Source organism: Ictalurus furcatus, chromosome 20 (genome assembly GCF_023375685.1).
Source record: "Ictalurus furcatus strain D&B chromosome 20, Billie_1.0, whole genome shotgun sequence".
Lineage (NCBI taxonomy): Eukaryota > Metazoa > Chordata > Actinopteri > Siluriformes > Ictaluridae > Ictalurus > Ictalurus furcatus.
The window spans coordinates 10,673,837-10,962,194 of record NC_071274.1 but is presented as its reverse complement, the minus strand read 5'-3'; the positions used below and the strand labels follow the sequence as shown (position 1 = coordinate 10,962,194).

Here is a 288,358-nt window from a genome sequence, read left to right as displayed (position 1 = left end):
CCTTCCAGTCCACCCTTCTTAGCAGAAGAACCCATGCAGATAGGTCAGGCCCAGCTCACCTTGGCCAAGGGCAACTGCCGGTTCTAGGTTGGGGCATGCATCTACTGTGGCCAGTCAGGCCATTTCATCACCACCTGTCCCCTTTGCCCAAAAGGAGGTGCTCAACAGCAGAAAGGGGGTTATTGGCCAGACACACATCTCACATCTCCCTGTCCCAGCTCCAAATTCATGCCACCCTGCACCACAAACTAATCTCTATCCCCCACTTTCAATGTTATATTATAATACAACATTGCACAAACAAGTTAAAGTCCTGCATTCATAGTTATATTTTTGGATTATTATTACTATTGCATCAGTGTTGTACTATTGTGAATGTTGTGATGAGTATTAGTTACATGAGTACCATCAGTGAGATGTCTCATGGCGATACACCCCCTCACATTCACAGAAGCACTTATTCTGTTACAACAGCCCTGAATGGCTATCAGTCATGATATCTGCTTCAGGACCGTACACCTTTTATATATGACCAGAGATCATAGTTCCAGGTGAACAGAATATAGAAAACATATAATGAAACAAAAATAATAACAGTTTACACCAATCATCCTGTTCAAAAGTTTACACCCTCCTGGCTTTTAATGTATCGTTTTGCCTTCTTGAGCACCAGTGAATGTTTGCGCCTTTTGTAATAGCTGCGTACGAGTCCCTCAGTATTCCTCAGTGTGAATATGCTGGAAAAGCAATGAATGTGCAGGACCTGGAGAAGTTTTCTGAAGAACAGTGGGCAATTTAACTACTCAGGACAAACAAGGCACTCATGAACATCACAAAACATAAAAACAGTTGATTATCCAGATAACAACACAAAGTATTAAGAATCAGACTGTCAGACTGGAACGTGGTGTGGAAGGTCACATCGTTGATCACAGACTGGAACTTGGTGTGGGAGGTCACCTCGTCGACTTTTAGCTGGCACTTGGCATGGGAGGGAGCCTCGTTGACCTCAGATAGAAACGTGTCTTGGGAGGCTGTCTCCTCGATCTTGGACAGGAACTTGGCGTGAAAGGCTGCCTCTTCGACCTCAGACAGGAACTTGGTGTGAGAGGCCCTCCTTTTGACTTCGGACAGGAATATGTCTTGAGAGGCCTTCTCTTTGACCTTGAACAGGAACATGGCTTCGGAGGTCACCTCATTGACCTCAGACAGGAAATTGGGTTGAGAGGTTGCCTCTTCAATCTCGGACATGAACATGGCTTGGGAGGTCACCTTATTGACCTCTAGCAGGAACTTGACTTTATGCTGCAGCTCTGGAGCTGAGACCACCTCATGGGTTTCAAGCTGGAGCTCTGAGGTCGCCACGTTGCCCTCTGGCTGGAGCTCAGCAGGTGAGACCTCCTCGTGGGTCTCAAGCTGGAGCTCTGAGGTCGCCACGTTGCCCTCTGGCTGGAGCTCAGCAGGTGAGACCTCCTCGTGGGTCTCAAGCTGGAGCTCTGAGGTCGCCACGTTGACCTCTGGCTGGAGCTCGGCAGGTGAGACCACTTCATGGGTCTTAGGTTCGAGCTCTGGTGCCGAGTTCACCACGTTGACCTCTGGCTGGAGCTCAGCAGGTGAGACCACCTTGTAGGTCTCGAGCTGGAGCTCTGGGGTCACCATGTTAGTCTGCTGATAATATGTAGTAAACGGCATGTCCGGTTCATCTCTGAGGCATGGCTCCCCCACAAGATCCTCAAAGACTGCCCAGGATTCTGGGCTGCCATACACCCTCATGACAAGTCCCACAAACAGATTGACACTCTCCAGTCCCCAGGATCAAATGGCTGCTAAACGCTGTGCCCACTGGCGTGTTGGGTGGCAAAACCGGGACAACAGGAACCCTAGCTATTACTTCTCGTCGGGCTTGGGGTCTGTTAGGCTGGAAAAGTATATCTGGCAGTCCCCAAGAAAAAATTCAGCATCACCTGACAAACCATCAAACAGCTCCGGGAGACCGGTTCTCCTCCACTGCGGAAACTGGATCGAATTCACAGCTGGGATGGTTTGCTTGGTTTTCTTTGTGTGACGTCTCCTCCGTCTTCCTGCTGCATCCATGTTGGGTGCAGTATTTTGTAACGATCCGGGATCTAATGGAGTAGAGTACGGATGCAAATACAGATAAAGACGTTTTATTAAGGAGGCAGGCAGACAAATCCAAATTGTGATACAGAGATGTTGCAAAAACAGCCAATGGGTCAGGCGATTGGAAAACAGGCACTAATTGGGCTAGACGGGAATCAAAACAAGGAAATGAGAAACAAGGTCATAAACATGAAACATGAATCGAGGTAACAAGAAACGAGAGCTAGGTAAAGAGCTATACTCAATACTGCACAAAGTGCACAGGGAACGAGGGGTTTATATCACACACGTAATCATGGGTAAATACCAATGGAGACATACCTTTGGACAACAACCAATGACTAAACGGGGGTGGAGACAGAACACAATCAAAACAAACACACGTGTCAATAGTAAACAAAGTCAGTCATCAACAATCGAAAAGCATGTGCCGCTGAGCGCTCGCACACCTGGCTCGTGCACTTGTGCGCATTCTGGCTTTCCAAGCACGCTGCAAGCTGCAGCGCTGTCTCAAGGGGAAATCGTGACAATATGAAACTGCGTTTGTAATGGGGTTCAACCAACCCTTATTATTGCAAACCCTTTTTAATCAAATCAGTACTTAAATAGAACTTTTTCAATAGCATGAAGTTAGTTCAAAGGTCTTACCCAGTAACACACTATGCCAAAGTCAAAAGTAATTCCAGAAATTATGAAGAAGAAGGTGATTGAAATAGAATCAGTCTGTGAAGGGTTACAAAGCTATTTCAAATGCTCTGAGACTCCAAAGAACAACAGTGAGAGCGATTATCTCCAAATGGAAAAACTCTGCACAACAGTGAAACTTCCCAGAAGTGGCCAACCTTCCACAATTCCTCCAAGAGCACAGCAATTACTCATCCAGGAATTCACAAAAGAGCCAAGAACAACATCAAAGGAACTACAGGCCTCTCTTGGATCAATAAAGGTCACTGTTCATGACTACACTATCAGAAAGACACTGGGCAAAAATGGCATCCATGGAAGAGTGGCAAGGTAAAAACCACCGCCAGAAGAACATTAAGGCTCATCTGAATTTTGCCAAAACACCCCTTTGCTCCTCAAACCTTTTGGGAGAGTGTTCTGTGGATTGAGGAGTCGAAAATAGAACTGTTTGGAAGACAGGGGCCCCGTTATATCTGGCGTACACCCTATGCAGAATTCCACAAAAAGAACATAATACTTATGGTCAAGCATAGTGGTGGAAGTGTGATGGTGTGGGAATGCTTTGTTGCTTCAGGGCCTGGCAACTTGCTATAATTGAAGGAAACATGAATTCTGCGCTCTACCAGAAAATCCTAAAGGAGAATGTCCGTTCTTCACTCTGTAATTTGAAACTCAAGTGCAACTGGATTATGCAGCAAGACAATGATCCAAAGCATAGGAGTAAGTCCTAGTCGTAAAACTAAGTGAAAGACTGATCTCTAGTTATTGGAAGCATTTTGTTGCAGTTATTGCTGCTAAAGGTGGCACAACCAGATTTTAGGTTTCAGGGGGCAATTAGTTTTCTACATTCGTGATAGGTGTTGGATAACTTATTTTGCTTCAATTAAAATGAATGAATAAATAAACATGTATTGTGTGTTTACTCAGGTTGCCTTCATTTTATGTAGTATTTCGATTAAAGATCTAAAACTATTGAGTATGAGATGTACACAAAAACCGATGAAATCAGGCAAATACTTTTTCACAGCACTGTAAATAATATAATGTATAAAAATTTCATTATTGTGAAATTTTAACATATATAGATTTATATAAACTAGACTAAACTTAAACAGTGTGCCAGTCTTCTGAATCAGGCATAATAAAACCTTCAAACCTATAATCAAAAGATTATATTCCTTCATTCTCTCTCTCTGTCACTCTCTCAGATCTGTGCCGACAGTATGTCCATAGTATGCCCAGTGGTCTCACAGTATGCTGACAGTGTGCATGGGGGCTGCCCACAAAGGCTGTGGGGCCCCAGTGGGACAGCCCACACCAAGCCCAGTGTGGGCATACTGTGGGGGCCCAAGTACATTGGATTCTTGATCACTGCTATGCAAGTAGTTTCAAAGTAATACACAGCAGCATACTTGCCATTTTCAGCTACCAGTGGTAACATTATCCTATCTTTTTAGGAGAACATTCTGGAAACAAAAAGAAAACTTCCTGAAGAAAACTTCCTGAAGAAAACTAAGAACATTAGGGTGGATGATGTTCTAACAATGTTATCACTAAACATTTTTTAGAATGTTTTTAGAGAACATTATCCTACTGTTTAGGATAACATTCTGGGAATAAAAATAAAACTTCCCACTGAAAACATTACTAGAACAAAAAAATTCTAGCTGGGTTGCATCCTGAGGTAAACGGTCATTCTTTACTTTCATGAAGTTGTCTCTTCATTGTAGACTTTGACAGTGACATGCCTACCTCCTCCAGAGTGACTTGGTTAGATGTTCTTGACTTGGCTAGAAGGGGTTTTTCTTCAACAAGGAAAAAAATTCTGCAATCATCCACTTTAACGGTCTTCCATGGCCTTCCAGGCCTTTTGGTGTTGCTGAGCTCTCCAGTGTATTCCTTCCTTTAATGTACCAAATCGTTGATTTGGCCACTCCTAATGTTTCTCTGCTATCCCTCTGATAGGTCTGTTTTGTCTTTTTTTCAGAATAATCATGACCTCCTTCACTTGCATCAACTTCTTTTTGGACAGCATATTGAGCGTTCCCATAAACAGCTACCAAATACAAACTCAACACTTGGAATCAACTCCAGACCATTTATCTCCATAATTTGTCATGAAATAATGAGGAAATAGGCCTCACCTGGCCATGAAACTGCTCATCAGTCAGTTGTCCAATTACTTGCCTGTGAAAATTGAGGGACTTCCCTTGAAGTTTTCCCCTTGAAACTGAAAGTCTACACTTCAATAACATCTTGATTCTTTCATTTCAAATTTATTGTGGTGGTGTACAGAGGTAAAATACTTATGGACCTGACTGTATATGCAAATAGACAGAGGCAGGTATTAATATCAACAACTTTGTAGACCTTTTAAGTAAAAGTTTTTGATAAAACCTATAATGTTTACAGAGAGAAGTAACCAGCCTGGGACAGTTATTCAGAGAATCAGTAAATCTTTTCACATCAAGGAAAAATATAGCACTCCTTATTAATGAGCATGAGAAACTTAGCTAGAGTCCACAATTCTTTATTCATTATTTTGCTAAAAAAAAAAATTAAAACTTGCTTAAGGCACATGCAAACTCTGCTTTAATTTTTTTTTTTATGTATGTCTTCATAAGAAAAACAAAGCTTCAATTATTTTAGAGAAAGTAAGTGTAACAGGTTTAAACCGAAGGTAAAGCTAGGCAAAGTTCCTTTTTTCTGTTTCACTTCCTATTGTAAAATGGAGCGCAGACAAACAACAATCTCAACAAAGAAATATCCATCACACATCAACTGGAAAAGGGATTCTTGACCTCAGTATCCCAATATGCCACATTATAGCATGACTATAAATTACAATGACCTGCCATACAGTTGGCAAACTGTGACAAATATTATATTGCATATCTGGAAAAAAAAAAGTAACTTAATATCTGTAAAGCACTGGAAAAAAAAAGTTACAGCAACACCCAGAAACCCATATGTTTGCAAACTTGGTATAATAGCACACTTTTCGTTTGAACCCAATGAGTTCACACTCCACAATAGTTTTTCATCAGCTCTGCAAAATTGCTCCACTTTGACCCTTACTAATTTCAAAGCTGAAACCCTGATTCTGTCAGGTCAACTCAGTCAGTGAACTCATTTTCCCAGAACGCATAGCAGCCTACAAACATGGCTGCCCCAGACTACAGTAAAAACTAGAAAAGCGTTCAACAACTGAGACATAAACTGAACAAGTTTCACGGACATTTGACAAAGAGAAATTGAATAATGAGCTGCTTTAAGTACTATAGTGCATCTCATCCTCATGGACTGCACCAGATTCCTCAGTTCTTGTGAGATGTTACCCCACTCTTCCACATAGGCATTTGCAAGTTCTCGATCACGTCTGGTGGGGACACATGATTACATGTAATTTTCCATTGCAAGGACGATAAGCTGTCCTTCCTGCCAGCACTGTCTTAGGCATCTTACATTAGAGACATCTGCAGTATATAGCTCTGGACCACATCTGCAGTCCTCATGCCTCCCTACAACAGGCCTATGGCATGTTCACGCAGGTGAGCAGGCACACTAGGCATCGTTCTTAGGATCAGAAAATGGCAGCGCGCACAGTCGCAGCGGCTCACGGCTCTCCTTTTCAGTGCTCTTTTTTGTTGTTTTTGTATTATTTCTTTATTACTTGTTTGTGTATTATCGGTTCTGCGAACATTCGCTATACAAGCCAGAACCTTATGGATATTGGGGACCAACACCGAATACCTATTTCGAGAGTCTTTCATCACACGCACAACATCCCAGACGACATAGCGAGATTGCCGGGCTCTCCGTGGATTGTTGTCGGGTCCAGGAGGCGGCGCAGACGGAGGAGGGAGAGGAAGCAGAAGCGGGGATGCAGGTCCAGTGTTATGTTAAGGCTAAGAAAACAACCACACAAGCCACCTTTACTGAGCCTGTTTCTCTCCAATGCCAGATCCCTAGTGCATAAAATGGATGATTTGAAATTACAACCAGCTGGAAATCGCTACGTTCGTGATTGTTGTGTTTTGATTATTACTGAAACCTGAGTTCATCCGAGGATACCCGATGCTAGCATGCAGCTAGCAGGTCGTACTTTGCTCTGCTGGGACAGGACTGAGGACTCCGGTAAGAGCAGGGGGCCCTGTATGTATGTGCATGAGAACTGGTATAATAACGGAACAATGATAGATAAACATTGTTCCCCTGACCTCGAGTACATGTCTGTAAGATGTCGGCCCTTTTTTTCTACCGAGAGAGCTAACAGTAGTGATTATCACGGCTGTGTATATTCCACCCGACGCCAATGTGAACACGGCGCTCTCTCTCCTGTTGAGCATCATAAACGAACAACAGCGGGCTTACCCCGACGGTGTTCACATAATTGCAGGAGATTTTAATAAGGCGAACTTGAAGACTGTACTCCTGAAATTTTATCAACATGTTTTTCGTTAATTTATTTATTCATTTTCATGTGATTCATTTACATGTGATTCATTTACCTTTTCTCTTCTCTCCTCCCTTCCCTTTCCCAAATATTTCATTGAGAAGAAGAAAACAAAAACAAAAACAAAACAAAGGAAAACAAAATTAAAAGTACCCCCCCCCACCCCCGGCTCATCATGGCTACTCAATAACTGTCGCTGGTTATATAAATATTATAAAACCCAAGAACAGGCACAAAAATTTAAGTGGGAAGTGTCTGTAACTCCATAAAGTATACAATAAAGGGATGCCATTTATATAAAAAAAATAATAATAAATAAATAAATAAATAAAATAATTAATTAATTAAAATAAATAAAAAATTAAAAATAAATAAATAAAAAAATCATGTAAGTTAGGAGCGTATACAATACCTGTCTTTGCATTAGAGTACCAGCAACTATAATATATCTTCCGTTCGCATCAGCGATAACGTTAGTGGATGAAAACTGTAAACTTTTGTCAATTAAAATAGCAACCCCTCCTATTTTCAAATTAAAGTTTGAGTGGAAGACGTTTCAAATATGTAAAAACCTTAGATCTCTTGACAGGATTACCTCTGACGTTCCAACAAATAAATCTTAAAGGCGTGCCTGTCCCAGCCGGAGTGGGACCCCCCCTCCCCACCAACACACCCAAAGTCTCCATAAAACAAAGGGAGACACCAGTGTTTCCCACCAAGAGTTGTCCACAATGTGAAAACAACTCAAAGAGTAAGCCGAACTAACCAACGAAATTACCTAAACAAAAAAAATTCCAGTAAGAGAAAAGTCCCCTACTGACTTCAAATCTGATAAATAGTCTGCGCACTTTAACAAATATAATGTCCTTACCTTTTAAAGACTTGTAACAAATAATATAACACAATGTAGCACGTAGAGATGAGGAAACAACACTAATAAAATGAAATAAACTCTAACCCAGTCAGAGCATCAAAACAGAGAAGCACATTAATACAGAAGTAAATTTAAGAGGAGTGAGTCCACAAAATCTAGACGAAGTAATGCACCGATAATATCTTCAATAAGAATCCGAATTCTGTAGAGCTGGAAGGCCGAGTGCAAAAAAAGAATAAAAGTGAAAAAAACTCCACTATATAGGTGATGCAATTCACCCCGATATCAAGAATTTAACATAGTCTCCTGCTTCCTCTGCTGAAATAAAGTCCTTCTGAACACCGTTATATGTAATGCGAAGCCGAGCTGGGTGAAGTATTCCATAGCGAGCTCCCTCAATACCACGAAGTTGACGCCGAACCTCGTTAAACACAGCCCGGGCCCGGGCTGTCTTGGCTGTGTAGTCAGGGAAAACGGAGATGGTCAAATCCCTCGTTTTAATCTGCTGGAGCTCTCTCGCACGGCGTAAAATATCAACACAGTCACTGTGATAATGGAATCTGCACACAATAGCTCGTGGTCGTTCACCAGGCTTGGGCTTCGGCTGAAGGGTCCGGTGGGACCGGTCCAGAACCGGCTCCTTCTCCAGACCAAACGCCTCTTTTAACAAGGCCACTACAGCAGCAGTTGTACATGTGTCAGCGCCCTCTGGAACTCCCACTATCCTAACGTTATTGCGCCGTGACCTCGACTCCAAATCCTCACATTTATTCTCTAATTGAGTCACGGTCGCAGTGAGAGACTCGATAGTAGTCTTCCTATGAACTATGTCATCGGTGCAACTGGAGAGAGCGTGCCCCATTTCCCCAACAGTACCATTCAACATGTTAAGTGTTTTACTAGAGGGGAGAACACTCTGGATCATGTTTACTCCAACATTAAGCATGCGTATAGAGCCATACCTCTCCCCCACCTCGGCCAATCAGACCATCTCTCCCTCCTGCTCTCCCCTGCCTACACCCCCCTCAGACGCAGTGTCACGACCACTATAAAGACTGTTACCACCTGGCCTGACGATGCATTCTCCAAACTATAGGACTGCTTCGAACAGACAGACTGGGATTTATTTCAACATCAGAAGCTAGAAACATTAACAGGAACGGTACTGGACTATATCAAGTTCTGTATCGGAAATGTGACTGTGGACAAAAACATTCGGGTTTTCCCAAACCAGAAACCTTGGATGACCAACCAGGTCCGTACACTCCTCAGAGCCTGCGACGCTGCCTTCAGGTCTGGTAATAGAGCTCTGTATAGAGCCGCTCGTGCCAACCTGAAAGGTGGTATTAAGGAAGCTAAGGCGGACCATAAGAGGAGCATAGAGTCCCACCTGTCCAGTAAAAATAAACAGGAGGTGTGGCAGGGCATACAAGACAACACAAACTACAGAGGCCGCGATGCGACAACAGGAGACCTGAGTGCGATGCTGGCAGAAGAGCTAAATTGCTTCTTTGCTCGCTTTGAAACATCACAACAACAGCACTCATCTGCTCCAGCCTTGCCTCCACCCTCATCTGGCTCCCGCACCAGTCCAGCCCTGACTCCATCCCCTCCTGGTTCCTGCACCACTCTACTTACTGTGAGGGAACACGATGTTAGACGGATGTTTCTGGCAGTGAACCCCAGGAAGGCTGCTGGCCCAGACGGAGTACCTGGTAAGGTGCTCAGATCGTGTGCCCACTAGCTTGCCCACATCTTTACCAGAATCTTCAATCTCTCCCTGGCCCAAGCAGTCATCCCACCCTGCCTAAAATCAGCCACAATCATTCCAGTGCCAGAGAAGTCTCCCACCACTAGCCTAAATGATTATCGTCCTGTGGCCCTCACTCCAGTTAACATGAAGTGCTTTGAGAAATTGGTTCTTCAGCACATAAAGGACTACCTCCCCCCAGACTTCGATCCTTATCAGTTTGCATATCGCGCAAACAGATCCACAGAGGATGCTATCGCCGTAGCTCTCCACTCTGTGTTGAGACATCTAGAGCAGCAACAGAGCTACGTCCGGATGCTTTTTGTGGATTACAGTTCGGCTTTTAATACAATCATTCCGGATATTCTCATCACCAAATTGGTCACTCTCCCCCCCCCCCCGTGCCTGGATAAAGGACTTTCTCACTAACCGGTCTCAGACAGTGAGACTCGGACCCCACCTCTCCTCCACTCACACGTTGAGCACCGGTTCTCCACATGGCTGTGTGCTGAGCCCCCTCCTGTACTGTCTCTACACGTACGACTGTAGTCCGGTCCACAATAATAATCTTATCGTCAAGTTTGCTGACGACACCACAGTGGTTGGACTCATCTCAAAGGCAGATGAGGTAGCCTACAGAGAGGAGGTCCTGAACTTGGCAGCCTGGTGTTCAGAGAACAATCTGGCTCTAAACATTAAGAAAACCAAGGAGATCATTGTAGACTTCAGGAAGCACAACACTGAGCTAGCCCCCCTTTTCATCAATGGTGAGTGTGTGGAGAGGGTCCACACCTTCCGGTTTCTTGGCGTCCTTATCTCTGCTGACATCTCCTGGACAGACAAGATCACAGTGTTTATTAAGAAGGCTCAAAAGCGGCTACACTTCCTGAGGGTTCTCAGGAAGTACAATCTGGACCCCAATCTGCTGCTGACCTTCTTCTGACATACTGTATCACGGTGTGGTACGGTAGCTGCACCGTGGCAGACAGGGAGGGGCTTCAGAGACTAATAAGAGCAGCACAGAAGATCATTGGCTGCCCTCTCCCCTCCCTGATGGATATTTACACCTCCTGCTGCCTCAGCAGAGGAAAAACCATCATTTAGGACAGCTCTCACCCTGGCTCTGATCTGTTTAATCTGTTGCCCTCAGGGAGACGTTACAGGTGCATCAGAACAAGGACTAATAGATTTAAGAATAGTTTTTTCCCCCCAAAAACTAAAACCATTCTAAACACATACATGTACTGATTTCACAGTATGGGTATATAGTGTCTCAGAACTGTGTATTTTATAGTACCCCCCCCCCCCCACTATCTATCTATCTATTTATTTATTTATTTATTTATTATTTACTTATTTCGTGTTGTTATATTTATTTATTTTATTTTATTCTATCTTGTTTATTTTATGTACATGTTGGCACGGAACAAAAAGGAGTGGCTCTAAATTTCATTGTACATGTGTATAGTGACAATAAAAAGGCATTAATTCATTCTTCTGGTATTTGAGTCAGTAGAAAGGTCTCTTTAGTGTCCTAAGTTATTGTAACTGTGACCTTAATTGCCTATCGCCTATAAACTGTTAGTCAGCGGCAGACTTACCATTAGGCAAACGTCAGTAATTGCCTTTGGCCCTGAGCTACCAAGGGCCCCCAAAACGCTGCATAAACTTGTGGTTAAGAAAGTTTTATTTTTACTTTTTGCTAATTAATGATGTTTTTTCTAAAAATCCATACGCTAAAATGCCATCAGAATGCTTCATTTATGAGTGTGTCAGTCCCCCCTACCCACTACATTGGACTATTCCACAACTTTACTGTGCATCTGCAGAAATGATTCAGGAAGAAAGTAGCCAACTCATACAAATGTCGGCAATGTCACGTGAAGTGCACAGACAGAGCAAAAATGAAGCGAAGTAGCAGTGCTGGAAAAAAGGAGAAAGTGGGAGGAAAGCAAAAAGTTTTTGTCAAAGTCTGTGAAGTGTTTTAAATTAACAGATTTGGCCTTTGACATGAAGGCAAGACTCTAGCATTACAGCCAAAGAAGAGCTGAGACAGGCAGCAATGTTCATTCTCTCTCTCTCTCGTTCTCTCTCTGTCCAAATGAAGCTGAACTCTGCAGACATGATCATATGTGATTTTAATGTCACATGATGATAGTGTGCCACTCAGATGTGGATTCATGTTCAGTGCTACTTCAAATAAATATGTTTAAATATTACCACAATTTAGAAGAAATAAGAATATTTTAATAAGCTGCTGTCCTACTGTACCATACAGCGACTTATTGTTGTTACAAATCGAGACTATGAACAGGAAGTAAGTGCAGGGTCAAAGTCTTTATTATCCACTGAAGTCAATATACACGATATGGGAAACGAGGTCAGAACATAAACTAAAACTGAGGCATGAAACGTGAAACCAGAACTTGGCTTTGAAACACTACCGCGTAGCACAATTATACAGTAATCTCATGTAAACATTTACTCATAGAACTAGAACCGAGGTGTGAAACATGAAACCAAAGCAAGGCATGGAAACATTACCGCGTGGCACCATTACACATGTAACTTCTTACATCTACACACTAACTAGACCCGAGGCGTGAAATATGAAACCAAACATGAAACCTGTAATACTGCGTGAAGTGCGCAGCAACGTGAGGCGTTTAAATAACTAATGACATTTACCTTAAATGCCGACAGCTGGTAACAATTAAAAACACACTCACGCACCTCTGCCAATAACTAAACAGGGAGGGGACAGAACAGAAACCAAAAAAAGTGCACATGTCCATTGTAAACAAAGTCCTATCGTCCATGCGCACTTTAAAGCACGTGCACGCGCGCTCTCTAGCTCTACGTGCAGGTCGCCGCCGCAGCACCATCTGCCGGCGAGATCATGACAGAACCCCCCTCCAACAGCAGTCCTGGTCCCCTGTGTAACCTGTCCTTCGCTGCATCAGGAAATAGGGCAGCCTCCGCCAGGCAGCAGACAGCGGGGCTGGGGCACTGGGCAACGTCCACCGCGGGGCTGGAGCTCGGGGCGACGTCCTCAGCGGGGCTGGAGCTTGGGGCGACGTCCTCAGCGGGGCTGGAGCTCGGGGCGACGTCCTCTGCGGGGCTGGAATGCGGGGCGACGTCCTCTGCGGGGCTGGAACGCGGGGCGATGTCCTCTGTGGGGCTGGAGCTCAGAGAGATGTCCCCTGGGGGGCTGGAGCTCGGAGAGACATCCCCTGCGGGGCTGGAGCTTGGAGAGACGTCCTCTGCGGGGCTGGACAACGGGACAGCTCCCTCAGCAGGACAAGACAACGGGACAGCTTCCTCGGCGGGACAGGACAGCGGGACAGCTTCCTCGGCGTGACAGGACAGCAGGGTGGCCTCCTCAGCAGCTGAGACCTCCCCACGGGTCTCCGGCTGGAGCTATGAGGTCGCCTGATTGACCTCAGGCGGGAGCTCTGAGGTCGCCTGGTTGACCTCAGGAGGGAGCTCTGAGGTCACCATGTTGACCTCGGGCGGGAGCTCAGGAGCTGAGACCTTCCCGTAGGTCTCTAGCGGGAGTTCTGAGGTCACCATGTTGACCTCGGGCAGGAGCTCAGGAGCTGAGACCTTCCTGTAGGTCTCTAGTGGGAGCTCTGAGGTCACCATGTTGACCTCAGGTGGAAGCTCTGAGGTCGCCATGTTGACCTCGGGCTGGAGCTCCGGAGCTGAGACCTCCCCATAGGTCTCTAGCCGGAGCTCTGAGGTCACCAGGTTGACCTCAGGCGGGAGCTCCGAGGTCGCCAAGTTGACCTCGGGCTGGAGCTCTGGAGCTGAGACCTCCCCATAGGTCTCCAGCTGGAGCTCTGAGGGTGCGGTTACCCCCTTTGCCTGCATATAGTAGTGGGTGAATGGCAGGGCAGGTTTGCCTGCCAGACTGACCCCCCCCCCCAAAAGATGTTCTAGGTTGGCCTTCAACTCTGGACTACTGAACCACATCATGAATTCTTTCACAAACTGTGCTACACTATCAAGGCTACTACATTCCTTAGCCAATCGGAGCTGGATCCACTGACGAGCTGGTCCAAAGAGCCAGGACCACATGAACTGGAGCCATTGCTTCTCCTCTGGCTTGGGGTCTAATAGGCTGGAGAAATGGAACTGACAATCCACAAGGAAATATTCCGGGTAGCCAAAAAATCCGTCAAATGGATCAGGAAGCTCCATGAATGTCTACTGTGGAAATTGAATTGAGTCCAAAGCGGGGACGGTTGGCGTAGACTTCCGGGATCTATTTTTTCTCCATTCTCCTGCTACTCCCATGGTTTTAGGTGCAGTATTCTGTTACGAATCGAGACTATGAACAGGAAGTAAGTGCAGGATCAAAGTCTTTATTATCCACTGAAGTCAATATACATGATACAGGAAACAAGGTCAGAACATAAGCTAAAATTGAGGCATGAAATGTGAAACTAGAACTTGGCTTTGAAACACTATCGCGTAGCACAATTATACATTAATCTCATGTAAACAATTACTCATAGAACTGGAACCGAGCTGTGAAACATGAAACCAAAGCAAGGCATGGAAACATTAACGCGTGGCACCATTACACATGTAACTTCTTACATCTACACACTAACTAGACCCGAGGTGTGAAACATGAAACCAAACATGAAACCTGTAATACTGCGCGAAGTGCGCAGCAACGCGAGGGGTTTAAATAACTAATGACATTTACCTTAAATGCCGACAGCTGGTAACAATTGAAAAGATACCCTCGCACCTCCACCAATAACTAAACAGGGAGGGGACAGAACAGAAACCAAAACAAGTGCACATGTCCATTGTAAACAAAGTCCTATCGTCCATGCGCACTTAAAGCACGTGTACGCGCGCTCTCCGGCTCTATGTGCACGTTGCCGCCACAGCGCCATCTGCCGGCAAGATCGTGACAATTGTTTGCTCTTGGTTAGTGGTCATAGTGAAATAGACTTATTTGTTAATATAGACCTAATATAAAAACTTATTTCATAATATTAATATTACAAAATAAAATTCATTATTATTATTATGTTATAGTAGTAGAAAAGTAGTAGTAGCCATAGTAGTAGAGGTCTATTTTTGGTGGGTAAAATGATTAGATGTGGATTCACGTTACTGCTAAAATATAAAGTTTCAGTCCTGAATCAGCAGTTGTACAGCTGAGTGGTGCAGCTCTCCTACACTGCACCCAGATGATGCCCCCTGACTAGCTAACATGCTGTCTTGCTTGTTTTACATTCTTTGTCACACTGTTCTTCTGTTTCTGTTTGCCTATTTTACAAATATGACTTGAGATCTGTTCAGTACTACTTCTAATAAATATGCTTAAATAACATTTATGTTTCCGTATGGTGTTATATTTTTATGCTAGTAAGTGATGTTAAAAATTGGTCTAACCACCAATGAGCCGGTGTGTTATTATGTGGCGTGTTGTGGGGTGGGTGTGGCGGTCCACTCGGGGCCAGAAAGACCAGGGCCACTTTTTGGTCCCAGTCCACCCCTGACTATTGCTATTAATGCTAAATAACATATGCTGAAAATTTAAATATCGATGTTAAAACACTGAATTGAGGGCTCCATTCCAACATTTTGCCTAGGGCCCCCAAATCACTAAATCTGCCCCCGCTGTTAATGTCTTAAGAACTGTTCCACAGGTGCATGTGCAATAATTGTTTATGGTTCATTGAACAAGCATGGAAAACATTGTTTAAACGCTTTCCAATAAAGATCTGTAAAGCTTATTTGGATTTTAGAAAATGATCTTTAAAATACAGTCTCCTGAAAAAGGGCTGTTTCCTTTTTTCTTTGCTGAGTATATATTGGACTCTCACACAATCACTACAAAGTTAATACACAGTTTTTTGTGCATCTGACTTTACCAAGCCTGCTATTTTCTGTGACCTTGACTTTGTTTCCTGGTTTTTGTGTCTAGCCTTTGTCTAGTGTACCCTATTTGCTGATCAACCTAAGCCTGTTTTTGATCCTGATCTTGTATCACGTTTTGGATTTGTCTGCCAACCTTTCATTAATAATGTTTAACTGCGAATGTATCCATCTCAGCCTTCTCTAACATGACAGATTACTTCACCAACAACATAGATGAAGCTGGACAGCCTGATTGGAGGCACACTTTCATGGCTCATGGACAACTGACGGGAGAGCAGTGGCAAAGTTAATCTCTCCCAGGCTCTCACTTCCACCGTGCCACTCCGCACACAAGCTCTGGCGGTCAACACGCTGAGGCCACAACTGGACCAGTATGCAGGTGATGCATCTCAATATAATGGATTCTTACTGCAATGTTCTCTATATTTCACCATCCTTGAAGGGATGTCAGCGTGGCAGAAGATCATGCACTTCCAGAAATCTCCACACTGAGAAAGCTCTAAGATGGGCCTCAGCTGTATAGGAGCAATGGGGGGAGCCAACCACTTTATACAACGGTTCATAAAATTGTTCAAGCATGTGTTTGATCACTGAGGGAAAGAAGGTCAGGGAGCAACCCCTTACCACCTCCCAAGGTTTGCCTTCGAATTCCGCACAATCACGGCTGGAAGCGGATGGAACGATCTGGGCCTTAAAGCCACGTTTTGCTGGGTTTTGAACCCCGAGATCCTTAGGGAGGTGGCCTCTCGTGATGACCCAACTCTCTCATGACTCCTTCACTGACCTCGCCACCTGCCTACTGTAGATCACCTGCTCCACAGTCGTCATCCCCACAAGGAAGATGGGGGCTCTCTGGGGACAAGCACCCCATCTGAACCCATGCAACTTGGTGTACGAAACTCAGCAAAGGAGAGAGGGCGAAATGACACCAATGCTTCTACTGCGGCAGACCCGACCACTTAACTGGAAAATGCCCCCATACATGTCCCCCAAACAAACTGTTTGTACCAGCCGAGCTGCAGACCAGACACCTAGGCACACACCTCCATAGCCATGGGCCACCCAGGCATGCAACACACCTACCAGCTGCTACCTGTTGTAGCTTCTGTACAACCTGTGCCCAAGTGCCACAAACTCTGTCAGCGAGCAAGCTCCTGCCTCTGCCTACAATCCATTGGTCACCCACATGGCAGTCAACTTCATCACCAACTTCATCACTGAGCTTCTCTTCAGCCATATGTTCTGGGAACCCAAAGTACCAGAGGAAATTGTCAGCAATTGGGGACCTCAGTTCACCTTAAAAGTATGGGCCAGCTTTATAGAGAAACTGGGGTAACCATTAGCCTGACCTCAGGATATCACCCGCAAGCCAACAGGCAGGTGGAAAGGGCAAACCAGGAGATTGGCCAGTTCCTGCAATGGGCAGAATATGCTGGCCATGGATGACTGGTTCCGACGGAGCAAACATGTATGGGAAAGTACCCACCAATGTCTGAAGCAGGTGGCCCAGACAAAAAGGAGAATGCAGATTGGCACAGAGGAGAGACCCCCTGCTAGCCTTAACTTGTTTCACGTTTTGGATTTGTCTGCCAGCCTTTCATTAAAAATGCTTACCTGCAATTGCATCCATCTCAGCCTTCTCTCACATGACAGATTCATGTTTTTGTAACCTCACACTTAGATTACTATAATTCCTTATTCATTGGCATTTCTGGTAAAACCTAAAGTAAATTCCAAAATATTCAAAATTCAGATGTCCTACCTCATATGAAATGTTCAACGCACATCACACCTGTATTCAAACAGTACTGTACATTGGCTACCCATTTCACAAACAATCAAATAGAAATTCCTATCTCTCACTTACAATACAAAACAATACATGGCTTCGTCCCTGCCCAGATTCCTAGGTCCACCAACACTAGTCTACTGGCAGTGCCTAAGACCAGACTAACATCAGTGAGTGGCAGACCTTTTTAGTGATATAACCCACAAGCTTGGGAATCCCATCCCCAGGACATTTGCTGTTCTTCTCACATTTTGTTGTGGATTATTTGTTATATATTACATGTCATCCTGTTATATTTATTCCCCCCAAAAATCAACATCTATACTTGGAAGGGATGTAATTATTAATGTTACAACAATTAATTCCATGTGGAAATGATACAGCATGAAAAAACCTCAATATGACAGCTGTACAACCCAATATGTTTCAGTATGACATTAGCTGACATGTAACATAAAAATTTTAATCATATGCTTATCAAAAGTGCTACAATATTTTGTAAGCTTTTTAGACCTTTTTTTGTAACCTTATTAACCTTGCCCTTAGCAGGCTTTATGGTGGCATTCCAGAGACTCTGAAACACCACTACTGACCTGACACAGGACTGCTGTTACTGCTGTGACACAGGACTGTAGGGTTACTGTCCAACAGCATCACCATTATAAATAAACTCTGTACAGCAGGGGTGTGAGAGATCTCACATCTGGCAATGGGTGTGTGCACATCTGTTTATATATTTCCTTATATATCTTTCTCAGAGATTATTTCCATTTAAACATCAGAAAATAATTGTGCAAAATGTGCATTTTCATTAGTGAGAGTGCATTGTTTTGATGGTTAAATTGACCTGTTGTACTGGGGGAGTTGTCCTGAGCACAGGTTTGGGTGGAGGACCAGTGGATCCATTGACATGGAACAAGCATGCTTGATCAACATATGTTAATCAAAAACAAGCAAATTGGTTAATAAAGAAGTATAGGTTTGGTAAGGTCCTGAATTGTGATTTCAAATGCTGGAAAATGGTGGGGATGGAAAAAGTACTGAGAAATTCTACTTAAGTGAGAATATAGATAAACTATAGTTAATCTCAATCAATTGAAAGTGGAAATATCAAACCAAAAATGAACTCAAGTGAAAATAAAATGTTGCTACTATGTACTAAAGTATTAAAAAGTAAAAATTAAATGTTTTTAACTTATGAAATTAAATAATGTCAACTTTTATTACTTCGTGAAAAGGAGAAAACATCATGCAGTCTCTGTAAGTTTTCATGTTCTATTTCATTTCTACTGACCACCAGAGGTGGTGCTTTCAGCACCTGGATGCCCATCATGTGTACGTGCAGGTTGAGTGTTTATATCAACAAAGTCACCTGTGACCTGGGTGACGTGTGCCTTTTGCCCCGGTACTAAAGGCACGTTCACCCCAGAAACGACCTTTTGTATCTTCTCGTGTTGGTATGCAGGCACCGCTGGTAGTCTTGTAACCCGAAGTAGGGTTGGAGCTACGAACTTTCATCCTCTAAAGACTGCGGTTAGCCTTTTTTTTGTGATTATTTCACTTCAAATAGTACACTATCCAGCAAAAGGTAAGTGACTGCTATCAACGCCATTTAGCAGCGGGCACGCTCTAATTCAGCAATCGGCAGTTTACAGTTCGTTTTCAGTTGGTGTTTCTCGCTTTAAATAATTGAAGTCGGGTTGGAATCCTCTCCCGTAAATTTCTGTTTATACTTATCGTGGAGTTATTCCCCAGGATTTTTGTTGTTTCATTTTTTTGAAAGTGTGCTGCCGGTAGGCAACGCACCCTGATTGGGCTTCATTGAATTGTTTTTCATCCCCGTGATTTAGTCCATGAATCGACTTAATTATTGGCTATAGTGTGAGCGTGTTCACTCTTAACTGTTCCATATTGCATCATAGTGCATAGTTATCATAGAGGGATCATTCCCGAATATTGTTATTGTTTAAGTCTCATAATTGACTCGTTGTGGTTACACAACGCCCCTGGTTGGGGATGATTGAAACGGGTGATTGTTTTTGTCCCCACAATTAAGTTACTAAATTTAATTATTTGCTATAGTGTGAGTGTGTTCGCTCTAAACTGCACCGTATCACATCACAGTGCATAGTGATCATAGAGGGATTATTCCCCAATATTATTATTTCTTTAATTCTGATAATTGGCTCATTGTACGTAGGACAGGCTACACAACACCCCTGATTGGGGTTGATTGAAACAGGTGACTGCTTTCGTCCCCATGATTTAATTCCTGGACTTAATTATTGGCCACAGTGTGAGTGTGTCCGCTCTTAACTGCACCATATCGCATCGCAGTGCATAGTTATCATAGAGGGATCATCACTAGTGCTATCACCTGATGAAGCACATCAGCCCCATGCACGCTGCCCCTGGCCACAGTGCCGGTTGACAGATGACTTGATTGTGAAAACTTTGACACAGCAGCACGTATGGGATGTATTGGGAATTCCAGGTCACACCTTATGCTGGCCCTGTCCCAGACATTGCAGGCTTCGGAGGTTGACCCTTCTGCCCAGAACCTAAGCGACGCCTCTTTGCCTATATGACCAGGGAGTTGGGGAGGCTAATGTCTTCGTTAACCCTTGCCCGACGCCAAATATGGCTGGCCCAGTCTCCACTTTTGGAGCCCTGAAGGAGACCCCTCCTAGACAGAGACTCTCTAGGGCAACAAATACGGCTCAGTATATACCACAGCTGATTACCCAGCCGAGAGCACGAAACCTTTCTGTGCATTATCAGCCAACTCCCACCCGGGCCGTTGCCCCTCCAGAAATTACAAGGGTTGAAGGGGTAAACAAGGATTGTACCACTCCTGCGGTCGGGTGCTTCACCAGCCCGTAGCTCAGATGCTGGGAAGCGCTTACATCAGACCCCTGGGTTGTATCAACCCTGTCACAGGGATACAACATTCAATTCAGATCCCGACTGCTGAGGTGCCAGGGAGTCAAAATGACCTTAGTCAAGGACCCAAACAAGGCTCTGGCCCTATGCCAGGAAGTCTGGGCTCTCCTGAAGAAGGGTGCCATCGAGCAATTAGACAGTGCTTTACAGAACAGTGGATTCGATTCCACTTATTTTATTATCGCAAAGAAAGATGGCGGATTCTGCCCCTTTCTGGATTTAAGATCTCTGCACACACACCTCAAGGGTTTCAAGTTCCACATGTGCTTCCATTCAAGGTGTGTAGCAGTGGCACTGTCTCCAATACAGGCCGGGGGGATTCGAATTTTCCCGTACTGGGATGACTGGTTGATCTGTTCCCAGTCAAGGGGAGATGCCCTCAGAGAATCAGCATTGCTGGACTCATATGTTACCAAGCTAGGGCTTACAGTGAATTATGGAAGGAGCTCTCTGATGCCCAGTCAGCGAAGACTGTTTATTGGCATCCAGTTGGACTTACGGTTGATGATGGCTACCCCCTCTCAGTGGCGAGTCAACAACATCCTCCAGCTCATCAGTCACTTCAGAAGAGGCAGGGCTCTGGTCCTCAAAGCATTTCTGAGACTGCTAGGTATTCTCACTGCAGCCTCATCGGGGGTCCCTTTGGGCCTTCTGTCATTACGGCCTCTCCAAATCTGGCTGAACGACCTCGGCTTGCATCCCACTCAACACAGGCACAAGCTGGTCAGAATCACTGCCAGTGGTCTAGGATGCCTATGCCCATGGAGGAGGAGAGCATATTTTACCCAGGGGATTCCCTTAGGCTGGCACAGCCTCCATCCTGGCGAATGGAAGCTGCACCCCGAAGTAGTGCAATCTGGCACAGACATGGCAGGGCATAGATGGACCTTCTCTCCTCACTGCCAACAACACACTGTCCCCCCCTTGGTTTTCACTGGGGGAACCAACAAGGCCCTTGGGCCAAGAGGCGCTGGCCCATGTGTGGCCAAATCAACAGCTGTATGCTTTCCCTCCACTACCGCTGATACTGCTCTCCCTAGACAGGATCCTCAGCGGCAATCACAAGGTGCTACTAGTAGCCCCCAAATGGTCAGGGAGGGTGTGGTTTCCAATATTACACAGATTACTGTAGAGGGAGCCTTGGTGCCTCCCTGTGAGGAGGTATCTCCTCTCACAGCTGGAGGGTCGAATCTGGCACCCGAAGCCATCCCGGCTACAACTTTGGGTCTGGCCTATGAAGGGCCAGAACCATTACTAAAGCTGTGTGATCCAGCAGTTGTTCAGACCATCCACAACTCCCGTGCACCTCCCACCAATGTGTTGTACGCTAACAGATGGAAGCTCTTTTCTGAGTGGTGCCAGGCACAAAATCAGGAACCAACACGCTGTCCCATACTGGTAATCCTCAGCTTTCTCCAGTCCCATCTTGATGGAGGCCTTGCGGCCTCGACCATCAAGGTATACATAGCTGCCATCTCAGCCATGCATAATAGAGTAGATGGTGTGACGATTGGGTCCCACACCCTTGTGACCCGCTTCCTTAAAGGTGCTCAACATCTGAGAACTTCTTGACGAAACCAAGTGTCCTCTTGGGACTTGCCTCTCGTATTAGAGGCACTGTGTCAGCCTTCATTTGAACCTCTAGAGAGGTCAGAATTGAGGTGGCTATCTGTGAAAAAAGCTTTCCTCTTAGCCATGGCATCAGCTAGACAAGTAGGTGAGTTGCACACCTTATCAGTAAGCCGAAAGTACCTACACTGGAGTTCTGGGAACACAAGGGTAATTTTATGGCCGAACCCTTCAAAGACCTTTTCTTTGTCTTATACGAACCAGCCCCTCATTCTGTAAGCTTTTGAGCCCCCAACTCAGGAGGATGAGCAGGGGTCAAGTGTGAGTCTGTTGTGCCCAGTGCGATCACTAAAGTGTTATACCCAAATGACTGCGGAATTCCGGCAGGTCAGATTCACTGTTTGTCTGCCATATGGGGCATAGGCGAGGTCACGCTTTGTCCAAGCAGCGTCTGTCAAAATGGATTGTAGAGGCTATCGTTTATGCCTATAAAGGCAGGGGCCTCTGGATCCCTCCTCAGGTTCAAGGTCACTCAACCAGGAGTGTGTCTACTTCATGGGCAGCCCTATGAGGGGTCCCTCTTTCAGATATTTCTGCATCTTCATCATGGGCATCAACCTGCACATTTGCAAGATTTTATTGGGTGAATGTGATCTCACACAACCCAGTGGCTACAGCCATTTTTTTCCGCGGCTTCACAGCCTTTGTTAAGGGGAATGTAGAACTTCCTCATGACCTTGTTGGTATTAGTCATCCAGGTGCTGAAAGTACTGCCTCTGGTGGTCAGTAGAAATGAAATAGAACAATGGTTACGTATGTAACCACGGTTCTATGAATTTCGGATGACCGTCAGAGCTTGGCAGTCACTCGGAAGATCCGTGAGAAGATTGCCAAGAGGTCGTTTCTGGGATGAACGTGCCTTTAGTACCGGGGCAGATGGCACACATCACCCAGGTCACAGGTGACTTTGTTGATATAAACACTCAACCTGCACATACATGTGATGGACATCCAGGTGCTGAAAACACAGCCTCTGGCGGTCATCCGAAATTCATAGAACCGTGGTTACATACGTAACCATCGATTCATGCTCATAGTTTTATAATAAATTCATTTTGATAACGAAATAATTCAGAAGTGGGCGCATGGTAGCTTAGTGGTTAGCACATTCGCCTCACACTGCCAGGGTTGGGGGTTCAATTCCCACCACTGCCCTGTATGTGCGGAGTTTACATGTTCTCCCCGTGCTACAGGGGTTTCCTCCCCCAGTCCAAAGACATGCATGTCCAAAGTGTCCGTAGTGTATAAATGGGTGTGTGTATGTGATTGTGCCCGATGCTCCCTGGGATATGCTCCAGGTTCCCTGCGACCCTGAAGGATAAGCGGTATAGAAAATGGATAGATAATTCAGAAGTTTAGTATCATGTAAATAATTATATAAATTATAGGAATCAATGCTAGTCTAATCTGGTATTAGCAAAGAAAACACATTAGCAAATTAGATAACTTACCTCAACATGCTCTTTCAAATCTTATCACTTTATACGATTCTTTGCTTACTCCAGCATATTGAAACATTTTACTGAGGCAGGGTCAGAGGCGTTTTGTGTTTTGATATCCTCTGAATGCCCATACTTTCAACAAAGGACATTTATTTGGTCCCCAAAGTTTCAATGTAATGCATATGATGTAAGTGCAATGGGCAGCAAAAGCAGGCTCAAATTAAAGGATATCTGTGAAATAACATCAGGACACATTAAAACACACACAAATAGCACGTTATTCAATAGCTAGCAAATGAAGATTGTTTTTATGTTTTTAATACATGTATAAAAATACATTTAATAGGAGGAAGACTGCACACTGTAATCTCTACACTGTACTTTACTATGTTCAGTCCTTTATAGAAATAATACAGCCTTGTTTTACTTATTTGCAATAAAGCACTTATTGCTAATTATATGAGTACTAATTAAAGTGCATGATTAAAAACTTTAGACTTCACTAGGAAACTCAGTAACCCTATTATGATCTTATGTTATCATTTCTGTTATCCTTGCCCATCAAGCCCAGCAGACTACCGGTCCAAAAATGGCTTCTAGCTAAGTCCATGCAGCACTAGCTTGCTTACTGGCAACCAATTATCCTTGTGTTATCAGTTATTAAGCACTCAGTAGGTCTGAAGCATAAGCCGTAGCTGTAGGAAGCTTTTATTCCATGAGCTCCAAATAACCAAAGATCCATTTATCTGGTTATGTCAGGACAACGACTTGGCAGATTACCATTTGGCAAAAGGAAAGTGTCTCTATGTAAGTACTGAGAGTCTAAAGTAAAAGCACCGTGGATTTGTGAAAGGAAAGCAATCAGCCTCTAGCAAGAGCTAGATGAAAGTTGGCCTTAATGTGCACTGCTTTTCACACAATTACACACATGCACATGCAAACACACACACACACACACACACACACACACACACACACACTTGAGAGCTTGCACAACTTTGAGGGTGTGGGAAACACATCTATTTAAAGTAACACAATTTACACCCTACTAACACACCAGGATGTGAGCGAAGAAGCAAGCAGGTGGAATAAAACGAAAAAGAAAAAAAATTAAAATGGAGAGACAGGGAAGGATATAACGGGGGGGGGGGGGGGGGGGGGTGTAACCTCAAGACAACTGCCTTTACAGACAACCACTTGCCCCTTTAAAATTAGGGGGAATAGTGTGGACTGAATGGGGCAAAGCACATTTTTTCCTTCACTACAGTATGATGTAACATGATAGCAAGAAACAATTTAAAAACAAACAAACAAAATGAAAGACTAATACAATTATATACAAATGAGAGGATGACTAGCATTAAAATAAAGGTGTAGTATGTTGCCAATATATTGCTTGATGATGAATAGTCCTAGTTGCAATGAATCACTGCAAACTTGTATTAATTTACCAATATTGGTTCCACCCTCATTATTTGGCTGCATATAAAATAGCACCTGATCTAGCACCTCCTATTTTTTGAACAGTGAACTAAAAGAGCAGAATTAGGCTGAAGCTTAGACATGGATAGTTATTTTTTAATTTTTTTAATTGTTTGTTGACAGTTATAGCGGCCATGAGATACCAAATCAAGGTCATGAAATCACAGTGTGCAGTATGTATTCTATTCTATCATGCTTATAATTTACTATTTTGAGTTAATTTAATAAACTAATGCCAATGTTTTGGTTAATTCGATGTGCTCGCCTATACTGAACACATGCTCATAAGTGTTGTGGATAAAAATGATATGAAATAAACAGGAGGGAGACCTAGTATGAGTAATATGTAATTTTATTGAAAATTCACAGGACTGGTTGGATTCACACTTTAAGATCTTTAAGAGTAACACACTATGGTTTATTAGTCACAGAGAAATATAAGAGCTGAGGAGGGCAGGCTGAGAAACACACACACTCGTATAGTCAAGGGCAGGCGTGCAGACATAACACACACAAAGGCCCAACGCACACACATAACATTATGAGATAACAACATGAGACTAAGGTCTCTCTATAATTGTTTTCTCTCTCTCCCACTTTCAATCCTAATGGTAGTCAGAAAGTCCTCTTTCAAAACATAAAGGTAAATTTGATAAGCCTCTTTTTAAACATCATGGTAATGTAGATGAGCTCTTTTTTAACACTATTGGTATTGATATCATAGTCTTTCTAAAATATATTGGTTATCTACTGTGTAAATACAGTATAAATACTGGAGCTTGAGCTCCAGGTGTGAGATCACGTCTGAGAATTCTCATCGGTGTGGATCTCGTGTGGTGGAACGGAACCAATAAATCTGGACCCTTGCTTCTTCTCACTCACAGCTGGTGTCTTTTATTCTATCTCCAACTGGGTTTACAGATGTGAGTATTTGCTTCTATGTTGAATTTTAAGTGTCTTTGGGTAATAGGCTAAATTTGGGCCAGCATAAGCTGACCAAGCACTCATCTGTTATACATACAGCTTACTTAAGTAAGTGACGTTCATAATTTTATCCATAAAAATTTCAGTCCTTGGGATAAACAATGTCTCTGTTTAACATGCTATCTCCTCCAATCTCTGCGTGGGAAAAAAAAACAACCACTTTATCACGGATTTTTAAGTGATTAATTTTTAATATTCTCAAATGGCAATCCATAGTTTTTGGAGTGTATTTACAGCTCAAAACATAAATTAGACTAGACCTAACTACACCTAGACCTACTAGACCTAATACTGCTCCTCACTCAAGTGAATATTGTACAAGAAAACCAGACTTAAATTCAAGGCCAGAATTATGGGCAGAGGACATAGACAGGCCACTGTTTTCAGCAAACTCCACCTCATAGACAAATCCTCTGCAACTCTCTGATTTGTGTGCAAGTCCAAACTTACTAAGGTACTACACGCTTGAACTCTGAATACAGCCCAGGTTTCATAAAAAAAGTAATACAAGCAATACAAAGAAAGAATGACTAAAGTACAAAGAAAAGAGTTTGTGGGTAGGGAAGAGCTTGCTTGTGTGTGTGTGTGTGTGTGTGTGTGTGCTTCCTGCTCCACTGAGGACAACGCTCCGCCATCCTGCTCCGCCGAGGATGACGCTCTGCTTTCCTGGTCCGCTGAGATCATCGCTCCACACTCAAGAAAGGCCGACGAGACGGCCCACCAAGTCAAGCACCTGTCTAAAGCTGACGACACAACTTCCCAAGCCTGGTTACCTAAGGACCCCAGCGAACCAGCCCCAGCCTCATGTCTGCTCCTCAGATCCTCGAGGAACCTGCTACTTGTCGGACAATGCCTGCATTGTAACCTGAGGGGCTGTGAAGACATTTTGCCCAGAAGACCAGGACCACCTGGGGAGGGAGTGTATTTGGCGCTTTGGGAGAGGCGCCCTTGGAGGGGGGTTCTGTCATGTCACAGCAAAACAATGACTACCTTTTCCATCCTGCACTGTGGCCTACAAACATGGCCACCATGAACTGCAATTCCCAGAACACTCAGTCGTTCTAATCACACACACCTGCATCAAATTCACAGCACTCACAACCACAGTATAATGAGACTGTTTGAACACAATGACTTTGCGAAGTATTGAATTTTACCACTATACCAAGCGTTTGTACCCTGTTCCTCATTTTAATTCATGTACTTTGATCTTGTTTCTGGTTTCTCGATTCTTGCCTTGCCTTGTTTATGCCCATTTGTTGATCACCTGACCCATTGCCTTTATACTGTGGTTGTGAGTGATGTGAATATGATGCAGGTGTGTGTGATTAGAATGACTGTGAGTGTTCTGGGAATTGCAGTTCATGGCGGCCATGTTTATAGGCCACACTGCAGGATGGGAAAGGTAGTCACTGGTTTGCTGTGACATGACACTGTTATCGCTAAACCATCCAGAATCAACTAACCAGGGGGAGTAGAAGCCCTAAATTCTCAGCAATATTTCCTTACCAACCAACTCCTATAATTAAATAAATAAACCAAATCAGACAAACAATGGCCAATACTCAGCAAACAATTCGATGTCGAATAGTCGGCGAAAAGTTTATCGTCGATATGATGTATAATCAAGCCGCTTTCAAGCCGTAAAACAGGGACACTTTTATACGCATTTTATCGTTGAAACCAAACCTCTAAATGTAACAGCTCTAAGTGGATATTATACGTCGAAACGAAGCGTGATTTTGACGAAACCATTGTGTACTGTCCCCTATTATCGCTCACATTCAAGTGCGATATCGACCACTATCAGATCAACTTTCGTATTTATTAAACGCGATTTCGACCACGTATTAGCAGTGAAGGGATTGTGACTTCAGAATCTTTTATTCAGGTATATAAAATAAACAACATTTTTACACGTCATGGAAATGCCTACTTAACAATCCATTCATATATAACACAAACATACCAGTTCAAGATATAGCCTATATGAACAATGAAATCCAACATGATTGAGGGACGATATCTGTGCACGCACGTGCTTAGCTTCGTATGTTTGGTTTCGTATGTGCAGTTTCGTATGCAAGAGATTTCGTATTCCCGTAAATTGGAGAATACGCTATCAAAAAAAGAAATAAAAATAAATCTTAGTGAACAATGAACAATCACATCTAGATATATTTATTTGAAATTACACAGCAGTAACTTCATTGATCAGTTTTTTCCGCATAATTTCAAAGTAATATAGCGTTTCAAGAATGTTAACATTGTTCAAGCTTCTTTTCTACGTATATTCGACATCGATGATTTTTTTCGTCGCGATCAAGCCTCTTTTCGACTAACTGTAGCTTTCATTTCAATGGCGGTGGTTTGCTTGACTTCGTCGAAAGTGCGTTTGTGTTTGCTGGGTATTGGAACAAACACTATGCAATTAAATTTTGGACCCACTGCTCTTCAGCTGAATACTGAAACGCCACCCCTGAGAATCAACAGCAAACAAGTTAACTTCTGAGGCACTCAAATTGTGTATGTGAGGCAGTAAAACATTTATTAGGCCAATTTATCTAGCTAACAGCTTAAATTGTACTGTATCTGAGACTGATCACTGCTGGCCTACTGATAAAAACTCTAAAAGCCTTAACCCTTGTGTATTCTTCAGGTCAATATGGTTAATTCTAAATGTACAAAAAGTCTGGCTCATTTTCTCTAATGAACATTTAAAATTGTAATTATATTACAGAGAATATGTTTCAGATAATTTGTAACTCCCTCTCTCTCTCACACATACACACACACACACATACACATACACACACAAACACACACTTTAAATTTAACATTAAGCAAATCTTTTAACATCAAAATTTCAAATAGCGAAGGTCAAAATTTTCACTTCCTGTCACATTTTCTTTTCACCCTGTTCATCCCCCACTAACAAATAACCATTATGGGCAGTAGGGTGATGCAGTATAGTCTTCTGCTTTTGTTCTCCTTGTCCATGTAGGTTTACTTCAGGTTCTCTGGTTTCCTCCCACCTCCTAAAAACATGGATTGGCTATGCTCAATTACCCCAGGTGTGTAAGAGTACGTGAAGGTGTTTATGCATGTATTCCCAACTCAAACCCAGTGTTGCTCTGGATCTGTGATCCTGATGAGGATAAAGCGATTACTGAAAATGAATGAATTAATGAGGATGATGACCACCTGTTGCTTCATGATTTCCCTCTCTCATTTAATGCCATCTTAAACAACACACTCTAACACCCCCTTTCAGCCTGCTGTCCTTTTCATCTTACAACCTCAATCTTTTATTATCCCTCTCTCCTCTGTGAGCCAGTCTCCCTCCCATTCCCTCAATCACTCTAAAAAGACCTCCTTCGTGCCAAGAGCAAAACTGCAACGTAATACTCACCATTAGCGTAATGATGATAAAGAGCCAAATGGAATGCAGCCGCAATGAAAGGTAAAATTACAGTGCCATTTATAGCCTGTTTGGGGCTGATGCTTGTTGTTGTTGTTGTTGTTGTTGTTGTTGTGTGTGTGTGTGTGTGTGTGTGTGTGTGTGTTTGTGCATGCATTCGTGTGGGTAGGCAGGAGGGAGGGTTTGCAGCCAAACAGCTTTGGTGCTTCAGACGAGGCTTAGTGATATAGGCAAGACCTTTATTACTCCTTTGTTTGTGTGTTTGTGTGTGTGTGTGTGTGTGTGTGTGTGTGTGCTAAAAATTTCCATGAAAACACACATTTCAATTGACAAATACAGTGTACATATCTATCCTTGTTAGCTGGTCTGGCAAAGCAAGCACATTCAAGCCATCTGTTCACAGTGCACTAAAAATCCACTGCTTTGGTCTTGTATGTTTAAGCACCCTTTGAGAAACTAAGAGCCCTTAACTATCCAAAGGACATTAGAAAAATCAATGAAGGTTTTCTAAGAGTGTGATAATTGTGATATTTACATGGTCTCCTTGTAAATTAAGAAAATGCTACTGAACTTCTCTTCTACCATGATGAAGCCTTACATACAAAGGAGAAAATCTATTTATGCTTATCATAACTCCTTGTTATTGTTATTAATTCTGCTCATCATCATTCACATTATTCAAGTTGTTTTCCAGCTCAGTCATGGGAACATGCTTGTTGAGTCCTGTTTTTGCTGAAACCAAAAGACAAGTGTGCATGAAGCCAGTGTCCTGTTTTAAAAATATCATCTAACAAGAAAAAAAGCCTAATCCCTGTTTATCTCATGAAAAGAAGTCACTAGGGATATTTGGGTTTTGTTGTGTCAGGGGTGTTCAGCCGTTATTCATTATTATGACTATACTGCTGAGAAAAATGAGAAAAGCTTATATAAAGCCTATGCCTGAAATGAGTCTCAAATAATCTGACCTTTATTGTAGGAGAGGGGCTGTAACAATTACTGTAGCTGCTTCAACAATTTCAGTGAACATCAAACACCATCCACTTATGACATAACCAAAAATCCTTAATAATTTTATAAATATTTAACAGAATGTGGTACCTAATGCTCCTTTAAAACACCCTCTAAAGATACAAGCAGCAAGAAAGCTCTCACAAAAACATACAAATACACAAAACCATTGTCTCAGCAAGAATAACATATCAAGCAAACCACACTTAGCTAATGAGATAAATAATGTAATTTTACTGCACCCACAAATCTTTGCATTTATTTCCCCCCTCCTCTTAATAAGCCGACCACAATAGGTCTCTGCCTCTTTGTAATTGTCAGCATTGGGTTGTGACCACTTTATTTATACCATTTTTTCTTACTTTCCATGCTGGGTTTTTCCCCTCTGTCTGTCAAACTCTGTTATGCACACAACCCCTCCCTTGAAGAGGGTAGAGAGATCAACCCCAACACAACCCCACTTACAGTATATCCATCAAAAATGAGTGAGAGATGGATTTATGTTTATATATTGTCTTTAAATCCAACCCAAAAGGGTTTCATTGCCGTTAGTTCATTTTAAAAAAAATCAACAAAATGAAAAAGAGAAGATGAGAGATGGCAAAACTGAAAGAGGCGTCAGTTGGGAGAAGTCCTTCACAACATACAATGACCTGAAAAACACTAAAATTAGGTAACTTTACATATTTTGTCTTTGATTTTATACATAAACCAGCAGTCCATTACAAAACAAGAACACAGTTCCTCTTTATTGTATAGAATGTACTATAGCAGAGGTTCTCAACCTTTTGCAACTAAAGCCCCCCCAAGCCTTCCCTATCATGTGGCATGCCCCCCACCATACTGGAGGAGACCAGGTATAATGATTACCTATTCTATATAAAATCAATCAATCAATCAATCAATCAATCTATCTATCTATCTATATCCATCTATACCTAATCTCTAATCTGTTTTTGATAGATAGATAGAGTTTTTTTTTTGCTTTTGTGTTTTTTTGTTGTTGTTGTTTTACTTTTTTAATTACTTTTCATAAATTATGATTTTTTTAAATAAGTTTTTTTTTTATAGAACTATATAACAGACAGGTATGGAACATGAATGATATAAAATGTTTCTGAACACTATAACTACTTTGAACAAGAGAACTAAAATAACAAAAAGTGCATGACCTGGGCAACTGTATAAGATTCTACTAAGTTTAAAGTCGTCTACTTAACGGGATTGCAGTGTTAGGATACAGTATGGATAAAGAATTTTTATATATATATATATATATATATATATATATATATGAATATGATATAACTTTATACTACACATATAAACTTATTGTGCCATATAGAAATCATATACAGTTGCCCAGGTCATGCAATTTTTAGATGGTCCCTTACTGACTCCGTTACTATAAAGTGCTGATGACCTGCGCTTCCCAAAGATTGGCTTCCACGGACTTTAATAGGAGAAAATTAAAAAATATATTCAGTTGTATTGGTTCTATGTCCACTCAATACACATTATTAAGACAATACACCTTATGTCCTTTTTGTATGTTTATTTCTTGAGAAATAGAAGAGAGAAGCATGAATGTACAGTGAATGTCTAATATAAACCCAACTTTAACATGGTGTGTCCGATTTACAAAACTGAGGGCACAGATTACAAATCTGAGGGTACGGATTACAAAACTGAGGGTAAGGTTTACAAAACTGAGGGTACGGATTACAAAACTGAGGGTACAGTTTACAAATCTGAGGGTACGGATTACAAAACTGAAGGTACGGTTTACAAATCTGAGGGTACGGATTATAAAACTGAGGGTATGGTTTATAAATCTGAGGGTACGGATTACAAAACTGAGGGTACGGTTTACAAATCTGAGGGTACGGATTACAAAACTGAAGGTACGGTTTACAAATCTGAGGGTACGGATTATAAAACTGAGGGTATGGTTTACAAATCTGAGGGTACGGATTACAAAACTGAGGGTACGGTTTACAAATCTGAGGGTACGGATTACAAAACTGAGGGTACGGTTTACAAATCTGAGGGTACGGATTACAAAACTGAGGGTACAATTTACAAATCTGATGGTACGGATTGCAAAACTGAGGGTACGGATTACAAAACTGAGGGTACGGTTTACAAAACCGAGGACACGGATTACAAAACTGAGGGTATGGGTTACAAAACTGAGGGTACGTTTTACAAATCTGAGGGCACGGATTACACATGGCTGTATTTTTTTTTCTCACCTGACACTAGGGGGGCTCCGTAGAAAAGTTGGCAACACTAGTCTGCACTGACAGCTAGATAAAAAGTAAAATACAGAGGGAGACAGAACACAGGTTTTTTTTCCCCATTTATGCACATTCTATTTGAAAAGCAATAAAATACACAAAGTGCCCAAATGATGTCCTGTCTGTTTTTTTCTTGAAAAAATTCAAGCCCCCCCTTCTGATCTCTCCTTGCCCCCCCTGGGGGGCACGCCCCCTGGATGAGAACCACTGTACTACAGTATATGTTACAGGAATGAATCACAAATGCAGCAATATTCTTCAGTATGCTGCTAATTTTTGCAGGGAGTGGAGTAAATCTCTATACAAGACATTTCACCAAGTGTTAATGATATTCATTAGTTGTACAGCACAATAGTGATCTACTGAAATGATTCAAGTGTGCATATCATTCATGCATTAACAAAATATAACACAATTTTGTCTTTCAATTTACTTAATTTTGCAAATAATTGTGTTGATGTAATGTTTTATTCATGTGGAAATTATATAATAATTTGAATCAATTAAATTCAGTGCATCACTTTTCAGTGCAGTGCTTTTGGAGTTTAGATCCATGTTCATTCATTCATCTTCAGGATGTGCTTTATCCTGACCAGGGTCATGGTGGATCCAGAGAATATCCCAGAAACAGAGGGGTTGAGCCAGGAATACACCCAGGATGGGACTCCAGTCACTCATTTAAACATAATTAAGAGTAGACCATCTGCATGTTTCTGGGAGGTGGGAGGAAACCGGCATGCTGCTAATACGTCCAAAGGTGTCCTCAAAACACACAGTACTGTGCAAAAGTTTTACGCACATGCAAAGAAATGCTGTAGAGCAAAGATGCCTTCAAAATAATGAAATTAAATGTTTCTACTTTTAAAAAAAGTTATAGTAAAGAGCAGTAAACAGCAGTAAATGAAACAAGTCAATATTTGGTGTGACAATTTAAAAAAATAAATAATAAATAGTAGTCTACGGTACAATTTTTGCAGTTTTCTAAGGAAATTAGCTGGTAAGTTTTATTGAGCATCTTGCAGAACCAGCCAGAGTTCTTCAGTAGACTGTCACACTTGCTTCTTATTTTTGTAGCAAAACCATCGGAGTTACGCATGTAACCCTGTTCCCTGAGAAGGGAATGAGACGTTGCATTTAGCATAACAGTTTGGAGAGCGCCTTGCGCACGTGACCGGTGTAAAATCATGCCTCTGTGTAAAATCATGCCTCTACTTATAGGCCTGCCATGATCAGGTTACGTGGCAATTAAGCGTGTCGCATGATATATATATGGCACCTGTGAACCATGCCGCCAGCCTCTATTATCTGAAGTGAAGACGCAATTCACAGGCCTGCCCTGGTATGACAGTGTTATGCAACGTCTCGTTCCCTTCTCAGGGAACAGGGTTACATGCGTAACCCTGACTTTCCCTTTCAAAGGGAACTTCGACGTTGCATTTAGCATCCCAGTATGGGAACGGGAATACCCACTCCGTCATACCGAGGGTACGGCCTGTTCAAAAATACCCAAGCCCAAGGGTCACTTCCATAGAGGTTGCTTCCACTATCCAATTCGAGATGCACTGCTTTGACACAGCATCACTTTTACTGTCGCCGCCAAAGCAGACCAGCAGCTGCTCTGACTTACGCCACTGGCCGGAGTGATGGACGTAAGTACAGAAAGCCCTTACTGGACAGCAGGTGCATCCTCTCTTGTTCCGGTGTGAGGAACAGAGGAGGGCAGAAAGCCTGCAACACCACAGGGTGGGCAGCCGATGTAGGCACTTTAGGAATATAATCCAGCCTAGGATACAGGAAGGCCTTGGCTAATCCAGGGGCAAAGTCAAGGCAGGAAGGGGCAACAGAGAAAGCTTGTAGATCTCCCACTCACTTGAGAGATGTCAGGGTCAGTAGGAGAGCTACCTTTAGAGTCAGAAGCTTCTCAGAGGCTGATTCTAAGGGCTCAAATGGGGCCCCTGACAGACCTTCCAAGACCACAGAAAGGTCCCAGGAAGGTATGCGCGGCCTGCAGATGGGCCTCAGCCGTCTGACACCATGCATGAACCTCGAAGTTAGAGGATGTTGCCCCACAGAGGCTCCATCAACAGAGGCGTGGCTAGTTGAAACGGCGGCCATGTAAACCCTGATTGTAGAAGGAGCCAACCCTGCTGAGAAATGTTCTTGTAAGAACTCTAGGACTGTAGCTATTGCGCAGTTCACTGGGTCTAGCTGACGTTCCTCACACCACAAGACAAAAAGCCGCCACTTGAGCGCATACAATTTCCTTGTGGATGGTGCACTAGCGTTTAACATGGTCTCTACAACCTCAGTTGTGAGACCAGAATCTATGAGCTGGTGCCCCTCAGGGGCCAGACCCACAGTTTCCATAGTTCTGGCCGAGGGTGATAAATCAGCCGTCCGGCTTGAGACAGTAGATCCCTGTGGATGGGAATCTCCCAAGGAGTGCAGTCGAGCAGGGAAATTATCTCTGAGAACCATATTTGAGCTGGCCAATAAGGTGCTACTAGCAGCAGACATAGACGGTCTTGGCGAACTCTCACTAGAACTTGTGGGAGCAGAGCGATCAGGGGAAAGCATATAGCCATGACCTCGGCAACGTGTGCACCATGGCGTCCAGCCCCAGTGGTGCAGGAGGAGTGAGGGCAAACCACAGTGGGCAGTGTGTTGTCTCCTTGGAGGCGAACACATCCACTTCCGCTTGTCCGAACCTCCGCCATATGGACTCCACCACTTGTGGATGGAGCCTCCAACACCCGGGCCTCAGCCCCTGCCTCGACAGGATGTCTGTCCCTACATTCCGGCTGCCCGGAATGTACATTGCACTCACTGACAAGAACTTTCCCTCTGCCCAGAGAAGGATTAGTTGCGCCTGCCTGAACAGGGGGCGTGAATGTAACCCTCCCTGGTGGTTGATATATTAGACCACTGCTGTGTTGTCTGACACAACTAGCACATGGTGACCTCTCAACTGAGGAAGAAAGAATAGGAATACGGCCCGCATCTCTAGGCGATTTATATGCCACTCCAGATGAGGGCCGCTCCAAAGACCGTGAACTGGACAGCCATTTAAGACTGCACCCCAGCCCGTGAGGGACGTGTCTGTCATTACCGTCTTGTGGTAAGGAGATGCCCCTAGAGTGTGACCAGAGGCTAGGAACTGGAAATAACTAGGAAATAACGGCTGTAAAAACCTCCCTCCCTTAGGGAACGAGGTACAAGTTCTATGGCCCCTTTGTCCAAAAGTGAACTTACTTGCTGCGCTAACATTGGGCACTGCTCTGTGCTGACAACTGTGGTGAGCACACCTCTGAACCGGGGGGGTTGAGCTCTGAACTGGACCCGTTAACCCTTTTCTATGGTAGACAGAACCCATGGAGACATATTTGGCAGTAGTTTCCACGCTGCCATATGGTCTTTCAGTGATGTTAGCTTTTCCACATTTCGTTGGAGGGAAAGCATCAGACTTCCATCTCCCTGTGACAGCTTGCTGACCAGAGAAGGCTGAAAATGTGGGATGGCCTTGGCCAGGGCAGGCCCTACAGTAGCACTGAAGGCTAACTTCCCTAACAACCTCATGTCCCCTGATACGTCCCTCCATGGCCCATCAGGACCGTTCCTTCCTAGCCTGCTTTGCTTTTATGTTCATTATTGGATCAGGCCTCTTAGTAGGCCGTGGCTGTGGCCGCCCGGTCCCCCTGGCTTTCTGCAGGGGGAGGCGGGCCGCGACACTCGCCTTCTATGCCTCCCTCGCACTAGCGCTGGCCCGGGCTCCACTCATGGAGGCCCAGGCGAACTCGACACAACAGGGAAGGAACTGGCTGAACGCCGCAGTTTGCTGTTTTGCCTCGCGAAACCTGTCGGCGATGGCATTAACCGCGCCGCCAAACAGGCTGGAAGGTTTAACAGGGGCGTTCAGTAAGGAGATCTTATCTTTGTCCCCCATCCCTGAGAGGTTGAGTCATAGGTGCCTCTCCACCACAACCAGGCTACCCATTGAACGGTCGATATGACGGGCCGTTTGTTTGGTCGCCCGGAGAGATAAATCTGTGGCGTGGCACATCTCTACCACTGCCTCGGGCCCAATTCCCTCCCCAGTATCGAGCTCCCACAGCAGGTCTGCTTGGTAGGCCTGCAACACTGCCATTGTATGCAGTGACCCACAAGCAAGACCCACTGCCGCATAGGCTTTACCCACCAACGCCGAGGTGGCCTTACATGGCTTAGAAGGTAAAGTTGGCCTCCCTAAATTACCTGCCGTTGATGGAGAGAGGTGGCTCGCAAGCATCTCCTCCACCTTTGGCATCGCTTCATAGCCGTGCTGCTCACTCCCCATGACGGCTGAGTAATCAGACATCGCGGGGTTATAAACACGGCTAGTGTATGGTGTTCTCCAGAAGCGTGATATCTCATCATGCACTTCCGGAAAAAAGGGGAGTTTTCTGCGGTGTGAGGGAGATTTATATTTATTTTCACTGGAGAGGAAGCGCTCATCCAGCCTGCTATGAGCCAATTCCTCTTCCCCGGGCCAGTCTATATTCAACTTTTCAACCGCCATAGTGATCACCTCAAGCAGCTCTTTATACGCTTGAGAGCTGCTGTCGGTTTTTGGTGCAATGGCACCCTCTACCGACTCCTCTGAGTCAGCGGGGGTGTTTTGGTTAGGGGAAGGAGGAGTCGCGATGCGAGCTCCAAAGTCAGGCGGAGAGCCGGACCCGGAAGACAGAGCAAGAGATAGAGCAGCGCTCGTCTCCGGCTCCTCTTCCAAATCCATACGAGAACCCCATGACCTTAGCCGGCTGGCTGCCTCGGCAGCGGCCGGCCCAGATCCGCGAGGCTCTGAAACCCAACTCCCTTCGGACGAGAAGAGAGTGAGCCGAGAGCGTAGTTGCCTAATCATGAAATGTTCACAATGCTGACAGTCAGACCCCTAGAGCATGCTCTACGCCCAAACACTTCACACAGAAAGCGTGTCCATCTCCTCCCGTGATGAAACGGGAGCAAAGCATAACACACTTTCTGAAATCTTTCTCGCTCATTATTTCCCTCTCTTTTCTTTTCTTTTTTCCAAAAAAGGGATAGAAAAGTTTAGAGATTTTGAGAAAATATAGAGTATAAATGAAGCATTTTTTGTCACACAAACAACAGACATGTAGTCTTGCTGAAGATAATAAGGCTGGCGGTGTGGTTCACAGGTGCCATATATATATATATATATATATATATATATATATATATATATATATATATATATATATATATATATAATATATATATCATGTGACGTGCTTAATTGCCATGTCACCTGATCATGGCAGGCCTATAAGTAATGGCATGATTTTACGCAAGCTTCAGATACCGGTCACGCGCGCAAGGCACTCTCCATACTGTTATGCTAAATGCAACGTCGAAGTTCCCTTTGAAAGGGAACCAGCAGCCTTCATTGTGTTTTTTGTCTGAAAAGTGGTCTCTTACATAATATGATGCTTTCTTTAATGACATACAAACATTTTTCTTAGGCATTTAATTTTGTCCAAGAAAATTAATGTTTCGAATCTAAAATGTTTTTTGTACTGACTTGTTAAAAAAATAAAAGTTGTAAAAGTCATAAAATAAAAAATCTATAACAAAGTTTATATAAAAAAATAGAGTGCCTAAAACTTTTGCACAGTACTATACTTTTCTGAAAAAAGTATGTGTTGGAAACTTTCTATTCTCTATAGAAATAGTATTTTTTTTCCGTTTGCGCTTTTGTGGTTTGCCAGGGAGTATATTTTTTGTTTGTTTGTAAGTCCAGTGTTAAGTGTTTTGTTTGCAAGTTCAGTGTTAAGTTGTTTTGATTCCAGGCATGGGAGGGTCTTCCTCTACCTCTGCTCCCCTGTCACCGGGAATGACTCCTCGGGATTGGGTTGAAGCCATTTCTGGGGGTTTATATACCGTTCTGTATCTTGATTATTTGAATGGATGGTCAATGGCGTGTTCTCCCCAGTTACAAATTATATCTCTTCGCGGCTCTTTTGAACCTCGCGTTCTAGCACAGATTAAACAGATGATTTATGATGGCGAAGGAGATCCAGATTGGGATTATGAATATATGTCTAAATGTTATTGTTAATGAAAAAAAAACGCGCGCACTTCCACGAAAACTGAAAGCCCCCCTCGCTATGTTCCTTTGGCTAACTTCTCCACCTGTGCGAGTAGAGCACACACACACAGAGGCTCGTGCTTCAAAAGCCACACACACAACCAGGAAGAAAAGATCTCTCTCTCCTCCGCCTCCTCCTGCTGTTCTCGCTGCGACTGTTATATGCTCTCGTGAGAACAAAATGATTTGCTGTGGTATTTAGCTAAACTGAGCTCAGCTGCACAGGATTTAACTCAAGTCACTGCTTTAACTATGGGAAAGGGTGAAACTGCTCCTAAATTTTTAGGACGCTTCACTACACAATGGCGACATGTTGCACTCATGAATTATAATTCTTCAAATGCTAACATTCCATTTGTAAACACGTTCTTATCCTGCTGCCCACCTCGTGTGCAGCAGGCGCTTAAGATGCATTGTACTGATAGAGCTCGAATCACTGTTACTGAATTCACTGCTAAGGTTCGTCAATTACACACTGATGGTCTGTTGAGTGATGCATGTCTAAAAAATATCGCTGCCCTGATGCATGACCCTGCTGAGGGCTCTGATAACATGTCCACAGTCTCTGATACATCAGGTAACGCTGAAGGAGCCAGCGGGGGTGTGGGCAAAGAGACCTGTCACTACTGTAAAAAAACCCGGCCATTGGATACGGGAGTGTAGATCCAAACAGCGCGATCAGCAACAGGGACGTGGCCGTGGCAGAAATAGAGGAAGCGGAAGAGGTCGTGGTCGCTTTGTGCAGAGTGGACCTATGCAGTTTAACATAGCCTTTAATTCGCCACAAATAAAGAAATTGTCTATGATTGAATTAAACATGTCAAATGTTGTTTATGCCTTTTTATTGGATACTGGTGCCACTATGTCATCTATTGGAAAGGACTACACTGGGCCTTTAACCCCGTCTTCTGTGAGCTCTGTGGGTATTGAGGGATAGTGACTGAGCAGTACGTAACACCGCCGTTGTTTGTACATCCATGTTTGGATCCGGAATTAGTTTTTCAACATCAATTTGTTAACATGCCAGAGTGTCCTTTCAATCTCTTAGGCAGAGACCTCATGAGTAAATTGCATCTCACTCTCGCTTTCTCTGGCTCTAAATTAGTAGTTTCTACACCTCTGCTTTCTGAAACCGCAGTTAACCACCCTAAATCAGCTGTACAATGTGTTTCAATCTCCATGTTTTCTCATTCTGAGTCACCATATCCGAGGTTGAGTTGCCTGCCAGATTCTATTTGGGCAGGTCACAAGGACAAAGAGGGCATGTGCTCTGTATTGCATATCAGGCTAAGTTGAAACATTCTAATCCTGTTTATGTAAAATAATATCCTCTCTCTGAATCCAAGGCCTATGGCATTGACGTCATAGTAAATTCATTACTCCAACAAGGCGTTCTTAATACCCTGTGTAAGTCCTTACAATACACCTGTTAATCCTGTTCCCAAACCTGACGGCACGTGGAGATTCACACAAAATCTCCGAAGAATTAATGAGGTTGTAATTCCAGTCTTACCTATTGTACCTGATGTACCTACTATCATAACCCTAATGGCAACCCTGGGGATGCCAGTTGACATGGACTCGTCCTCCACAAGGCTACATCGACTCACCAGCTGTGTTCTCACAAGTGGTCAGAGACTCATTACAAGACTTACAGGTAGCTGATGATTCCCGTGTCCTGCAGTATGCAGATGGTCTACTTATCACGTCGGAAACAGAAGAGGGCTGCTGGACTGCAACCTGTCGTCTCTTACAGCACTTGGCTGTGAAGGATTTCAAGGTGTCCAGAACCAAACTACAGCTCTGTAAAACTGAAGTCAAGTATCTAGGCTTCCTTCTTTCCAAAGGACAACGACGGCTCTCTGATGATCGTATAACAGTGGCCAAAACATCTCAGCTACCTGCAACCAAACAGGCTGTCTTGGCCTTTTTAGGTCTCATTAACTATTGTAGACAGTGGATCCCTGACTGCTCTTATTATGATAAGCAGCTTAGGGCCATAGTGGAACATTCTGACCCTCTATTGTCTCCTGTCACACACACACCCGAGACTGTGGCGGCCTTCGAACATTGAAACATTTCTGTCTCTACACACATGCACACTCAGGTGTGGCTTCCGGTGTTTCCGCCCCTGTGCCTATCTCTCTAAAACATTGTACACCATGGCTGCTGAACTCCCCGCGTGTCTGCGTGCAGTGGCTGCCAGCACTCTTCTTGTCACGGATGCAGAACGATTGGTATTATCACATCCTTTGGTTTTACACACCACACATCAGGTAAAACAAGTTCTCTCAAACATTGAAACACAACACACGACTGTTCAACGTAGAAGTGGTAATGAAACAATTCTCTGTTCTACTGCTAATTTAACCATAAAGTGTTCAACAGGACAGGATACCATCGTGCGTGCCCTTTAATGGCTTCTAAATTCACAGGATGACACTGAGACTGTATAAAATGAGCATGATTGTTTAACAGAAATCGTAACTTCGTGTGGTATAAGAAGTGATTTATCTGATATTCCTCTCACCCAAAGTGAGTATGTTTTTGTAAACGGCTCGTGTTCAAAACCGGCTGATGTTGTTTTTCTGTGTGGTTATTCTGTCTGCACATTACCGGATGTGATACTCGAAGCGCACTCTTTGCCCTTTAATTCAGCACAGGCCGCAGAATTATTCGCTCTCACCCGTGCCTGCATTTTACACGAAGGACAGAGAGTGACAATTTTCACTGATTCTCGTTACGCCTTTGGCGTAGCACATGATTTTGGACAGATTTGGCAACAACGTGGTTTCAGGTAAACCCATTTCACATTCCACATTAGTGGAGAATCTTATTGCTGCCTGTTCACTTCCTCATTCCCTCGCCATTGTCAAAACCAAGGTGCATCTTGTAGGTAGCACTGTAGAAATTAAGGGGAATGCTTTAGCTGACCAACATGCGAAATTGGCTGCTCAGTCACAAAACCCTTGCCCTTTCTTAGTGTCTGCTGTACATTTTTACACCAGTGCTCTTCTACCCGGGGTAAATTTTTCATTGATGCAATCACATGCATCCCCAGAAGATGCTGAGCTCTGGCAGTCTCAAGGAGCAGTCCCAGACTCTGATGGCATCTGGTTTGATCAAGTAGGTCATCTATGCGTTCCAAAAGCCAGTGCCCCGTTTTTAATCCGTGAGTTTCATGGTGTTTAGCGTCGAGGTTTCACTGGCGTATTGTATGACATGACATCTAAATTTTCTATTAAAGATTTGAGACATCAGATTAAACTCCATCTCTCTCGCTGTTTAATCTGTCTGCAAAACAATGTGCAAGGTTTGCCCGTGCGTTATGATGCTCTTCCGCCCCCACAGGTGCCCTTTGAAAGTCTGCAAATTGACTTCACACATATGCCTCGAGTAGGTCCGCATAAAAAGCTTTTAGTCATTGTTGATCGTTTCTCCAAATGGGTGGTAGTGTTTCCATGTGCTACGGAAAACGCAAAAACGGTTGTACGCGTCTTAGCAAAAGAAATCATCCCACGCTTCAGTGTGCCTTTGCAAATTGACTTAGACAAAGGCACTTTTTTTTTTTTCTTCACAAATCACACAATGTCTATGTGACTATTTGGCTATAGATTGGAATTTTCACATTCCCTACCACCCACAGTCATCTGGGGTGGTTGAGAGAATGAACCACACTTTAAAAGATCGTTTGAGCAAAGCTATGCAACAGAGGGGGAGCACCGCCTGGCTTGACGTTTTACCTGCGGTTCTGACTGAGATCAGAATGACGCCTTCCAAAACTACAGGTCTATCACCCTTTGAGATTCTATTTGGCCGACCTTTTCCTACTGCCTGGAAAATGTCTACTAACCTTTCTACTTCCGCAGGTAGCGGAGTTGACATTCATCTGGATGATTATGTGTTTAAATTACTTGATGTCTTACAAGAAAAACATGAATGTGTAAGAGCTAAACTGCCTCTTCCTTCCCAGAATCCAACTCATTCCTTCCGTTCCAGGTGACCAGGTGCTTCTCCGAGTGAGCAAATGGAACAAGCAGTTGGGTGAACCCAAGTACACCGGTTCTTATGAGGTTGTGGCAGTAACAAAAACTGCTGTAATGACCTCAGAAGGCCACATATGGCGGCATGCCAGTGGGTTAAAATCTGTGAACAAATAATTGCATGATTCTGTTCTATTATAGGCTGTTCCCGTGGAACCAGTCCAGTAACTCCAACCTGACTATAGTGAGACCTTGCTAGTGAATGAGTCCACTAGAACTCTCGTCTGACCTGCTGATCTGAAGGCGACTCTACTGCTCCAGCTGCTGATACACCTCTCATGTACACATACTCTCTTCACTTGTGTCCCTGGGTCCAACATATACACGGACTGGACACAATGTTGGTGTTACTTTTTCTTGTTAATATGTTCCTATGTTCTATGTTTATGGCTGGAGTATTGGCTGATAGTAATGATTTTGTTAGTGAACAAGGATTGACCCTAATAGTGACCATTTTTCAAATTCTGTACCTATGAGACTTAGAATTGTCTTTTCATATTGTCCGGCGTTTCACTAGGAAAAACAGGGCAATGTTGGAAACTCTCTATTCTCTATTCCCTCAGATATGTGTAAGTATGTTTAGGTTATAATTTAATTTCTGTCTCATGAATTTTTCTAGAACTGTCTGATATGTGCATGCCAGTAAACATGTCACCATAGGAACTTCCTGTTTTCTGTTAAGCGAACCATACCATATATGTTCAGAAACCTGTACGTTCTTTATTGCCTAAGATGTTTTTCATGTACGTGGCCAGACAGTTTAACTGCCATATTATTTCCATACAGCAGTACGCCTATGCACGGTTATTTGTACCTATATAAACCTCTGTGAAATCTGCAATAAACCAGGCGTCTCTCTGAACTGTTCCGGTTGCCAGTGTGTTCATTTAGACTCTCCAGGCCTGCAATACTCTCCGTGGTAAACCACATGCGCAAGTTTTTCTTTCGAGTAAATGAACCAAGAGGCTGAAAAGGCTGACGGAGGAAATAGGGATATTAGAAGCTGTTATTTGCTTTTTGCCTACAGTATGTAAACATCAGAAATTTGCTGTACTCAGAGTTTTAATGGATGTTGAGTTCATGATTTTATGAATTTTGAAAGATGAGAATATTCAATGTATATTCAGTTTTGTGTCAAAGCAATTAAAACTGATCTGCAGTTCACTCCACATAGACTGATATTGTGCAAACTGTGTAAAGAGTTTTGAAAAAGTGGACACAGCATTGATAAATGCTAGGCCTGTCACCATAACTACTTTTAATGGATGATATATTATCCCAGAAAAATTGAGATAAACGATATTATTGTCAATTTAAGACTATTTTATTCCACTGAACAAAAATATAATTGCATAGTTTTTGTCTTCTGACAAAAATATCCTTTAAATGTAGTCAATATTTTGTCATGTCATATTCATTCATTTTAGTCAGTTTTACTCTGACTAAAATCCATCCATCCATCCATCTTCAATACCGCTTATCCTTTTCAGGGTCACGGGGAAACATGGAGCCTATCCCAGGGAGCATCGGGCACAAGGCAGGATACACCCTGGACAGGGTGCCAGTCCATCGCAGGGCACACAATCACATACACATTCACACACCCATTCATACACTACGGACACTTTGGACATGCCAATCAGCCTACCATGCATGTCTTTGGACTGGGGGAGGAAACCGGAGTACCTGGAGGAAACCCCCGCAGCACGGGGAGAAGATGCAAACTCCGCACACACATGGCCCCGGCGGGACTCGAACCCTGGACCCAGGAGGTGTGATCCGAACGTCAACGACAATGACAAATACAAAAATGTAATCAAATATTCACAAAATTTATATATTAATTTAAACATGTAGAAAGAAAAACATGTGAAAACTGCCTTAGTTCAAATTCATCACTTGTGCAATTGCGTAATTTTCTGCAGAAGCATGTTGTAATATTAGTTATTAGTATTATCTTGTGTATATGTCTTATTAATCTCATGTGTGTATAAGATGTGTTTGGGTGAGTTAATTAATTCGCCAGTAAAGCACTTCAGTTTACTGCTGTTCATTCACTGTTCTGCTTCAGCTCACGCAGTTTAATTGGCTCAATCCCCAACATTATTGACTATGACTGGATTATTGAAAACACGAAAACTATTCTTTGTAGATTTTTCTTCTTTAAAAAAATATTTCAACAGTATGTTTTAATTAAAATCTGTGCTTTTGCTTGCTACACATTTTAAATTTGAATGCACACAGTTTTTGTATTCTAATGTGCATTTATATCTTAAATTCAACAAATATTCAAAGTTTGAATTTAATAGTCCTAGAGCTGATGAGAGGACAGAAGCAGCACAAAAGCTAAAATGTTGATGTGTCAGGAATCTGACACATTCAAAAGTGCTCAGCACATAACGTGTGTTGATCTAGTTTCGTTTGCTCATTTGTGTATTTTGGATTATGCCTACTTTTGCTGTTCACTGATCGCCTGACCCGTACCTGTGTTCTGTTTACTGATTTTGATTCACGATTTGGATTTGTCTGCCTGCCTCTCAAATAAAACTGCATTTGTTTCCGTCTCTGCTCACCGAACATGACAATACTGAGGTCAGCAAAAATAATCAAGGTCATGTCCATATATAGTACGATGAGTTGATAAATTAATTATCGTGACAGGCCTAATAAATACATATGACTAATAGTAAAATCTGTATTGTATACATTTTGGACAGGAGTTTTTTCACATGCTTCTCCTGAAATACCAGTGTTCCTGACCCCTTCTGCTCTCTGGACCTGCCTGATCCATTCTGATGCCCATTCTGGTTGGAATTCTCATCAATTGAAAGCCACTTGCTGCTACTGAGGATGGCCCCATATGGACAGTCTAATGATCAGTGAGATTACTGTGGATGCTACCACTTAGAAACCACAAAGATGACTCAGGACTGCAATTGCTACAAACCGTTTTTCTACGAAGGCTTAGGACTGCAATTGCAATGATAGCCTTAGGACTGCAATGGCTATGAACAGTTTTGCACTCAAGTCCCCATCATCAATCAAAAAGTGATAACTTCAACAAAATAGACTTCAGTTAAAACTATAATGAATTCAGAAATAACTCTGATGTTCATATTCATAAGTTGCTCATAAGGTGACAAGTTCCTGGTTACACAATTGCACTTTTTGAATATATAGTATACAGGTATAGAAGGGAAATATAAATTATTTATAATCTCATTATTCAGTGTCACCCAGATGAGTATGGGTTCCCTTTTACGTCTGGTTCCTTTCAAAGTATCATGTAACATCAGATAAGGAACTACAGTTTCCAGAAGCCACTGCACCACACCATCATGTCACATGACCACCTGCACCTGAACTTCATTCATGTTAACGAGCACTTAAGGGTATTTATAGCCACAGTTTGCACTACACTGGTTGTCTTACTTTGTCGTTATGTTGTCTTGTTTCTCTGCCTAGATGCCATAGTGTCTGTGTTTAATCATTTGTATTAGTACTTTTGTTTTATTTCAATTAAATTTGCACTTGCATCCTACTCGCGTTTTGTGTCATGACTAGGGCCGCAACTAACGATTATTTTCATGATCGATTAGTTGGTTGATTATTTTTTCAATTAATCGGACGGGGCGGGGCAAACTTTCAGTGCCTTTTTTTTTGTCTGTTTATTTAAAATAAAACCCACAAACTGAGTGTTACAAATATAAATTCAGACTAAAACTTTACACATCTGTTTGTCCAAAACAGAAAAGAACCCAACACACACACAAGAATATTTATTATTAATTTAGGACTGTAGTTTAATTCAGTGCTTTTTTGAATCCATTAAAAAATAATGCATAAGTACTTATATATAATATAAACTAAATAAATAAGGTGTATATATATATATATATATATATATATATATATATATATATGTATTTAGATATAGATAGATAGATATATATATATATATATATTAGTATTTATGCATTATTTTTTATGGATGCACAAAAAGGACTGAATTAAACTACAGTCCTAAATTAATTATAAAAACTCACTTTCACTGCGCCTTGTGGTTTCTGTTACTTGCTGCCTTTAGACATATTTTTTACTTTTGATCATAGTGTTTTAAATAGACATTACAGATCTTACTCGCGCTACACTCTGTATCACCGTGTCTGCATTGAGCGTGAGGAGCAACACATCCTCGTTACTAACACATCACTTCCGTTATAATAAACAACAGAAGTTACACTGCAAGTGCGCAAATACAACATATAATGACAATAAACTGGAATTAAATTAAACCTTTTAAGCAACTCACGACCGCATCACTGTCATGCTTCTGTGCTGCAGAAACTCTGCTTTATAAAGTTTATAAATCTTCTCGGCGGTGTTTAATATAAAATGCTTCCCTGCCCTAGTGGAATAAGAGGTCGCACACTTTCTTCCTCAGTCACGTGACAATTCCACCTCCGTCTGTTGAGGACTGAGGTCATGTTGGGAATAAAAGTTAACGCTGACAGAAACAGTAAACTGAAGAAGGTCATTGTTGGTGACTCTGAGGCTAAATCTAGCAGTGTCCCATTACGTGCGTGTGATGTCAGGCGCCATTGACTAGGGAGCGGCTTATACTTCCGGTTAGTAAAAACCCGCTAGTGTTCCATTTGAGATGATATTACCTTTCTAAAATCCACACACTAGACAGTAAAGTACCCCGTGCACAGTGTAAGTGTATAGTACGTCATTTGGGACACAACTTTAGTATATACTATCTGAGGTGTGTTTTCGGAACAGAAGTAACGTAATGAGTAAATGTACCCCGTGCTGTGCGCAGACCAACTAATCGATAATGAGATTCATTGACAACGATTTTCATAATCGATTATTATCGATTTTATCGATTAGTTGTTGCAGCTCTAGTCGTGACACAAGGTTTCTTTCTCGTATCATCTGAGTGAGTTTTTACTTGCCACCGTTGTCTCTGGCTTGCTCATTAGGGATAAGTTTATCAATTTAAAAAGTTAAAGTTCTGACTTTAATTGATTAGAAATGTTGTGGAAGAACCTGAAACAAGCAGTTGATGTGAGGAAACCCACCAAAATCCTATAGATGAAGCTGTTCTGTACTGAGGAATGGGCTAAAATTTCTCCAAGGCGATGTGCAGGACTGATCAACAGTTATCAGAAACATTTAGTTGCAGTTATTGCTGCATAAGGGGGTCATGCCAGATACCGAAAGTAAAGGTTCACATACTTTTGCCACTAACAGATATATAATATTGAATTCCTGAATAAATAAATGACCTAGTATAATATTTTTTCTCATTTGTGTAATTGGGTTCTCATTGTCTACTTTTAGGACTTGTGTGAAAATTTGATCATGTCATATTTAGGTCATATTTATGCAGGGTTTTTTTTATGGTCCCTCTAATTTTACTTTTTAATTAACGTTTTGCAGATTTTATATATATATATATATATATATATATATATAAAAGAAAATAACTGAAAGTGCAACAAGTCCTGTGGGCCTGCTCACTGTTCCTGAAGCTAGATTTCATAGTTTAATATTTATAGTGCTCTGTTTTTGGCCATGCTGTGAGCAGCTACTAAACTGCTGTGAAAATATGCTGTCCATGTTTTTTTAACTTAATTAATTTAATTTTGACTTTCAAGTCAACTTTCTCACAACTTTATTCGCATAATTCCTTTACAATGAAAAATAATCTGAAACCAAACAAGTAAAAATACTTAAATTACTCTAAAGTAACATAAGAAATTGACTGAAATGACTGAACAATAATAAAGCCGTTAAAAATAGAATAACAAATTATATAATTAAATGTGTGAACAACAATAACAATATGCATGAAGTGCTTTACACATTTAGCAATTTATAAAAAGGCTATTACATTGTTGGCCTATGTGTTTAATATTACCCTTCATACTATCATGTGTCAATTTACTTTTGTAGACTTTCAGTGAATGCAATTGTTATCACTTATATGTGTGTACTGTCCAGCTGTTTTCACCAGCTTCCACAAGAAGTAATAATAGAGCCTGCTGTGTAAGTTAAATTAAACTCCTTTATCTAAAGGAAAATTGAGGTCATGTCTGAGCCACAGAATTGGTCCAATGAATTTACTGGAGGAATTTGGATTTGTGGCGTTACCTAATCATAATAATTATAACTAAAAAATATGCTAAAATTACTTCACTTGACAGTTGTTGCCCTGTTGCCATGTCAGTGAGAAATGCCAAATGCCTTTTAAAATAAAATCGCACTGTGAAAAGCTCTTTAAAAAATTAAACCAATGTAACATTTTGATAGAGAAAAATAACAACCACAATACCCTCTGCTCATTCTTGAAATTCATGAATTGAGGGTCACAGAGCTTAGTATATGAATGTACATTAACTGTAATGTAAACATAGGTCTATAGGCACGCATGCACACACACACACACACACACACACACACATATTCAAAAGCCAGTAAGAGTTTTCTGACAGATTAATGAGAGAAGAGGAGAGAGCCTGATCCTGAGGGATCCGAGGCAGAGTGAGATGGAGAGAGACACAGAGAGTGACATAGAGAAGTATGGAGTGAGCAACAAGGAGGAAGAGGAGATAAACCATAAATTAAATAATTTTGGAACAAAAGAAGGGAGTTGCTTAGCAACCAGACAGAAGGAAGTTACCAGGAGCAACTATGGTGACCCCAAGCTGAAACAACCCTAACCATCACACACACAAACACACACACACACACACACACACACACACACACACACACACAGACACACTCACCTTAGCAGGCATTAACAGTAATTAACAGCAATGAACTGGACTCAAAAGTAATTAGGGTTAGGCCACATGATCCTCTTTCACTGACAGGCTTCAGCAGATTTATCATTCGCAGAAACATCTGCTGTTCTACACACACACACACACACACACACACACACACACATTTTCATTAACGTTAGATATATTTCTAGCTATGCTGTGCTCTTGCCAAGACACTTCAGAAAAACATAACAGCAGGTTAATGTTGGTGGTACAGGAGTACTTTAGACAACAAATCCTCCCTTCAAGTTTTAGGGATGACAGACAGTGTGGCTTTTAAAGGTTACTGAGCATTAGGATTATCATTCACCTGAACAGTAATATTACCCATACCATCTGAAGGCACTACATATACAATGTCCATTTTATCAAATGTGCTGAATACACTGATCATATTTTTATCAAAATGAAACCAAGATCAATATTCTATACATCACCTGTTACCTGATACTGATCCAATACTAACATTTTTTAAATGAAATTTTGTGCAATGGTGACATGTCTTTAAGACAAGATACAAAGATCTGTGTTGTTTTGATCTGATACAATTCGGTGTTACAATAAGTTATGTCTCAAAATGCAATTTGAGAAATACATGCTTGTCTGCCTCCAAGAACTGCGTCTTTCACTCTCCTCCATACACCTACACACACCCTTATAGGCAAACACACACAAACTGCTTACATTATCACCCACATTTTCATTCATGCACACATGAACTCAGGTTAATCCACCAATTAAAGATCAAACACACACGCTATGCTCATTTCACACTATGAAATATTTAAATTTCTAGCTGGCACATGCACAAACACACACACACACACACACACACACACTGTAAGTAAGATAGAAGTCTTTGAATGTGCTGCACTCCTCAGGAACACATCTCTCTCTCTGTCATTCTGTCTCTCTCCCTCTCCTCCCATTCTATCACACTTTCCTCTCGCTTCATCTCTTGCTCACCCTCTTGTGTTTCTGCCATCTTTTCACAACTCTGTCAGTAATTTTCTGTTTCGTACCACTCTATCTATTTTTCTCTGTGTTGCACAATTTCTCACAGCTCTGTCCTCTTTACTTTGATTCCCTGCTTATGCATCGACCCCCTCTCTCTCTCTCTCTCGCTCTCTCTCACACACACACACACACGTACACACACACTCCAGCCTGTTCTATCACACACTGACTGCCTCATCTCTCTCTCTCTCTCTCTCTCTTGCTCTCTCTCTCTCTTGCTCTCTCTCCCTCTGCAGCAGAAGCATTCCCCAGAGTCAGACGGCAGGAGACCATTACGCTCACAGACGGAATCTCTCCTTCAATTTCTCTCTCCAATTTCTGTCTGCTTCCATTCCTTCCTTTCTCTCACTCCCACTCAGTACTCTATCCATCTTTTCTTTTCCATTTCCTCTCTCTATCCCTGCCTCTCTTTTCTCCTCCTTGCCTGCCCTTCTTGAGTGGCTGTAATTGGTATCTATGGGGTGCTCCCCTAAGACAACATTTAAACTGCATTACAAATAGCAGGGACAGTACACAACAAAGCCAAGATTGGTGAGCCGGCACAGAGCCTTTCAGTGCAAAGTCATCTGCTGGAAAAGAATGCCGTCCTCAAACCAAAAAGCTTTTTTCTCTCTCTCTCTCTCTTTCTTTTTTTTCTTAATTTTTTCTTACACCCAATACTGCAAGATGTGCCAGAAAAAAAAATGATCTACGTGTTGCAGCAGAAGCCTGGGAGCCTAATGGAGGCTCAAGCAATCAAACACGATAAACATGCAAATCATTCAGCACCAAATAATATTGCGACAGCAGACCAGAGCAATCGCACCCGACCGTACGCCAGCCAAAAAGGAACATTCAAATGAGCTGCAAGCCCTACAGCAGTGGAGAAGATGAATGAGGGAGGGGGATTGGAGTGAAAGTGTACTGTATGTAAGAGAGAGAGCAACAGAGAAAATGAGTGAGATTAAGACAGCAAGAGAAAGAGAAGGTAAATGAGAAAAAGGTGAGGAAAAGAGAAGGTTTAATTAAAGATTGTGTTCCTTGAAGAGTGTTCAGCTCTAACTCATTTTCAAAAATACATGAGAGAGAATGTTTCACAGATTCAATTGTGGCATGATGAAATGGCATCGATCATAATCAAGTAGAGAACCATGACAGGTTAGAAATGCAAAAGAGCCAGGTAGAGGGAAGTGGAATGGACACCAATCACACTGAGAATGGAGATGGGCTGAGAGTACATGAAGATAGAAAAGATGACTATAGAGCATGGTGGGGATAAAGATGTGAAAGATGTAGTGATTTCTAGGACAAACATTTTAATCAGTTCAAAATGGATTTCTCTACAGTATGTTCGATGTACTCAAAAAGAAACTGAAAATGTTATTATAAGAAGGGCTTGATTCTGCTTTGACAGGTAGACTAATACAAAAACAGCACAGGTTGAGCGAAAGTGGGTAGCCACATTAAGATTACCTTAAACCATTATCTTGAATTTCTGTGTGATGATGTAGAATTAAATGCTTCAGCAATAACAGATTTAGATCTTGTTTTTTTTTCACAGCACTTAAGTTATTTTGTCAGATAAATTCAGGTATGAGAATTGATGAAGTCCATCCGTCCATCCATATCCTACACAGGGTCACTGAGAGCCTGGAGAGCCAATCACTGAGAGCCAATCCCAGCAAATCAGGGCAAAGGCAGGGGACACCCTGGACGGAGTGCCAACCCATCGCAGGGCACAATCGCACACATACTCACACACTACGGACAATTTGGAAATGCCAATCAGCCTATCAGGCATGTCTTTGGACTGGGGAGGAAACCGGAGTACCCGGAGGAAACTCCCAAAGAACGGGGAAAACATGCAAACTCCGCGCACACAAGGCAGAGGCGGGAATTATAATAGCTTTAAATAATTATCATTATATAGTTAATGATAAAGTTACCTTATCCATAAGGCTTCTGGTGCTAAGGATCTGACATTCAGATGCCTGCTTCTTTCACATGTTTTGTATCATTATCTTTTGGTCTTATTCCTATTATTATTGTGTATTCATTATACTAATTCTATTTCATATAGCCTGGTTTGTGGCGCTACAGTAACAATTTCACTCCTACTACACTTAACAACCCACTAAATACAAGCAACAGAATGGTTGGCACTGGTTAACATTAATTAACTTTGTTTTCTGAATTACCTAACATTAACAACTATGAACATTAGAATTATTAATCAAGTAAGGTTAACAGAGTCACAAAGTAGGTTAACACCTGTATAATGGTTAAAAGTTTGATTACATTTTAAATGCAGTCACCTAAGAAACTATTGGCAAGGCAATGCCAATTCAATTGTTTTTGCTGTAGACCTATGACATTTGGGTTTGAGATCAAAAGATGAATATGAGACGAGAGTTTAGAATTTCAGCTTTTATTTCATTGTATTTATATGTACAATCCCAATTCCAAAAAAGTTGGGACAGTATGGAAAATGCTAATAAAAACGTCAGGGTTACGCATGTAACCCTGTTCCCTTTCAAATGGAACTTCGACATTACATTTAGCATAACAGTATGGGAGCGCCCTTGTGCATGACTGGTATCTGAAACTTGTGTAAAATCATGATTCTACTTATAGGCCTGCCATGATCAGGTGATGTGGCAATTAAGCACGTCGCATGATATATATATGGCACCTGTGAACCATGCCGCCAGCTTCTATTATCTTAAGCGAAGATGCAATTCACAGGCCCTGGTATGACAGTGTTATGCAACGTCTCGTTCCCTTCTCAGGGAACAGGGTTGCATGCGTAACCCCGACGTTCCCTTTCAAAGGGAACTTCGACGGTGCACTTAGCATAACAGTATGGGAACGGGAATACCCACTCCATCATACCGAGGGTATGGCCTGTTCAAAAAGACCCAAGCCCGAGGGTCACTGCAAGACACTCAAGCCCGGGGTGGAATGAATATCCAGGCTGTAATAACGGATGAATGTGTGTGGCGTAGACCATCCTCCAGCAGCACACACATCCTGCAACGATACCCCTTTGGACAAAGCCTTCGAGGAGGCGACCGCCCTAGTGGAATGAGCTCTTATGCCCAGAGGCGTGGCAAGACCGCGTGCCTCGTAAGCCATAGAGATTGCTTCCACTATCCAATTAGAGATGTGCTGCTTTGACATAGCATCACCTTTACTGTCGCCGCCAAAGCAGACCAGCAGCTGCTCCGACTTATGCCACTGGCCGGAGCAGTGGACGTAAGTACAGAGAGCCCTTACTGGACACAGCAGGTGCATCCTCTCTTGTTCCGGTGTGAGGAACGGAGGAGGGCAGAAAGCCTGCAACACCACAGGGTGGGCAGCCGATGTAGGCACTTTAGGAATACAATCCGGCCTAGGATACAGGAAGGCCTTGGCTAATCCAGGGGCAAAGTCAAGGCAGGAAGGGGCAACAGAGAGAGCTTGTAGATCTCCCACTCGCTTGTGAGATGTCAGGGCCAGTAGAAGAGCTACCGTTAGAGTCAGAAGCTTCTCAGAGGCTGACTCTGAGGGCTCAAATGGGGCCCCTGACAGACCTTCCAAGACCACAGAAAGGTCCCAGGAAGGTATGCGCAGCCTGCAGATGGGCCTCAGCCGTCTGACACCATGCATGAACCTCGAAGTTAGAGGATGTTGCCCCACAGAGGCTCCATCAACAGGGGCGTGGCTGGCTGAAACGGCGGCCATGTATTGTAGAAGGAGCCAACCCTGCTGAGAAACGTTCTTGTAAGAACTCCAGGACTGTAGCTATTATGCAGTTCACTGGGTCTAGCTGATGTTCCTCACACCACAAGACAAAAAGTCGCCATTTGAGCACATACAATTTCCTTGTGGATGGTGCTCTAGCATTCAACATGGTCTCTACAACCTCAGTTGTGAGACCAGAATCTATGAGCTGGTGCCCCTCAGGGGCCAGACCCACAGTTTCCATAGTTCTGGCCGAGGATGATAAATGAGCCCTCCGGCTTGAGACAGTAGATCCCTGCGGATGGGAATCTCACAAGGAGTGCCGTCGAGCAGGGACATTATCTCCGAGAACCATATTCGAGCTGGCCAATAAGGTGCTACTAGCAGCAGACGTAGACGATCTTGCCGAACTCTCACTAGAACTTGTGGGAGCAGAGCGATCGGGGGAAAGCATACAGACGTGACCTCGGCCACGTGTGCACTATGGCGTCCAGCCCCAATGGTGCGGGAGGAGTGAGGGCGAACCACAGCGGGCAGTGTGTTGTCTCCTCAGAGGCGAACACATCCACTTCCGCTTGTACTAACCTCCACCATATGGACTCCACAACTTGTGGATGAAGCCCCACTGAAACGGTCTCGTGTGCAATAGGCCCAACGGTATGACGTTGGCTGCTGCTGCCATAAGGCCCAACAGTCTCTCGTAGAGACTGGAGGGGATGCCCAGACCTAGCTTTATCTTGTTCAAAGTTGATAGGATCGATCCTACGCGTGTTGAGGATAGAAACACCCTCATCGTAGTAGAATCCCATATAACACCTAGAAAAGTTGTCCTCTGCACTGGAGAAAGCATACTTTTGTAGAGGTTCAACCTGAGCCCCAAGCTCCTTATTTGGGCGAGAACAACATCTCGATGTCGAACTGCCTGTTCCCTGGATCGTGCTAGAATTAACCAGTCGTCCATGTAGTTTAGTACTCCAGTACTCCAGTTTAGCCCTGGAGTCGCAAGTGAGCCAGAGCAGCATCCATGCACTTTGTGAAGGTGCGAGGGGATAAAGCTAGCCTGAAGGGAAGAACCTGAAATTGGTATGTGTTTTCTCCAAACGCAAACCTCAGGAACTTCCTGTGACTGGACGATATTCCTATGTGGAAATATGCATCTTTCAGATCTATCGTCACAAACCAGAACTCGGAGTGAATCTGTGGCACGATAAGTTTGAGCGTCAGCATTTTGAACCTGTATGTCCGAAGAGTACGGTTCAGATGACGCAGATCTAAAATTGGCCGCATACTCCCATCTTTTTTGCGGACCAGGAAATAATGGCTGTAAAAACCTCCTTCCTTTAGGGAACAAGGGAACAAGTAGGGTACAAGTTCTATGGCTCCTTTGTCCAAAAGGGAACTTACTTCCTGCGTTAACATTGGGCGCTGCTCTGTGCTGACAACTGTGGTGAGCACACCTCTGAACCAGGGGGGTCGAGCTCTGAACTGGACCCGGTAACCCTTTTCTATGGTAGACAGAACCCATGGAGACACATTTGGCAGTAGTTTCCATGCTGCCAAATGGTCTTTCAGTGATGTTAGCTTTTCCACATTTCGTTGGAGGGAAAGCATCAGATTTCCGTCTCCCTGTGACAGCTCGCTGACCAGAGAAGGCTGAAAACGTGGTATGGCCTTGGCCAGGGCATGCCCTACTGTAACACTAGGAGCTAACTTCCCTAACAACCTCACGTCCCCTGATACATCCCTCCGTGGCCCATCAGGACCGTTCCTTCCTAGCCTGCTTTGCTTTTATGATCATTCTTACATCAGGCCTCTTAGCAATCTGTGGCTGTGGCCGCCCGGTCCCCCTGGCTTTATGCGGTGGGAGGCGGGCTGCCACACTCACCTTCTGTGCCTCCCTCGCACTAGCGCTGGCCCAGTCTTCACTCATGGAGGCCCGGGCGAACTCGACACGACGGGGAAGGAACTGGCTGAATGCTGCCGTTTGCTGTTATGCCTCACGAAACCTGTCGGTGATGGCATTAACCGCGCCGTCAAACAGGCCAGAAGGTTTAACAGGGGCGTTCAGCAAGGAGACCTTATCTTTGTCCCCCATCCCTGAGAGGTTGTGCCTCTCCACCACAACCAGGCTACTCATTGAACGGCCGATATGATGGGCCGTTTGTTTGGTCACCGGGAGAGATAAATCTGTGGCACGGCGCAGCTCTGTCACTGCCTCGGGCCCAATTCCCTCCCCAGTATCGAGCTCACTCATCAGGTCTGCTTTGTAGGCCTGCAACACTGCCGTTGTATGCAGTGACCTACAAGCAAGACCCGTTGCTGAATAGGCTTTACCCACCAAGGCCGAGGCTCGCCAATCTGACAACAGATGCATCAGCAAATAATCCAACACTTTGAGAACAACATTCCCCAAAGATAAATTGCTAGGACTTTGGGCATTTCACCTTCTACAGTGCACAATATAATTAAACGATTCAAGGAATCTGGTCAAATCTTGGCGAGTAAAGAGCAAGGCCAAAAACCACTTCTGGTTGTTCTCCAATCCCTCAGACATCACTGTGTTAAAAACCAAAATGAGTCTGTAATGGATATCCTGACCTGGGCTCGGGAATACTTTAGTAAACCTTTGTCAGTCAACACCGTTCACCACCATTCCACAGATGCAAGATGCATCAACACTGTCCAGAAGCACTGCCAACTTCTCTGGACTCGGTCTCATCTGAGATGGACAGTAGCACAGTGGAATTGTGTTTTGTGGTCTGATGAGTCAACATTTCAAATAGTTTTTGGACAAAACAGGTGTCGTTTTCTCAGGGCCAAAGAGGAAAAGGACCATCCAAGCTGTTATCAGCATCAGGTCCAAAAGCCAGCGTCTGTCATGGTATGGGGGTGTGTCAGTGCCCATGGCATTGGTAACTTGCACATCTGTGAGGGCACCATTAATGCAGAAAGATATGTACACATTTTGGAGCAACATATGCTGCCATCCAGAGCAAGACAACGCCAAACCACATTCTGCCCAGACTACAAGCGCATGGTTGCGTAAGCAGAGAGTGTGGGTGCTAGCATGGCCTGCCCGCAGCCCTGACTTGTTTCCAATTAAGAATGTGTGGTGCATTATGAAGCCCAAAATAGCAACGAAGGCCCGGTACAGTTGCGCAGCTGACGAAATGTATAATGGATCAATGGGGGAAAATTCTGCTTGCTAAACTAAACCAACTGGTGTCTTCAGTGCCTAAACGCTTAATAAGTGTTATTAAAAGAAAAGGTGATGTTGCACAGTGGTAAACAGTCGAGTGTCCAAACTTTTTTGGAGTATGTTGCAGTCATCAGATTTGAAATGAGTGTATATTTTCAAAAATAAATTAAATTCACAAAGTAAAACATCAAATAATGTGTTAATAATGTGTTTTCAATATAGTACAGGGAGAATTGAATTTTCAAATGACTGTTTTTTTTTTTTTTTTGCATTTTCAATACTGTCACAACTTTTTTGGAATTGGGGTTGTAGATGTGTTAAACAACATAGAACATAGCACATTTTGTATTAGACCACTCAGGCGGACAAAAATATTGGGACATGTGACTGATAGGTGTTTATTGTTACCTAGGTGTGTCCTGTTACGACTGATTGTTTAAACAATAAATAGCTCTGAACATCTACTCTAGCTTTTAGCCTTCAGTTTTAGCCTTCAGGTTTACCTGTGAAGACTGCATTTGTTGTTAAAAAGGATAAGCCAACATGAAGATCAGAGAGCTGTCTATGGGAGAAAAGTAAGCCATTTTGAAGCTGAGAAAAGAAGGAAAATCAGTCAGAGGCATTGCACAAACATTATTCATAGCCAACAATACAATCTGGAATGTCCTGGAAAAAAAGAAACCACTGGTGTACTGGGCAACAAGACACTTTGAATGGCCAAGGAAAACAACAGCTGAGGACACAAACATTCTGAGAGCTGTGAAGAAAAACCCAAAAACAAGACTTAGTGACATCACCAACAACCACCACAGGGTAGAGGTGAAGGTATCACAGTCCACCATTCACCATTCACAAAGAGGACTCTGAGAGCAGAAATATAACGGCCATACCACAATCTGCACTCATCAGCAGTAAGAATCTGAAAGCCAGAATAGAATTCACAAAGAATGAGATGAGCCACAAAAGTTCTAGAGCCAAGGTTAACCTCTACCAAAGTGATGGAAAGACCAAAGTGTGGAGAAAGAAAGGATCTGCTCATTATTGAAAACATACAAGCTCATCTGTGAAACATGGTGGAGGTAGTGTCATATATTGCACTTGCATGGCTGCCTCTGGAAAAGGCTCACTAATTTGTAGTGATGATGTAATTCATGATGGTGGCAGCAGAATTAAATAAAAAATTTGTCTGTCAATTTATAGAGAAATGCATCCAAATCAGGGGAAACATTATCATACAGCACGACAATGATCCAAAACACACTGCCAACTCAACAAAGGACTTTATCAGGGGAAAAAGTGGAAGGTTTTAGACTGGCCATGTTAATCACCAGTCCTTAACCAAATTTAGCATGGATTTCACCTCTTGAAGAGGAGACTGAAGGATGAAAACCTACATGTGAAAGAGGCTGTGGTAAAAGCCTTGAAAAGCATCACAAATGATGAAACCAATGTCAATGAGTCACAGGCTTGATGCAGTTATTGCAAGCAATGGATATGCAACCAAATATTAAGTGTTATTTACTTAAATGTACTTCAAAATGTATCTGTTCCTATACTTTTGCTTGCATAAAATTAGGTGGTCAGATACAAAAGATTTTATGTTGTATGTCGTTTAACACAACTAGATGTAAATACCAGGAAATAAAAACACTTGTCTCATATCCTTCTTTTGATCTCAAACATAAATGCCTTTGGTGTATAGCACAAACAAATGAATTGTCCTTGCTGTTCCAAGAGGGGACTATAAATACATCTGCATTAATTATAAAGACTGTCCTGTGCTCACAAAATGTACATAAATTCAATTACAGAATGCCACTAAATGTTGATAATTAGTAATAATAATTGGTCTGATAATTAGTCAGTAGATATAAATGCTGAAACCAGCCTCACTTATGAATTTTATCAATTACCCACCCCAAACAGATGGAATGAAACATAATGCAGGTGTTCATTATTTGGCATCACTGGCTTAGGGGCTCCTGAGTGGTGCAACACAAATATGTGTTCACCTTACTGTCAGGAGATTGCCATTTCAAATTCTTCCATAGGATAAGATATGGTGGCCTGCTTCACGTGACCTGAAGGGAAGCACAAGGTTCACCCTCCCCATTTTGCTGGTCTTCATTTGATTTGAAGTGCTCGCTAGTGTATGGAAATTTGCAAATTACCAAGTTGGGAGAAAATGGGATAAGCTGGAGCCTCCGTGGATCCGACTTGTTTGTCCAGCACATCCCACAGATGCTCAGTTGGATTGATATCTGGGGAATGTGAAGGCCAAATCAACACCTTGAACTCTTTGTCATGTTCTTCAAACATTCCTGAAACAATTTTTACAGTGTGGCAAGGCACATTATCCTGCTGAATGAGGCCACTGCCATTATTGAATACAGTTGCCATGAAGTGGTGTACTTGGTCTGAAATAATGTTTAGGTAGGTGAACATGTAAGAGTAGCATCCACATGAATGCCAGAACTCAAAGTTTCCAAGGAGAACATTGCCCAGAGCATCACACTGCCGGCTTGCCCTTTTCCCATAGTGCATCCTGGTGTCGTCTCTTCCCCAGGTAAGCAACGCATAAGCATCTTGCTGTCCACATGATGTAAAAGAAAACATGATTCTTCAGACCTGGTCACCTTCTTTCACTGCTCCATGGTCCAGTTTTGATGCTCTCTGAATGTACTTAAAGATGGTGCTTTTCTTTGGTTCAGCCTGCCTTGTATGTCACTTTGCAATAAGAATCACTCAAATGAGTACATGTAAGAAGTCGCAATGCATTAAGAGCAATGGTCTATATACAGCCAGGTCCAACTTTGGATTTAACAGTGCATACAAGAGTCAAAAACTGGCATTTATAGACATTGATAAACTCAATCAGCAACTGCTTTCTCATAAAAGCAGATCGTTAGAAAAAGGAAACTATAGACCTTATTGCTGTTATTGTTCCATTGACCTCAAATGCCTGTGGAATACAAAAGCAGAAGTGGAATCTCACAAACCAGCACTGATGCTGACTCACTTCTAGAGGGTTTTACAATCCACACTCCCTTTCTGGAATGTACTGTAATATGGTGGCTAGAATTCTGATCCACCAAGTGGTGGTTTACCTACATGTAGTAGTGCCATTTTTATTTTTTATTACGATGTTTGAAATATATACACAGATGTCATGAAGTGAAGAAATGCCTGTACTCAGTGAAATAATTTAAAAACTATTAGTGAACTGTCTACATTTAAATTCATTATTCATTCTGAGAGGCACTCCAGTCCAAGCACAGAGAGCTGATACAAATATGTGTCCAATGAGAGCAACAATGTGAGCATATGACATTGCCTTTTGACTGCAGTGTAAAAACTTAAAACGTGAAAGTGGTTCAAAGTAATGCAATATGATAGAGCAGGTCATATGCAGCCAGATGCAAGCATGCAGAACTTAAAGGGTCATGAAACACTAAACTACATTTTCTGAGATTTTAACAAAGGTGTTCATATCGCACATCATAAAAGACAATCTTAGCATCTGTTCATTTTATTTGTAGGAGAAAGCTGGTTAATTTTGAACTTTTGTCCGCTATTTTCATCTTCCTGGTTTAAAATCTCAGTCACAGGCAGTGACGTGGCAATGTACTATAGTACTTCGATGACTTGTGGGGTCTCATAATTATTCATGAGCCTGCGTGTTCTTATCCTTTGATAAGATGTTGTCTCTTATTTATTCATGACAGCACGTGGTGCTTTCCTACAGACGTACTAGATGAGAGAGGTATTCAAATGGGTTGGAGGTGTTTGTTTCAGTGGTGTAAGAGCTCAAGTGTGTTTATTCTGGAGAGCTATGAGAATTGGAGAAAGGTGGACTTCGGACTTGCTCATGAAAGCAGTTTGCGTCTACACAATGATGCGGTACTCAGTCCTGAGGACTTTTCTATCCCTTCAAATGAGGTATGTGTCTAAATTTTTACCATGACTGTTTTACTTGCCTTTCGAGCTAATTAAACCGCTTAAAGCTCCGCAGGTCGTCACGTGCAAAACTATACTATGAGAGTCCGCATTGAAGGGAATAGCCTTCCCTCTTTTATTCGTGAAAAGCTCAAGCCTATTAGCTAACTAGTATTCCAACATTTCTCTCATCCACGCTGCCTCCGGTTTTGTCATGTTTTCCTCCATAGTCACGCCAGGGGCTAATGATTTAAATAGACAGGGTGCAATACTATCTATTGTGTCTCCATTTAGACCTGGGGATTCAGGAGGAGAGAAGTCCTCTGCCTCATCTGCAAACTTTGTCACTATCCATGTTTTTTTTTAGTGTTCTGAAGGCTCGCCCCCTCTTCCTCTCCTGCCTTTCCCTGCCATGCCCCCCCCCCTTCTTCGCACAGCCATCCATGCCCATTTAAGCTGCATTTTTCAAAAACATTGAGAGGTAGACTTGAGCTGAAAGAGGGAGGTTGCATGACCCTTTAAATAAATAAATAAATAAATAAATAAATAAATAAATACTACTACTATTACTACTACTACTACTACTACTAATAATAATAATAATAATAATAATACCAAATGTACTAAGACAAATGTATCTCTCTTATCATAAACAACAGAGCCTAAGGTGTAATGAGCTTTGTATAAATGATGAACAGCATCTGCAAGTTCAGATATATACGTTCTAGGGTTATATCAGATCAATATTATGGTATACAGCTTAAAGCAGTCAGTAGTATGTTACTCTGTGTGTTTGTGTGTGTGTGTCTAAAAAAAGTGCCAAGGTCCTCAAACACACATTTATAGAACACTCATGGTGACCATCTTGTGCAGGTCAGTCACTCACTCACTCACTCACTCACTCTCTCTCTCTCTCTCTCTCTCTTTCTCACAAACACATACACACACCTATAGACTAGCAGTGATCTACGCTGGGGAAACAACACAGTGTTTGTGCGTGTGTGTGTGTGTGGGGGGGGGGGGGGGTGGGGGTGGAAGTCTCATACACTGATGAAAAGCCTACAGACTGATTCCACTCAGAGCAAAGCTAATTAATTCTAACAACTAAAACTATTCTAAAGCATATATATATATATATATATATATATATATATATATATATATATATATATACATATCCACACACACACACACACACACACACACACATACACACATACGTACAGTGGGGGAAATAAGTATTGAATGTGTCAACATTTTTTTCAGTATATATTTACAGTGAGGTTATTCACATGAAATATTCACCAGACTTTGGTATTAACTCAAGAAATCCACAATTATAAATAAATCCAAATATTACAGTACATAAATGAAGTTATGTGTAATACAGCGGAATGACACAGGAAAAAAGTATTGATAAAAAAGTATTTAATAGTTAGTGGAGAAGCCTTTGTTTGTAATGACAGCTTCAAGACACTTCCTGTATGAAGAAATTAATCGGCCAAAGTATTCAGGTGTGATTTTGGCCCGTTCTTCTAAACATATTGTCTTTTAATCTTGTTCAATTGGATTCAAGTTCGGTGATTGACTGGGGCATTCTAACACCTTGATTTTTTTTCCTCTGAAACCAATTGAGAGTTTCATTTGCTGTATGCTTTGGATCGTTTTCCTGTTTGAAGGTCCACCCGCAACTCATCTTCATCATCCTGGTGGATGGCAGCAGATTCTTCTCAAGAATCTCCAGGTAATGAGCTCCATTCATCGTTCCTTCAATTATATGAAGTCTGCCAGTACCATGCAATGAAAAGCAGCCCCAAACCATGATGCTTCCACCTCCAAACTTCACTGTTGGTATAGTGTTTTTAGGGTGATATGCAGTGCCATTTCTTCTCCAAACATGGTGTGTAGTGTAACAGCCAAAAAGGTCAATTTTGCTCTCGTCTGACCAGACCACAGTCTCCCAGTAGGTTTGTCCAAATTAGTTGTAGTAAACTTTAAATACGTTTCGACATGCCTTTTCCTTAGTAATGGAGTCTTGTGGGGTGAGCGTGAGCAGTGGAGTGCATTGCCTATTGTTTTCTCTATGACTATGGTACCTGCTGCCTCCAAGTGTTTCTGGAGCTCTTTCTGAGTGGTCCTTGACTTTTGGGCTACTCTTCTGACTATTCTTCTGACTCCCTGGTCAGAAACCTTGCAAGTAGCTCCTGTGCGTGGCTGGTTGATGACGGAGTGATGTTGCTTCCACTTGCGAATAATGGCCCCAACGGTGCTTAATGGAGGATTCAGAAATTTTGAAATATTTCTGTATCCGATTCCATCAATATGTTTTAGAACAATAAAGTTCCAAAAGTCTTGGGAGAGCTCTTTGCGTTAACCCATCATGAGATCTTTCTTGTGTGACACCTTGGTAACAAAGAGCCTTTTTATAGACCATCAATTTACTAACCCAGCAGATATTAATTTCAGATGATTACTTGCCTTACCTTGCCTTGGAGAACTGCTTTTTTTAGCATGCTCAATACTTTTTTCCTGTGTCATTCCGCTTGATTTCATTTAACTGTATTTATGGACTTTAACGTTGTGAATTCTTTATATTTCCAGATTTCTTATATTAATACTGATGTCTGTTGAAAATTTAATGTGAATAGCCCCATTGGAAATATATTTACTGAAAAAAATGTTGACACATCCAATACTTATTTCCCCCACTGTATATGTGGGTGATCTCATTTATTTTATATATAAAATGTGAAAAAGTATTTGCTCATCTGTTTTTGTATATATCTCATACTAAAAAGTTTTAGATCTTCAAATGAAAACAACATAAAACAAAGGCAACCTGAGCAAACACACAATAGTTTTTATTTATTTATTCATTTTTATTGACGCAAAAAAAAAGTTATCCAACACCTATCACCCATGTGAAAAACTAATTGCTCCCTTAAATTTAAAATCTAGTTGTTACACATTTATCAGCATTAACTGCAACCAAGCGCTTCCGATAACTCGAGATCAGTCATTCACAGTGCTGTAGTGGAAATTTGGTCCACTGTTCTTTGTAGAAGTGCTTTAATTCAGTCACATTGGAGGGTTTTTGAGCACGAACTGCCAGTTTAAGGTCCTGCCACAGCATCTCAATTTGGTTCAAGTCAGGACTTTGACTAGGCTATTTGAAAACTTGAAATTTTTTTTTTTTTTTTTTGGCCATTCAGTGGTGGACTTACTCCTATGCTTTGGATCATTGTTTTGCTGCATAATCCAGTTGCACTTGAATTTCAACTTTCATACGGAAGACCAGACATTCTCCTTTAGGATTTTCTTGTAGAGCGCAGAATTCAAGTTTCCCTAATTTATTGAAAGTTCGCCAGGTCCTGAAGCAGCAAAGCATCTCCACACCATCACACTTCCACCACCAAGCATGACCGTTGGTATGATGTTCTTTTTGTGGAATTTGGTGTTCTGGTTTATGCCAGATGTAATGGGACCACTGTCTTCCAAACAGTTCCACTTTCGACTCATCAGTCCACAGAACATTTTCCCAAAAGGTTTGAGGATCATCAAGGTGTGTTTCTGCAAAATTCAGACGAGCCTTAATGTTCTTGTGGGTTAGTGAAAGTGGTTTTCACTTCGCCACTCTTCCATGGATGCAACTTTTCCCCAGTGTCTTTCTGATACTGGAGTCATGAACATTTTTATGACTCCCTGGATGAGTAGTTGCTGTGCTCTTTTTGAATTTTGGAAGGCGGCCACTTCTGGGAAGGATCACTACTGTGCCGAGTTTTTTTTTCATTTTGGAGATAATGGCTCTCAGTGTTGTTCTTTGGAGTCCCAGAGCCATTGAAATAGCTTTGTAACCCTTCCCAGATTGATGTATTTCAATCACCTTCTTCCTCATCATTTCTGGAATTTCTTTTGACTTTGGCATAGTGTGTTACTGGATTTTAGACCTTTTTAACCAACTTCATGCTATTGAAAAAGGTTTATTGAAGTTTTGATTTGATTGAACAGGGTTTACAGTAATCAGGCCTGGTTGAGTGAAGTCCAGCTGAACCCCATTATGAATGCAGTTTCATAGATTTGGGGAATTTATTAACACAAGCCCAGTGGGTATTTTTTTTATATATATAACTTTTTTGCTACAATAAATAACATTATCATTTAAAAACTTTATTTTGTGTTTACTCAGGTTGCCTTTGTTTTATCTTAGATTGCATTGAATAGACATTACAAAAAGTAGCTTTAGAAAGAAATATATTATTTTAGTTGATTCAACATAGAATTTATTACACATAAACTTTTAGGTTGTATTGAAGGATGCAATTCGAAATGCTTCCATCAACCCCCTTCTACCATATTAACAGGCCTACAGTGCACAGCAATCTACGAAAGGCCTAAGTGGCCATACATCATTATTATTTTTAGGGCCCGAGCACCGCTGGTACGAGGCCCTATTGGATCTGCTCCATTTATTAGGGCCCAAGCACCACTGGTGCAAGGCATAATTGAATCTGCTCCATTTATTATTATTATGATTATTATGATTATTATTAGGGCAGAGCACCGCTGGTGCAAAGCCATATTGGATTTGCTCCGTTTATTATTATTATTATTATTATTATTATTATTATTAATAGTAGTAGTAGTAGTAATAATAATAATAATAATAAGAAGAAGAAGAAGAAGAAGAATATTATTTTCTCAAATGAATTGCATTTTAGAGGCCAAAACATACCCGAAAACTCACAAAATTTTGCAAGGGAGAGCGACAGCGTACTGTATGTTTGCAGACTGAACAGTTGCTACTCTTGATTATGATTGGTGAGGAATTATTTAATAGAGGTTTGAATTACACCCCACCTTGTAGCGTTAGCATTATTATTAATTTACTGGCACCCGATGCCGTTGTGTCTACACGAGCATGTCACAGTTGCAGGTTCAGGTCATTTTGGGTGATCAGTAAAATATTGTGGATTGTGAGATTGGCAAGCTGAGAGAAGCAGATGATGTACATTGTTACTCTTGTCATCATAATGGCTTCTTTGCAGTATTTGCACTCTTGTTCGTTGACTGAGGTGATGAAACGCAGTGCGACAGTAACTGTTGCACATTTTGGACCTCCTGTAGTTTTTATTCCGATTGTATTATACAACTTCGAACGGGTCACTCGCACCGGTGCACCTAAATATTTTTTCACAGTTGCACAAAGTACTTTTCTGTCGCAAATGTGAGTGAAATGGTTGCAATGTAGAGCCCTGATCTGAATGGGGTTCGAGAATTGAGTGTGGCAAAATGGCTTGATAACGCCACCTACAATTTTTCAACAATGTGCGCCACGTCGATATACATGTGTACCATGTGAATATGTACAAAAAAGTCTCTTGAAGCCATGAATCCGAAAAAAGCCTCTTGAATCTGATCAACATCATATTCGGTCAGTATAATCTAAACGCCTTGGCGATGAGAAATTGCGAAGGTTTTGAATTTTAGTTGAAGGGCGTGTCCGTGTCCTGATAAATTTCTATGTGAAAGAAATCACATTTTTGAGGCCTAAACATGTTCGAAAACTCATGAAACTTTGCATACCCCTCAAAAGTGGAGAACATTTACATCTGATACAGGTGTTAGAATGGAGTGTGGCATAATGGCTCGACAGCGCCACCTACAAAAGTTCAACAATGTGCACCTCGCGCCACATGTACAAAATTCAGCATACATGTGTAATCTGCCAATACATACAAAAATGTCTCTTGAACTCATGCCCTAAAGTCAACAGGAAGTCAGCCATTTTTACTTTTCTCTAAAATTATTGCTGTGTTTTTGCCATTTCCAGGCCTCATACTTTAACAAACTCCCCCTAGAGATTTCATCAGATCAACATCATATTTGGTCAGTCTAATCTAAAGGCCTTGACAATGCTAAATTCTGAAGCTTTTGCTTTTTTGTTGCACAGCATAGGCATGGCGGTCTCACAAATTACGATGTTAAACCATGAAAAAGGAAGTTGTCATAACTCAAACATACAATGTACATACAATATACATACAATGTAATCTGTTCCAAACTTCACATGTTTGATAAAAGTCCAGGCCTGAAGATATCTACATGCCAATAATCAGTTGTAGTCATAGCGCCACCTACTGGCAACAACCATTTTTAAGCCTCGTACTTTAACAAACTCCTCCTAGAGATTCAATCAGCTCTAACTCAACAGATCAAACTTGCCCTAAACTCAACAGGAAGTGAGTGATTTTGATTTTTCTCTTAAATTTTTGCTCAGATTTCGCCAAAAATAAAAACATATTGTTATGTCGAGTACATAGAAAAATATAATTGTGATCACAATAAAACAACTTTTACTATATCAGTATCATGAGAAAATAACTATTTTGTTATGTATTATTGAAGAACTATGAGACACTCAGAAGGATAATCAATTTAAAAAGCCTTTAATATCTCTTGGCTACTCAGTCATAGTTAGTTAAACACATGCCTAAGGATTTCAGCCATTAAGTCTTTATCAAGGCAAGTCAAAATGGGTGCTCTTGGGCTTCTTTCTTCTAGATGTTAACAAGTAGTCACATGATCAGTATGACCATGTGATATAGTCACATGATTAATGTAAAGTCATGTGACAGACCATGGTTTCAAACCATATCATACAGAAGAAACCACACATTAAAATATACACATACTATCAGACTAAAACAATAATAAACAAACAAAAGAGTATGTATGGAAACATCTCAATATTAAAGGTTTCAATACATATAGGAAAAACTGCACATGTTGTGAAACAAAGTACCCAGACAGCTAAATCAGAGACAATTACAAAAAAGCTGAGAAATCCAGTTCCCTGTTTAAACCTGGGTATTGTGTAGCTTTCAATGTATATATCCAAAAAGATTCCCTAGTAAGATCCTTTTTAATCTGTCTCCACCTCTTATTGAGTTTACTTTATGTCCTATACTGGATATTTTTAATGCATTACTATTGCCATGGTCAGCCTCTTTGTAATGTAAAGCCATGGGATATTGGGGATTGCAGTTCTTACAGCATGTTTATGTTCAGCTAATCTCACCCTCAGTTTGTGCTTTGTACTCCCTATGTAAAAACAGCCACATGGACACTCAAATCTGTTAACCACATATGAGGTATTGCAATTCATAAATGACTTTGTTATACTTATGACCTGATGTTATGTCAGTAAAGTAGTTGGGATTAATCATATTGCTACAGTGATTGCAATTTCCACACCTGTTACCTGCTCTGATACCAAACCAGGTTTTGTATTGTACAGGGGGGAGATGACTCTTCACAAGTTTGTCATTAAGTGTTGGGGCTCTTCTAAAACTGATGGTAGGGGCATTTGGAAGTGCTTCTCTAAGAGAACTGTCACTTTTCAATATAATATAATTCTATTTGCTTCACTACTATATTGCATCACAAAATACACTTCATGAGAACACTGTTGTTGCTTCTGTTTTTGGACCAATAACTGTTCTTTAGTGAGACATTTAACTTTATTGTAAGCTGCATATTGTCTTATGTTTATATCTTCTTTTCTTAAATCACAGATGTGTTTAAAACTTCAGAGGGCTAAGGAGAGTTTGGTTGTCACCTTACATCATGCTAAGCAACTGTGTGTAATGTAAGATGATGTACAGGTCTGGGGCAGTGTGGTGTATGGTAAATGTGTTAATAGTTTTAACGTCTTTTTTTCCCCCATAATTAATTGCACTAAATTAACATGTTAAATAGATAGCTCTAATATACAGTTATGTGAAAAACTAAGTGCACCCAATGGAAATTGTTGTGTTTTTTTTTTCTTTTAACATATTTGGACAAGCAAACATTTGATCCTCTTTGAATTATTAATAAAGTTGATACACTCTATCAAATGCCACATAAAATTGACATTTTGTATTAATTTTTAGCACTGTTGGTTTTGAATGAACAAACACAACACCAGCAATCCACATGTTTTTTTATGGCTTTTGATATGTTTTATCAATTATCATTAGTTCTTCTTGGTGCCAGAGGAGAAATCAAAAACCATACAACTGGATTGGTAGTTTTCCAAGCAGGAATTCTAGCTTCTACTAAAGAGTCTATTAGTATTTGTCACTCACCATGGCTAAGAACCACCTATTGTGGCAGGAAGAAACTGTATGACTGATATTGCAAATAATCAACCAACCAAGTGAAGGTGAGGTGTACACAGGAGTACAGATAGATAGCCAGTGACATCATAACCTACAAAACTCTACTATACATAAATGAGCCACACATGTTCGGGAACCAAGATTAACCTCTACCAAAGTGGAAAAAGAAAGGATCTGCTCATGATCCAAAATCCAACACATACAAGCTCATTGGTCAAACAGAGTGGAGTAGTGTCATGGTTTGGGCTTGCATGGCTGCTTCTGGAACGGACTGACTAATCTTTATTGATGATGTAACCCATGATGGTAGCAGCAGAATAAATTAAGAAATCTACAGATTCATTATGCCTGCCAATTTACAGAGAAATGTATCCAAAGAAGAAGAGATTAAGGGTGAAACCCCCCAAAACAACAACGTAAAGAAGCTGCGGTACAAGCCTGGGCAAAAAAGAACAGTTTGGTGATATCAGGGGACCACCTGCTTGGTGCAGTTATTGCAAGCAAGTGATATGCAACCAAATATTAAGTGTTATTTACTATAATTTACAGTATTTTAAGACTATCTGTTCCAATATTTTTGCTCACCTAAAATTGGGTAGTCTGCCACCAAAGTTGTTTAACGTATTTACATGTTTAGATGTCAGGAAACGAAAGCTGAAATTCTGATCTATCATCTCATATACATCTTTTGATCTCAAACCCAAATGTCTTCAGTGCAAAAACAAAAGAACTGTACTTGTTGTTCCAAGCCTTTCAGAGGGGACTGTATATCAGGTGGTCGTGGAGCATCTGAGGCTGACACTGAAGGATTGGGGGCCATTTCCAGTTACCTGGTTCCTGGTTCTGGTACTTCGTTCCTCAGCTCTCTCTCTCTCTCTCTCTCCTTCTCATAATTTCTCTCATTCTCCACACAACTCACTTTCACTTCCTTCACCTCTTCTATCCATCACCTCTTTTACTTGTCTATTTCTCTCATACTTGTGCAACTCTCTCTCTCATCCTCTGTTGTCCCCAGCATAGAATTCTTTTTTTTTTTGTCTCTTCTTTTCCCTCTTTCCCTCTCTTGCATGCTGTTTCTGGCTTTATCCCAATGTCTTCTAATCTGTTTTTCCTGTGTGTGTACTGTGTGTGTGACATTTTGGGCTTTATTTTTTAAATAAAAGCTGCAGTTAAAAAAAATGCAGTTTCCACAAGGAGACCAGCTAAATGTCACTACAAGGTCAAAACTGTCAGACAATCTTCTTCTTCTGGGAACATTTGTTCTCCACCAAGACATAAAAACACACCTACACCCACTGTTTTTTAGGACTCGCAGACATATTCCCATTAAGGTGATCATTCAATTAGAAAACAACCTCTAACCACACCATCTCTGTGGTGCATCTCTCCAGTGTGTTCGACCCTTAAGCAGCTGAAGAAGGCCACACAGCAGAGCTTTCAGAAAGAAATCGATGAATATAACAATGCAGGTCTTTCTACCTCAGCCAAACGGAGGAATAGATCCACAAAGAGCTGTTTTCACACATGGGTGGGCAGTGGACCAACTCCAAACATCTGAAGACTTACAAACTCTCTCTCTCTCTTTCTCACTCTCTCTCTCTCTCTCTCTCTCTCTCTCACACACACACACACACACACACACTTCTGCTTATGTACTCACATACAACAACATTTGCACGATCACATGTGAACACACAAGTAATATTGTCCCTTTATTTCTAATTCATATTCTCCCTTCGTACCTTGACTCTTTAGGAACACTTCAGGCTACTCCAATTCTGCAGTAATCAAATCTGAACAACCTCAGAACTGGAGTGAGACAGAGAATGCTCCATATAGAGCTAAAGGTTAACAGTGTTCATGATCATAAAACACATACGCATACCTTAGTGCTCTCTTAACCCAATGCCCTGCAGCTGTGCTCTGAACATGCGCACACATTCACACACTCTCTTTTCTTTTAGTATTAAATAGTCACTGGATCACATTAAATTAGGTTCTACCATCTGATGGTCTCAATGCTCTAGTGGATTGAGAGGGCTCAGGTGAAACTAGTCATGTGTTGAACAAGAAGCTAATACCAAAGAGCTAAATGTTCCAGGTATAACAATCATAATACAGCTTCCTAATTAACTGGTAATTCAAATCAGTATTACACATGTCACAGTAGATTTAGGATTTCACCTCATAAAAGTGGAATGAAAGCTGCATTGTCTTTAGACCACTGCTGCTGTTTAATTCCAGTGTAACCAGAGTGGACCATTTACTTCTGTCCATAAACTGCTGTGGAAATCTGTAAATTTGTTTGTCTGGTACATTGCTTGCTTAATTGTTTTGTAGTTTTCAGATGTTATATTTGTTTGTAATGTATACAGTGAGTGTATACATTGGAAATGTTTCCAAGTCTTTTGCCATTCATACTGTAGGTCACAGCACATTTTATTGGAGTGTCTTATTCCAAAGTGTGAGTGTGTAGGTGTATTAGATCAGCTCTGTTATAAGCATCACAGTGAAGTTCTTTTTGAAGGAGGTGAGCTACTTAGGCCCTGCTCACACATATACAGATATTCACACATATACAGATATGTACAGAAACCATAGTTTAAAACCCCGCTTGTCAAAAAATCCTATTGGAATTTGGGTTTGTCCTGTAGGTGATCTTGTTAAATTTTTTCTTTAAAAAAAAAGTTAGAGTAATATATATATATATATATATATATCTTCCAGCAGGACAATGATCCAAAACCTACATCAAAATCAACACAAAAATGGTTTACTGACCACAAAGTCAAGGTCCATAGAAAACCTGTGGGGTGAATTAAAGAGGAGAGTCCACTAGCGTGGACTTCGAATTTGAAGGATCTGGTGAGATTCTGTATGGAGGGATGGTCTCAGATCCCTTGCCATGTATTCTCCAACCTCATCAGGCATTATAGGAGAAGAGTCAGAGCTGTTATCTTGGCAAAGGGAGGTAGCACAAAGTATTGACTAAATGGGTGCCAATAATTGTTGCACACCTATATTTAACAAATTTTTTTTTTTTGATAAACCTGTGTTGTGTTTGCAATTGTTTGATATCCATGAGAGCAGAGTATTTTTGTGATTTTTTTTTATTTTACAAAGATCAAAAGGTTAAACAATAAAAACAATTTTTCACAGCCTTCTTTTATTGTGCCAATATTAGTGGAGGGCACTGTAAATATTAACTAGGGGTGTAACGATACACTCAGCTCACGATTCGATATGTATCACGATACTGAGTTCACGATAAGATACGTATCAAGATATTTTGAACAAAATAAAAAAATTTAACTGAAATTCAAATAACAGATTTATTTCCAAAATATGAACAATTTTCAGTAACTTTCTTGGTTGTACATATAACTTAAATAATTAATTTTAATGAATTCTTTAATTAATTATTTAATGAATTAATTTAAAGATTTAATTTAACCTTGTCTGTAAATTAACAATTGACTAGGTGTGTCACTGAACCATAAAACTGAATTTTACCATTAGAATGAAGATAGCTGAAACCTACTAGAGAACTTCTCAAAGCAGTAAAAATAAAAAACAAAACATTCAAATAAATAGTGTTCTGTCCAAGTAAGTTCAACTCACACAAACAGCTTTTGGGTTTGTTTAGGTTACTTACAGGTGTTTTATTTATTTATTTATTTATTTATTTTTAAAACAGCATATCTACATTTCAGCCAGAAGCTGGGATCTTCGAAATGCAGATGGAGGGCAGGAAGTGATTTTCTACATAGGAAGCACTATCAGAAACTCAAAGTGGTGTTTCAGCAGACCTTTGAGAGTGGTTAACCTAATAACATAAAGTGAACAACCGTAATGCTAACATCTAGAGGCACAGCAGTGCTGAATGTTTGTTGTTAGGTTAATCAACAGGACAAAAAAGAAATGCCACTCACCCAGGTGAGAATCAAACTATAATCATTGTGGAGCATCTTGGTACCGAGGTTGTTGACCCAACCACTAACAAAAAAGTTGCATGCCTCCATACTTTTGAATGCTTTCATTTGTTGTCTGGAGGACAAGGTAGTTGCTTATATCTACCACCTCGAGGGCAGGCAAATATTTCAATTAAGTAAAAAAATTGCTCCTCTTCATAAAATAAGGATCATGTCCAACATATGTTGTTATGATTTTCTGTTTATACCTTTCTCTTGTAGTAGTGTCTAAACCAGTACAGTATGGACTTTCCTCCATCTCATCCATTCTGCCTTTCACTTCCTTTAAGGTTCTATAACCTTAAACAAGCTATAGGATACAGCGGACATCATATCGTAAAAATATCACCATAATGGTAAGATACATATCGTAACATTTTTGCATCACAATATATCGTATCATGATATATTGTTACACACCTAATATTAACTGCTTTTTTTTTGGTGAAAAGGATTGTTGCACTTTTTTATGCGTTGATCTCCAGAGGATCCAACGGCCTAGCAAGGATCAGACCAAGCTCATTTACCTTCACAAAATGCAGTGTGAATACTCTGAATAAAAAAAAAATAACATGAAGTGTGAGAGACAGGCATGCACAAACAAAGAGAGTTATTCATACACCTTTTGCTAAGAGAGCACATTAGCTGAACAGTATTTTTTTCTGTAGCTTTATTTAAGAGAGGCAGGCAGACAAATCCAAAATATGAAGGCAATATTAATGTCCAAAAACAGGCGTAGGTCAGGTGATCAGCAAACAGAGTGAACAGGGCAAAGGCACAACACAGAAACCGAGAAACTAAGCGAAGTCAAGAAACCAGGAAAACAAACACAGAAAAAAAAGGCTTAGTATGGCTCAGGAGGCAAAACACTGAAAAAATACTTCACAATGTAAAACAAACTCAAGGGTATAAATAGACAAACTACTCAAGGGAAAAATTGGAACAGCTGTGAATAATGAGGACACATGAGGGAAACAACCAATAAAAATACAGGGGCAGAGACAGGACAGAAACCAAAACAAAAACAGACATGTAAACATAAACAAAGCCAATGACAAGCTGGAAGCTTGCTATTGCGCTTAGGGCACTTCACGTGTGAGGGGAAATCTGTGACAAGGTCACAGAGTCTCTTTTTTTTTCTTTCAGAGAAAACAGCCGTGTTTGCTGTAATTATAGGAAGCACTGAAAGAAAACAAACAATTCTATTGTATTCTTTTAACAGAAGCATATAAAGCCACAATGAAAATTGAAATTAAGGGCAGAATTTCCACTTAAGTAAAATATGTAGCTTTTACATATTAATCTAACGTACATGTTACTACAACAAATTATGTTTGCAGATGTACAAATTTCTATTTAATGAGCTTACCATAAACCTGCCATTATTTACCCATTTACTTTTTGTTGAACTTACATATTTGAATTAAGTGGAAATTCTGCCTTTAATTTAAATTGTTGATCCATGAAAGATTTTTTTCAGTGCTATATGTATTTTCAAGGTCAAATAAATCAAAAGTTATTTTTCTCCCATAGTTAAACTGTTATCTCAATAAGTTACTGAAAATCCTGTTTCAACATTTGCGTAGAGAATGCTCACAGATACTCACAGATAAACAAATGACACACGTTTGCCCCTTAAGAGACCATATTTCCCAGGAGAGTTTTGTAAGAATAAATGAAGCCCTCAGGGTAAAATTGCAGGCCAAGAAGTGTGATGCACTTGCCAAGCGACTAATTAGAAGCAATGTCCTCAAGTGCTTTGGCATTTGCCCCCTCTGTGAACTGAAACTCAGATGCCAAACCATTAGAACTTATAGTTTAAATCTGAGATAGTACATAGGCAAGTTATGGAAAATGTGGAAGCACCCCTTATTTGGCCAATAATCTTGCAATTTGCATATTTGTTTAAAAAAAAAAAAAAAAAAATTCATCCCAACCATCTTATCTGATTCACACACCAAGTCAAACTCATTGTATCATTTTTTTTTTTCATATTAAATGTAAAGTTATATCTGGCACAGCACTTACAGCTCAGAGAAAGTGGTTATGTAAAAACATATCATTTTGTTATTAATGCAGTGCACCAGTTTCAAAGTGAAGAAAATTTAGCCACAAAAAAGTCTGTGGGCCTTCTTTAAAAAAAGAAGGTTGATATCCAGGGATGATAATTGAATATACCAGGCGAAAGTAGTAAACCTTAGGTTAGATTATTAAGAAATTTTCTCGTCTTATTATTTTAGTATATCTTATTATTTAACTTATAAACATGTATTTAAATAAAATAATAAATAGGCTAATAGGATCAGTCCACCAGTAGGCTGGATAACTAGCTAACTGGTTTTAATGGTTATATGGGTTTTACCTGCATAGGTAAACTGTAGGGATCCAGCAGTGCAAGAATGGTGGGACCCCCATCATTTGAACCAGTCACCCCCTCAATACTCGTATGAAGTGTAATAAGTCTAGCTTAACAGATTTCAGTCCCTCCACAATTTTGTGATCATAGATATTAATGCAAAATCAAGCAATATTCGGAGGAGCTTGTGATTTTTCAAAATTACCAAAGATTTTCATCAGATTTTGGCCAAGACGCATCATTTGACATCACAACGTGCACTCAGCCAAAGCCCTCTTTGATTCACATGCGTCGAACAAGAGTACAGCTAAAAGGTCTTATTTACCAACAAACATCACTGCGAAAGACCGTGCAAAACTATTTTGTGCAATTGCAATGTTGGCGTTTCAAGTAGTTTTTCGCTAGAAAAGCACGAAAAACTCTGCAAGTTGAATTGCAAATTTTGAAAATACTATACCAAAATCAAGCCTTTTTGGCCGGAACAATCACAAAAAAAACAAACAAACAAAAAAAAACAAAAAAAAAAAACAAAAAAAACAAAAGGGAAATCCTGTATAGACTGAGATTTAGCAACCTGAGGTGATTTGACATCTTCCAGGTAAATGTGGCAGACTGAACTGGGGATAATCAAGACACTTAATACAACCATGCACCAAGTATCTGTTTGGTTACTGTGTCAAAAATTCTGTATTTCATATTCATTTAAATGTACAGTATTAAGGCAGCATAAGCTACACAGCATTTTTGTAAATCAATTTTAAAATAATAAAAAGCTTCATGAAAGTCAATATAAAAGGCTAATAAAAGTCAAATGATGTTTAGCGTTGTTAATGAAAACAGACTACATTAGCTGTTGATAATTTTATTTGAGGTGATGCATGTCTGAGAGCTCAAAATACAATCTTGTTTTTCTTCTGAGAATTTGCTTAAATGTCATTTTAATTGCATTTGGCTTTCAATATATTCCAGTGAATTTCAAAGTTAATATGTTATTACGGGCACCAGTGGAATGGAATATCATGTGCAAGAAAGCAAGCAAAGGCTGGAGTGAAATCTCTCTTGTACATGGCAACACTTTCTCTGGGGAAGGAGCAGACCAGAAAAAGTCTGTTATAGTATGCTTATGTATGTTTGACCAGTACGGCCACTTTGAAAAACCAAATCAGTATGCAAGCAACAGGTTATATTTATTTTATTTGCTATGGGGAAACACTCTATACTAACTATTGAACTAGTGTGTCTTTTATTCCTAGAAGGAAATCCATGTGGGATTTTCAAGATTATTTACAGGAAGTTGTGTCCTTTCTATGACATTCTCATTTGAGGGCTCCAGAGAGTGACTGATAACATAATGAAAGCTCTAATTAGAGGACCACAAATACTGGCCATTTGGAATCCATGTTCAGAAAGTGAAAGAATAAATGTTTCTCTGTGTGAGAACACAGAACACATCTCAGCACCCTTCATGACAAACACATTCATTCACTCTATCCCAAGAACACTGAGCACAAAGCGGAGACACATCCTGAGTGGGATTCCAGTCCATTTGCAAGCCACCATTTACACACACATTCACAACTAGGGGCAATTTAGCATAACAAATCCATCTACCAGTATGCCTTTAGGAGGTGTAAGGAAACTAGTGAACTGACAGGAACCCCACCCAAGAGAATTCTTGCATGAAATATGATAAAATATATCTGTATAATCGGTTTGAACAATATATGTTTTATTGTCATATGTATTCATGTTGACATTTATTGTTTATTGTTATATTTTATTGTCATTTTTTTTACTGATTTACTTCTTACATTGACTCAGTATAGTGTCTGATTACCTTCACTACTGCTTTCAATAAATAATATAATAACTTTATTAGTAAACTGTATAATTAATGACTTTATTAGCAAATTATGCATTTTTACAAAATTATTTTATTTTATTTTTTTTTTTTACTTTTGCACCCTAATGTAGATATATACACAGAGACTTAATCCAATACTCAGTCTGATCACATTTAAATTACATCACTTTTTAGTCTGAAATTTTATTCACAAAATATTTCCACTGATAGAATAATGCAAGGTATTACAAGGATCAATTTGTATTGACAATATTGACAGTATGGGCTTTTGTCACAAAACAAAACATACAATACCTCTTTTTAAGTTTTATTATGATGGCTTGCACGGCAGTAGCAGGTTGGATTCCATTGTATCTAACAGTGATGCAATGTGCCTGCAATTTCTTTTTCTCATCTGTTTCTTATTCACAGTACTATTCCCCCTTGTTGTGCTATTGCAGGGAAACTCAGCAACCTGGGTGGAAAATATGGAAGTATACTCTAAAAATGTGTACACCATCTGTGATTACCTGAAATTCTGCATTTTAGATATTTTACAGTTTATTTAAGTATTTAATTAAATATTTCATTTTCACACACAGTACCTTTTAGATGTCACCAGATAAGTCACTCCACAGTGTACCAGTATTGTATATGGAGGATTTGTTTACATTGTTTATAAAGAGCGGTTTCATAAACAAACCTATTAGTGCTCCAAACTGACTTTTGGTTCTTGCATTTAGAGCTTTAAGTCAGTACATTTTTATAACAGGAAACAGTTCTCTTTAATAAGCCATACTTATTAAAAAGGACATTAGGGATAACACAATGGTAGGGTAAAAGCACTGAGGTTTGTGGTGTGTATGGAGTGACTGGTTGCTCCACTCACTAAGTCTGTCTGATCAGCTTTTCTGATATACATTACTCTGCATTATTTATGCTACACAGCCATCCTGTTCAAGGCACACCATTACAAGGAATCCCTTCAGGATTCCTGGAAACCATTATATAACACATAAAATCACAGCCAAGCCATACACAATCCACCTTCACCTCAAACACAGAAAAACAATTTCTAACATGTATTCTTATATGTCACAAACAATTACAAAACCAGTGTGCTCCGAGAACCTCTTGTGCAGCCTACCTACATTTTCCATATTTTCATGATCAATTTAGGAAAACATTTACATTTTATGCCGAATTAATAAAGTGATAAAGTTTCATTTCACATGTATTCACATGTAGTTTCATTTCACTAACCATTCTCAAGACACACTGAACTATAGAACTTTGCTTTGGGAACCACCTTTAGTACATTAGTCATTTGTCAGATGCCACAATTTGATGCAGTTTAGAAGTGAAGCAGAATTACTATCGATTAATATATTTGAGCCATGAGGCTTAAGGGCCTATGGCATCGCTGTGATTTGCACTCATAACCTTATTTTCACTTGTCCTAAAGCACGTTGGATTTTACTGATAACTAAATTTAGCAGTCATGTGGCTTGTTATGGTATCCAAATTTAAGGCAACTTCAATGTGCATCCATCTCTAGTAGTAAAGAGATATTGTCCATGTTACAGACAGCAATGACTCATCCATTCCCATTACTTGGGCCCTACAACTATTATTCAATTCAATTCAATTCAATTCAATTTTATTTGTATAGCACTTTTTACAATAGACATTGTCTCAAAGCAGCTTTACAGAAATATCAACATGGTATACAGATATTAAAGGTGCGAATTTATCCCAACTGAGCAAGCCACTGAGTGGCGACGGTGGCAAGGAAAAACTCCCTAAGATGTTTTAAGAGGAAGAAACCTTGAGAGGAACCCGACTCAGAAGGGAACCCATACTCATCTGGGTAACAACAGATAGTGTGAAAAAGTTCATTATGGATTTATATGAAGAATTATGGGATATTGATTTTCTTAGTAGTTTGTCGAGTTTTAATGGATAGGTTTTACCTTGTAGGATGAACAGCATTTAGAAATGCACAACACAGCCTATCTAAATTACTGTGAATTATAAAACTTTGATTTAGAAATCAGAACTGTATGCATAATCATACACTATACACAATTTCATTCAGAATTAATTTCTATATAGAATTAAATGATGTAGAGGAAACCATACACTGTGCAAGGCAGTGCAGAAACAAAACATGGTGCAGATGCACAGCAAACTTTAGGAAGATCAATTAATATCAGACAACATTTTAGGCAGCGTACCATTTCAACAAGCCAATAACACCATTGACTAACAGCACACCACTACCTAGTTGGTAGCTGTCACATGATTGGGGGAAGCTGGCTAGTGGATGGTAATTGAAAAAAAAAAAAAAAAAAAAAAATAGAAATCTGCCTATGCAGATTCTCAAACCTATTTTGGTTCATAAATGCATGTGCATTACTGCCTCTAATATGGTGAATTACAAGTGCAGCATTGTAAACTTCTATTTTAGTAGTGGACCCTTTGTGAGAATAGCTGGCCATCTAGTGTTTGTATAATGCAAGTATTAAAAATTAATAAAGCAAATCAATTATAAAAAAAAATAATGATATGAAATCAAAAAGTAGGGAGAAGGGGGGGACTGTCTGCCTGGGATATTCTTACACTAGTTAATGTCTCTAGCTTTGTGACTCTGTGTCTCAGGTATAGCTGAATAGCTGCCTTCAGTGAAATAATTCACATAAATGCATGTGATTGGCCGTGGTGGCACAATGGTGAAGGCATTGGTCCACTGATTGAAAGGTTGTGAGTTTAAATGCCAGCATTGCCAAGCTGCCACTGTCGGGTTCTTGAGGAAGACCCTAAACCCGCATATGCTCAGTTGTGTCCTGTCTCAATTGTAAGGCGCTCTGGATAAAAGCATCAGCCAGACTAGATGAATGTAAATGTATTGATTGGATAAGGTGAAACAGCAGATCTGCAAAAGGAGCTGAAATAGTTCAGGTTTAAAAAACTAGTGTTGCTCAACTACAGCCAGTTTGTTTCATATGTTTATTGGCTCTGTTACAGTATAAATACTTTGATGGGTCCGCATATGGACAGCGGTATACCAGTGGATAGCTTCAGCTTTAGGTGTTGAGAAAGTCTTTAATATTAAACCATTTTAACAATGTATTTTTAAAATTAATATACTTAAGTTGACATGACAGTTAAACATGCTTTTGTTTAAGCATGTTTCAGTATGTAAAAAATACATGTATTTAACTGTACTTTCAAAGTACATCAGAGGTGGGTAGTACGCGCTACATTTACTTCATTACATTTACTTGAGTAACTTTTTGAAAAAAATGCATTTTTAAGAGTAGGTTTAACTGGCCATACTTATACTCTTACTCAAGTTCATTTTTAATCAGAGAAATGTGCTTTTACTTTGCTACATTCGGTGGCGTTCCTCTGTTACTGTTAAATGTTAATGACTATATGTAGTTTTAATAATTAGTTTATATTACGTATAATTAGGTCGCGAGTCTCGCAATACGCAATGCGGACCAACAACAATTACTCACTTTTTTAGCGGCCCAGTCCTGGAAGATTATGGCCGAAGAGGGGTAACAAATGAACGTGTCGACGGAGGCAGGATGCGCACGCACACACACACACACACAAACATACATACACACCCACACACACACACACACACACACGTTCTCTCTCTATTTCTCTCTCTGTCTCTTCTCTTCTGTTCTGTTACATAGTCTGTACTTTTGTTCTCCATTGTCTTGTTTAAATGCAGATGCTGACAAGTTTGTGTTGTTAACATGTTAACATGAAAATAAAAACAGTCAACTGTTGGGAAAATATTTCTTTTTTGGCATGTGTGTGAGATTTTGTGTTGAAAATGACAGGTTCTGTGTACTCATCACAGGACTGGGATATGCTGCTTCATCTCAAACCCAGGTTTTCTAACATATAAACAGAACAGACAGACTTTCAATGAGAGGTGTGGATTACAGTTCTCCATGTAGTCAAAGATTCAGGATTTCCTCCTTATTTTAATCAGATCTGAAGTAACTAGTAACTTTCTACTTGAGTAGTCTTCTCGTCGGATACTTTATTACTCTTACTCAATTAATTATTAACATTATTACTTTTACTGTCACTTTAGTAATTATTTTTGTAAGAAGTTTTACTTGTACTTTTGGCTAGTCTATCGACCTCTGTAAAGTATATTTTGAAAGGAATTACTAAAGTACATATTTTAAATAATACACTTAAGTTGACATGAAAATTAAATGTACTTTTAGTGAAGTATACTTTTTACATAGTACTGTGGATATAAAAAAAAGTCTACACACCCCTGTTAAAATGGCAAGTTTTTGTGAAGTAAAATTTTTTATCTAAGATAAATCATGTCCGAACTTTTACCACCCTCAATATGAAATTACAACATATAAAATTAAGTGAAAAACAATCAAACATTTATAGGGAAAAAAATAATAAAATAAAAAACTTACAATAAACTAGTTGCATAAGTGTGCACATCCACAAACTAATACTTTGTTGAAGCACCTTTTTATTTTATTACACCACTCAGTCTTTTTGGTATCAGCGTGGCGCATCTTGACTTGGCAATATTTTCCCACTGTTCCTTGCAAAAGCATTCTAGATCCATCAAATTGTAAGTGCATCTCCTGTGCACTGCCCCCTTCAGGTGACCCCCAGATTTTTTGTTGGATTCGGGTCTGGGCTCTGACTAGGCCATCAAAATCATTGACTTCTTTTGGTTAAGCCATTTTTTGTTGATTTGGATGTATGCTTTGGGTCATTGTCGTGCTGAAAAGGTGAAATTCCTTTTCATCTTAAGCTTACTGGCAGACCTGAACATTTTGCACTAAAAGTGACTGGTATTTGTAGCTATTCATGATTTCCTCCACCTTGATAAAAGTCCTAGTTCTGGTTGAAGAAAACCAGCCCTAAAGCATGATTCTGCCATCACCATGCTTCACCGTAGGTATGGGGTTCTTTTGGTGATGTGCTTTTTTTTTTTTTTTTTTTTTGCACTAAACAAACATTTTGGAATTATTTAATTATTTTACCTTTTGGAATTGGTCTCATGAGACCATAACACATTTTGCCACATGGTTTGGGGTGATTTAGTTCAGCTTGAATGTTTTTGTGAGAAAGAGCTTCCATCTAGCCACCATACCCCATAGCCCAGACATGTGAAGAAAATGTTCTCACATGCACAGAGTAATCAATACTTGATTGATATTCCTGCAGCTCCTTTAAAGTTGCTGTAGGTCTCTTGGCAGCCACCTTGGTAACACTTTGTCTTCTTCTTTTGTAAATTTTGGATGGACGTCTTGATCTTAGCAATATGACTGTGGTGCTCTATTTTCTCTATTTGTTGATGATGGCCTTCATAGTGTTCCATGGTACATTTAATGTTTTAGAAATTCTTTTATACCCCTCTCCTGATCAATACCATGCATGCTCTGTAAGCTTTTTGAGGACCATGGCTTCAGCAGTCAGATAAAAAAAGACAAGTATGTCAGAGCCATATCACCCTGCAGTTCTTGCGTGGTTTCTCACAGAAGCAAAGCAGGATTGAGCCTGGCCAGTACCTGGATGGGAGGTGTCCTGGGGAAAACTAAGGTTGCCGCTGAATGTGGAATTATTGAGGCCACCAAGGGGTGCTTGTGTGGGCCAGAATAGAGACAGGAACACTATATTATCAAAACATCAATGTCTTTGATGAGATCTTAAACAGAGGTTCTGACTCTCTTTGGTCATTAAAAATCCCAAGACATTTCTTGTAAAGAGTAGGGTTCCTTTGGTTTTTATCTTATTATTCCCCCATTGGATCTTATCTATCATGGCCCCCTATTAATCTCCATTCCTGAATTGGCTACAATCCTCTACACCAATAGCTGGTGTGTGGTGGGTGTTCCACCTGGATGCTACACACTGGTGTTGGTTGAGGCGATTTCCCCCCATAAAATGTAACACACTTTGAGTGCCTAGAAAAGGATTTATTATTATTATTATTATTATTATTATTATTATTATTATAAAACCAAGAAGATGTGAAGAAAATCCCACAGAGACAGCTGATCTTTATTTGGGGTTAATCAGAATAATTTCACTGATGACAGCTATATGATAATCACTTTTGAACATGAGTGTACACACTTATGCAACCAGGTTATTGTAAGGTTTTTTCCTCTATTTTTACCTGAAATGTTTCTGATTGTTTTTCACTTAATTTTTATACATTGTAATTTCATATTGAGGGTGGGGAAAGTTCTAACAGGATTTATCTTAGTTTAAAAAAATTTCCATCAAAAAAATTAGCCATTTTAACAGTGGCATGTAGACTTTTTATATCCACTATATGTTAAAAAAAAAAAAATATATATATATATATATATATATATATATATATATATATATATATATATATCTGTTTGCACCTGTTTTCATATGATAATTGTGTAATTCTATACCCCAGGACTTCTAAAAGATTTGTGGTCAGGACTGGGATTGATAACTATTCTAGCCAAACTATTAACAAATATATTAACCCTATGTTTTATGGCCCTGGTGCTGGAGTGGGACACATTTGCAGTGCACAGTTTTTCCCTTCTTTCGTAAATCCTCATTTTAAACCCCCATTTTGGGGACTTTGAGATTGTGTGTGCGTCAAATTTTTGCACTTTCCCCCATTCAATTCATATGCTTAATCTTATTGAAAGATTATAAGTTAAATCAGGTGTAACTGAGCAGGGAAACTACAAAACATAGGAGTGCAGGGACAGTCTACTCCAGATGAAGCCTAAGAATAATTCTTAGTCTTTAATTCTTCCTTGCTGCCTTTAAAATTACTTGTTGTAGTGGAGAAGTATGTCCATATAAGAGCTCCATATGTACACACCACATCTTAAGTAGAGGATCTGTGTCAGAGAGTCTGTAGCAAATGTATCAGCTGACATGGCTCACCAGTCACTGCAACATCCTAATTGGTTCCACTAATACCGGTGGGTGGGAAAACACAGTTATTCAGCACCCTGATTGGTTACGGTAGTGCTTGTTGGAGTGTTGTTAAAGGCAAGCGGAACAAATTCAACATTGCAACTCAAATGGTCATGGATGATGACTTGAGGCATAGTAACAGTGAATGGTTGGGGGAGGGGGAGTGAAATAGAGCATATGGGTCTCTTATGAAACTGCTTTGCAGATCTCCAGCTTCACAGTTTGGATATCAAGCATGTATTAAATGCAAGCAAAACTCTATTTTGGATTTTCTCAGTGTTAAAGAACTGAGAATACAGAAACTATTCATAGAACATTTTTTACACCTTGATTCAAGACACTCATTGCACAGTCATGAATGATGTTGCCATCAGGAGATGGTGTTTGAACACTGTATTAATTCAGATTGTCACGTTACGCACGTAATGGAGGTTTAGGATGGATGCAAATGCAGATAAGAGCTTTGTTAGAGAAGAGATATAGAGACAAATCCAAATCGTGAGACAACAGCGTGGTCAAAAACAGGCAATAGGTCAGGCGATCGGCAAATGGGCATAAACAAGTCTAAACAGGAATCGTGAAATGTGGATGAGAACAGGATCAAAACTATGACACAAAACATGATGAACATTGGCTTAGTACACGGAAAACTCACTTTGCGAAGTACAAAGAGACACGAGGGGTTTATAAACCCGCAATGTCAGATTATTTGGCCATTGTGGGGAATGAATGGCACGGCTATTTAGCTATATCGAAGGTGGAGGAGGCACTTGCGAGCTACATCTCTCCATCGACAGCAGGTAATTTAGGGGGGCTGGCTTTGCCATCCAAGCCATGTAAGGCCACCTCGGCACTGGTGGGCAAGGCCTAGGCAGCAGTGGGTCTTGCTTGCGGGTCACTGCATACAATTGCAGTGTTACAGGCCTATCAAGCAGACCTGCTGAGTGAGCTCAATATATGGCGGCATTCAGCCCCGTTGTGTCGAGTTCGCCCGGGCATCCACGAGTGGAGCCTGGGTCAGTGCTAGTGAGAAGGAGGCACAGAAGGCGATTGTGGTGGCCTGCCTCCCCCGCGGAGAGCCAGGGGAACAGTTGCAGCTGCCACAGTTGCAGCCTGCTAGTAGGCCTGATCTGAGAAAGGTCATAAAGGCCAAGCAGATAAAAGAAGGAGTGGTCCTAAGGAGCCACAGAGGGACGTATCAGGGGACATGAGGTTGTTAGGGAAGGTAGCCCCAAGTACTACTGTAGGTTCTCCCCTAGCTAAGGCTGTCCCAAGTTTTCAGTGTTCTCTGGTCAGCGAGTTATCTCAGGGCAATGAAAATCTGATGCTATCCCTCCAGTACAATGTGGAAAAGTTATTGGGACTAAAAGACAATCTGGCAGCATGGAAACTACTGACAAATGTGTCTCAATGGGTTCTGTCTACCGTAGAAAAGTGTTACCGGGTCCAGTTCAGAACATGACCCTCCCAGTTCAGAGGTGTGCTCACCACGGTAGTCAGCAGAGAGTAGAGGCTGACATTAGTGCAGGAAAAGGATCCCTCTTGGACAAAGGGTCCATAGAACATGTACCCCATTCCCTGAGGAAGGGAGGTTTTTACAGCCATTATTTCCAGGTCCACAAAAAAGAGTATGCGGCCAATTTTATATCTGTGTCATCTGAACCATACTCTTTGGACATACAGCTTCAAGATGATGACACTCAAATTTATCATTCCACAGATTCAGTTCGAGGACTGGGTTGTGACGATAGATCTAAAAGATGCATATTTCCACATAGAAATATTACTCAGTCACAGAAAGTTCCTGAGGTTCACATTTGGAGGCAACGTATACCAATATTGCGTTCTTCCCATCAGGCTAGCTTTATCCCCTCGCACCTTCACAAAGTGTGTGGATGCTGTTCTGGCTCCCTTACAACTCCAGGGCATCCAGGGTACTAAACTACCTGGATGACTGGTTAATTCTAGCACGATCCAGGGAACCGGTGAGTCAACACCGAGATGATGTTCTTGCCCACAAGAAGAGCTTGGGGCTCACATTGAACCTCAAGAAATGTATGATTTCTCTAGTGCAGAGGACAACTTTTATAGGATTTATGTGGGATTCTACTACGATAAGAATGTTTGGGAACATCTTTGAAAGGGAATATCTGGGTTACGCATGTAACCCTGTTCCCTGAGATGGGAACGAGATATTGCTTAGCTTTGTCATACTGGGGCATTCCTGTGAATTTCATCTTCGCTTCAGATAATAGAGGCTGACGGTGCGGTTCAGAGGTGCCATTTTATTATCATGGGAAGCACTTAATTGCCACGTCACCTGATCATGGCAGGCCTATAAATAGGCATGATGTTACACAAGCTTCAGATACCACAAGGGCACTTCGCACAGCATAAAGCTCGTGCAACATCTCATTCCCTTCTCAGGGTTACATGTGAAACCCAGACATTTTGTAAGGACACAAAAACTTCTGGTCTAAATGTGGAAACTAGTGAGTGATAATTCAGACTTTGAGTTGCCAGAAGTGAATAGTACTTACTTCCACTAGCCACTTTAACTTTCCCACTTCATCATGCACTGTTGTTTTTAAAAATGACACAACACCTGATATTTTATTTGGCAACACAGAGTGCCAAAATATCATGACTACTGGAAAAAAGAACATATTGAACACAAAAAGAACACTGAACACCAAGATGCAAGGGCATTTAATGAAATTCAGATCACAGCAAACTCAATTTTTAAATTGAAAAATTCTGTTCTATCAGAGTAAATAGATCCTGAAAAAATGTCTATTTTTGTTAACAATGAGCTTAAAAGATTTATGGATTCTTTGCTTTACCAAATACATTTCTTTTTGTATCAAAATCAATGCATGTAGAGCTACCTACAGAGAAGAACAGTTCAAAAACTCAAAGGACAAAATCCAACGGCATGGGTCACTACAACTACAAAGCTCAACACTAGTCTTTCAGTGTGCCATGTGGACAAATTCTTATGTACGTAACTTAAACTGACCAGTCCTTTACCTAATACAGTGGGTCATAACATATTCAACAGTGTGCATGAACACAAACACACAGGTTGACATGCAGCACAAGCACCAAAAAGTGCAATAATAAATAACTCATATGTAAGCAAAATACACTGACATGTTTAAATAATGTAGGTGGATTAACTCAGATTTTTATATGAAAAACAGAGAGAATGAGGTCAGCCACAGACCACCAATATATCTGAATGCCCCTGGAAGGAACATACACATTTTACTAGCAGATATGCTTTTATATTGATGAGGCAATACCTGCTTGATTACTTGTTTAATGTTCACTTCACGTCTACTTTCAAAAAGAATTAAAAAAAAAAAAAAGATGCTAGACACATAAATGATTCCAGATGGTATAAATCAAACGAACAAAAAGAAAGATGACAGATTTATACCTGAAACATATATCTGATAAGGTCCCAATGTCTCTTGATGAACCACCATTGATGTGATCCAAGTCAGTCCATAATTAATTTGTTGCATTTATAGGGAAAAACAGCATTGAATGACGGTCACACAATTCAAAATTCTGTTGTCAGTTACTTAATCACTTTCTTCCCTTTCTCACCATGCTATTGTGGCCTTAACAGAGCAATTGTAAAAATTGCTTCAATTGCTTATATGACTAAGAGTGGAAAATGCGTATTAAAAATAATCCATCCATCCATCCATCTTCTACCGCTTATTCCTTCTTCAGGGTTGCAGGGGAACCTGGAGCCTATCCCAGGGAGCATCGGGCACAAGGCGGGGTACACCCTGGACAGGGTGCCAGTCCATCGCAGGGCACACTCACATACACACTCACACACCCATTCATACACTATGGACACTTTAGACACGCCAATCAGCCTACCATGCATGTCTTTGGATTGGGGGAGGAAACCGGAGTACCCGGAGGAAACCCCCACAGCACGGGGAGAACATGCAAACTCCGCACACACGGCCCCGGCGGGAATCGAACCCCAGACCCTGGAGGTGTGAGGCGAACATGCTAATCACTAAGCCTCACAGAGTAATCTGTGTAGAGTAATCACATATAGAAGAAATTATACAGTCGTGTGAAAAAATAAGCACACCCCATAAAATTGTTGTCTATTTTGACATATTTGGACAAGCAAACATTTGACCATCTTTGAAACAGTGCCTATTAATGAAGTTGATATACCATAAGGAAAATTAGCTTTTTCAATCATTTATTCAACAGAAATATAAATAGACATGATATTCTTTTGTAGAAAAAGTAAATACACCCTTGGCCTCAGAAGCTAGTGTTGCCCCCTTTAGTAGAAATAACTTCTTGTAGGTGTTTTGCATAATTGTCCACCAGGATTGCTGGAATTATTGACCACTCTTCCATGTAATATTCTTTTAGTCGCAAGGTGTTTGAGGTTTTTCATGCATGTACTGCCGGTTTCAAACTCCCCCATAACCTTTAAATGGGGTTCTTTGGCTAGGTCATTCCGTATCCCTCCATTTCTTCTTTTTGAGCCATTCCTTGGTGGATTTGCTAGTGCTAGCTTATTATTATTATTATCCTGTTGAAATGTCCACTTTCGGGTCAACTTCAACTTTTGGATAGATGGCCTCACATTATTACACTTTTTGCATCAGACGGTCTGCTCTTGGGGTGAAATTTCTGGGACAGCCAGTCCTGGACAAATTGGCAGTCGTTTGAAATCTGCACCACATGTAGATGATTTTCCATACGGTGGAATAATGTATTTCAAATAATTGGAGATCTTTTTAAATCCCTTGCCAGACTCACAGACATCCATAGCCTTTTTTCTGAAGGCCTTACAGACCTCTTAAATCTTGCCATGATGACACCACACACCTCAATAGCAAAGTGAACACCAGACACTAGATATGAGAAGGGTATAAATAAGACAGATTCCACCTGTACTCCCTAATCTGGTTCTAATCATTGACACCCAATTTTGAACACCTGATTCTAATTTTATGGATTTGAAGGTGTGATAAATGTAGGGGTGTACTTACTTTTTCCATGTGATTGATCTGTTTTTTGTCAATTTAAATTGTGAAAATTACTAAAATATGTCGATTTTATGTGGCATTTGATAGCGTGTATTAACTTTATTAATAGGCACTGTTCAAATCAAATGTTTGCTTGTCCAAATATGGTAAAAAACAAAAAAAACAAAAAAAAAACAATTTCCATTGGGTGTACATATTTTTTCACATAACCATATATTAGAGTTGTCGATTTAACATGTTAATTTAGTGCGATTAATTATGAAAAAAATAAGACGTTAAAACTATTAACCCATTAACTTCATTTATTGTTAAAAAGGATAAAACAACGTGAAGACCAGCCAGCTGTCTATGGTAGAAAAGCAAACCATTTTGAAGTTTAAAAGAGGGAAAATTGATCTGAGCCATTTCATAAGCATTGGGTATAGCCAACACAACATTTTGGAATGTCCTGAAAAAGAAAGAAACCACTAGTGTACTAACAACCAGACGTCGAACAGATCAGTCAAGGAAAAGAATAGCAGTTGATGACAGGATCATTGTGAGAGCTGTAAATAAAAACCCCAAAATGACAATCAGTGAAATTCACCAACAGTAGGTGAAGGTTAAGGTGAAGGTATCACAATCCACTGTTCAAAGAAGATTTTGAGAGCAGAAATACAGAAATAGAGACCACACCACAAGATATAAACTACTCATGAGCAGTAAGAATTGGAAGGCCAGATTGGAATTTGCAAAGATATACAGAGATGATGTTCTGGAACCAAAATTAACTTCTACCAAAGTCATAGAAATGGCAGAGTGTGGAGGAAGAAACCATCTGCTCATGCATACATACAAGCTCATCGGTCAAGCATGGTGGTGTTAGTGACTTGCCTTGGGTTTGCATGGCTGCTTCTAAAATGGGCTCACTAATATTTGTTGGAAGTAAGTCATGATGGTAGCAGCAGAGTGAATTCAGAAATCTACAGAAATATTCTGTCTGCCAATTTACAGAGAAATGTATCCAATTTAATTGGCAGGGTATAGTTCTAAAAAAAATAATAAAGCTGCAAGCAGCGATGAATGGGCCTTTGCACCCGAGTGCACATTGGGGCTGCCCTGTTAAGGAGTGTATCACGATGTAAAACATGTAATTTACTGTTGGCAGTGGGTGGTGCTATGACTACAACTGAATATTGGCACGTAGATGTCCTCAGGCCAGGATTTGGATCAAATATGTGAAGTTTGGTACAGATTGAACATTGTATGTTTGAGTTATAACAACTTTCTGTTTAATAGCAGGTATAGCATGCTTTAGCACTTAGCTAACTGTTGCTAGCATGGAGTAACATGTTGCTAGCATGTTGCTAGCATGTTTAGAATTTGCTGTCATATTTTTATATGTTGCTAGGAATACATCAGTGTAAAACATGTTACTTCCTGTTGCCAGTTGGTGGCAATATGACTATAACTGAATATTGGCATGTAGATGTCTTCAGGCCTGGACATTTATCAAAGATGTGAAGTTTGGAGCAGATTGGATATTGTATGTTTTGAGTTATAACAACGTCCTTTTCATGGCGAAACATCGAAATTTGTGAGACCACCATGCCCACGCCATGCAGCAAAAACTCAAAAGCTTACTGGAAGCTGGAAATGGCAAAATCTGAACAAAAATTTAAGAAAAAATCAAAATGGCTGACTTCCTGTTGAATTTAGGGCACAGGTTCAAGAGACTTTTTTTATGCCAGATTACAGATGTGTACCAAATTCCGTAAATGTAGGTGAAACGTAGTGCAAGTCACACATCGTTGAAATTTTGTAGGTGGCACTATCGCCATTTTGCCACGCTCAATTATGGAACCCCTATCACATGTAAATTTTCACCAGTTCTGACATGTCTGCAAAGTTTCGTGAGTTTTCAGGTATGTTTAGGCCCACTAAAATGCTATTTATTTGAGAAAAGAATAATAATAATAATAATAATAACAATAATAATAATAATAGTAATAAACGGAACAGCTCCAATAGGGCCTCGCACCAGCGATGCTCAGGCCCTAATAATAATAATACTAAATGGAGCAGATACAATAGGGCCTCGCACCTCTGCTGCTTGGGCTCTAATAATAATTAAAGCTGTAAGCAGCTTTGAAGGGCCGTAGCACCCGGGTGTACGTTGGGGCTGCTCTGCCTGGGGAACGCCATTCCATTTTTTTTTAGCACTTATATGTTGTTAGGAGTGTATCACAATGTAAAACATGTAATTCCCTGTTGGCAGCAGGTGGTGCTATGACTATAACTGAATATTGGCATGTAGATGTACTCAGGTCAGGATTCGTATCAAATATGTGAAGTTTGGTACAGATTGAATATTGTATGTTTGAGTTATAACAACTTCCTTTTCACCGGTTCTGATGCGTTTGCAAAGTTTCGTATGTTTGGGCCCTCAAAAATGCAATTCATTTCGGAAAAGAATAATAATAATAACAATAATAACAATAATAATAATAATAATAATAATAACAATAAAACATATAGCTGCAAGCAGCAATACCAGGGTCAAGTCAATTATTGGCACCAAGAGCAGCAAAAGAAGCTTTGTGCCATGTTTTTGGTTAGAGCCCGATGAAGAGTATATGAGTAGTTAGAAAAAGTCAACTTTGAATCCTAAAAAATATTTATTTTAAAAATAACTAAAAAGAGCTACTTCTTAGGAATTTGAAAGTATGTGGTGCTGTTCTGAAACTGCTCAGGTAGCATCTGGGCAGGATGGTTATAATGTGGGAAAGCATTCAAGAGTTATAAGCCAAAAAAAGCTGTTTTTGCTATCTCCTGACCAGTAGGGGGCAGTGTGCCAAAACTCTGCAGGTAATCTCAGAGCCTAATGCTGATGACACCTACCAAGTTTTGTCACAATCCGTCAAAGCATTGCAGAGATACAGACTCACAGTTAAATTTTGTGTGTTCTTCAAATTCGTTGTTTATCAAAATTCTGTGAAAAAATTTTTGTCAGGCCTGCACCTAGATGATGCAAATCGGACAAATGGCCTAGGAGGAATTCAAAAAAGTATATTTTCAAAACATTTACATAGCATGTTATAAATAAATTATGTTAAACATAGCAGACAGGAAGTTTGCTCGACCATCAGCAAATTTTTATAACATAACAATATCATTGTTCTTGGCATGAACCATGGAATCTATCAAGATCAGTCTCCTGACAGTAGGCAAAAGGAGTCAATAGCTATTAGCGTTATAAAAAAATAAAGCATTATAATTTTTGACCACAAGGTAGCACTGTCCCGAAACTTTTTGAGTCCCTTCAGAGCATCATCCGAAAGACACTTACAGAGTTTTGTAATGATATGCCAAGTAGTTCCTTAAATACAGCATTTTATGACTAAATTCAAAATGGCAGACATCCAAAATGGCCGACAAAAGAATCTAATGAGACCAGTTTAATAATTTTAGGACAAACTGTTCAAAAGTTATAAGCAAAAATGTGCTTTTTTCATATCTCGTGACCACTAGGTGGTGCTGTTCCGAAAGAATGTAGATAAACTCAGGGCGTAATGCTGATGACACATACCAAGTTTCCTCACAATCCCTCAAAGTGTTATGGAGATATACCCTCACGTCCATTTTGGCATGCTTGCCGTCGAATTCGTTGAAGCGCCATTTGAAAACGGTATAGTTTATCAAAATACTGTGAGTATTTTTTTGTTATGAGTGCCTCGAGATGATGTAGGCCAAATATTGTGCAAATCAGACAAACAGCCTAAAAAAGTTGTTTTTTCAGAAAATTCAAAATGAAAAAACGTTCATGACAGAAAATGCTGTCATAGGGTGCAATCGAATAAAAAATTTGGACAGTTGGTGGCGCTAGAGGGATTGAGGTAGAGACTCCAAATTTGGTATATTTACAGCTCAGACTATCCTCTATCAGTGTGCCAAATTTCATGACTTTCCCTCAAGCGGTTCTATGGACGGCCATACGCTTCCTGAGCAGAATAATAAGAAGAACAACAAGAATAGGAAAACTAACGAAAACGTCCCTTCGCCCCTTTGGGGCTTGACCGCTAATAATAATAATAAGACTAATCCTAAAGAAAACAATAGGGCCTTAGCACTTTCAGTGCTTGGGCCCTTATAAATGGAGCAGATCCAATAGGACCTCACACCATCGGTACTCGGGCCCTGAAAAGTGGTGTACTATTAATCACCATCATAAAATATTGACAGAAGATAAGTCAGCATGTTTGTTTTGTCTAAGTATCATTAGCCTGATTAATGTCTTTAAAAGCATTGATGATATAATTTGTCATTCTTTTCATCTCTGTCAGTGTTTAAAGTTGGAAAAAATAGGTGCTGCATATCAGCAATGTATAGCCTATGTATATTAGGGCTGGGTATTGTTGTCTACCTCATATACTGTACGTATTACAATAGATCACAATATCGCACAAAGCATCATACCCTTTTCAAATATTACATCAAGATTGTTACTGCCCAATACCAATTCTGATAGAATAAAATTTTTTGTTTTTTGTTTACATGTAATAAAATTGCAAATTTAATTAAATGACAATTAACGCAAATTAGGGAAAAGCATAAGCCAGTAATTTCAATACAGATTTTTAAATATTTATTTGTAACTTTGCCAGCACAGTATATCAATATGAATATTTAACGATGGTTACATATGTAACCGCTGTTCTATGAATTTCGGATGACCGCCAGAGGCGGTGCTTTCAGCACCTGGATGTCCATCACGTGTATGTGCAGGTCGAGTGTTTATATCAACAAAGTCACCTGTGACCTGGGTGACGTGTGCCTTTTGCCCCCATACTAAAGACACGTTCACCCCGGAAATGACCTCTTGGCAATCTTCTCGCAAATCTTCCGAGTGACTGCCAAGCTCTGGCGGTCATCCGAAATTCATAGGACCGCGGTTACATACGTAACCATCGTTCTATTTCATTTCTACTGACCGCTTTCTGCACCTGGATGCGTAATACCAACAAGGTCCCGAGGAAGTTCTATGTGCCCCTTAACAACGGCTGTGAAGCTGGGGATAAAATGGCTGTAGCCACTGGGTTGTGCGAGATCACATTCACCCTATAAAATCTTGCAAATGTGCAGGTTGATGCCCATGACGCAGCTGCACAATTATCTGAAAGAGGGACCCCTCATAGGGCTGCCCATGAAGTAGACACACTCCTGGTTGAGGGACTTCGAACCTGAGGAGGGATCCGGAGACCCCTGCCCTTATAGGCATAAACGATAGCATCTACAATCCATTTTGACAGACACTGCTTGGACAAAGCCTGGCCTCGCCTATGCCCCGTTTGGCAGACAAACAGTGAATCTGACTGCCGGAATTCGGCAGTCGTTTGGATATAACACTTTAGTGCTTGCACTGGGCACCACAGGCTTGCACTCGACCCCTGCTCATCCTCCTGAGTTGGGGGCTCAAAAGCTGACAGACTGAGGGGCTGGTTCATATAAGATGAAGAAAAGGTCTTTGGGAGAAATTAAGGGTTCGGCCATAAACTTACCTCTGTGTTCCCAGAACTCCAGTGTAGGCACGCTCGGCTTATTGATAAGGCGTGCAACTCACCTACTCATCTAGCCAATGCCATGGCTAAGAGGAAAGCTGTTTTCATAGACAGCCACCTCAATTCTGACCTCTCTAGATGTTCAAATGGGGGCTGACACAGTGCCTCTAATATGAGAGGCAAGTCCCAAGAGTATACTGGGTTACTCCTCACAGGGAGGAACCAAGGCTCCCTGTACAGTAATCTGTGTAGTATTGGGAACCACACACCTCCCTGGCTATTTGGGGGTTACTAGTAGCATCTTGTGATTGCCCCCAAAGATCCTGTCTAGGGAGGGCAGTATCAACGGTAGTGAAGGCATACAGCAGTCAATTTGGCCACGCATGGGCCAGTGCATCTTGGCCCAAGGGGCTTGTTGGTTCCCCCAGTGAAACCAAAAGGGACAGTGTGTCGTTGACATTGAGGTGAAAAGCTCCATCTCTGCCCTGCCATATCTGTGCCAGATCGGTTGCACTACTTCAGGTTGCAGCTTCCATTCACCAGGGTGGGGGCTGTGCCGGGATAGGAAATGTGCAGCTATGTTTTGAGTGCCTAGTAAGTACATTGCCATCAGGCTTAATAGGTGAGGATGGGCCCACAATAACAGCTGTTGAGCCAGCCTCAAGGACTGTTTGGTCCTGGTGCTCCCCTGGTGGTTTATATGGTAGACCACAGATGTGTTGTCTGTTCTTATCCTTATAAGAACAGACTTATGTCTGTCTAATGTCCTTACATTCCTTCCTACCAGCACTGGAAGGAAATGTTTGATGGTGAGCCACACTGCCTGTAGCTCCAACACATTTATGTGTTGTTCCTGCTGCCAAGGACTCCACTGGCCTCTGACTGCCTGCATTGCCATACAGCTCCCCAGCCTGCCAGGGAGGCATCTGTGGTCATTACTTCTCTGCGAGAAGGTATGGCCCCTAAGGGAACCCCCTGAGTAAAATATGCTTTTCTCCTCCATGGGCGCAGGCACCTTAGGCAACTGGCAGTGACTCTGACCAGCTTGTGCCTTTGTTGAGTGCGATGTAAGCCGAGGTCATTCAGCCAGACCTGGAGAGGCCATAATGACAGAAGGCCCAAAGGGACCACCGATGAGGCTGCTGTGAGCATACCTAGCAGTCTCAGAAATGCTTTGAGGGCCAGAGCCCTGCCTCTTCTGAAGTGACTGATGAGCTGGAGGACTTGCCGTTGAGAGGGGCTAGCCATCATCAACCATGAGTCAAACTTGGTGCTAATAAATACTATTGGCTTACTGGGCATCAGAGAGCTCTTTCCATAATTCACCGTAACCTAGCTTAGTAACATGGGAGACCAGCAATGCTGATTACCTGAGGGCATCTACCTTTGACTGGGAACATATCAACCAGTCGTCCAGGTACGGGAAAATTCACTTTCCCCCGGCCTGTAATAGAGCCAGTGCTACTGCTACACACCTGTTGAAGACCCTTAGCGCCAGCGAGATCCCGAACGGGAGCACACTAAACTGGTAAGCCCTTTCCTCGAAGGCGAAACTGAGGAATTGCCTGTGCTGGGGTGCGATTGGAATGTGAAAATATGCGTCTTTCAGGTCGATGGTTGTAAACCAATCGTTCTGCCTGATGCCTTGCAGCACATCCACTGTACATAGCATGTGGAACTTGAAAACCTTGAGGTGTGTGTTCAGAGGTCTTAAATCCAGTATGTGGTAAAATCTGCAGTCTTTCTTTGCGATAATAAAATAAGTGGAATAGAATCCACTGTTCTGTAAAGTGCTGTTTAATTGCTCGATCGCACCCTTCTTCAGGAGAACCCAGACTTCCTGGAATAGGGCCAGAGCCTTGTTTGTGTCCTTGACTAAGGTAATTTTGACTCCCTGGAACCTCGGCGGTCTACGTCTGAATTGAATGTTGTAGCCCTGTGACAGGGTTGATACAACCTAGGGTTTGATATAAGCGCTTCCCAGCATCTGAGCTGCTGGCTGGTGAAACACCCGACCGTGTGAGTGGTACAGTTATTGTCTACCCCTTCCCCCCTTATAATTTCTGGAGGGGCGATGGCCCGAAGTCTGGCCTCACTGTGCTAAGTGAGGGGGCTGGATGGGGTTGGCTGATGAAACCTCTCTTGGATTTGTGCTCTCAGCTGGGTAATCGGCTGTGGTATGTACTGAGCTATATTTGTTGCCCTAGTGGGTCTTTGTCTAGCGGGGTGTTCATGACGCAGACTAGCAAACTGTTGTCTGGCCTGTGTAACCTGTAGGCTGCGATCCAGGGCTTGCTGTGCAGCCGGGCCAAACAGTTCCCCAGGGAAAACAGGAAGAGAGCGGAGGGCTCTCCTGCAGGGTTTAAAAAGTGGAGAGTGGGCCAGCCACATCGGGCGAGGATTAATGAAGACATTAGCCTCCCCAACTCCCTGGTCATATAAAGAGGTGTCACTCAGGCTTTGGGCAGAAGGGTCAACCTCCGAAGCCTGCAATGTCAGGGACAGGGACAGCATAAGGTGTGACATGGAATTCCCAATATGTCCCATACGTGCTGCTGTGTCATAGTTTCTCACAATGAAGTCATCTGTCAACTGGCACTGTGGCCGGGGGCAGTGTGCATCGGGTCGAAGTGCTTCATCGGGTGATAGCACAAGGGTGGCAACAGTCAGCTCTATATTGGGCATGCGGTCCAGGCCATGGTTGGATGCATCCCACATATTAGCTAGTGCTCTACAGTCTGTCGGTAGGTGAGAGAAACGTCTGGGGTCTGCCCAGCACCTCTGCAGCTCCTCAATATATGGAGCTGAGGGTGAGACACAGAGAGCTGCAGACTGCAAGGTTTTCCTGAAAAAAGCGCTCTGAGGAGTCACCTGGACAGGTGCTGCATCTAACCCCAGACATGCCAAGGCCATTTTTACCAAGGGCCTGACTTATGCCTGACTGGTCTCCAAGCCTTACGGTGTACTGTGGCTCGTCCCCAGCGAATTAGGATGAGATGAATGGGAGCTCTCACCTGCCCCCTCCTTGTCATAACCTCCCCCGATAACTAGGCTCTCCGAGGTCTTAGTGGAGAGTGCATCCTCCTCCTGGGCCTCAAAGGCTGGTGACAGTATTAGAGGCAGCACCCAGGGAGGAGACTACAGTGCAACTGCAGCAGGACCACTAGCAGTCTGTGCACTGGGTGGTTGCAGATTAAGGAGGAGAGACTTAATCTCTGCAAACTCAGAAGCCAAGGTGTCTACCTTCTGGGTTAGGGGGTCTACCTTTCTGCGTTTCCTCTTACCAGGGGCCCCCCGCGAATCGGTCTTACAGTGCTTATAAGAGCTAGGAGACATGGCTTGTGTAGGATGCGGTTGAGTGCCCAACCTGCCCTCCAGCTGGGCCAGTCTGGCTGCCCGTGCTGATAAGCTCATGGAGCTGCAATTCATGCATGCCATCTCAGTCAATCCCTCTCTTAAGTGGTCAACCCCCAGGCAAGAGGGACATCACTCATGGCCATCCTCTAGTTCCAGAGGGGCCAGGCAATCAATACCTGTCATAAACATGGGTACCAGCAGTAATTACCATCCACATGGTTTTCCGCGTGTGACTACTTTGCCAGGTGGTAATTGAGCACAAAAAGGAGAAATATGTACACTTTGCCATATCTCTGCAAATAATTAAAGAAATCCACAAACTAAATCACAGGGAGGAAAAACAATCACTCGTTTTGATCACCCCCTTCAGGGTGCGTTGTGTAGCCTCTCCTACCACAATGAGTCAATTATGAGAATTAAACAATAACAATATTGGGGAATGATCCCTCTATGATCACTATGCACTGTGATGCAATATCGTGCAGTTAAGAGCGAACACGTTCACACTATAGTCAATAATTAAACAAATTCATGAACTAAATCACAGGGATGAAAAACACTTCAATGAAGCCCAATTGGGGTGCGCTTTCAAAAAATTAAACAACCATAATCGTGGGGAATAACTCCACGATATGTATAAACAGAAAACTACGGGAGGGGATTCCAACCCGACCTCAAGTATTTAGTGTTGTATCAGCATTAAAGCGAGAAACACCAAACTGATCACGAACTGTAAACTGCCGATTGCTGATTTAGAGCGTGCCCGCTCCCAAACGGTGTTGATAGCAGAGTTCACTTACCTCTTGTTGGACAGAGTACTATCTGAAGTTAAATAATCACAAAAAAGGCTAACCACAGTCTTTGGAGGACGAAAGTTCATAGCTCCAACCCTACTTCGGGTTACAAGACTATTAGCAGTGGCTGCACTCCTGAAACCTGCTTACCAATGTGTGAAGATAACAAGAGGTCGTTTCCGGGGTGAATGTGCCTTTATTCCCGGGGCAAAAGGCACACGTCACCCAGGTCACAGGGGACTTGATATAAACACAGGGGACTGTTGATATAAACACTCGACCTGCACGTACACGTGATGGGCATCCAGGTGCTGAAGCACCATCTCTGGCGGTCAGTAGAAATGAAATAGAACTACAGATTACTTGTTAATCAGTTGGGGAAAAAGATAAGGCCATAAAGGAAATGTGGTGAGAAATACCTTAATTTAACTGTAGAGTAAATTGAATGAAGGGCATTGCAAAACAGCTAAAGGGAAATACAGAGAAAAAACTTTGCTAAAATGGCCATAAGAAGATTCTAACTCATGAGCCTTCCAAGAGGAGGACTATAACATGGAAGTGCTTTTCTGAATCGTTTCAATTCATTGCCTGATTTTTGTAAAGCCAATATTAAAATTTGTACTACAATATTATAAATGAATTGTGATTAAAGCAACACAAGAGAAATAGTGAATAGTGAATCATGAGTTCAGTATCTCTCTTGAGCAGGAACAGAAGAGAGTAGAATCATTTCTGGTATGTACCAGTGAGCACTAAGTACACTTCAAGCCCTCTTCATGCACTTTTATTCATTTTACCTGACTGCTTGAGCGGGACAATGTCTTCAGTCGTTGACGGTAGTGACAACGGTTAACTGCGGTTGTTGGGGGTGGGGGAATATGGCACTTAATTAGTCTCAAAACCCGCACACATAAACACCAGGTGCATGCATGTGATATGAGTGCACAGAACAGTATCCGCGAGCGGAAAACCATCCTCTCAAGGGAGCATTTCTGCTTCGTGTGCACAAATGAGGTCCCGTGAGCACGGGCTGTGACGAGTGCTTGCTCAACCCTCTCTATTCTTAGCTGTACTGCTGTGATAAAAGCCCATATAGCATTAACTATATATTGTCAGTGTGGGTCACAGAGTTGTTTGAGATAAATGTTAAGGGTTAGCCAGCTAGCTTTAGCAAACTTCAGTAATGTGAGGCCTGTGGCCTCTTTTGCAAGGTGATATTAGCTTTTCTAACATCAAGTATTTAGCTAACTAGCTATATTATAGTGCATACAGTAAATGGAATCAATACCTTCAAACAAGCGAGGAAGTGTTGAGTAGTTGCGAAGGAGTAAAGAAGGTAGATCGAGCACGTGGCAGTGACGAGCAGAACTGCTCCCTCGCAAGGATGGTTTTCCATGCACGGATACTGTTCTGTGAGCTCATAGCATGTGTACGTGCCAGGTTTTTATGTGCTTGGGTTTTAGACTAATTAAACGCCATTGGGGAATTCAAATAAAAATGCACCAATTATATCATAGAATAGCGAGTTTCACAAAAAAACACAGGATACAGTTAAAGGGGAAGCTAAGACAAGAGTAGATTAGGGACTTCGAAGAAGCAAAACAAATTGGTATACCAAGGGTATATTGATCCTTAAAAGTTGTTATACGCAAACAGCCCTGGGGAAAAGTAAGCATACGGCATATTCATGCGTATTGCCCCGAATACACCACTGATGCAGCAAGACAATGACACAACAAAGGACATCAGGGGAAAAAAGTTGAAGGTTTAGACTAGCCAAGTCAATCACCAGACCTTAACCCAAGTGAGCATGCATTTCACTTCCTGAAGAGGAGACTGAAGGGAGAAACCCCCAAAACAAGCAACAACTGAAAGAAGCTGCGGTACAAGCCTGGAAAAGCAACACAAAAGAAGAATGTAACAGTTTGGTGATATCAGTGGGTTACTGGATTGATACAGTTATCGCAAGCAAGAGATATGCAAACAAACATTAAGCATTATTTTCTTTCATTACTTTAAGTCTATACTTAAAGGGATAGTTCACCCAAAAACTTAAATTCTGTCATCAATTACTCATCCTCATGTTGTTCCAAACCCATAAGATGTTCGTTCATCTTCAGAACACAAACGAAGATATTTTTTAATGAAACCAAGGTGACCTCTGTCCTTCCACTGACAGTCCATGTAACCAAAAATGTCAAGCTCCAAAAAGTTCATAAAGGCATCGCAAAAGCAATCTATGTGACTCCAATGGTTTAATCTCAGTTTTATGAAGCGATGTGTATGCTTAGTGTGCAAAAACACTAAAATTAAGTCTTTATTCAAAAAATATCTTTCATTACATTCTAAGCTGATTTTGCTCTGTTTTGGTTTATTCACAAAATATATTCACTTCCACATAGATCTCAGACGCATGTTCATGAGAGAACCACAACGCATGCATGTTGTGTTGATGAGAAAGCGGACATTTTCGCAATACAACTGGACCCAAAACCACTACACTGTTTACAGCAGAGGAAGAGGGATGCTGTATGAAAGCTTCGTTCATTATATTTTGAAAAAAAAAAACAAGACCTAAAGCAAAATCAACTTACAATATAACGAATGAAGCTTGCACAGAGCGTCCCTCTTCCTCTGCTGTAAACAGTGCAGCGTTTCCGGGTCCGCTCTCGTGTTAACACAACACACATGCATTGTGGTTCCCTCATGAACGCGGGTAGGAGATCTATGTGGAAGTGAAGCTATTTTGTGAATAAAGACTTAATTTTAGTTTTTTTGCACACACAAAGCATTCATATCGCTTCATGAAATTGGGATTAAACCACTGTCACATGGATTACATTTACAATGCCTTTATGAACTTTTTGGAGCTTGAAAATTTTAGATACATGGACTGTCAGTGGAGGGACAGAAATCTCCCAGGTTTCATTTAAAATATCTTCATTTGTGTTCCGAAGATGAACGAACGTCTTATGGGTTTGGAACAGCATGGGGGTTAGTAATTGATTACAGAATTTAAATTATAGGACTTTAAGTCCTATATTTTTGCTCACATAAAACTGGGTAATCTATGTTTTGATTTTAAAACCCAAATATCTTCAGTGTACAGCAAAAACAAAAGAATTGGCCTTGCTGTTACAAAACCTTTGAAGAGAACTATATGTCATGAAACCCATAAATTAGTTCTGGTACAAACTGTTGCCATCAGAGTTCACATAATTAGCAATTAAAGTGTCACATGATCTCAATATAAATATACCTGCAACAAGAAGAAAACTGTTTTTCCTCACTATAAGGAAATGTGTCGAAATTATTGTCAGTGATAATCACACATATGCTACAGTTGGAGCACAGAGGTTAGACTGAAAATGCACTGAAGAGCTCAACAATACAAATACTACTAGAACCCCTCGAGGAGCTTCTGGGACACAGAAAGGACCCATAGAAGGTCTTATATCATGTCATAAAGCTTAAGCAGAAAGTTTTGTTCACCCTGGAACAGTCAACTGTTACAAGGTATGTTTCCCAATATAGCACTGGGTTGAGGCCTTTTATATATAATAATCTGTTCAAAGAGTTCAAATTGCTCAGAGAATAAGGAACAATAACACAGGCTTCAGAAATAAGGAGACAGGTAAGGGAATGGTTAAACGAGACATACAGGCATCTCCAATTAAAAAAATATTAAGGTTAATTACTCAAATGAAAATCAAATTTTCTCCAGCAAGCCAAACATGAAAGAGCTGTGAGAATACCAGTATACACCAATACCCATTGACAGGTGGAAACAACAAATGTGTTCAGCTTGTTCAACAGGGGTGTGAGTGCTTTATTCACTGTTTTGCCTGTGGTGAATTAGACCACCAAGCAGAGGACAGTATGAACAGGCACAACCTCAAAATTATTTGGTCCAGACTAACAAAGAAACAAATACAAGAAAGTTTATCTATCTGGGCAGACATATGCACAGCCAGAAAATACCCCCATGATATCAGCATCCTCCTGCTTAATTATAATGCATGCAACATTGAAATACATGAATTAAAGGGCCCACAAGCTGTTTGACATGTGATCATTCTCCTACCAAACATGAAGGGATTTGTATTTGCCAAAACACAGCATCAGTTCATTGACTCTTCAGCAAAAGTGCAGAAGCAAGCTTGGAGGTCCTCACCATCCATGGAGATGCTATGTCATTTACTGACTGGAAGCAACAGCAAATCTCCCAGGGAGTAATGAGCTCTAATCCACAGTCCAAATCCTCTTTCAGGTTAGTCAATTGAAGCTTGAAAGGCCTCTTTTGGGATTTCATGTAATAAAAGAACAGTATGGAATAGAAGTCTGATCCTTATTTGCTCAGCAATATCCTGACAAACCTAAAGCTTGCTTTAGAGTGAAGTCACAGATCATCATCTTTACAAACCCATGCTAAAATGTAAGATGCTTCCAATATTTTTAATATTCTGGTGGCTTTTGAGCTCATTGAGAATGGTCCTTTTCTGGAGCAGCTAAACATGAGGGTAATGAACTGGTCGCCCACACATGTTGGAGTCAAACCCACATTTAGTTTCCAAAAATCACCTGGAACAGCAAATGAAGAAGTTGTGTGTATTGTTAGATTGTCTAAAACTACATTGCAGAAAGAAGAGCGCAGCTGCCTCACAGCTCTAGGGTCCTGGTTTGATCCTGAGCTCAGGGTACAGTCTGTGTTTCGCATGTTCTCCCTGTGTTTGCATCAGTTTCAGAAACAAAGTTGCACTGCTGAACAGCCAGGACCACATGCTACCTCCCTATGTCTCTGGCTCCCGCCAGTTGAATTGTGCTAGCGGAGCTAGAAAGCTATGGTTTGACTGCTTATATATATATTTAAAAAATCGTCTGTCTTTGTTCAGTACTCTAACTCTAACCTGAGTATAAATTACATTGATAACTGGTGAAGGAGTTTGTGAGGGAAAACAAATACTACACCAGTTTGTGTTTGGCAGAAGGACAACGTCCTCTGTTTATTATTGACTATTGAAAATTCAGACTGATGACTAGGTCTGATTGCCACTGCTTGTCCAGAACACTTGAATGCTACCAGTGATTTTATAACCTGGACCAGGGGAAGACATTATCAATGGTTTATTGTAATGTGTTCAATATACCTGACAGCTCTGTGGGGTTCAACAATTTCAGGTTATTCACTTAGAAGTTTGGCATTTCAGTGTAGCATGGAAGAGACAATCCCCATGATGAATGCTGGTCCACCTAAGCAACATGTGTTATGCAAGATCATTTGAGAAACATTAAAGAGAGACTGTCAGTAATGTTCAGGGGTTTTAGGTATTTTGGAGTGAAGGGTGCGTCCATTAAAGTGTGATATTTTCGTATTAAAGGTGTGCTTTCTTGGTCAGTCAGAGTCAGGAGAACGACTGTTAATAGATCTCACAAAACTAGAGATCAGGACTGTGCTGAAGTGAGTGCCTGGAACACTGAAAAATTAGACATGTGCTTGGGTTATGCCCACAGTTAAGCATAAAATATTGCATATTTAGTCATGTCAATCTACATAAGATAAGCCTACCATGGATGTCAAGCCTGAAAATTATGGTCTCATAAAGGGAAAAGCGACCATAATAAGCAGACATCAGCCAAAAAAAAACAAAAAAAAAAACAGAGAAAATTGGCATATACACAAATGATTTTCCTATTGTATTTACTAAAATTACATTTCATCTACAGCCAAATGTTTAATGCCACTGGGGATTGTGACAAGTACAAAAATAATCACAAAGTCTAACATGTAACACAGTGCATAGTGATACAATTTTGCAAATATATGTCTACAGCATATTAGTTTAAAGCAAATATACTCAATCGATAGTTTACTTATGGTGTATGGTCTGGTCTGTAATAGAAGTAGAAAATACCTTCCAGAATTCCACTAATGAGATTATGTGCACATCATTTAGCTGTTGGATTGTTATTTTCTGGATGTTGGTAACACCTTACAGCTTATAGGAGTAGAGCATAAAGTGTACATTAAGAACTGGTTGTCCTTATTGCTGGTACTTGTGTTTTTTTCTTTATTATTAATATGAATTCTCGTGCCTTTCCCAAAGTCTTGCCAGAACAGTCTCTGGAACTTCCATGACGCTGCTCAGGATAAAGTGGAAAATGAATGAAAGAATGTTTGTATATTATTATCATTATGACTAGAGCTGCAACAACTAATCGATAAAATCAATAATAATCGATAATTAAAATAATCAACAACAAGTTTCATTGTCGATTAGTTGGGTCTGTGACGTCACTGCGGAGAACCCCCGTCAGTGATGTCACTTCACAATGGTGAAAAACACATTTCTATGAATAAAACACATCTGAAAAACAGCAGAGGTCACAGAGCGAGCTGCCGCGGGAAAAGTGTACAATCCAGGTTGTCCAAAATATGAGAATGTTTTATACTTCAAACAAACTCATAAGTGTATTAATGTGGCTTGTCGTGTCAGATGTTGCAACAGATGCGTGTGCTGTTTAATGTGTTCCAGACATGTTTTCTTCAGCACAGAAATTACACTGTTATGTTTATATCCTTATCTGTAAATGTTAGAAATTCATGCCAGTATTTCTATTTTATATAAAGGCTCATCCTGACAGCAAGTGAGTCTCCATTAAACTTCACTGAATGAGCACGAGTCCATGTATGCGTGTCCATCAAACAGCATGCAATAGAAAGGAAGCACAATAACTGACTAAAATATTCATTTTGATCAAATAAGTTGTTTGATGCTATATTTAGAAACACAAGTAATTGTGGGGGTTTTTTTTATGAGAGCAGTAACTTTAATGGGGTTATAACATGTAATTGTATATAAATGTAAGAAGTGTCATACATTTATAGAATAAAGTAACATGTCACTGTGTTCAAATGAGTGAATGTGTGTTACAGCAGAACCTATAACCTCTTACCAGTTAACACTTAGTTTGTGCATTTGTTTTACTTTTTGAGCATTTTAATATTGTGATTTAACTTCTGCTTTAAATCAGTTGGGTTTATTTGTTTTCAAAATATAATGTTAATATTTTTTTTTAATCCTTTGCACAATGTATAGCATAGCCCACATAGATACAGTATCTCACATAAGTGAGTACACCCCTCACATTTTTGTAATTATTTGATTATATCTATTCATGTGACAACACTGAAGAAATGACACTTTGCTACAATGTAAAGTAGTGAGTGTACAGCTTGTGTAACAGTGTAAATTTGCTGTCCCCTCAAAATAACTCAACACACAGCCATTACTGTCTAAACCGCTGGCAACAAAAGTGAGGACACCCCTAAGTGAAAATGTCCAAATTGGGCCCAAAGTGTCAATATTTTGTGTGGCCACCATTATTTTCCAGCACTGCCTTAACCCTCTTGGGCATGGAGTTCACCAGAGCTTCACAGGTTGCCACTGGAGTCTTCTTCCACTCCTCCATGACGACATTACAGAGCTGGTGGATGTTAGAGACCTTGTGCTCTTCCACCTTCCATTTGGAAGGTGGAAGAGTTGAGTTATTTTGAGGGGACAGCAAATTTACACTGTTACACAAGCTGTACACTCACTTTACATTATAGCAAAGTGTCATTTCTTCAGTGTTGTCACATGAAAAGATATAATCAAATATTTACAAAAATGTGAGGGGTGTACTCACTTTTATGAGATACTGTACATTTAATACCTTTTTCATACCCTTCAATTTGCACAGTGTTTGAAGGACAACATTGGGCAGAATGTAAAATAAAGTTGTTGTTTTTTTAATACAGAAAATAAAAATTGGACCTTTAATCCAACTAATTGATTAATTGAATAAATAATCGACAGATTAATCGATTATCAAAATAATCGTTAGTTGCAGCCCTAATTATGACCACTGGCATGACTTATGTCATACTGTACTATATACAGTCCTACCAATAAAGCTACTTGCAAGTAAATTTAAATTAAGTGAGAGTATTAGAAAGATTGATTAGTACTAATCCACTGAAGAATGTGGATGACACATGAGCTCTAGTGGTCACTCAAACCAAAGATACAGACCAGGATTAGGACAAGCAACAATTGTGTGGGTGTCACAGGGAGAAAAAGAGATAGAATGACCATAAAATATCTGAAGTATATGAGAGGTGTTGCAGTGAGATTTGTGCAACTGTGTGAGCTGAAATTCCTTTGGAAGTACAAAAGGAAGGTCCTTCTCTAAGTCTCACATGTTTACTAATGGTTCAGTGAATCTCTTGTATTAACTGAACAATGAAAATATAAAAGAGTGGGCAGAAAGAAGAAGAATTCTTTCTTACCATACATGGAGTTGCTCTGAATGGATGCCACAAGAAGTACCAGGGCAATGAGTGTAGACAGTGGGAATGACGAAAATGCCATGTTCACTTGCAAAAATTCTCTCATCCGTCTGTCCGTTATGCTGAATCCTTGTAAAACCTGAAGATGCAAAAAAGTTTCACAGAAAACTCACTGAAAGTCTACCTATACAAACAGAACAGGGAAGACACACAACCAACACTAATTAGTTAATTAAATTTGCTGGTGCAAGTTGTTGGTGCATTCTTTTATACACACACACATTTTGACATATTCATGCACTGCCTCAGAGATTCCATCAATCTGCATGTGTCACTCGCTGTGTGTGAGGTGACACAGCGATCGAATCTCAGTGCAGAAAACATGACAAAGCCTAAACTAAAGACAGAGAGAGTTGGAAACTGTTTCTTTCAACAGATATTAAAAAGTGCAGCAATTTAAAAACCCTCATGTAAACCCTAGATAAAGTAGGTCCTAATGGTAGCTTTCTATCAGTGGACAATTCCTGATCCTCATCAACCAATGTGCTCATTTACAGGAAATAAAACAAAATGGAAAATATGGGACATAGAGCAGGACAAAATATTAATGTTTAAAAAACATTAAATTGATTTTTTTTTTAAATCACATGGAATATTATAAAGAGCATAAGAGACTGATATATTGTTTTATGTCTTATATTGTAAAGCATGTGGTTAGTAGACATCTGTGAATTAATTTTGACAAAGTTCCTTCATTTGGGTTGGAATGAAAGGGTATGAAGTCAGTAGAAAGGTCTCTTTAGTGTCCTAAGTTATGGTAACTGTGACCTTAATTGCCTACCGCCTGTAAACTGTTTGTGTCTTAAGGACTGTTCCACAGGTGCATGTGCAATAATTGTTTATGGTTCACTAAACAAGCATGAAAAACTTTATTTAAACACTTTCTGTTAAAGATCTGTAAAGCTTATTTGGATTTTAAAATTATCTTTAAAATACGGTCTCCTGAAAAAGGGACATTTCTTTTTCTGCTGGTGTCAAAACACATAGTGGATCGCAGCTTGTGGTATATATATATATATATATATATATATATATATATATATATATATATATATATATGTGTGTGTGTGTATATATGTAAATAGGTACTCGATCTTAAAAATCTTTTGATCTGAAGGAATATGATTAAATGTTTGGAATGTTTGTGTTGTAGACAAAAATATAATTTATTATATTATTATATATTAGATATTAATTTCTTTCATTAGAAAACTAACATTTTATTTACAATTAAAGAAAAAAATTCATATCACACCAAACCAGTGATTACATTTCCCATCCTGCACGGTGGCCTACAAACATGGCCGCCATGGACTGCAATTCCCAGAACACTCACACACACACACACACACACACACACACACACACAGAACACTCACACTCATTCTAATCACGTACACCTGCTTCCATTCACAGTACTCACAACCATGCTATAAAAGAGACTTTGTGAACACTACGACTTTGCGAAATATTACATTCACTTGCCTAGTCTCTGTCATATTTCCAAGCCTTATCTCGTGTTTGCTTTTCTGGTTACCAACGTTGTTTACCCTGTTGACCCCAATTCTCCTCTCTGCCTTGTTTAGCCTGTCTTCCTGATCGCTTGACCCTAGCCTGCCTTGGACTATGTTTTCTGCCTGATCCTTTGTACTCCTTATTGTTTGAACAAACTGCCATACCTGCACTTGCTTCTGTCCTACATTACGTGGCAATGGCATGGAGCGAAATATTCCGAAAAGCAGCCAATAAGTGTCCATCATAGGTGGGAACTCCTTTAATACTGTTTACAAAGCATCTCAGCGGGATTCCTCAAGAAATTAGCTGAGAAAATGCCAAGAATACATTTCTGGAAATTCTAGGCAAAAAAGGTTTCTACTTTGAAGATGCTAAAATACTAAATTATTTTGATTTATTTTGGATTTTTTATCACAACATAATTCCCATAGTTCCATTTGTGTTATTCCAGAGTTTTGATGACTTTATTAATATTCTAAAATGTAGGTAAAAAAATAAATAAAAAATAATGACTGTTTCTAAACTTTTGACTGGTAGTGTATATACTAGAGATGCACCGATATATCGGCCGATACAGATTGTCGGCCGATAAAGGCAATTTTTCACGCTATCAGCCATCGGCTACTGCAGCAGTGAAGCAGAAGTTTTGGTGTCAAGTCGAAAAAATTTTTGCCACGGTGCTTTCGCTGCTCATGCTGAATTAAAGGGCCAGTACACCGTTGAAAGATTCAAATGAAGATGAGTTGACAAGTATATATTGCACAGAAAAATACATTTGTAGATACTGTATATTATATATTATAATATATTTGTATTTCATATACAGTTAATGTTAATATATATAAAGGTTTATATTATATTTTACCAGTTTGTTGTTCAATGATAAAGTAGAAATGCTTTTGTTTGTGGTGAGTGAATGTGAGCCTAACAGGCTTTTTAGACTTCAGTCAATTAATTCTGTTAATATGAATTAATAACATTCAGTAAGTTAAGAAATCTCACTTTAATCTTCAGAATTTAGTTAATGTGTTAATGTTCATTTGAGTAATGTGTTTTCTGTTTATGAGACCAGTTACTGTGAAACAACTTGAGAACTTGGAGAGAATAAAGTTTTTATTTGGATTCCTTTAAGAATTGTGGAATTAAGTATTATTAATTTAAAGAAGGCATAAAAGGCAGAACTATCGGTATTGGCCAATATCACTCTGAATAATCGGCTATCGGTATCAGCTGAGAAATTTAGTATCGGAGCATCTCTAGTGTGTATATGTGTGTGTGTATACACAGACACACACACATGCACACAAACAAACAACCTGATACAACCTGCCTAATATTGTGAAGGTCCCCTTGTGCTGCCAACAGCTCTGACCCATCAAAGCAGTGTGGCAGGGCACATTATCCTGTTAAAAGAAGCCACCGGTATTTGGGAATACCATTGCTATGAAAGGGTGCATTTGGTATGCAACAGTGTTTAGGTAGGTGGTCCATGTCAATGTAACATCCACGTGAATGCTATGACCCAAGGTTTCCCAGCAGAACATGCCCAGAGCATCACACTGTCTCTGCTGGCTTGCCTTCTTCCCATTATGCATCCTGGTGCCATCTCTTCCCCAAGTAAGCAACACACATGTACCCGGCCATCCACATGATGTAAAAAAAAACATGATTCATGAGACTAGGCCACCTTCTTCCAGTGATCCATGATCCAGTTTTGATGCTCATTCAGCAGTGGACAGGGGTCAGCATGGGCATTATGACTGCAGCAAGCTTCGATGCACTGTGTTATGACACCTTTATACAAAAAACCGTTGGGCAGGTGCCAAGTCCTGCTGGAAAAGGAAATCAGCATCTCCATAAAGCTTGGAAGCAGGAAGTGGTCTAAAATCTCCTGGTAGACGGCTGCATTGACTCACGACTTGAGAAAACACAGAGGACCAACACCAGCAGATGACATGGCACCCCAAATCATCACTGACTGTGGAAACTTCACATTGGACTTCAAGCAACTTGGATTCTGTGCCTCTTGACTCTTCCTCCAGACTCTTGGACCTTGATTTACAAATGAATTGCAAAATTTACTTTCATCTGACAATAGATTGTGGTTGTGTGTACTGAAACAGACTGAGAGATTAAAGGCTCAGGAAACCTTTGCAGGTGTTTTGAGTTAATTAGCTGATTAGAGCTCTTCTCAGGTTGACATTTCTGTATTATAAATTCTTTACTCTAATATTTTGAAATACTGGATTTTAAATTTCCATGAGCTGTAAGCCATAATCATCAAGCCATTATTGTCTAAACCACTGGCAACAAAAGTGAATACACCCCTAAGTGAAAATGTCCAAATTGGGCCCAATTAGCCATTTTCCCTCCCCGGTGTCATGTGACTTGTTAGTGTTACAAGGTCTCAGGTGTGAATTGGGAGCAGGTGTGTTAAATTTGGTGTCATTGCTTTCACACTCCCTCATACTGGTCACTCGAAGTTCAACATGGCACCTCATGGCAAAGAACTCTCTGAGGATCTGAAAAAAAGAATTGTTGCTCTACATAAAGATGGCCTAGGCTATAAGAAGATTGCCGAGACCCTGACACTGAGCTGCAGCACGGTGGCCAAGACTATACAGCAGTGTAACAGGACAGGTTCCACTCAGAACAGGCCTCGCCATGGTCGACCAAAGAAGTTGAATGCATGTGCTCAGTGTCATATCCAGAGGTTGTCTTTGGGAAATAAACATATGAGTGCTGCCAGCATTGCTGCAGAGGTTGAAGAGGTGGGGGTCAGCCTGTCAGTGCTCAGACCATACGCCGCACACTGCATCCAATTGGTCTGCATGGCTGTCATCCCAGAAGGAAGCCTCTTCTAAAGATGATGCGCAAAAAAGCCCACAAACAGTTTGCTGAGGACAAGCAGACTAAGGACATGGATTACCGGAACCATGTCCTGTGGTCTGATGAGACCAAGATAAACTTTTTTGGTTCAGATGGTGTCAAGCGTGTGTGGCGGCAACCAGGTGAGGAGTACAAAGACAAGTGTGTCTTGCCTACAGTCAAGCATGGTGGTAGGAGTGTCATGGTGAGCTACAGTTCATTGAGGGAACCATGAATGCCATGTAATGTGACATACTGAAGCAGAGCATGATCCCCTCCCTTCGGAGACTGGGCCGCAGGGCAGTATTCCAGCATGATAACGACCCCAAACACACCTCCAAGATGACCACTGCCTTGCCAAAGAAGCTGAGGGTGAAGGTGATGGACTCAACCCTATTGAGCATCTGTGGGGCATCCTCAAACAGAAGGTGGAGGAGCACAAAGTCTCTAACATCCACCAGCTCTGTAATGTCGTCATGGAGGAGTGGAAGAGGACTCCAGTGGCAACCTGTGAAGCTCTGGTGAACTCCATGCCCAAGAGGGTTAAGGCAGTGCTGGAAAATAATGGTGGCCACAAAAAATATTGACACTTTGGGACCAATTTGGACATTTTCACTTAGGGGTGTCCTCACTTTTGTTGCCAGCGGTTTAGACATTAATGGCTGTGTGTTGAGTTATTTTGAGGGGACAGCAAATTTACCCTGTTATACAAGCTGTACACTCACTACTTTACATTGTATCAAAGTGTCATTTCTTCAGTGTTGTTACATTAAAAGATATAATCAAATATTTACAAAAATGTGAGGGGTGTACTCACTTTTGTGAGATACTGTACATATATACACACACACACAGGTGCATCTCAAAAAATTATAGATAGATAGATAGATAGATAGACAGTAGCATTGTTGAGTTAGTACAGAAAAATACTCTAATACATGGTACTCTCAGACTGCTCCAAGTCACTCTGGAAAGTCTGAAATATCAATTCATGGTTCAGAGCTTTCCAACAGTTTTTTGGACTTATATATTATGTCATCATAGACTTATGCTTCAACTTTAAGCAATACTTGAATATGGCATACTACCTAAATTTGTATTGACCTGCCACTTGCAACCACCAGAATAATCCAAGCAGAGGAGAAAGGTGCAACTAACTTTACAAATTCTTCTGAGTTCATCAAAAAGCAAACACAAGATTAATCTGTACATCTGTTAACTACAGTGCGGTGAAAAAGTATTTGCCCCATCCTGATTTCTTCTATTTTTGTGTATATCTCATACTAAATTGTTTCAGAAAATAAAACAAAATCTAAGATAAAACAAAGGCAACCTGAGTAAACACAAAGGTGTTGGGACTCCAAAGGACCACAGTGAATTATCTCTAAATGGAAAAACTTGAAACCATGGTTATTATAATTTTAAAAATATTGCTAGTTTTAATTTTTATTTCATTTTGTATTTTGGTTTCATTTCAGTTAGTTTTAATGGTGCATTTAATGGTGCAGTTTGATTTCGTTTTTATTTTTCGAAAATCATTCATTTTTGTTTGCATTTAGTTTTAGTATCATTTTAGTTTTTAATATCATGGTAATCATACTTTTAAAAAATCCCATGGGCTCAGTTTTTTTCCTACTGTCACAGCCCGGTCCGATCAGAACTCAAATTCCCAAGATGCAACACTCGCTTCTCATGCACGCATGCGCTCACCATCCCCGGAGTTCTGATCAGTCACACCTGGCACCAATCACACACACTCACCGCTAGTATTTAGGGAAGTCATTCACCCAGTTTATACGCGAAGTATACGCTCAGTAGCTCCTTTCTCTGCGTTACCAAGCCGTTCAAGTTTGTTTGTTTATCGTGATCCTCGACCCTTGTTTTCTGTCTCGACTTCGCTTTCTGCCTATCCCCGTTTGTATTGTTCGCCCGATCGCTTGACCCTTGTTTACCCTACGACTACGTTTCTTGAACTTCCCGATTCTACGCTCTACCCCCGCCGCCCGCTCCTGCTTCCTTGCCGTTTCGAGGTTTGTGACAGAATACTTCGCCTTCTAATGGAAGCAGCGGGAGATCGTTGGCCGCAAGCCATCGAGGGACATGGCCGGATGATTAGTGAACATGATCACCGTCTCGCCCACCTGACTGAGCAGGTAGCTCGGCTAAACCAAGCCGCGCAGCTTTCTACGGCGCCGACCCCACGCTTACCTTCCATTCCAGCGCCGGAGAAGTATGATGGAGATCCGGCACGCTGTCGAGGTTTTTTACTCCAGTGCTCCCTGTTTTTTTCCACATACCCAGACATGACGGAGAATCAGAAGATAATCCACTTCATGGAACTTTTAACCGGGAGAGCTCTCCTCTGGGCTACCGCGGAATGGGAACAGGAGGGGAACGGTATCAGCACGTATGAGCAGCTGACATCACGCTTCCGCACTGTATTCGATCACTCTCCAGACAACCGGGAGACTGGGGAGGACTTATTGTCCTTGGTGCAGGGATCACGTTGTGTGGCGGATTATGCTCTTGAATTTCGTACTGTGGCCGCTAGGAGCGGATGGAATCAACCCGCTCTAAAAGCTATGTTTCGCCGGGGATTAAATGCTGACATCGTAATGGAGCTGGTGTGCCGCGATGATCAGCCGACCCTTGACTCACTCATCAGCGTAGCTATCCGCCTGGATCGTCTACTACGGAGCCGCCGCTCCCTACGCAGCGAGGCGGAAGCACCGGCGTCTGAGAGCCCTAGCAAACCCATGCAGCTGGGGCTGACCCAGGTGAGCATGCGGGAGAGAGAACGACGGTGCCGTGAACATTGTTGTTTCTACTGCGGCGAGAGGGGCCACTTCGTGCAACAATGCCCTCTCAAACAGCGCTCTACCCGAGGGGAAACCAAAACTGCCAGACAACCTCAGCCAGGGGTAAGTTTAGAACCCATTGCCCAGTACTCAGTCCAGTCTGCATTCGTATTACCCGTTATATTGGGTTACTCAAGTGTTTCCTGTATTTTAGAGGCGCTGATCGACTCTGGAGCGGCGGGGAACTTCATTAACCAAGAGACCATACTCCAATATAACATCCCCGTTCGTCCTCTCAGCACCCCCCGCCATGTCCAAGCCATTGATGGGGCCCCCATTGGAGATGGCTTAATCACCCACTGTACCGAACCTATTAATCTCTGCACCAGCGCTCTTCATCAGGAGAAGATTACGTTCCATGTCATTGTGACAGCCCGGCATCCAGTGGTTCTCGGTCTTCCTTGGTTCGAACATCACAATCCACAAATTTCCTGGAATCAAAGGGAGATCACTAGCTGGTCAGCTCATCAATCACTGTCTTCAAGTTCCTGTGATCTCCTTAGCATCCACATCCATTGAGAGCCCGGACAAGGCAGACAACGTTCTGATCCCCAGTGTTTACCACGACCTCATTGAAGTATTCAGTAATTCAATTCAATTCAATTCAATTTTATTTGTATAGCGCTTTTTACAATAGACATTGTCTCAAAGCAGCTTTACAGAAATATCAACATGGTATACAGATATTAAAGGTGCGAATTTATCCCAACTGAGCAAGCCACTGAGTGGCGACGGTGGCAAGGAAAAACTCCCTAAGATGTTTTAAGAGGAAGAAACCTTGAGAGGAACCCGACTCAGAAGGGAACCCATCCTCATCTGGGTAACAACAGATAGTGTGAAAAAGTTCATTATGGATTTATATGAAGTCTGTATGGCCTTAGGAGCAGCCGTAGTCCCAGCAGTCTGGAATTAAAGAAGATTTGAGCTCCATCCAGAGGCAGAAAGGATCTGGATCTCTAGTATCTCCATAAATTCATGTGGGGCTCGGCGAAAGGAGAGAGGGAGAAAAAAGATTATTATGACTGCGAAGTAGTAGAACAGAATCTAGTCAGGGTAGGCTTGAGTAAACAAATACGTTTTAAGCCTAGACTTAAACACTGAGACTGTGTCTGAGTCCCGAACACTAATAGGAAGACTGTTCCATAACTGTGGGGCTCTATAAGAGAAAGCTCTTCCCCCTGCTGTAGCCTTCACTATTCGAGGTACCGTCAAATAGCCTGCATCTTTTGATCTAAGTAGGCGTGGCGGATTATATAAAACCAAAAGGTCGCTTAGATATTGTGACGCGAGACCATTTAGTGCTTTATAGGTTAATAAAAGTATTTTATAGTTAATGCGAGATTTTACTGGGAGCCAATGCAGTATTGATAATATCGGTGTGATATGGTCGTACCTTCTAGTTCTAGTTAGGACTCTAGCAGCTGCATTCTGGACTAACTGGAGCTTATTTATATTCCTACTGGAACATCCAGACAGTAAGGCATTACAGTAATCTAATCTAGAGGTGACGAATGCATGAACTAGTATTTCCGCATCATGTAGTGACAATATGTTTCTTATTTTAGAAATATTTCTGAGATGAAAGAAGGCTATCCTAGTAATATTATCTACATGAGCATCAAATGATAGGCTGGAGTCAATAATCACTCCAAGGTCTTTAACTGCTGCACATGATGAAACAGAAAGACCATCCAGAGTAACCATGTGATCAGAAAGATTACTTCTAGCTACACGTGGGCCTAATAAAAGTATTTCTGTTTTATCAGAATTAAGTAGAAGGAAGTTAGTTAACATCCAATGTCTAATGTCCTTTACACAATCCTCAGCTTTACTAAGCTTCTGTCTGTCCTCTGGCTTCGCTGAAACATACAACTGTGTATCATCAGCATAACAGTGGAAGCTAATTCCATGTTTACGAATAATTTGACCTAGGGGTAGAATATATTAAGTAAAGAGCAGTGGGCCTAAAACAGAACCCTGTGGAACTCCAAAAGTAACCTCAGTACGCATGGAGAATTCACCATTTACATCTACGAAATGATAACGATCGGTCAGATAAGACCTGAGCCAGGAGAGGACTGTTCCCTTAATACCAACAACATTTTCTAATCTATCAAGGAGAATAGTGTGATCTATAGTATCAAAAGCTGCACTAAGGTCGAGTAACACAAGCAGAGAGACACAACCCTGATCGTAGGTCAGTAGAAGGTCATTTACTACTTTAACTAATGCTGTCTCTGTGCTATGATGAGGTCTAAACCCTGACTGATACATTTCATGAATGTTATTCCTATCTAAGTACGAGCATAACTGCTTTGCTACAACCTTTTCTAAAATCTTAGAGATGAAGGGGAGATTTGATATTGGTCTATAGCTGGACAATTGAGACGGGTCAAGATCAGGTTTTTTAATCAAGGGTTTAATAACTGCTAATTTAAGTGATTTAGGTACATAGCCAGTGCTTAGGGAAGAATCGATTATATTTAGAAGTGGTTCAATTACTCCTGGACAAATCTGTTTAAACAAACATGTAGGTACGGGATCTAGTATGCAAGTTGATGAATTGGCTGAAGAGATTAATGTAGCTAGTTCGGTCTCTCTAAGCGAAGCAAAATACTCTAAACATTGATCTGATATTGCTACATTGTCATGTAATGGGTTTGTTACAGTACTGTCCGGTTTTAATTTAATGTAAGAAGTAAGAAGAAGGCTAGCGGACTACCTCCTCATCGTGAGTACGACTGCGCAATCGATTTGCTCCCAGGCACTACACCACCGCGAGGGAGAGTCTATTCATTAACGGTCACCGAGCAAAGGGCCATGGAGGAGTACATACAGGAGGCGTTGCACCAAGGGTATATACGACCATCTACTTCTCCAGCATCCGCGGGGTTTTTCTTCGTGGAGAAGAAGGGAGGAGGTTTACGACCATGCATCGACTACCGAGGACTAAACCAGTGCTGCATCAAGTACCGTTACCCACTACCTCTAGTACCAGCCGCTGTGGAACAATTACGCACTGCCACCATCTTCACGAAACTGGACTTACGCAGTGCATACAACTTGGTCCGGATTCGAGAGGGAGATGAATGGAAGACTGGGTTCAGCACAACTTCAGGCCACTATGAGTATCAGGTCATGCCGTATGGGCTCTCTAACGCTCCCTCGGTTTTCCAATGTCTGATTAACGACGTGTTACGTGACATACTGGGACACCATGTGATCGCCTACATCGACGACATTCTGATATATTCTGACTCCCGGGAGGAACATGTTCACCACGTCCGCCAAGTTCTACAATGACTGCTCCGTCACCAGTTATATGTTAAAGCTGAGAAATGCGAATTCCATAGAACCACCATTGCGTTTCTGGGATAAGTCATCAGCCCCGAGGGGATCTCCATGGACCAGGAAAAGGTCCAGGCAGTAGTAGGCTGGCCCACACCCTCGACGATCAAGGAACTACAGAGGTTCCTGGGGTTTGCGAACTTCTACAGAAGGTTTATCAGAAATTTCAGTGCCATCGCCAACCCCCTCACGCCCCTGCTAAAGGGGAAACCCAAACGTCTATCATGGAATTCAACTGCCCAATCCGCCTTCGACAAACTCAAAAAAGCCTTCACTACTGCACCCATCATCAAACATCCGGATCCATCCAGACCGTTTATAGTGGAGGTGGATGCGTCAGAGACCGGGGTAGGAGCCATTCTATCCCAACGATTTGGAGAGAAGCCAAAGCTCCATCCGGTAGCATTCTTCTCGCGAAAGCTTTCCCCCGCTGAGAGAAACTACGATGTGGGAAATCGTGAACTCTTGGCAGTTATGTTAGCGCTGGAGGAGTGGAGACACTGGTTAGAGGGGGCTACACATCCATTTGTCATCTTCACAGACCACAAGAACCTGGAGTACCTTCGCACTGCAAAGCGACTCACACCCCGCCAGGCCCGATGGGCCCTATTCTTCACCAGGTTCCATTTCACTTTATCCTACAGACCCGGGTCCAAAAACACAAAGGCTGATGCTCTGTCTCGTCTCGACCACACAGAACGTGTCAACGAGCATGAAGAGTACATCATTCATCCTTCATGTATTATCAACGCGCTAGAGTGGGATGTGGACCATGAGCTAGAGCAGATTCCCCAGTCACAAGTACCCGTAAAGTGTCCTTTGAACAAACTGTTTGTACCCGAGGAGTACCGCCAAGAACTCATCATCTGGGCACACACGGTACTCGGCACAGGGCATCCAGGGACACAACGCACACACCATCTCCTAGAAGAGAAGTACTGGTGGCCCAATATGGAGGGAGATATACACAAGGTGGTGACGTCCTGTTCATGTTGCGCACAGAATAAGGTACCTCGGACCCTCCCAGCTGGGAGGCTCAAGCCCTTACCTATACCTGAACGCCCATGGTCACACATATCCGTAGACTTCATAACAGACCTGCCTAGATCCCAAGGAAATACCACAGTTCTAGTCACAGTGGACCGGTTCTCCAAGTCCGTACGTTTCATTCCATTACCCGCTCTCCCCACTGCATTCAGGACAGCCGAACTTCTATTCCAGCATGTGTTCAGATATTTCGGCATTCCGGAAGAGATTGTCAGTGACAGGGGCCCGCAGTTTACTTCCAGAGTGTGGTCCAGCTTCATGACCAAGATGGGAGTGACAGTGAATCTCACCTCCGGATATCACCCACAAGCAAATGGACAAGTGGAACGAATCAATCAGGAATTGGGGCGATTCCTCCGTACTTTCTGTGCCAATAACCCAGAGGATTGGAGCAAGTTTTTGCCATGGGCCGAGTACGCCCAGAACTCACTACGTCATTCGGCTACCAATCTCACCCCTTTCTAGTGCGTGCTAGGTTACCAACCTCCACTGTTCCTGTGGAATGCAACTCCCACCGCAGCTCCGGCCGTTGACCACTGGTTCGAACGTAGCGAGCGTGTCTGGGCTGACACCCACCGACGCCTAAAAGAGACCACAGACATGTACAAGCACAAAGCAGATCGCCGCCGCAAAGAACACCCTAATTACCAACCAGGCGATCGGGTGTGGTTGTCCACAAAGGACTTGAGACAAGCTCATAGTTGTAAAAAACTAACGCCAAGATACACTGGACCATTCAAGATCCTCAAGCGAGTCAATGAAGTCACCTACCGTCTGGAACTGCCACGACACAGCCGCATCTCCCCCTCATTCCACGTATCACGTCTCAAACCTGTTGTCAGTGGTCCACTAGCCACTGAAGTACCAGCTGAAACTCCTCCGACCCCTCTGGAAATTGATGGGCAACCGGCTTACCGTGTCAAGAACATTCTCAAATCTAGACACAGGAGGGGCAAGCTGGAGTATTTGGTCGAGTGGGAGGGTTATGGACCTGAGGAACAGTGCTGGGTTCCCAAGCAGGATATACTAGATCCACAGCTTACTAAGGACTTTCACGCAACTCATCCTCATCTCCCTGGTCCACGACCCCGGGGGAGGCCAAGAAAGAACTCTGCTCCCGGAGTGAGCCCTTTGGGGGGGGTTCTGTCACAGCCCGGTCCGATCAGAACTCAAATTCCCAAGATGCAACACTCGCTTCTCATGCACGCATGCGCTCACCATCCCCGGAGTTCTGATCAGTCACACCTGGCACCAATCACACACACTCACCGCTAGTATTTAGGGAAGTCATTCACCCAGTTTATACGCGAAGTATACGCTCAGTAGCTCCTTTCTCTGCGTTACCAAGCCGTTCTAGTTTGTTTGTTTATCGTGAGCCTCGACCCTTGTTTTCTGTCTCGACTACGCTTTCTGCCTATCCCCGTTTGTATTGTTCGCCCGATCGCTTGACCCTTGTTTACCCAACGACTACGTTTCTTGAACTTCCCGATTCTACGCTCTACCCCCGCCGCCCGCTCCTGCTTCCTTGCCGTTTCGAGGTTTGTGACACCTACCTATTAATTTCACCATTAGTGGTCCTATCGGCATAGATTTGGTTTGAACATTGGGGGGTTGAATTGAAGTGTGAATGGGTATGCTTCCTGGTATTTATTTTTTTTTTAAATTAAATTTAAAAAATACATAAATTGAAAAAAATCAGCTGTGTTATATCAGGTTCATTACAGAATTTCCCTCTGCTTATCTATCTTTCTATCTGTCTACCCACCAACCCATCCATCCATCCATCCATCCATCTGCCTGAACTATCTATCATCCACAATCATTTATGATCAAATGATTGTTTCATTAAAACAAATTTCCACAGGGCACAATAACAGTTCAAATGAATGCACACTGTAACTGACTAAAACTTATACACATCATTTATTGTGAGATTTTAACATGCCACTATAGAGCACAATGTGAACGCGACGTCCAGGGTGCACAACCTTGTTGTTGATAATAACGAGAACTATTAGAATAAAATTTAGCTAACATAACACAAGGCTAACCTGTCATAGTGATAGTTATGGTTAAACTGCAATTAATTAGCTAGCTGGCTACAATATATTTGGAGTGTTGTTAAATTGATTACACCACATTATCCTACTTCCTTCTGAGTATATGTTCATTTTTTTTTTACTGTCCCTTTCTGATACAATACTCTGATGCAGTACAAAATAGTTTGCTGGGCAGTGCTTTTCTTCATCTTCAAAGCTACCTGTGCCCTCTTCCAGTCGATCGACAGTAATTGAGCATTGTGTTGCGAGGCAGTAGTTGGGCGATACCAACTTGTGCAACTGAGGAGGGCTCTTGGTATTTTGGATTTATTATTTCAAATTATCAGTCGACTTGGATCACGAGTAATGTTCCAAAATAAATTGCTTCTCCATATATTTTAGTTGATCATGGTATAAATATTGGGGGGTTGTAATTGCTAGTTCTGATAACCTCCCACCCCCCTCCAGCCCCAGGGAAACTATGCCACTGAGCGCTCCACTGCTCCTAAATTGCTGCTGCACCAAGTAGTTCTAATACACATTACTCTGCCATCTACTGGTCAATTATGATTGTGTTTTAATTTATTTATTCATTTTCATATGATTCATTTACATGTGATTCATTTACATGTGATTCATTTTCATGTGATTCATTTTCATGTGATTCATTTACCTTTTCTCTTCTCTCCTCCCTTCCCTTTCCCAAATATTTCATTGAGAAGAAGAAAAAAACAAACAAACAAAAAAACCAAAAAAAAAAAACAAAGGAAAACAAAATTAAAAGTACCAAAAACCCACCCAATTATGATTTGGCAACATTGATGGATCCACTCCATTCGTGACTCAGTTTAGTTTTCATTTATTTGAAAACTCATATTTGTATTTTTCTTTCAGTTAACGAAAATAAAATTTTCACTGATAGTTTTAGTTTTCGTTAGTGATAATAAGCTTGCTCGGCACAGTAGTGAAACTTCCCAGAAGTGGCCGACCTTCCAAAATTACTCCAATAGCACAGCAACAACTCATCCAGCAAGCCACAAAAGAGCCAAGGACAACATCAGAGAACCTTCAGGCCTCTCTTGCATCAATAAAGTCACTGTTCATGACTCCATTAACAGACACTGGGCAAAAATGGCATCCATGGAAGAGTGGCAAGGTAAAATCCACTGCTAACCCAGAAGAACATTAAGGCTCCTCTGAATTTTGCCAAAAAATCTCTTTTTTGAGAGAATGTTCTATGGATTGATGAGTTGAAAGTGGAACTGTTTGGAAGATAGGGGTGCCGTTACATCTGGAGTAAACCAAACACAGAATTCCACAAAAAGAACATCATACCTACAGTCAAGCATGGTTGTGGAAGTGTGATGGTGTGGTGATGCTTTGCTGCTTCAGGGCCTGGGCATCTTGCAATAATAGAGGGAAACATGAATTCTGCTCTTTACCAGAAAACCATAAAGGAGAATGTCCAGTCTTCAGTCCATAAATTGAAACTCAAGCACAACTGGATTATGCAGCAAGACAAGATCATCCAAAGTATAGGAGTAAATCCTAGTCCTAGAAGTAAATGAAAGATTGGAGATCTCCAGTTATTGGAAGCATTTGTTTGCAGTTAATGGCTTACTAGATTAACGCTGGCATCCGCTATATAAATTTGATACACAAAAACAGTCTAGATGTCAGTTTAAAAAAAATCCTTTCACTCGTAGGCCACCATTGCTGTTTACGTCACAATGCATTCTGGGTAGTGACGTCAAATGGTTGCAATGGTCTTGATTCTCCAGTGACCCTACAGTGATACAAACATGTCTTCTGTTCAGCCTTTTCAATTTGACCCTGACCGTAACATAAGCGTGGAGAGTAACATAGAAGACATTACTCAAAATGTACATCAAAATGAAGACAATCAGAGAGGTGAGGAGGCGAGAGTGGGGTAAAATCTATGGTGTCTGTGTAGTAACTGCACATCTATGCGGACCGAGAACGAGAGTGTTTGTTGTAAAGAGCTCTACCTTCTGTCAGCAGCTGTTCAAGCTAAGCATAGGGATTAAACTATCATTTTATGATAAAATGTATTCTAATATCAATAATTTTAGAGATTATCAGCCATCGCCTTCATATACGTTATCCTGTTAAAATTCCGCCGGCCCACCGGCACGTTGTCGCCATGTTTGGGGGAAATCTATTTCTACGTACACAGTGATATAGCTTTGGAAAGCTAAGATTCTTGTGATTCGATTGATATAAACCATTTCAAGTTACAATCACAACAGCAGCTACAATCAACATCTCTGTCAGAGCACCAACATAAAAAACAAACATTTACGAAACGGACGCAACTCACATATGAAGCCTCATAGTAGTCCACTGATCAATAACATCCTGACAAAAACAGACTTGTTACACTGGCAAAGGTCCAAACAATCCAATTATATAAAAATATTTAGTCCACCTTTCAAAAGACACCAAAACCATGCATATACTCCATGGTTCAAGAAAAGCTTTAATTTTACTTTGGGTATGCGTTGGATAGGCATTTTAGACTAATTTTACAGGAGCTTTACATTATGAGAATATACAGAAAAACGCACTAACAAGATGCTTACGGGTTTGATTATACAGTGGGGGAAATAAGGCTATTCAAATTAAATTTTCACCAGACATCAGTATTCACTCAAGAAATCTGGAAATATAAAAAATTCACAACATTAAAGTCCATAAATAAAGTTATGTTTAATAAAGGAGAATGATACCGGAAAAACGTATTGAACATACTAACTGTTATTGATTTAATACTTAGTGGAGAAGCCTCTGTTTGTAATGACAGCTTCAAGATGCTTCCTGTATGAAGAAATTAATCGGTTGCAGTATTCAGGTGTGATTTTGGCCCATTCTTCTAAATTCATTGTCTTTAAATCTTGTTCAATTGGATTCAAGTCAGGTGATTGACTGGGCCATTCTAACACCTTGATTTTTTCTCTGAAACCAATAGAGAGTTTCCTTTGCTGTATGCTTTGGATCATCCTGGTGGATGGCCGCAGATTCTTCTTAAGAATCTCCCGGTAAAGGGCTCCATTCATCGTTCTTTCAATTATATGAAGTCTGCCAGTACCATGCGATGAAAAACAGCCCCACCATGATGCGTCCATCTCCAAACTTAACTGTTGGTATAGTGTTTTTAGGGTAATGTGCACTGCCATTTCTCCAAACATGGTGTGTAGTATGACAGCCAAAAATTACATTTTTCTCTCGTCTGACCAGACCACACTCTCCCCGTATTTCATAGCCTTGTCCAACTTTGTCCAACTTCATAGCCTTGTCCAACCAAAGAGCTGTAGCAACTTTAAACAATCTTTGACATGCCTTTTCTTTAGTAATGGAGTCTTGCGGGGTGAGCATGAGCAGTGGATATTGTTTTCTCTATGACGATGGCACCTGCTGCCTCCAAGTGTTTCTGGAGCTCTTTCCATGTGGTCCTTGGCCCTTGGGCTACTCTTCTGACTCCCTGTTCAGAAATCTTGCGAGGAGCTTCTGTGCGTGGCTGGTTGATGATGGAGTGATGTTGCTTCCACTTGCGGATAATGGCCGCAATGGTGCTTACTGGAGAATTCAGAAGTTTTGAAATACGTCTGTATCCGATTCCATCAATGTTGCAACATTAAGGTTGTGAAGGTCTTGGGAGAGCTCTTTGCTTTGACCCATCATGAGATGTTTCTTGTGTGACACCTTGGTAATGAAAAGCCTTTTTATAGACCATCAATTTACTAATCCAGCTGATATTAATTTGCACAGGTAGGAGGTATAATTACTTACGGATTTCAGCTGGTTCCGTGCCTTACCTTGCCTTGGAGAACTGCTTTTTCATAGCATGTTCGATACTTTTTTCCTTTGTCATTCCACTTTATTACACATAACTTTATTTATGGACTTTACTGTTGTGAATTCTTTATATCTGTGGATTTCTTGAGTTAATACTGATGTCTTTTGAAAATTTCATGTGGATAGCCTCATTGGAAATATATTTACTGAAAAAAAAAATGTACATGTCCAATACTTATTTCCCCCACTGTTTTAACACATATTCCCTGTATCACAGTACACAAGAACTAGAACACTACAGCCAAAAGTAGCACAGTGTGGCATTCTTTTCCTGCTGAGGGGGCTAGTAGCTAATTCTTTTGAGTGCTCAAGTGCAACCGTTTTACACCATCGACTAAGAGTGCATTGCACATGTAACGTAATGGCACCGTCCGTAGGTTAAAATATGTATTAAACATTAAGGATTTTTAAAATAATGAAAATATTTAATGTGTTTCTAACAATGTATTTTAGTAGGAGAGGGCAATTATTGCATGTTAAGGCCTACAAGTATTCATAGTCGGGGTTCCTTTTAGTTTTTTATATCAGTGATAGGTGTTTGGATAACTTTTTTTGCTTCAATAAAATAAATAAATAAAAACTTTGTGTGTTTACTCAGATTGCCTTTGTTTTATGCTGTATTTCCTTTGAATATCTAAAACTGTTTAGAATGAGATATACACAAAACAGAAAAAATCAGGATGGGGCGAATAATTTTTCACAGGACTGTACAAGTATGAGCAAGATTACACCTCTTGTCTTTTTTTATTCAAATGAACACCAATATTATTCAGTTTAATACTTAAAATTCTCATTGTCTGGGTCCTCAGATGTCCTTCAATCACCAATATTCAATGTGTTCATTGTGTGGATAATAAGACATATGGTTTGATTTAATGCTCAATAAAAATATTTGAAACTGTATTTTTATCAATGAAGAAATTAATTTCATTGTTTTCAACTTGATTTAGGAGAATTTTCTCCTGTCACTGATAGAGCTAGCAATCATTTAGTTTCCCTATTGTCTGCTATTGTTGCAAGTTGTCCAACTCTGTTATGGTCTGCACTGTTACGCTCTGTGCTGGTCGTTCATTCGTTATTTAAGAGAAACGACAATGTGAATCTAAAGGAAAACAATGACAGATTTGTTTAATAATAAAAAAAATATGTTTTGATGCTGCTGAAAGTCCAGTATGGGTGTTAAACAAAACTGAATTCCTGCGTTCACTGTTTTAAACCAAGAGGAACCCGTTGCCACTCAGCATCCACCCCGTGAAGCCTCATAAGACAGAGACTACACACACACACACATAAAGAGGCCTGGGCACATGCGTGCAATATTGTAGTCAGCTCACAGACATGGCTCAAGACACAGGGCCATAGCACATATGCAGGGCCAGGCAATGGCGTTTCTTAATTTATTCCTCAGAGTAGCTGTCTGCATTCTCCCCTTTTCAGCTTAAGCCATAGCATTGTCCACGGGACAGGTGTTTATTGTTGTTATTCCGTTATATGTGTGCACAGCTTGCACACAAGGAGGGATGGAGAGATCGCAATACAACTTGTTTTCTTTGTAGGAACAGAAGTCAGCACTCGAGCAGCAAAGCCCCAAGAGCTACCTTTGCACTGGCATGGAAGGTGCCTGTCTCCTGTAAGCAGGGAGAGATTTAGATGTTGATGTGCCCTGGGCACAGATGTCCCAAAGGCCCTCCTGGCACCACATTTTTCCACAGCAGTGTTTGCACCTGTGCCCCATCGTACAGGATTTACCATGACAATAATAAGCGGGGAGAATGCACACAATATTCTGTTTCACACCACAAATTGCCTCATTTATATCTCACCAATATCTATCAACATCTAAGCAGTGTCATGTGGATGAACAAGTGGCAATATCATCACCAAAGCATATAGCCTAGTAAAAAAATGTTTTTTACCTTAGCTGACGTAGGGCTGCAACTAACGATTATTTTGATGATTGATTATTCTGATCGATTGATCTGTTGATTATTTCTTCGATTAGTTTGGTTAAAAGACTAATTTTTATTTTCTGTATTTTTTTTGGGGGGGGGGGGTGCAAACACTTTATTTCACATTGTGAAAATTGAAGGCTATGAAAAAGGTAGTAAATGTATCTATGCTATACATTGTGTAAAGGATTTTTTTTTTTTTTTTAATATTAACATTATATTTTGGAAACAAAAAAATAACTGATTGTCCACAAGCTTTAAAGCAGAAGATAAATCACTATATTAAAAATGCTATAAAAATAAATAAATAAATAAATAAAAGAAAAAGAAAAAGCAAAGCACAAACTCAGTGTTTACTGGTAAGAGGCAGTAACACACATTCACTCATTTGAACACAGTAGCATGTTACTTTATTCTGTAAATGTATGGCACTTCTTACATTTATATAGAATTACATAAACCCATTACAGTTACTGCTCTCATAAAAAACACAATTAATTTTGTTTCTAAACAAAGCATCAAACAACATATTTGATAAAAATTTCTATTTTAGTCAATTATTGCGCTTCCTTTCTATTGCACGCTATTTGATTGATGTGCATGTGTGGACTCGTGTTCATTCAGTTAAATTTAATGGAGACTCACTTGCTGTCAGGACAAGCCTTTATGTCAAATGGAAATACTGGCATGAATTTCTAACATTTACCGATATATAAATGTAAAAATGTCATTTCTGCACTGAAGAAAACATGTCTGGAACACATTAAAAACACACATATCTGTCGCAGCATCTGACATGACAAGCCACATTAATACACTAACAAGTCTGTTTGAAGCACTTAATATAAAACATTCTCATGTTTTGGACAACCTGGATCATGCACTTTTCCCTCAGCAGCTTACTCTGTGACCTCAACTAATCAATAATGAAATTCGTTGTCAATTATTTTAATTATTGATTATTATCGATTTTACCAATTAGTTGTTGCAGCCCTAAGCTGAGGGGTATGTTTCTTGCTTTCCTTTGAGAAACCTCTTCCACAGGGTCATCAAAATCCAGTTCCCTCACCAGTTTACATTCTATGGCTATTAAAGACGGTGAGTTGAGATGTCCTTTTGACATTTTGGTTCTTAGGTCATTTTTGACTTTTTCCATGAGAGAAAATGAACGTTCTCCTTCACAGTTGCTGACTGGCAGTGTGAGGAATATACACATTGGGGAAAACCAATGGCAGTCCATAATCTATAATTGTTTTGAGTACCTTTGATGGTGATCTGTCCAGCTCCATTGAAATGAAATATCTGAACTGAATCAGCTCATCAGCAAGACAGCTGTTCAAATCATCAGGGTAAGCAGAGGAAAGGTTATGGGCTTCTGTAATAATGTTCCTGTCTGATTTTGAGTCTGGCATCAATAGAACCAAAAAGATTATTCGTGTTTATGGGCATCCAGTCTGTGATCAAGGCCATTGACAAGATTATAAATAGTAGAATTAAATGTGTGCACTTGAATTTTATGACTTCCACTAAAGTCTGCATCATCATCTCTGGGCTCATTCGCTAAAGTTTTTATTTTTTTGATTTGTTGAATTTCATCCTTTATAGGACTGACATACACCTGGCACACTTAAAGCTCCCTCTCATAGTGGTTAAATAGTTCTCGTTGTGGTGATACAAACTCACGCAATTATTCAAGCAACTGCTGTCAGAAGGTTCATATCACTTTTTTGTAGACATAATCTGTAAGGGAGCAAGTCTTACCACCCAGACCACTATCCCTTAGGGAAGATGGATATTTTGAGCGTCGGTTGTGGAAAGCGGCAGCCCCTCTGTTAATAAGAATACTTTTCACCGAATCCTTGTTTATATTTCCCCACAATGCTGGGTCCCTGTTTTTTAGCCAAAACACATGGTCATCTTCATCTTTCTTACTCTTATCGTCCTGCTTAACCTGACATGGTGTCGCTGGCATGCTTTGATATAATCACAGGCCAGCTCAGTATCGCTGCTGTCACAGTTACTTGTGTTAACGTCATCTTCACTTGAAACAACGGGAACTTTGTTGTTAGCATCAGGCGTGTTTGCACTGATTTAAAAAAAGCTGGAGATTGTTGGTAGCTTTTGTACCAATTCAGCTTCTATTGCTTCTTTTTCTTTTTTTCTTTTTCTTTTCATTGCTACACTTGGTTGTGGTTTTTAACTAATTTTTATTATATTTATGAACCCAGCTGTCTTCTACACGAGAGTCATGAAATGATTTTCACTCGCCCATAGATGTCCCTCTTCACAGCACAAACATTGCTATTTTAAATTATTTTATTTTATTTTTTTCGAAATTAATACAACTTCACAACTGCAAAGATAATACAATTATGACAGTATTAAACAATGCTCTGTTACTGACAAAAAAAATCATATATGAAAAAATATACACATCTAAAAATATGCCAGGTTTGAGGGCCCCCTGCTGGTCTGGTGCCCTGGGCAAGTGCCCAATAGGCCCGTGCGTAAATCCGTGCCTGCCTGTAAGCCGAAACAGACCCACCCGTTCAGGATCTCTCTCTCATACTCACACTGTCTCACTCCACCGGTGAGCAGTAGCCCCTTGGTAACGACGGTTGGCTACCGGGAGCGCCCCGTCGACACGCGGAAAACAGAAGCAGATGTGCACCGCGCGAGCTCACCCAATGCAGAAAGAGAGACGGAAGACGGATGGTAGCTCACGAAGGGAAATGGGGGGGGGGGACCAGTCCCAAAACAGAACGCATAAACAGACTCACCTATCAACACAGCCTCCGCCCGTACTTCATAATCACGAGTAAGGTGTTTTTGGTATGTCGGTGACGATGCACGCGTATTCCACAACACCAGAGCGCGCGTCTGTCTATATTGTGAAATCACTGACGGTTATTTGAGCACAAGGACGCCGCCGATTATATATATATATATATATATATATATATATATATATATATATATATATACACACACACACACACACACACACACATAACCTATATACACATAGACCCATATATATATATATATATATATATATATATATATATATATATATATATATATATATAAATGCTAGCTATATATATACGCGTATGTGTATGTTCAGAAAAAATAGAACAGCTTCTATACGCACCTATATGCGTCTATATGTGCCTGTGAAGCCCACGTTTCACGTTCGCTGCGTGCGGGATCTCTACCCACTGATGGTGCTCACGATAATGTCCGGCTCACGCTTCCCTTAGCGGGCTTCTTTCTTTTCTGTTGTGTTTTCTCGCTTTATTGCCCTCTCCAACGGCTACCATTTACTGCAGCAAAAACGGTGCGACTGAAAGAAGATAGAAGCTGGGAGGGAGTTAGGGAGGGAGTTAGGGAGGGGAGGGGTATGGCGCGAAAGGGGGGGGGGTGGATTTTAATACGATTTGGCCCGTACCATTTGGAAACAGGGCCAAAGCACACTGCCTGAGAGAGGGAGAGGCTCAACCCGTGTCTATATTATTATTATTATTATTATTATTATTATTATTATTATTATTGTTGTTGTTGTTGTTGTTGTATCAAATAGTAGGTAAAGAGCTGTGTCTGGGTCTTTTCCATGATTTGCACAGTGGGATGTCCAGGTTTAAACACATGGAGTGAAAAGGGTGGAGGAAGAGGGTGCTATAATTAGGTGGAACACTAAGGGCTGTCACCACCTAATTATAAAATCCCCTTCAAATGTATTGGAATTTTGTTTTTGCTATACACTGAAGGCATTTGTGTTTGAGATTAAAAGATGAATATAAGACATCAGAATTTCAGCTTTAATTTCCTGATATATATATAGAGAGAGAGAGAGAGAGAGACAGACAGACAGAGAGAGAGAGAGAGAGAGACTGTTAGACATTTCAAATGGTTTTTTCAGTAACTTACTGGCGACACTGTTGCCAGTACAGTTTGTTACTGAAATTGAGATTTACAGTACCATAACCATATTTCAGTTTTACAGTAATAAATGCTATTGTAATTATGTAATACAGTGCCGTTACTGTAAAAAACCTAGGTTAACAGTACACTACTATAATCCTATATATTAACTTAATTATTCATTCAATTGTACTATCTATCTATCTATCTATATATATATATATATATATATATATATATATATATATATATATATATATATATATATATATATATATAAAATTACAGTAAGAATATCTGCAGAAAAACCAGAAGGACTCTGGCATATGGAGACTGAGACAGGCTGAGGTCAACAACAGCAGAATAGTCCTTATCTTCACAGTCAGGGAATGAGCAGAAACAGAATCAGAGGCAGGCTAGGGTCAAAACCAGGAGGGCAGTCCAACACTGTCGGTGGTGTAATGGCAATGGGAAAATGGAACCAACAGCAACTGGAGCAAACTGGAATGAATAGAAAACATAACTAATAATGGTAAAAGGAAAGCAGCACAGCAAGACAGGAATACGCAGCATAAGGCAGGAAGAAGGCACAAAACACTTTGGCAAGGACATAGCAATATGGCGGTGCGGTGGCTTCACTTTTATGAGATCATGAGCAATCCAGTTCTTTGTTATAGATCAGTTGTCTCACCTAATCCAAGTTCATCCACTCAAATTCGGTTATCTGGCGAAGGAAGGATGACACTCTGTGGTTGATGATTGTCATCTTCCTCTTCACAATTTCTACTGTCTTACGACTCATTCCTGTTTTTGCGGTGCATTTTGTTCCATCCTCTGGATTTATCCTCACAAAGAATTTTTAGGCAACAGACAATAAATGGGGGGAAATAAATAAATAAATAATGGAAAACACATTTAATACCGGTAGTTTGCCAAATTTCCATGACTTTTTGCATGGGCACAAAAGGTTTTAAAATTGGCAGTAAGACGGCTACAAACCTTACAGCTGTACATAATGCTAGCAGTTGCTTCACGAGAAATACTGATACAAAAAGATCATTATAAATGGAATATTGACCATAATGGATCTCTGTCCTGTCTGCTAATGAAAGACACCCTCGTAACACTACTTAAGCTTTGAACAAGTTCTCCACCTTTCTCTGTTGCTTATACAGTTATCATTCTCTTTTCCATTTATTAAAAATATTACTTTAAAAATACAAATTTTAATTTGGTTAAGCCGTTAGTTAAATACAACATTAGCGCAGTTCAAGCTAAGTTTGTTACCACTAATGTTTACATGCAAATGTTAACCTAGGTTAATTCAGGTGCACAAATCTGACAGCTGCGGGAATTGTCAGTACAAAGATTTTTTTTTTTTACCTTGCTTGCTTATTCTCTCAAGGATAAAAATCTTCGTACAAAGCTCTTTCATCAGTGTATCACATAGGTGTTCTCCAGAACTGTACCGCTAAGCTCCCTCCCTGGCACAACCTGTGGCACAGCTGTGGTTCCTAATCTGATTCTGTACCTTAAGGCAAAGCCTGGCAAAAATGAGTAAAAGAAAAAATGACTATGTAAATAGAAAAAAAAAAAAACATGGTGCATTGACACTAAAAGCTGTTACGGTAAATACAGTAATATACATAAATAAATAAAAAAGTTAATTTCTGCATATGGTGTTTGATGTCACAGAAGAGTCCCATGATGCAAATGGAATTACTGTTATTTACAGTTAAGAGAATTTGCAGTATTATAATGGGTGCTATATAGTAAATAACAGTAAAAATTACTGAAATGTCTAACAGTGCATGTTAAACAACTTAGAACATGAGCAGATTATTTCTTTCTCCACACTTTAGCCTTTCCACCACCTTGGTAGAGGTTAATCTTGGTTCCAGAAAAACATTTTGGCCCATCTCTGTATCTCTTTGCAAATTCCAATCTGGCCTTCTGATTCATATTGCTGATGAGGTTTGTATCTTGTGGTGTGACTTCTTTGTTTCTGCTCTCAAAGTCTTCTTTAAATGGTGGCTTGTGATACCTTCACCCCTGCCCTGTGTAGATTGTTGGTGATGTCACTGACTGTTGTTTTTGAGTTTTTCTTCACATAGCTCTCATGATGTATCTGTCATCAAATGCTGTTGTTTTCCTTGGCTAACTTGTTTCATGGCTTTTGTTAGTACACCAGTGGTTTCTTTCTTATTCAGGACTGGCTATACCCAGTGCTTGCACAATTACGCAGATTGAGTTTCCCTTTTTTTGCAACTTCAAAATGGATTACTTTTCTCCTATACAGCTCTCTTCATATTGGTTTATCCTTTTAACAACAAAGGCAGTCTTCACTGGCAAAAGCCAGGGCTCAAACCAAGAATAGACATCCAGATCTATTAACTGTTTAAACAATCAATCTAATAGGGCACAACTGGGCAACAAAAAACACCTGTGAGTCACACTTTCCAATATTTTTGATCTCCTGAAAAATGTGTGAGTTCAAACAAAAGGTTCCATGTTCTAAGTTGTTTAATACATCTAGTTGTAAATATCTGGAAATGAAAGCTGAAATTCTGATCCTATTATCTCATTCATGTTTTTGATATAAAAACCAAATGTCTTCAGTGTATAGTAAAAATAAAAACAAAAATCTGGCCTTGCAATATACTGTAGCCTAAAGATATAGTGCAAAGTTGCATTTGCAGTATATCTTATTTGTGCAAAAGAAATGGCCACAATTATAAAGTTAATGTGCTGGTGTGCTTTGTAGATCATAACAGTTAAGAGCAATATCTAACACAAGCTAGTTATAGTTATAGCTATAGTTATAGTTATAGTTATAGCTAATCATTACGTCTGCATGAATTGCAATAAAGGAAAAGACTTCTCCCAGATCTGATCTGAGGTCAGAGCTGGGGTGGCTGTAGCCCCGAAGATTAATTCTTTAGCCCTGAATAATTCTCTAATTGGAGCGGTTTGTCACGTAACTAAACATCAGTGAAAGAAGACAGCCTGTAATTTCAGTGAACAGAGGTAAGACCAATCAGACAAGGTTTAAAGGAAAATACATGGAAATACTTGTCTTATTGGCTCTCAATTCTGCCAAACACTAGCTCACAGTCAGTGTGAGGAAAAATGGATATACACCAATTATTTTTAAAACCAGTAAATAGGTTGAAACTGAAACAGTAACATCCTCTCATGCAGAGCAGGAAGGTGTGTAAATGTCTATATGAGTTTGTGAATATGTATAAGTTATGTGAATATGATATGAGCAGAGCATAAGGAAAGATAACATACTCTGCATGGCACTGTAGCAGCTAAACCCATACAATAATAGCTTAGTTGTGCCTCCCCTTGGCAAACGACACCAAACTAACCTAGTCTTCTGTTATATAGCCAAAAAGTTTGAGATTTTATCAGTCTGGTAGTCCTGCAAAGAGTGATAAATAGCAATTAGCCCTTACAAGCAAGAAAAAAAAATGTATGCAAACAATCTGTTTAGAAGTAAGTTTTAAAAAGTTCTAAAAAGAGAAGAATCTGGGCTCTACGGAAGCCCTAAGGGTACATATGAATTTTTTCTTTCTTGTTTTCTCGTGATCTCGTGATTTAATTTTCTCATAATCTGGACCTAATGTGTACTCGACATCCATCGTCCTGAAGTCAATTGTTTTTTTTCAATGGGTTTTTGGTTAAATGACTGTAATAAGGTCTGTGGTTAACATAATCTCAAGATATGTTCACATTTTATACTATGACATAAAATACATCAGTAATACCCTGTTTGTGATTTTGTTAACACGGTTACTAATAAGTGACTAAATGAGACTACGGAGATTGTCAGGGACATTAAACTTCATCACGCCGAACAGGAAAACTCATCTACTACAGCCTCGTTGTGTTTATACTCGCGCTCTTGCAAACTATTCTAACTCAAACTTTCCAACTTGGAGATTTATCAATTTATAGTATTTTCCAATTGTAATGTTTTTTTTAAATAAAGATTGAAAGAAGCGTAGTGGTAGTGTAGTTTGTTTATAGCCTAACATTAGCTTTTTACTTCTGTGATTGTATTAGGCTTCAAAATTCAAGTTTAAGAATCATAAACTTTTTTGCTCACAGAGTTTATTTTCTGCAATAAACCAAAATCCAGTGGAAAAAACCTATCAGCGTTTTGTCGAGGGAAGCAGGGTGATGCTAACTTCTGGGTTGGCCTACATAAATACATCATCCCTACAGGATTGACGACTTTCACATTAGTGTCCAACACTTGAGTAAGGGAAACCCCTCTCTCTTAATACGGAGATAAAGCCCATCTCTAAAGCGGGTAATTATTAAATTTATGATGGCGAAGATGTCAAAGTGCATGTAGCCTAATGGCCTACCAGTCCCATTCACAAGGGTGTTTCTCTGGATAAAATTATGTCTTGAGAAAACAGCTTTTGGTTATGTAAAAATCACGAAAAATTAAGTTGAGAAAACAACAAAGAAAAAAAATTAATAATGCATGGCTGCTAATGGCTTCCGTAGGGCTCAGCCCCGGATGATTAACAGTCCAGCTAACACCCCTGCACTGTCTCCTTGTGCCACCCATGTGGCCACGCCCCTGGATTAGTGGCTCCGTGTACACTGGCTCGGGTGACGCGCAGGATCAGAAATAGAGGCGTGGAGGACGGACGGAGTAAATGGCCACGAGGGGATTAGGATTAGTTTTGCACGCGGATTACGCGCTGTGAGGCGCGGGGTTAGCCTAAATATAGAGAGGCAGATAGGCGCGCGTGCTGCTGTCGAAGTCTCCGTATGAGCCACGAACCGCCAGTCCAAGCGACACAGACCCATCTTTTAGTCCTGTTATAGCTCGCAATTTACCTCCGATTAGATTATTTTTTTTGCTATTATATAAAGAGATTAGATATAGAAAAGCCGATAAAGTCACAAAGTGCATAATATTACGACAAGCAGTAAACATGCATGCACGCTAGAAGTACAGTGTTATCATCTAACGGGTGTTGCCCACTGTTGTCCGTTATCAGGAAAATACGCATTCGTACAGCTTGGAGCCACTGCGCGCATCAGCTGTTCCGGTATTCATTCAATAATGGGGATATTCAGTCTTGCTTCAGGGCTTTATTTCCATTACCGCTAATAATTCAATACTGGATTTAAAATATTCTTAAATATTAGAAATAGTATTGCCAATTAGGTTAATTGTTTAATAGCGTACTAATAGGATAATACTGTCATTTACATCTATCTATCTATCTATCTATCTATCTATCTATCTATTGTTTGTTTGTTTGTTTGTTTGTTTGTTTGTTTTGCATTATCTTGCAACAACTACAGTCTTAAAACAGATGTGTTAAAAAGAACTTAATTTTTAACACACGTGTGTCTAGTTAAGGACAACACAAGGACAACTTAATCAGTGTGTTAGTGTATTTAACACATTTGTGTTATTTTTAACACATATTTGTGTGGAAATATTTAACACATTTGTGTTATTTTTAACACATCTCTGTGTGGAAATATTTAACACATAATGTGTTCATTTTTAACACACCTCTGTGTCTAGTTAAGAACAACACATTTTGTGTTGCTTTCAACACAATCGCTTTGTTAGTATATTTCCACACAGAGATGTGTGAAAAATAACAAAAATAACAGAGATGTGTTGTTTTTCCCCCTACAATTATCCTAAAATACAATTTGTTTGTATGCTAAGATTCTACTAAAATGCTCACAAAATAAACAAACAAATGCATGAAATTCAGGTGACATTTATTAAAATCATTAAAACATTTGACAGATGTAAGAATTAGATTGGCATGTCCAAAGTGTCCGTAGTGTATGAATGGGTATGTGAATGTGTGTGTGATTGTGTGCCCTGCGATGGATTGGCACCCTGTTCAGGGTGTACCTTGCCTTGTGCCCAATGCTCCCTGGGATAGGCTCCAGGTTTCCCCATGACCCTGAAAAGGATAAAGTGGTATAGAAGATGGATGGATGGATGGAAGTAAGAATTAGAGTTGATGTATCTTTTTACAAATCTCACAGCCATCTGGGAAGACAAGAGCTGTAAAAGAGCAAAAAGAGTGTTGGTTAGTTGTTAGCTACAAAATATGGCCAAATGCCATTGGGCTCCAATTGAGAAATTGTGTTACATAATCCCAAATTGTGTAATTTTGGAAATGTGACCTCCACTCGCTTGTGAATATTTATTTTTCCACCTTTAGTACCTCACCGTCAGTATTTTTGCACAACCCAATTAAGTCAACCAACATTACAGAGATAATGGAAAGCCTAAATGGGGTTTAAAATCTAAACCATACTCTCTTTTTGTCACGTTAACCTTGTGAAGAACCTTTGGCCTCAACATTTCTGAGCTAGTTAAGTTCCGTTAGCCACTGACTGTCTGCACCTGTTAACCTGTTAACCACCTGTTAACCATAACATTCACCGAATACACGAAGAAGCATGGCCCTAACCCATCCTCCTAATGGTAATTACTACAGCTTGTCTTGTCCAAACACTTGCTAAATGTGAGTAACATTAACCTTAATCTCTGTATTACATCATGGTGAACAGCTGTAATGCTAGGTTATCGTTAACTTTCAAAAAAGGTAATGGGAATGTCTAACATTACCACGAGCTGTATGCTAAAGTAATGTTATCAACTCAGGTGCGCGTCTAGGTTAGCATCACTCATTCCTACTTTGATTGGTGACAGCATCCAGCTAGCTAACCCTAACTCTGAGCCTCAGATAAGACGCAGACCCAGAGAATTATGGAATAACTTCAGTCCATATTTCATAGCCAAAATAAACACATGACATTAGTAGTGTAATGCCAACACAGAGGAAGCATTACATGATATTCTCTTTTGAAGCCGTCGCGATAGGTAAAGTTAATTATCACTTGTGATTGTTAGTTACTGTTTTTGAATGAATACATTTTCGAGAGCTCCCTGCCTAAATATCACAAACTCAGCCAGGCATTTTCAACAACAATTAATGCTAAATAGTGATGAATGCTAACTTACCTGTGGTCATTTGGTTTCCTTGCCTCAGGACTCCAATTCCACAGTCACAACATTCATTTTAAGGCCAGTTTAGATTTGGATGATGACGTTGGCAGCACAATCTGCAACGTGATTGGACAATAATTTAACACATTGTTTTATATGTATATATATATATATATATATATATAGCAAAAAGGCTTGGCATGAGGCACATTAAGACCCTGCTGCCCCCCTCACTGGACCTCCTGCAATTCGCGTATCGTCCCAACTGCTTAACAGACGATGTCGTTGCCACCAACCTCCATCTGGCCCTCACCCACCTGGATAAAAAGGACACGTATGTTTGAATGCTGTTCATAGACTTCAGCTCAGCATTCAACACAAATGCTGAAAGATGCAAGATCCCCAGCAGACTCAGTGTCACAGAGAAACCCAGATCATGCACTATTACATGAGCTATTGTATAGCACTTGTATGTGCTACTGCAAAGACCCTTCCCCCAAAGCCAGAAAGAAAGAAAAGGAAGAAACCCGGCAGGACAAGAGCTCATTCCATGGTCACAAGAAATAAAGCTCAGGAGGCACATATACTCAGCAAAAAGAAATGTCCACTCACATTCAGCTGCTTTTATTTCCAGCAAATTTCTTAACATGTGTAAACATTTGTATTAACATAAAAACATTCAACAACTGTATAAACTAAACAAGTTTCACTAACATTTGACGAACAGAAATTGAACAATGAGTCCCTGAACAGGGGGTGGGGGGCAATATCAAAAGTAACAGTCAGTATCTGGTGAGGCCACAAGCTGCTTTAAGTGCTGCAGTGCATCTCATCTTCATGGAGTCCACCAGATTTGTCAGTTCTTGCTGTGAGATGTTACCCCACTCTTCCACCAAGGCGTTTGCAAGTTCTTGATCACGTCTGGGGGGGACACATGGTTACTTGTAATTTTCCACTGCAAGGACGATCAGCTGTCCTTCCTGTCTCCCTGTAGCACTGTCTTAGGCGTCTTACATTACAGACATTGCAGTTTATTGCTCTGGCCACATCTGCAGTACTCATGCCTCCCTGCAGCAGGCCTATGGCATGTTCACGCAGGTATGCAGGCACCATAGGCATCTTTCTTGTGGTGTTTATATATATATATATATATATATATATATATATATATATATATATATATATATATATATATATATACTCTTAAAGATATATATATATAAATATATAATACATATATAAATATCTATTCTTAAAAATAGTTTGAGTGTAACTTAACATCAATGTACCTTTTGAATTGGAGTGCTTAATATCAAACAGTTTAGAGGAGCCTCTTCATCATTGTGTGAGAGCCAATCAGTGCACACTCGTGAAAATCAATAGGACACTGATGTCTCCCTCCATCTCTCTGACAGCCATTCTTTCTGCCTTTCCCTCTATCTCTGTCTTCTCTGCATGCAATTCAGGCCAATTCTCCTTCAGACAGCCTCCACTGGCAAGGCCTCAGACAAGTACATTATTGCTGAAGCAAATTGTAAGCAAGATGGATGCTTTCTGAAGTGGACAAGTTGCTACTTCCTGATCCAGTGTTCCTGCATTCTGCGTGTGCATGTACAGGTGCATCTCAAAAAATTAGAATATCATGGAAAAGTTTGTTTATTTCCGTAATTTAATTCAAAAAGTGGAACTTTAATATATTCTAGATTCATTACATATAAAGTGAAATATTTCGAGCCTTTTTTGTTTTAATCTTGATGATTACGGCTTACAACTCATGAAAATCAAAATTCCAATATCTCAAAATATTAGAATAAAGAATTTATAATACAGACTCATATAAATACGTTCAATACTTATTTCCCCCACTGTGAGTGTGAGTGTGTGTGTGTGTGTGTGTGTGTGTGTGTATACATGTAAGCAATGATTTACTTTATTCTTTTACATCATGTGGATGGCCGTGTGTGTGCATGCGTGTATGTGCATCGCTTACCTGGAGATGGCACCAGGATGCACTATGGGAACAAGGCAGTGCCTTGTCCTGTCATTCATGTGGATGTTACTTTGACATGTACCACCTACCTAAACATTTTTGCAGACCAAGTACACCCAGTGGTATTCCTTAATGCATGTGGCCTCTTTCAGCAGGATAATGCACCCTGCTACACTTCAGGGCTGGTTTGAGGAACATGATAAAGAGTTCAAGGTGTTGCCTCCAAATTCCCCAGAGCTCAATCCGATCGAGCATCTGTGGGATGTGCTGGACAAACAAGATCCATGGATCCACTTCTCAACTTACAGGACTTGTTAAGGATCTGCTGCGAATGTTTTGGTGCCAGATACCACAGCACACCTTCAGAGGTCTTGTGGAGTTTATACCTCGACAGGTTAGAGCTGTTTTGGCACAGTCTTAGGCAGGTGGTTTTAATGTTATGGCCAAGAACAGAAAGCTAAGGCTGCATATTATGTTTTTATATATATATATATATATATATATATATATATATATATATATATATATATATATATATATATATATATACACACACACACACTTGCTGAGCACATTTGAACACCTGAACACATGGGGGGGGGGGAGTAATTTCAGGGATTTTGACTGTGGTATGATTTTTGGTGCTAGACAGTTAGGTTTTTTAAAAATAGTATTATAAATATAGTAGAGTATTTCTATACCTGCTGATTTCCTGGGAGTTTCATACACAACAGTCTCTAGAATTGGAACCTTGAAGCAGATGGGCTACAACAGTGGAAGACCACATAGGGTTCCACTTCTGTCAGCCAAGAACAGAAGCCTGAGGCTGCAGTGGACATAGGCTCACCAAAACTGGACAGTTGAAGACTGGTAAAATGTAGCCTGGTCGGATGAAGCTCGATTTCTGCTGAGGCATACAGAATTTGGCACCAACAGCATGAATCCATGGACTCAACCTGCCTTATGTCAATAGTCCAGGCTGGTGGAGGTGGTGTAATGGTGTTTGGAATGTTTTCTTGGCACACTTTGGGCCCATTAAAACCAATCAATCATCTCTTGAATGCTACAGCCTAGCCCAATTCCAAAAAATCGGGACAGTATAGAAAATGCAAAAAAAAAAAACAACAACCCAAAAGTCATTTGAAAGTTCAATTCACCCTGTACTATATTGAAACGTATAATTAACACATTATTTGATGTTTTACTTCATGAATTTAATTTCCATCCATCCATCTTCTATACCACATCCTTTTCAGGGTCACAGGGAACCTGGAGCCTATCCCAGGGAACAAGGAAGGGTACAATCACATACACACTCACACATACATTATGGACACTTTTAGACATGCCAATCAGCCTACCATGCATGTCTTTGGACTGGGGGAGGAAAGCGGTGTACCTGGAGGAAACCCCCGCACCACGGGGAGAACACACAAACTCTGCATACAGAGGGCCACAGTGGGAATCAAACCCCTGACATGTGAGGTGAACGTCCTAACCACTAAGCCACCATGTGCCATTTAATTTAATGACTGCAACACACTCCAAAAAAGTTGGGACAGTCAACTGTTTACCACTGTGTAACATCACCTTTTCTTTTAATAACACTTATTAAGCATTTGGGCACTGAAGACACCAGTTGGTTAAGTTTAGCAAGCGGAATTTTCCCACATTCATCCATTATGCATTTCTTCAGCTGCGCAACTGTACGGGGCCTTCGTTGCCTTATTTTGCACTTCATAATGCGCCACACATCGGACCTGATTCAGAGAAAGGTCAGGACTGCAGGTAGGTCATACTAGCACCCGCACGCTCTGCTTATGCAACCATGTGCTTGTAGTCCGGGCAGAATGTGGTTTGGCATTGTCCTGCTCTGGATGGCAGCATATGTTGCTCCAAAATGTATATATATATCTTTCTGCATTAATGGTGTCTGTCAGATGTGCAAGTTACCCATGCCATGAGCACTGACACACTCCCATACTATGACAGACGCTGGCTTTTGGACTTGATGCTGATAACAGCTTGGATGGTCCTTTTCCTCTTCGGACCACAAAACACGACTCCACTGTGCTCCATCTCAGTCCATCTCAGATGTGACCAAGCCCAGAGAAGTCGGTGGTGCTCCTGGACAGTGTTGATGTATGGCTTCTGCTTTGCATAGTAAAGCCTTAACTTGCATCTGTGGATGCAGCAGCGAATGGTGTTGACTGACAAAGGTTTACTAAAGTATTCCTGAGCCCATGTCAGGACCTCCATTACAGACTCATGACAGCTTTTAAGACAGTGACGTCTGAGGGATCTGAGGTCACGTGCATTCAGAAGTGGTTTCTGCCTTGCCCTGTACACACCGAGATTTGATCTGAGTCCTTGAATGTTTAAATTATATTGTGCACTGTATAAGGTAAACTGCCCAAATCCTACCGATTTGTCTTTGGGAAATTTTGTTCTCAAACTGTTGGATTATTCACTGACATCTTTTGGCAGATTGGCAAGCCTCGACCCATTCTTGCTCTTGAAGGACTAGGCCTTTTTGGAGGCTACTTATATACTATGATTAGATGATTACCTCACCTGTTTTACATCACCTTATTTCAACTTGTCATACTGCTGTTAGTCCTAAATTGCCCTTTTTTGGAACGTGCATCATGCATCACTTTCAAAATATAAGTTTACCATCAACAAACTATGTAGTTGATTAGGTAAAACATCAAATACCTTGTCTTTATATGTTTTTTGTTTAAATACAAATCAAAGTACATTTACAAATAATTTCTCTTTGTTTTTAGTAGCATTTTCCATTTTAGCATTTTCCCAACTTTTTCGGAATTGGGGTTGTACTATGTGCATCTCTTCATGACCACAATTTACCCATCTTCTAATGGCTACTTCCAGGATGATAATGCACCATGCCACAAAGTAAAAGTTATATCAAACTGCATTCTAAAAAATGTTGGGTTATTTTTTCTACCCAAACGCTGGATTGAGCCTTTGGGGTCATTTAAGTGGGTTATTTTCTCAGTCTTGGGTAGTTTTTGGGTAGTTTTGTGTAACCCAACCACTGGGTTAGTGGCTGGGTCATTTTCACTAACAGTTGAATAAATGCACCCCTCCCCCACCCCGTCGCATCATCCCAACTCATTGGGTCAAATCAATCAGTATGGGCTGTTTTAATTTGCCTCAGGTGGAGGTAGCGGTTTTCAGACTGTTGGATTTATTTGGAGACACAAGGTTCATATCAATATATTTATCCATAAAACCATTACTGTACACTAGAAAAAACAAAAATCTGTAATAACAGTCCAGCTTACATGACATTAAATGCACCGCTATCTTCGTTAGCTTTGGCTTACTTGTTTGTAGCCCACTGGATCGTAAGTTGGTTATTCAGTTTTTGGGATGTTTAAATGTCTCCTTTGATCAAAATCTGATGTTTTCATCTTAAATATATGACTTATTTGTGTCATTTACTTCAAAGTCTATATATAAACACCACTTTAGCAGCTCTAATAATCCATTTCTGAACACCTTCTTGTGGATAAATAAAGGAGATACCATGTTGACATATTTGTTTATAATGTGGTATATTTTACATTTTCAAAAGATAAAAATAACCCTGAAAACATTAACCCATTTATGAAATAAAAATTAACCCAGCGTTTTTGTAAAAATGAAACTATCCTTAGTGTTGAAAAACAACCCATTTGACGGGTTAAAATTAACAACCCAACTTGATGGGTTAGTTTAGCCTAAAATGTGTTCTATCCTATATTTACCCAGCCTTTGGCTAAAAACAAGCCAATCTTGGTTGTTTTTAACCCAATGTTTTTTAGAGTGTGGTTCAAAAACATGACAATGAGTTCAGTGTTCTTCAGTGGTCTTCCCAGTTACCAGATCTGAAGCCAATAGAACACCTTTCAGATGTGGTAGAACAGGAGATTTGCAGCATGAAAGTTCACCTGAAAAATCTTCAGAAATTGCATGATGCAATCATGTCAATATGGATCAGGATCTCAAAGGAATGTTTCCAAGATCCTATGGAATTCATGCCATGAAAAATTGAGGCTGTTTTGAGAGCAAAAGGAGGCCCTACCCAGTGTTTTTTTTATATATATATATATACACATAATAGTATATTAATATCTATATTAGTACATCATCTTTTACACTGCCATACCCAATTTGTAAATCTCTCCAATCAGTTAATTTTTTTCTGTAATTTTATTCTGCATCTATTAAGCAGAACAAACATAATAACTGTCCATCAAATTTCCGAGCTCATCAAGCATGTCTTATAACGCCGGGTAGTATCTTTTATTTCCCATTCAGTCTGACATGCAGTATAAAAGACATTAACCATACGGTATTTATTGGGACACATCTCTGCCGGGACTCGAACCCGGAGCCTCTGGATTAGAAGTCCAGCGCGCTATTCCATTGCGCCACAGAGACTGAACCAGTTGCAATGCTGTACAGCGAGCTCTAATTCTGCATCATCATACGCATCCTGTGTCACCAGCATCAGGACCGTTGCATAGCCTCTGATATATAATTCCAGCATTTAACACTAGGGCGCGCTGGACCACCAACTCAGAAGGCTCAGTAGCGGACTACAGTTGGGCACTGTAAATGTTTCCTTTCGGGCGTGCATATTTAACGTGTATATGCATCCGGGCTTTTTTCAGAATGATTTCCACAGATTTTGTCAGTGTCGGCGTTAATGCAAACCTCGTAACGCGTTTAGGCGGCGTGTTTACCTTCTCAAATGTTCTCAGAACGTTAGTGTTTCTATATGAATATCTCTTTTGAGGTGCTATGTCATCCAAAACTAGACTAGGTCTACCTATAAGAATAAAACATTGGTTCCATAGTTCACACACCGCAACAGACAAAAATAAGGCATAAAATAATTTGTGTCTATCCATATAAACTAGGCTATTATATGAATACATGAATATATATAGGTACTCATGACATATATATATATTTGTTTGTTTGTTTGTTTGTTCTTTTTAGAGCTAGATAGTGATAAAACTGAAATAATTTTTCAATCAGTTAGTTCCTCTGTCTACACGATTGTGTCAAAAACCTTGGTGTCATCCTACCTGTTTTCATAAGCAGATCAGTGCTGTTGTCAAAAGCAGCTTTCTTCAGCTGAGATCTATTGCTAAAATCAAGAAAATAGTCTGTAAAAAGGACCTGGAAACGGTTATTCATGCTTTTATAACCTCAAGGATAGACTACTGTAATCCCCTCTATTTGGGAGTGCATAAAACTGCTCTAGATCGCTTGCAAATGGTACAAAATACGGCGGCTAGATTACTGACTGGCACCAGAAAACGTGAGCATATCACTCCTGTCCTCGCCTCTTTACAGTGGTTGGCAATCAATTTCCGCATTGATTTTAAAATTCTGCTATTCGTTTTTAAAGCTTTACATGGACTTGCTCCCCAGTAGCCTACATATGTGATCTCCTTACCCCGTATACTGCCTCAAGATCTCCTCGATCATCCAGTCAACTACTCCTTTCAGTCCCTCGTTCACGTTTTAAAACTAAGGTGACCGGGCTTTTTCAGCAGCTGCCCCCAGGCTCTGGAGTAGTCTCCCTTTTCAAATAAGATCTTCCCCCTCTATTACTATGCTCAAATATTCTCCGAAGACCCAATTTTATTCGTTATCTTTTAATTCAGTTTGAGGGTTTTTCATTTGTCCATCGGTATTTGATACTATTAAATGTTTATTTTAAGTCTGTTTTATACTACTTGTTCAGTACACAACGCTTTCAACTTCTGTTGTTTTTAAATGTGCTTTATAAATAAATAAAATTATTATCAAACTACCTTCTTCACAGTTCATTAGACTAGATAAGGATGAAACATGAGTAAACCTGGGAAAACAATTATGCTACCAGCAACAGGAAAAATAATCAACTGCATTAAAATTTAGATTTAATGGTCAGCATAGTCAACAGATAGGTTGCAAAAATGTATGAATCTGGGCTTTAAACTTATAATTTTATAGACAATAATAGAGACAATATAACAATAATAAGGATTATAAAAAATAATGATACATTAATTATAAACTGAAATGACAAATAGCCTATGTTTTAAACTTTGGTAATAGTGTATCAGATGAAATACTTTCTTGGGTACTGGCCATACCATACAGAACATATTAATTGTAGCCTTCATGAATGCTTAAAAACAGAGGATAATTTACTGGATTAAAAAATATGGTAAAGCCCTAAATTAAAGTAGGTAATTCTCATAGATATGATCTATTGCTTAAATAGCTATTATTGGTTGCTCCAATATTCTGAAAGATCTGTAGAATCCTAATTAAAGTGGTCTAGCTTTAATAAAAAAATAAAAAAATAAAAAAAAGGTTATTCTGTTATTGATGGGGTGATGGTACATGCCACAGCAATGCCTTAAAATCTCGAGATTAAATTCTTGCTGGCTTTGTTAGGTCTAAAACATTTTTGTTGTTCCAGGTTTGATGCCAAGTGGGCACGGCAACAAATGTTCAGCTACTGAGCGGATTGCATTGTATCTACTCACTACACTGTTTTTTTAAAAAAAAATATTATTATTTATTTATTTTTGTGTGTGTGTGCTGCTCCCGAGCGCAACATTTATATAACCAAGACGAAGTGTATAACCACCTTCACTACATTCCAGGGACGTGCAGAAGGGGGAGCTCTGGAGGCTCGATCCCCTGCCCTTTTTTAAATGATTTAAAAGTGCCCCTCTCAACATTAACTAATAAAAACTTATATTATGTAAAAAGCATTTGAATTCAAATTAACACGAGAGCTTACACAAAACAGTAGCAAATCAATCACAAGAAAGTCGGAGAATTTTCCTATTTATTTGTCCGACTACAGTTTGCAGTCAGTTAGTCTCGTTGTCATGACGCAATCACGATGCATCTTGCTTCAACAGGCAAACAGGTATACTGAAACCACAAGCTCTTCTGTTAACCTTTTCGTAATATTAGCAGCATTTTATATGCTTATCGCCGGTAGTTTTCAAATTGATTGAGAGGGAACGTGTTGGTAAACTAGCTACTCAATTTCATTAAATTTCCAGACATGCAAGTAACCTTGTCATATTATATGTAGGCCTATGTTATATAGTCAGTAAAGGCACGATGCCAAACAGACAGAGACGGCAGAAAATGAAAGATAAACTGAAGGAGGCAGCGAAAGGGAAAGCTTCCTGATCAACATGGGTGAAAATGTGAGCTAATGAGAGAGATAGTTACTAAAAAGGCATCATGTGTTTACAAAGACTGTTGGTCAGTGTTACACAGTGTTCTGTTCGGCTATACACCCCGCGGCACCGCCTCCACTTTCGTATCCTTTTTTATATAAATAAAAACCATTTAGTTCAGTTGGATAACGTTCAGCAGAGGCTATAAACAGAAAGCGTTTTTTTTAGTTTTCTATTTCATAATGTTTAAAGATTCTTTGGATTCATCTCCACTAATAGTTGCTGTTTTGTTGTAATTCTATGAATGTAAAAAATAAAATACCATTAGGTTATATTAGTAGTGTCAGTCTCATATTCATTATTACTATATACAGTGTTTACAATGTCTACCAGGGTGATAAGAATATGCAGTTAAATTAAAGTTAGTAAAGTAGTTATAATAAAGTAGTCAAATTAGCTCTGCCAATGAGGAACTCTGCACATCCCCCTCCCTCAGAGTGAATGTGTAGATCTGCTTTCAGTAGTAAATGGAATATTTCCTTCAGTGATTTGTTAACACTTCCTAACACTCAGGGATCAAATAAGATGTGAATTACTGAAGCATTCATTCAAAGGAATTACAGAAATAAAAGTTTCATAATATGGCTAGCAATTCTGTGGCCATACCGTATCACTGGGTGGGTAATAAACAAGTAAATCACTACCTTGAACAATGCATTATTGAGATATAAACAGAAGCATACAACAGCTCATGTATAGATATTTCTTAATTTAGAAATTTCCTTTATTAATGAGTCAGGGCCACAAGGGGCATCTAAAGACAGTCACAAACAAAAACCATCTCATTCTCCTTCTGTTTCTCACATTCTTTTTTTGAACACTTTCTTCTTCATTACTACATCAGGTTCAGAGTGCAGTCAAGGCGACTGAGGTGAAAATGGACAGAGCGATAACAATGTAGCCAGAATGGTAGACCTCAGGGATCTTAAAGCCCTTACCGACATCCCACATCTGAAAGCAAAAACAAGAATGTAAATTAAAATGTAGTTCAAGACCTGCATTTAAGGTCATGCACACTGCATACTGAAATCACTATATACTACCATCAGACATAGACTGTAAGTAATGGCATTTGTATACAGACACTTTCAGAAACTAGCAGAACAGGTAACAATTGGCAATGTTAAATATACATAAATAAAATTGGAATTATATTATCTCAAGTACATATAACTTTCCATACAGTCCCATAGCAGCTGAGTTTTGGCAGCAGCTGTGCTGTGGGTGTACAAAATGCCCAGATGTGTAAACATTTGAATTTGTTGACAATCAGTGCGTTTACATGGACAACAATAATCCACTCTTAACCCGATTAAGACGATACTTTGATTAAGAAACTACCATGTAAACAGCAATTTTTAATGACCTTAATCTGATTAGTGCTTACTTCGAGTATGATCTTAATCGAATTAAGACATGTGGAGTAACTCCTGTTTTAGTCGCATTATCGACGTGTATCACAGACATGTAAACACCTTAATCACATTATTAACGTCGTGTGAGAGTTTTCACCGCATTTTGCGACAGGACACGATCACACACGGCAGTGCTCAACATTTTACGGCGAACAGGAGAGTACGGCTGCATACCAAACCGCATACTTGCTACTATAGGCCTGTAGCAGGGAAAAATACATGTATCTCGGCTACTATATAGACGGTAAGTACGCGATTTGGGACACAGCCCACGGCTTCAAGCAGGTGTCTATTTGCACGTACAGCATGAAAAATAATCGACTGCACTTAAAGCGTTCATTAAAAAAAAAAAATAAATAAATAAAAACACCCAAAACTGTATATGGTACCATAACGAAGACGAACTCTATGTTGATACGTGAAATCCTGGAGGGACGTCGGACGGCGTGGCGCGGTGACGTAATGACGTGTGCCGTTAATCTAATTATGTCCTATAACATGTAAAACAGGTACATGAAAGGAGTATTCTAAAAGCGACTCATGTAAACACCTTAATCACATTATTATCTTACTCAGAGTAAGGTCAATAATTAGATTACTGCTGTCCATGTAAACGTAGTCAGTTACTGTTAACCACAATAGCTAGGTAACTACACAAACCTCCCACAGTGGTAAATGATGTGTTCTCAGATGTAAAAACAAAAGATAAAAAGTTTTTTTTTCCCTTTGGTTTGGTACAGTCCATTTCCCCACAGCATCATTTAGCATTTAGTGCAGCAACACTACCACATGTCTATGTTATGAGGAGTCACAGGTGAATCTGCTATGCTTTATCAGCAATATTAATGGATTTCTTCCTGAGGATATTCTAGTGTGAACATGCAAGTCATGTTTAATTTGTTTCACATGTTTCTCAAATTCAAAAGTCTAACAATGTATTGACCCTCACTGGCACTTAAGCATCATTAATGTGCTCCTATATCAAATCTCCTGCCTGATTTGTTGTTCGCACAGCAAGTGTTTTGCTAAAACAAAAATAAATTTCCACTCAATTACACAATTATATGCAATATCATCATGTTCCTTTTTATAGCTAAAAGAAAATGAAAGTGTCTGAAGACAAAGGAAACGATTTACTCACTGTGGTATGAGAATTGTGTTGATTTTAGCACGCAGTTTGCATATGGTGTTATTTTACTACCAAAAATTGAGAACACAGTAGCATGTCAGCATGATTCCTTCTCCTCTCATACAAAAACAGACATGATCAGTAATTTATCCTGCTCATGAAGCAATTAAAAAAAAAAAAAAAAATTATATTGCCACCACTATGTTTCACAGATGGGATAAGGTTCTTATGATGGATTTCCTTTCTCCAAACATAATCCTTCACATTTAAACGAAAATTTTATTTTGGTCTCATATGTCCAAAAAACATTTAGCCAACAGCCTTCTGGCTCATCCACGTGATCATTAGCAAACTGCAGAAGGGCAGCAATGTTCTTTTTGCATTACAGTGGCTTTCTCCTTGCAACCATGCCATGCACACCATTGTTGCTCAGTGTTCTCCTGATGGTGGACTCATGAACGTTAACATTAGCCAATGTGAGAGAGCCCTTTAGTTAGTTACCCTGGGTTCCACTTCATGGACTGTTACACGTCTTGCTTTTGGAGTGATCTTTATTGGACGACCACTCCTGGGGAGAATAACAGTGGTCTGTAAAATGATCGGTCTGATCGTGGATTGGTGGAGTCCAAACTCTTTAGAGATGGCTTTGTAACCTTTTCCAGCCTGATGAGCATCAACAACTCTTTTTCTGAGGTCCTCAGAACTCTCCTTTGTTCGTGCCATGATAGATTTCCACAAACATTTGCTGTGTAGATCAGACTCTGCTAGATCCCTGTTCTAAATAAAACAGGTGCTCACTCACACCTGATTGTCATTCCATTGATTGACAACACCTGCATCTAATTTCAAGCCAATCCTAGAGGTTCAAATACTTTTGCCACTCAGAGACATGTAATATATTAGAATATTCCTTAATAAATAAATGATCAAGTATAATATTTTGTCTCATTTGTTTAACTGGGTTCTCTTTACCTACTTTTAGGACCTGTATGAAAATCTGATGCTTATTTATGTTATATTTATGCAGATATATAGAAAATTCTAAAGGGTTCACAAACTTACAAGCACCACTGTGCTTACTGATCAAATCCAAAATATTTTTCAATGTTTAAGAGCACTGTCCATATAAGCTTTTGCACCCTAAACAAACTTCAAAAACACATCTGGTTCTTACTTAATGCAAAGAGTGTTAATAATCTATAGTTTATTTTTTCTGATCTGATCAACAGTATTCGGAAAACAACAACTTGGTGGAAAGATTAGATTTCACTGACTGCACCGAATTTATAATTGAATCTTATTAACAACTTGCTAAATTAAATCTAAAATCAAGACACATTCACTCAGCTCCTCAGACTATTTCTGAACATGCCTTGAGAAAAATATAGTGTATAACATGTTAACATTAATTGCCAAATGAATGCAGCTACTGCGGTTATCTTTAATAATTTAACTTGCTGACTAACAAGTTAACTGACAATGAAGCTACTACGCTGATTTCTGAGTTAGGGTACATGTGCATTAGGATCATAATATTATTAGGGAAATCAATCCACTACATATTTAATGGTCAGTTTCCTTGTTTACCCATTTTCCTTTAATGACAGCCCTCCATTGCTAATGTAGCATCCCATCCAGGGTGTATTCTTGCTTCACACCCAATGTTACACAAGATAACCTCTGGATTCACTGTGAACCTCACCAGGATAAAACACTTACTGAAAGTGTGTAAGCGAATAATAAAATGTCCCAGTGGCTATGGAAGTGGGGTAACAATTGGTGTGGAAGGTGCCATGGACACCACCAGTTCAACCTGCACTAGTAACAGTAAAAAACCTGACTGAAAAGTTGTCATTTTACAGCATCATTGCTGCCACACATGTCTAGGAACATCTGCACTCAAGTCAGAAAGAACTGTTTTATATGTACAGCAAACAAGCAGCTGCTGTGGTAGGGTGACTTTGGTTGTTGTAATGTTGCGTATGTGCTTACCAGGTGGCGAATGCCATTGTAAGTGTGGTAGGCCACTGGGAAGGACAGGGCAAATTTGGCTGTGGTGATGAGAGCTGGACCCATGGAGAACGAGTGGACCAGGTCCAAGTAGTAAGGAAAACTGCCCGGCAATACTAGCGCAGCAGCTGCAAAAGCAGAAATACCTGACCAAAATAGGAAATAATCACATCCACTTAGATTATTTCCACAGCAATAATACTGTTAACACTGAACAAAATTACATCACACTAAGCGGTAATAGTCACCTTCTTAGCGTTAACTGGTTAAACCAACAACTCCAGACAAACTAAATTTATAGGACACTAAATTCTTGATTTGAAATAAAATCAGTCAATAAGATACATTTTCAGCCCCTCAATCACTGGTTTAACTGTCAGTTTAAACCAGTGAAATATTTAGTGAACATGTACTTCCTTTATTTGAAATAAGCAGACAAATAACATACATTTTCAAAGCAGAGGACATATTTTACACATTCTGGCTAAGCATACCTAGGAAGAAATATCTTGTTGAAATTATAGTTCATTAGTATGGCAAGTAAAATGAAATATCTCCTGTTTTATTGATTAGAGGATAGTTAGTTAGTTTTGTGTGTGTGTGTGTGTGTGTGTGTGTGTGTGTGTGTTACCTGCACTGAGCACTACGCCTGTTCCTCTGTGAGTGATTGACATCATCATGGGGACTGACCACCTGCAAGGCACAGTTACCATAGTAACGCCAGCTCCTAGCATATAGTCACGTTTTATCATAAAATCTATTCCACACACAATTCATATGACAGAAAAAAAATTAACAGAGCTGTAATTGCTTTAAACATCATGGATGGAAAGCTGAAATTTAAATTCCAGAAATACTTTTTATACATTTAAATAACCATCAACAAGTGAGCGGTGGTAGCACAATGGTTAAAACATTAGGCTACTGATTGGAAGGATGAGAGTTCAAACCCGAGCACTGCCAAGCAATCACTGTTGGGCCCTTGAGCAAGGCGCTTAACCCTCAACTGCTCATATGTATAAATTAAATAAAAAGATTTAAGTCACTGTGGATAACGGTGTCTGCCAAATACCATAAATAAAATAAAAAATCTAAATGAATGCCAGACTGTCTGTCAAAACTTATGAGGAGATGGAATGTGCATTATGAAGATCTAAAATCTTTTGTAGCCAGGGTCCCCTTTAACTGTTTTTAAAAAAATAAATAAATAATAAAAAGTCTATTTATTCCACTTCAATACAGATTTGTTTTACAAACAATCAAACCAGTCAAATATTAGGCACATGGTTTAAAAGTGTACAATAATAATTGATTACTGCAGAGCCAGTGTTTTTTCTATTTATGAATTTTCCACTAATGGAACACGTTTAGTAAAAGTGAAATTAGAGTCCAGTTAGCAGTATTTATAGGCATAATAACTTTGATAATGGTGGGTTTGATTTCCACCAATGTAACAAAATGAAAGTTGAGCACCAAAATCCAATACCATTGCTCAGAGGGAAAGAACAGTTGACCACAGTCCAATAAATAAACATAATAGCAGCCTGAAAACTGTGACTGTGTTTTAAGACCACTGTTTAAAAAATAAAGATACAAGATTTTAAGAATAAAGTCATAATGGTGGTATGACAGTAGCACGCAGCAGCCTCTCCGGATCAAAAATGGTGCTTGGTTTGGAAATTGCACCGTATCGGACCGCAAGACCCTGCAGTCGATAGTGAGGACAGATGAGAAGATCATCGGGGGCTCTCTTCCCTCCATCCTTGATGGGGCGGCTGTGGCTCAGTTGGTAGTGCGGGTTGTCCACTAATCGTAGGGGTGGCGGTTCAATTCCCGACCCACGTGACTCCACATACCGAAGTGTCCTTGGGCAAGACACTGAACCCCAAGTTGTTCCCGATGGCAAGTTAGCGCTTTGCATGGCAGCTCTGCTACCATTGGTGTGTGAGTGTGTGTGAATGGGTGAATGAGACACAGTGTAAAGCACTTTGGATAAAAGCGCTATATAAGTGCGCTATTTACCATTAGACATTTACACCACACACTGCATTTGCAAAGCCACCAGCATTGTGGATGACCCCACATACCCCTCACACAAACTCCTGCCGTCTGGAAGTATTCAGGCCCTCATGGCCAGACTGTGTAACAATTTCTTCCTCCAAGCCATCAGACTCCTCAATACTCAGAGACTGGACTGACACACACACGCACACACACGCACACACACACAGATACTGAACTGAACACTATCCCACTCCCCTTGCAATTTTTCACATGTCTGTACTGACTACCTGTACTTTTGCTGCTACTGTACTTATAAAAATATTGTTTAATTATTATACACTATTATACATTTTACCTGGCTTCTACCACAATAACTGCTATGTCCACAAGCTAATCTGCTGTATGCTGTCGGTGCTACACTGTCGCTTACTGTGCCCATTGTCCTGTTTTATTAGTTACTATACTGTCTTCTGTTGTTTGCAATGTGCACTTTATGTAAGTGGTAAATTTAAAGCACCTTTATCCAAAGCGCTTTACACTGTGTCTCATTAACACACACACACACATTCACACACCAATGAAAGCAGAGCTGCCATGCAAGGCACTAACCTGAAATCGGGAGCAACTTGGGGTTCAGTGTCTTGCCCAAGGACATTTCAGCATGTGGAGTCATGTGGGCCGGGAATTGAACTGAAAACCCTACGATTAGTGGACAACCCGCTCTACCACCTGAGCCAAGCTTGCGCCATGCCCCAAATGCCAAGTTATGTAGAATGTGTAGGTCTTATGTGTAACACCATGGCCCTGGAGCAACATTGTTTCATTTAATTGTGTACTGTACCAGCTGTATATGGTTGAAATGACAATAAAGCAACTTGACTTGACTAATCCCAGACAGTGGTTACCTTCAAGTCTATCGATGGTTACATCTGTGTGCCATTCAATAAGGGGGTGTAGTTTCACAGGAGACAATGAGAATAAAAAAAATTTAATTATCCCATAGGAGTGGAATTCCAGTGCACTCAACATCAAGCCCTCACTGCATTATTGCATATGGATTCCTACGATAAACTTAAGCCTTATTGTGAGTCCATATGCCATAACACATTGGGGGCTCAATTGCTGTACTGAGCATCATTGTGTTACAGCTGTTATGCCACAGATGTAACCATCGACAGCCTTGAAGGCAACCACTGCCTGTGATTTCTCCTTCAACAAAATAATCAATTTCCTCCAAATTTGTGTGTTCTTTCTTTTAAAACAAATGCAATTTCTGGCAAAGATGTTTCAAAGTGTGATACACCAGAAGATTAAGTAGTCTATTTCTTTATTTGAAAGTTATAGCATCACCAAATCCTCAAGGCCCTTCATTTTAACACATATGTACCATTTGGTCATAGCATTCTGAATTTATTCTTGAAATAATGCAACCTTTCCTGATATGATGACATTCTCAAAATATTGCGACTTTATTTTTGGTCTCGTTTATTTTTATTTTCTAAACAGTGGCTGGAATATACAGATGAAGTGAGAAGTGCAATGGGAGGCAGGCAGAGAGTAACTGTAGGTCTTTTCAAAATTACACCGAGCTAAATCAAGTTAGCATTAACACAAGTAGCTACCATAAAGTTAGCTAGCAGTGTTACATGATTATTTACCTTTGTGTTGGTGATCTAAACTAGCCATCTTACTACTAGTTACTTGGGTGTAGACAAGCATTTCATAGCAGTGAATAACTGGTTGTTCTATCTCCCTCTGACTCCATTTTCCAGATATGGTGCTTCTCTGCTCTCTGTTTTGTACTAAACACAGACAAAATCACTATTTAGTGTTTTCTGTTAAAAACCTAGTAACCTATTCTCTGGTTTGAAGTGCTAGCTGCAAAGTGGTAAATATGCATAATTTTTAGGTGGTGTATAGACTAGATGTTCTACCTCAGATCAGCTCCTTTTGCTGGTTGAGTGTGCAAAAAGTCTCTCTGCTTTTTGTTTTGTAATAAACACAGACAGATTCGCTGTTTAGTATAGATGCACCGATGTATCGGCCGATAAAGGTAATTTTTCGTGCTATCGGCCGATAGCTTAAAAACATCCGATAATCAGGGCAGATTATATCCTGTCAATCAAAAGAGGTCAGGAAAACACATCAAATTTGTGCTGTGTGTAAAGATGTCTCTTGGGTGGAATTATTTTGAATTGGGTGACAATGACGACAAAACTGTAGTTTGTAAGCTCTGCTTTGATAAAATTTCACGAGATGGAACTTAAGTTAAATCTTTTAACACAACTAATTTGATTACACACCATAGATGCCAACACACCAAGGAATATGAGGAGTTCGTCAAAGCTAAAGCGGCGGCTGCTTCAGCTAAAAACCAAACAAAGGCTAGCGTGACTCCCTCTATCACGCAAGTATTTGACAGCACTAGAAAATTAAAATCTGGCAGCACAAAAGCGCTAGAAATTACTCAGAAATTAATGGAGTTCATGGCGCTTAATGATCAACCATTCTCCGTATTGGAAGACACGGGATTTCAGCAACTGTTAAGACACCTTGAGCCTCGCTACACTTTACAGACTCTGTGTTGTTTTGGAGACGTCTGCTTACCGGAGATATACAACCATGTGGCAGATCATATTCACAAGACTTCATAACTCCTCGATGAGCTTCACCATAGATATTCAAAGTATTTAATAAACTTAGTCTTGCTTCATACACAAGAACTTACCAGTTCTCACACTTCACTGGCAATCTCACAAGCATTCACTGACATGTTAGATAGATGGAAAATTGACAGATCAAGAGTGCACGCCGTTGTACATGACAACGTGAGGAATATGGCTAAAGCCATGAAGGACAGTGATCTAAGTATGCCCTGCATGACTCATTCCCTCCAGCTCGCTGTCAATGAAGGGATATTAAGCCAGCGAAGCGTGACAGAATTGGTCAGTATGTGCCGAAAGATCGTAGGCCACTTTAAACACTCGCAACTTGCTTCTTCACGTCTGCAGTCTATTCAGACACAGATGGATCTTCCACTAAAGATACTTAAGCAGAATGTAACTACGAGGTGGAATAGCACCTTGTATAATGATGGAAAGTCTTTTGGAAGAAACAAACAAAAAAAAACACTTGCTGCATACGCTGCAGATTACGAGCTACCTGTCACACTTAATGTGCAGCAGTGGGCACTGATGGAAAGCATAACCAGACTTCTCTGACGGTTTGAACAAATAACCAGAGAGATTAGCAAAGATGATGTGTCCACTGCTGACATTATCCCCCTGTTCGAGACTCTACAAAGGTTACTCAGCAAAGAAGCAGACAAGGAGTTAAAACAACAACAACCAAAAAAACATTACTGGAGGTAGTACAAAAACACTTCAGGAACACCACCTCCAACCATACGTACTGTATCACAATGGTCCTTGATCCACTATATAAAAAGTTTTTTTATGCTGACACGAAACGACAAACTGCTAGTTGTGGAGATTAAGAAATTCGGACAACCTGGAGACAGACAAGATGTGCAGAATCTAGAAGGCAAGTTTCTATCTAAAGAAATATAATATTCAATATAATAGGCTATTCAGTAATTCAGAAGTTTGCTTTTAGTCATTATAAAAACACATAGGCCTAATAGTTCTTACATTATGCTTTACTTTTAGATATCGTACAACAAAAGAAGACTCACATAGACACAAGTGAATCAACAACAGCATCTTTTTCTGCCATGTTCAACGAAACTGTTCAAGAAAACAGGACTGTGACGTAGAGTGCGAGTGTGTCAACTCAAGTTGTTATCTAGCAGAACCTGTGATTCCCAGGCACGAGAGCGGACTTATGTATTGGGCCACTAATCAAAGCCGTCTGCCTGTGCTTGCGCAAGTGGTAAGAAAATACTTGCCCACGCCTTGTACGAGCGTAGACAGCGAAAGGACCTTTAGCTCTGCATCTAATGTAATGAACATGAAAAGAAACCGACTAAGGTGCAATAAAGCAGAGATGCTTTTGTTTGTGAAGAAGAATTTACCCCTTAGTCTTAAATAAGGGCGTTGAATGATGAGTGGTTGTGAGACTAGGTGTTCAGAATTGCTAATGTTAATGTAATTTAAGTACATTAAAACTTTTTTTAAAATTACCAGTTTGATGTTCAATGAAAGTAGAAATGCTTGTTTTTGAAGAAAGATTTATTAATGTTAATATGAATTAATGATAAGTTAACAAATCTAAATGTAATCTTCAGAATTTATTTCATGTGTTAATATTAATTTGAGTAATTGTTGAAATGGAGAGAATAAAGCTTTTATTTGCATTTCTTTCAGAATTGTGGAATTAATTATTATTAATTTAAAAGAAGGTACAGTGCATCCGGAAAGTATTCACAGCACTTCACTTTTTCCACATTTTGTTATGTTACAGCCTTATTCCAAAATGGATTAAATTCATTATTTTCCTCAAAATTCTACAAACAATATCCCATAATGACAACGTGAAAGAAGTTTGTTTGAAATCTTTGCAAATGTATTAAAAATAAAAAACAAAAAAGCACATGTACATAAGCATTCACAGCCTTTGCTTAATACTTTGTTGAAGCACCTTTGGCACCAATTACAGCCTTAAGTCTTTTGAGTATGATGTTACAAGCTTGGAACACCTATTTTTGGGCAGTTTCTCCCATTCTTCTGTGCCCGATGCTCCCTGGGATAGGCTCCAGGTGACCCTGAAAAGGAGTAAGCGGTTGAAGATGGATGGATGGATGAGTTGGCCGATTATTTTTTTCAATTAATTGGATGGGGGAGGCAAACTTTCAGGTTAGTAAAAAACGAATGTGTTCCATTTGAGACGATACTACCTTTCTAAAATTCATACACTAGACCAGTGGTTCTCATCCTTTTGTGAGCTCTGGACCCCTAGCATATTTCGAACAAACCACAATGACCCCCTCACTCAACAATAATTATAGGCTATATGTTAAAACAGTCATTTCTATACATGTTGCTTTATTTTAACAATATTTATAATTAATAATATTAACATAAAAATTGAATCAAAACATTTCAAGATTTTATTTTTTACATTTTATTGTTGGTGTGACATTTAATTTGACTTTCTGAATTATCCTTTATTTTATACATCAGTGCGACATTTGAACTTGTCTAGCACTCATAGGTTTTTGCAAATTATCATTTCATTTGTAAATAAGTGTATAGTACGTCATTTGGGACACAACTTTAGTATTTACTCTCCGGAGCATGTTTTTGGAACAGAAGTAACGTAATGAGTAAATGTACCACGCGCAGACCGACTAAACGATAATGAGATTCGTGGACAATGATTTTCATAATTGCTTATTATCGTTTAGTTGTTACAGCTCTAATTATATAATATAATATATATATATATATATATATATATATATATATATATATATATATATATATATATATATATATATACACACATACACACACACACACACACCCCCCTAATCTATAATCTGTTTTTGATTTTTTTTTGCTTTTGTACTTTATTCATAACTTTTATGATTTAAAAAAATAACATTTATGACTTTTATAAAACTATATAATGTACAGGTATGGAACTGTCAACACTGGTCTGCACTGACAGCTAGATAAAAGGCAGGCTAAGCTTCACCTCTCCCCAGTAAAAAGAAAATGCAGAGGAGATTGAATGCGGAGTTTTTCCATTTATGCACATTGTATTTGAAAAGCAATAAAATACACCAAGTACCCAAATAATGCCCTGTCTGTGTTTTTTTTTTTTCTCTTGAAAACAATTTGCCCCTGGTTGAGAGCCACTGGCTTAAACAATCAATCAATCTAACAGGATACACCTGGGAGTTGCATGTTCCGATTTTTTGCTCACCTAGAAATTGGGTCTGATAAAAAACGTGCTATGTTATATAGGAAATAAAAGCTGAAATTCTAAACTCTTCTCATATTCATTTTTTGATCTCAAACACAAATGTCTTCAGTCTACAGCAAAAACAACTGAACTGGCCTTGCTGTTCCAATAGTTTCAGAGGGGACCGTACATTCAAGCTACTTTTAAACCATTTGTCCAGCCATTGATGCACGTAACATTTAAATTTTTTTTGTCTGCAGCATGAGTGTTTTTTTTGAAAAGGTAACATTATATTAATTAAGCCGCTATATCCAAATGTGCACGCTTCCCACACACAGTCTCCTCTAATATGCACGCCTGTTACTGTTCTCAGCATAAGCTCCTCTGCTGTATAAATGTAAATTATTGCCAGGGAAGAATGGTCTATTCATTCTTACAGCTGTTATATATTCTTGACAATATATGCAATTACTTGACAATTTAGGACCTTGGTGAAATACTTAATAAAACAGCATTTTTTTTTTTTATTACTGCTTCAATAAGAAACAATGAATGATGCTACTAATTATTACAAGTGATTTCACATGACATTGGGGTGCTTTGGACAGATTTGTCACACGTCCTACTAATGAAATGCAATCACAATTGGTCCAGTGGAGACTTAATTGACAAATACCAGGTGTGATCTATCCATCTCATCTGTCCACTTGTGACTGGACCACATGAGATGGATGTTTATACCAGGTATGAAAAGGGCCTCTGACAAGATCATCTCTAGGAATCACCGTAGACATCCATGGAGACCTCTGGGTAATTACATATCCAGTCCCACCCATTCTACTACCGACAAGTCACTTGCAAGCCATCTTATACTAATTACTGTAATTTTTTTACCAAGTGGGAAGAAGCAACCACAGTATTCAAGGGTACACAAATCAAAATTTTACCCTACTTACCCAGAGCACTATGCATTGCAAAAGTGTTCTTCTCAGTCGTTCCCACTCACATTTTCCACCATTGTGGACAAGCTGTTTCAAGATGTTACTGGCAATTATTATATGCTCTGACAAACTCACACAGTTCTAGTTTGATATAAAATTAGATTTTATAACATTTGTTGACAGATGCTTTATAATAAAACTATGTGCAACAAAATGTTACTAAATCCTTTTCAGGCTATGCTTTCAAGCTCAAATTGGCCTGGTGTCTAGGGATGTCACAAGAACTGATACTTTGGTACCAAGTCGATACCAACATTCTTAAAACGTGACGGTACATGTTTTTCTGCAGTAGTGTAGGTACCGTTGGTAATGAAACTACTGAGGTTGCAATTCTTCTGGAACTGATGGGGGCAGCAAATACGTGCAAGTGTTTTAGTTGGTCCACAAGTGGTAAAGAAGAAGAACGCCTACAAGCACACGGGAAAAACTACAGAAGATGGCGACAAGTTTAGCTCTGCTCCAACTCATTGAGAGGAAAGGTGGTAAGAGTCAAATATAGAAATACTTTGTTGTCATCCGCCTAGAATGCAAACATATACTTGATGCTCTGAAGCCGGTGTGCAACCAATGCTATCGTTCATTTGAAACAAAGCGAGGAAACACCTCGAATTTGGCGAAGCACCTGAAAGACTGGTCCTATGTTATGTTTGTTTGAGGCAGCTGCATTGTGGCCGTGAAACCAGCTAATGTTATGCTCCATGTCATGTTTGCGATAGACAGTTATTTGTTAATGACACTAACACATTACAATGTTATAAACTACCTCCTAATGGACCACCATGCAGTGGCATTCAGTCTGTGTCCTGTCAGCAAAATGTAGCCTTATGTCACAAATTATTATAGAAATGTTAATTGTTTTAATAAACCTTTTTTGCCTGCCACCATATCAGTGAATTTAAACTAATGCTTGCATTCAGAGTATAAGGGGTGCGCGCGCGTGCGCGGAGTTAGGAGTGCACCTTAGCACTTGTAGGCGCCACTGTTTTATTAGTCATTGTCAGACAGTGTTTGATAATTAAAATATCCCCCTCTCTCTCTTTATGCCAGTATCAGCCAGAGGAGGATGTCCTCCAGGAGAGTTTTTAATTTTATTTTTATACCACATCGTGGTATTGACTTTGGTATCGAGTATCGTGTACTTTTGGTGGTATCGGTACTGACTACTAGATTTTTGGTATAGTGACATCCTTACTGGTGTCCTCATCTTGGAGCATCCTGTTGATAGAACACTAGGCCTATTCTTTCAGCCACATATGGAGAGTATCAGTATTCAGACTTATGGCCTTACCTATAAATGGTTATATGAGGAGAAAGAGGTCTGTTGAGTCGAGAGTTTTTGGCCCAGAATTTGTCCATCTCCTCTTTTGCTGAGGTTCCCATGGGAACAGCACTGCTCAAATAGAAAAGGACAAATAATCTGTGTTGATGTGACCTTTCATAAATTCCTTGGTAATATAAATGACGCTCAACACACCATTACAAAATTTTCGTAGTCTCTCTCTTTTTTTTTTTTACCTTTAGTACTTAGCAGACAGCACTTTGACCTTATTTCAAAGTAATCCTATTAAGTTTTCCAGACACAAGAAATAGGGCCCACTAGGACACACACACACACACACACACACACACACACACACACACACACACACTACTTACTGCCTACAGAGTTGTGCCCGAGATGGACATAGACCCTGCCGGGCCACCATCCTAGAATACAAAGAAAGTAAAAGATGCAACAAATCAGTGAGTAGATTAGATCAAAATCAGACAGACTCTAGTCACACTATTAACTTGCTTCATTAGAATTTTATGCTTCATTACAGTAGAGCTACCATAACTCATCATGAACACGGTCAAACTCAATCAGAGCTCCAAAAAAGTATGAGGAATAAAAACAAAAATCAAAATTATATTTACTAGAAAAGAAATATTCTGAAGCACAATATTAAGTGCAAATATCAGTTAACAGACATCCCAACCTGCAAAAACTCATTTCAGGTAAGTGGCTTCACCAGCTACTGCCCTGCCCAAATGAAATAAAAGCATAAGGTGTATCCTTATTATATTGTCTTATGTAATAGGTTACATACATACTTTGTTTTTATGATTTCACCTAATCCAAGTATGCTGAAAATGTGACATTAAAATACGTACTTACACTGTTTCGTATGATATTATACTATATTACTGTTTCCTCATTTGTAAGTCACTTTGGATAAAAGGGTCTGCTAAATGAATTCCACTCATGGAGTAATTTTTATATTCAATAACTACTTTTCACATGTCTACAGGGAGTCTGTCCTCATCACTTAGACATCAATACAGTAGCTCCTTATAGCAGCTAGTTAAAATAACGTTAGCTATGCTAATGGATGAATGACACCTATTAAACTCAGCTCAACATGTCTTTTACAGTCATTTAACCCACTATGGGTAACTGAGAAATCCCTACTGCAAACAGTACAGCGAGCTACACTGTCATTGTTTTTTTTTTTTTACCCCTATTATGCATGGGTACACTTTAGTGTAATCTGGGGTGAAGTGCGTTTTGTACTTTTTTTTTGGACACTGCCATGGTACGACGGCGTTTTAGTACACATAAAAAAAAAAAAAATACAATTACGAGAATAAAATCGTAGTACTTTGAGAATAAAGTCATAGTACTAAGAGAATAAAGTCAAAATTACAAGAATAAAGTCGTAGTACTATGAGAATAACGTTGAAATTACACCGCGGTAAAGTTGGTTTTATATTTGCAGATTCGAGATTTGCTTTTCTATTTCTCAAAAATAAAAAAAAAATTACTAAATGTGTATTTTCTTGTTCTTAACTGGATGGAAAACAAATAACTGAAAATATCATTAATACACTTTTTGCATATTTATTTAGGACAAAATGTGTATTAAAAATATTCAGTTGTACTTTGTTTTCTATCCATTTCAGCGCATGAAAATACACTGTCATTTTTGTGTGTTTATTTCTTGAGCAAAATCTCGAATCTGTGAATATCCAATATAAAGCCAACTTTACAGTGTTTTTGACTTTATTCTCGTAGTACTATGACTTCATTCTCGTAAGCTTTTTTTTTATGTGGCACTAAAACGCCGTCGTAGCTATAGCACTGCATGAACTGGAGAGAGAGGTCGACTGTAAAGCCCACCTAACGGGAAAACTGATAGGTTAGTTAGCACAAACAGAGACAATCAGGATGTGCACTGTGTCACTCTCCCACCAGGTCTGTCACTCACTCTCTTGGTTTCTTCAGAGCCCATCTATGGGGTTAGAATTATTACATAATTCCAAAAAATAGATTATAAGCAACAAATAAATGTACTGCGATTCACAAAAAATAAATAAATTCAGAAATGCATTGAATGAGATCCACAAATATGTTAGTAGTTTCACAAAAACAAATTAAATTGACAAATAAAATGAGATTTGTAAATTTATTTTTTTATGTCACAAACACACTTCTGCCCTGCATTCATTTGTGGATCGCGTCCTGTGCATTTGTGGATGGCTGCACACATTTGTAGATTTTGAAACATTTCTAGTGTCAAGACTGCACACAGACCCACAAATAGTTGGACTCCGCCCACCATCTACTCAAGCCACTCGGATAACTGTCACATTGCACTGACCAATCGTAGCACATTTTGTTTTACAATCAGGATGAGAACAGAGTCATATTGCACCGAACCCGCATATTATGAAGGCTCTCCGACATGGTCAATCAGGAGGAAAGACGACAGGAGAGTTATTCTAACCATCTAACAGCAACAATATAACAACAGATAAAAGAAAACAAGCAACATCATGGGTCGTAAATTCTTTATTTTAAGGGAATATATGCGTTTTCACAAGTGTTTCCTGCATCACTACCAAAACCATGGCGAAATCAGAGTTGTGATTTTGCAGAAAATTGAGTGTGGTGAGAAAGACGGTGTATCGGGAAAAGATGCCATTGGTAAGAAAACGTTGTCCTCGCAGGCAGCCTGCCAAAACACAGTGCGACCAGTGTCATCCAATTAACAGGCTAATCATTACATTCTCTAAACGAACTCTGTTTAAAGACTAAAGAACCTTAGGAGTTACCATTTGAATCAGTCTAACGAATCCTTACTGAATCCGTGAATCAATCATTGCTAATCCATCAGACCACTCATCTATAACAACAATGCCTTTATGACCCATAATGTTGCTGGTTTTCTTTTAGATGTTGTTACAATGATGCTGTTAGATGATATATGCAAGTTCGGTGCAATATGACTCTGTTCTCGTCCTGATTCTAAAACAAAACGTGATTGGTTGGAGCAAGAACCTGCTACAATTGGTCAGTGCAATGTGACGGTTATCCGATTGGCTTGAGTAAACGGTGGGTTGAGTCCACCTATTTGTGGATTTATGTGACCTCTTGACTCTAGAAATGTTTCAAAATTCACAAATGTTTGCAGCGATCCACAAATGAATGCAAGGCAGAGCTGTGTTTGTGATGAGAGCTGCAACAACTAATCAATAAAATCTATAATAATCAATTATGAAAATCGTTATCAACGAATCTCAATATCGATTAGCTGGTCTGCGCGTGGCACAGGGGAGATTTACTCATTACGTTACTTCTGCTCTGAAAACACACCTCTGAGAGTAAATACTAAAGTTTTGTCCCAAATTAAGTACTATATGCTTACATTATGCACTGTGTACTCTACTGTCTAGTGTGTGGATTTTAGAAAGGTAATATCATCTCAAATATAATCACTAGCGAGTTTTTTTTTTTTTACTAACCGGAAGTATAAAAGGGCTCCAGATGGTGACTAAAATGGTCGCCAATGCGACTAACATTTTCATTTTGCAACCATGTTTTTTCTGCCAGTCACCAGTGGCCACCATTACCCACAAACAAAATTTCAAAACAAATTAAACAGAAATTACCATACGTCTTGTGTTAGGCTACTGAACTCTCATCGCCTCTTGTGCCTGCATCTACCTGCCCTATCGCGTGCACTCCTGTATGATTTCCAATAAATAAACTCTGCACTCTTGTCCTGCAGTGGTTGACGCATCAGCTGTATAGATGAACAGAAACAGGTTTAACGTCACGTTTATCGGGTATAAAAAGTTGGAAGTGTTAACTTTATTAAAGGTGTTTAATTTAGTTTGACGCGGTTTAGTTCGCTGGAATTTGAATGTATCCGTTATATGTAGGCTAGCTAACTGCGTAGTTAACTAATGTTGGCCAGCTGACATGAAAACGAAATGCGCAAACAAAAAAATATCAGACTTTTTCTCATTCCCTGCCCGTCCAAACCCTGCCTCCTCTACATCAGATGCCGATGATGTTGAGACCAACTCGACCAGTGAAAGTTCTCAAGTGACATTTGAGTCATCCCAGCCCGTTTCAATCGGTGTGCAGTCTTTTACAAATGATGACAGCCAAGCGCAGCGAGTCGAGTCTTCTTCTCCCGTCCCTGCGGCTCTCATCTCGACAAGACCGTTTAAAACAGCTTGGCTACGAGAGTTCGCCTGGTTACGTTATGACAATGGGAAAATGTACTGCACTTTTTGTGCTAAAGCAGGACAACATATTGCTGGTAAAACAGAGTTAATTACCAGTTTGAGTCATTTTAAAAAAGAAACCGTGAAGACGCACGGTGATAGTAAAAACCATAAGAACGCCAGGGATTGTGTCATTACTAGGTCTTCCCCTTGTGCCACCCCAACCGTGAAAGCAGTGCAACGTGCTAGTGATAAAGTCACAGAAAAAGAGATGAGGGAATTGAAAATAAAATTCAATGCAGCCTACATGACTCTGAGCCTGAATAAGCAGGAAACAACTAATTGTACATAGTTGAATAAAAAAGTGAAAAAAGAAACAAATGACTGAACATTTAAGTATTTACAGTAATATGATTAAAGATGATATACTGAATATTTCACATATTGTGTATGTAAAGAATACATTGTGTAAACTATGGGAGGCAGAGTAAACAAAGGCAGACAGTACAGAGGGGAAAGAAAAGGCAGTGTGAGGTAGCTGTTTAACAATGATATCATCATATGTCATATGACATCACTATATTTTGGCTCCTGAAAATTTGAATTGGCGCCTAAATATTTTGGGTTTAGGAGCCAATGGCTCCTAGATTTTTTTTTTTTTTGCCTGGAGCCCTGTATAAGCCGCTTCCTAGTCGACGGCGCATGATGTCATAAGCATGCTAGCATTAGCAGACACCCAGAATCACCGACAATGACTTTCTTCAGTTTACTTTCTGTCAGCATTACCTTTTATTCCCAACATGACCTCAGTCACCATCAGACAGAGGTGAAATCATCACATGACTGAGGAAGAAAGTCCTCTAAGGCAGGGAAGCATTTTATATTAAACACCACGGAGAATAAACAGTGCTGCACGAGCACAAACATGTTTATATCCAAAATGCTCCACTGTGTGTAAGGGGAAGGGGAAACTGGTGCAAGCTGGTGTTGTTATAACAGAAGTGATGTGTTTATAACGAGGCCGTGTTGCTGTTCACGCGTGGTGTAAACGTGCTGATCCAGAGTGTAGCACGAGTAAGATCTGTAATGTCTAATTAAAACATTATGATCAAAAGTAAACACAAGTAAAATAATATTCCTAAAGACAGTGAGTAATAGAAACCACAAGGTACAGTGAAAGTGAGTTTTTATTATTAATTTAGGACTGTAGTTTAATTCAGTGCTTTTTGTGCATCCATACAAAATAATGCATAAATACTATAAAATAAATATATATATTTATATTTTTATTTATATATATATATATATATATATATATATATACATATATATATATATATATATATATATATATATATATATACACACACACACACACACATATATAGTCTGTTTATATTGTGTATATATGTATTTATTCATTATTTTTATGGATGCACAAAAAGCACCGAATTAAACTACAGTCCAAAATTAATAATATATATTCTGGTGTATGTGTGTGTATTGGGTTCTTGTCTGTTTTGTACAAACAGTTGTGTAAAGTTTTAGTCTGAAGTTTACATTTGTAACACTCAGTTTGTGGATTTTATTTTAAATAAACAACAACAACAAAAAAGGTACTGAAAGGTTGCCCCGCCCCACCCGATTATTCGGAAAAATAATCGGCCAACTAATCGATTATGAAAATAATTGTTAGTTGCAGCCCTATTTGTGACATAAAAACATTTGTAAAAAACTTTTTATTTGCGAATCTTATTTAATTTATTTGTCAATTTAATTTATTTTTGTGAAACTACAAACATATTTGTGGATCTCATTCAATGCATTTGTGAATCTCACTACATTTATTTGTGGATCATAATATATTTATTTGGAATTAAGAAACAATTCTAACCCCATACCCGTCTACCATTAGAAATGACCATAGAACCCTCGCTCTCCCTCAAAAAAATTGATTTCTGGGATATTGTATATAATTTGCACTATTAATACCTATTAAAATATAGCTATTAAAATATATCGTTATTTTGTTATAGCGGACACCTATATGAACACTTTACAGTTGGTTGTGTGACTGTACATCATTCCCTTCAAATACTATTGAGCTTTAAATTATAGTATATTTTGTGTATGGGCCTATTCTGTAGTGAAATTCATATCAAATTTACATATGATTTAATAGCTTATTTTAATAAATATCAAAAATCTAAAAGGTGTGTGTCATACCTGACACCTAGTCAAACATTTTACAGTTGGTTATATGACGAAGTCATTCCCTTCAAACGCTATTGAAGTTAGAAACGTGTATAACAATGTCGTATGTAACTTTAGAGACGGTCCCTTAATTTCCGCATATCCGCGAACATCGAACGTCCAACGTCAAACAAACTTTATGCCAGTCTTCTGATTTATTTCACTGACAATAAAGGTTTAAACACCCCCTTATTTGTACTACAGACTAAGCCACTAGAAGCAGCTTTAGCTTTGATTTATGGATTACATGCAATCTCCAAAAGGACACAAGCTTTTATTTATTTTTTGCAAGCTTTTATGATTTTCTTTCTCTGATTAATGTGCAGCATCAGTGAGTTATTGTATTATTACACTACACATTGTTTTAATGAAAAATAAACCTGACAAACCCGCCAGCAAATAATCTATCACGTATCACGGAGTTAAACACGCAATAAAACACACTATTGTAATAATTACCCAATAATTGCACCAATAAAACACTATCTATGTAGCTAGCTCATAGCTAACACGAGCGAAGATACTCTTAACGCGTATTCGCAACACCATGAAGCTCCTCTAAACCTCACTGAGAATTATAACACAAACATTAAGACAGCGTTGCTGTGTGTTTAAAACTTTCTAATCTAGACAATACTGAACGTTAAGCAAGAAGTCACTGTGCACTGACCTTAGAAGTAACGCCATGTTTTTTTTTAAGGTAAGGAAGTGACGTAAGCGGATGTAGGAGTGGGACGCAGATTTCAGGCAGCGCTGATCTTTATGTACTCTTCAAGTAACCTGGAAAATGTCACATGATCTGTCTAATGATGGTGCCATACAGGAAAATATACGGCGTCAACTTCACGCCACAAGTATCGTGGTGGTAAAAATAAAAAATAAAAAATACACACTAATCATAGAATTGAATACAAAATGTAAAAAAAATATCTGGAAAAAAAAGAACACAAGAACACAAAATAATCGTAATTAAAAACAGAATTGTGCTTTCCATGTTTCATTTACTCTGATGCTTCCTCTCTCTGTGCTAATTTTTTGTTCATAATTTTATTTTCACTCACGCAATTTTCTTTACCTTCGTTTCCAAGTTTGTGTAATTACAAAAACTACGAACAAAGTGTCATGCAAATAAGGGGCGGGATTAAAGTCTCTATTGGCCTACCGGTTCTAAGCCAACAGCTCTTCTCTAGCCAATCAATAAGCAGGGAGTATATGACGTGACGGACACGCGACTGTGACTCTGCGTCCGAAATCGCGTAATGTAATAGTACATACTGCATTCGATGCACTACCTAATGCATAGCTGTTGGAACAGTACGTACTAATCAGTATGTGTGTAGTATGAATACAATTCCGGACGTGCGACAGGTGCGATCGACTTCGGCTGGATGTAACTGATCAGCGAGAGTTGCCGCTTGCAGTCACGGGAGGAGTTGAAAACGGAGCGGTCAAGCTTGACACTTCCCGTAGTGAAGCTCGCGCGGTGTTTGCTTTCTGTAAAGAAGACAAAGTGGATTAGATGTAATATTTCAGAAAAAGTTTAACATAAACCTGTATTATTTAAAAACCAATAAAATGGGTCTATATTTTTAAAAATCAGTTTTATTTTGATAAATATGTCACAATATAACATTAAGAGTGCATGAAAAGGGTTTTTACTACTATAAAAATACGGATTTATGAGCCTGAGAGGAAATGAAGGTGTCAGAATAAACATGAAAAGCATGTTATCGTTGTCATCGGTGAGTCTGTCCAATCGTGAAATAGCTGTGTCGTCATCAGAGCTCGAGCAGCCGCTCTGGAGAAGCTGCGCTGGCTGAGGGAGCCAGCTGCTCTCGTATCACTATTGCTGTACTTTGATGCCATACGTCACACTGACGTGGCGTCTGTGCCGTCTCAAGTAGGGCAAAAATTCGAACCAGCTTGAACTGCTTCATGTCAGCCGCTGATCGGAATGCGCAGCGCCGCATGAAGTCGAAAACACTTTATATCTGTCATGTTGGCATTATCATGTGACCTTCGACGTCATCATAAACACAAAAATCTTAAAGGAACCACCAGATTAAAGGGAACCACATTAACGGCAAAATACACATCAGGAAAGTTAACTGAATTAGCAGTATTAACAGGCTGAGGTAAATTCGTTACCGTTAGCTTGGCCTGCTAAGGCATGATGGAGATCACAAAAAAGGTTTCAAATGCTGACAACTGTTTTCTTGTTTAAACCTTAAACAAGTTAACAATTTATTCAGGTATTGTTAAACAAGTCCTGTTTAACCAAGATTTAATACTTAAAAAGAGCGGACGCACGGTCTTTCACCATTTTTCTGAGCTCGTCCGTACCAGTCGCACAGCGTTATGGGATTTTTGACTCGCGTAGTGTCCATCGGTTGCATACTGCAAAATCTCGCTGGAAGCAGTACGCCATCTGGGTATTTCTCAGCTACTGTTTCTCGCCTACTGAGAATTCGGACATACTACCCCTCTGGCGTACTCCCAGCTAAAAGACTGGAATAAAGTTGGTTTGACGTTGGACGTTCGATATTCTCAGATATGCGGAAATTAAGGGACCGTCTCTAAAGTTACATAAGACATTTTCATATACGTTTCTAAGTTCAATAGCATTTGAAGGGAATGACTTACAGTCATACAGTCAACTGTAAAGTGTTCAACTAAGTGTCCGGTATGGCGCACACCTTTTAGATTTTTGATATTTATTAAAATAAACTATTAAATCACATGTAATTTGACATGTATTTCACTGCAGAATGGCCCATACACAAAATATACCATCATTTAAAGCTCAATAGCATTTGAAGGGAATGATGTAGTCACACAACCAACTGTAAAATGTTCATCTAAGTGTCAGCTATAATTACAATAGTTACAAAAGTTTGAGAACCTCTGCTCTAGAGTGTATGGCAAGAACACAAACCTGTATCTTTTAAAAAGAGACTTAGAACTGTAAGAAAATGTTAACGCTCTGCAAAACCAGAACATTATACCATTTAACAAAACCCAAAAGCCTGGACAATTGAATTGCATAAATCATGTTCTTTTTAAAATCAGCATAGGCTTGATGAACAGTTGGAAGATATAGGCAGTGAACATGTATTTGCTTTAGGATATTGTGACCTCATTCTCTTCAATGTCGTGAAGGAAGTGAATGTTTGGGTGAGGTCACGTGTGTGTGTGTGTGTGTGTGTGTGTGTGTGTAAAAAAAAAAAAAAAAAAAGAATTTATAGATGTCGCTGGTTCATCAGTAGAACAGGGGTAAGTGGGTAGTGGTTAGCATTCTTATAAAAGAAAATAGAATTTAATTTTACTTTAAACATGTCACATGACCCATAATAACAAGGTACACAACTCTAATACTTGTAATATTATTCTGAATTGGACTATCTGAAGGTGACCATGAGGTGGTAACCCTGAGGTGAAGTGGCTGAAATTGTACCTTAGACATTATCAAGTCTGTTATATTATGACAAGTGTCCTAACAATGTTTTTGTATTCTCTTTTAAAATGAAAACATTAAATTAGTCACATTCATTGTCAGTGCATCCATTTTCTGTACCGCTTATCCTTACTGGGTCACAGGGAACCTGGAGCCTATCCTTGGGGGCATGGGGCACAAGGCAAGAGACACCCTGGACAGGGTGCCAGTCCATTGCAGGGCACAATCGCACACACACACACACACACACACACACACAGGACACGCCCATCAGCCTACAATGCATTTCTTTGGACCAGGGGAGGAAACCAGAGTACCCAGGGAGAACATGCAAACTCTGCACACACAGGGCCACAGTGGGAATCAAAACCTCAACCCACTGTGCCCCCCCTCCCCTCCTTCATTGTATTACCTAAAAATATTTAAGAAATAAGTACCAAAATCATTTTTGTAATGTTTAAAAAAAGTATGGAACAAACAGTATTGTAGATGAAGGAATAATTAGCAAGTACTGTAAATCAAGGGAGTTACCCACAGTCAATTTGTATCACAACTGATAGGTATTTTTTAGAGGACATCTATTAGGACTCAAAAATTCCTTTACCTTGAATTTCAATAAAGAGGGTTCTCTGTGTTCCTTTTGGAAGAGACCGACAGATTCAATTCAGGCTCCGTCAGAGCAGAGAAGTTGCTGTAGGTGTAGTGCTGAGGGTGACATATGACCTTTGCAAAAGTAGCTGGATTTTTCCACATTGCCTCCAGAACCCCCCAGGGTTTTCAAACCTTCTTTGAGGCTGTTGAGTTTTCAAGCACTTAGCAACTGTTCTAAAGCCAAAATCAAGAGAAGAGTATTTATATGAACAGCATTACAAGTGAAAAAGAAAAACTATTAATCACAACATGAATATTGTTAGGGATGGCACGCCTCTCAAATGCAGACCAGCTGCGACCAAGCCAGTACCAGTGCAGTGTCCAAGGCAATCTTCCTGGCTGTTTGTTGGTCCTTGATAACACCAAACGTCCCAGCCAAATTTATGTAGGACGCTATGTTATTGTGGGCGTCATAATCCCCAGAAGCCAACTATGATGAGAAAGCAACAGATTATTAAGAGAATACTTAAATAATTTAAAAAATGGATTCGAATTCGGAGTTCGATGGAGTAGGACGCGAAGTTCGAGGCTCCTCCTGATTTCGATTAAAATTGTAATTAATTTGCACTTTTCGTTCATAAAATAGATTTTGACTTATTCTACTCTGTTTCCTTGTTTGCACTTTTAACTTTGTGGTACGTTAAAATGTCTGGAAAGAACATGAAAACCCGTGGTAGCATTCAGACACGACTGAGGCCATGTGTGCGCGCCGCGAGTGAGTCTCCTTCTTCCCCTGAATCCGCGTCGCTGAGCGATGACTCTGACTTCGCCGCACTCAGACTCGAGCTGCTGGCTTTACTGAGGAAGGACATCACCGATATTTTTGAAAAGGAGCTCCAGGAGACTTTCAAGGTTGCACTGTCTGCTGTTCAGCTTGACCTGCAGGCCGTGAAAACACAGCTGGCTAGTGATAAAGTTGTTACCGAGGCTACCATATCAACACTGAAAGGTACTGTTGGAGAAATGGAGCACACTCTCTCCGGTTGCACCGATGACATAGCTCACATGAAGACTACTATAGAGTCTCTCACTCCGACCATGACTCAATTATAGAATAAATGTGAGGATTTGGAGTCGAGGTCACGGTGCAATAACGTTATGATAGTGGGAGTTCCAGAGGGCACTGACACATGTACAACTGCTGCTGTAGCGGCCTTGTTAAAAGAGGCGTTTGGTCTGGAGAAGGAGCCGGTTTTGGACCGGTCCCACCGGACCGTTCAGCCGAAGCCCAAGTCTGGCGAACGACCACGAGCTATTGTGTGCAGATTCCACTATCACAGTGACTATGTTGACATTTTACACCGTTCGAGAGAGCTCCAGTGGATTAAAGTGAGGGATTTGACCATCTTTATTTCAGCGGAGGAAGCAGGAGACTATGTTAAACTCTTGATATCGGGGTGAACTGTATCACTTACACAGCGGCATCTTTTTCGCTCTTCTTTTATTTTTATTTTTTCACTCGGCCTTCCAGCTGTACAGTATTCGAATTTTTATTGAAGATATCGTCATTGCATTACTTCACCTAGATTTTGTGAACTCACTCCTCTTAAATCTACTTCGGTATTAATGTGGTTCTCTGTTTTGAGGCTCTGACTGGGTTAGAGTTTATGTTTATTTAACTGTATTAGTGTTTTTCCTCGGCTTTACGTGCTACACTGTTATATCATTTCTTACAAGTCTTTAAAAGTGTAAGGCATTATTTTTGTTATTGTGTGCAGACTGTTTATCAGACTTGAAGTCAGTGGGGGCTTTTTCTCTTACTGGAACTTTTTGTCTTGGTAATTTTCTTGATTAGTTCAGCTTACTCTCCGAGTTGTTTTCACATTGTGGACAACTTTTGGTTATTGTGGGAAACACTGCTGTCTCATTTTTATTTTTATTTTTATGGAGACTTTGGGTGTGTGTGTGTTTGGGGGATTGTGAGAGTAAACAAAACATGCCAATGCTTTGAAGGATGTGAACTGGAACGGAGTAATGTTTGTCAATTGCGACTCTGTTTTTAGAGGTTTTAAACCTAACATGGTGAACAAATTATATTATAGAATTCAGGCAGTTTTACTGGGGTTATCTCATACAGTGTGGCAAGTAATAATCTGGAAAGACCTTTGTAATATCACAGTCGAAAACTGGATTTAAAGAGAAGCAAATCAGTAAATGAATCACATGTAAATGAATCACACGGATATGAATCACATGAAAATGAATCACATGAATATGAATCACACGAATATGAATCACATGTAAATGTATCATATGAAAATGAATAAATAAATAAAAATGAAAAAATGGCTTTATACAAAACACCTATAAGAGAGCTTACTCCTTGCAAGTTGATGCAAAGCATTGGGTCTGTAACCTCTTCAACAGCAATGACGGTGGCCTAGGGCTGCACAGTTAATCGAATATTGATCGCAATTACGATTTTGACTGCCCACGATTAAATGAACATGATCGACTGCGATATTAACGTTTAAATTTCGTCCTCCGCTAATAGAAAACTCCACTGCAAATCAAATCAAGCGCTTCCTACGCTTACAGCCAATCACCATAGAGCGGCGCAGGGATGACGTCATTTTGTAGTGCCAAAACCCCGAAATTGAGTTAGCATTTTAGCCCTCGAGCTGCTAGGTTCGCTTCGAGCTCCAGCGCTTTGTGCAAGGAGAAATCAAGGACATTAACATGATGCTAAATGGCACTACAGAGGTTGTCGGGGATATTAAATGTCATCGTGCCAAACGGGAAAAAACTTTGCAGATAAACTCAGGGCTCTATAGTGCGACCATTTCACTCACATTTGTGACTGAAAAGTATTTTGTGCGACTGTGAATAAATATTTATTCGCACCGGTGCGAGTGACCTGTTCGGAGTTGTATAATACAATCAGGATAAAAACTGCAACTCCAAAATGCATCTACACCATGCAACAGTTACTTTCACACTGTTTTTCATCTCCTCAGTCAACCGAACAAATGTGGAAATACTGCAAAGAAGCCATTATGATGACAAGTAACTCTGTACATCATCTGCTTCAACTTCCTAATTCACTTCATTTAAACTCACGGTTGCCAGATATCACTAGAAATGTCAAATCCAGTTTCCATGTTTTGATTTAAACCCCCCAAAACAAAATATTATCAGCAGACATGGACACTGTACTGGGGGAACAAATCTTAAACTGATAAACAAAAATAAAAGTGCAAAAATATAAAGAAAATGTGCTTAGTTATAAATAAATAATTTAATATAAAAATAGATATTATAATAACTTCATTAAATATAAATAAAATGAGAAATGAAATGATGTTTAATTACTATGGGTTGCATTTAATATCAATATGACATTGAGCTTAGTAAGCTATTTCCTTAGAAAGAAACTTCACGTTTGATATGAATCCTGGCCTGAGGACATCTACATGCAAATGCTGTTGTAAATTTTGTCATAGAGAAAAGACATTTAGTTCCTTAGATTAGTCTCCTCATGTTGATCACCATGCATGTCTTACAGTGAGACTCCACCCATTACAGTAGTCACATTTTGAAATGTACAGTATTCAGTTTTTTTGCTACTCCTCAAAGAAATTTTGTCCAATTCTTACCAAAATTGGTTCAGATGATCAGTGGACAAATCACTAAACATAATTTTGATATTCATATCTGTTCAAATGATACAGTATCTGTTAACCTTCTAACTAATGCTTTTCTCTGCTCATTCTCACCTTGGATACTCTCCTCAGCATCACACCAAAGCTGCATTCTCTGTGTGGCCCACTGTGATAAACAACAAGCTTTAGTTCAAAAGGCCCTATGTTCGATTCCCATGGAGTTCAAGTTCTTTAAAGTGTCTTTAATTGTTTGTCATTCGGTTCCATTTTTTTGTTGCTCAGCTTTGCAGTAAACATTGAACCTCTTGCCATGCAAATAAATTTCCTGTTCAATCTTATTCTCAGAGGTGCTTCTGAACCTATCTTTTATTCATTCATGTACATTCTATTTCTCCTCTTCGTGCTCTTCAGGCTCCACATTGCGCTTACTGTGCCTTTGGTGCTTGGCCCCTTTAATCGCTGCTTGAATCTATAATTAGGGTCCAAGCACCAAAGGAAGTGCGTAGGCACCTATTGTATCAGTTAGTTTTCTTCTTCATCTTATTATTATTATTCTCAACTGGGAGTCTATGGCAGCCCTATGAACCATACGTAGGAAAATTATGAAATTATCAGTGGACAAACCCGCACAAAAATGACTGAACAGGATTTTGATATTCATTTGTTCAAAAGATATGACCCAGTGTCTGTTAACATTTTAACTAACGCGTTTGTGTGCTCATTTTCACCTTGGAAGCTTTCCTCGGCATCAAAACAAATGTGCATTCTCTGGGTGGTGCACTGTAATAAACGACAAGCTTCACTTCTAAAGATTCTTGGTTCCTTCCTGGTGCCAGTTCTTAAAAATGTCTGTAATCTTGTCATTTGTTTAATTTATTTTCCATTAAATGCTGCTTGCACGTTTAATTTAATGATTGTATTTGGTGAGCTGTTGCATTGGCCTGAATGTTTGAGAAACCAATGATGCTCTGACTCCACCCCACTGATGTTTACTGACAGCTTAAGACAGAATGAAATAAAACTATCATCATGAATTAAAAGCCTCATTATGAAATGAAAACAGGGCATTATGAAATTATTTTGGAAAAGGCCATTTTGACATAAAGGAAATTTGATGATGTTTTTGGAAAAATGAGTATAATGAAATAATATTGTTTTAATAATCAGTAATATTTATTTTATTATTTTACAATACATTGACTCATTTATTGCTGCATTTACTCATTTTATTATTTATATCATGAGCATTATTTATTTTTTTTCTACTAAAATGGCATTTCATGTAATCGGATCGATTAACTATTCTCTATAACCAGTAAGTATGTCTAGTTTGGAAAACCACACCAGCTGGCTGTCGGGTGGGCCGCCTGCCATTTTCCACCCAGCAGCCAGCTCTCCACTATCATATAACAGTTATCAACCAGGGAGGGTGAAGGCTAAAAAGTGCTTCCCCTAAGACAATTGAAGTTAGCCAACTGCATCATTTGAACTTCACAGAGCAGCATAAGTGGGCTGGTCACTATCTGTGATCTGTGATAAGTTCACAGATGGCCACAGGGAGAACACTTCTCTGTTGCATCACTTGAGAGGGAAAAAAGCAACCTTAAATAAACATACACTGAATCCATTCTACTGAATCAAAATGAAACTCATCTTTTAATATAATTTTAAAATGCTTATCTAGGTAGCTAAAAACACTTGCTACAGAGGCTGCCTTGGTGTTACTGTTTGTTTAGATGAGGCAGGACATTGTGTTGATATTGTGCTAACTAATAAGGTAACATTATATTTCAATTACAAAAAAAAACTTGATAACCACATGTTCTTGTAAATTCCAAAGTGCCTGGTACAGAGATTAACAGTGCAGAGGGTAGCGTTGGCACCTCATAAAAACTTACTAGAAAGAGGGAACAGCTATGCTAAATTTCCCCTAGGTATGTGAATATATGTGTGCATGTTGTCCTACAATGGACTCCATCCTATCCAGGGTTTATTTCCACCTCACCCCCAGTGTTTGCAGGATAGGCTACAGATCCACCACAACCCTGATCAGGATAAAGTTGTTAATGAAGAAGAATGAGTGAATGAAAAATCCAACAGAAAATGTATTGTATTTCATATTCATTTATTCCTAGGAAATTGCACATAACTTTTTTAGCTTCCAAAACTCTCAAATGGCATTGGTTTCAAGGGCCATAGCAGGATATACAACAGACTAAGGAACAGTTCTCACCTACTAAGACAAAACAGATTGCCAATTTGATTGCCAATTTAATATATTTGACATTGAATATAGAGAGATGCACCACTCATGATCAAATTGCTGTTAGTTCTTGAGCTTTAGTAGCAGTTTGCAATAATGAAAAGAAAAAAAAAACATTTGAGAATTTAAACAAGATATAGGGAGAACTTTGGCAGTTTTCCAGAGGAATCAGGAGGGTTGGATTTGTTAGGGAGAACTCTGGCAATTTTCCAGAGGAATCAGGAGGCTTTAGTGGTGCCATGTCCACTGGCCTAAATGGTAGGACTTAGTTGGCAAGTATTTGGAAGGTGGGAGTAATAAACCAACAGTGACTCACTTGATGGTTGTGTTTTATTGAAATTTTCACACTTATTGTCTCCAGCATTTTACTGCTGGATCTTATTGTTCAGAGCATTATGCTTAACACTGACTAACCTAACATTTAACTCAATTAAACTGAGTTTATTATACTGAAATGACACAAAAATGCAGAAATGCAATACCTATGTAAACAAAGGGACAGTCACCCAATCCCAAAATATCAGGGATTTTCAAGTATTGTTATATAGTGAACAGTAGCATGATTTCCCTGGTTTAAGGTATTAGATATAATGACAGAACTGTAAAGTATCCTCAAAGCTAATAACATATTGCAAGCTAATGATACTAATTGACCACAACTAGATAACTAGCTAAATTTTTGTACGCCATCTTGCATATCCACTATCAGAAAGAAAATCACTTACAGAATTGTGACATTAAACCATTTTACAATGGGGCATATGCATTCACTCTCAGAACGTAATGAACAAAAAAGTTCTCTTTAGATCTACACTCATAGGCTTAATTTATCAATGACTCATGGTGCTCTACGATGGACTGGTGTCTTATACAGGGTGTATTCTTGCCTTGAGCCCAGTGTTCTCAGGATAGGCTAGGGATCCTCTGTAACCCTGACCAGGACAGGTCAAAGCAGTTACTGAAGATGAATGAATGAATGAAAGTTTCTGATGAATAAAAATAGTCAAAAGGTTTTTATTTATATTTATTTTTTTTAATACAGTGGCGTTTGAAAATTTGGGAACCCTTTAGAATTTTCTATATTTCTACATAAATGACCTAAATCATCATCGGAAATCCTAAAAGTAGATAAAGAGAACCCAAATTAAACAAATGAGACAAAATATTATTCTTGTTCATTTATTTATTGAAGAAAATGATCCAATATTGCATATCAGTGAGTGGCAAAAGTAAGTGAACCACTTGGATTAGCAGTTAATTTTAAGGTGAAATTAGAGTCAGATGTTTTCAATTACTGGGATGACAATCAGTTGTGAGTGAGCTCCCTGTTTTATTTAAAGAACAGGGATCTATCAAAGTCTTAACAACAGATGCTTCTGGAAGTGTATCATGGCACGAACAAATGAGATGTCTGAGGACGTCAGAAAAAGAGTTATTGATGTCCATAATGCTGGAAAAGTTTACAAAACCATATCTAAAGAGTTTGGACTCCACCAATCCACAGTCATGCAGATTGTGTACAAATGGAGGAAATTAAAGACCATTGTTACCCTCCCAAGTTGTGGTCGACCAACAAAGATCACTAAAGGACTCTCACACTGGAGAGTTATGTTAATGTTCCTGTGTCCACCATTGTTGAATACTGAACAACAATGGTGTGCATCACAGGGTTGCAAGGAGAAAGCCTCTGCTCTCCAAAAAGAACATTGATGCACATCTGCAGTTTGCTAACACTCACATGGACAAGCCATAAGATTATTGGGAAAATAGTTTGTGGAAGGAAGAGACCAATAATAGGAATTTTTTTTTTTTTTTTGAGAAGTGTTATGTTTTGAGAAAGGAAAACACTGGATTCCAGCATAAATACCTTATACCATCTGTGAACCATGGTGGAAGTAGTACCATAGTTTACCATAGAAGTGTTCTAGAACGTCCCATAGAAGAACATCCCAGAGTTGAAGCTGAATGGGCCAAAATTCCTCCAAGCCAATGTGTAGGACTGAGCAACACTTACCAGAAACATTTCATTGCAGATATTACTGCAAAAGGTGGTCACACCAGATACCAAGAGCAAAGGTTCACATAATTCTGCCACTCACAGATGCATAATATTGGATCATTTTCCTCAATAAATAAATGACCAAGTATAATATATTTATCTCATTTGTTTAAGTGGGTTCTCTGTATTTAGGAATTGTGTGAAAATATGATGATTTAAGTCATATTTATGCAGAAATATAGAAAATTCTAAAGGATTCACAAAATTTCAAGATAAATTTTTACATCAGTATCATAGAATAATTTATGCAACCCTGATAACACACTGATAAGATTAATGAGGTACTTTAAGGTTGGGAAAGAGTAAATCCATTAAAGCAGGACATCACACTACTGGAATTAGAAACCCTTGTTCAAACCATAACACCACATTTGGATTATACACCTTGATACAGCTTATATCCATTAATAGTAGGTCTCTTTTTCCACCCAACCTGTGAAGAGAACAGAGGAGAAAAGACTGAATAAATATGAACAGTAAGTTATGTAAAGAAAATACACACACACATACACACACACACACACACACACACACACACACACACACACACATATATATATATATATATATATATATATATATATATATATATATATATATATATATATATATATATATAATGCAATATGTTCAATATTCCTGGCAACAGGAAGTGACATGTTTTACACTGAAGTATTCCAAGCAACATATAAAATATGGCAACAAATTCTAAACATGCTAACAACATGCTAGAAATATGTTAAAACATGCTAGCAGCACTTAGCTAAGTGCTAAAGAGTGCTATTACTGCTATTAAACAGGAAGTTGTTATAACTCAAGCATACAATGTTCAATCTGTACCAAACTTCACATATTTTATACAAATCTTGACCTGATGACATCTACATGCCAATATTTGGTTATGGTCAAACATATAGTCATATATAGTTTTACATCATAATACACTCCTAACATATAAATGATTTAAAAAAAAAAAAATGGAATGGCGTTACCCTGGAAGAGCAGCCCCAACATGCGAGGGTGCAAGGGCATTAGATTTTGTTTTCATTTCTGAAACAATATAGTGTGAGATATACACAAAAAACAGAAGAAATCAAATACTTTTTCACAGCATTGTGTGTGTATGTATGCATATTATATATATATATATATATATATATATATATATATATATATATATATATATATATATATATATATATATATACATACACATACATACACATACATACATACACTTCACCATTTACATAAATCAATATATACATTTGTATACACTGATCAGCTGAATGTGCCACCAAACAGCTCTGAACTGTCGAGGCATGAAATCCACAAGACCACTGAAGGCGTGCTGTGGTATCTGGCACCAACACATTAGCAACAGATCCTTTAAGTCCTGTAGGTTGTGAGTTGGGTCCTCTATGGATCGAACTTGTTTGTCCAGCACTATCCACAGATGCTTGATCAGACTGAGTATCTGGGGAATTTGGAGGCCAAATCATGTTCCTCAAACCTTTGCTGAACAATTTTTTTAGTGTGGCAGGGCGCATTATTGAGCATCACACTTCCTCTGACAGCTTGCCTTCTTCCATAGTGAATCCTGGTGCCATGTCTTCCCCAGGTAAGTGACACGCACACACCCGGCTCTCCACATGATGTAAAAGAAGCCAGGCTACTTTCTACCATTGCACCATCTTCCATTTCTGATGCTCGTTTGCCCATTGTAAGTGCTTTCAGCTGTGGACAGGGGTCACTGTGACTGGTCTATGGCTACGCAGCCCCATACACAGCAAGCTGTGATGTGTTCTGACACCTCAATTTCAAGTGGCTTTATTGTCATTTCAACCATATACAGCTCGTACAGTACACAGTGAATTGAAACAACGTTCCCCCAGGACTGTGGAGCTACATAAAACAACACACTAACTATATGAGATGAGACAGAACTAAATAAGATCGACACATTTTTACATAACGTGCACATGCAAACGTGTGCTAACACCACAAGACATTACAGTACTACTAAAACAGGAAAATAGGCACAGTAAGTGACAATGTAGCGCCAACCAGTGCACAGTTTTAGTGTGGAAGTGACTGTTATAACAGGTAGTGCAAAAGATAGGTGCCAAAGAGTAACAATATAATTTAAAAATGGTGTCAATGTAAACATAACATGCTATGACTTATTATTCAGCAGAATAACATATACCAAATATAGACATAGCAGTTATTGCAATAGCAGCCAGGTAAAGTGTATAATAGTGACAAGAAATTAAATACGATATTTTTTATAAAGTACAGTAGCAGCAAAAAATGGAATACAGTCAATGCAGGAATGTGCAAATATTGCAGTGGGAGTGGGATGGTGTTCAGTTCAGTGCATGTGTGCGCGTGTGTGTATGTGCGTGTGTGTGTGTCAGTCCAGTCTCTGAGTATTGAGGAGTCTGATGGCATGGGGAGGAAGCTGTTGCACAGTCTGGCTGTGAGGGCCCGGATGCTTGGGTACCTTTTTCCAGATGGCAGGAGGGTGACGAGTTTGTGTGAGGGGTATGTGGGGCTCATCCACAATGCTGTTGGCTTTGTGGATGCAGCGTGTGGTGTAAATGTCTATGATGGAGGAAAGAGAGACCCTGATGATCTTCTCAGCTGTCCTCACTATCCGCTGCAGGGTCTTGCAAGCCAATAAAGTGAAATTTCCAAATCAGACAGTGATGCAGCTGCTCAGGATGCTCTCAGCAGTTCCTCTGTAGAACATGGTGAGGATGAGGGGTGGGAGATGGGCTTTTTTCAGACTTCTCTGAAAGTATAGGCACTGCTGGGCTTTCTTGACTATGGAGCTGGGGTTGAAGGACCAGGTGAGGTTCTCTGCCAGGTGAACACCAAGGAATTTGGCGCTCTTGACAATCTCTACGGAGGAGCCGTCGATGTTCAGCATAGAGTTATCCTGAAGTCAACAACCATTTCTTTCGTTTTGTTCAGAGACAGGTTGTTGGCTCTGCACCAGTCCATTAGCCATTGCACCTCCTCTCTGTATGCTGACTCTTCATTCTTGCTGATGTGACCCACCACGGCCGTGTCATCAGCGAACTTGTTGTGAGTTGAGCTGTGCATTGCTGCACAGTTGTGAGTCAGTAGCGTGAACAGCAGTGGACTGAGCACACATCCCTGTGGGATGTGCCAACGTGCTCAGTGTGGTGGTATTGGAGATGCTGTTTCCATAGGTGTCCTTTTTGTCCAGGTGGGTGAGGGCCAGATGTAGGGTGGTGGCGATGGCATCATCTGTTGAGCGGTTGGGGCAATAGGCGAACTGCAGCGGGTCCAGTGAGGGGGCATCAAGGCCATGATGTGCCTCATGACAAGCCTCTTGAAGCACTTCTTGATGATGGATGTGAGTGCAATGGGACGGGAGTCATTGAGGCAGGACACTGAAGATTTCTTTGGCACAGGGACAATGGTGGTGGCCTTGAAGCACGTTGGAATGATGGCGCTGCTCAGGGAGATGTTGAAGATGTCAGTGAGGACATCTGCCAGTTGGTCTGCACATCCTCTGAGCACTCTGCCAGGAATGTTATCTGATCCAGCAACCTTCCGTGGGTTGACTGTGCGTAGAGTTTTCCTCACAACAGCCATGGTTAGACATAGCACCCAATCATTGGGAGGAGGGGTGGTCTTCCTCGCCACCATGTCATCCTGCACCTCAAACCGAGTGCAGAAGTTGTTCAGCACATCTGGAAGGGAGATGTCACTGTCACAGGCGGGTGATGTTGTCCTGTAGTTGATGATGGCCTGAATGCCCTGCCACATGCACCGCATGTCGCCATTATCCATGAGGTCACTGTGGGGGTGGGGCCAACCGGTAGGTCATCGGGGTGTGTGTTCTGCTGTTCGCTAATAGCCCCATATAGTTCACAGAGTGTCTCCTTAGTATTAGCGCTGGTAAACACACTAGCCACCACCGCGAGCCTTACTGCACAAAGCTGCATTTCTGTGGGCACAAAATGAGGTGAGCCTGTCTAGCTGAATGGCAGCATCCAGAACTCGGTCGCTGAGCCATGTCTCTGTGAAGACAAAGATGCAGCAGTCTCTAAACTCATGCAGCCTTGCCTGATGGAGTCGGATGTAGTCCAGTTTATTGTGCAGAGAGCAGAAATTGGAGAGCAGGATGGATGGGAGAGCTGACCGGCTAGGGTTACTGGTCTCCGCAGCAAGGAATCAGTTAGTCTCCAACCACAGCACCCATGCTGACACAAACAATAGGCCACCTGTCTGTTTTAAAAATGAAAACAACCATCCTGCAAGTTGTGTGTTAATGTACACTCTTCTTGACAGTGCTGAATTAGCAAGAAATGTAATATAGTGTGCTATACTTCCTCAATTCCTTGATAAAATAAAAATAGGAAAAAGGACAAGCATAACATAGTGGAGAGACATGTGAGGTCACAGTTACAAGGTGATCATTTTGCTATTAGCACTTGTCTAGGAAATGAGCAAATGGGAATACTCCAGTAGTTCTGAAGGAAACTGCAGTGGACATCTGTGGGGCTCAGGTGGTAGGGTGGGTTGTAGGGTTGGCAGTTCGTTTCCTGGCCCACATGCCTCCACATTCTGAAGTGTCCTTGGGCAAGACATTGAACCCCAAAGTTGTTCCCAATGGAAGCTCTGCTGCCATTGGTGTGTGAGTGTGTGTGTGAGAATGGGTGAATGAGAAACAGTGTAAAGCACTTTGTAGAACCGTTAAGATTAAAAGGCACTATATAAGTGCAGACCATTTACATCTGAAATGAAAGCAAGTAGAACTCATATTAATCATGTTTGATTCACTCACCTCCTGGCCTCCTCCTCAGAATTAATTTGCGGATTTCATCATAGATAAAGATGAGCAGGCTGTATGGAAGAGCACAGAGCCACCAGTAGACCCTAAAAAGAGAGAAAGTAGAATGGAGAGACAGAGCAGAGAGTGAGGGAGTTGGAAAAAAAAAAGAAGAGGGTGAGAGATTGAGATGTTTTGCATTTCTGAGTCATTGTATCTAAGTGATATTCATAAAATGGTATAGTGTGTTCATAAGAGTCATTCAAATACATAAGGAAGATTTTTTTTGTGCTATGATTATTTATATGGGGAACGCAACTTTGGTCAGTAACTGTATGCCAAGTGTGTGTGTGATCAATATACAATACCATTTTAACTTTGTAAAAAGGAAAATGTGGGAAAATGTAACTGGCCTCCATGAAGAAATTTGTTTTTTACATTACATGGACAATTTTTGAAATTTTGAAAGAAAAATAAAAAGAGACAAAAGATTTAATTACAGTTACCAAGGTTAGGACTAGAGTTGGGATTAGGCCCGATATTATTTAGGTACTGCAATACATAAACCAAAGGTAGTAATAAAGTACAAAGTGTGTATTTGTGTGTGTGTGTGAGTGAGTGAGTGCGAGAGAGAGAGTCTGTCTGTCTGTCTTACTTGAGTGGGTACATGCGCAAAGCAACATCCATTCCAGGGCAGTAGGACAGGAAGGCAGCAAGGGCTGTCTCAGCAAACAGGCCAAAGATCAGAATCTTATTTCTACAGGACAGGAAATTAAATGGGGTTCCATCAGGACTGACACTAAAAATCTTCTTCTGTGTGAATAACAGTCTTGAGACAAGCATACAAATGTTCTCAGAAGAACAAAGTATCTAATCTTTTCAAATTTTTAAAAAGAGTTAATTTGTTTGTTTTCCCCAATACATGCACATCTCTTTCTCTCATACATTCTCACACCACATACTTCATGCCCTGCTGAAAAAGGGAGTTTCTGCGTGTTTTGCAGATGATGAGGTCTGCCCACTGCACCACCACAATGCTCACAAAGAAGGATGTGTGACAAGTGAATTCTACAATCTTGCGCTGCTCATAGGTCTGAATAATAAAAAGAAACACAAAAGAGCACAAACAGAAATAAGTAATACAATTTTACTGCTACTGTGCGTTTACTTTCAAATCAATGTACAAGTGTGTTAGTATGCCTGTGTTTTCATGGATATCTGCATGTGGATAATACTATTTAACACATTTTTGGTTCCTGGGTAGTTATTTTCTAATTGCTTATGCCTCAAAAGTACAGAAAATGGCTATTAATTCCTTCAAACTTTGCTTTGTGGCCAGGACATTTTTTTAAATTTACCTGTTTTCATTTAGATAATTGGTGAATTTAGCCAATATAATTAAATTATTCAGAAAAAAGAAACTCTCATCCAGAAGGCTAATAGCCATGCTGCTGCTTAATGGGAACAAGTACCTGTATCTTTCCCTGGCTCACTTGGTGCACTACAAAGAGGATTACAACAGTGCAGGGTTAATATATTTTTAAAAATATTGCTAGTTTTTATTTTGTTTGTATTTTTCAATTTCAGTTTAATTTAGTTTCAGTTTCTATTTGAACTGAATTGTGAATGTGTATGTGTCCTGATATTTATTTATTTTTTAAATTAAATATAAGCTTTGTTATATCTACAGTGTCATTACATAATTTCTCTCTGCTTATCTATCTTTCTATAGTTCTACCCATCCATCCATCCATCTGTCTAATCATCCACAAGCATTTATGATCAATTGATTGTTTCATCGAAAATTTCCACAGGTCATAATAACAGTCCAAATGAATGCACACTGTAACTGATTAAAACTTGTACACATTGTTTATTGTGAGATTTTAACATGCCACTGTAGTGCACAGTGTGAACACGACATCCAGTGTGAACAACCTTGTTGTTGATAATAATGGGAACTATATATAAAAAAAAATTAAGCTAACATAACAAGGCTGTTTTTCGCCAACTTATATTGATATTTATAGCTCAATTGCAATGAATTAGCTAGCTGGCAACAATGCACGTGGAGTGTCATTAGCTAGATTAAAGCATATTATCCTACCTCCTTCTGAGTTCATGCTTTATTATTTTTTCTGTACACTTCTGAACAGCAATGCAAAATAGTCTGCTAGGCAGCGCTTCTCTTCATCTTCAAAGCTACCTTTGCCCTCTCCCAGTCAAACAGCAGTAATCAAGCATTGTGTTGTGAGGCAATGGTTGGGCTTACCAACTTGTGCAATGGAGGGGAGCTCTTACTATTTATATCTGATTTATTATTACAAACTAACAATCGATTTGGAACACCAATAATATTCAAAAATAGATTACTTCTACATATATTTCAGTTGATAATGGTATTAAGAAACTACACCCTGAATCCTCCACTGCTACTGAATCGCTGCTGTGCCAAGGAGTTCTAATAAATATTACTCTGGCATCTACTGATCATTTATGATTCAACAACATTGATGGATCCACCCCATTCAGCCTCTTTTCTTAAGTTAGACCACCCAACATTTAAAATACAAAAACGTTTTATTCTCTGAAAAGTTTTCTTCTCTGAAAATCTATTTAGTTTTCGTTCATACTGCAGGTGGACATTATAGTTGCAGTTTAGTTTTCATTTATTTGGAAACTTACATTTTTATTTTTATTTCAGTTAATGAAAATGTTTTTTCACTGATAGTTTTCATTTACGATAATAACCCTGCAACAGGGTAAATATATTGCTGGACACCCTGAAGTATAATGAGTATGGCTGGGAGGTCATTGGGTGTTGCTACTTGGATAGGTCAACATCTTTTTAAACATAACATATATAATGAGGGGGAGATGATCACATTATGCCTTCAGATCTATCTGGAGATTTTCTGATAGGCTATCAATGCCATTGTCACTAGATAATTTCCTCATCATGCCCCTTCTTGGAATAATTTCTCTCACCAGATTTTTTACTGACAGAACTTCTGTGTGTCTACATGGGAAACATTCAACCCATTTTGAAAACGTCAGTGATTGGCAAGCAATAATAATTCCTTTGGCATGGTGAGTTCTATGAAATATCAAAATCAATAAATGATCAAATGGTCCATCTGGCTGAGGGTGTGCTGTAGTAAGATACAAACAAATCATTTTGCTAACACTTTACAATACTGTTCAATTTATAAGTAATTACAGAGTCTTACATTTCTCCTGCAGAACTACTAGCTAACTATGGCTCTTGTATAATAACTAGTGGTTAATTACTGTTCACATCAACATTAATAGTTAAACCTTACCTTCCTCCTGGAACTCTATTACCTAATATACCTTAACCTATGCCAATACCTCAGAGTCTAATGTGTATATGTTATTATAGTTCTACTCAAAGGAGCACAATGTCAGAGTGTTGTTTTTATTTTGCCACTGGTTAAGAAAGAAATGGACAACAATAACCTACAGTTACACTTCAGTCATTTGTAATAAGTTTCAGTGTGTTGTTTATACACATCCATATAGTTCAAACTACTTGTATATCATTATAAATTTTGATCAGTAGAGTTAATCTTTTTGGTTGAATCTCAATGTCACGTATCGTGACGCAACGGAGATAAGGACGGATGCAATCGCAGGTTAACAGTTTTATTGAGAGAGACACAGGCAGGTAAATCCAAAACGTAATCCAATAACGTAATCCAGAAACATGCAAAAGGTCAGACGATCGGCAAACAGGCATACAAGGGACAAAGCAGGAATCAAGGTCGCGGTCACGGGATACAGGGTCGATCTACCAAACATGAAACAAACAATCACGAGACTGGGAGTGGAGAAACCAGCGTGGACTATGACTATGACTATCGTAAGGAATGTAAACGAAGTATCTAATCTATCCAATATTCCGCGCTGTGTGTTGGCAGGCGCACGGTATATATACAAACATAATCAACCTCATAATAGCTGACGGCTGAGGGTAATTCAGACACACGTGAAACAATAGCCAATGACAGAACAGGGAGGAGACATAACAAAACATAACAAATGCACGTGTCCAAATGTCACGATTATCAACGACGAAAAAGCAGGTGCTCGCGCACCATGCACGGCAGCGTGCATTCACATTTTCTGCAGCACGCTGCTTAAAGGGGAAGTCGTGACAACCCCCCCCCCCCGACCCCCCCCCCCCAAGGGCAATCCTCCCGGAGTGCCATGAAACGTCCATCTCCATTGGCGGCCCCGGCCCCCTGGGCAAAACGTCCCAAGCAGAACCAGGAGACCGCATGGTGTTCGTAGCGCAACAAAAAGGCAGAGCGACCTTCACGGCAGAGCAAGAAAGCAGAGTGGCGTCCTCGGTGGAACAGGAAAGCGGGGCGAAGTTCCCAGCATAGCAAGAAAGCAGAGTGATGTCCTCGGCCGAACAGGAAAGCGGAGCGACGTTCTCAGCAGAGCAGGATAGCAGAGGAACGTCCTCGGCTGAGCAGGAAAGCCGAGAGACGCCCTCGGCTGAACAGGAAAGCGGGGAGATGTCGTTGGCGGAACAGGAAAGCGGAGCGAAGTCCTCGGCTGAACAGGAAAGCAGAGCGACGTTCTCAGCAGAACAGGAAAGCGGAGCGGCGTCCTCAGCAGAACAGGAAAGCGCAGCGACGTCCTCGGCATTGCAGGAAAGCAGAGTGAAGTTCACAGCAGAGCAGGAAAGCAGAGCGACGTTCACAGCAGAGCAGGAAAGCAGAGCGACGGGCTCCGCAGTGCAGGAAAGCAGAGCGACGTTCTCAGCAGAGCAGGATAGGAGAGGAACATCTGCGGCTGGGCAGGAAAACAGAGCGCTGTACTCAGTGGTGCAGGAAAGCGGAGCGACGTCCTCGGCTGAACAGGAAAGCAGAGGGACGTCCTCGGCTGAACAGGAAAGCAGAGGGATGTCCTCGGCTGAACAGGATAACAGAGCGATGTATTCAGCAGTGCAGGAAAGCGGAGAGACATCCTCGGCTGAACAGGAAAGCAGAGCGACGTACTCAGCAGAGCTTGCAGGCTGAACTTGGTTGTCTGTTTCAGCAAACTCGGGTGTGAGCAGAACTTGGTCGAACGCATTTTCTGACTCTGGCGTGAGCATAACTTGGTTGGTCAGATCAGCAGACGTGGACATGAGCAGAGCTTGGTTGTCCATGTCAACAGACACTTGGTTGGTCAGGTCAGCAGACTTGGACGTGGGCTGAGCTTTGTTGTCCGGTTCAGCAGACACTTGGTTGGTCAAGTCAGCAGACTTGGACGTGAGCAGAACTTGGTCGGCCGTGTCAGCTGACTTGGGCGTGAGCAGAACTTGGTCGGCCGTGTCAGTAGACTTGGGCTTGAGCAGAACTTGGTCGGCCATATCAGTAGACTTGGGCTTGAGCAGAACTTGGTCGGCCGTGTCAGTAGACTTGGGCTTGAGCAGAACTTGGTCGGCCATGTCAGTAGACTTGGGCTTGAGCAGAACCTGGTCGGCCGTGTTGGCAGACTTGGACGTGAGCAGGGCTTGGTTGTCCGTGTTAACAGACCCTTGGGACAGTAACTGAGCTTTACAGTGGATCTGTGGGGCCGAGACCCCCTCCTGAACCTCAGGCTGGAGCTCTGGTGCTGGGGCCTCCCTGTTGACCTCTAGCTGGAGCTTGGCAGGTGAGCCCACCTCGTGGGTCTCAGGTTCGAGCTCTGAGGTCGCCAGGTTAACCTCCGGCTGGGGCTCTGCATGAGCTTGCCTGTAGTAGTGGGTAAACAGCAGGGCAGGTTTGCCTGCCAGACTTACCCCCCCCCCCCCCCCCAAAAAAAATTGTTCTAGCTCGACCCTCACTTCCGGACTCCCGAACCGCATCATGAGCTCCCCTGTCTTCCTGCTGCATCCATGTTACGGCGGAATATTCTGTCACGTATCGTGACGCAACGGAGATGAGGAGGGATGCAATCGCAGGTTAACAGTTTTATTGAGAGAGACACAGGCAGGTAAATCCAAAATTTAATCCAATAATGTAATCCAGAAACATGCAAAAGGTCAGACGATCAGCAAACAGGCATACAAGGGACAAAGCAGGAATCAAGGTCACGGTCACGGGATACAGGGTCGATATACCAAACATGAAACATAAACAATCGCGAGAGACTGGGAGCGGAGAAACCAGCTTGGACTATGACTATGGTAAGGAACGTAAACAAAGTATCTAATCTATCCAATATTCCGCGCTGTGTGCTGGGAGGCGAGCGGTATATATACAAACATAATCAGCCTCGTAATAGCTGACGGCTGAGGGCAATTCAGACACATGTGAAACAATAGCCAATGACACAACAGGGAGGAGACATAACAAAACACAACAAATGCATGTGTCCAAATGTCACGATTGTCAACAACGAAAAAGCAGGTGCTCGCGCACCATGCTCGGCAGCTGCATTCACATGCTCTGCAGCACGCTGCTTAAAGGGGAAGTCGTGACACTCAGGTGACACTCACAGTATAAATCACACCCTATGTAGTGAAAAGTGCTAGTAAAGAGGAAGTAATTTGAGTTTTTGCATTAAAAAAAAAAAGACGTTGAATCCCACGTCATGGGAATAATTGGGATGTTACAGTTTGTTCTGTTTCTGCTTATTATTATTATCTTATTTAACTGTTTCAGCTAATTAAACTATAACTAAATTGTCAGCACTGTTTTGTACCATTATATCAGCTCCAAGTCACTTAATGTTGTATGCATTTGAACTATATAGTTATGATTTTAAACAACTAGATGGCTAAAGTTCATGAACAAACTTTGATGTTGGCTTGACAGAGCCTGCTAAACATGCTAAAAGTGGTAAAGGATATTACAATGTTTTGTTGTCATTGATTTAAAAATGTTGAAAATGTGTAACAGTTAAGCATGTAAAGGGTAAATTGCTAAAAGTAATATGTAAAGGGTAAAATGGTAGTAATGTTGGTTATAAATGCTAAAATGCAGCCAATTTTCAAATTGCAAGAGTTGCAATTATTTTAATTAAGGGCTATCAAATATGGGAACAAGCATCCACTTAGTCATTGATGGTTTGCTTCCTGAGCATTTTATGTTTGCTGCAGAGTTTAACCAATTGGGGACATTAACACTGCACATGCTGAGCGAATGAGCCAAGAATGTCATTTGGAAAAGATGAGCAGGAGCGGTACAACTCCACAACAAAGTGTGTCTGTAGAAGAGTAAAGTCCTGCCGATGATTTGATACCTTAAAAAAAAAAAAAAAAAAAAAAAGCACCACATATATTTCGAATTTATTTTGGATTTCAATGTTCTGATGTACTTCAAAGGCAAGTACTTTGTAAAACCTGCCGAATGCCTGTGTCGACCACATGTGGCAACACAACCAACCTGTATCAACACCTGCAGAAGTATCACAGACACATCTATGATGAATGCATGGCCAGAAGGTCCACTGGTGAACACATGGATTCGTCGAAATCACCACGACTGACTTCCAAGAAAACTTCAATTTTTCAAGCAATAGAAAGTGCCACACCCTTTGACAAATCTTCACGAAGGTACTGCGAAATAACAGACACCATAACAAGTTACATGGCTAAAAAGATGGTGCTGATTAATGCTCACACAAAAGATGGTTTTAAGAATCTTATTGTAACGCTCAATAAAATACATCACTTTCCCTATGATATGTTCTTTACTCAAGCCATTCAAAAACTGTACGATACGTGCAGGAAGAAGGTTGAAGCTGAGCTGAAAGATGTGGAATATTAAGTGACAACAACTAACATGTGGTCCAGCAGGACGACTGAACCATATCAGAGCCTCACTGTTCATTTCCTATGTGTGGATTTTGAATTAAAGAGTCATTGTTTACAAACATCATACTTTCCAATTGACTATACGGGAGAAAACATCGCTTCTGGATTGAAAGATGCACTAGGTGGCTAGAAGAGGATCCCCTGGCCTGGTCGAAACAGCACCAGGTTAACTTTTCCAGGTGGAGCAGATTGGCTTCCTGATACCTGTGTGTTCCTTCCACAAGCACACCGTCAGAAAGACTCTTCAGTGCAGCAGGCAATATAGTAACATGTCAACTGTCATGCCTCAAACCAGAGAGAGTGGATATGCTGCTCTTTTTGTCAAAAAATCTTTAAGCACATTACCCTGAACAGTGTGAAAATGTGATGCAATCAAGACGTGAACGTTTTCTTGTTAGCTTTTTGGCCTCAAAATTATTCATGAACTTTGCACTTTAAATGGCAAAAACTTTTGCCATCATTGTTGTAACCTTAATTTAGGTTATGGTAAGTGTTTTACTGATGTAGAATTGTTTACAGTGTGTTTGTGTTCTTAAAAGTTTAAGATTTTATTCATATTTAAGTTAATTTAACTTTATTCTAGATACTGTAGTTATTTGCTTGATTTATCATGACAGATGCTTGCATCATGCCAGCTTTATTTGAAAAAAAGAATGCCACAATTTTGAAGTGGTTTTAAATAAACAGTAGAACTAGAAATTGCATTGTTTTGTTTGTTTATTGTAGTGTTAGAAGATAAATTTGTGATTATGCTTGGTCTTTCTTTGATGCTGTGCAAACCACCACAATAAACCTGTAGCTCTTTTCTTAAATAATAGTAAATCGCATTTTAAATTACAAATTGCAATTTTGATCAGAAAAATCGCAATTAGAATTTTTCTCCAAATCGTGCAGCCCTAGGTTGTTTAGTAGAGTGTAGGAAGATGATTACTAGACTAACTCAACCAGTAGTAAGGGTGCTACTAAGTCACTGCTATGCTAGCCATTTTGTATGGTAGTGGAAGCTAGGTAATCCCAGCTGATGGTATTGGTATTGCTAGGTTGCTGGAATGGGTTCACATGTGGTTGCTATGGTGTTTCTAGAAGGTTTCAATATGATCCCAGTTGGTTATGCTGTAGCTAGTCGGTTGCTAAGGAAACTCAGATAGTTGCTAGGGTGTTTACTAGGAGGCTGTTATCGGGTCTTATGTGGTTGCTGCAGTGTTTATAGAAGGTTTCAATATGATACCAGTTGGTTGCAAGGCTGTAGCTAGTCAGTTGCTAGTTGTTATGGTGTTAATTAGTTGCTATTGTGGTCCAGCTGGTTGCTAGGGTGTTGTTAGTTAGATGTTTGGAGTTCCAGGTTGTTGTTTCTAGGAGGTTTCTATATGATCTCAGCTGGTTGCTAGGTTGTTGTTAGGTGGTTGCTATGATATTCCAGGTGGTTGCTATGGTGTTGGGAGCAGGTTTCTGTGATAATCCAGTTGGTTACTAGGGTGTTGCTAGATTCCCCATGTACTACATAATGATTGAGTTTCATGTCTTTAAATCCTGCAGTCTGGTTTGCACGATCTAATGAATAAAAGTACCCCAACCTTTTCCCTATGAACAAATGCCCCACTTCAGAGCATTGGTACACGTCAACTTTCCAATATTTCCTAAAAGCACAAGCACTCCTTCACATATGAGATCTATGCCTGTGGCGAAAGATGTAGCTCTACATCAAAAATTGCGACCTGTGAAGATGGTACAATTTTTTAAACATAATAATAATAATAATAATAATAATAATAATAATGAGGAACAGAATGTTGGCTCTTTCAAGCCAATGTAATAAAGTGAAATGCATTAATGATGACATGGAACAATACTGTAAAGTGAAACACGTGGAAAATAACTACTAATGATTAACGTGTTACTGTGTTCAGGAGTTAATGATGATTTACAACAATACTACACATGGTAATTTATTACTAATTACTGAAATGTTAGTGTTTTATTATTTAAAAAAAAAAAAAATTACAACATTTTTATGTTATTGGAGAATATTTGTTTTTCATTGCTACATTACAGCCATGTACTTTTGTAGGTTACTGTTGTTCATCTCTTTCTTTAGACCTTGACTGGCTAAATAAAAACAGCACTCCAACCCTTTGCTCCTTTTAGGGGACATATAATAACTCTTAATAATAACAACATTTATAAAAACAATCAGTTTTTGTTTAGTTTTAGAACTATAATAACTGATAGACACTAGTACTGGAATAGGTTAAGGTATATTAGGTAGCACAGCTCTGGGAGGAAGGTAAGGCTTAATGTGAGGTAAGAATTAATGTCGATATGATCAGTAATAAATCACTAGTTTTTATAAAATAGCCAAAGCTAGGAGTTCTAACTATGCAGGAGAAATGTAAGTAATTATAGCTTAGTTAATAATGAACTCCTACTAGCTTACTTACTGAGTAATCAACTAATATTTAACAAAAATAAGTGTAATGAAGAACTACTAATTATTTCCTGCTTAGTTCCTACATAGTTACCCATGAGTTGAACAATACTGTGAAGTGTTACCAAAATGTTTTGTTTGCATACTACGGCTGCACACATTCAGCCAGCTGGACCATATGATCATTTATTGATGGATTTCATCAAAGTCACTGCATGCCAAGGGAATCAGTATTGTTTGCCAATTATTGACATGTTTTCAAAATGGGTTGAGTGTTTCCCATCTAGACACTCAAAGCTCTGTCAGTAGCTCAAAATCTTGTAATTTTATGGAAATTATTCCAAGATGAGGCATCACAAGGAAATTTTCTAGTGACAATTGCATTAATAGCCTTTCAGAAAGTCTCCAGATAGATCTGAAGGCACAATATGATTATCACCCTCTCATTATGCTCATTATGTTTAAAAAAAAGGTGAAATTATTTATTTCATATTGATCTTATTCAAACAGTGTAGTGGTAAAGGTTAACTTGCTTAAAATATATTGGTGCAGAATGTCTCATTCAGAGCATTTGTGTGAATGTTTGATACACTGCAATGTAATGTACGCTTGTGCCAGAACACTGATCTTCAACGTATAGAAAGTGATGCAAATACGTTGCATACGAACATTTATTCTGTGAGATTAGGTTGCATTTTGTATACCTCCAGCAGTGATTTTATGTCTGGGAGAGAATGTGTCTGTAGGTCTGTATAACTGGAATGTGCATATGTGCATAACTGCGTGTACCCATTGCTGTCCATAGCTGTCCTCAAGATCATTGACATTGCGGTCGTCCCAGTCAATTCGCAATCCCAGAAGTCTATAAGGCAGAAATCCATTCTCCGCCAGTATCACAAAGTAGGTAAAGAACCCAGCCAGGGCCTGAATCATACCTACACATACACACAAATTAGTATAGACAGGTGACAAAGGGAAAATGTTGGCTTTATTATGGTGTGGGGAGCATTTTGCTGTCATGGTTTGGGTTAACTTTTCCAATTACAGGGAAGGACTTAAATTAGCATGCTGTTTGTGTGCTTTTTGTACTATATTACCTCCCCAACAAAGTTTTTAGACTGATGGTATTCTTAGTCGGTGACCTAGTAAACCAGTATCATGATGTATTTATTGATAGAGACTTCAAAGAACGTCTGTAAGTTGCTCTGGATAAGGGCGTCTGCCAAACACCATAAATGTAAATGGAAGAGGTACTGCAAATTAAAACAAAGTATCCTGAGTGATCAGCTTTATCCGATAATCAGTCAGAATACAATGCCCATATCCATAGGGTATGAGGGATCACCTTACTAAGGCACTTTTTGGTACTTGTTATCCATCTGTAGAACATAGATTGTATCATACTTGCACTACATGTTCACCACAGTTATGTTTTGGGATTACACAAGTTTACAAATGTAACCATGATTCTAAGACTGAGTGAAACACAGCCAGTGTGGATTTTAGTAGAACTAGTCGAGTTTTCCCATTTGTTTGTTTCCTTGCTGAGTACTATTACTTGTTTCCTTGCCAAGAACTAATAGCAAAGTCATCACCTATGACTTTAAATGTGGAGGTGATAAAAATCACTTGCTACGTCATGCTTGTCCATTCTCATCAAACTGTGGGACACAGGTGGCCTTGGAAATAGAGGGTTTGTATTTTAAAGGTTCTTTAGATTTCCCAAGGGCAGACCTTGCTAGATAATATAAGACAGCACTCATAAATATTAAAGTAAAATAGTAAGTATCAATGATACTTCTTACTAAGGAGAGGAATTTCTCAAACTCAACACAGAGCATGTGGGTTACAATGATGCAACATTCAACCTATAAAATCACACTCCCTTGAGGTAGCCATAGCATGCATGGCATTTAATGGAAAATCGCACCTCTTTACCTGTCCTCAATTATGCATTTGCAATTACTTCCTTTACCCAATGGGCTAACCTGGCTTTACACAGCAGAGCCCTCTGATGGTGTTCCCCAAAGCACACCAACAGCTCGTCAATGAATTCCACATAACAATTGAGAGCCCTCACTGGACACAGAGCGGCCCTGGGCACATTCTCAGATAGGTAGGCAGATAGGTTGATCGATTTATTAATGTTGGATTCATGCTAGAGTTTGACCATTGTTCCGCATGACAGTGGGAGACATTCCACATCATTAAGAAATGCAATTCAAGGCTTACCTGGCTGTAGTGATAGCTAGCAAAAAGCTGTCTTAAGTAAAAGACATTTTATGTTTGAATCTTCCATTGGTTCATATGGTAATTGCACAAACTGCTTTGCACCAATTCCAGATCCCACTGTGGAATCACTGTTTTATGTAAGAAACAGCCATTCCACACCTCTATGGAACATTTTTACTAATGTATGCACTCCCAGCAAAAACCAGTCTGCCCCTGCCCCCCCCCTGTATACAGATAATCCTGCCACATACAATTTTGAGGTAACCCCAGTCCCCATCTAATGGGTTGTGAGCACAGAGACTATGGTCTGTTTGAATAGAATGGGGCTATGTAACACTGTCTCTGCATACCAGTAACAGCAATGGGCAAACATACAGTCATAGATTTAAACAATCATGCACAACGTTTCCTGACCCAAAGCCCCTACTTCTGTCTGGCTGTTCACAAAAAAAAAGAACTTTTACTCTGCTGTAGGTTCCAAATGAACTGGGTATAGGCTTGCTACAATACTGTGCATCCCCTGTATGATTGTATTATTATTGGTCTGGTAGGCATACAGGTGACAAAGACAGGAGGTGTACATCCCCCAACTGTAGCCTCATTCCTTGCTGCAGCTATACAGCACAGATGAAGTTGATCACCTGCAAGGCATGCTTCACAAGTTACCAATGGCATTATGCTGTAATTATGGCAGGGCTCTATAAGTGTCTGTCACATATTAATTTCCAAACAATTTGGGCACTAATCATGTTCTTTGTCCACCCCATTGTGGTTTGGCAGAACAAACAACTTGCCACAACTGGAGAATGTGGCTAGGGCAGAAAAAATTGGATGTGGGCTGTTGCCTTCAGCAGACCAAACCATGACAACCTTTGCAACGCCTTCTCCCAAGTCTATTTTGGGCAAGGCTGGCTGCCCTAATAAAAACTGCAGAGTGATGGATGGTTTGCTGTCTAATATGCACAAAGCCATGGCGGTTCAGACTAAGTTGGCAAATGCCATTCTCTCATTACTCCTGTGGGAGCTGGTCATAAAGCTCATGAAGAGCAGGCGCCATATAATGTTTTGGACGAGCTTAGGCAGGTTTCCATCCTTCTGCCAGTAGTTATGAAAGAGTAGGCAGCAGGGATAGCCATGGCATGTCTTTGAGTGGCGAGGCATCACTTGTGATTGTCACAGTCTCGACTCCAGCTGGATGACCGTGACTGTATCTCTAGACTGTCTGTTGAGCCTTCTAGCATCTTTGGGTCAGACGGACTCCGCCTATATCAGCAGGCCCAAGAGGTGTGTTGCTATGCTAGGGAGCTCTCAAGCACATATGGTCAGCATAGAAGCAGGTACAGACCTAAACAGACCCAGCCTTGGGATTTCCCAGACCAACTCCAGTGGGGTCCCGAAGACCTGAGAGTCAGCTTGAGTCAGCGACAGGGTAAGAAGAGGGATGATGGGACGGGCCAAGTGTACCCATCACTTCGCTCCTGATAATGTGCCAGATTTGGGCTGCCTTCGCTCCCATTGGCAAGGGTCACAGCTTGGGGCAACCTGAGGCAAAGTCCCTTCAACTATGACTCAGGGGTATTGGTTGCAGTTTTCCCCAGGTATCTCCTCTGACAAGGGCTCATCTGTGATGATTTTTTTTTCAAAAAAGGGGCCATCAAGGAGGTGGGGAAAGGAGACCAACAGGCTGGATTTTTCTCTCATTATTTCATTATACCCAATCTAGATGGGGAACTTCGCCCAATCTTGGACCTCAGGGGACTAAACAAATACCTTCAGCCCCTGAAATGCAAGACACTGGCAGTTCCAAGAGTACGACAGACAATAAGCAAAGGCAAATGGTTTGCCAATGTCATTCTCAAAGATGCCTATTTCCAGATACCAATCTGGGGAGGACAGTGGCACATTCTGAAGTTTCAGTCAAAAGGACAGGACCTACGAATTCAGAGTCCTCCCACTCAGCATGGCTTTGGTACCCCAGATATTCACAAGGTGTATGGATGCAGTCCATGCCCCACTTCACTTTCTAGCTATCAGGGTCCTGCATTATCTAAATGATTGGTTGGTCTGTGCCCCAAAAGAAAAAATGTGCCTGAAGGACATGTCTGTGCTTGTGGAGCATATCAAACACTTAGGTCTTCATCTCAATATGAAGAAGAGCAAGTTGGAGCCATCTCAAGTCACTCAGTTTCTGGGTCTGAATTTGGACTCCAGAAATGCAACTGTGACTCTGACCTGAGAGAGACAGGAGGCAATCAAAGCTTGCCTCTCTCACATTCAAGTAGGGGCAAGTGTCAACTGGGGGTTGTGTCTCCATCTAATGGGCCTCATGGCAGCCACAGCATAGGTTATGCCACTTGCACTTCTACACATGTGACCTGTGCAGTGATGCCTCTTCTGTCTAGGGTTAATTACTGAGAAAGCTTGGTCAACAAAGGTGCTGGTCTCATGGTAGCGCACAGCTGGTGGAAGCATGGGATGAACATGGAAAGAGGCAGCATGCTGGGCCCAGTATGCATTTGGCAGCTAGTATCAACAGATGCCTACCAGCTAGGCTGGGGTAGGCTGGGACCTCAAGGGCCACTGGACCAGCCATTGAGTGCCATAAAATTAGATCCTAAAAGTCCTAAAAGTAGATAAAGAGATCCCAATTAAACAAATGAGACAAAAATATTATACTTGGTCATTTTATTATTGAGGAAAATAATCCAATATTACATACCTGTGAGTGGCAAAATTATGTGAACCTCTAAGATTAGCAATTAAATTGAAGGTAAATTTAGAGTCAGGTGATTTCAATCTATGATATGACAATCTCATGTGAGTGAGCACCCTGTTTAATTTAAATGACAAGGATCTATCAGTCTGATCTTCACAACACATGTTTGTAGAAGTGTATCATGTGATGAAAAAAAGAGGTTTCTGAGAACTGCAAAAAAAGAGTTGTTGATGCTCATCAGGCTGGAAAAGGTTACAAAACCATCTCTAAATAGTTTGGACTCCACCAATCTACAGTCAGACAGATTTTGTACAAACAGAGGAAATTCAAGCCCATTGTTCCCCTCCCAAGGAGTGGTCGACCAACAAAGATCACTCCAAGAGCAAGATGTGTAATAGTCCATGAGGTCACAAAGGAACCCAGGGTAACTTTTAAGCAACTAAAGGCCTCTCTCACATTGGCTAATGTTAATATTCATGAGTCCACCATCAGGAGAACACTGAACAAAAGTGGTGTGCATGGCAGGGTTGCAAGAAGAAAGTCACTGCTCTCCAAAAAGAACATTGCTGCCTGTCTCTGAAAAGATCATGTGGACAAACCAGAAGGCTATTGGAAAAAATGTTTTGGACGGATGAGACCAAAATAGAACTTTTTGGTTTAAATAAGAAGAAACACTGCATTCCAGCATAAGAACCTTATCCCATCTATGAAACACTGTGGTGGTAGTATCATGGTTTTGGCCTGTTTTGCTGCATCTGAGCCAGGATGGCTTGCCATGGTTGATGGAAAAGTGAACTCTGAAGTAGCAACTTTTAAAGGAAAATGTCAGAACAGCTGTTCATGAACTGAATCTCAAGAGAAAGTGTGTCATGCAATAAGACAACGACTCTAAGCACAGAAATAGTAAAGAATGGTTAAAGAAGAATACATTTTGTTATGGAATGGCCAAGTCAAAGACCTGACCTTAATCCAGTAGAAATGTTGTGGAAGGACCTGAAGCAAGCAGTTCATTGAGGAAACCCACCAACATCAACTAGAGTTGAAGCTGTTCATTTCTGCAATTTGGCTCTGATAAACTGATAACTGATAAAATAATCTGGACTCCAAGAGGCTGAAAAAGCCTTTCTGGACCTAAAAACACAATTGGTTTCCGCACCCACTCAGGGATTACCCGATATGTCCAAACCTTTTGTTCAAACTGTTTGGCTGTTTGGCTTCATGACTTCTATTCTTCTGCAAACACACAGTGCTAAATTACTTCCAGTGGCTTACTTTTCCACCAAGCTAGATCCAGTAGCACGAGCAATGCCAGCATGTTTACACGCTGTCGTTGCATCCACTTTATGTGTCGAGGCCTCAGCACTGCTTGTACTTTTTAAGGAACTGAAACTCTTGGTCCCACATGTGGTTTCAGTGCTTTTGTTGCAATAAAAGACTCAATTCTTATCATCTGCTCGTAAATGCCAGGCTCACACCAAAAACATGGATGTGATTTCAAGGGGAAATGCGTTTGCTGATGAGGAAGCAAAACGGCTGCTTCTTCATTATTTGCAATCTCTTTAAAAAATGTACTCTTGAAACAATTAACCATTCCTCAAATTGATGAAGTCCAAATGAACTCCCCAAGAAAAAATGGTGTGGAAAAAACACAATTGCACACTTCGGCATAATGTTTGGTATAGGCCTGATAAGAAACTTGTTTTACCTAAAGTATACTTTCCTTATGCTTTAAATTGAGCCATGGGGTCTCAAGAGGAGAGATGGTACAAGAGATAAACAAACATTTCTATACTATAGGATTCACTACCTATTCAAAAATTTTTTGTGAACACTGTCTCACCTGTGCTAAATTTAATTCACTGGGGAACATAAAACCACCAACCTTGACCTTCCATAAACCAGAAGGACCATTTGAATACTTAATTACTCAATGATGGATTTCATTGAATTGACTCCATGTCAAGCAAAAAAAATACTGTCTGGTGATTGTAGACAGCTGGTCAAAATGGGTAGAGGCCTTCCCAGCTGGGAAAGCTGATGATGCTACAGTAGCTAAAATATTGGTGAATGAAATCATTCCTAGGTGGGGAATCCCTGTAAAAATCTACAGTGACAATGGGCCACATTTCTCTAACAAAGTTATAGATGTCATTAGTGAATGGCTAGGCTGAATGGATCTCAGAAAACACTGTGCATACTATCCTCAATCATATGCAATGAAATTTTCACCAGACATCAGTATTAACTCATGAAATCCGGAAATATAAAGAATTCACTACATTGAAGTCCATAAATAAAATTATGTGTAATAAAGGGGAATAGCACAGGAAGAAAAAAAATTATTGAACAAGCTAACTGAAATTTATTTAATATTTAGTGGAGAAGACTTTGTAATGACAGCTTCAAGACACTTCCTGTATGAAGAAATTAATTGGCTGCAGTATTCAGGTGTGGTTTTGGCCCATTCTTCTAAACATTGTCTTTAAATCTGTTCAATTGGATTCAAGTCAGGTGATTGACAGGGCCATTATAACGCTTTTTTCCCCTCTGAAACCAATTTATTTATGTTGTGAATTCTTTATATTTCCAGATTTCTTGAATTAATACTAATATCTAGTGAAAATTTCATGTTAATAGCCTCATAGGAAATATAGTTACTAAAAAAAATGTTGATGCATCCAATACTTATTTCCCCCAGCTGTAATTAAAGTAAAAAATTATCTAACAGGGGAACTCCAGACTCTCTCAGTTCATCAAAGCTGCTGTAGTTTCATGCCAAGGGTTTTCTTTCAGTAGTGTTGTCTGATCCACACCTAAATTAGTCTGTTGAGCTTCATAAATTTCTTGTTTTAACAAGACCGTGAGGGGATGGAAAGAAAACAGTCAATAATTTGCCCAGAGAGGACACACAGTGTATCTAAAACACAAAAGGTGTTCGCAAAACTGATCAGCTATTTGTATGCTTTAAAAAAAGAATGTTGGGGCAAGCCACGCTCTAAGGCGAGGCTACCATATTGGGTTGTGGAGACAATCCAGCTGGCCTATCAGGAAACGGATGGGCCACCACTGCTAGGACTGAGGGCACACTCAACACGAGGGGTTGAAATCTCATGGGCCTTATGGCAGGTTGCCTCTCTGTAGAAGATTTGTGGGGCAGCCATGTGATCATCTACCATTACCTTTACTAAATTTTACAGGCATGAATGTTGCAGCGAGTCCCTCTTTTGGAGAGCTGGTGCTGGGAGCAACCAGAAATGAACATGTCATCTAGGCTGTCATCTCAGGTTCAGCCGTGGTGTCATCCTTGCATCAGGCAAGGTGACAGGTAAGGCCTCTCATTTTTCCCCCTCCATTCTGGCATCTTGCAAGGGAGGTGAGCTGTTGGTAGTGTCTCATGCCTGGCATGAGACTGTCAATTTGTAAATATTGTACATAGTTTGTTTGTTAATTGCACCATCCCTTCATGGTGTGTCTTACAGAGTTTCCCTGTACATATAGAATATGTAACAGAGTGGAGAGATAATCTCAATATGATAGAGAACGTTTGGTTACAATGTAACCTTTGTTCTCTGAGTGAAGAGACTATCTCTCCATCTTGAGGCTGCTTTGGGACATATAGCACTGAATTCATGCCACTATGGCTGTTTTATAGGGCACAGCTGGAGTGTCTTATAGAGTATCCACTTCACCAGACCCAGAGGGTCAATTCCCAGTGCATATGGAATATGTAATGGAGTGGAGAGATGATCTCTCCACTCCAGAAACAAAGGTTACATTGTAAAAGCGATATTGCACTCTCAGCACCAGAAATATCCATGTCTCTCCTACAAGTGACCAAATGAAGTCACTTGAATCTTTACATATTGTCATGTGATGGAACAGCAGGCAGATGCAAATGCAGGTAGAGGAGTTTATGAAGATAGGGTCAGACAAATCCAAAATATATGCAATAATCAGATCCAGAAAACAGGCAATGGTCGGGTGATCAAGAAACAGTATATCAGAAGCAGGACAATATCAAAAACACTACGCAAAACTGGGTCAAGATCAGACTGGGTCCCAAGCAGAGATATACAAGGAATCAAGCTTATATTTTGCAAAAAGTTAATGAAACGAAAGTCCTTTTATGCTGTGGCTGTGATTGTGCTGTGAATTGGATGCAGGGGTGTGTGATTGAAATGAAGGTGAGAGTGAATGTGTCAATGTGTGAGTGTTCTGGGAATTGCAGACTGTGGCGCCCATGTTTGTAGGCCACAGTGCAGGCTGAGAGGTGGAATTCATCGCATGAGTAGACCTAACAAAAATGCCCACTAATTGAATTCATAGGGTTCTAAAGGTTAAGAGCATTTGAACCATTTGACCTGACTCAAAATTTCACAATAGAACAATAATGATGCAATAGTACTGCTTTCTTTATTTTTTGTAAGTACGGACTTGCCCTTGTGTGAGAGTATGTGTCTTACCAATCTGCCCATATGCCATACTAATGAGTCTCTCGTTGACCAATTTGTCAGTTTTGGGGTTTCTGGGTTGACGCTTCATAATGTCACTTTCTGCTGACTCATAAGCCAGAGAAATGGCAGGAACCTAGATGAGAAAAAGAGAGAGAGATGGAGAGTGAGAAGGAGAGAAAGAAAGTATGTGCAACACTGCCCATAGGCAGTAGCAGTAGAACAGCAGCAATAATACAATATTAAGAAATTGTGCATTTGTGTGAATGTGTGTGCGTACAAAACAAGTGTTTCTTTGTACTCTATGTCACAAAGAGGACAAACGACTTTCATGGATTGAAAATGATGAAGACAGAGAGACCTAGAAAGATAAATGAAGAAAGTGACTGAGGGAGAGCATTCTTGTGTCTGTCAGTCTGAAACATATTTGTAGACTGAATGCAGATCATTGTGATGGTACCTGGGGCCATGTGTAAAGAATGAGTCTGTGTATGTGTGTGTGTGTATATATGTTTGTCTCTTACCATGTCAGTTCCCAAGTCAATGCAGAGGATGGTGACAGTACCCAGAGGCAGAGGAACACTAGCGATGATGAAGAGTAGAAAGGGAGAGATCTCAGGGATGTTGCTGGTAAGAGTGTAGGCTATCGACTTCTTCAGATTATCAAAGATCAAACGACCTTCAGGAGATATACAGAAAAGATGATGTAGATGACTCTGCAATTTTTGAGGCTTATGGCCTACACAGGAAAACTGCTGAAGACTAAAGGCCATTGCATCGTCCATATTCAACTTTAGTCCTAGTGTTATAGCAATATTTATGTGGGGAAAGTTACTCATCAAACTCAGATTACGCTGCTGCATAAATCGATTTTCTCACATTCAGATTATGCAAATCACTCTGAGACAGGGTTTTTCCAATAGTGTCTAGGCCACTACCTTTAAATACGAGCATTTCCCTTTAATGAGTCTTTATTGGTCACATATACAGTAGAGTACAGTGAAATTGTTTTCTTTGCATACTTTAAGCCAGAAAAATATAAATTCAGGTATAGAAAATATGTACTGAAGAAGGAAATAACATTTTATTTCTTTGCTGTCAAATATAATATGATGTAACATAAAAGCAAGAGACAATTTAAAAAGGAAATATCAAAAAGGCTAATATGAAGATATATGAAAGAGATGATGGCATTGAAATAAACGTAATAGGAGTTTAGTATGTTGCTGCATGAATAGATAGTTGTAATTATGACATTAATCACTGCAAGTTGGTTTAATTTAACAATATGAGTTGTACCCTCATTAATCAGCAACTTCTAAAATATCTCTTGATCCAAAATCCATCTTATAATTTTGGATGCAATTTTTTTATGTGCATGGGATATAGGCTAGTTTATCATGCTCTTGCTTATTTTATTTTTATTTTTATCACTGTATTTTGAGTTGTTGAATTTATAAAAATGTTTTTCTTTCAGTGGTGGCTTGTCCATAGAGGCATATAGAGGTATATACAGTCCCCTCCAAAAGTATTGGAATGACAAGTCAAATTCGTTTGTTTTTGCTATACAGGTGCAGCTGAAAAAAATTTTTGAATATCATGGAAATGTTAATTTTTTTTCCTGTAATTTAATTCAAAAAGTGGAACTTTCATATTCTAGATTCATTACACATAAAAGTGAAATATTTCAAGCCTTTTTTGTTTTAATCTTGATGATTATGGCTTACAGCACATGGAAATCAAAAATCCAGGATCTCAAATATTACAATAAAGAATTCGAATAGCTGTAAGCTGTGAAAAATGAACTTTTCCATGATATTCAAATTTTTTGAGATGCACCTGTACACTAAAGACATTCTTGCTATACACTAAAGACAAAGATGAATATAAGACAATGGATCCGAATTTCAGCTTTCATTTCCTGATATTTACATCTAGATGTGTTAAACAACTTAAAGCATGGCACCTTTGGTGGCAGACCACACAATTTTAAGGTGAGCAAAAGTATAGGTACAGATTGTCAAGGTAAATAACACTTAATATTTGGTTGCATATTTCTTGCTTACATTTATATAAAAATGTATTTATTTGTATTTATATTTATTTATTTAGCAGACACTTTTATCCAAAACAACTTACAAATGAGGAAATGCTTGCAATAACTGTTGTGTTTGCAGTGTGTTTTGGATCATTGCTGCCTGATGAATTTCCTCCCAATTAGATTGGCTGCATTTCCCTGTAAATTAGCAGACTGTTTCTGTAGACTTCTAAATTCATTCTGCTGCTAGACAGTAGACATTCAGAATTATTAGTTGCTTTAACAATCAAACAGGGCACACCTGGGCAACAAGAAACACCAGTCAGTCACATGTTCCAATATTTTTGATTACTTGAAAATGGGTGGGTTCAAAAAAAAGGTGTGATGTTCTAAGTTGTTGTTAAACACATCTATATGTAAACATAAGGAAATGAAAGCTGAAATTCTAATCTATTGTCTCATTCATATTTTGATCTCAAAGCCAGATGTCTTCAATGTACAGCTTAAAAAAAAAAAAAAACAACAGTTGCAGTTACAATACTTTTGGAGGGGACTGTACAGTATCTCACAGGGTTTAGACATTAATGGCTGTGTGTTGAGTTGTTTTGAGGGGACAGCAAATTTACACTGTTATACAAGCTGTACACTCACTACTTTACACTGTAGCAAAGTGTCATTTCTTCAGTGTTGTCACATGAAAAGATATAATCAAATATTTACAAATATGTGAGGGGTGTACTCACTTTTGTGAGATACTGTATGTCCGATGTTTAACAAATCTTAATCTTCCTCATTCCCAACTCTATACATTTTGGTTTCCATTGAACTACCAATTACATCTTTTGAGTGACCAATGCAGTTTTTTGAAAATTTCTATTTGACAAACATAAGCTGATGTTCTGTTGATTTGCTCACGTTTCAAGGTATTGTGCAATTGTAGAGCGGTATGCTCACTGCCCCATTTACCAACACAAAGTTATTTTTGGACCTGGTGGTCAAAAATGGGAACTGCAGTATTTTTATGATTTTTTGTAACAAAAGATCAAAAAGTTAAACAATAAAGATAATTTTTCACAGCCTTCTTTGCTCATATTTACAAAGGGTGCCAATATTAGTGGAGGACACTGTATCTGTATCTACAGTTGCTTTCGGAAGTTTATATACACTTATGAACATGAATGTGATGGCAATATTGAGCTTTCAATAATTTCTTTGAACTTTTCTTTTCTGGGACAGAATGATTGTACAACATACATCTTTAATAAATACAAAAACAAGAATTCAGTTCACAAGTTTTAATTTATTTGCATTTACATATGGATACTGATAATGGATGGTGGTAGTTCGACTATCATCCAATGAGCTTCTCCTAAGATTGGCTCAGTGCAAATAGTGTCCCAGCGCAGTTGATACAAATTACCTCCTGTATTGCTCCTTTCTACAGTGGAGCTGAATGAATCTTCTACTAAAGAAACACCGCTGTTTTAACTAGTATGTCATGGAGAGGATGCCTTTCATTATCCAGAATGGCTGTGAATTTTTTGAGTGTTCTCTTTTCCACCACCATCTTGAAACTGTCCCGAGAGCAGCCCAAGATTGAGCCAGCCATCTTGATCAGTTTGTTGAGGTTTTTTTTTTGCATCTCCAGCTCTAATGCTACCTCCCCAGCATACTGCTGCAAAGAAGACTGCACTGGTTACCACAGACTGGTAGAAGATCTCTAACATCTTGCTGCAAACATTAAAGGACCTGATCTTCTTCAGAAAATAGAGTCTGCTCATCCCTTTCTTGAGCACAGCCTCAGAGTTAACCTTCCAGTCCAGCTTGTTGTCGAGATGGACACCAAGGTATCTGTAGGTGTCAACCTGCTCAACATCCTGACCCATGAGGGTAACGGGACTGGTTGTGATCCTCTTCCTCCTGTAGTTCACCACCATCTCCTTGGTATTAGCCACATTGAGGAGCAGATGGTTCTTCTCACACCACTCAACAATGTTGTTGACCAGGTCCCTGTACTCCTCTTCCTGTCTGTCCCTTATGCACCCGACTACCACTGAGTCATCAGAAAATTTCTGAAGATGGCAGAGATCTGACGTGTACTGAAAATCTGTGGTGTACAGGGTGAAGAGGAGTTCCCTAAGGTGCTCCAGTGCTACTTAGCAGGCGCTCAGACAGGCAGGCCCCCAAGTGCACAAACTGGTGTCTGTCCGATTGGTAGTCAGTGATACAGGAGATCATGGGCATGTCTGTCTGCATTATTCTCATCTTTTCTCTCAGCAGAAGAGGTTGGATGGTGTTAAATACACACAAGAAATCAAAGAAAGTGATTCTCACTGTGGGGTTGTAGTCCAGATGGGTGTGGGCCCTTTGAAGTAGATATATGACTGCATCATCCATGCCTACCTGTGGCTGGTAAGCAAACTGCAAGGGGTCCAGAAAAAAAGTGTCTTGAGATCTTAGATGGAATAGCACCAGTCTCTTCAGGACCTTCATTATGTGCGATGTGATTTCTACTTGTCTATAATTGTTCAGGGTGTAGGGAGTTGTCCTCTTTGGAACAAGAACCAGGCAGGATATTTTACAAAGCTTTGGCACCTTCTCCAGTCGAAGGCTCAAGTTGAAGAGATGCTGGAGGATCTCACACAGCTGGTTAGTACAGACCCTCAGTACCCTAGGACTGATTCAGTCAGGCCCTGCTTTCTCAGGGTTCGGCTTCTCCAAGAATGAGAAGCCCACACCTCCTTTGTATTGTTCTGCTGAAGCCTACCCTCCAGCTTCCCTCTTTGTTCCCTCTCAGTCTCACCATCAACTCCTTCTGCACCCTCCTCATCTGTTGATGCTTCTTCCTGAAAGTGTACTTTTTGTTAAAAAGTTCCTTCAGGTCCTTGGTGATCGAGGATTTGTTATTAGGAAAACAATGTACCCCCCTCAGAGTAACTATAGTGTCTGTGCAGAAATTTATATAGTAAACAATAACCACAATGGCGACCGTGAATTCCCTTAGCAGATCATTCGGACATAAACCAAAAGCCAGCAATTCAACGTTTGGGCAACAGTGACGCTCCTTCACAAGCATGTCCCGGATTACATCGTCTGTTATTTACAAACAGTGTGACCCCTCCACCTTTCCTCTTACAACTCAGTTCAGCTCAGTTCAACCTCACTGTCTGAAATCCAGGGATAGAAGCATTGGAGTCAAACTGCACTCCCGATACTCCAGCTGCATCCCAATCAGTGCATTGAGCTCATCCATTTTATTGCTAAGAGACTGAACATTTCCCATGATCATGGAGGGAATAAAGGGCTTGTAAAGTCTCTTTTTTGCCTTTGTTTTGGATCAAGCTCTGCATCCCCTGTATGCTCTCCGCAATTCTTTACGAATGTTGAACCGCACTCCAGAGTGCACTGCAGATCTTCAGAGCAGCAGCAACTGATCATGTGTGTACATTAAGTGACCTGCTCTCTCCCTTTGTTCTCTATTCCAAGTGTAGTGTGCATGATACATTAAAAATCTATTTGCTAAAAAAGAATAAAACTTAGAATTAAGAAAAAGAAGAGCTGAAGAGACGAAATGTGGCAGATACATAAGTAGTAAAATCTAACATGGGTAAAATAATTAAGATATAATGTATCTCGAGATAGGAGCTGCTGTTATCAGCTGCCACTAGCATGGTGCCAGCTTGAAAAATCTGCAATATGGGAGTGGTCTATATCCCATATTGAGATACTGAACGAATGTTAGAAAGAGAACTTTAGGTTACTATCATAACCTTGGTTCTCTGATAACATCATGAGGTATCTCACAACACTGCCTGCCTTGCAGCTGACAAGGAGAAGAGATGGATAGCTCTTCTGTCTGCTTTACTTTACCAAACACAGTTGAATAAGTGTACGTCTAAACAGTTCAAATTGAGCTGCTAAACTCTATGCAAGATGTCTTTGTTGTTGACTCTCAACAGCCTATTACAGGGGTTAATTATCAAATTGACTAGATAGTAGCCTATTGTATAGCCTTAGGCATACATGTGATAGCCTCTCAACTGAATTTTGTTTGAGGCTAATTTTATTTATGAGGCTAACTTTATTAATGTTGTTCTGTCCCACCAAAATCTATGGTCATGAGCCACTTCTGTGCTCTTCTGTTAAGAAAACATGACCATGGTTTGAAGAACAAGGTGACCAAGCTGTCATCTGCTATGCAGTGTAGTTTATAATTTTATAAATAAAAAAATTCAGTCCTCCATGTGGAAAATATTATTTTTTTATTTATGATACTATTAATTAATTAACAATGATATTAATTCATTACTATTTTAATAATTTAATCATTTAATATACTTATGTATTTAATACCAACGCAAGTCTTAAAATTTCTTTACTTTTCTAACCCCCTGTTTACTCTCTTTATCTTACCTTCCTCCACACCTGTTACAATAGATGCAAAGTTGTCATCCAGCAAGATCATGTCAGCTGCTTGTTTGGAGACATCAGATCCTGCTATTCCCATGGCAATGCCGATGTCAGCCCTCTTTAGAGCAGGAGAGTCATTTACTCCATCACCTGTCACTGCCACTATAGCACCCTGCAAATACAAACAGTTACACCTTGGCTCTAGAAATTGCAACAACCATTAAACTAACAACTTCTTCCAATAGAGGCATTCCTAAACAGCATCCAAAAAACTACCATACCTCTAAGGCCCACCATTTTGTATTTATAGCAATGTATAGTCTCTTGAGAAGAAATGTGGTCAAGCTTAACTTTTCTGAATGAAACCCAGATGGCATGCACTATGTCAGGGTGGAGATATCCCTCTTTCAGCTCTTCCTCTGGTGACTCTGGACAGGAGTTCCCTTTCAAAGGGAACTCAATGTTGCGTGAGCTCCACGCTGGGGGAAGCACCCTCGCACATGACCAATATCTGAAGCTTGTGTTACATCTTACCTATTTATAGCATGATGAGGCTATAAATGAGCACGGCCTGCCGTGATCAGGTGACGTGGCAATTAAGCACGTCGCGTGATATAAAAAAAAAAGGCACCTGTGAAGCACGCCATCAGCCTTATCTTCAGCAAGACTGCAGGTCTTGGTGCTCGTCAGATCTGATCATCCACATTTGATAACCCCCATCAATCCCGTTCCTTTGGGCCCACCAGGAACTCCTACTGCAGCTCATACTTGTCTCGTATGGACAGTTTAAGGTTCTATGACTTTCCTACATCACTTGCTAGGTGAAATCTCCTGTTTGTGCACAACGTTTCTTTCCCCTGTTCAAGCCCTACATCTGCACATCGAAAAAAGCTTGATACATTGCCATTCCAGAATGCCAGGGATATGATCTGCTCCAAGCAGGAGCAAACTGCTGTTAAACTATTACAAAAACCCAGATTACGATCAAACAGAAACTACACTGTGGGCAGATGGGCTACATATCACAAGATACAGATTGGTAAGGTCTCGGAACTAGTACACCTTGTTGATCAACTATATAAGAAGCAATCTAGGGTCAACAGAGGACTAGATATAGCACAATCCTTAGCTGTAAGAGATAGTAATCATGGACCTTATATGGGAACTATGGGTTGCTGACCGGTTTATAGCAATACCATGGTACACTGAACTTAGGGTAGAACATGTTATAGAATATGAGAGGTGACCAGTTGCTGGTTGTATGAAACTGAGAACACAGTACTGCGATTTCTGAAAACTAACATGGGCTTTGACTTAGTATGGTTGAGAAAAATACACTTTGGGATTTAGCTTAATACTGTCAGATGGTTGGTTGTACGATAATGTGCACAAGATACTTTGGGGAACCATTGATAAGTACAGTCTTAAGCCTGATAGGAGCAACAGAAGTTATGCCCATTTAGGGTCAGACTCGTTGGTCTCTCAGTGCTACACCAAAGGATGCTGTATCAGGGTATTTTCCCATCACAAAAGGCAACAGGGCAATAATTAATTAATTCTGTGTTATTTACTTTTTAGACACAGGATTAAATGGTAGAGTGACGGGAAGAGACCGAAGCCAGGAGACGAGCATAAAAAAAATTGTACACCGTGGGGATAATTTATGATCTGGCCATGATCTGTACCCTCTGGTGGTCATATATTCCTTCCAGGCTGTGAAAGAACTAATAACACAAGACATACAGTATGAAGGTGAATGGCACAACAGGATATACTTGCTGAGACTAGAGGAATAAGGACGCATTTTGGGGATGAAAGAACATTTAGAGACAAAAGTGGAGTCGAAAGGTGGCAAGCGGAGGAGTTGATTGCAGATTAATTGGGTGTATAATTAGGTGGGGCAACTTGGATGATTTACAACATGAATTTTCCAAGGTCAATTGGGCTGAAATGCTGAGAAGGCTCAAGAAACCTATGCTGCATAGTGCAATACTGTGAAAGTTAGTGGAAGATCCAAGGTCAACTAGGGTTGCCATCCCTTTATTTGAATTTATAAACAACCCAGATAATGAGGCAATGAACCACTAGTAGATCCATTTCAAGATAAATCTATGCAATACAATTATTGCTCACGACTAACTGCAATAGTTACAGTAGACCTCAGAAAGGTAGAGTGAGAAAGGTGATCTACTGTATCTATATAAGTAGACAAAATCAACTCACTTGCAGAAAGGTACAGGAGAAATAACCCAGTAAGGCCAGCAGTAACAGCTAAACAGATAAATGTTCATTTAGTCTGGTCAAGATATAATCAAAATCTATGGGAAAGGAGCAGCGTCCACAGGGCTCAACAAAGGTGTGTCTTGGGTAACCTGGGAAAATCTAGTCAGCCAACTCCAGCAGATGTAGTGGTGGCCAAACATAATAATGATGAGAAATATATCAGAACGTGTATAATAAAATGGCATGACAGGGCCCATGGAGTGTTGCAGTGGCCTAAAGAAGGGACATTTGCAGAGAAACAATGTGAAGAAGTGAGGGAAATTATGAGTCATTGGAAAGACTGAAAAAGCTACAGGTACTAAGTTGGTTTGAAAAGGAAAGGAAAGAGATGAAGAGAGAAGAAGCAGTAAAGAGAGTAATGCAAGATGAGAAAGTAGGGAAAAGAAAGCAAAGCAAGAGACAGAAGAGCAGGGAGAAGAGAGACCTCCACCTTATGCAGAATATCAGAGGAAACCAGGAGGATTGTATCCTGACATAACACAGTTCGAAGAGATGAAGAATGGGTGGAGAGAGAAATGCAGGTAGAGGGGAGAATGACAGGGAGAATGGGGGTATTGAGAGAAGATGAGGAAGTAGGATCAGTAAGTGGCCAGAGCAGTGCTACAGAAACTCTAGGTACCCCCACATGCACAGCAAGGAAACTTCAATTGAGTGAGCTAAAGGAGGAAAGTAACAGCTACCTGAGGTAAATAGGGCAAAACCCACCAGCACACCATCAGCTACAGCAGCAAATGAAATGAGGAAGTGCTCAGCCAGCAATGCAGCATGTAGCCCAATGGAAGGGCTCTTCATGCAGCCAGGAAATAGACCAGCCCCAAATAACCTCAGTAGTAAAACCCATCCCAAAGATGCACAACAAATGGACGAATGGCTAGTAGGGATCACCCAGGACCCACAAATGCCAGATGACGGTAATCTGATGGAGATAAGCAGATCAGTGGCGGGTAATTGTAATGTTGTTCATAGAGCCTGAAATAGAGGCACAAATGAAAAAAGACCAAGGGCTGATGGAAATGCTAGAACGAACACTCAGCATATAAACAACATATAAAACTCAACAACATATAAAGCAAACAGAAGAGAGGGTGAGGGCAAAGAATGAAATATTGGAGAGAAGTGCCACAAGAATGGACGAAAGCATGCAACACACAGAGGAAGAAATAGTACAGGACAGGACAGCACTCAGAACAGGTGGACAGCCACCCTCAAGAAAGACAAACCTGGCTACCACCTGGAAATACAAGAAGCATACCCCACTAAAATGGATCCAGTAAAGCTGGAGGCTATGATGCTGGCTGAAGAGGAGAATATGATGAAATTCATTCAAGATTTCCAGAACAGGTGGTGTGAGGAGACAGGAACAGCCTGGAACCTGAATGAAACAGAGTCTGAATAAATCAGAGTACTCCAGATGATGCTAAAAAGGTGCATGGCCACAGATGTGCAGGAAGCACTGGAAAATGTGGTCAGACTTAGCACCTTGCCCTGGGAGATGTTCCAGGTCCATCTTGTGCACCATGTGGAACAACACAGGAAGAAGAAGAAAGAAGCCATGGATGTCACTGAAGAGCTGGTGACAACACAACTAGGAGAGCTTACCAAGGTTAAGAAGTAAAAAGAAAAGCCTAGAAAAGTGCAGGCTTCAATGCAGGCCCCAATAATAGAAGCAGCAGTGATGGTACCTGCCGCCTCCAACCAATCTTAGGCAGTACAGGCCTATGTGCCACGTCCACATGTCCAAGCTCAATATCCAGTACAGCTGCGGCTGTACACGCAACAACCCGGTCCGCCACCAGTGCCAATGTCCTGATACATGTCCACCTCAGTAATCAGCAAGGACTGCCCAAAGGTCGACCCATAAGAGGACAAGGACAAAAGCATGGATGAGGGAAGTGGCAGAAGTGGCCCCAGGCCCCGTAACAAGGGCAGAAGCAGCTTGTGGGCTCCCAGACAGGAGATAATGTCCCCAGGTCACAACCACCTGAATCTTGGTGATGTGGAGAGAAAGGACAAACCAGAAGGAATTGCCAAGTTTGCCCTTGAGATAAGCAGCCAGGGCAGCAAGAATATAGAGACCAGCAAGGAGGACCGCCACACCCAAGACAGATGCAAGAACCTGCAGGACCCTGGATGGGGCCCACAGTCAACTGGAGTTGAAGATGCCCAGAGAAGCTGGAGGGGGAGCAAATGTACATCACCACACTGCATCCAAGACAAGAACCAACATGGTGTCTATCAATAGCATGAAATCAGCCCCAATCATGATGGACACAGGTGTCACATTTTCATGTATAGGTCAGGTAGGCTTCGGACTCACCCTCTCTCGCAACTCAATAAAAACTACAGACTTCTTGGGACCAACACAGATTTGAGATTTACGGAGGCCCAAACACTAACAAGAGAAGACACCACGACAGTGGCACCACTTCTATATTCACAAAAATCCACAGTGAACCTACTCAGCAGAGATCTACTATGCAAACTTGCAGCAAAAATACACTACAGCCCCACAAGACTTTGGGTAACCTTTCCTGATGAAACCTCAGTAGGACAACAGCTACTGACAGAGGCAAACAAGCGAACGAAACATATTACAATGTATTGGCTGGAACATACTGATCCAGATTCATCAGAATTGAAACAGATCTATCTGAAATGGAAAGTATGGATACAATGTGACCAGAGTGCAAAGAAACAAGAAGCTCCCTCCACTACACAATGTACTTTGATCACAACAGTAAAAATTAAGAGTTACGGGCAGTTGTGGAGTGTGATAATGGAGCAAAGTCGATTTGAGGTGATAACAAATGTTGTAATAGGACCACAAGGAGTGGCTGTCAAGGTACATGGTAAGATGACCTAAAAGACTGGCATCTCATGCTTGAAGCTTCCCCACATATCTCTCTCATGGTAGCAGAAGGATTTGAGACTAAACATTTAGGGCCTATGGTAAGAGTGGCAGCACAGGTTAACCCTCTTACCCCGTATGGCCGAAAAACCGGCTTGCCCGTATTTGATCTATTCCCGTAAGGACGATATACCAGCTTGGTCGTCTATGATAAATACCCATAAGGCCGATATAGCAGCTTTACAGTGTAAACGTTATCCCCGTAAGGCCGGTGTACCGGCATTACTCTGCTATGATTCCTTACTTATTTAATTATTATTTTTTAAGGTTGATGAAGGTTGATGACGTCATGACGTCACGATGTGATTACGTTATTACGCCGGCATTACAATGAAGATCCAAGCGTGAATATTGGTGTAATAGTAGAAGTGAACTAAAAATGCCAAAGCAAAAAGCTAATCGTGTTCCAGCTAAAGTTACACCTACAGTGAACACAGGTACATCTAAAAGAGTGGAAAAAAAGAAAACATACACAGTTACATAGGCAAGAGCGAGGATTCTAGATAGTGACAGCAGTGAAAGTTCAGGCGATGTTGAAACCGAAACCGAAACTGATAGAGACACAAACTCTCCTGATTCAGACCCTGATCCGTCTTCAGCATCAACCAGTGCGACTGACACTGCAGGGGTCATAACGGGACCATTTCTGTGCATTCGTGAAAACACTACCTGCCGGTCTGATTATCACCAGAAACGTGACTTTTGGCGCTAAAATGCATTTATTTATTTATTTATTTATTATTTACATGAATTTATTCAAAGGCATTGACCACGCTGATGCTCGTATGGTACTTCTAAATGAGTATAAGGATTTTAGCGAGCATTTTTCATCATTTCTCTAGTTAAGAATTGTGCTCTAAGTGGAGTAAAAACACTGAACTGCTTCATTTTCAAAGTAATATTACACAAATACATTATTATAAGTTGTTTCAAGGCCTAAAAATGTTAAAACTAAAATGTTGATTTTGGAGCCAATTTTGGCCTGGGAACTCAGGGTTGGCGTGCTGTTTCTATGGAGAATATAGGGTTGTGGGACATAATACTGTGGGAACTAAGGGGTAAGAGGGTTAAGGAGTGGAAACTACACATCTCACCTGACAAACACACAGGGATTTCACAGAAGGGAGTAGATAGCATGATCGCTACACACACATGGATAGAGAGGCACATGCCATTGTCACTGCATACAGCAGTGCTCACAACAGGAGACAACAAGGAAGAAGATGAAGCATTCCTGAAAAGTGTGCCTGATATCTTGTGGACAAAACACCAGACAGATGTAGGGTTAGTCAAATCAGCAGGACAGGTGAAAATAGATGTTAGGCCTAATGTTAGGTCACCCTATCAGAAACAGTACCCGTTGACTACCCAGGCTAGGGAAGGAATCAGACCTACAATTCAGGGGCTCCTAGAAGCAGGGGTCCTGAGTCCAACTAATAGCCCGTATAGCACTCCCATATTTCCTGTAAGGAAATCCAACTCTGAAAAATTGAGACTTTTACATGATCTACATGCAGTTAATAGAATTGCACAAGCAGAGACACCTATAGTACCTGACCCTCACACTCTCTTGTCAAACATCCCTGAGGATACTAAGAAGTACATGGTAATAGACATGAGTTCGGCTTTCTTTAGTATACCGCCGCATCCTGATTCAAGGCATTTGTTTGCATTTACTTACAAGGGACAACAATACACATATGTGCACTTCCCTCAAGGGTACTGTGAAAGTCCATCTATTTTCAACTGCGTGTTAGAACAAGACTTGGCTTCATTCAATATCATAAGTACATTAATTCAGTACATGGATGATCTGTTGATTTGTAGTCCAACCTAAGAGCAATGTGGCGTAGACTCAATAAAGGTACTTACAATGCTTGCAGAAAATGGTCATAAAATTTGCAGGGACAGATTGTAGTTTTGTAAAGAAGAAGTGGAATACTTGGGCAGACTGTTGCATAGAGAGAATAGGTCTCCTGCCCCTCCCCAAGTAGAAGCTGTACAGACCACCCCCAAACCTCAAACAATAAAACAGATTTTTTTTTTTACCATTTTAAGGATGGTAGTCCATAGTAGACAGTGGATCTGTGACTGCACTAAAAATGGCCCCTTTATGGGCTCGAATATGAGCAGCAGTCCTGTGGAAAATGCATCCATTATCTGGACGGCAGAGGCATTCACAGCATTTGAAATGTTAAAAAGCAATCTCTGTTCCGTGTTAGCTTTGGTTGGGCCTGATTATAGCAAGCCCTTTCATTTGTATGTCTCAGAAAAACAGAGATTTGCCAACACGTGTTAACCCAACAGCAAGGCCCAGGTAAACAGCCTATCATCTACTTTAGTATGGGCCTTGACAATGTAGAAAAGGGTATGCCACTGTGCTATTGTGGATTAGCGGCAGCCGCCTTCACTTAACAATAAGCTTCTGCAATCACTATGGGCCACTCCACTCCCCTATACACCACCCATGCCCTGAACACACTCCTACCGAGCCCTGCGTTTGTAATCACTCATGCACGTAAGACAGGATATGACTTAATGCTCTCTGCACCAGAATTGACAATCCAAAGGTGCCGGACAGTAAATCCAGCAGATAGGATAGTAACTCCATTAGAGAGAGAGCCACATGACTGTCACATTGCCTATAACAAACATTTGAAGGCAAGTCAAGATCTCAAAAATCAGCCATGGACACATTCCTTGCTGACATTCTTTGTAAATGGGTCATATTTTAGGGGAACAGATGGGAATGTAGTAGGCCAGGGGTGGGCAATCTTATCCAGAAAGGGCCAGTGTGGGTGCAGGCTTTCATTCCAACCAAGCAGGAGGCCATGAATGAAAACCTGCTCCTACAACGGCCCTTTCCAGATAAAATTGCCCACCCCTGTAGTAGGCTATGCAATCATGGCGTCTAGCCCAGACCTCATGACATTCGATACCATACAGGCCCTATCTGTAAGTCAACCTTGCTCAGCCCAACTGGCAGAAAACATGGCCCTATTAGCAGCCTGTAAATTGGCAAGTGGAAAATCTTGTACAATTTATACTGATTCAGCATATGTTTATGGAGTGTGCCACTTATATGGCCCAATCTGGGCAGAATAGATGGCCAAAAAAATGGGTTTCATAGAGCAGATGGCTCACCTGTAACTCATGGTCAAGCCATTTATGAGCTATTGCATGTTATAACATTACCATCCAAATTGGCTATTGTTAAAATGTGCTGCACATAAATCACATGGTTCATTTGTCACTAAAGGGAATCCAGCAGTGGATGAAGCCATCAAGCAAGCAGCACTACAGCATACTTACATAATGCCAGTCTCAGTCCCAGAAGACATGCCTCCACCAGAGACAGACTTTGCAGCCCTAGCGGAAGCACAAAACGCAGCCTCAGTCTATGAAATCATGGGGAGAAAGTGGTAAAAAGACTTAAAAAACCTGGTGAACACCATTTCTAGGCCCCATGATTGACCACATATTTACAAACTGAAATATGAGCACAGCACAACATTAGGAAAAGTTTCACAGGTCTGATAGGACACATCCCACAGCCAGATGGACCATTTCAGCACCTGATGATTCACTTTGTGGATATGATAGAGAGGAAAGAAAAAAACGGTACATTTTGGTGCTAGTGGACAGATTTAGCAGATGGGTGGAAGCGCACCCAATAGCACATGCTGATGTAGATGCAGTAGCGAAGTTCCTGTGCAGAGAAGTTTCACCTTGGTTTGGAATCTCAGACAAAATTAGTTCAGACAATGGTGCACATTTTGTGAACAGAATAGCCCAGAAATCACAGGCCCTGCGAATAAAGCACAGATTTGGATGTGTGCATCACCCACAATCACAGGGAATGGTGAAAAGAGCTAACGGGACACTGAAAATAAAATTGGATAAAATCTGCACAGAGACCAAACTGAATTGGGTGCAAGCACTGCCGTTAGCCCTAATGAGCATGTGCATGCACTCTAACCGCATAACACATCTAACACCACATGAAATTCTTACAGGTCAACCAATGCTGGTGCCATATTTGAGAGGACCCTATAGAGGGCCCTGACTGGAAAAGCTGGAAAAAGAACTTGCGAGCTGTGTAAAACGTCTAAGCTAAATAGACAGAACTTTGTTCTAACAGGTGAACAGGACCACAGAATCAAGGACTATTGAACCTAACAACAAGCTACAGAAGGTGGGACCAGGAGATTGGGTGTACATCAGAGTATACAGAAGGAGGTGGAATGACGTGAGAAAAACAGGGCCACACCAGGTTATCTTGACCAAACCAGCAGCAGTAAAGGCAGAAGGTAAAAAGTTATAGTACCATCTCAATCACTGCACACAGGCATGAGATCCAGATGCCCCAAATCCACTTCCGGACAGAATACAAGAGCCAGCAGAGGAACCACAGGCTGACGTGGGCCCTGACCAAGAAGAAGCACCAGAAGGACCACCAGCAGAAGGACCACTAGCAGAGAAATTACCAGCAGATGAATCACTAACAGAGGAGCAGAACCAAGAAGCATGACAAGCCCCCAAGATCTGGAGGAACAGTGGGGACCAAGAATAGAACAATCATTGGATAGAATGAGATGTGAGGTGGTGCTGCTTCCCCCAGCACCAGAAGCCCAACAATCAGCAGTTGAATCGGAGCCACAAGACCAAGGAAAACTCTCCACCATTAATACAGAGAAATTGTAGCGAATACTCACAGGGTGGGACAGGAATGATCGGGGAATAGATACTGCATAACAGGAAGAGATAAGAGGTGGACTGGCCACTAGAACCAGAGCCCGACTACAAGAAAATAGAGGTAGAATGCACTTGGAGAGTGAATAAAAAGGAACAAAAGAAGGCGGCAAGCTGATATAGAACTAAACCATAAAACTCTGCAATAGAACTAAACCACAAAACTCTGCAATGAATACAGTATTTATAACCTTGGCAAATCTAGCAATAATAACTACAACTATAGTGACGGTTGAAGTAACAGTTGATGGAGCCATAAAATTGTTAGGGAAACAAAAACACAAACAAACTATACCCAAGTGACAAGTAAAATAGCAGCAGCAGATCAAAGAAATCAACCAGGATGCAGGAAATTTGTTCCAGCAATGGCTGATGTTCACAGCCAAAGAAAACGTAAAAACAGGTTGCATAAAATGCACCAAGAAAAGGCAGATAGTTAAAGTCATACCGATCCCTGGGAATCTGGCCACTTGTGAGATACACATGTGCAAGCCACTCACATCATGTGTGTATCAAGCATCTGTTCCATTATGCCTGAACCACTACTTCAACCCAACCATATGGAGCATACATGATACGCGGATGACTTCTATAAATAAGATTATTCACGTCTACACAGCTAACTGCCAAAGCACCACTAACACAAACAGCAGTCCTCAAACCACTAGGTAACGTAGAAATAGCACCTGGCCTACGTTTCCCCATACTGCTATGAGAGATATGGAAAACAAATGTTAGGGAAGGTGACGAACTCAGGAAATATGGAGTGCTGAGCAAAACATGCACGTAACAGGTATAGACGGAGAGGGAAAGTGAATAAAGGTTAGCTGGAGAATCTTGAATCTGGTTGAAATAGGAACATTAACAGTAGCTGATATATTCTGGTATTGTGGCCAAGGAATGGTCTTATGACATACTCTTCCACCATATTGGGAGGAGTGGGTGCCCCAGTAATCTTGACAGACTCCCTCAGGATACTCCCACTAGGTATAGATAAGGGACCCGCAGAACCTCTAGGTAAAAATAAAAGGCCCATAGTGCCGAGAAGGAAAAGATACTTTAGCCTAGATGGAAAAGAAGTATACGTGAATTGAGCAGGAATCCCAGTAGGCATCCCCAAAGAGTACAGGGCTATGGGAGAAGCATCCACAGACACCCTGACTGCATTCCTTCCAAGGACACAAATGAAGAGAAATGCAGAATAGATTAATTATATGGTATAACCAACAGCAATTCATAAATTACACTATATTAGCCCTACAGGGAATTGAAAAACAAGTACATGCAGTATCTTTAATGGCCCTACAGAACCGTCTAGCTATAGATGTGATGAGAGCTCCAGGTGAAGGAGTGTGTAGCTTAATTGGTGAAGAATGCTGTACAGTAATCCTTATGCATACTGGGGCAGGAGGCAATATTACTGCTGCTATTAAAGCAGTGGAGGATTTGCGCAAAGAGCATGTGTAGAACTCATAAACCAGAACCGCAGAAGGAAGACGCAGACTGGCTTAGCTGGTTGTTCTCTGGGGAGCTGGAAGGCTATCCTGATCAGAATGGGAATAGTAGTAGTAATATTCTTTTTAATACTAACACTGCTGACCTGCTGTGTAATCCCCCGATCCAGAAAATGATTGGCAAAGCCATCCAATCCTTGTTTGGCAAAATCTGTAAATTGCTAACAAACCAGAGTATAGTGAAAAGAATGGATGTGGTCCAGAAGAATACAATGTGTCCCAGACAGAATGAGCCTCTCCGGAAGTGTCCCCATAATGTATATGGTGTAAAAGAGAAAGTGTAAATGGTGGAAAAGAGAAAACACAAAAAAAAGAAAAAAAAGGAACATTAATTAAGTTCAAGGGAAAATAAAATATATAAAAAAATTAAGAAAGGAAAAAAGAAGAAAAACAAGTATATACAATAAGTATGGGTTGTATGTCTTTGTATACCTTTGACTCTAACTCGAAGTAGATAGAAAGCCTGTCCTGGGCAGCAGAATGGACATTAGGTACAGAGGGACAGACATTATGAGTGATGACTGGGGGAATGGAAACCAAATCACTGGGAGCACCCCATCTCCTGTCGAGCAGATTACATCACCATGGAACAAAAATGGGTAGCTGCAAAGGAGGAACAGATATATGGACACATGACCAATGAAGGGATAAAGATCTGGGTTACTCATGTGAGATATCTTCTGATGTGAGAGTTATCATATGGAGTTCGTGTGGGAGGACTAGAGTGGTTTTCCAAAAAAAACATGGAGGTCATCACAGTCAGGGCAGGAGAAGATAGACTATGGACCAATGTGCCTGATAAGACTGAAGATCTTAAGCACCCTGCTGAATTCAAGGATGGGGAACAGTTCAGGGTGATGTGCTAGTAACCTCTCCCCTGACCCCCACCGATCCCTTTTACGTGGTGCAGAATCACAAAGGGCAGAAGGCGGCATTAGCCAGAAGTGTGGCAGGCAACACAAGGAGGGGATGTACTCGAGAAGGACTGAAATATTATGATTGTGTAATCATATGTTAATTCGTGTTAGTGTATATGTGTGTTGATATGTTGTCCATGTGATGAATATACTGTCAAACACAAAAGCTGGCAAGGTGAGTATTTTTCCCTCATCAATTGGCAAAAGAACGGGAGAGTTTTTTCACTCCCCTCTGGACTTAGGTGTTTGTTATTTAAAAGTATGCATGCTTGCTAGTATAGAAAAAGGTTAAAATTGAAAACACATTTCCTTGGGATAAAGCAATGGTGTAACTGATCACTATTAAGTAAGGAGTGTGACTTTAAAGTCACAAAGGGGGAATTATGCATGAAATTTGGATAAATAAAAATATAGAATATTGTGTCCCACAGCTAAAATATCAGTCTGACTGAAATAGATGCATGAGAAGGCCTCATGACAAACTGCTCTGCTGAGGGGCCCCATCCAGCTGTTCTTCTGAGATAAGGAAGCGCATGAACAAAAATGGAAAACACACACACACACACACACACACACACACACACACACACACACAGGGATGATATTTATAATGGCCCAGTTTATTAACAAGAATGTATGCAGAAAATCATTAAAAGAAACATTTCTTTTCATAAAGTAAGGTGTTACTGAACATCTTACAGGGTGCATATTGTTTCTATTCATATAACAAGGCAGCTGGGTAGTTTGTTTGATTTGAGAAAAAACAGGATAGATGTTCCACAAGAGCAGCAGGCATACGTCGGTGTTGCTGCGCCTTTCATCTCAGGAGATCCCATTGTGGAAGGCCTAGGGTTCCTCTTGAAAGGACCAAAATTGGTGATATTTGACCTTATGTCTAACCACCAAAAAACATAGGACATAGAACTGTAAAGGATGTTGACCCAGATAAACAAGGGGCAAGTGACCCAGAGAAATAGGGGTGCGACCGTAATGAATATGATAAATAAAACTTTAGAGTGTTTACTCACCCATAACAGAAGATAAAGCAGTCACTCATCCATGGTGGAAAGTAGCTCAAATGTGGACAAGGAGGTAAATTCTAAGAAAATATAGACCCTTCAACGTAAATGACACAAAATAGCGATCACAAATAGTGGCATAAGAAACAGACCCAGGTAAAAGATAGTGGGAAAATTTAGGGCAGCATTAAAATGGAAAACAAGACTTCTTAGAAATAATAGGAATTTACGTAATGAGCATACGTGTGGAGACTTGTGATTGGAGAGGTAAAAGAGAAAACGTGTTATTGGTTAAAGTTGGATATGTTTGAATTCGTTAGCTAACAGGGTCAATGTAGGTTAAGAAGCAAATTATCCTGCAATACCCCATCACATGGTATATCACAATGGATAGTCTGGAGGGGTTTCAGTTGCTCATATCCTTATCAGTAAGCTTGTCTGAATGACAATCTGCTGCCAGGGCCTACCCTTGGTCCATCACTACTTCGTGTACTCCTACGGTTTAGAGAGCATGCAGTGGCGATCAGTGTGGATATTAAGGCCATCAACGTTCCATGAGATGAGGCTTCTCCTTGACAACCAGCCCCTGCTTCTTTTCTTGTGGAGGAATATAGAGAAAGAGCACAGTCCAGACATTTATGAAAAGCAGGTATTACCATTTGGAACAAAGTGTAGCCAATGCTGTGCAGTGCCTTCAGTGATATGTCAGAGACCACATAGCAGGCATTGAGGATGTTATGCAGTCTATACTGTGTGCTTTCTATGTAGACAGCTGTCTCCAATCATTTTATACCCCAAAACAAGCCAAAGAATTCATCAATAAACTCCAGTCTTTTCTTGCTGCTGGAGGCAACGGCGACAGGAAAGCAACTATACACTAACATACACTAACTCACCTTCCTACTGAAGCAAGATAACAAGATTGTGAACTTTGGCTGATGGAAGACAAAGTTGACTGCCAAGAATTTACTCTTGGGCTAAAGTGGCACTGCCTCTCTGACACCATCAACAACAAGCACAGAGTCATTTCTGATGTGACGCTCACCATGAGAAATGTGTATAGAACACTTGCAAGTAAATGCAACCCTCTTGGCTTTATTATCCCATATAATACCAAGACCAAAGTCCTTATTTGAGCCCTCTGAAATGACAGGGATAATCTCAAGCAAACAACAATGGTAAGACTCCACAATAGTACTGAGCTGGATAAAATCAGAGTCCTGACAGTATAAAGGGTTTGTGGAGAACTGAGTCTCAGAGATTCAGGATCTTGTAGGAGCTGAGAATTGGAGGCATGTTGATTCCAACAGCAATCCTGCAGCTGTTGATATAACATGAAGAAAAACATTGCTAGCACTGTCTGCTTCCGACCGCTGGATGGATGGCCACCCTTTCCTATTTCAAGCTCCAAATCAGCCTACATGCATAACATTTAATGTGGAAGTAACACAGTCACCCAGCTATGAAGTTACTTATAGAGACTTTGACGATTGGCTTTTTCATGCTGGCCACAAGAGGATATTCTCTGAATTAAGGAGGACATATTGGATCCTAAGGGGTAGGCAGGCTGTCAAAACACACACTACACAATTCTGTTGATGTAAGTGGCATTACAAGCCTGTCATACCGAAAATGGAGAATCTGCCAAAAGCATGATTACTTCTGTTTAAACCACACTTTTGGTCTATTGGAGTTGACAGTTTCAGTTCATACAATATAAAAATTGGGAGGCAACATGAGAAATGGTGGGACATTATCTTAAAATGCCTAATTACAAAGTGCATGCACTTGGACCTTCTCTGTAGTATGGTCACAGATTCCTTTATGCTGGTGCTCAGAAGATTTGTAGCAAGATGAAAAAAAAACCTTATGAACTCCTCTGTGATCTAGGCACCAACTTTCATGGAGGAGAAAGGAAACTGCAGTGAGCCTTTGCTGCCCTTAAGCCTGCTCTGCAAGAATAACAGGCAAAGCAAAATACTGACTTCAAATTCAACCAACCACATGCTCCTCAGTTTGGTGGAGCATGGGAAAGGGAAATAAAATCCATCGAGGCATCCCTCCAAGTAGTCCAAAAAGACCTGATACTTTCTGAAGCGGTACTAAGGTCATTATTGATCAAAGTTGAGAGCATTATGAACTCAAAACCTTTGGGATATGTGTCCTTGGATATCAAATCACACCTAACTTGCTGCTCATGGGGTGAAATGCCTCAAAAAAAAGAGAAAAATCTCTTTACTTTTCTGTCCCCTTAAAAAAAAAACAAAGGAGAAAATAATGAGAGAGAGAATACAGGAAGCGTGTTATGCCTTGCTCCCGTTTCATCATGGGGGAACACACTTTCTGTGTGAAGTGTCTAGGGATGGAGCACACCAGGGCAGCCCTTGAGAGGTTCACAAGTGGTGGAGTCCATATGGGGAGGTTCAGCCAAGTGGAAGTGGATGTGTTCACCTCCAAGGAGACAACACACTGCCCACTGTGGTTCGCCCTTACTCCTCCCATACCATTAAGACTGGATGCCATGGTGCACATGTGGCCGTGGTCACATCTATATGCTTTTCCTCCAATTGCTTTTCTCCAACAAGTTCTAGCGAGAGTTCACCAAGACCGTATACATCTGCTGCTAATAGCACCTTATTGGCCAGCTGGATTATGGTACTATGGAGATAATATCCCTGCTAGACGCCACTCCTTGGAAGATTCCCAACCATAGGGATCTACTGTCTCTGTCTACCGGATCTACTGTCTACTGATTTATCACCCTTGGCCGGAACTATGGAAACTCTGGGTCTGGCCCGTGAGGGGCACCAGCTCATAGATTCTGTTCTGACAACTGAGGTTGTAGAGACCATGTTGAATGCTAGAGCACCATTAACGAGGAAATTGTATGCGCTCAAATGGCTAAAGCCAGTGAACTGTGCAATAGCTACAGTCCTGGAGTACTTACAAGGACATTTCTCAGTGGGGTTGGCCCCTCCTACAATCAGGGTCTATGTGACTGCCATTTCAGCCAGCCATGCCCCTACTGATGGAGCCTTTGTGTGGCAACATCCTCCAACTTCGAGGTATACAGGAAGGTATGCTTAGTCTGCAGCCTCTGAGAAGCTTCTGACTCTGAAGGTAGCTCTTCTGATGGCCCTGACATCTCTCAAGCAAGTAGGAGATCTACAAGCTCTCTCTGTTGCCCCTTCCTGTCTTGACTTTACCCATGGATTAGCCAAGGCCTTCCTGTATCCTAGGCCGGATTATATTCTTAAAGTGCCTACATCTGCTGCCCAGCCAGTAGTGTTGCAGGCTTTCTGCCCTCCTCTGTTCCTCACACTGGATCAAGAGAAATTGCACCGACTGTGTCCAGTAAGGGCGCTCTATACTTAAGTCCACCACTCTGGCCAGTGGCGCAAGTTGGAGCAGCTGCTGGTCTGCTTTGGCGACAGCGCATCTGTAATTGGATAGTGGAAGCAATCTATCACTTATGAGGCATGTGGTCTCACTATGCCTTTCGGTGTAAGGGCTCATTCCACTAGGGGATTCGCCTCCTCGAAGGCTTTGTCCAAAGGGGTATCCTTACCGGATGTGGGTGCTGCGGCGGGGTGGTCTACGCCGCACACATTCATTCAATATTACAGCCTGGATATAAATTCCACCCCGGGCTCGAGTGTCTTGCAGTGACCCTCGAGCTCAGATCTTTTTTAACAGGCCATACGCTCAGTATGACGGAGTGGATATTCTTGTTCCCACAGCGTTGAGCTCACACAACGTGGAGTTACCTTTGAAAGGGAAGGTCATGAAACGTTACATAGCTCTGTCATACTGGGGCATACCTGTGAATTGCGTCTTCACTTCAGATAGAGGCTGATGGCTTGGTATACACAGGTGCCGTTTATATATCACGCAACGTGCTTAATTGCCGCGACATCTGATCACAGCAGGCCTATAAATATGCATGATGTTACAGATGCTTTAGATACCGGTCCTGCACAAGGGCGCTTCCCACAGTGTTGAGCTCATGCAATGCCTCATTCCCTACTCAGGTTACCCAGATGAATTTGCTGCAGCTTTTTTCAAGATTTGTGATGCAACTTAAATTGAAAAGTTGAAAACCATTTGAATTGGCAAAATCGCAATTGTACAAAATTGTTTTGCACGGTCTGTCACAGCGATGTTTGTTGGTAAAGGATCCCTTTTAGCTGTAATAATTTTTGACGCATGTGAATTGAAGAGGGCTTTAGCTGAATGCGCGTTGGAAAATTGGTGGAAATTTTGAAAAGTTGCAAGCTCCTCCAAATATTGCAAAACATGTTTGACTTCATTCATTTCTGATATCGCAAAATAGCAAAATCCTGGAGAGACTAGTTTACCAGATCTAAATTGATTGGTATCGTGTGGATATCGCTCTGTGATCATATCGCTGATTGTGAGCTTTCTTGTGCTGTATTGTGTGCTGCTGACAAAGCAAGTGGTTTATAAAGATTAATGTTTGAATCATTAGATTTTTTCTAGACTTATTTAGCTCAAAGTGCATCGGTTGCCTTTGTATGTTCATACTGCTTGATGACTCAGCAGTTTCATATAGATAATTACCTTTTGAAATTATTGTTCTGCACTAAATTATTCTGCACTAAAATGGTTTGCATCTATAGTCTTGTCATCATTGCATCTGCATTTAGAACACTTAACTGCATGTTTATACAAATAATGTGCATTATTTGTGCCTTAAAATAGCTTAAACATTTGTACTGAATTTGAACATATTGTATTTTTTAAAATTTCTTTTTAGAAAACCATAGCACTCCTTAAGCATTCCTGAATGATCACAAGCTTGTACCTCTCAATGACTGGATTAAACCTTCTGTTCTTTATCAGTGTGGAGTCTTGCACCTCTTTTTAATTGAAGAGTTTGGCAAGTAGGCAGAAACCAGTTTAACACACAACATCATTCACACTGTTGTAAAACAATTTCTCTCAGTCACACACACACCCCTACCTGTCGCTGGCAGCCCTCTACAATGATGAGTTTCTGTTGTGGAGAAGTGCGAGCAAAGACGATCTCAGTATGGTTACTCAGGAGATCATCCAAATACTCTGAACTCATTTCCTTCAGATCAGCACCATGCACTACACATGCCTTAGCATCTCTGTCTCAGACACAAACATTGATTTAGAACAATACATTTGAGTGTAGTCTTTGAGAAAACAAGAAAAAACAATATCACCAAGCAACTGAAAATATATACAAAATACACATGCAGATGCACACACCGTGGGTTAACTTGACTTAATGGGATGTTTAGTCTCTCTGCGATGTCCTCCACTGTCTCATTGCCTTCTGAGATGATGCCAACACCTTTAGCGATTGCCTTAGCCGTAATTGGATGGTCTCCAGTTACCATGATCACCTTTGCAAATGAGTTGCAATGCTCACTTCATTTTTCATTGACATTTAAAATTCAAAAATATGCAACAATGTTCAGGTTTTCCTACTTAACCTCATATGAGCTCAGATGAACAGCAATAATCAATTTTGTAATGTATCTATGGTACTACAAAAATGGTGCTCAATAACAGATGAACACAGCATGAGCATGGCTGAGCTTTTCAACAGACAAACATGAAGAATGAATGAATCAAATAAGTCGATGAAGCAATGAACAAATACCTTGATCCCAGCAGAGCGACATTTGCCCACTGCGTCAGGCACGGCAGCTCTTGGGGGGTCAATCATAGACACAAGACCCAGAAAGCACATCTGCTCCATGGGGAAATTGATGTCATCGCAATCAAATGCAAAACCTCTTGGGAAATGAGAGGGTGACAGGAACAGTTGGCAGAAGCCTGCACAAGTGTTATAGATTAAATACAACAGAACAAAGAAATATAACCATGTTTATCAGTCTGCACACTGTAAAACATGATAGCCATGTTAATTTATGTGAACTTATTTCTTCATTTTAACTCCAAATGGTATGACAAGATTTGGATATTGAATTCAAGTTTATAAGATTTCAAAAATAAACTTAAAATAATCCATTACCTTGTTTGTAAAACTTATAAATGTAACTTTTTGAGTTTAAACAAAGGTTATCTTTAAGTTGAGTTTACTCATGTTTTTAAAGCAGCAGGTGAACGATGGTTATGTATGTAACCGCAGTTCTATGAATTTTGGATGACCGCCAGAGGCGGTGCTTTCAGCACCTGGATGTCAATCACATGTACGTGCAGATCAGGTGTTTATATCAAAAAAAGTCACCTGTGACCTGGGTGATGTGTGCCTTTCACCCCGGAAACAACCTCTTGGCGATCTTCTCACGAATCTTCCAAGTGACTGCCAAGCTCTGGCGGTCATCCGAAATTCATAGAACAGTGGTTACATACATAACCATCATTCTATTTCATTTCTACTGCTTTCAGCACCTGGATGACTAATACCAACAAGGTCAAGAGGAAGTTCTACGTGCCCCTTAACAACGGCTGTGAAACCGGGGAAAAAATGTCTGTAGCCCCCGGGTTGTGTGAGATTACATTTACCATATAAAATCTTGCACATGTGCAGACTGATGCCCATGATGCAGCTGCACAAATATCTGAAAGAGGGACCCCTCGTAGGGCTGCCCATGAAGTACCATGAAGACTCCTGGTTGAGGACCTTGAACCCGAGGAGGGATCCGGGGGGGCCCTGCCCTTATAGGCATAAACGATAGCCTCTACAATCCATTATGACAGTTGCTGCTTGGACAAATCTGGACCTCGCCTATGCCCCATATGGCAGACAAACAGTGAATCTGACCTGCCGGAATTCAGCAGACGTTTGGATATAACACTTTGGTGCTCGCTATGGGCACAACAGACTCGCACTCGACCCCTGCTCATTGGGTTGGGGGCTCAAAAGCTGACAGACTGAGGGGCTGGTTCATATATGACGAAGAAAAGGCCTTTGGGAGAAATGAAGGGTTCGGCCAGTGTGTTACCCCTGTGTTCCCAGAACTCCAGTGTAGTCACTCTCGGCTTATTGATAAGCGTGCAACTCACCTACTCATCTAGCGGATCCCATGGCTAAGAGGAAAGCTGATTTCATAGACAGCCACCTCAATTCTGATCTCTCTAGAGGTTCTAATGGAGGCTGACACAATGCCTCTAATACGAGAGGCAAGCCCAAAGAGGATACTTGGTTTCGTAGAGGAGGTCTCAGAAGTTGAGCACCTTTAAGGAAGCGGGTCACAAGGGTGTGGGACCCAATCGTCACACTATTACTCTATTATGCATGGCTGAGATGGCAGCTATGTATACCTTGATGGTCGATGCTGCAAGGCCTCCATCAAGACAGGACTGGAGAAAGGTGAGGATTACCAGTATGGGACAGCGTGTTGGTTCCTGATTTTGTGCCTGGCACCACTCAGAAAAGAGCTTCCATCTGTTAGTATACAACGCATTGGTGGAAGGTGCATGGGAGTTGTGGATGGTCTGAACAACTGCTGGATCACACAGCCTTAGTAATGGTTCTGGCCCTTCAGAGGCCAGACCCAAAGTTTCAGCTGGGATGGGTTTGGGTTCCAGATTCGACGCTCCAGCTGTGATAGGAGATCCCTCCTCACAGGGAGGCACCAAGGTCCCTGTACAGTAATCTGTGTAATATTGGGAACCACACCCTCCCTGACCATTTGGGGGCTACTAGTAGCACCTTGTGATTGCCCCTGAGGATCCTGTATAGGGAGGGCAGTATCAACGGTAGTGGAGGGAAAGCATACAGCAGTCGAATTGGACATGCATGGGCCAGCGCATCTTGGCCCAAGGGGCTTGTTGGTTCCCCCCATGAAAACCAAAAGGGACAGTGTGTCGTTGACAGTGAGGTAAAAAGGGCCACCTCTGCCCTGCCATATCTGTGCCAGATCACTTGCACTAATTCGGGGTGCAGCTTCCATTTGCCAGGATGGTGGCTATGCCAGCCTAAGGGCACCCCCTGGGTGAAATATGCTCTTCTCCTCCATGGGCATAGGCACCTTAGGCAACTGGCAGTGACTCTGACCAGCTTGTGCCTGTGTTGAGTGGGATGCAAGCAGAGGTTGTTCAGCCAGATCTGGAGAGGCCATAATGACAGAAGGCCCAAAGGGACCACCGATGAGGCTGCTGTGAGAATACCTAGCAGTCCCAGAAATGCTTTGAGGACCAGAGCCCTGCCTCTTCTGAAGTGAGTGATGAGCTGGAGGATGTTGTTGACTCACTGTTGAGACGGGGTAGTACAACTGGATGCCAATAAACAATCTTCGCTGACTGGGCATCAAAGAGCTCTTCCCATAATTCACTGTAAGCCCTAGCTTGGTAACATGGGACACCAGCAATGCTGATTCTCTGAGAGCATCTATCCTTCACTTGGAACAGATCAACCATTTGTCAAGGTATGGGAAAATTCTAATCCCCCTGGCCTGTAATGGAGACAGTGCCACTGCTACACACCTGGTGAAGACATCTCAAACGGGAACACACAAAACTGGTAAGCCCTTCCCTCGAGGGCGAAATGGAGGAATTGCCTGTGCTGGGGCACGATTGGATCGTGAAAATATGAGTCTTTCAGGCCTATGGTTGTAAACCAATTGTTCTGCCTGATGCCTTGCAGCACGTCCACTGTACGTAACATGTGGAACTTGAAAACATCGAGGTGTGTGTTCAGAGGTCTTAAATCCAGTATGGGGCGAAATCCACCATCTTTCTTTGTGATAATAAAATAAGTGGAATAGACTCCACTGTTCTATAAAGCACTGTCTAATTGCTCGATGGCCCGCTGATTCAGGAGAGCCCAGACCTCCTGGCGTAGGGCCAGAGCCTTGTTTGGGTCCTTGAATAAGGTCATTTTGACTCCCTGGAACCTCAGCAGTCGGTGTCTGAATTGAATGTTGTAGCCCTGTGACAGGGTTAATACAACCCAGGGGTCTGACGCAAGCGCTTCCCAGTATCTGAGCTACGGGCTGGTGAAGCACCCGACCGCGGGAGTGGTACAGTCATTGTCTACCCCTTCGCCCCTTATAATTTCTGGAGGGGCGACGACCCAAAGTCTGGCCTCGCTGTGCCAAGCAAGGGGGCTGGGTGGGGTTGGCTGACGAAACCTTTCTGGGCGTTGTGCTCTCAACTGGGTAATGAGCTGTGGTATGTACTGAGCTGTATTTGTTGCCCTAGAGGGTCTCTGTCTAGTGGGGTGTTCACGACGCAGACTAGCAAACTGTTGTCTGGCCAGTGTAACCTGTAGGCTGCGCTCCAGGGCTTGCTGCGCAGCTTGGCCAAACAGTTCCCCCAGTATAACCGGGAGAGAGCGGAGGGCTCTCCTGCAAGGTTCCAAAAGTGGAGACTGGGCCAGCCATATTTGGTATCAGGCAAGGGTTAACAAAGACATTAGCCTCCACAACTCCCTCGTCATATAGGTGAATGCCTGCAAAGAGGCATCACTCAGGCTCTGCAGCAGAAGGGTCAACCTTTGAAGCCTGCAACGTCTGGGACAAGGCCAATACGTCCCATACTTGCTGCTGTGTCATAGCTTCCCACAATGAAGTCATCTGTCAACCAACACTGTGGCCAGGGCAGTGTGCATTGGGCTGAAGTGCTTCATCAGGTGATAGTACAAGGGTGGCAACAGACGGCACTATATTGGGCATGCGGTGAAGGCCATGGTCGGATGCATCCTGCATATTAGCTAGTGCTCTACAGTCTGTCGGTAGATGAGAGAAACGTCTGGGGTCTGTCCAGCACCTCTGCAGCTCCTCGATATATGGAGCTGAGGGTGGGACACAGAGCTGCGGACTGAGAGGTCTTCCTGAGAAAGGCGCTCTGAGGAGTCACCTGGACAGGTGCTACATCTAACCCTAGACATGCCATGGCCATTTTTACCACAGTCCTGACTGATGTCTGACTGGTCTCTCCTCGTCATATCCTCCCCCAATAACTAGGCTCTCTGAGGCCGTAGTGGAGAGTGCATCCTCCTCCTGGGTCTCAAAGGCTGGTGACAGTATTGGAGGCAGCACCCTGGGGGGAGACTGTGACTACGTTTACATGGACAGCAGTAATCTAATTATTGACCTTACTCTGATTAAGACAATGTGATTAAGGTGTTTACATGAGTTGCTTTTAGAATACTCCTGTCATGTTCCCATTTTACATGTTATAGAACATAATTAGATAAACAGCCCGCGTCATTATATCACCACACCACGCCGTCCGATGTCCCTCCAGAATTTTACGTATCAACATATAGCTCGTCTTCGTTATGGTACCGTATACAGTTTTGGGTGTTTTTATTTAGTTTTTTACCAACCCTTTAAGTGCAGTTAATTACCTACTTGACCTCTCTACTGCTTTCGACACTGTGAACCATCAGATCCTCCAGTCAACTCTCTCCAGCCTGGGCATCACTGGAACGGTTCTGCGCTGGGAGGAATCCTATCTCTCTGACAGATCCTTCAAGGTATCATGGAGGGGAGGTATTTCTGAAACTCAGCAACTCACAACTGGCGTTCCACAGGGGTCAGTTCTGGGTCCACTCCTCTTTTCTATCTACACTACATCTCTAGGGCAGGTGATTGAGTCTCATGGCTTCTCATATCATTGCTATGCCGATGACACCCAGCTCTATTTGTCCTTCCAGCCTGACGATCCATCCGTCTCTGCACGCATCTCTGCTTGCCTGTCGGACATCTCGGTCTGGATGAGGGAACACCATCTTAAGCTTAACCTGGCAAAATCTGAGCTTCTCATCATACCAGCCTGTCCCTCAATCAACCACAACCTCACTGTACAGCTCAGCTCACTCACACTCATGCCAACCAGGATGGCCAGGAACCTTGGGTTGATTCTTGATGACAGCTTGACCTTTACAGACCACATCTCAACAACTGCAAGGTCCTGTAGGTTCATCCTGTACAACATCAAGAAAATCCAACCCTACCTCACCGAACAGGCTACACAGATACTGGTCTAGGCTCTTGTTATCTCTAAACTGGACTACTGCAACTCACTGCTTTCAGGCCTCCCAGCCAGCTCCATCAAACCCCTTCAGATGATTCAGAATGCTGCAGTGCACCTTGTCTTCAACCAGCCCAAGAGAACCCATGTCACAACCCTCTTCATCTCCCTCCACTGGCTTCCTGTAGCTGCCCGCATCAAATTCAAGTCCTTGATGCTCACCTACAAGACCTTGTCAGGAACAGCACCCTCCTACCTCAACTCTCTCCTGAAGGCCTACGTTCCCTCACGGAATCTGCGATCGATTAGCAACCGAAGCTTAGTAGTTCCCACTCAGTGTGGCGCAAGGTCCTTTCCAGAGCCTTCACACTAACTGTTCCTCAGTGGTGGAATGAACTTCCAATCTCAATCCGGACCACAGAATCTCTCACCATCTTCAAAAAACAGCTAAAGACCCACCTCTTCCGTGAACACCTAACCAACTCATAACAACAACAACAACAACAACAACAACAAAAAACATTATATATATTTGCACTTTCCACCTCTACTCTGTGCAGTTTGCTTCTTCTGGAACTCAATTAATGGATTTTGTATGGTAGCACTACTTGTATTGTTCTCTGCTAGATATATCGCTTTGCTTGTACTTTTCTCATTTGTCAGTCGCTTTGGATAAAAGCGTCTGCTAAGTGAATAAATGTAAATGTAATTATTTGTCATGTTATACATGCTAATAGACAACTGCTTGAAGCCATGGGCTGCGTCTCAAACCGCGTACTTAACGTCTATATAGTAGCCGAGATACATGTATTTTTCCCCACTACAGGCCTGCAGTAGGCAAGTAGCGGTTTGGGATGCAGCCGACCTCTCTTGTTCGCCGTAAAACTGCCGTGTGTGATCGTGTCCTGTCGCAAAATGCGGTGAAAACTTTCACACGACGTTCATAATGTGATTTAGGTGTTTACATGTCTGTAATACTCGTCCATAATGCGACTAAAACAGGAGTACTCCACCTGTCTTAAGTCGATTAGAGCATGACCTTAATTAGATTAAGGTAAGTAAAAATTGCTGTTTACATGGTAGTTTCTTAATCAAAGTATGGTCTTGATCGGATTAAGAGTGGATTACTGTTGTCCATGTAAACGCAGCTGCAGCAGGACCACTAGCAAGCTGTGCACTGGGTGGTTGCAGATTAAGGAGGAGAGACTTAATCTCTGCAACCTCAGAAGCCAAGGTGTCTACCTTCTGGGCTAGGGGATCTACCCTCCTGCGTTACCTCTTACCCCCGCGAATCGGTCTTACAGCGCTTATGAGAGCTGGGAGACATGGCCTGTGTAGGATGCGGTTGATTGCCCAACCTGCCCTCTAGCTGGGCCAGTCTGGCTGCCCGTGCTGCTAAGCTCTTGGAGCTGCAGTTTATGCATGCCATCTCCATCAATCCCTCTCTTAAGTGATCAACCCCCATGTTTCATGGCCATCTTCTAGTTCCAGAGGGGCCAGGGAATAATTACTATCCACGTGGCTTTCTGCATGTGACCACTTTGCCAGGTGGTAATTGAGCACGAAGAGAGAAATATATACACTTTGCCATATCTCTGCAAAGAATTAAAGAAATCCACAAACAATAACCCATTTCAATCAACCCCAATCAGGGGCGCTGTGTAGCCTATGCTGCCACAAGTCAATCATGAGAATTAAATAACAACTATATTGGGGAATGATCCGTCTATGATCACTATGTACTGTGATGCAATATGGAGCAGTTAAGAAGAAACACTCTCACACTGTAGCCAATAATTAAATAAATTCAGGAACTAAGTCGCGGGGAGGAAAACAATCACCGGTTTCAATCAACTCCAGTTGTGGGTGTTGTGTAGGCACAATGAGTCAATTATGAGAATTAAACAATAAGAATATTGGGGAATGATCATTCTATGATAACTATGCTCTATGGTGCAATATGGAGCAGTTAATAGCGAACATGCTCACACTATAGCCAATAATTAAGTCAATTCACGAACTAAATCACGGGGATGAAAAACAACTCAATGAAGCCCAATTGCGGTGCGTTGCTTACCTACAGCGTGCTTTCAAAAAATTAAACAACCGAAATCGTGGATTATAACTCCACGATACGTATAAACAGAAACTTACAGGAGGGGATTCCAACCTGACTTCAATTATTTAGCGTTGTATCAGCGTTAAAGCGAGAAACAACAAACTGAAAATGAACTTTATACTGCCGACTGCCGAATTAGAGCGTGCCCACTCCTACACGGCGTTGATAGCAGTTATTTACCTTTCGCTGGATAGCGTACTCTCTGAAGTGAAATAATCTCAAAAAATGCTAACCGCAGTCTTTGGAGGATGAAAGCTCCAACCCTACTTTGGGTTACAAGACTACCAGCGGTGCCTGCACTCCTGAACTTGCTTACCAACGTGAGAAGATAACAAGAGGTCGTTTCCGTCACCCTGGTCACAGGTGACTTTGTTGATATAAACACTCGACCTGCATGTACACATGATGGACATCCAGGTGCTGAAAGCACCGCCTCTGGTGGTCAGTAGAAATGAAATAGAACTTTTGTTTCTAAGTTTAAGCGCCTGAACTTTTGCAGAAAAAAAAAAACCTAAACACCATACAGACCTTTTCTATGCAAGAACGGAATGGGTTTTCAAATTTAAGAGATTGTTTAAAATGAGGTCACTTAAACAAAAATTCTAAAATATATGTTAAAAAACATTTGACTAGCAGTGTACATGAGTTTGCACATACCCACGACTAGCCTCTTTTGGAAACCTGAGAAATGCAGATTTTCCTGTTTGGAAATTATACTTGAATGACCAACAAGGTAATAGTTTAAGTTGAAACTCTAGATTCTGGATGATACACAAGTTTATGAGACATATAGTGCAACTTTTCAACTTTCCTGTGGTGAAAATTGGTGAACTTACCTGTTATGTATTTTTAGCTAGCTTTTATCAGAGTTGTTTTTGAATAACTGTCTGATAAGAATAGAGTCAGAAATAATTATCATTTGATAGGTTATGGTGTCATGCTACAATAGTAAATGTGAAGTGTAAATGTGAAAAAATATATGCCTGATGCATTACATCTCATTTTTATTTGTAATATATCAAAGGATGTGTATCCACATGACCTTTGGTGATTGTGTCTACCAACAAACATACAAAGTCATATTTAATAGTTCACCATCTTCCGATGACCACCTAAGCACACAGTTTTTGAAAATTTTTCCCCTTATCACAAATTCTCTCATTTAGCATCACCAAACAATACTGTAACACAACCAGAGACACCACACTCACACTCCCCTTTCTTACCCAGCACTCTCTCCCCGAGACCCCCCAGGTCCATGTAGGCTCCCTGGAATGTATCTCTCCAGTCATTATCCAAAGGAACCTCTTGCCCATTGATCATGATAGTATTACACCTGCACATTCAAACATTATGGAATAACTACAACTTTTAGCAATATCAATATGATTATACATATATCATTCAAGAATTATCAAGAGTTAAACAGATCAAAATAATCACCTGTAATCACAAATATTGATTTACAGTAATTTTGCACTGTTCAAAATCATAGAATCAACAAAATGAATGAACCCATACTGTTTTGTCAATGACACTGATTTTCTAGTTCAGTAGGGAATGAATTTATTATCAGTATTATTTGATCAGATCAGATCAGTATTTATTGGTTGTACACAGATTTACCTGTCCAAAATCCTCTCTGGAGCGCCTTTCATCACCAGGAGATGCCCAGTTGGACTGTCTTCAATTTCATGAATAGACAGCTAGAGGGATGGGTGGAATAAAAAAGAATTTGTGTTTTGGGGTGAGTATTTTCTTTTTCATTATAATGGATTATTGATGGAAATGGTACACTGGAGCATGAGCTTATGACATTCCTGTCCAATTTATGGATTTGATTTTATGCTAAATCTTTAAATCCTGTGAGGGAAATTACTCATTTTTACTTTGTAATAATTTTGTTCTTGTTCTTTTTCATTCTCATGTGAGGATAATGCCTAAGAAGGCCATGTCATGTCACTGAGATCAGTACAGAATGTTTATCTGCTTGCAGAGACAGAAACATGTTCTTCTGTTCAAGGCTCGTCTAAACATCTTCCAAGATCCTAAACAAAGCCTGTTTGAACTGCCTCAAACTGCTTCTTATCGGTACACAGAATTATGTCATGCTCTGCATTTCACATATATAGTAGTGGTTTAGTACAAGCGCTTCAGAGCACTCTCTTTATTCTATCCTGCTTTATTCTATCCTGCATTAACCATCTTTCTGTAATAAACCTTTTTATCTTCAGAGGACGAGTCTGCAAGTGTTGTCTAATTTCCACGACAATCCTTACTATGATAATATATTAATGTTACTATATATGCTTGTGAGTATAGATTTAAGGATATCATCCCCTTAAATAAAAAAGGGCTTTGTAAATCTGGCATCCCCATTTTTTCAATCCTTTTGAATTAATGTCACAATGTATTATGACTAGCCATAATTTATGTTGTATTCAATTTACGCACTTATTCACATACAGTATTACATAGTGTGATTGTGAATGTGCTTATACCTGAAACTTGTTGGTTGAGTTGAAGGGAATTTCTCCTACTTTAGGGTTTCTCTCTCTAAATGCCTTTACAGACCCACAGGACAGCTCAACACACTTTAGCAAAGCAGACTCTGATGCATCACCTGCTGTCTCCATCTACATAAACACCACATTCATAGCAACTCCCCATTAAAAAGAAAATATTGACTTAATCTGAAAGTCAGTATTGTGGAAAAATAAAATCCAAAGTGCTTATGAGGTCACCTTCAGTATAGGAACATCTTTTTGTCCAGGTTTGAAAACAGCACGGTTGCAGAGTGCTGCTACACGTGACAGAGCAGTCCAGGTGGGGGAGCTCTTATCAAAGGCCCCATTGCCTGTGAGCAAAATTAATCACACCCAAATACAAAGAATAATGTAAATGTGTAAGAATTTTAATGAAGTTCCCTACAATGAAACTAATTGGAATGGACTAGAACAGTATATCTGCACAAACACCAAACACAAAGACATAACTCATCTACAGTTAGGTTTAGCTGATTGGCTTTCTGTACCACCCTCCTTACTAACTGGTTCTCTGAAGTATAGCTCTCACCTGATTGATCCTCTGTAGTATCAGCCTCATAGATCTGGTTGTCAAACCACATGTGGGCCACAGTCATGCGGTTCTGGGTCAGGGTTCCAGTCTTATCTGAGCAAATAGTGGAGGTCGAGCCCAAAGTCTCTACAGCCTCCAGATTCTTCACCAAACAATTCTTATGTGCCATACGCTTTGCTGTCAGAGTCAGACACACCTGAGAAAAGGAAAGGGAGTGAGATGGAGGAGAAAAAGAGATTAATGTCAGAGATTAATAAAACAGAGATTAATATTAATGTTATTGATTATTTTTTAACTCATTTACAGCACTGGAATAAAGAATTCCAATAAAGCTAACTTTAAATTGAATTTGAATTTAAGTGAGAGAGACAGGGAGAGAGAGCAAAACAGCAATAGAGAGATGTGAATTAAATTTGGAACTGGAATTGCACAGGACAAAAGGAAAGGGAACAGTATTTATTCTCATTCACATAGGATGCTGTTGTCTGTAAGACTGATGGAGAAGAATGTGTAGCAGACAGACACACTGTAGACTAAAGAGTTCAATTTACACACACAACATAGACATGAAGATTCAAGAAAAGAAACAAAGATAATAGAGAAGACAGGATGCAAAGGAATAATACAGCCATATCCAAATACATTTTCACACAGGCCCAGTTGGTATTGAAAAGTTTTTTGCTTCCATAAATAACATTAGCATTTAAAAATTGTATTTTGTGTTTACTCAAGTTGCCTTTGTTTTATCTTAGATGTTGCTTTCATTTCTGAAACAATTTAGTATGAGATATGCACAAAAACAGAAGAAATCAGGATGGGGCAAAGTGTCCGTAGTGTATGAATGGGTGTGTGAGTGTGTATGTGATTGTGCCCTGCGATGGATTGGCACCCTGTCCAGGGTGTACCCCGCCTTGTGCCCGATGCTCCCTGGGATAGGCTCCAGGTTCCCCGTGACCCTGAAAAGGATAAGCGGTATAGAAGATGGATGGATGGATGGATGTCACATATATTCTTGTTTATTAAAGTGTCAGGAAAATTTATTTAGTTCTGAAAGCAGTTAAATTGTTTTAGTTTAAATATATTAGCCTTTATATGAATGCCAATAATAGTGGACACCGGGACCATCTTAATGTTCTATACACACACACACTATTCACTACAACCAGTGAAAAATCATCAGTGACAAATATAATTTACCAATGAGGCTTGAAGATTATCCACATGGTGTCATGAAATATGCAAACTGGCTAAAGAATGCAAAGTTTGTACTTTTGATTTTGGCAAATTGTATGGACATACAGTGCTCTCCATTAATATTGGCACCCTTGCTAAATATGAGCAAAGAAGGCTGTGAAAAATTGTCTTTATTGTTTAACCTTTTGATCTTTTGTTAAAAAAAAATCACAAAAATACCCTGCTCACAAGGATATTTGATAAACAATTGCAAAAAAAACACAGGTTTATCAAAAACACACCTGGGTGACATGGAACAGGAAATTGTTCAACTACGATTTCCTGTTAGACAGGGGTATAAATATGAGGTAACACATAGGCCAAATTCCCTTAATCATTCATAACACTGGGTTAGACCAAGGAATATAGCTGTGATGTCTGGCAAAAGGTTGTTGAGCTTCACATAATTAGAAGTGGCTACAAGAAAATAGCTCTAGCAGTGGACATGCCCATTTCCACCATCAGGGTAATAATTAAGAAGTTCCAGTCAACTGGAAATGTTCTGAATCAACCTGGAATTGGATGTTTGTCTGTATTGTCTATATAATCTCCAAGGATCACAGCTAGAAAATCGTAGAAGTTAGTTGTGTGTTGGGGTCAGAAAGTCTCCAAAACTACAATCCAAAATCACCTACATTACCACAAGCTGTTTGGAAGGGTTTCAAGGAAAAAGCCTCTACTCTCATCCAAAAACAAACTCAGGCGTCTTCAGTTTGCCAGACACTACTGGAACTGCACATGGGATTGGGTTCTATGGTCAGATGAAACCAAAATAGAGCATTTTGGTAATAAACAGCAGAGGTGGTTTTGGCAGACACAGAGAGGTAGCCATATGGAAAAGTTACTCTTGCCCACGGTTTAATATGGTGGTGGCTCTTTCATGTTTTGGGGCTATTTTTCTGCCAGAGGACCTGGACATTTTTTTTAAGATACAAGGCATGATGGACTCTATCAAATATCAACAAATATTAAATGAAAACCTGACTGCCTCTGCCATAAAGCTTAAAATGGGCCATGGCTGGATCTTCCAGCAGGACAATGATCCAAAACATACATCAAAATCATCAAAAAATGGTTTACTGACCACAAAATCAAGGTCCTGCCATGGCCATCCCAGTCCCCTGACTTGAAACCCATAGAAAACGTGTGGGGTGAACTGAAGTGGAGAGTCCACCAGCGTGGACCTTGAAATTTGAAGGATCTGGAGAGATTCTGTATGGAGGAATGCACTCAGATCCCTTACCATGTATTCTCCAACCCCATCAAGCATTATAGAAGAAGACTCAGAGCTGTTATCTTGGCAAAGGGAGGTAGCACAAAGTATTGACTAAAAGGATGCCAATAATTGTTGCACATAGTTAACAAAGATATAGTTTTTTATAAACCTGTTTTGTTTGCATATATATATATATATATGATATATTGCAAATATCACTCTACACCCATAATCTGATCATTTTTTTCTTTTCTGAGTTTGGCTGTCATATATATATTTATATATACACACACACACACACACAGTCAGTGGGTAGCGACGCAGAAGATGGTAAATCAGGTAAGGACAGGGACTGAGAGAAAGAGAGAGTTAAAGAGATAGAAAAGAAAGAGAGAGAAAGATGGAAACAAAGCAAGCCAAAAAGAGTACTTCAGAAACAGTTCTTCACAGTGACAGTGGCCAGCAGCCATAGTGTGTGTGTGTGTGTGTGTGTGTGTTTGTGTGTGTGTGAGAGAGAGAGAGAGAGAGAGAGAGAGAGAGAGAGAGAGAAAAGAGAGAAAAAAGCAGTTCTATTAACCCCCTCCTAACCACCAGGGATGGTGAGAATCACCTGCATACCTTCTTGTGTGAGTGTGCACACATGCCAAGACGAAGTCACATAGAGAAATGGACTAGTATTTGCACTTTGCAGCTTGTGACTGTATTTAAATCTACACGTATTGTGTCCTCCAAAGCTGTGGATAACCTCTTCTCATTTCTTTTACCTTGGTAAGTATTATGACTAGCATGCTTCTGGCTACATTCCACTAGCATGGCTGAGAGGCTTCCATCATCATAACATGCCTCACCGTACTCCCGCTACTCAGTGCTGAGTTTGCTAAGTTAGCTGAATTTCATCTAATATGCAATTTCTTGCTTGGAATTGTTTTTCCCTCAACACAATGGACCCTTCTTTTCTCTTGCAACCAATGTCTGAGCTGCTTACAAGGCAAAGACAGCAATAGTAATGTGCACTGCCTGGGAATTGACCTTCTAAAAATACAGCGTCTTATGTGGACATTCCCTTTGCTGAATGTTCAGTGATACTGATGCTGGCATCAGTGGCATTGGCATGAAGCTAGATGCTTTGGGAATACTTGTTATCTTGTCACCCCTATGTGTAGCAGATTTATTCTTGCCATTCAAATTCAGCAAGGCCACCACAGCTTCTGTTGAGGATGCTAGGACTCTTGACAGCATCTGCAGCAGAAATTCCTCGATTACCTGCTGGAGGCACTACAGGCTTTACAAATGTGGGTTATCAGTCTGTGGCTGGACCCCAAACTCCACAGATGGAAATATGTTCTTGTCTCAGCAAGAAGGGCCCAATGTTGTGACGTTCAGCTATATCGACCAAACCCATTTCTATATCACCTAACCCCATTACAAAGCCCATTCAGAGTTAGCCCATCTGACAGCAACTCATCTGCACAATGGTGCATTGGACACACCATCGAGATGGTGTATACAGTACACTGATCAGCCATAACATTAAAACCCCCCACCTAATATTGTGTAGGTCCCACTTGTGCATTAAAACAGCACTGACATGTCAAGGCAGGGTCTCCACAAGACCTCTGAAGGTGTGCTGTGGTATCTGGTGCAAAGACGTCAGCATGTATTGTGGTTTGCGGCTTATGGCTTGTCCACATAAGTGTTAGCAAACTGCTGATGGGCAGCAATGTTCTTTTTGGAGAGCAGATGATTTCTCTTTGCAACCCTGTAATGCACACCATTGTTGTTCAGAGTTCTCTTGATGGTGGACTCATGAATATTAACAATGTAAGAGAGTCCTTTAGTTGCTTCAAAGTTACCATTGCCATGAAAGGGTGTACTTGGTATGCAACAATGCTTACATATGTGGTACATGTCAAAGTAACATCCACCTGAATGGCAGGACCCATTCAAGTCAACACATTACCGATTATGGTTCTCCCTGGCAGAACCTGACAACCAGCTAAGGCAAGATGCACAGACCAATCCAGAGATGACTTGGATGATTGTAAAGCCTAAATCATGTAGTGCGGCAGTGGTGGCTTAGCGGTTAAGGCTCTGGGTTACTGATTGGAAGGTCAGGGATTCAAGCCCAGCACTGCCAAGCTGCCACTGTTGGGCCCTTGAACAAGGCCCTTAACCCTCTCTGCTCCAGGGGCGCTACACTCTGACCCCAGATTCCTAACATGTTGGGATATGCAAAGAAAAAAATTTCACTGTGCACATATATATCTGATCAATAAAGACTCATTATTATCATACATCACTACCTGACTTTATGAACGTGTTAAGAAAGTGTTGGCATGTATGTGCACACGCACAAGAAAGTGTCCAGGTGATTTTTACTGTCCTGATAGTTATGCAGTATTCATAGAAGCACAGTTACATAAATACATAGTATTTCTGTGTCTATGACTATCTGTTTTTGTTTATTTGTGTGTTTTTGTATGAAGGAGGAAAGGTGAGTACATGCATCTGTGTAAAGGTGATCTTTTGGTTCTTTATTTATCTATGTGTGTCTGTGTGTGTGTGTGTGTGTGTGTGTATGTGGATGTATACTTCACTGTGACTGTTGCTAACAGTCCTTCAGGCACATTGGCAACAATAATGCCAATAAGGAAGATGACAGCCTCGAGCCATGTGTAGCCAAGGATGAGTGAGAGGATAAAAAACGAGACACCGAGAAAGACAGCTACGCCAGTAATGATGTGGATGAAGTGCTCAATTTCCAGGTTGATGGGTGTCTGGCCCACCTCCAAACCAGAAGCCAAAGTCGCTATTCTCCCCATAACTGTACAATCTCCTGTTGCAATCACAATGCCACGGGCTGTGCCTGCAGACACAAACATACACACATATATTAACAAATATACCCATATCTAAGAGAGTACATATGTAACTATATCTGTGTGTGTGTGTGTGGATGAGTACGGAAGCCATTAAAAGGAGACCAGTGACATTTTTGATCAGTTGTCCAGTCTAATAAACAAAGGTTCACACTAAATCATGACATAGGTATTCTAATCATGACATTGGTATACTATTTAATCTGCTGTGCTGATTTATTCAAGTAATGATACAATGCATTACTATATTTCCCAGTTTTGGGGAAAGCTGCTATAATTCTCATCTCCCGTACTTCGGTAAGAAGTCTTCTGTGAAATTAACAAATACTTTTTCTTTGAGCCTGTAAATGTGAACCTGGTAATGTGTTTCCCAAGCCTGTAAATGTGTCAACATGTGCTGGGCATTGAAGTCTACATCACATCACCTGTAATACTTTGAAGATGGTAAAAAGTAGTTATCAGTGCTATCAAATTACATCTCAAATTTAGTGTTTCTACTTTTGCCTGAACATAATTTTTTGTGTGCTCCAACACCTACTGGCCTGTTTTGTATCACAGGCTGGGTTGAACTGATCTGTGCATTAGAAAGGCTGCTTGTCGAAAAATGGAGCGTAAATGGTGCCTACTGGCTTAGAGTCTACTATCAAGCATGGAAGGATCTTCTGGGTGATTACAGAGCATTAACTGAGACTGAAAGATCATCTTATTTCTCTCAGACTATTGGAAACAATCAAGGAAATCCCAGACACTTGTTCCAAAGCATAAACAGATTGCTTCAAGTTAACACTGTTACAAGCTTGCCTGTTTCTCAAGAGCTATGTACAGTATCTCACAAAAGTGAGTACACCCCTCACATTTTTGTAAATATTTGATTATATCTTTTCATGTGACTACACTGAAGAAATGACACTTTGCTACAATCTAAAGTAGTGAGTGTACAGCTTGTGTAACAGTGTAAATTTGCTGTCCCCTCAAAATAACTCAACACATAGCCATTAATGTCTAAACTGCTGGCAACAAAAGTGAGTACACCCCTAAGTGAAAATGTCCAAATTGGGCCCAAAGTGTCAATATTTTGTGTGGCCACCATTATTTTCCGGCACTGCCTTAACCCTCTTGGCATGGAGTTCAGCAGAGCTTCACAGGTTGCCACTGGAGTCCTCTTCCACTCCTCCATGACGACATCACGGATCTGGTGGAGGTTAGAAACCTTGTTCTCCTCCGCGTTCTGTTTGAGGATGCCCCACAGATGCTCAATAGGGTTTAGGTCTGGAGACATGCTTGGCCAGTCCATCACCTTCACCCTCAGCTTCTTTAGCAAGGCAGTGGTCGTAAAAAAGTATAAAAAACAAAAGTGGTTCATAAAGTATTCTTTGTAAAAACTGCAAGCGAAAAGTTGGTGTCCTGCTTTGCAATTGAATGACCCCTTGTCCACCTTCTTCTCTTGTCAAGTACAATACACACTATGATACCCAATGTAATTTGTCCAAAAAAAAATTTACAAGGACAGTCTGTATTTCTTTTAAGAAACTTGAAGGGGGTCCAAGCAGGCCAGTTTGTGCCACAGGGATGACACCACTAAATTATTAACTATTAAAACTTGTCCCCTATATGATAAATTTGGTATCAACCAATTCCATTTTGCTAAACGGCACTTCATCTTTTCAAGTCCTCCTTCCCAATTTCTCATTATGTTCGCCTTATCCCCAAAAAAGACACCTAGGTACTTGAATCCCAATCTCCCCAAAAGTAGACCGTCTGGAAATTTTGGTTTCTCATGTAACCAGTTCCTAAACAATAATGCTTCTCACTCTGGCAGAGGATAAGGAACTAAAACTTTCTAGTAAACTTAGTAGCAAAGACATTGCTTTGTCTCTTTATGATAACAATGACATCATCAGCATATGCTGATACCTGAATGTTATTTATACAACTTAGTATGCGTAACCCCACATATTTTTGTTCTGATCTGTTGTAACAGATGTTATATGGCTATGGAATACAACATTCCAGACAATGACCAACCTTGTCATACGCCCCTAAAAAGTTTAAAATGAGAGCATAATCCATCATTTATCTTTTGAACACTCTCAGCATCATTATAGAAAACCATGACCAGATCAATGAAATCTTTGCAAAAACCAAGAACTTCTAAAACTTTCCATAAATAATCATGCTCAGCTTGGTAAAATGCTTTCTCTTGATCTAAGGAAATCAAGCCAAAATCTATGTTAAACATTTTGGTGGTATCTATTACATCTCGGACTAACAAGATGTTATCAAAGATTGTCCTGCCAGGTACACAATAGGTCTGGTCTGGATGAATGACCTGGTCCAATACTTCACCCATTCTATTTGCTAAGACCTTGGAGAGTAGCTTATAATCGCTGCAAAGAAGTGAGACAGGGTACCAATTGGTTATGTCTGTTAGGTCACCTTTATTTGGAAGAAGGGTGAGTACAGTTCTTTGACAGCTCACCGGCAGTATGCCTCCAGCTAGGCTTTCATTAAGCACTGAAAGCCCATCCTCTATAGGGACTTATAAAAGTCAACTGGAATCACATCGATTCCAGGTGCCTTTCTGGGATCCATGCTTTGGAGAGCCTTATACAGTTCTGCCATACTCACCGCACCTTTGAAGCCAGCATTTTGCTTCCTCTGTCAGCTGGGAAAGATTTTCATAAAAAACCAGTGTCAATTCCAATGCCTACAAAAGAGCACACTCTTATATAGCTCTTTATAGAACTCCACTGCTCTCCTTCTGATATCTGTTTGGTCAGACAATAGTACTCCAGCCTCTGAACGTAAGGCATGAATGAACCTATTTTGACCATTCTTTTTCTCTAGGCTGAAGAAACATTTGGTTGGTGCATCCAACTGATTTGCCCACTATGGGCCAGAGCCCACTGTGCTTTGACTTCCAGTAAATCCAACGATTAATTTTTTTTTTTTTGCAAAGAGTGTTTCTAAATATGCTTCACCTCCTGTATACTCACTAATTTTTGCAAGTGGTTAATCTCGGATTCTAGATTTTTCATAGACTGTGTTAACACTTTAGTGACATTGACAGTGTATTGTTGACAAAACTGTCTGATCTGCACCTTGCCATAGTCCCACCACTGTTGGACAGTTTTGATTTTGAAGTAGGTTTTGGATCATTGTAGTCCTGGAAGATCCAGCCATGGCCCATTTTAAGCTTCCTGGCAGAGGTAGTCAGGTTTTCGTTTAATATCTGTTGATATTTGATAGAATCCATGATGCCATGTATCCCAAAACAATTTCCAGGTCCTCTGGCAGAAAAACGTCTGGATTACGCATGTAACCCTGTTCTCTGAGAAGGGAACGAGACGTTGTGTTTAGCATAACACTATGGGAGCACCTCTCGTGCATGACTGGCATCTGAAGCTTGTGTAAAATCATGCCTATTTATAGGCCAGCCATGATCAGGTGACGTGGCAATTAAGCGTGTCGCGTGATATAAATATGGCCCATGTGAACCGCGCCATCAGCCTCTATTATCTAAAGCAAAGATGCAATTCACAGGCCTGCCTGGTATGACAAAGGTATGCAACGTCTCGTTCCCTTCTCAGGGAACAGGGTTACATGAGTAACCCAGACGTTCCCTTTCAAAGGGAACTTCGACGTTGCATTTAGCATAACACTATGGGAATGAGAATACCCACTCCGAAGGAACGGTCTGTTCAAAAAGACCCAAGCCCGAGGGTCACTGCAAGACACTTGAGCCCGGGGTGGAATGAATATCCAGGTTTTAATAATGAATAAATGTGTGTGGCATAGACCACCCTGCAGCAGCACACACATCCTGTAAGGATACCCCTTTGGACAAAGCCTTCATGGAGGCGACCACCCTAGTGGAATGAGCCCTTATGCCCAGAGGCGTAGCGAGACCGCCTCATAAGCAATAGAGATTGCTTCCACTATCCAATTAGAGATGCGCTACTTTGACACAGTATCACCTCTACTGTCGCTGCCAAAGCAGACCAACAGCTGCTCCGACTTATGCCACTGGCTGGAGCGGTGGACGTAAGTACAGAGAGCCCTCTCTTGTTCCGGTGTGGGGAATGGAGGAGGGCAGAAAGCCTGAAACACCACAGGGTGGACAGCTGATGTAGGCACCTTAGGAATATAATCCGGCATAGGATACAGGAAGGCCTTGACTAATCCAGGGGCAAAGTCAAGGCAGGAAGGGGCAACAGAGAGAGCTTGTAGATCTCCTACTCTTTTGAGAGATGTCAGGGCCGGCCAGCAGAAGAGCTACCTTTAGAGTCAGAAGCTTCTCAGAGGCTGACTCTAAGGGCTCAAATGGGGTCCCTGACAGACCTTCCAGTACCACAGAAAGGTCCCAGGAAGGTATGCACGGCCTGCAGATGGGCCTCAGCCGCCTGACACCATGCATGAACCTCGAAGTTAGAGTTGCCCCACAGAGGCTCCATCAACAGGGGCGTGGATGGTCGAAATGGCAGCCACATAAACCCTGATTGTAGAAGGAGCCCACCCCGCTGAGAAATGTTTTTGTAAGAACTCCAGGACTGTAGCTATTGCACAGTTCACTGGGTCTACAGTGGATCCCTCTGGATGGGAATCTCACAAGGAGTGCCATCTAGCAGGGATATTATCTCTGAGAACCATATTCGAGCTGGACAATTAGGTGCTACTAGCAGCAGACATAGACTGTCGAACTCTCACTGGAACTTGTGGGAGCAGAGCGATCGGGGGAAACATGTACAGATGTGACCTTGGCCACATGTGCACCATGGCTCTCCAGCCCAGCGGGCCGTGTGTTGTTTCCTCGGAGGCGAACACAAGCAGTCCCGCTTGGCCAAACCTCGCCATATGGACTCCACCACTTGTGGATGGAGCCACCAATTCCTGGGCCTCAGCCCCTGCCTCAACAGGATGTCTGCCCCAATATTCCCAGAATGTACATTGCACTCACTGACAAACTTTCCTTCTACCCAGAGAAGAATTAGTTGTGCCTGCCTGAACAGGGGGCGCAGACAAATCCTCTCTGGTGATCAATATATGAGACCACCGCTGTGTTGACTGTAAACACATGGTGACCTCTCAATTGAGGAAGGAGGAATTTCAGTGCTAGAAATTTCTAGGCAATTTATATGCTGCTCCAGATGAGGGCCGCTCCAGAGACCGTGAGTGTGACCCAAGGCTAGAAACCAGGGACACTCAAATTCTCAGAGCACGTAGGCATTGCTGCGTGACACTGATTACTCTCGTAGGTTTCGTCCTTGGACGAAACCCCCAACTTCTCAGCCACCACTGAGCAGTCTCCTGTGCAATAGGCCCATAAGCTCCAAAAAGTCTCCCAAGATCCAGCTTTATCTTGCTCAGTGTTGATAGGATTGACCCTATGCATGTTGGGGATAGAAATGCCCTCATCATAGTAGAATACTTATAACCCCTAGAAAAGTTGTCCACTGCACTGGGGAAAGCATACTTTTCTGAGGTTCAACCTGTGCCCCAAGCTCTTCATGTGGCCGAGAAAAAACATCTCGATGTTGAACCGCCAGTTCCCTGGATCGTGCTAGAATTAACCAGTCGTCCAGGTAGTTTAGTACACGGATGCCCTGGAGTCACAATGGAGCCAGAGTGACATCCATGCACTTTGTGAAGGTGTGAGGGGATAAAGCTAGCGATATTTCTATGCGGAAATATTCACCTTTTAGATCGATCGTCACAAACCAGTCCTCAAACTGAATCTGTGGAACGATAAGTTTGGGCTTCAGCATCTTGAACCTGTATGTCCGAAGAATACAGTTCAGATGACGCAGATCTAAAATTGGCCGCATATGCCTCTATTTTTTTCAGACCAGGAAATAATGGCTGTAAAACCTCCTTCCTTCAGGGAACGGGGTACATGTTCTATGGCCCCTTTGTCCAAGAGGGATCTTACTTCCTGCACTAACGTCGGGCTCTGGTCTGTGCTGACTACTGTGGTGAGCATACCTCTGAACTGGGGGGGTCGAGCTCTGAACTGGACCCGGTAACCCTTTTCTACGGTAGACAGAACCCATGGAGACACATTTGGCAGTAGTTTCCATGCTGCCAGATGGTCTTTTAATGACGTTAACTTTTCCAGATTCGACTGGAGGGAAAGCATCAGACTTTTGTTGCCCTGTGACAGCTCGCTGACCAAAGAACACAGAAAACTTGGGACAGCCTTGGCTATGGGAGGCCCTACAGTAACACTGGGGGATAACTGCCCTAACAACCTCATGTCCCCTGATACGTCCCTCCATGCCCCCTCAGGACCGCTCCTCTTTGTCTGCTTGCCCTTTATGACCATTCTCAGATCAGGTCTAGTAGCAGGCCCCGACTGTGGCCACCCGGTACCCCTGGCTGTCTGCGGGGGCTGGTGGCTGCCATACTCACCTTCTGTATCTCCCTCGCACTAGTGCTGGCCCGGGCTCCACTCATGGATGCCCGGGTGAACTCGACACAACAGGGAAGGAACTGGCTGAATGCCGCCATATGTCGAGCTCCCTCAGCAGGTCTGCTTGTTAACACTTCCATTGTCTGCAGTGACCCACAAGCAAGACCCACTACTGCATAGGCCTTTCCCACCAATGCCACAGTGGCCTTACATGGATGGCAAAGCCGGGTCCCCTAAATTATCGCCGTCGTTGGAGAGAGGTAGCTCGCAAGCACCTCCTCCACCTTCAGCATAGCTAAATAGCCATGCCGTTTATTCCCCACGATGGCCGAATAATCTGACGTCATGTGGTTATAAATACAGCTCATGCATGGTTTTCCCCCAGAAGCCTGATATTTTGTCATGCACTTCTGGAAAAAAGGGGAGTTTTCTGCAGTGTGAGGGATTTACTTTCACTGAGGTGAAAAAATCCAAACTTAGTAATCACTTCAAACAGCTCTTTATTTGCTGCTCTCAGTTTTTAGCACACCCTTCTGGCTCCTCAAAGTCATAAAGGAATTATTATTTTTAATTTTTGTGTGTGTTATTATTTATTTTTTTTGGCTTTCCAAAATCCAGCGGAGAGCCGGACCCAGAAGACAGGGCAAAAGATAGAGCAGTGCTCCTCTTCCAGATCCATATGAGATCCCCCGGACCTGAGACGGCCAGCTGCCTCGGCAGCGGCTGCCCAGATCCGTGAGGCTCTGAAACCCAACTCGCTTCGGCTTCCGAGAAGAGAGCGAGTCGCGAGTGGAGCTGCCTAATGTAAGGCGTTACAGTGCACACAGTCAAACCTCTTGATGGCTGCCATGGCGTGCTCTACCCATAGGCACTTCACACAGAAAGTGAGCAGTCCTCCCCTTGATGAAACACACTTCCTGAATGCTCTAACTTATACTTTTCTCTCTCGCTCATTCTTTTTTCTTCTTCTCTTTTTTTAAAGGGATAGAAAAGTCCAGAGATTTTGAGAAAAGATAGAGAGGAAATGAAGAGTCTTTTTGTTTTTGTTACACAAACGACTGACATGCAGTCTTGCTGAAGATAATAAGGTTGACGGTGTGGTTCACAGGTGTCGTTTATATATCACACGACGTGCTTAATTACCTCGTCACCTGATCATGGCAGGCCTATAAATTAGGCATGATTTTACACAAGCTTCAGATACCGGTCACTCGCAAGGGTGCTCCCACAGCGTTCCCTTTGAAAAGGAACACCAAATTCCACAAAAAGAACATCATACCTACACTCTAAGAAAAGTCTGTAAAAATAGGGGTCAGTGTACTATATTAATATGAAGGAATTTTATGTATTGATTTTTCACAGGTGTTTTACCCGTATTTTGAATTACACATTGTATTGTGATATCAAGAACCCCCGCTAACCACGAAAGGTGCAAGAGGCAGACGCCATCACACATGCTGGTCGCACTTGGTCTTATTTTTAAGTTTTATTCAGATTTTGGAGTTGGAGAAACCTTCCTCACACTTCTGCAGTCTGTTTTCCCAACAAGGTTGCAAAGTTGGACTGCCGTGGCAAGTTCTTCTACTATATTAACATAGCCAACATAAAGTTTGGTACTGTATTGAATGACTGCAAATGTTACATAAACTGTTTAAGTAATGTTAATTAGTTGCTATCTGACTTGTTTGGCAAATTAATTTCGGACCCGGCACATTTATCATCGCATGCATATCGTCACATGTTGGAAGATTTAGTTGATATTTGCGGAGATACTATGACTGCATACAGTATGTGTCCTCACTTTGATTAACTTTTGATTGTTGGCAATGGGGGTTTATGTAATGCTGAGTGGATCGTTTTAAGCATGTGTCATATTACTGTGGTGACATTGTTGAGTAGCTGTGATAAAATATATGAAATGCAATGCAATGTGTATGTCAGTTTAACGCCTTCAACAGTGGTGGTGCTGTCATATTACATCTTAGTATTCATGTGATGATCTTGACCTGAAACGGCTCAGTCAGGTGAGGCTGCGGTTGAGGCTGTTGCTGACCTAGCTCAGATGCTAGCCTAGCTGGCTCTGATTTGAGAGGGAGATGGATCCAGAGCCATGCTAATCTATTAACACTAAAGTTTACATTTTCTTTCTGAATAAAATATATTAATTTTCAGCATCTGTTTCTCAGCATGTTACACTTGTATCGAAGCCATAAATTCAATCTGAGTTGCATATGAGAGTTTGTCAAGGCATAGCAATCATCCCTCCTTCATCCCCTCACAACCTGATCTTTGTCCAGAAGCATCTGAGTCAACTTTGCTTGGTCACACAGACATGTAAACAATGTGTTTTTCTTATGTGGCCATAAAGATTGTGGAAGAAGGTTTTCCTCATTCAATTGCTTTGCTGTTCATATGTCACAAACACACCCAGGCACAAGGACCAGACAAACTTTGAACCAGTGTGTGTCTGTACAGTTAAAGTGTTCATTGAATTTTTGCAGCAGAGAATATGCAGATGTTAAAGGGCTTGTGTCTCACTTGAATAGCCATATACAAGTGATCTTATTGTAACAAACTTTTGATGGTGTTCTAAGACTTTTTACCTAAAGACATCCTTTTCATCTCATATTTCAAGATAGCATAGAGGGTGGAATGTCACCCAGATAGCACCTGTTCATCTATGCAAAGTTGCAGAACAGTCTGAGGTGAGGGAGCACATGTTGCAGAGAATGTACCTGAAGAAATTGATGTGATTGTTGCAGACCAAAGTAAAGATGGTGGGAGTGATAAAGTGCAAAATACCTACACAGAGAATCTAGCTCTGTTTTACTTGGGATTGCAGGGAAAGTATTTAGTCCCAGCCTCCACAATTAGAGAGATATCAAATGAAATTAAAACTTCAGGATATTCAACAGGAGTATACAATGAATGTGCTATCTCAAGAACTTGAACAGTATGGTGTTCCAACAGAGACATTAAGATATCTTGGGAAAAGTGCAGAGCCCTATGCACAAGGCCTTACATGCAAATGGGACTTTAACTACGCACCATCAAAGGCTGCAATATTACAAGACGCACTATAACTATGTTCAGCCTGTTGAAATCACATGTGGGTACAATGATAGAGGGCAGAAGAGGCACTATCATTACATTCCAGTACTGGAAAGCCTCAGAGCAATGCTAAAAGTGGGTAGTGCAGCTCAACAGAGTTTTAAACGTCTCCTTGTTGAAGATGGTACATTCTGTGATTTCACTGATGGGCATGTCATTAGATTTAATGCTATGTTTGCGTTAGACCCAGATTCTTTAAAGGTGATACGTTTTCAAGATGCTTTTGAGGTGGCTAATCCTCTTGGATCTGCCAAGAAAAGCACAAAGTTTTAACTGTCTACTTCACTCTGGGAAATTTCTATTCACACAACCAATCAAATGTTGATCAAATACAGTTGGTACTGCTCTGTCTAGAGAAAGAGTGTAAATATTTTGGAATGGATAAAGGTTTCAGTAAGCTTGTGTCAGAATTGTATGAGCTGGAGGTAAAGGGCATTTCTTTTGAGGGTAAAATATATACAGGTATTGTCGCATGCACAATGGGAGATAACCTGGGCTCCACATGATTGGCGACTTTACAGAAAATTTCAGCTGTGGTGAGCATTTCTGTAGAAATGTGTAATTTCTGTGTAATTTATTTTTGTCCAACCGTCTCACATTTGTTCCTCATAGAGATCCTGCTGGTTATAATGACTCTGTGTAGTATTTGGAGCATCACCCTGAAGTGGCCATGTGTCAGGGCATTAAAGGCAACAGTGTTTTCAACAAACTGTTTAATTTCGACTTGTGTCAGCCTGGACTGCCACCCTGTCTTGCACATAACCTGTTTGAGGGGTTTGTTAATTGTGACATAGCAATGTGTTTACAGATCCTAATTAAAATGAAAAAGTGGTTCAGTTACAAGTCACTAAATGACCGACTCAAATCATTTCCTGGTGAAAGCAGCCACAAGCCAAATGCTATTCCCAACAAGGGAGTTCTTGTTATTGAGGCTATTTCAGTGCATGACAGAATTGAAGAAACTGACAGTGCTATATGGCAGCTGGTACTTCTTCTGAGGAAGTTAGTTGAATTTGTCTGTGCACCTAGACTTTCTGTTTCTCAGATTGCTTACATGAAGGTACTGATAAGGAGTATGTGGAAATGAGGCAAGTGTTATTCCCACATGTAAATCTTAGACCAAAACACCACTATCTGCTTCACTATGCTGACTTAAGTTTACGGTTTGGTCTGCTCATATATACTTGGACCATGTGCTTTGAAAGTAAGCATAGCTATTTCAAAAGATGTATCAGGTCAAATTATTTTATTTATTTATTTATTTTTTTAAATCCAAGTTAGAGTCACTTCATATTCAAATGGTATGCTTGTCTTACTGAGATATACCAAAAGATGGCTACAGTTAGGGAAAATAGCAAGCATTGTTATCAAAAGGGAAACAACTGTCCTACTTTTGCTGAGGAAAAAAAAAACAGCTGGGTGCCTGAGCTTGTTGGAATTACTTGGAATTAGTTTGGAAAGCTGTGCCATCACTCAGTAATGATCTGATGGACTCACTCATGGGTAGACTGGAGGTGATTGGAGTGAACTGTGTAGATGACCGGAGCTTTGTCAAGACTGAGGATGTCGATGGAATTCTGCCACCCATTCTGTGTAGAAGACTAATTCAAGTTATCAGTGCAGGTAAGTTTTTAGATTTCTAATCCTAATCTAGGGCTGTCTGTGAATATTCTAAAAAAAATAATAATAATAAAAAAAAAGTAATAAAATGTAATAAAAAGTAACATTATATTTATTGTAAAAAATAAACAGGCATTAAATTGTGAAAATTAATATTCAATTTTCACAATTGAAAATTGGGGAGAAAAAGCAGGGGGTGAAAAAAGCAACACTACCGCAGCTGTCTTTCTTGCAAGTTGGGCCTAGACTACTGCACTGAATGCACTGCATGACGGACAGGAGTCACACAACATCACTTTCATGTAGGTCAAGCTAAAATGAGTGAATAATACAACAACAACTGTGTGGTAATGATGGCAGAGAGTTCATAGCCTAAATCAGTCGCAGAGAGCTGCAGAGAGAGTGATTTAAAAAGCAATCTAAAAAGCCCCGTTTGGAAATACTTCGGATTTTGGTCAGTAGAAGGCAAAATTGTGGAACCTTGAGATAAAGTTGTATGCAAGCCCTGTCCCCTACAGATCGCAACCGTGTCTGTGGGACAGCCACTAAACCAGCTTGAGAGGAGCGCAAATGACGCTTGGGTGTATATAAAGTTAAAAGCGCAGACAGATACTGAGGGGCCAGACCATGCAGTGCCTTATATGTGAGCATAAGGTTTTTAAAATCAACATAAAAGACGAGTGCCAGATGAGAGAGACAGACAGACAGACAGACAGACAGACCAGCACGAAGCCATGTGTGTGAATAAAATAAGCTGAAAAGTCAAAGAGAAAACATAGTAAATGGTCAAATGGTCTGCACTTATATAGCGCTTTTATCCAAAGCGCTTTACCCTGTGTCTCATTCACACACACATTCAAACACCAATGGTAGCAGAGCTGCTATGCAAGGCACTAACTTGCCATTGGAAGCAACTTGGGGTTCAGTGTCTTGCCCAAGGACACTTCGGTATGTGGAGTCATGTTTGCCGGGAATTCATCCGCCAACCCTACGATTAGTGGACAACCCTCTCTACCACCTGAGCCACAGCCACCCATATAGTGCCTTTTGAGTTATCCCAAGCCTGTCCGCCTTCGTCATTTCTGCCGCACCAATAGCGAGTGTTACAGTGACTATTCCAGTTGAAGTTACTTCTAGTTAGCAAATGAACAGATACATGTACAAACAGCTGATTGAATCTCTCACCCTCCACACAGTTAGTAGAGAAGAAGCCAATGTTTCTGGACTCAAGAGGGTTTTCATGAGTGCAGTCTGGAGAACGGGTTTGAGGCTCAGACTCTCCTGTCAGAGAGGAATTGTCTACCTGAATGAGAAGAAGCATCAAGCATAAATTAATAATAATAATAATAATATTAATATTAATAATAATAATGATAATAATAATAATGTTTTATTCTCAGTATGGAGTTTGTTTCCAGAACAGAAGTTGTTCACCTAGAGAAGTGATGTTAGGTGGCTAATGGTAGGTGTTGGTGAGTTTTTTATATCTCTATTTCAAACTTTAGCTAATAAAGTTATTTTATTCTCATAACACTTCTGTAATACTAAGCAATTAAAAGGCACAAATACATTTTGTAGTTTGTAGTTTGATGGCAGTGAAGACATTTTTTTTTCTTTCTCTGTCTTTGAATCTACTCAGCCTCTCTCATTCTCTCATACCTTGCAGCCACTGGAAGAGATAAACCGTAGGTCAGCCGGAATGCGATCACCCCCCTTTATTTCCACCAGATCTCCCAGAACCACCTCCTCTGCATTAATCTGTTTCTTCTCACCCTCACGGATCACTAAAGCTTGCTATAAATCAGTGAGAGAGAAAGAGAGAGAGAGAGAGAATATAAGAGAAGGAGATGATAAATCAAATGTGTTATTGATGGATAGCACATTTAATCAAACATTACCAAGGTGTTTATTTTTACTTTTCATTTTTTTAACCTCATAAAGCCAGTAATGACCACACCTTTCAAACATGTTATCATTTCAGTGATGGTAAGTATACCAAATAAAGTATTATTATTTATTTGTCTACCTAAATCACTAAACCATGGTTAACTCACCAGTATTGGTTATGAACACACAGATAAAGGACATGTCACCTCAAATACTAATATTAATATATTAAAATTAACTCAAATATTAATCTATTGCATTTGCATTACCCAAATATAATTTGAATTTTATATATATATATATATATATATATATATATATATATATATATATATATATAATTTAATTTAAAAAGTGGAACTTTCATATATTCTACATTCATTACCCATAAAGTGAAATATTTCAGGCCTTTTTTTGTTTGTTTGTTTTAATCTTGATGATTATGGCTTACAGCTCATGGAATTCAAAAATCTAGTATTCGGATATTGTGCAATTGTGGGGCAGCAAGCCCATTTAACTCCAGAGCCATTATTATGCCTAGTGTTCAAAAATTGCAATTGCAACAAGAGATATTAAAGGCCCATTGAGGAAAGAAGGTTCAGGGTAGGAGCAATGGACAGATAATTAATTACAGGGTTGTCAGGATCACGATTTTTAAAATGTGATTTAAAAGTTTCAAATGGTCTATGTCACCAATATCTTGTTTTATAGCAAATTCTCAGAATAAAATATAATACATTTTTGCAAAAAACAAAAACAAAAGTCCAGTCAGTGTGTCTTTGATGTACAGAACCATTTGTATTGTACAACCCCAATTCCAAAAAGGTTGGGACAGTATGGTAAATGCTAATAAAAACAAAGAGTAGTGATTTGCAAATGTTCTTTGACTTGTATTTAAACAAAAAAACGTACAACAACAAGTATTTGAAATTTTACCTAATTAACTGCATCATTTTTTTAAAGATAAATGTTTATTTTGATATTGATGCATGCAACACATTCCAAAAAAGTTGGGACCAGGGCAATTTAGGACTAATCAGGTGAGGCAATCGTCTAATCATAGTATATAAGGAGCCTCCAAAAAAAGACCTAGTCCATCAAGAGCAAGGATGGGTCGAGGCTCACCAATCTGCCAACAGATGCATCAGCAAATAATCCAACACTTTGAGAACCCAGATGAGGATTTACCCAGATGAGGATGGGTTCCCTTCTGAGTCGGGTTCCTCTCAAGGTTTCTTCCTCTTAAAACATCTTAGGGAGTTTTTCCTTGCCACCGTCGCCACTCAGTGGCTTGCTCAGTTGGGATAAATTCGCACCTTTAATATCTGTATACCATGTTGATATTTCTGTAAAGCTGCTTTGAGACAATGTCTATTGTAAAAAGCGCTATACAAATAAAATAAAATTGAAATTGAAATTGAGAACAACATTCCCCAAAGACAAATTGGTAGGATTTTGGGCATTTCACCTTTTACAGAGCACAATATAATTAATTAATTAAAAGTTTCAAGGAATCCGGTCCATTCTTGGTGTGTTAAGAGCAAGGCCGAAAACCATTTCTGAATGTGCGTGATCTAAAATTCCCTCAGAGGTCATTGTCTTAAAAACTGTCATGAGTCTGTAATGGATATCCTGACATGGGCGTGGCAATACTTTGGTAAACCTTTGTCAATCAACACCATTCACCGCTGCATCCACAGATGCAAGATAAGGCTTTAATATGCAAAGCAGAAGCCATACATCAACACTGAATCCAATTTTCAAATGACTCTTTTTGTTTTTGTTTTTTATTGCATTTTCCATACTGTCCCAACTTTTTCAGAATTGGGGTTGTAAGATTATATTGCAAAGACTGGCAGAAGCAAAGAGATATTACAGAGTGGATAATGTCTATACACCAGAAATGCATGTGCACCATGGTGACCTCGTTTCCCAGTCAAAGACAGAGAAAAAGAAAAAACCTGTCCCCCATCTCCAATGCCTGATTTTTTTTTTTTTTGGATTAGTTTCAGGACTTGCACAGGCAAGCAAATCAACTGAAGATTGGTTTATATCTGTTAAATAGCAACATATTTAAAATTGTTGATCACTCGTAACATTTGTTCATTGGCTCTGCCCTGCCTGCCACTATGGACAAGCCAACACCAAAAATTATACCAGTGGTGTCACTCTTCCTACTTTCCATTTTAAAGACAATGTGTTGATCTTTATGCTTCCTGTTCACAGTTTTCAGTGATATAATGTGACAAAGCAGCCATCTTTTTCAACAAGTGCTGGCAATTTAAAGAGGCTTAATAGAATGCCCTTTATGTAACATGTGGCATACAGCAATTTACAATTTTAACACACCTTTTAATGTTCTCAACAGTGGGGTCACCTGAGATGTGGATGGGTTTGCTGGACTTTTTTTTTTAACAAACATTATTTCTAATGTAGATTGATGCACATGAACTAGGGTTATGAACAATTTTAAAACAGTAAATTAAACTGTTAGATTATTATTAAACACTTGATTAGCCTTAATTCATTTGAAACTTCTCTAATTTTACACCAGACCTCAGCAATGTTGCATTCAACATGTTGTCATGTTAATCAAAATCACCTTTTACACATTTATGGCTTTTGGCAGATGTCCTTATCCAGTCCAACTTGCAATTATATAATTACACTAGTAATTTTTGTATTATATATAATACATATATCTATATATACACCTAGTAATATATATATATATATATATATATATATATATATATATATATATATATATATATATATATATATATATATATATATATAGTATCTCACAAAAGTGAGTACACCCCTCACATTTTTGTAAATATTTGATTATATCTATTCATGTGACAACACTGAAGAAATGGCACTTTGCTACAATGTAAAGTAGTGAGTGTACAGCTTGTGTAACAGTGTAAATTTGCTGTCCCCTCAAAATAACTCAACACACAGCCATTAATGTCTAAACCGCTGACAACAAAAGTGAGTACACCCCTAAGTGAAAATGTCCAAATTGGGCCCAATTAGCCATTTTTCCTCCCCAGTGTCATGTGACTTGCTAGTGTTACAAGGTCTCAGGTGTGAATGAGGAGCAGGTGTGTTAAATTTGGTGTCATCGCTCTCACACTCCCTCATACTGGTCACTGGAAGTTCAACATGGCACCTCATGGCAAAGAACAGGCCTCGCCATGGTCAACCAAAGAAGTTGAGTGCACATGCTTAGTGTCATATCCAGAGGTTGTATTTGGGAAATAGACGTATGAGTGCTGCCAGCATTGCTGCAGAGGTTGAAGGGGTGGGGGGTCAGCCTGACAGTGCTCAGACCATACGCCGCACACTGCATCAAATTGGTCTGCATGGCTGTTGTCCCAGAAGGAAGCCTCTTCTAAAGATGATGCACAAGAAAGCCCGCAAACAGTTTGCTGAAGACAAGCAGACTAAGGACATGGATTACTGGAACCATGTCCTGTGGTCTGATGAGACCAAGATAAACTTATTTGGTTCAGATGGTGTCAAGCGTGTGTGGCGGCAACCAGGTGAGGAGTACAAAGACAAGTGTGTCTTGCCTATAGTCAAGCATGGTGGTGGGAGTACCATGGTCTGGGGCTGCATGAGTGCTGCTGGCACTGGGGAGCTACAGTTCATTGAGGGAACCATGAATGCCATGTACTGTGACATACTGAAGCAGAGCATGATCAGTATGCAGTATTCCAGCATGATAACGACCCCAAACACACTTCCAAGACGACCACTACCTTGCTAAAGAAGCTGAGGGTGAAGGTGATGGACTGGCCAAGCATGTCTCCAGACCTAAACCCTATTGAGCATCTGTGGGGCATCCTCAAATGGAACGTGCAGGACCACAAGGTCTCTAACATCCACCTGCTCCATGATGTCGTCATGGAGGAGTGGAAGAGGACTCCAGTGGCAACCGGTAAAGCTCTGGTGAACTCAATGCCCAAGAGGGTTAAGGCAGTGCTGGAAAATAATGGTAGCCACACAAAATATTGACACTTTGGGCCCAATTTGGACATTTTCACTTAGGGGTGTACTCACTTTTGTTGCCAGCGGTTTAGACATTAATGGCTGTGTGTTGAGTTATTTTGAGGGGAAGCAAATTTACACTGTTATACAAGCTGCACATTGTAGCATAGTGTCATTTCTTCAGTGTTGTCACATGAAAAGATATAATCAAATATTTACAAAAATGTATATTGAGTCATGAGAATTTGGGGTCATGAAAATGTGGTGTCACATCAACTCTGTCTGTGAACTCTACCAGAATACACTACAGCGTACAGATATGGCCGCCTCTGACTAAGCTACCCAGAATCCACTACCCCTGGCTATTGAGCACAAACATCTGCTTCCAAACACACATACACTCACACTTTAAAAGAAGACTTTAATTCACATTGACGTTGAGAAGTAAATGCTCAGTTTGTGCATTCTGCTCCTGATGATTACCAAGCCTTATTTATTCTATGTTTGGAATAAACATCATTGTATGTTTCCCATGTTTGGAATAAACATTATTCCATGTTTGCTATCCTGGTTTTTCACTTTGCTAGTTCCCTGTTTTTGCCATGGGCCGAGTATGTCCAAAACTCACTGTGGCACTCAGCCACCCACTTAACCCCCTTTCAGTGCATGTTTGGTTACCAGCATCCTCTGCTCCCTTGGGACATGAACACAACAGACTCACCAGCAGTGGATAACTGGTTCCGGAGAAGTGAACAGGTATGGGAAAGCACCCACCAACAGTTTGAATAAGTGACCAGGTCCAACAAGGGGAGTGCTGACCAAAACTGGGGAGAGAACCCACACTATCAATCAGGAGTCTGGCTCACCACGTAAGACCTCTGATAAATACAAGTATGTAAGACACTAAGCCACAAGTACATTGGCTTTTTTATGATTCTAAGACAAATCAATGAAGTGACCTACAAACTGGACCTGCCATGCCATTGTTGCATCGCCCCCTCCTTCCATGTGTCCCACATGAAACCCATCATACCTGGACCGCTAGCCACTGACATTCCACCTGTCACTCCTCCACCTCCAGTTGACATTGAAGGTCAGCCTGTATACCTAGTAAAGGCTATACTCAACTCCCAGTGCAGAAATGGCAAACTAGAATACCTCATCAAATGGGAGGGGTACGGCCCTGAGGAATATTGCTGGATACCCGCACAAGACATCCTTGATCCCAACCTGTGCCGGGAGTCTTCAGGGTGCATATGCTCTGTAACTATCTATGTAGTTTATCTGGCTTTATCACACTAGCCAGGCACTAACAGTGAACCCATGCTGTTCAATGCTGTGAGGAAAAACACGTTTGCTCTGTTAAAGTAGAAGGGTAAGGCTCTAGGAATATCATTTAAAAATATTTAGTCTGGGATATGATTGTTATTCTGTTGGACATGACAAAATACATAAACAGAGATAAAACTCCTGTAAATTAAATAAATTGTGTGCATTTTGTCAGTACATGGTTAAATTCAATGTGGAATGAACCTGGATGCAGAAATATTTTAATGAGAAGCCTCTAAGCCCAGCAAACTGACCTGTGGCACCATGTTCTTGAAGGAGTCCATGATGCGTGAACTCTTTGCCTCTTGATAATAGGAGAAGCAACCAGTGACTATGACAACAGCAGCCAGGACTACTCCCAAATATAACTATCACATAAAGGGAGGGAGAAAAGAGTGATTCATTGGTATATCAATGTAATCAAGTTGTGTTTTTATTTTGATGGTGTCCAGATAAACATATCACTGGCTTGTTCAAAATTGCAGAAACATTACCACTGAACACTTCTTTAAAGTAGCAGCGTCAATTTTTTTTTTATAACAATTGCAATAAAAACAATAACAAGTCCCTCCCTTTCCGCTACCCATTCATGTTGTTACTATTTTAAGTTTAAACACACTCAAAAATTGATGAAAACATCACAAGCAGAACCTTATACGGTTAATGAAACCACACTTGGTGGATGTTGTAGCCAGACTGCTTGGTCATTGGTCATTACATCCAAACTGCCAATGGCTGGTGTTTTATGTGTAGTGAAATAGGTTCTATGTGACATAAAATGTTAAATGTCTTACTCTGTGTTAATTCATGAAAATAGAAAATAAGGGGGCAGGGGGGAGTTGACTTCAGTGTTTAGCATTGATACCTATGAACATAGAGTGAAGCTATTAGCTTAGTTTAATTAACTATATTTTCCAGTAGTGTGCTATTTTTGAAATCAAACATGTCATGTTAATTCTCCCATCTCCAATTAATTCTCCCATTAGCCACTGCACCCCACTGGATCACGTCACATGACCAGTTGTGTCACATTTTGTTAATAAGCACTAGTATTTAAGTCACATCTTGAACCTCACTTATTGTCTAGCTTTTGTCTTCCACTGCTGTTAAGTAGTTTCATTATGTTTTTTAGTCCATGTATGTTTTTCTGTCTTGAGATCCCAGTTCATGTTTTTCTGTGTCTAAGTTTCCAATGTTTGTGTTGTTTGCTTTTTCATTAAAATTCTAATCTGCACTGCTGGAGCACCCCTAAAGACCTTGATCTAAACAAAACATTAGCTAAACAAAAACATTTCCTCTGATTGTCCAGGACCCCCTCTCAAACCTATTTGAATGTCGGGGAGCTGCGCATTAAAAGGGGGGTTCCATAATGGTTATGGTGGAATCGACACTTACCTACATTTCCCATTAGCCACTGCACCCCAGTAGATCACTTCACATGACCGCCTGCACCTGTGTCACATTTTTGTTAATGAGCACTAGTATGCACCTGACTTATTGTCTAGTTTTTGTCTTCCTTTGCTGTTAAGAAGTTCCCTTTCAAAGGGAACTCCATGTTTGGTTAGCTGAATGCTGTGGGAAGCACCCTCACTTGTGACCGTTATCTGAAACTTGTGTAACATCGTTTCTATTTATAGGCCTGCCGTAATCAGGTGACGTATCGCGTGATATATAAATGACACCTGTGAACTGCGCCGTCAGCCTTATTATCTTCAGCGAGACTGCATGTCGGTCATTTGTGTACGCTCGCAGAAAGACTCTTCATTTCCTCTCTATCTTTTCCAAAAAAAAAAGAAAAATCTCTTTTCTTTTCTGTCCCTTTAAAAAAAAAAGGAGAAAAGTATAAGTGAGAGAATTCAGGAAGTGTGTTACGCCTTGCTCCCGTTTCATCACAGGGAGGACGGACACACTTTCTGTGTGAAGTGTCTAGGGATGGAGCAGGCCAGGGAAGCCCTCGAGAGATCTGACTGTGCACATTGTGAATGCTCTGCTCACGACTTGTTCTCTTCTTGGCCAAAGCGAGCCGGGTTTCAGAGCCTCATGTATTTCATACTGGGGATCTCATATGGATGTGGAAGACGAGCTGCTGCTGTATCTCTTGCTCTGTCTTCCGGGTCCAGCTCTCAGCCAGATTTTGGCACTCGTGTCACGACTCCTCTCTCTGCTATGGAAAGCCCCCCCCCCCCCCCCCCCCCCGCAAAAAAAAAAAAAAAATACACACACACAAAAAAATTATAATAATAATTCCTCTCTGACTCTGAGGAGCCAGAATGGTGCGCTAAAAACTGATAGCAGAATATAAAGAACTGCTTGAAGTGATTATTAAGGTTGGATGAGCTTTTTTCTTCCCAGTGAAAATAAATTCCATGCTCTGCAGAAAACTCCCCTTTATTCCCCGTATTTATAGTCCCGTGATGTCGGATAATTCAGCCATCAAGGGGAATGAACGGCATGGCTATTTAGCTATGCTGAAGGTGGAGGAGGTGCTTGCAAGCTACCTCTCTCCATCGATGGCAGGTAATTTATGGGGGATGGCTTTGCCATCCAAGCCATGTAAGGCCACCGTGGCATTGGTGGGCAAGGCCTATGCAGTAGTGGATCTTGCTTGTGGGTCACTGCAGACAATGGAAGTGTTGCAGGCCTACCAAGCAGACCTGCTGAGTGAGCTCAACATATGGCGGCATTCAGCCAGTTCCTTCCCTTTGTGTTGAGTTACCTCGCTAGTGCGAGGGAGGCACAGAAGGTGAGGATGGCAGTCCGCCTCCCCCCACAAACAGCCAGGGGAACCAGGCCACCACAGCCTGTTACTAGGCCTGATCTGAGAAAGGTCATAAAGGCCAAGCAGACAAAGGAGGAGCGGTTCTGAGGGGGCATGGAGGGATGTATCAGGGGACATGAGGTTGGTAGGGCAGTTAGCCCCCAGTACTACTGTAGGGCCTCCCATAGCCAAGGCTGTCCCAAGTTTTCAGTGTTCTCTGGTCAGCAAGCTGTTACAGGGCAACGAAAATCTGATGCTTTCCCTCCAATAGAATGTGGGAAAGTTAATGTCACTAAAAGACCGTCAGGCAGCATGGAAACTACTGCCAAATGTGTCTCCATGGGTTCTGTCTACCATAGAAAAGGGTTACCGGGTCCAGTTCAGAGCTCGACCCCCCCAGTTCAGAGGTGTGCTCACCATAATAGTCAGCACAGACCAGAGCCCAGTGTTAGCGCAGGAAGTAAGATACCTCTCGGACAAAGGGGCCATAGAACATGTATCCCGTTCGCTGAGGGAGGGAGGTTGTTACAGCCGTTATTTCCTGGTCCGCAAAAAATAGAGGAGTATGCGGCCAATTTTAGATCTGTGTCATTTGAACTGTACTCTTCGGACATACAGGTTCAAGATGCTGATGCCCAAACTTATCGTTCCAGAGATTCAGTTTGAGGACTGGTTTGTGACGATAAATATTAAAGGTGCATATTACCACATAGAAATATTGCCCAGTCACAGGAAGTTCCCGAGGTTTGCGTTTGGAGGCAACGCATACCATTACAGGGTGCTTCCCTTCATTCTAGCTTTATTCCCTCGCACCTTCACAAAGTGCATGAATGTCATTCTGGCTCCATTGTGACTCCAGGGAATCTGTGTACTAAACTACCTGGAGGACTGGTTAATTCTAGCATGATCCAGGGAACCGGCGGTTCAACATTGAGATGTTTTCACCCACATGAAGAGCTTGGGGCTCAGGTTGAACCTCAGAAAAGTATGCTTTCTCCAGTGCAGTGGACAACTTTTCTAGGGTTTATAAGGATTCTACTATGATGAGGGCATTTCTATCACCAATATGTGTAGGGTCAATCCTATCAACATTGGGCAAGATAAAGCTGGATCTTGGCATTCCCTCCAGTCTCTAGGAGAGACTGTTGGAGCTTATGGTAGCAGCAGCCAACATCATACCATTGGGCCTATTGAACAGGAGACCGTGTCAGTGGTTGCTGAAAAGGACAAAACCTCTGAGAGTAATCAGTGTCACGCTGCAATGCCTATGTGCTCTGAGAATTTGGAAGTGTCCCCGGTTTCTAGCCTTGGGTCACACTCTAGGGTTGTCTCCTTATTGCAAGACTGTAATGAGAGACACCTCCCTCATGGGCTGGGGCACGGTCTTAGATGGCTGTCCAGCTCATGGTCTCTGGAGAGGCCATCATCTGGAGTGGCATATAAATTGCCTACAAATGCGGGCTATGTTTCTAGCACTGAAATGATTTCTTCCTCAATTGAGAGGCCACCATGTGTTGACAGACAACACAGTGGTGGTCTCATATATCGACCACCTGGGAAGATTATGTTCACACCCTCTGTTCAGGCAGGCGCAACTAATTCTTCTCAGGGCAGAGGGAAAGTTTTTGTCAGTGAGTGCAATGTACATTCTGGGCAACTGGAATGTGGGGGCAGACATCCTGTCATGGCAGGGGCGAAGGCCCAGGGATTGGTGGCTCCATCCACAAGTGGTGGAGTTCATATGGCAGAGGTTCGGCCAAGCGGAAGTGGATGTGTTCGCCTCCGAGAAGACAACACACTGCCTGCTGTGGTGCACCCATGGTGCACATGTGGCCAAGGTCACATGTATATGCTTTTACCCTGATTGCTCTGCTCCCACAAGTTCTAGCGAGAGTTCGCCAAGACTGTTTACATCTGCTGCTAGTAGCACCTTATTGGCCAGCTCAAATATGGGTCTCAGAGACGATATCCCTGCTAGACGGCACTCCTTCGGAGGTTCCCATCCTCTAGTATCTACCGTCTCAAGTCGGAGGGCTGATTTATTTCCCTCAGCCAAAACTATGGAAACTGTGGGTCTGGCCCCTGAGGGGCACCAACTTATAGACTCTGGTCTCACAACTGAGGTTGTAGAGACCATGTAGAATGCTAGAACGCCATCCACGACGAAATTGTATCCGCTCAAGTGGCAACTTTTTGTTTCGTGGTGTGAGGAACATCAGTTAGACCCAGCAAACTGAGCAAAGGCTACAGTCCTGAAGTTCTTACAAGGACGTTTCTCAGTGGTGTTGGCTCCTCCTACAATCAGGGTCTATGAGGCCACCATTTCAGAGAGCCATGCCCCTATTGATGGAGCCTCTATGGGGCAACATCCTCTAACTTCGAGGTTTATGCATGGTGTCAGGGTGTCAGAGTAGGAGATCTACAAGCTCTCTGTTGCCCCTTCCTGCCTTGACTTTGCCCCTGGATTAGCCAAGGCCTTCCTTTATCCTAGGCTGGATTATATTCCTAAAGTGCCTACATCTGCTGCCCAGCCAGTAGTGTTGCAGGCTTTTTGCCCTCCTCTTTACACCAGAACAAGAGAAATTGCACCGACTGTGTCCAGCAAGGGCTCTCTGTACTTACGTCCACTGGTCCGGCCAGTAGAGTAGGTCAGCGCAGCTGCTGGTCTGCTTTGACAGTGACAGTAGAGGTGATGCTGTGTCGAAGCAGCACATCTCTAATTGGAGATGTGGAAGCAATCTCTATCACTTATGAGGCGTGCGGTCTCGCTATGCCTCTGGGTATTAGGGATCATTCCACTAGGGGGATTGTCTCCTCGAAGGCTTTGTCCAAAGGGGTAGCTTTATAGTATGTGTGTGCTGTGGTGGGGTGGTCTACGCTGCACACATTCATTCAATTTTATAGCCTGGATATACATTCCAGCCTGGGTATGAGTGTCTTGCAGTGACCCACAGGCTCAGGTCTTTTTGAACAGGCCGTACCCTCAGTATGACAGAGTGGGTATTCTCGTTCTCACAGCGTTCAGCTAACGCAACGTGGAGTTCCCTTTGAAAGGGAACGTCTAGGTTACGCATGTAACCCTGTTCCCTGAGAAGGGAACAATACGTTGCGTAGCTTTGTCATACTGGGGCATGCCTGTGAATTGCGTCTTCACTTCAGATAATAGAGGCTGACGGCACAGTTCACAGGTGTCATTTATATATCATGCAACGCACTTAATTGCCATGTCACCTGATCTCAGCAGGCCTATAAATAGGTATGGTGTTACACAAGTTTCAGATAATGGTCACGCGCAAGGGCGCTTCCCACAGCATTCAGCTAATGCAATGTCTCGTTCCCTTCTCAGGGAACAGGGTTACATTCATAACCCAGACATTTTGTTATGTTCTTTACTGCATGTATGTTTATTGCCTTGAAATCCCATTTCATGTTTTTCTGTGTCTAAGTTTCCATTTTTGTGTCGTTAATTTTTTTCATTAAAACTAATCTGCACTTGCATCAGACATTGCCTCCTTTACATGACATCAAGTATTGGTTAAATAACCAATATTCATACTGATTAAATCAGTATGGCATGTACTGTATGATCTTATTGACTAGTTTAGACCTGCACTCACATTGTCATTGGCTGGCTCGTCCTCAGTTGCAAACTGGATACCATAAGCAAGGAAACACAGGACAGCACCTATCCACAGGAGGATAGAAAACCCTCCAAACAACTGTTTGCAGAATTTTACCCACTCTGGTATTGTTGGAGGCGGAGTCAGAACATTAGGCCCATCCCGTGCCAGGATCTCTAATGCTCTTTTATGGGTCAGGCCCTGAGGAAGAGAAGCAAATGGCTATCAAAGGCAAAACTGACGTATGAGGTGACATATTTGAACCAAACCTCATTAGTAGAAACCATCTTGGTTTCCTGTTTGGTAACATTGTTAAAAAGTCAATGTGAAGTTACCACCATTTTTACTTCTAAAAAAAAAACAGTTAAAATGTGAAGAGTAAGACAACTTCAGAAGCTTGAAGAGTGATATTGACATTGATATTCCTCCTTTGATACTTTGATATTCCTCCATTGATATACCTCCTTTGAGTAACATTGAAAATTTTTGATTTGAAGGACAGAGGAATAAAAACATTTTTGGCAGCATAGTAAAAATTGTTTTGTTTTGTCTGTGTGTTTTGTAATATAGGCCAAAAGTTTGAGTCCACCATCATGAACTGTTCTTTTTCATTTACAGCTTCTTCAGTAATTACTTTATCCTGGCCAGGGTCGTGGTCGACCTGAAACTATGTTAATTAGTCTTGGTATTTATTCAGTTAGTTAGGCCCTCTAACGTATGCCTTATTGTTACTAATTCCTTCAATACACTATACTTGGAATTAGCCACAAACTGTTCCCTAGTGTGTAGTGCTGGAGCTAGTTCACATTTTCTGTGCCACCTTCAACACATGCTAGACAGGTGACCACCAGATTTAGGAGCTTAAAAAAACACAGAGTCAATAACTAGGGTGGGCACTTGCTTCACAACTGTGGTTTTTAATTCGAGGTCCATTAAGCCCAGACACTAGACATTTTTGCATTTTGCTGTTCTAACACACCAGACACAACATAATGAATCTCTGATTAGTCAAAGCAGTCATGATAGATGGGTCTTAGACTCTAACTATTGCTTCAGAAAAAAATATATATATTAATGAAATGAATACTGCTGATTAGAGATATGATTGATCTTACTTTAAACAGGTCCACCTCATAGCGAGCTGACAACTCTTCCAGAGAGAGCTTATGATCATCCTGCAGCAACACACACAAACAAAGGTATTTGTTGTACCTTCTATACACAGCACTTAACATACAGGCCATATATGGAAATTGATGGATAAAATTTAAAAAACTCACCAAAGCTGTCTCTTTCTTCAGCTCCTCCAAATCTTTATCTTTCTTTTTCTTCTTTCCATTGTTCTGAGAAGCCTCAAGACTGATATCACGTCCATACTGAGAGAGATATGATGGGAGAGCATGCACAGAAAAATCTTTCTGTTAAAAATGTTTGAATGGGATCATGTCTCTTTCAGAATTACATACTGAAAATCATGAAATTAAACTTCTCAAGACCTAATTCAACATAATGTAGTAGCAGATTTGCCCAGTAAGAATTCATAAATCAAGCTTTTCTTTATCTGGCCCTACATAGAAAAAATTCTGTGTATGACCAGATATTTTACTTGGGGATTTTAGGGTGCTATTAATAGCAGTCTCATAGAAAAAATACAAAGAGGTTATGTGTGACAGCAATTCTGGGAGCAAAAAGGTTTAGTGTCAGGTAACACTGGTAATAATAACAACCTGCTTTTAAGGTCATTCCACTGTGTGAACCACTTCAGGTGTAATCTGCCAACTATATTTATGATACCAAGGTCAGGAAGTGTGCTGGTAAGATTATAATCAGCCCCTCTGTCTCACCTTTTTCAACCCTTCCCACTTTCCAAAGACTCTGATCTATCAAAGCTAGAACCAGGCACATGAACAGCTTTAAAAAAAAATTCCTAGAACTGTAATCATTCTGCTCAAATGTATCATCTAGGCTTGTGCGATATAACAATTTTATTGCCCCTAAATTATATTACCTTGCCACCATATCCAGTGATATTTATCGCTTATTATGTATTACCATACCTCTCTAGCCATTATGCATTTTGAATAGGAGCTTTACACAAACAGAGTAAAGTGAGAGAAAAATGAGAGATGGGCCTAACAACATTGTAATTTGCATAAATTACAAATAAATAACACAAATTTAATAAAACTATAACAGGATCCACAAATATACAATTAGTCATTCACAAATATAAAATGAGATCCACAAATAAAAGGAGATATACAAATATTTATGTAATTCACAACCTCACTCTGTCATTTGTAGATCACTGTGTCCACTTGCTGGCATATTTATTATGTTCATAGGAGTGCATCACAGTGTAAAACATGGCACTTCCTGTTGCCAGCAGGTGGCACTATGACTATAACTGCATATTGGCATGTAGATGTCTTCAGGCCAGGATTCATATCAAACATGATGAAGTTTTGGGAAGATTTGGCATTTTATGCTTGAGTTATAAGAACATCCTGTTTAATAACAGTAATAGCATTGCTTAGCACTTATCTAAGTTTTGCTAGCATGTTTTAACATGTCTACCATGTTGCTAGCATGTTTAGAATTTGCTGGCATATTTTTATATGTTGCTAGGAATAGATCAATGTAAAACATGTCACTTCCTGTTGCCAGTAGGTAGCGCTATGACTATAACTGAACTGAACTATTCGCATGTAGATGTCTTTGGGCTGGGACTTTTATCAAACTTGTGAAGTTTGGAGCAGAATGCACATTGCATGCTTGACTTATAACAACCTCCTGTTTCATGGCGAACCATCAAAATTTGTGAGAACGCCACGGCCATGCCGTGCAATGAAGACTCAAAAACTTCGCAATTTCGCATTGTCAAGGCCTTTAGATGAGACTGACCAAATTTGATGTTGATCTGATGAAATCTCTAGGAGTAGATTGCTAAATCTGAGCAAGAATTTAAGAGAAAAATCAAAATGGCTGACTTCCTGTTGTGTTTAAGGCATGGGTTCAAGATACATTTTTGTACAGATTGGCATCTTACATGTGTCCTGGATTTTTATATGTAGGTGAAACGTAGTGCGAGGCGCACATCGTTGTGCGAGTATGTTCAGGCCCTCAAAAATGCTATTCATTTTGGAAAAGAACATGGAAGAATAATAAATGGGGCAGATACAATAGGGTCCTCGTACCATCGGTGCTCGGGCCCTAATAATAAATAATAATAATAATGATCCTTAGGAAAACAATAGGGCCCTGCACACTTTCAGTGCTTGGGCCCTAAATATAGCTGCAAGCAGCAATGACGCCATATGAAATCCATGCATAGTGAAGTGAGTGCTGCAGAGTAAAACACCCAAATATGCAAAGAAAAGAGTATTACAGTTTGACATTATTTAAGACTTTTGCAATTTTACATCATCTGTGTCTCTGACAAAGTTTGAAGTGATTCGAGTAAATATAAGAAGAATATTTGAAAGCCTGTTTCAGGTGAAACACTTCCTGCTGCCTGTTGGTAGCGCTTTCCATGTGCTCAGCCCCGTGAACAAAAAGACAGCTCAAGTTGAATCTAAATCACTAATTGCATGCAGAAAATATGACACTTCTTGTTTCCCTTCTTTACCATAAAGTTATTGCCTCAGTATGGAGAAGGGGGCGGGGGGCGGGGGGCGGGGGGGGGGGGGATATGTTGTTTAACACATCTAGATGTAAATAGCAGGAAATAAAAATCCTGAAATCCTAAACTCTTATCTCATATCCATCTTTTGATCTCAAACCCAAATGTCCTTGGTGTATAGCATAAACGATATATACATGGTGTATAGCATAATGAATTGGGCTTGCCATTCCACTAGTTTTGGAGATGACTGCATCAGATAGAGAGGGGGGGATTATATATGGGAGCCAGAGAGAAAGTATATACTTGTGCACTGAAACTGCACAGCATATGCTGAGGAAGGGACTGATGGACATCATTTGCTCCTGTCACTCTTCCTCTGCTCAGAGTGTGTGTGGGTGTGTGTGTGTGTGTGTGTGTGTGTGTGTGTGTGTGTGTGAGAGAGAGAGAGAGAGAGAGAGAGAGAGAGAGAGATCATGTTGTGGAAAAGGTTTGCACAGTAGCGAAAAAATCATAAAATGAATATTTATGCCATTATCCGCAGGATATTTCTAATTTGCAATTAACCACATATATGTTACCCTTAAAACTAGGCTTTCCATAAGCCAATTCAATGATAAATGTAACAAGCTATCCTTGCTATGCTATAATTCATACTTGTTATCCGATTTTGCTTTTAACATATATGACAACAATACCACCACTGCTAAATAATCTCATATATTCTATGACTGTAACACAGACTAATATATATCAGTATATTAATAGTATATTATACTACTGATATATATATATATATATATATATATATATATATATATATATATATATATATATATATATATATATATATATAATCATTTACATTAATAATAATTATGGTATAAATGTATTAATACCATATAGTAATCAAATAGTATACAATGTTAAAAGCAAGCATGCTATGTCTTATTCTGATATGTAATATAAAAATAATTATAGATAAATCAGAGAGGAAAACTCACCCCTTTCCCCATGTTCTGAAAGTATGAAAGACAGATGTCGTTCTCTCTCAACGTGTTTAAAGCAGGGGGGATCTTTTTTCGTATTGTCACCTCCTACTTTCACCTTCTGACCCCTCTCTTTCAACACGCACACACACACACACACACACACACACACACACACACACACTGTCCCCTTTCTGCCACAGGGTAACCTAAAGCGTCTCTGCACACACACTTTTCAACCACACATGGTAAAAGGTTTAATGTTTGTGTGCACTGATTGTGTTGACGTAAGTGCATAGCATATTGTTTTCAATGTTTTATATTGTACTTCATGTAATATTTGGTGTTCCCTTTCAAAGGGACGCGCAACCAGCAACTGAAGCTTGAGAAACATCATGCCTATTTATAGGCCTGCCATGATAGGCCTGCCTTCATCAGGTGACTGTTATGATTAAGCATGTAGTGTGACATATAAACGGCACCTATGAACAGCCTTATTGTCTTCAGTGAGACTGCATGTTGGTCGTTTGTGTCACGCTCTTCATTTCCTCTCTACCTTTTCAAAAAAAAAGAAAGAAAAATCTCTTTACTTTTCTGTCCCTTTAAAAAAAAGGAGAAAAGTGTGAGTGAGACAGAATTCAGGAAGTGTGTTACACCTTGCTCCCATTTCATCACGGGGGTGGACACACTTTCTGCGTGAAGTGTCTAGGGTTGGAGCATGCCAGGGCAGTCCTCGAGAGGTCTAACTGCACATTGTGAACACCTTACAATCAGTCAGCTCCGCTCGTGACTCGCTCTCTTCTCGGCCGAAGGGAGTTGGGTTTCAGAGCCTTGCAGATCTGGGGATCTCGTATGGATCTGGAAGAGGAGCCGGAGACGAGCATTGCTGTATCTCTTGCTCCATCTTCCGGGTCCAGCTCTCCACTGGATTTTTGAGCTAGCATAGTAACTCCTCCTTCTGACTCCGAGGAGCCAGAAGGGTGTGCTAAAATCTGAGAGCAGCTCTAAGGCATATAAAGAGCTGTTTGAAGTGATTTCTAAGGCTGGATGAGCTTTTTTCTTCCCAGTGAAAATAAATCTCTCACACTGCAGAAAACTCCCCTTTTCTCCAGAATTGTATGACAACATATCACGCTTCTGGGGGAAAACCATAGATAAGCTGTATTTATAACTTTATAACTTATTATTCGGCCATCGTGGGGAATGAACGGCACAGCTATTTATCTATGCCTCTCCATCAATGGCAGGTAATTTAGGGGGGCCGGCTATGCCATCCAAGCCATGTAAGTCCACCACGGCATTGGTGGGCAAGGCCTATGCGTTAGTGGGTCTTGTGCTGGCTCAAATTTAGCCTATTACCCAAAAACACTTAAAATTCAACATAGAAGCAAATACTCACATCTCCGAACCCAGTTGGAGATAGGAAAAAAGACACCAGCCGTGAGTGAGAAGAAGCAAGGGTCCAGATTTATTGGTTCCGTTCCACCACACGAGATCCACACCGATGAGAATTCTTAGAAGTGATCTGACACCCGGAGCTCAAGCTCCAGTATTTATACTGTATTTACACAGTAGATAACCAATATATTTCAGAAAGACTATGATATCAATACCAATAGGGTTAAAAAGCCAATAGGGTTAAAGAGCTCATCTTCATTACCATTATGTTTTGAAAGTGGACTTTCCAATTTACCATTATGTTTTTGAAAGAGGACCTTCCAAATACCATTAGGTTCGAAAGTCGAGAGAGACAAAACAATTTAGAGAGACCTTGGTCTCACTTTTATCTCGCGGGGGCAGCTTGACTCAGCTACCCTTATAAATGGCTCCTCGTGGTTTTCTCTTAAAATTAAAGCCTTCCTTGCGAGACAAGAATCTTCACCATCTGAATTATGAGTAAGTTACATTTTTCTGTATTTCTGGTTTATAATTTATTTTCATATTTGCTCTATATCTCTATTTTATATATAGTTATACTGCTTGCAAAATGGTTTACTGTACTTCCTACTTCATAATATCATTATATTACCCTTCTACTATCCTACATATCCTACTACTCTTTATTTTTATAAAGAGTATTTTATAAAGAGTATTTATTTTATTATTATAAGATATTACCCTTATAATATCTTAATACTCCTTTTTATTATTCTTATAAAGTTATAATGTTATGTGTGTGTGAGAGAGAGAGACAGAGAGAGAGTGTGTGTGTGTTATGTCTACATGCCCGCCCTTGACTGTACGAGAGTGTGTGTGCATGTTTGCACTCCTCAGCTCTTATACTTCTTTTTGACTTTTTGACTAATAAACCATAGTGTGTTACTCTTAAAAGATCTTAAAGTGTGAATCCAATTCGTCAATATCCGCCTAATACCGTTTCTGTGTGTCTAGGTGCCCGTCGTCATTTCTTCTTCTCTCCTTTACTGGATCTGGATCTGGACACTCACTATCAGCTCGCGCATCTCACTGCTGACATCATGGTGCTACTTAACGTTCTTCGCAGCATCCCCTCTGGAAATGGAAATGCGGGGTCCCCCCCCCTCCAATACAGAATCCACCCCGTGAATGTGTGTATTGACGCCTCTACACAGACAGAACCTCCCTCCAGCTTTCAGTCTGAGGATGGTGTCACCTTCTCTGATCTGGGCTCTGACCATTCTTCCCTCTTCTCACCTGTCAGTCCGCCCTACTCTCAGTGGTCTTCTTATTTCACCTTTGCTGACTATCCCATGTCCCCAGGACACACCCCATTTTCTTCCCCCTACTGCTCTCCTCAAGATTACGCACCCACCAGTCCTGTGAATTATCAATAAAATTACATATTACTCATACTAGGTCTCCCTCATGTTTATTTCATGTCATTTTTATCCACAACACTTGCTTGTGGGTCACTGCAGACAGTGGCTGAGTGAGCTCGACATATGGCAGCATTCAGCCAGTTCCTTCCCTGTTGTGTCGAGTTCATCCGGGCATCCACGAGTGGAGCCCTGGCCAGCACTAATGCAAGGGAGGCACAAAAGGCGAGTGTGGTGGCCCGTCTCCCCCTGAGAGGTGGGAGGTCACAGTCAGGTGGCCTCAGTCGCAGCCTGCTACTAGGCCTGATCTGAGAAAGGTCATAAAGCCAAGGACACAATGGAGGAGCGGTCCTGAGGGGCTATGGAGGGACGTATCAGGGGACATGAAGTTGTTAGGGCAGTTAGCCCCAGTACTATTGTAGGGCCTCCCCTAGCCAAGGCTGTCCCAAGTTTTCAGTGTTCTCTGGTCAGCGAGCTGTCACAGGGCAATGAGAATGTGATGCTTTCCCTCCAATAGAATGTGGAAAAGTTAACATCACTAAAAGACCATCTGGCAGCGTGGACACTACTGTCAAATATGTCTCCATGGGTTCTGTCTATTGTAGAAAAGGATTATAGTCCAGTTCAGAGCTCGACCACCCCCGGTTCAGAGGTTTGCTCACCACAGTAGTCAGCATAGAGCAGAGCCCGATGTTAGCGCAGGAAGTAAGATCACTCTTGGACAAAGGGGCTACAGACCATGTAACCCAATCCCAGTGGGAGGGATGTTTTTACAGAGGGCGTTTCTATCCCCAACATGTGTAGAGTCAATCCTATCAACATGGAACAAGATAAAGCTGGATCTCGCCATCCCCTCCAGTCTCTACGAGAGACTGTTGGGGCTTATGGCAGCAGCAGCCAACATCATACCATTGGGCCTATTGCACAGGAGACTGTTTCAGTGGTGACTGAAAAGTTGGGGGTTTCGTCCGAGGGCAAAACCTCTGACAGTAATCAGTTTCACGCGGCAATGCCTACGTGCTCTGAGAATCTGGAGGTGTCCTCACTTTTTAGCCTTGGGTCACACTCTAGGGGTGTCTCCTTATTGCAAGACTGTAATGACAGACACCTCCTTCACGGGCTGGGGTGTGGTCTCAGACGGCTGTCCAGCTCACAGTCTCTGGAGTGGCCCTCATCTGAAATGCGGGCCATATTTCTAGCATTGAAATTCTTTCTTTCTCAATTGAGAGGTCACCATGTGTTAGTTGTGACAGACAACACAGCGGTCTCATATATCGACCACCAGGGAGGATTATGTTCGTGCCCCCGTTCAGGCAGGCGCAACTAATTCTTCTCTGGTCAGAGGGAAAGTTTTTGTCAGTGAGTTCATCCTACATTCTGGGCAACTGGAATGTGGGGGTAGACATCCTGTTGAGGCAGAGGCTGAAGGATTTGTGGCTCCATCCACAAGTGGTGGAGTCTATATGGTAGAGGTTCGGCCAAGCGGAAGTGGATGTGTATGCTTCTGAAGAGACACACTGCCCACTGTGGTTCGCCCTAACTCCTCCCGCACCATTAGGGCTGGATGCCAGGGTGCATATGTGGCCGAGGTCACATCTATGTGCTTTTCCCCCAATCGCTCTGCTCCCACAAGTTCTAGCTAGAGTCTACATCTGCTCCTACAGGATGTGTGTGCTGCGGAAGGTTGGTCTGCACCAGAAACATTCATTCGATATTACAGCCTGGATATACCTTCTGCCCTGGGCTCGAGTGTCTTGCAGTGACCCTTGGGCTCGGATCTTTTTTAACAGTATGACGGAGTGGGTATTCTCATTCCCACAGTGTTGAATGCTCACGCAACGTGGAGTTCCCTTTGAAAGCGAATGTCTGGGTTACGCATATAACCCTGTTCCCTGAGGAGGGAACAAGACGTTGCGTAGCTTTGTCATACTGGGGCAGGCCTGTAAATTGTGTCTTCACTTCAGATAATAGGGCTGATGACACGGTTCACAGGTGCCGTTTATATATCACGCGATTTGCTTAACTGACACGACCCCTGATCTCAGCAGGCCTATAAATATGCATGGTGTTACACAAGCTTCAGATGCCGGTCACGTGCGAGGGCGCTTCCCACAGCGTTGAGCTCATGCAACGTCTCGTTCCCTTCTCAGGAAACAGAGTTACCAGATGTTTTGCAACTGAACATTTTATTGTCTATTTTTTGCTGGGCTGGTGCATCTGACAGTATTTGTGGCTTAGACATTTGAGGAATGCAAAAATTCACTTCCATGTGAAAAGTATCAGTGTTGGTCAGAACCATTCTTAAGGATTGGTGATGGCAATGTCCCCTCCAAAATAAGAAAATAAGGTGCATCTGTAAACTCATATATGAGGAATATGTCCATTAATGTTCTCCTCCAAGAGCATTCATCTACCCCACAATGTTGCATGACAGACAGTTCAAAATAATGTTTTAGATTCATGTGTCCCAAGAAAGCATGTGCACACATTCTCCCAGTTTAGTAGCTGTTGTGCAGCATGAGGGACAGAAATACAGTCCCCTCCAAATGTTTTGGAATAGCAAGGTCAATTCTTTTGTTTTTGCTGAATACACTGAAGATTGATAAAAATTTCAGCTTTCATTTCCTGATATTTACATCTAGATGTATTCACCAATTTAAAACATGACACGTTGGTGGCAGTCCAATCAATTTTTAGTTGAGCAAAAGCATGGGAACCAATAGTCTTAAAGTAAATTAAAGTAAATAAGACTTCATCAAGCTGACAAGCCACCTACATCGCCAAACTGTTGCAATTTCCATGCTTGTACTGCAGTTTCCTTCAATTTTCTCCCTTTGTCTCCTCTTCAGTAGCTGAAATGCATGCTCAATTGGGTTAAGATCTGGGGACTAAGTTAGGCATTCTAAAACCTTCCGCTTTTCCCCCTGATGAAGTCCTTTTGTGTTGGAAGTTTGTTTTGTGTCATTGTCTTGATGCATGATGTTCCTCCCAATAATATCGGAATGCATTTCTCTGTAAATTGGCAGGCAGAATTTTTCTGTACAATTCTGAATTCATTCTGCTGCTACCATTATGCATTACATCATCAATAAAGATTAGTGAGCCTGTTCTAAAATCAGCCATGCAAACCCAAGCCATGACACTGCGCTTGACCGATAAGCTCGTATGTTTTGGCTCATGAATAGATCCTTTCTTCCTCCACACTTTGGCCTTTCCATCACTTTAGTAGGGTTAATCTTGGTTCCTGAACTTTGTGGCTCATCTCTGTATTTCTTTGCAAATACTAATCTGGCCTTTCCATTCTTACAGCTGATGAGTAGTTTTCATCTGACATGGCCTCTATATTTCTGCTTTTGAAGTCTTCTTTGAACAGTGGATTGTTATACCTTCATCCCTGTAGTGTGGATTTTGTTGGTCATTGACTGTTGGTTTTAAGTTTTATTTTTGGATTTTTCTTCTGGGCTTGCTTTTCTCCAATAGACAGTTCTCTGGTCTTCATGTTGCTTTATCCTTTTTAACAACAAATGCAGTCTTCACAGGTGAAACCCAGGGCTCAGACCTAGAACAGACATTCAGAGTTATTAACTGTTTAAACAATCAATCTAACAGGGCACACCTGGGCAACAAGAAACACCTGTCAGTCACATGTTCAAATATTTTTAATCACTTGAAAATTCGGTGGGTTCAAAGAAAAGATGCCACAATCATCTAGATTACATCTAGATATAAATATCAGGAAATGGAAGCTAAAATTCTGATCTCGTATGTCTCAGACTCATCTTTTGATCTCACCCCTAAATGTATTTTGTATAGCAAATGCAAAAGAATTGGTCTTGCCATTCCAATACTTCTGGATGGTACAGTAGCTTTTTTATGCTAGCTTGTATAGTGGATATTACCAGGTTGCTTTGATAGCGGTCATCAGCTCTTCTACATTGTTGGACCCAACACCCATAACTTCCATAACACCTCAGCAGTGGCACAGGCTGATTGCCTCTATGCCATGCCTCATTTCCATAGTGTCTCTCATAGATTCTCTATGGGCTTCAGGTCAGACGAGTTGGCTGGCCAATCAAGCACAGTAATACCATGGTCAGCAAACCAGTTACTAGTAGTTTTGGCACTGTGGGCAGGTGCCGAGTCCTGCTGGAAAAGGAAAACAGCATATCCATAAAGTTTGTTAGCAGATGGAAGCATGAAGTGCTCTAAAATCTCCTGGTAGACAGCTGCTTTGACTCTCGAATTGAGGAAACACACCAACACCAGCCGATGACATGGCACTCCAAATTGTTACAACCCGCTATCTTGAGATGGGAAGTTTTTGTGTGCTGTGACATATTTTGTGTGCAGGTCCGAACTCCCTCCCAGAGTTTCCAGCCTGCCCTAGCCTGCCCTGCTCCAGCCTCCCAGGATGGCCTCACTGAATGGCAGCCATATTTAAAGAGGAAGACGGAGTGAGAATGGGGTGGGATGTTGGAGGTGGTTACATGTGTTGGTGTTTAGAGGTTGTGTTTGGTTGTGCTGCTTGTATGCTATTTTCTAACGGCTGTTCTGGGTTTTGACTCTTGCCTGGTTTTTGACTTTGAGTTTGGTTGTCCCTGTATCTGTTATTGTGCATTCTCTTCACTATTGTATATATGTTCATTTGGTTCACCGGCAGTAGGGGTGTGGCTGCCATTTCTTTTGGGAGAGGGTCCTTTTGTCTCTGTTTTTCTTGCTTAGGTAGTTAGGGAAGTATCCTTGCATTTTCTTTCTTTTCCTTTTAGGTAAGCTAGCTACCTAATAATAGAATTCTTCTGTTTATTATTTTGGCCTTGGCCCACCCTGAAGTTACGCCTGGTTTGGTTAATTTGTACCGTTATATGTATGTAATTGTCTGTTACAATATACCACAACCTTTTTCACACAACCTTGTTTGTGTTGTTATTCCTGGCTTCCCTTATTTAAAGATCAATCCAATTGAATCCCGAGCTGGTTACTCTGTGCGGCCTAACCTAGACTGGGCCGTAACAAAATCATCACTGACTGTGGAAACTTCACACTGGCCTTCAAGCTACTTTCTTTCTGTGCCTCTCCACTCTTCCGCCAGACTCTGGGACCTTGATTTCCAAATGAAATGCAAAATTTACTTTCATGTTCTTCATAATTTTGGTTGTGTGTAATGAGCCAGACTGAGAGATTAAAGGATCAGGAAACCTTTGCAGGTGTTTTGAGTTAATTAGCTGATTAGAGCTCTTCTCATGTCATAAATTTAGAAATTATAAATTCTTTATTCTAATATTTTGAGATACTGCATTTTTGAGTTCCATGAGCTGTAAGCTGCAATCATCAAGATTAAAACAAAAAAAGGCTTGAAATATTTCACTTCATGTGTAATGAATCTAGAATATATGAAAGTTCCACAATTGAATTAAATTAGATTATGGAAAAAAAATGAACTTTTCCATGATATTCTAATTTTTGAGATGCACCTGTATTATCAGACTTGTGAGAAACATGTCAGTAACATGATTACCTTTCAGAGATCATGAAGAAAACAATGCAGTGTAGCAAAGATAATTCAATCACAGAGAGGCTGTAGATAATTTAAAAGTTTAATCCTGTCTAGTCAGTGCAGATAACATCCTGAAGGTAGAAAGTTCCATGGGGTGTTTTCAGTGAAGCAAAAATCCATTTGAATCACATGTAGTTTGAGATTGTAGAAATTCTCATTACAGTAAAAGAGTTTAACTTTTCTGATTAAATTGCACTAAATTGTGCGATTTGAAATGATTCAAAGTTGAACTTTCCATTATGACTTCTTTCCCAAGGTATCAAACCAAGCTCCAGGCTCTTGCATACACAGAGAAGTTAATGGAAAAGTTCACCCTGAATCACATTAAATATTAAGACATTTAATAGGTCAGGTTTTATTGGTCACTCCTAAAAACAAAAGAGCAAAAGCTTCTCTTCTCACTCAACATTTTCCAGGGACATTTAATGTCATATTAAAGAGAAACCCAATGTAGAAGTAGTGGAGACAGCAAACTCCCAAAATTCCAGAATGCAATGCAGCTATATGTCATGTCACATATCACTGTGCACTGAGTTACAGCAGCCACCTCAGCTCAGTTAGTGATCTTTGAGCTATCAAGCACAATGGCTTTGATTGAAGATGTCAGGAAAGATTTACCACAGGCAACGATTAACTAATGTTAAAATATACCAATGTGTCAAAGAAGGACATTTAAACCAAAAACAACTTACAACTTACAATTTCTTTATAAAATAAATCTTTGTCTTAATTATAAATATTAATATGAAAGATGTTCAGGGTGAATTTTCCCTTAAATCATATGCAGCTACATGTTTTTGTAGCTATACACTCAATCTCCCCTGTCTCTCTTTCTCTTCCTTCACACACACACACACACACACACACACACACACACACACACACACACACACATACACACACACAGAGTCAGATATTACCTCCAAATTTATTTGTTTCTTAAACGACTGATTTTAAATCAAGCTTTATTTCCTTTTTACAATACATTTTACATAACAAAAAACTCCAATAGCCTAGTGAGGTTAGCACTAAATTAAACATATAAAGGATTAGAAACTGTAAAATGTATTTGAGGAAAGGGAATGTTATCAGAAGTCCTCACTACTACATATACAATTACATGATACATAAAACATGGAAATGATTCCATATTTTAATGCAGGTTTAATGCAGGGAAGCAGGTACCTGTTCCATATTTATTCAGAAATGCATAAAAAGCATCGGACTTTCAATCAAGTGTGAGTGTAAGTAACCCTACACTTACTAGATGCACCTTACAGGTGTCTTACATGCTTAATCCCCACAATGTTTCAAATCCAAGCCCATCTATAGCTCATAGTGCATTTGAGGGATGAAGACTTGGTAAGAGAATCATATCTTGTGTGATTGTGATGTTCAGTGGACTTTGGCTTGACATTTCACTCCAATGTGAATTCCCCCCAAGTGTTTGTTCCAGATTATAAATATTTTATGCAGGTTATAACATTTCATGCAATCACTAACTTAATGACTTCCTGTCTTGCTGGTTTCCACAGCATTACTTCCTATAGCCTAGGATACCAAGACTGTGAAAAAAAAAGCTAAATGAATCCTACCATGTCAGTCAAAAATGCATATATAAATATAATTAAATACAAATTACATTTCTGTTTCCCACACAGGTCCAGTAAACTATTGCACAGCATGTCATAACTAGCATTAGGTACGTAAGACATAATCCATTTTTGCTTCAATGTTTTGTTCTCTTAACATCTTGACAGGTTATACACATGTTGTTGCACTAAAAATACGCACACAAACATGGGAAAAGAAATTCATCTTTCGCAGTCAGCAGAGAGCTAGGTAACTACATTAGCATTCTGGCTTTGGTGTCATCAGAAGGCCAAAAAAGAAATTCCTTGTGTGGGCAGGAGGTGGCAGGAACGAACAGAATATTGTTCAAACCAACAGGAGCGAGAGATGGATGAAGGACAGTTAAGGAGTGGAAGAATGGAGGTTTTATGGAAGGAAGATCAATGAAAATACAACATGGTAGCTTGAAATGGTGTGCTTTGTGTAGAGGGGTAGGGGGAAAAAAGAAACACTCACCTCAGGTCAAAGAAGACTGAGTCAGTGAAAAATAGTATGAATATGAAATAGAGGGGAGAGAGAAAGAGAGAGAGAGAGAGAGAGAGAGAGAGAGAGAGCGAGTGGGGAGGCAAATAATTAGACTGATTCTGTTTGACTTTTGTCTTTTGTGTTTTTTATACAATGACTCTGTTGCAATCCCCACTCTCGTGTGTGTGTGTGTGTATGTGTGTGTGTGTGTGTGTGTGTGTGTGTGTGTGCATATTTATTTGTATGCACAAACTCTGCTAGCAGTATCAACTTCATTCTGAGGGTTTCAATCACTACAGTCAGAGCAACACACACATGCAAGCACACACTCCTTCCTAAGTAATGTGTGTAGCAGCTGTATGCTGCATGGATTTAAAGTTTGTCGGCAGATGGATGTTGTACTAGAGCAGTGTTCTTCACTAAATTAAACTAAAGGGACAAACCAACCCAAAATAGGAGTCAGGGGGCAATAATTCAGTTTAAAAGGAGGATAGGTAGAAGTAATCTTGATGCAGTTTCACTTTATGCATTTTATGAGCATGTTACTGAAACATAGTATTTCCACCAATTAGTGAAGTTGTATAAAACACAACATGTGTATCAAAACACATTTTTATGATATTTTAGAGTCTATGTTGGGGATTTCACTGAGGTTGCCCTCCAGGGCCCGCTAATAGCCTCAAGCCTGCATGGTGAGGAACAGTGCTCTGGATTGTAAAGTGTTCTAAAAAAAACTTGATGGTTATGCGTAAGTCTTTGATGACAGTACTTTTTTCTCTGATTTTGATTTCTAGAATTGAATCATGTATCTATGTGTGCATTTTGTGTGTGGGTTTGGCCTATGTTTTTTTTATTTAGCCCTTAAGCAATGAATATAAAAAAAGGTAGGCATGGCTACTTTGAAGGACCAGCCTACAGTAAAACAGGATATGATACCATAGCACCAGTGCATCAAATGATTATGATATTATGCAATAGATGAGAGAAATCAGAAATAAAAAAGGGTTTAAAATGAAGGAAAGTGAAAGAGATGAAGAGGACAAAAAGAGCATAAAAAGAGAGAGGGAGGGGAGAAGAGAAAAAAAGAAGGAATAGTTAAAGCAGAGATTCCAGGCAGTCAATAAAGGACAAAAACAGACCTTTTCCCTCAACAAAGTGCTGCTGCTATGAATAATTTCATGTGATTTAGTGCAAAATTGCTGCTTCCCCACCAGTAAAACAGATTTGATTCCAGCACCATTTCTTAATGAGCAACTGGTTTAAAAAAAAAAAAAGACATGAATGGTGCACAAGGTTTAAAAGATTACTGGTAAATGACTAGCAAAATCAAATACCTCAACCATGAATCACTCAATCTAAGGAGGAAGCACTATTTTACTGTCAACTTTAAAAATTTAACTTGATCTTAAAAAGTTCCCACTTAACAAGTACACACTTAGTATAGCTAAGCTAATAGCTATAAATAGCTAAAATCATTTAAAAAATATCTGTCTCCTATTTTGTTGTCTATTATAATATCTTTGTGCTATGTAAATGAGGATGTGACTTGGTAAAGGCATTCTCAAAGCCAAATGTACAAATTGTAAAACCCTCCTAATCATAATTACTTTTACACCATTTACTAGGAAACTTCCACATCAGATTACGTAATGGCTTGACTCCAGTGCTAAAGTGGCCCATTACCTAATACGTTTTGCTATTTTTTATAACAGCTCTGACATCAGCACAGTATGAGTGGAAAAGGAATAAAACAGGGGGGAGGGGACTTTTCCAGGATCAGCAGAAAAA

General features: G+C 40.6%; 4 protein-coding genes and 1 non-coding gene across 20 annotated transcripts in view; all 5 read right to left on the bottom strand.

The window, feature by feature from the left end:
- cadm3 (cell adhesion molecule 3) overlaps positions 1–130,967 on the bottom strand; it is a 230,423-nt gene extending 99,456 nt beyond the window's left edge. For both annotated transcript variants that reach the window (XM_053651421.1, XM_053651420.1), the window contains exons 1-2: positions 130,764–130,967; positions 108,050–108,188 (exon numbers count right to left, since the gene is read on the bottom strand). In XM_053651421.1, coding sequence (XP_053507396.1) covers positions 108,050–108,155 — 106 coding nt within the window. In that variant the 5' untranslated portion in view covers positions 108,156–108,188; positions 130,764–130,967. The remainder of the gene's footprint in view (positions 1–108,049; positions 108,189–130,763) is intronic.
- Positions 130,968–144,919: 13,952 nt separating this feature from the next.
- Positions 144,920–144,993, bottom strand: trnar-ucu (transfer RNA arginine (anticodon UCU)). Its single transcript has one exon. It is a non-coding gene; the product is annotated as a tRNA-Arg (tRNA).
- A 3,519-nt stretch (positions 144,994–148,512) lies between these two features.
- Positions 148,513–172,193, bottom strand: sdhc (succinate dehydrogenase complex, subunit C, integral membrane protein). 12 transcript variants are annotated; one of them, XM_053651392.1, is made up of 8 exons: positions 171,305–172,193; positions 170,317–170,488; positions 169,665–169,774; positions 162,902–162,952; positions 162,534–162,635; positions 153,004–153,065; positions 152,355–152,518; positions 148,513–148,769 (listed from the first exon to the last, which is right to left on the bottom strand). In XM_053651392.1, the coding sequence occupies exons 3-8, from the start codon at positions 169,679–169,681 to the stop codon at positions 148,665–148,667; spliced, it is 501 nt and encodes a 166-aa protein (XP_053507367.1). In that variant the 5' UTR covers positions 169,682–169,774; positions 170,317–170,488; positions 171,305–172,193; the 3' UTR covers positions 148,513–148,664. The 12 variants fall into 12 exon arrangements, with proteins under 12 accessions (XP_053507367.1, XP_053507372.1, XP_053507366.1 ...); XM_053651397.1 differs by having other exon boundaries at positions 153,004–153,099; positions 169,665–170,488; XM_053651391.1 differs by having other exon boundaries at positions 169,665–170,488.
- Positions 172,194–181,270: 9,077 nt separating this feature from the next.
- On the bottom strand, positions 181,271–276,156 carry atp1a2a (ATPase Na+/K+ transporting subunit alpha 2a). Of its 2 annotated transcripts, XM_053651038.1 has the most exons (24): positions 276,140–276,156; positions 272,794–272,889; positions 272,629–272,688; positions 271,511–271,714; positions 265,390–265,503; positions 259,580–259,714; positions 259,106–259,223; positions 246,499–246,767; positions 241,450–241,648; positions 241,119–241,231; positions 240,876–241,010; positions 240,001–240,080; positions 239,601–239,710; positions 230,971–231,146; positions 230,574–230,710; positions 230,299–230,449; positions 211,925–212,093; positions 205,998–206,152; positions 205,486–205,609; positions 196,864–197,009; positions 186,796–186,926; positions 186,489–186,590; positions 185,849–185,940; positions 181,271–181,456 (listed from the first exon to the last, which is right to left on the bottom strand). In XM_053651038.1, exons 1-24 carry the CDS (start codon positions 276,149–276,151, stop codon positions 181,428–181,430), a joined length of 3,057 nt encoding a protein of 1,018 aa, XP_053507013.1. In that variant the 5' UTR covers positions 276,152–276,156; the 3' UTR covers positions 181,271–181,427. The 2 variants fall into 2 exon arrangements, with proteins under 2 accessions (XP_053507013.1, XP_053507014.1); XM_053651039.1 differs by lacking the exons at positions 181,271–181,456; positions 185,849–185,940; positions 186,489–186,590; positions 196,864–197,009.
- Positions 276,157–285,382: 9,226 nt separating this feature from the next.
- The window catches only part of mpz (myelin protein zero), a 10,985-nt gene continuing 8,009 nt past the window's right edge, over positions 285,383–288,358 (bottom strand). For 2 of the 3 annotated variants that reach the window (XM_053651779.1, XM_053651781.1), the window contains exon 6: positions 285,383–288,358. This exon is cut by the window's right edge. Coding sequence is in view for 1 of the 3 variants with exons in the window: in XM_053651782.1 (XP_053507757.1) it covers positions 287,465–287,482 (18 nt within the window). In the remaining 2 variants the exon portion in view is untranslated. The other variant, XM_053651782.1, reaches the window with a different exon arrangement.

What these genes read in the sequence shown, in the direction of transcription:
- atp1a2a (XM_053651038.1), bottom strand. An exon ending in CTCTACTAACTGTGTGGAGG is followed by an intron (nt 246,768 to 259,105) that starts GTGAGAGATTCA and finishes TTGTGTCTGCAG; the next exon opens with GCACAGCCCGTGGCATTGTG. An exon ending in TCTGAGGAGGAGGCCAGGAG is followed by an intron (nt 181,457 to 185,848) that starts GTGAGTGAATCA and finishes TTCTCTTCACAG; the next exon opens with GTTGGGTGGAAAAAGAGACC.
- sdhc (XM_053651391.1), bottom strand. An exon ending in CGGGCACAACTCTGTAGGCA is followed by an intron (nt 162,636 to 162,901) that starts GTAAGTAGTGTG and finishes CTATTTGAGCAG; the next exon opens with TGCTGTTCCCATGGGAACCT. An exon ending in AGGCGTAGTGCTCAGTGCAG is followed by an intron (nt 152,519 to 153,003) that starts GTAACACACACA and finishes TATTTTGGTCAG; the next exon opens with GTATTTCTGCTTTTGCAGCT.